Source organism: Panthera onca, chromosome A3, assembly GCF_046562875.1.
Source record: "Panthera onca isolate mPanOnc1 chromosome A3, mPanOnc1 haplotype 2, whole genome shotgun sequence".
Classification (NCBI taxonomy): Eukaryota; Metazoa; Chordata; class Mammalia; order Carnivora; family Felidae; genus Panthera; species Panthera onca.
Genome location: NC_138341.1, coordinates 45,786,949 through 46,075,306, shown reverse-complemented (window position 1 = coordinate 46,075,306; position 288,358 = coordinate 45,786,949). Strand labels below are relative to the sequence as shown.

The 288,358-nt window shown below is 37.0% G+C and overlaps 2 long non-coding RNA genes across 2 annotated transcripts; one reads left to right on the top strand and one right to left on the bottom strand.

The window, feature by feature from the left end:
* Nucleotides 1-85,214: 85,214 nt before the first annotated feature.
* LOC132687720 (uncharacterized) lies at nucleotides 85,215-239,736 on the top strand. The gene is made up of 5 exons (XR_009614238.1): nucleotides 85,215-85,304; nucleotides 93,034-93,180; nucleotides 127,011-127,060; nucleotides 234,006-234,112; nucleotides 239,558-239,736. It is a non-coding gene; the product is annotated as an uncharacterized LOC132687720 (long non-coding RNA).
* Nucleotides 239,737-264,311: 24,575 nt separating this feature from the next.
* Nucleotides 264,312-270,769, bottom strand: LOC132687714 (uncharacterized). The gene is made up of 3 exons (XR_009614237.2): nucleotides 270,649-270,769; nucleotides 269,271-269,438; nucleotides 264,312-264,484 (listed from the first exon to the last, which is right to left on the bottom strand). It is a non-coding gene; the product is annotated as an uncharacterized LOC132687714 (long non-coding RNA).
* Between the last annotated feature and the right edge of the window lie 17,589 nt (nucleotides 270,770-288,358).

Below are 288,358 nucleotides of genomic sequence, written 5' to 3'. Positions count from 1 at the left end.
TACAGAACTTTAATGTTGTTACTGTCTTGAAATACTTAATAATTCTTGAACATGGAGGCCCTTTAATTTTACTTTATACTGGGCCATACTTAATTGTAAAAGACTGAATACTTTCTTAAGATGAGGAAAAAGGCCAGGATGTGCACTCTCTTCACTACCCTTCCAATGTTGCACTGGAGGCCCTACCTGAAATAATAATTTAACGAAGAAATGAAGGTTTAAATCTCGGAGAGAAAAAAAGTAGTAGAAATGTCTCTATATGCAGGTAAAAAGATTGTTTAAGTAGAAAAACCTAAGAAAACTATTTTTAAAATTATTAGAATTATTAGGCAAATTTATCAATCTGGAAAATAAAATGTCAATATACAAAAATCAATTGCATTTCTATATGCTAACAACAATCTGAAAAGGAAGAATTTTAAATTACCATTTAAATTGCTGTCAAACTGGGGTGCCTGGGTGGCTCAATCTGATGAGAGTCCGGACTCTTGATTTCAAGTCAGGTCATGATCTCAAGGTCCTGGGATCGAGCCTGTGTCAGGCTCTGCTCTGAGCATAGAACCTGCTTAAGATTTTCTCTCTCTCTCTCTCTCTCTCTCTCTCTCTCTCTCTCTCCCTCTCCCTCTCCCTCTGCCCTTCTCCCCTGCTTGTGCACTGTCTCAAAATAAAAATAAAAAATTTAAAAATAAAATGAATTTGTATCAAACAAAATATTTAGGATTTTAGTTTAACAAAAGATATGTGAAATCTATACACGGAAAAAGTACAAAACATTACACAGGGAAATTAAGGAAATGCTAAGTGAATGAAGAAATATACCATGCTTATGAATTGGAATAATCGACCTTATTATAATAATAATTCTCCTTTAATTGATTTATAGGTTAAATACAGTTCTCATCAAAACCCTCATTTTTTCTTTTAGAAATTCACAGACTAAATTAAAAAAAATGAAATTGACAGACTCTAAAATTTTAGAGAAAAAATAAGGATCTAGAAAGGTCAAAACAATTTTTTTAAGTTTTTACTTAAATTCTGGTTAGCTAACGTACAGTGTGATGTTAGTTTCAGGTGTACAATTTAGTGATTCAGTACTTACATATAACACCTGCTGATCATCACAAGTGCACTCCTTAATTCCCATCACTTGCTTAACCCACACCTTCACCCACCTCCCCTCTGGTAACTATCAGTTTGTTCTCTATAGTTAAGAGTTTTTCTTGATTTGCCTTTCTCTCTTCTTTTCTCTATGCTCATTTGTTTGTTTCTTAAATTCCACATATAAGTGAAATCATATGGTATTTGTCTTTCTGTGACTGACTTATTCTGCTTTGTGTAATGATCTCTAGCTCCATTTATGTTGTTGAAAATGGCAAGATTTCATTCTTTTTTGTGATTGAGTAATATTCCACCGTGTATATATACCACATCTTCTTTCTACATATCAGTCAATGGATAGTTGGACTGTTTCCATAATTTGGCTATTTTAGATAATGCTGCTATAAGCATCCGGGTCCATGTATCCCTTTGAATTATATTTTTGTATTCTTTGGGTAAGTACCTAGTAGTACAATTGCTGGATCATAGGGTAATTCTATTTTTAATTTTGTGAGGAACCTCCATACTATTTTCCAAGCTGGCTACACCAATTTGCATTCCCCAACCATGCAAGAAGTTTCCCCTTTCTCTACATCCTTGCCAACACCTGTTGTTCCTTGTGTTGTTAATTTTAGCAATTCTGACAGGTGTGAAGTGATCTCTCATTGTAGTTTTGATTTGTATTTCCCTGATGATAAGTGATGTTGGGCATCTTTTCATATGTGTGTTGCCCTCTGGATTTCCTGTTGAAAAAGTGTATGTTCATGTCTTCTGCCCATTTGTTAATTGGATTATTCATTTTTTAGCTGTTGAGTTTTATAAGTTATTTATATATTTTGGATACAAATCCTTTATCAGATATGTTGTTTGCAAATATTTTCTCCCATTCCTTAAGTTGTCTTTTAGTTTTGTTGTTTTCTTCACTGGGCAGACGGTGTTTATTTTGAGGAAGTCTTAATAGTTTCTTTTTGCTTTGTTTCCCCTTGCCTCAGGAGACATGTCTAGTAATAAGTTGCTATTGCTGATGTCAAAGAGATTGTTGTCTATGTTCTCCTGTAGGATTTTGATGGTTTCCTCTCTCATATTTAAGTCTTCCATCCGTTTTGATTTTATTTTTGTGTATAGTGTAAGAAAGTGGTCCAATTTCATTCTTTTGCAGGGTGCTGTTCAGTTTTCCCAACACATTTGTTAAAGAGGCTGTCTTTTTCCCATTTGAATATTTTTTTCTGCTTTGTCAAAGTTTAATTGGCCATATAGTTGTGGGTTAATTTCTAGGAGTCCTAGCCACAGCAATCAGACAACAAAAAGAAATTAAAGGCATCCAAATTAGCAAAGAAGAAGTAAAACTTTCACTATTTGCAGATGACATGATACTCTAATGGAAAACCCAAAAGACTCCACCAAAAAATTGCTAAACTGATACAGAAATTCAGTAAAGTCACTGGATACAAAATCAACATACAGAAATATGTTGCATTTCTATACACCAAAACTTAAACAGCAGAAAAAGAAATCGAGGAATGGATCCCATTTACAATTGTACCAAAAACCATAAGATACCTAGGAATAAACTGAACCAAAGAAGTGAAAGCCTGTATTCTGAAAACTGTGAAACACTGATAAAGGAAATTGAAGACAACCCAAAGAACTGGAAAGATATTCCATGCCCATGAATTGGAAGAACAAATATTGTTAAAATGTCTATACTACCCAAAGCAATCTACATATTTAATACAATCCCTATCAAAGTCCAACATTTTTCACAGAGCTAGAACAAACAATCCTAAAATTGCTATGGGACCACAAAAGACTCTGAATAGCCAACACAACGTTGAAAAAGAAAAGCAAAGCTGGAGGCATCACAATTCCAGACTTCAAGTTATATTACAAAGTTCTAAGGATCAAAACAGTATAGTACTGGCACACAAACCAATGGAACAGAATAAAACAATTTTTAGGGGTGCCTGCTTGGCTCAGTCAGTTAAGTGTCTGACTTTTGATTTCTGTTCAGGTCATAGTCTTATTGAGTCCTGTATTTTTGGTTGGCATAACCTAATCACAATATGCATTCTGATGCCCAGTGAAACTGAAAGTGCAGGAGTTTGTGTTTCATTCACTCATTCATCCATCCATTCATTCCTTCTCCTCCCACCCCACATCCATTTACTTATATTCTACAGTGAGAATTCTGGATACAAATAAGGATAACACTCAAAATGCAGTGAGAAATTTCAAATGTTTTTAGCCATCTATGAGTAACAAATTCAGTAGACCTGGATCTTTGTCTTTTACCTCTTGTCCTTATTTTCTACTTTAATGCATTTTTTCAAAGAATCTATTCTGTTAGTTCTTTAATTTCAAAATTTATTGAAGTTTTCTTTATGATTTATGCATGAATGATTTTTAATATTTCATAAACACTAAAAATGCATATGATTTTTGTTAGTTACAAAATTTGACACACACATAACAGCTTATTAGTCTCTCATATTTATAATTTTTCATAAAACCATATTTAAAATTTACTTGATGTCACCAATGCCTTCCAATCACAAATCCTACTGTTTTTCATTGTTCATCAGCTGCCTCAAAATTTACTTCCTTCTTTACCCAACTTAAATTCTGTGGCTCCTCACTATAATTTTATCCTTACATACTCCCTCAACTCTCTTATACACATTTCCATCCAATGTTCTCATATTATAAAATCCAAATCATGGTTTAATCCAATACTCTATTAATTCTGGAATTGTACACAAGGAGATATATCCTCTATCTAAAGAAATACTAAAATCAAAATGACAGATCTCATTTTAAATTTATGCCCATAAACATCAAATGGGTCTTCAGTGATTCTATTACATATTTTCATCAATTCATTTTTCCAGTTTTCCAATTTTGGTCCTGAAACCTCTCAGAGGATGATCTCAAATATGAGTTTGGCTTAGAAAACAGAGACATTTAAAAGAAAACTTCATCTTACTATGCCAAAACAAGCAATCTTCTAACTTCATAACTACATTCTCTGTCTTCACTTAAATTCCAATTAATGTGTATCTCTGCTCCTCTTTAAAGTCTGGTCTAGAGTTCTATTTAAAGGTTTGGTAACATCTCTTTTTCTACCACATCACCAATTTATTCTTCTCTACTGGATCATGTCCAGAGGCATATAGACATGTCATTGTATCTCCAAGAATATTATAAAATAATGATAATAAAACTTTTTCTCTCCCATGTTTTCAACTAGCTAGCCACCCATACATTTATTTCTTTGTTCTCTTCTGAAGCAAAGTCCTTGAAAGAGGTAACTAAGTTTGTTGTCTTCACTTCCTCTTTTACGTTCTCTTCTTAGCCTAATCAGACTTTTTATCCCCAGCACATTACTAAACCATTCTCAACAGAAATGTATATGCTATGAAACTCATAAATTTTAGGGGCGCTGGGGTGGCTCCGTCGGTTAAGCATCTAACTCTTGATTTGGGCTCAGGATATGATCTCACAGTGCATGAGTTTGAGCCCCACATTGGATTCACGCTGACAGTTTGGAGCCTGCTTGGGATTCTGTCTCCTTCTCTCTCTGCCCCTCCCCCACTTGCTCTATATATCTTTCTCAAAATAAATAAAAATAACCTTAAAAAAAACTCAAACATTTTAAATGTCATAACTCTGTGCTTGCATTGAAACTGGGAGGGCCAGAGCAATGTTTTTATATAGTCATAGTCATATGTATTTTTTTCTTCATTTGTAAAAGAAGATAAATTAATAGTAATTGGGTAGGACAACTGCCTCATTACACTTGGATCAATACTTCCTAGCCTCACCCACCATTACTTTGCCTGGACCATTAAAGTGACTCCTAATTGGTCTCTCTCTTCCACTCTGCCACTTCCCCCAGTCAATTATCCATAGAGAAAGCAATATCTTTTTGAAAATAAAGTAAATAATGTCTCTCCTGTGAAAGGTTCTGAAAGAATGAAGGTTTTCCATGGTAGCCCTTACTGGACCTTAGCCCCCTATTGTTCCTCTCCATCTTTCTTAATAAACTCAAATTGCCCACCAATGGCTACTAAACCAGAACCCTGGTCTTACTACCTCTACATCCCGTCTCATTACTAACTTAATGTAAAATTTCCCTTACCTTTTGAGAATTTGAACTGTAACAAAATTCTCAAAGAAACTAAAATTTTGACTTTCCCCAATCTTTTCATTAATATCTTTAAGCTTCATAGACTCTCATTCATCTTAGAGTTGTTCTCACATTGTAATATCGTATAAAACCTGTTCTTAGTTGCTTTCCTTCTTTCATACTCTTACACTAAATGCTCTCTTGTGGCTCTCCACAGCACTCAGAAGAAAAAAAAAAATAATAATCTCAGCTTTCAAGATCGCTCATGACCTTCCCTACCATGCATTCCTTGTTCACTTTGTTAGCTACTGAGGCCTGTCTGTTCTCAGGACTGTTTTCTATGATGGCCTTTGTCCTTGCTGTTCACTATGTCTGGAAAATGTTTGCCTCATAGAACTCACATATGTCCATGACCCACTCTCACACACACTTTTGGTCTTTTGTCAAATGTCATCTCCCCAGGGAGAGGACAGATCTTAGCAATCTATGGTAGTCCTATTACCAACCTTGTCTTGACTTTCTATTCTCTCCTTCTGTTACCCATGTATTGCCACCATAGTACATAATATATGATCACATTATTACATATATCTTTATTTTTAATATTTGATTATTCATTGCCTTTTTTTTCTATTAGCAGAAGAGAACTATGAATTAAGAGATATTTTTTGGCATCTACATCAATCACTTTTTGTATTTCCATCATTTGCTTTTCATAAATAAATAAGTTAATAGCATTTGACATAAAAGATTTATGACAATTATTATGTACTTGAATTGAACCCTTTACGCAGAGTGGCTACAAACTCTTATGAATAAGATTATAAAGATATTCAAAAACTGCCTCTCACTATCCAGGAAGAACAAAGTATCTAGAATATATGCAGAGAACGAGAGGAACATTCAGATAGCTTCTATCTACCCCACTGTGATATGCTGAAAAATGGTCCACCAAGATGTCTACAGCCTAATCCCCAGGAACCTATAATTATGTCACCTTACATGGCAAAAGGGATTATACAGAAGTGATTAAGGCTACATCAGTTGAGATGAGGACATTAACCCAGATTATCTAGTTGGGCTCCTTCTAATCACATGAGTTCTTACAAAAGGGAAGCAGGAGTATCAGAGGCAGAGAGAGCTACAACAATAGACACAGAGATTAGAGAGGGAGATTGGAAGATGCTACTCTGCTGAGTTTGAAGATGAAGGAAGGCCCACAAGCAAGGAATACAGGAGGCTTTTAAAGGCAAAAAAAAAAAAAAAAAAAAAAAACGGGCAAGGGAACAGATTCCCTTCTAGACCCTCTAGAAAGAACACAGCCATGCAGATTTTAGCCCTATAAGGCTCATTTTGAGACTTCTGACCCCCAAAACTGTAAGAAAATAAATTGGGTTGTCATAGCCACTAAGTTTGTGGTAATTTATTACAGAAGCAGTGAGATCCTAATACAGATACATAGCCATTATCATATATAAAATAGCTCATTCCTTTTTGATACATGCTATCTAGAATTCTACTCTCCTCTGATCGTATGGTGATTCTAATGTCCTCTTTTTCCTGTAGATTTCTCATCTTGTCTTTGCTCACCCATTCACTTTGGATTTTCCTCACTTTATGAGAGAGCTACCTCTTTTGGAACACACCCATTTTGCTTTACAAAAGTGGAATTAAAAAAATGGAGTTTAGTTCACTTATAATTGTAGCTTATTCTATGTATTTGGTCTAAATTAAATCAGCCTACTTTATCATTTTTGTACTCATATTTTATCAATTTTTTATCTTCTTTATCCTCTGCATTAACATTTCTTTTGTTCTAACTCTCATTTTTCCTTCTTTCATTCTATATGTCATATTAGTCTCTGCTGTGAAATTGAAAAGCCCTTTGTAGACCTTTAGTCCCTCCTGAAGTATACTGAGAATCTCTTGTTTACTTATGGAGTGATTATTTTAAAATAGGACATTTACATTTTTCAGAGAACCTTTATATACGTCATTTGTTTGATTCACACAAAAATTGTGTAGTGCAGGTAAGGAAGATCTCATTATCCCCATTCTGTAGACTCCTAGAAGTCTTAAGGCTAATTAAGCTCCCTTCCTTATCATCACTGTCTTCACTCTCAACTAATTATCTCAAGTAAGAACAGAGAAAGATGATGGTACAAAGCTGTCCATGGAAAAATCTTCATTACTTTGTTGTATTATTACTTATATACTTATGTATATCCTATAATTTACTTTAAAATAAGTCAGCTCTTGGTGATAGTGCTGAATCTGGTATGACTTTAGTTTGAGGACTGGTGGAGGAAATTACATAATCACAGTGAAAGGATCAGAAATGAAATTGTGATGGAGTGGCCAGGATAAGCAGAAATAGGACCTATCCTGAAGTTGCTAATGGATAATTTTGTCATTAAGTCATTTTACTTACTTACTCTGACACATTCTCTGACATGTAATGTAAATTGGACATTAACATTAATGGTTAAATTCCATACATTTAATCAGAAAAGAACATCAAAGAGTATTTGAAAGGAAAGGAACATATTCTTAGAGAAAATACATTTTAACAAAATTTTTAGTAAACTCTGAGATCTCAATTTTAGATATTGATACAATTATACATGGGCCAGTGTTGTAATAACTGGTGTCAGATCAACAGTATAATTTTTTATTCTTCTTTTGGTCAGGTAAGAAGGAAATAAAGCAGCATTTATTGAGTGTCTGTGAATGTTCGATTATACTAAGTACATTTATATATGTTCTCATTTAGTCATGTCCCAATATATCAGGTATTTTTATCATACCCAATGTACTATTGAGAAAACTGTGATTAAAAAAAAAAAAAAGCAGAGGTACCTGGGTGGCTCAGTCAGTTGAGCATCCGACTTCAGCTCAGGTCATGATCTCACAGTTTGTGAGTTCAAGTCCCGAGTCAGGCTCTATGCTGACAGCTCAGAGCCTGGAGCCTGCTTTGGATTCTGTATCTCCCTCTCTCTCTCTCTGCCCCTCTTCTGCTTTTGCTCTGTCTCTCTCTGTCTCTCAAAAATGAATAAATGTAAAAAAAAAAAAATAAAAATAAAAGGCATTTAAAAATGACCAAGAACAGAACACACAGGAAGCATAGTATTTCAAGTCACCTACAGCTTACAGAATCAGATTGATAGAGAAGACAGAAAACTATACTAGATCTGTCTTGTTACAATGTAAAATGCAATTCTCAAAAATATAACCCTCCTATGATATAATGGTTCCCAAAGTGTGGTCCTGGATCAGCAGCATTACAAGGGAACTTAGTAGAAGTGCACATTATTTGGTCCCACCGTAGACCTACTGAATACAACAATCTTTTCAATAAGCTTTCTGTGATCCTGGATGCCTCCTCAAGTTTGAGAAGCATTGCTCTAGTCTTTGTCTTTCTGCTTCACTCCTTTTTCCTTTCACCCTAGAAATGCTGTCTGTAAAATCTTCCATAGGGCAAAACCCTCACCGAGAAAAAATTTTTTTTTTTGTTTCTTGGGTTATATTTTCTTCTAGAGTGGATCCTTGATTTTTCTAGACCTCCTTTTAGCCTCAATATAGTGCATCTGAGTTTCACTTCCTCCATTCCACATTACTGAGTATCATGTTTTCTCCTAAGAGTTCTGGTTTATGAGTTAAGTATTATTTGTTATATGTACCTTTGCAATGTCTGAGAGAGGAAAGTGGGCAGTTAAGGGAAAGGTCAACTGGATCTTTGGGCAGTCATATTTATTGCTTGATATTACTTTTGTAATTTAAGAATTTCGTACCAAAGATGAAAACGTAGAGTGTCTTTTTTTTAAGGAGTGGGGATATTGGACATGGGATCAGCACTATTTACCTAACGCAGTGTGAGGTCCTAGAGTCTTTTAATAGAACTGTTTGTGCTGGACATATGCTAAGGTGACTTCCAATGATTTGTACCTCCTGGTCTTGGTATCTTTGTAAGAAATTTTCTTCCTTTGTGTTTGAACAGGACATGTGACTAGCCTATAGCCAATGGCATATGGCACAAATGATAGGATATCACTCCCATGATAAGGTTTTCTTGTGTAAGATTTCATCTTAGCCCACTGGAGCTGGAAAGTATCCTTGCATGCTTGATGAAGTAAGTGGACGTTTGAGACATCCCTCATGACAAGGAACTGTGGGTGCCCTAAAAGCAAACTACAGCCAACAACCAGCAAAAAACTGAAGGATTCAATCATACAGCAGCAAGGAAATCAATTCTGCCAACAACCGGAATGGTCTTGGAAGTAGACTCTTCCTCCTTGAGCCTCCAGATGAGAATGTAGCTAGCCAACATCTGCCCTATTGATGGCTATGTGAATGTGAGACCAACCCTCATCAGAGGAGCCAGCAACCCATGTCCAGACTCCTGATTTACTAACCCTTTTGGATAATATATTCAAGTTATTTTAAGCTGCTAGGTTTGTAGCGATTTTACTACACAGCAATACAAAATTAATACACTGCTCTTCCCCGAGTTTTCAACCCTTGTTTCATTCCTTCACTTTTCCCTGGCAGCAGCTTAAGGAAAAAGATGAGGAGAACTTGAAAATTTGGGCCACACTGTTACTTGTGGATTCCTCTTCCCTCCAGGCTGCCCAATTCTTCCATAGATCACATCTTGCTTAGTTTCTTTTTTATGTCCAGGCCTGTATGGGACTATCTCTTTCAGAGATAATTAACAATGCTGGTTGGTCTCTATGTCATTTTCCTCAGAGAATGTGGAAAACCCAAATCAGGAATTTCCCTGCCTGATGAGCTCTGTAGTCATTGAGAAGGATTTAGTTCTTCAGGGGTTTCAGGTCTTTCCTTCTGGCTGCCTCATATCTTCTCAGCTCTGCTTTCCTCCAAATGTGAAGTATCTGTGAGACTGCATCCCATTAGCTTCTCTGCACCGCTTCTTGGAAGTCTAAGTAGAAACTGCTTTATTATTGCTATATATTCTCTCAGATCTCTCTGGTCACTACTTTTTAAAAGATTACAGTATAAGACCGTGATCCTTTCTTAGTTTCAGTAATGTAGGTATTGTTCGATAGTCTGCATCTTGGATAATACTTTTTAAAATATTTCATATTCTGAAAATCCTCTTGTCATCTGGATTCCCTCCTTTTGAATCAGTCAGTTTTGATGCTGCAAGGCAAAGATGTATTACCAGATAGAGAAACATTATTTCTCAACTTTGACTGTTTTTCTTCTTTTTTTTTAATTTCTTTCTTGCTTGCTTGCTTTCTACCTATCTATCCATGGAGAGAGAGAGAGAGCACACACAAGCAGGGGAGGAGCAGAGAGAGAGAGGGAGACCGAGGATCTGGGCTCTGTGCTGACAGCAGAGAGCCCTATGTGGGCTCGAACTCATGAACTGCAAGATCATGACCTGAGTCGCAGTCAGATACTTAACCGACTGAGCCACCCAGTCACCCCTGACTGTTTTTTTTTCCTTAACTCCCTGCAAGACAATGGTTTTGAAAGTCAGGCTTTGTGTAGTGTGTGTGTGTGTGTGTGTGTGTGTGTGTGTACACATAACAAATTTCTTGAGCTACCACTAACCTATAAAGAACAATATTTATATACTGCGTGATTCCACTCACATGGGAAATCTAAAATAGTCAAACTCAGAGAATAGAATGGTAGTTGCCGGGGACTGGGAAGAAGGAAATATGGGGGAGTTGTCCGATGGTTATAAAGTTTCAATTATGTAAGATGAATAAAGTCTAGAGATCTGTTATACAACATAATGCCTGTCGTTAACAATACTGTATTGTGCCCTTAAAAATTTATTAAGAGAGTAGATCTCATGTTCAGTGGTCTTAACACACACACACACACACACACACACACACACACAAACAAAAGCAAAGAGGAACCAGGGAACTTTTGGAGAAAATAGATATATCTATCACCATGACTCAGTAATAGTTTTATAAGTGCATGCTTATGTCCTAACTCACCAAATTATATACATTAAATATATGTAATCTTTTTGTATATCAATTCAATTCTCCTCAACAATTCCAGTGTGTGAAGTGTCTTCCTTCCACTGCCAAGCAACTCTCAGACACCAGCTGGGTGTCCTGTAATTAAATTCTGAAAATATCTACTGTCTGGGAGATAGCATCAAATTCCACAAGTCAAGGGATCAATCCCACAGGACTGCCCCCAACGTCAGATGCCAATCACAAGTCCAAGATGCTACTTGTGCTTCTGACCAACTGGCTGTAAATAAGAGGTTCCCATGACCCTTTCCTTGGCTTCCTTTAACTTGTTAGAATGGCTCATAGAACTCAGGAAACCAGTTTACTCAATAAATTAGCAGTTTATTACAAGAGATATTAAAGAATACCAATCAGCCATATGAAGCAACACTTAAGTCAAGGTATGTAGGAAGGGGTGTGGAGATTCCATGCTGTTAGGGAGAGTGCCACTCTCACCGTGTCTCTGTGTATTCACCAATGCAGAAGCTCTCCACACCCATCCTTTTGGGTTTTAATGGAGGCTTAATTAAATAGGCATGGATAATTAAATCATTGACCATCAGCTGTAGATTCAACCTCTGGCTCCTCTCCCCTCCCTGGAGGTGGGGGGGGGGGGGGCGGGTAGGACTGAAAGCTCCAACCCTCTCAGCACATGGTTGGTCCTCCTGTCAACCAGCCCCCATTCGTAGGTGCTTTCCAATTGTGACTACATTAACATAACAAAAGACACCTTTATTGTTCTCACTGCTTAGAAAATTCCAAATGTTTTAGGAGTTCTGTGCCAGAAACATGGATGAAGATCAAATATATCTTTCTTATTGTAATCACAATATCAGAATCAATTATACCTCAATAAAGTTATTTTTAAAAAGAGCGATGGTAATGAACTTGAATATCATTTTGTCTGTTAGTCAGTCCTTTTCAAGGTATAGTCCCTGTGTTAGTTGGGTTTTAACAGAATGCCTGGAGGCCAGTGAAAGAGGAGTCCTAGACAGCTGTTGGAAAAGTTTGAGTTCTGTCCTGGCAGCCCTTCAAAATTAAAGCCACAAGAAGCAGGATCTGGAATTTAAGAAACAAAACAGATGAACATAAAGAAAGGGAAGGAGGGGCGCCTGGGTGGCGCAGTCGGTTAAGCGTCCGACTTCAGCCAGGTCACGATCTCGCGGTCTGTGAGTTCGAGCCCCGCGTCAGGCTCTGGGCTGATGGCTCGGAGCCTGGAGCCTGTTTCCGATTCTGTGTCTCCCTCTCTCTCTGCCCCTCCCCCGTTCATGCTCTGTCTCTCTCTGTCCCAAAAATAAATAAAAAACGTTGAAAAAAAAATTTAAAAAAAAAAAAAAAAAAAAAAAAGAAAGGGAAGGAAAAATAAGATACAAAGAGAAAGGGAGGCAAACCGTAAGAGACTTTTAAATACAGAGAACAAGTTGAGGGTTACTGGAAGGGTGTTGGGTGAGGGGATGGACTGAATGGGTGGTGAGCATTAAGGAGGGCACTTGTTGGGATGAGTGTTGGGTGTTATATGTAAGTGATGAATCCTTAAATTCTCCTGAAATCATTATTACACTATATGTTAACTAACTTGGGTTTAAGTAAAATTAAACAATTAAAAAAAAAAAAAAAAAAGGAAGATCAAACCAGACAGGCCGAAGACAAAGAAAGCCGGAAACCACGGCCAACTAAAGGAGAAAAGTTGCAAAACCTTGCTCCCAAAGAAATCCCCCCCCCCAAGTAATGAATATCCCACGCCCTAGTTAACAACTGTCAAAAAAAGATAGAGATCCAAACCCTAGAGTGTGCAGCTGTCCCTTGGGCTTACCCAGTCTCACATCTAGAGAGTGTAGTCTCACTTTAATAAACTTCCCCACTTGTACCACTCAGCCATTGTGTCTGGTCTGTCCTTGAATTCTTTCTTGCCACGAGACCAGGAGCCTCTGGTGACATCCCAGGGACAGGCTGGGCAGAGGCTTCAGGGCCCATAGGCCCCCAGTCCACCGCTGGACCAGTAGCATTAGCATCATCCTGGAATTTTTGGACATGTAAATTCTTGGGCTTCTTCCCAGAACTACTCAATAAAGAAACTCTAAGAATGAAGCCTAGTAATCTGTGCTTCATCACCCAGCCCCAGGTGATTCTATTGCACAGTAAAAATTGAGAACAGCTACTATGAAGATAGCTATGATAAGTGAAGATAAATAGATTTAAGTGATAATATGATAGAAAGGATATTGGCGAAAAATCCAAAGGCAAAATTTCTACCTTTGCAGCCTCAGAGACAGTGGGAAGGAAAAGTGGGTAATTATAGCTAGTGAAAATATTCAGGGGCGCCTGGGTGGCTCAGTCGGTTAAGCGTCCGACTTCGGCTCAGGTCACGATCTCGCGGTCTGTGAATTCGAGCCCCGCGTTGGGCTCTGGGCTGATGGCTCAGAGCCTGGAGCCTGCTTCCGATTCTGTGTCTCCCTCTCTCTCTGCCCTTCCCCCATTCATGCTCTGTCTCTCTCTGTCTCAAAAATAAATAAAAAACATTAAAAAAAATTATTTAAAAAAAGAAAATATTCAGACACATGTGGGGACCCTGAAGATACTAGAGCCAGTAGCTGATTGTCCTAAGCATTGCTTGAAGTTTGGGCGGGCTACAAGTCTCAGGAGAGGTTCCATATTTACTTGGTGCTATGTTTAAATGGTGCCAGACCAATAAATCATGGTTGGTGGAAAGGGATAAGTGAGATCAATCACATGGGATAATACAGCTGCTTCTCCATGGTTTATGCACAGGATATAGAACAGTGAAAAATATGTAAGGAACTATCAGAGACCTGTGGTTGGGAAGGGTGGCTGCTATGTGTGGAAAACACTATGACAAGAGATTGACAAATATGTGGTCAATTGTCAGCAGCATTGCACACCAGCACATACTCAAAAGCCAGACAGGACCTTGCATGTCACAAGTGGGGTCAGTGTGTGGCAGAGGCTGCTGCATAGACAGAAGTCTACAACTTTGGAGCTGCAACAGCTCAGCTGGAGCCCCACAGAGACTTGCAGGGTTTGCACTTCCTCTCTCCTGCCAACAGTCACTATGAAGACTCATTTTCACTACATCCAGACACTGTATTATGAAAGAAGAGAGGGAGGAAGGGAAATTCTATCTAATAATTTTGTTTCTAACTGATGCAGTATTTACCAAAAAGGAAAAGACTTCAACTGAAAGGGATATTTAAGCCAGTGCTCACTGGTTTATTGCTGAGGGACAAGTATAAATATCTATCCCATAACTCCCTATCCTGCTCCCTATTTAGGTATATAGGTGAATGAAAAGTGATAATCAGTCTTAGGAAATAAGGCTACATAGTGTTAGTAACTTAATATAAACAAGTGAAATCTTTAATCTTGCTGGATTTTGTAAGTTTTTAATGACTAGGTTTTTGGATTCAGCTTTCCTCTGACATCTTATAGTGGCTATTAGAATATTTTCATTTACTCTGCCTCTCAAAGACAAAACATAAAGTTGATATTTTGTTTTCATTTTAGATAAAATATTTGTAATCTTTTCCATTTTTATACAGTTGCTTTAGCTTGAGTCTAACCTACAAAAATCATAAAAACTAAAATTATATACTCAGTTAATCTGAATGTTCATCAAATTACTTTAAAAACACATAATTCAAGCAAAAAAAATATTTTTTGCTAAATCACATATTGAGTTCCATGTATTTCCTCTGGAGTTTCAATTTAACTTTATATTTAATTTGTCTTGGATATACAGTATACATGTGACAATATCTGACTATAGATTCCTTGATGGCAACATTGATAATTATAAAGATATTTTCAGAGCAATGATAAAATAAATTATTCCACCTCCATCTATGCATCAGAAAGTGCTTTCCAGGCGTAGCATGGAGATTACCTAGTTAAGTAAAGTCTTGACTGTCTCCTTTTCCTGTGTGTACCAGACATGAAGAACCTATGGCTGGTTAAGAGGAGTGCCACATGTGATTATGGGGAATGTGAGTAAAAAGGAATGCTGATTTCATGTGCTTTCTTCGATCATTAGAAAATATATTTAAATGATGACTTTTTCCTTTTCTGAGCCCTAGGAACCCTAACATGGCAGGGACGGGGAGGGTCCAGTGGGGGAAGTTAGCCAGTAGCTACTCCCAAGTAACTTGCTCACAATACAGTTCAAAGACAAATATGTGAACACTAGCAGAATAAATGATAATTTCTATAAAACGCAAATATATTCAAAGTGCAGTTGTGTCGTAGAAAAAGACACACTAAGTCAGCCAGGAAGTAGTCAAGGGGACTTCAAAAAGGTGGTGACATCTGAGCTAAAATTTTAAAAAGGAAAGTTCTAAAGGGACTAGCAGGGGAAACATATTCCAAAAGAAAGATCAAGTTTTACTCTGGATACACTTCTGAAAAAGACTGGAAATTCAGGGTAAAATACTCTCTTGAATGTTGCAGTGACAAATTGTAAGAACCACAATGGTTAAATCAGGAAAACAAAGGCTGAAAGATAGTGATTGGTTATTCTCCAACTCTGGAATAAAGGCAGTGAAGTTGTGATTAGGGTTAATTAAAAGGAGAAGCTCATCAGATACGATTGGTAAATCGTGGAATGGATGTTAGAGGCCGTTTAATCTCCTTCCTAAATTTAGACAAAGCTGCCCTCAATGATGCTTCATTAGAAGGAAAAGAACACATGAACATGAATTTTTTTTTACAGAATCAGAATTCATATTCCTGCACTAGCCGTCAAGTCAGAAGACAAACCAGCTTCTTCTGATTATTAAGCAACAAAATAATCCTGCCAACTAACAAGTAAATAAGGTGTATCTCATAATATCAGCCCCAGTTGAAACCACAAAAATATCAGCTTGTGTAAATGAAGTTTCTCTCTTCTTAATAAGACAGAATTTGAAAGAGCTACTCTGTGACCTGCACTGTTAATATATGGTTGATAAAGTTTCAAACAGAACTGTCCTTTTTTTTTTTTTTTTTACGTAGAATGACAAAAAACATTCTACACGTGGTACACACTAGGGAATGGCAGAGCTGATGTCATTAACAGAATTTCAGATATCCTTGATTGTACTTTACCTGTATCCCTGTGCTAGTTTCTATCTGTCTTGTTTCTTGCCCTTCTCAATTTATCTAAGAAAAAGTCTCTGAAGTTCTAGCCAAGTGGCACTGCTCTCAAGTGCAATTCACTCTGATTCCCAAATGCAGTGCAAGGCCACCAAGCCTTTTCAAAATGCTGCATACAGTTAAATCAAAATTCTAGAAATGATTATCAAGCACAGTGCTATCTTGCCCATCAGACTCGTTTTTCTTTCCTAAAACATGTTAGTTCCAATGGCATGATTGTGAAAAGAAACTCACTGTTAGTAGATCCTAGGTGAGCTCAGTGTATCTGAAAAGCACATTTTAATAGATAATAACAGTCTTTCAAGTTCTATCTCCTATGGTTTTATTTTTGGTCACAAAACTCTTCACTTAGCATATAGACAGCTTATTTCTTCTGCTGGCTCTGCATGCAGGGACTAAACTCACATTCAATTGAACTATTGCTCTCTATATTCCTTATCTTTGTGTTTTTTTCTTTCTCATTATATGCAGATAGCATGGTTTTGTTCACTTATACAAAATAAACTCACCCTCAATAGCATGGACCTCCCAAGCTAAGTGACTGATAGTATGAGAACAGTTATAAATATATGGCAATTGAAGATTTTTTTATCGTTGTAAATGGAACAAAATACAGAAAGTTGTAAAGTGTGTCCTGTGAGGTGTGTTCTATTTACACTGTATGAAATTATTAATATAAAGAAAGAATTGGAGTTGTCATGATCTGGAATGAGTTCTTTTGTTTTGTTTTTCGGGCTCCCTGTAGGCTGGCCCAGCCACTCTGTCCTCCATCATGGCACTCAGAACAAGATATGGGTGCTCAGGGAGGTGACAGGAGGACGTCTCTCCAAAATACCTGGGGGTAGGGCTACTAAGGGGGTACAACCTTTCCTGGGCCAAGACATGTCTCAGCTTCCTTCCCCAGGCACATCAGGACCACCCTGAGCCAGCAGAGGGTAGAAGTGAGCCCTGGAAAAGGTAGCTTTGTCACTGCAGCTCTCAGAAAATACAGGAACAGGGTGTTAATGGTGGGCTAGGTCTGGGGTTCCTTGCTTAAATGGATAACAATGATCATCTCACCCTGAGGCACCTGGGTGGCTCAGAAGGTTAAGTGTCTGACTTCGGCTGAGCCTGCTTTGGATTCTGTGTCTCTGTCTCTCTCTGCCCCTCCCCAGCTTGCTCTCTCTCTCTCAAAAAAAATAAATAAACATTAAAAGAAATAAGTAAATAAATAACAAAATTATATACTTGTTCATTAAAAATTTTTTAAATAAAAATGATTTATGAGTTTTTGATTCTCAAAATATATAAATCTTATTATTTATACCAATATTTATTATAAAAGTTGTCTGTATGCTACAAATCTTAGAATACTCTCAACAATGGAAGCCATTTCTACTTATTTATTTTTTGTTTATTTATTTTGAGAGAGAGAACATGAGTGGAAGAGGGGCAGAGAGAGAAAGAGAGAAAGAGAGATAGAGAAACCCAAGCAGGTTCTATGCTGTCAGCACAGAGCCCAACACTGGACTTGATCTCACAAACCAAGAGATCATGACCTGAGCCAAAATCAGACACTCAACCAACTGAGCCACCCAGGTGCCCCTCTACACATTTAAAATAAAAATAAATAACTCATCTGAGGTTCTGAGTACACGCTGATGTTTATTACATTTTGGAAACTCCTTTTGGTCTTATATACAGTGATTTTTATAATAGATCCTTGTGATTCAAAAAGTAGTGCTTTCTCTATATCTCATATAAGATCGATCTCTCTCTCTCTCTCTCTCTCTCTCTCCACTGATAGGATCTTACTTGTCATACACACACCATACACACACACACACACACACACACATGCACACACAAGTCCTACTTTTTTTTTTTGGCTTCATCTTTTTTCTAACAATGTTTAAAATTCCAACCTAAATATTGATTTATGTTGTTCTTATCTTTGCTAGTTATTGTTATTTTGAAGGAAGCCTAATAGGCCATTACAAAAACTGTCCTCATAATTTTTACTTTATCAGAGAATAATATTCTTTATTTCTTATGCTTTTCATCTTAAATTGTATTCTGCTCTGAAATTAAATGTTTTACCCAAGCTTTCTTCTCACTGACCATAATATGTTTCTAATCCTTTATTTTAACTTTTTCTAGATCATGTTTAAAGTCTGTTAGTTTAAACTACAAAGTATTGAATCTCATGTGATTGTCCAGTCTGAGAGTATCTCCACTTTGATTATTAAAGCTAATTCATTTAATCTCTTGTGACTATTGTTATTTTGAGACATACGTGTTTCTTTCGTGCTTTATATTTTATAAATTTTCATTTGCTCTTCCTTTTTATCTTCTTCTTTACTGCCTTCAACTAGGTAGAAGGAATTGCAATTGTTGGACTGAAAATTAATCATTTCATCTCTATTTGATGTTTCCCCTAATAATCATTCCTTTATTTATTTCTCCTCTCTCCATGCTTAAATATCTATAATATTTCCCTGAAAAACAAATCCTCTTTAACATACCCTCACCTCCATGTTTCCCTGCCTTACTGATGGCATATGGAATTAATTAAAACATTTTTTTCAATATTTATATTTGAGAGACAGAGTGAGTGGGGGAGCAGCAGAGAGAGAGGGAGACACAGAATCCAAAGTAGGGTCTAGGTTCTGAGCTGTCAGCACAGAGCCAAAAGGGGGCTGCAACTCATGAACTGTGATCATGACCACAGCCTTAGTCGGATGCTTAACTGATTGAGCCACTCAAGCGCCCTGGCATATGGAATTTTAGTCCTGCATGTGCATACAGATGGTGAGGGATTGTTGGATAGTTTATTAGATTTCTTCCTTTTCTTGTTTGTTCTCCTGTCTTCTATGTCTGAAATACTATATTCTAATATTTTATTGTTAAGATAGTGAACCAGATATAAGGTAATAGAATGCAATTTATTTCCTTCAAAACCTTGAAAATGTAGCTTTATTTTTTTCTTTTAACCATGACTTTTATTAAAAAGCTGTCCTGGGGCGCCTGGGTGGCGCAGTCGGTTAAGCGTCCGACTTCAGCCAGGTCACGATCTCGCGGTCTGTGAGTTCGAGCCCCGCATCAGGCTCAGGGCTGATGGCTCGGAGCCTGGAGCCTGTTTCCGATTCTGTGTCTCCCTCTCTCTCTGCCCCTCCCCCGTTCATGCTCTGTCTCTCTCTGTCCCAAAAATAAATAAAAAACTTGAAAAAAAAAAAAAAAAAAGCTGTCCTAATTTCTTTTTGTTTTATTGTTGCATCATTTATTTCATATTGTTTTGCTTCCCAAAAAATATTTGTGGTAATCATTTCTTCAAATCTCTCTTCCTTTTGACTTATTTTTTCCTATTATTGGATTCATAGGTATTTATGTGTATCTTACTTAAGTTTTTTATTTCTTAAATTAGGACTTGTAATGTTTTCATAGTACAGTTCCTCATTTTGATTTTACAATATACCAATTTGATCTTTGGCTATGTTCATTCTATGTGTCCATATTTGAGCTCTTTTTTAACTATTTCAGTGTTTTTCATATTATACATTTCCAATTAGTTTTGATTTATACCTATTTGATCTTTATTTTTTAATTTTCATTTATTAATGCTTGATAATTAATTCTATTTCATTTAGTATGAACTTTACTCCTCATATTCTATAGCATTTTTTCCATGCAAAATCTGTATTTCCTTGCATCCATCTTGACCAGTCATGTGTACTCAGAGAAAAGGGATAAAATGCCAAGTGAAACTCATGGGTAGTAAGTTCATATTTAGCTTTACAAAAAATCACCAGTGTTTTCCAAAATGGCTATAACAGGTGACATTTTCACCCAAAATCAGTGGTAATTCCGATACTGCATACGTATTGGTATGGATAATTTTCGTTTTGTTGTTTGTTGTCTGTGTCTTTGTTAATTTATTTTGGTTTATATTGATCCATTCTAAAAGGTGTATAATAATATATCATTGTGGTTTTAACTTTCATTTTTCCTTAGTGACTACTGAGGCTGTGCATCTTTTCATGCGTTTATTTGCCATCAGAGTATCTTTTTTGAGGAAGTGTTTGTTCAAAAATTTTGCCATTTTCAGGAGCATCTGGGAGGTTCAGTAGGTTAAGCATCCAACTCTTGATTTGGCTCAGATGATGATCTCACTGTTCATGAGTTTGAGTCCTGTATCTGGCTCTGTACTGACAGCATGGAGCCTGCTTGGGATTGTCTCCTTCTCTCTCTCTGCCCTTCCCCAGCTTTCTCTTTGTATCTTTCTCAAAATAAATTTTAAAAAATTGCCATTTTTTATTGATTTGAACATTGCCTTATTGTATTTTGAGAATTCTATGTATTCTCTTTCTACAAATCCTTTATTACATAGAATTATTGAAAATATTTTCTCCCTGTTGATGTCATGTGTCATCATTCTCTTAACAGTATCTTTTGAAGAGTAGCAGTTCATAATTTTGATGAAACTCAATTCCTTATTTTTTTCTGTTAGGGGTGTGTTTTTGTTGTTATATACAATAAATATTTAATGAATTCAGGGTTACAAAGATGTTTTCCTGTATCTCTCCAGGAGATTTATAGTTTAAAGAATTTTTGTTAGGTCTATGATACATTATGAGTTGATTTTTATATAAGATAAGGTATTGAAATTTTCATTTTTGTTTTTTATATGGATATCCAATTGTGAGTCTTCCATCTTTGTAATTATTTTTCAACATCATTTAGATTATTTTCATTCCTTTATCTTTCCACATAAATTTTAGAACCAGCTTGCTGATTTCCATGAAAAATAATTCTGAGGTTAAATCTGTAGATAAACTTGGGGAGAACTGGCATCTTAACAATATTGATTTTTCCAAACTATGATCTCAATATATATCCCCAACTATTGAGTTAATCTTTGAAATCTTTTATGAGTGTATTATAGGACTCAACATACTAATTTTTAGTACTATTTTTTGTACTAATTTTAAATTTTAGTTTCTACTTGTTCATTGATCACTGGCACTTGGTTTTGGCATATAAGCTTTGTATCCTACAACTTTTATAACACAAATATGGTTCTAATAGCTCTCTTGAGGATTCTTTGGGATTTTTCTATATGGGTGTGATACTCTGATTTATAATAAGAAATATATATTTCCTGACATGGGGCTTCTCAAAGTTGTGATTTCCTAAGTAGTAAGAGTACTAGGAGTATATTTATTCTAATGAAATAACTCTGGGTGGGCTCCTGGATGGCTGCTGGATGAGAACTTGTTATCAGAAAGACCAAACCATGACTGGAAACTTTGAATTTTCAGCTTTGCCCACTATCCTTGAAAGATGAGAGAGGAGCTATAAATGGAGTTAAAAATTCATAATGCCTATGTGAGTAGGCCTCCATAATATCTCAGTAGTAGGGGATTGTGAGAGCTTCCAGTTTGGTGAACAACCACAGTGGGTGGATCACACACCCAAACTCTTTGGGGGGCAGAAGTTCATATGCTCAGGACCTTCCCAGACTTCACCCCATGTATCTCTTTATCTAGTTGTTCATCTGTATCTTTTATCATATCCTTTAATGAGCTGTAAACATAAGTAGGTATCTCTCCCTAGTTCTATGAGCCACTCTAGCAAATTAATCAAACTTAAGGAGAGGATTGTGGGAACCTCCTATTTGTAGCCAAATTGGACAGAAGTTGCCGGTAACCTAGAGGCCTACTATTTAAGATTGGCACCTGAAGTGGAGTGGGAGCATTCTTGTAGGATTGAGCCCTTAGCCTATGGAATCTAATGCTATCTCCCAGTAAGATAGTGTTGGAATTGAGTTGAATTTTCTGGACACCCTGCTGGTATTCAAGAATTGTTTGTTGATATGGAGAAAAACCTTCACACATTTAGTGACCAGAAGTGATTTTGTGTGAGTAGCAAAGAAGACACACAGGGAAGAAACATGCAGTAGAAAAGAACTGAGTTTTTTCCATTTTAATACAAAATTATGTTGATTATGAATAGCTTCATTTTTTTCTTTTCTAAGATATATGCATTTTACATTTTTCATTTGCTTTATTACACTATGAATTCAGTATGCTGTGGAATAAGAAGTGATAAGAGCCATATTTTTAATCTTGGGAGGAAACAGTCTTTTTTTTAAAATGTTTATTTATTTTTGAGAGAGAGAGAAAGAGACAGAATGCAAGTGGATGAGAAGCAGAGAAAGAGGGATACACAGAATCCAAAACAGCCTCCAGGCTGTCAGCACAGAGCCTGACACAGGGCTCGAACTCACAAACCATGAGATCATGACCAAAGCCAAGGTGGGACACTTAACTGACTGAGCCACCCAGATGCCCCAAAAACAGTCTTTAACCACCAAATATCATATCAATTATAAGATTATTTGTAGATGTCCTTTATCAGATTGAGATATTTCATTCTAGTTCCTAGTTTTCTAAAAGCTTTTCTAGTCCTCCTTGAAGAAGTTGATTTTCACAGTCTCAGTTCCCTACTGATTCATAATACCTCAGTTCCTGCTCACAGAGCCTTTATTCGGCACCCATGTACCCACAGAGTCATCGGAAATAACTTCCCACTGTGGCTTTGAGATCCCCCTTCATTCCCAGTCCTGAATATCAGGCCCCCACACAGAGGCATATAGTTTTGTTGTTGATGATGTTGTGGAACTCTTGTTGTATGTGCTTTAAATTGTTATATTTGGCTAAAGTCAGAAATTATTATCTCCATTTTGCAGGCTAGGAATCAAAAGTTTAGTACCTCATTTTTGGAGGAAGGGAAACCGAATCCCCAGGAAGTTAAGAAATTGTAAAATACAAATCTGCTTGATCTTAAAATTCATCTCTTTCTGTTAGTCTGTGAAACATTATCTACAATATATCAAAGCAGACACCACCACAGTGAAAAAAGATATGGATTAGGCAATGTGCATAATTTGATCTGGGTTTTCTAAAATATTTTGGATTTTTAAAAAAAAGGGTGGAAAGTAAACATTTCATTAATTTAAAATATTCCGTTAATTTCTAACAATTATTTTTGCCTACTTCAGTCACAACTGAACTAATGTCATGCAATAGTCACATCAAAAATATGTAGAAGACTTGGGACACCTGGGTGGCTCAGTTAATTGAATGTCCGACTCTTGATTTCCACTCAAGTCACAATCTCACAGTTTGTGCTCACAGTTGGGCTCTGCACTGATGGAGCAGAACCTAGGATTCTTCTCTCCCTCTCTCTCTGCCCCCTCCCCTGTTCATGCACGCACATGTTCTGTATCTCAAAATAAATAAGCATTAAAATATACATATACATATGTATTTTATATATGTATATAAAATATACATATATATGTATAATATATATAATGTATAATAATATATAAATATACATTTTATATACATATATAAAATGTATATGTATATGTATATGTATATGTATATGTATATGTATATGTATATGTATATATATGGGGCGCCTTGGTGGCTCAGTCGATTAAGCGTCAGATTTCGGCTCAGGTTATGTTCTCCCTGTTCATGAGTTCAAATGCAGCTGTTCATGAGCTGTGCTGACAGTTCAGAGCCTGGATCCTGCTTAGATTCTGTGTCTCCCTCTCTCTCTGTGCCCGTCCCCCTCTCATTCTCTGTCTCTGTCTCCCAAAAATAAACATTTAAAAAATTAAGTATATATATATATATATATATATATATATATATATACATATATATATATATATATATATATATATACACACACACACGACAAAATGAATGGAAGGGATAGTAGAATCTAATGAAATAATGGAGACTTCTAATTAAATAATGGAAATTTCAAATATACATACTGATGCAGAAAGAAACTTTTCCAATGACCATCTCATCTGACATTTAATATCTTATCACATACTGTATATGCCAGATGACCTGAGGTTTAGCTAGTACTGTGAATGAATTTATGTTTAAAAGAGCTAGTGCTTAAGTTAAACACTGGGAAAAGAACAAATAAATTGGTGTTTTTGGTTTTTTTGTTTTGTTTTGTTTTGCATGAAAGCTAATTTTACCTGTTTAGAAAAAAAATATCTACTGCTAAATACAAATCACTGACATTTTAAAAATCTATTTTACTTGTTGCCTTTTGATCACATGCAATGACTTTCTGTTTTGTATTGTGACGTTTAAAGCAATGCAAAATTCAAACTGCCCTTCTGAACACTATATTTTCAAATATTTTAACATGTTAATGATTTTGCACTGAACCATAGAAATATTTATGCATTCATTTTTCAAAGCATTTAGACTATGAGAAGCTCACAATAAAATGTAAAAAACAAATTGTGATTACTAGAGCATAAGTTGTGTGTGTCTATGTATGCATAATGAAAGGAAGAAAACTGCCTTACCAAAGTAAATTCTTATAGATAATCATAAAATGGAAGGAAGGAACATAATTAATAACCTTCTCCTAGTGTGTTATTTATACAAACCTCTTGACAGGATGAAGCAACAACTACCAAGCCTCAATTTGTGCTAAGTGTTTTCATACGGTAATGGATGAAATAACTCTGAATTTAACAAATTTTCAAATCTGCTACTTTTTATGTCTCCAATGTTTTCCAATTGCTCTATCAGTCATCATTTTATCTTTTATCACCTGAGTGATTAAAGATGGGCATCATAGTTAATCACATTTACCTCATAGACTATTCAAATTGTCATAATAAACTTCAAAAATGGCCTCACAGAGTGTCATAAATGGAGCCAAATGAGGATTCAGAAGATTTACTCTTTCATATAAATACCAAAGCAAGGCCGTCTAACATGTACATGGATTAAGTAATCATCTAAAAAGGTTGGTTTGAGAGGCACTCAGGAAAGATTTTGTCCACTCTTTGACAGAGTTCCTGAAATGGCACATTGAGGATTCATTCCTTTGGTTCAGACATTGGACTTTCTAAAATCCTCATTTTTAAAAAGCAAGTAGCCCTGAAAATTAGAGTAATAGTTTCCGATCTTACCCTTATTCATCACACCCAGCAGATCCATTGATTTTACTATCAATGATCAAATTTCATTACCTACTCCACATTTTCAATTTGAGTGTTGTGGCCCTGATATGTGACATTCATTATTCTGCTAGTTCCTTGGTGTCATCCCTATAATGGCAGAAATATCTATCCATGTGATATCTGGCGCTATAATTCTGGAAGTAAAATTTGTATGTACTCTGTGAAATGCTGAAAATGGCCTATTGCCTTCTCATCCCCAGTGATGTTCATTCCATTTAGGGCATTTATTTTTGCTCACATTCATCTCTTTATTCAAATTACAAAAGTATAAATGTTCAGTGGAGGCATTTGAGCCTTTAGTGAAAATTATGGGGCTGAGTTCATAAAAATCAGAAAACAAAATGAAATTTGGGCCCTGAGTATTTACATTATCTTGGTTATTTCATTGAAATCCAGATTATCATTCACCTCCTGTGCCATCTGTATGTTTGGAAGAGAGTGGCTATTATCAGATATTGCTACTAGAAGTTGTCACATTGTAAAAATTGGCTCAGAATGCCTCACCATTGGTATTCTGTAATAATTCATATCAAATAAAATTTTTCCATAAATTTTGAAATAAATTTCTTTTAAAATCATCTTAGACTAGTTGACATTTTAGAGGTAATTCTTTGACTATTTTTAGCGTATTCTGTGATCTTTCATCCCATCAGCTAATATACTAATATGTCTTCTGTTACTTAGGAGACTTTTTTTTTATTATGGGATAGTATATTTTAGCCAAATTTGCATGTATAACTTCACACATTTTAATACTCCCATGGCTATTATTACATGCACCTCCTTATTCCATAATTTGTCCTTTTGATTTTTCTTTTTTCCCTTGTTATTCTTCACTAGACTAGAAGAATATATTACTACTATTACATTTTTCTCAAAAAATAATATATTAAGAAGAAATGTCATTTTAAAATAATTAATTACATATTTTTGTAAACACACACGTGGCAAATTAAGAATAGATTTATTGAGTAGTCTTAGGCAAAGGGCGACTTAAAATATATTCATTATTTGGAAAAATATGTTTGACTTTACAAATTCTTAAAAAGTCAAAACTCATAGTGTATTTCCATTGTTGAGGTAGCTAAAGGGTGTTTCTCAGAATAAAACAATATTACTCTAAATAAGTCATGAGATATAATGTACAACATCATAACTATAGTTTATAACACAGTTTTGAATATTTGAAAGTTGCTAAGAGAGTAAATATTAAAAGTTCTCATCACAAGAAAAAAAATTATAACTATATGTGGTAATGGATGTTAACTAGACTTATTATCCTGAGCATTTCCTTTTATATACAAATATCCAATCATTATGTTATATGCCTGAAACTAAGATAATGTTACATATCAATTATATCTCAGTAAAAGATAAGAAAAAAATATTACTTGACCCATAGAAACTTGAAATAAATACAAGTGAAAATTTAGTTTAAATTCAGCAGGAATGTTCTTTCTTACGTTTCCAGGCCTAAAAATAAACAGATTTTAGTATTGCTTCCTGAAGGCGAATTGGCAATGCGATGACTTGGTAACGCCTTGCCTGCATAATAGTAACTGCTGACAATTATGAAGGGAATCACCAAGAACCATTCCTGGGCAAAATATCTCATTAATAATCTTTTAATTTTGCCGATGAGATCATTACTTATATTATCCCCCATTTTGCAGATGAAACAAGTTAAGTAAATTTCCTAAAGTTATATTAGTAGACGAAGTAATTTTCTGTTTTGAAATAGTTGTCTTTGAGGACCTCTCTCTCTCTCTCCTTCCCTCTCTCCTCCTTTCTCCCTTTTTCCTCTTTCTCTTTCTCAATGATTTCAGATTTTCCTTTAAAACTCATAATATTTCAGTATCTTGTATACTCTTAAGCCTTTAGTCATGTTTGGATATAATCTCCAAGTTCAATATTTATACCCAACAGATGGATCATTACCATGCAAACATATGATACAAAAGATATTGTAGAAATGAGAAAATAGGACACTCAACAGTCATTCCTGCTCAGGATGTTCTTTGCTCAATAGGTACTGGGGGCAGGGTGAGCAGATTGATGATGTCCACTCCTCCTATTTATTTTCAACAGTGCACTGGAGGTTCTAGATATTGCAGTAAAGAAAAAAAATTCACAACATGCAGATTGGATCTGAAGAAGTAATGTCTTTTTTCATAGCTTATGTAATTTTCATATGTAGAAAATCCCAAGGGGGGGGGGGGGGAAGAAAACCAATGAACAGGCTTATCAAAGTTGTAGGATTCATTATGAATATATAAAAATTAACTGCATTTCAAAATATTAGCAACATATCATTTGAAAATGAAATTGGGGAAATCCATTTACTTTTTAAAAATATTTATTTATTTTGAGAGAGACAGAGAGAGAATGAGCATGGGAGGAGCAGAGAGAGATGGAGAGAGAGCATTCCAAGCAGGCTTCATGCTGTCAGCACAGAGCCTGATGCAGGGCTCAATCTCATGAGCTGTAAAGATTATGACGTGAGCTGAAATCAAGAGTTGAACACTTAACTGACTGAGTCACCCAAGCACCAGAAAAAAAAAAATCATTTAAAGCAGCATCAAAGAGAATAAACTACTTAGGAATAAACTTAATAAATGAAGTACAGAACTTAAAAACTACAAAACATTACTGACCAAAATTTTAAAAGATCTTAATGAATGGAGACACATTCCATGTACATTAATTTGAAGAATCAACATTGTTAAGAATTCTCCCCAGGGGCGCCTGGGTGGCTCAGTCGGTTAAGCGGCCGACTTCGGCTCAGGTCATGATCTCGCGGTCCATGAGTTCGAGTCCCGCATCAGGCTCTGTGCTGACAGCTCAGAGCCTGGAGACTGTTTCAGATTCTGTGTCTCCCTCTCTCTGACCCTCCCCCATTCATGCTCTGTCTCTCTCTGTCTCAAAAATAAATAAACGTAAAAAAAAAATTAAAAAAAAAAAAAGAATTCTCCCCAAATCGATCTACAATTTCAACACAATCCCTATCAAAACTTACAAATTTACCCTAATATTTATATGGGATACAAACAACCTAAATTAGTCAAAACAAATTTGGAAAAGCAAAGATAGGGTGCTTATATTACTCAAAACCAAAGCTTACTATGAAGCCACAGTAATCAAGACAGTATGGTGTTGGTCCAAGGACAAGGATATTGATCGGTGGGGAGAACTGGAGTGGTGGGACAGTACAAGAATACAGAAGGAAACACTCTTGTTTTCTATCTGCATTGAACATCTCTGCTCCAGGGGGAAATATAGCTTCTGTCTACCCCAGAACTATAAAGTCTGCCCTTGGCTCAAGGGTTTATTTACTCTTAATTCCTATATTGCCATGGATCCTATTAGCAACTCTGGATGAAATAAAGGAACAAAACAATTTATCATCATCTTATTTCATAACCTACAAAATGCAAAACGCAGAGTCTAAAAATGACATCCCTGATATTAAAATGCTCATTAATTTCAGGATCAGTATAATAACCCTTGTTTCATGACCAGTTCTCAGGTGAACTATGCTGAAGGGAATCATGCATTATTTTTTTAAAATTTATTGGTGTGTGTGTGTGTGTGTGTGTGTGTGTGTGTGTTACCTTCTCTCACTTTTGAGTCATATACTCGTACCAGCAAATGCACTTTTTTTTTTTTTTTTGAGATTAAATTGCCCAGTCATTTTATTCCCCTCCGTATTAGCAGCTCCATTAGCTGAAAGGATCAGGGCATGCCAAGGTATTAGGAAACAAGAAAAGAGGGGAAAATGCTAATAGGAAAAGGTTAGGCCATGGATCCTTTCCAGTTTAATTTTCCATTTTGCTACCATCAGACAAAATTCTGAGTACTAGAAGCCTCACATATCTGGGCCAAGATTGGTCCTTGATGAATAATAACATATTTAAGTGGCAGATACTGTAGACAGAGAACTTGCAAATGTGATGAGGACAAAATTTTTGAAAAAGCCAAATATTTCAGGGACAGTCATTTGAAAAATTATTTTTTAAAATGTATAGCAGTTAAATAGCGATCATTTTGTGAAGGGTAAAGGAACAATCTCAAGGCTGCATTTGCTTTTACTGCTATTGCCTTGTCTTATAAGTAGAGTGATTATATAGATAAAAGTAGTAGCAGAAAATTTGGCCTTTATTTTAGCTTTACAAATTCATTTTCTCAGGAGGAAAAAAAGCAAGCCGCACTTTGAAAAGTAATGTTAATAGAATTGAGTATATCCTAAAAGTAAAAATTTTAGGTAGAGATGCTAACATCTCCTTATTTGGCAAGATTTATAATTTTTCAAAAAAATTGTAATTTTCCAAAAGTGTTATTTAAAATAAAAAAAATAATTTTTAAATAGCTGCTTTCTACTTATGTCCTACCACGTGCTCAGAATTCTTCTGGCTTCTCCTCTGTTATTGTTGACAGCATTTTTATGACGTTGATATACTATCACCATTTAAAAATAAGAATTTGTCATTCATTTAAAAAACATTTATGACTCCCCCCAAAAAGCATGTGACCTGCCTAACACCACTCTGCAAGCCAACACTTTGAGCTAAAATTTAAACGCATTTTGATTATAAACCACACACCCTTGCAGTCCACTTCTATCTTGCAAAGATATTGAAAATATATGCAACTCATATATTCTTGTGCATTCAAATTGGTTCTCTCATTTTTACATTAACATAAGCATTTTTTATCATTTATATATAAAATGTCTATACTAATACATCATCATATGTTATTATAAACGTTAAGAAAATTACAGAAAACTAAAAGTGAAAATTAATATTAAATATAATCCAAACACCTACGGCAATTTCATTTATATACTTCCAGTTCTTCTGTGAATTTATGTAGGGAGTGCTATGTCGTAGTGCTACCTTGAGCCTGAGCCTGTTGTATTTATTTCACAAGTTGTGAGTACTTGACTCAATTCTCACGAGTCTAAGAGAAAGCACTGTTATTATTCCCATTTTACAAATGAGGAAACTGGCACACTTTCTCGTTCTATCTTGTACATTTACTGCCCCCGACGTGGATTTCACAATTTCTCCCAAGAGTCCTTTTTACTGTTAGTGGCAAATGGTATTTGGAGAACTCAATCTAGGCATTACAGTTACCATTGATTGATTCTATACCTCTTCATTATACGAGGTTGGTAAATAATATTTTACGGGTAAAATACATCATGAGCTCATAGTGACAATTGTAATTCAAACATATCCCACATTATATTTGAATAACAAGAACAACAAAACAGAATACAGAGTTTTGTTTTCCCAGTTCTTTTTTTAAAGATTTTATTTTTAAGTAATCTCTACGCCCAATGTTGAGATTGAACTCACAACCCCAAGATCAAGAGTCACACATGCCACCAACTGAGCCAGACAGGTGCCCCTGTTTTCCCAGTTCTTTTTATCCTTAGAATATCCCACAATATATATAGTCAAAATGCTTGTTTTAAAAGTAACTTGGAATCGTTTATGTATGCTCATTACACGAACTAGATACACACTTAGGTTCTTTCTTTTTACTTGGATTTTTTATATTTAGGCATTTTTTCCTCCATATAATTTTGTTTTGTAATTACATAAACTAACTACCATCTGTTCCTAACTGTTCCACTCTCTTCCCTCCCCTCACTTATAGGTAAATATTTTAACAATCATATAAATTGTGTTTTCATTTAAATAAATACATATATATACAAATACATAAATACACTCAGAATTCCCTATTTTTTTAAAAAAAAAACAATAACATAACATTTTTCTCTACTTGTTTTTTTTTTCATTTAAAAATACTTTAATGACCATTAGATCAAAATATATAGCTAGGTACCTGAGTCTTTATAGCTGCACAGTATGTCATTTAGTTACTGTATCAAATTTTATTCAACTAGCCTTTCACTGATGGACGTTTGGGTTGCTTCCAATCTGTTACTATCACAAATAGTATATCTGTCTTTTTTATTTTTTAACCAGTGTGTCATTGAAATGGACTCTTAGAAGTAAAATCGCTAATCAAAGTGTAATTGCATATGTAATTTTGCTAGATATTGCCAAATTTCCCTCCTAGATGTTGTACCAGTTTGTATTCTTGCCAGCAATTATGAGAGTGTCTATTTCCCCACAGTCTTGCCAGCAGAGTGTGTTGTCAAATTTTTGAATTTCTGCCCATTTAATAGGTGAAGAATGTTATTCGCCTGTAATTTCACTTTGTATTGCTTTTGTTTCGTGCCAGGGTGATCATTTTATCATGTGGTTAATAGCTGTTTGCATTCAATTTTTTATGATCCCTCTGTCCATATTTCTAACTTATATCTTCTAAAAAGTTGTTGGTTTCATGCTTCTTTTTTTAGAAGTTATTTGTATGTTAAGACTATCATACTTTGAATCTAATATAAATTGAAATATTTTCTTCTCACTACAAACTTTCTTTCCATTCTGAATATGTGTGTGTGTCTGCGTGCATGCCCCAAATTTTCTTTTGTAATTGTTGTCCTATTCATCAATGTCTACTCTGGCCTGGATTTAGAATAATGGTTAGGAAAGCTTTCCCTACTCAAGCTCAGAGAGGACTTCTCTTGTGTTTCTTATGATGCTTATAATATATTTGTATGGTATCATTTGTTACATTTAAACCTATAATCCATTTGGAATTTATAGTGATATATTATGCATAGGTTAGATATAATTACATATTTTATATGCTTTTTTAGAGAAAAGTTTCTTTCCTTCATTAATATGAGATGGCATCTTTATCATTTAGTAAACTTGCGTATGTAATTAGATCTCTTTCCAAATGTTCTGTTCACTTTCCCTGGTTTTTCTGAGTATGTGCCATTACTAACATTACACGTTTCATGGTATAAAGTAATGTATGACAAGGCTAAAAACCTCTTTCTTTCTCTTTTTGTTGTTGTTCTCAGGGTTTTCTTGTTCATTCTTTCTTGTTTGTTCTTCCAAACAAATTTTATATTTAACTTACTTAAGTTCTGAAGAAAGAAAAAAATATCATGAGAAACAGGATTTTTACATAATTGCAAATATGTTACTTCAAAATAAAAAAATTATAGTATTTTTAAATAAATTGGAAAATGTTGTTAATATTTTTCTCCCCAAATTTTATTTTTTTGGAAATTATCCACATTTTACTCCATAGGAATTTATCAGCACAGAAGTTTGTAACAATTTTGTTCAAAACTGATATACTTCCAAATTCTTCAACACCCATCAGTGTAGACTTTACCATGTAAATCATGCTCTAGCAACATCGTACAATGGTGTGCAGTTGTGTTGCTGTTAATGATGGTCTGCTACTTGACTTAAATAGACTATGGCAATACATCTTTAACCAAAACATTTAGCTTAAAGTTAACTCATAGAATATGTTGATGAAAAAAGTGGTACCAGATGAGATAAGCAAAAAAAAAGGTAATTTTATTCGGAAACTATTGCTTCACTAGGGGAAAAAGGAGAGACCATATCTGGATACCGAACAACTCTGCTAAGACAAAATGTAGGAGAGTTTTTGTGTTGGAATGGGGAATCGTAGGCCACCAGTGTTCCTAAATAGCTTTATCTAATATGAAAGTTAACTTTCTCCTATATTCACCACATGTGTAGTTTTACGACTTGGAGCATGTTCCCTCCCATCTTCCACAGAAACTAGGAGAGGGGGGTACTGTCTTCCTTGATGATTGCACTTCATAGGGATTGCTCCCAGGTCCTTGGGGAAGATGTTCCTGGGTTGTAAAACCTGCAAGAGGCCTTTTACAAGATTTATATCTCAGAGGGACAGTGAGAATTTACCATTACAAGTTTTCTAAAGTGAAATGCTCCAAGAAAAGGGAAGTTAGGGGCCTGAGGCAAGAAAGCAAAGCCTGTCTAAACTTTCGGCAAAAAAGTAATTAATTAATTAAATTTAGGCAACCTGAGGGAACAGTATGTCCATCTTGGTCAAATATTTTGTAACGCACACGCACACACACACAGTCAGTATTGTGTGGTGAGTAAGTGAGGGTAGATGACCTACATAATTCACAAGTCCTTGGGCAAAATGAAAATGCAGCTTCTCCTGTTCAAAAATTAAGAGTTTCAAAATGGCAGCCACAGAACCTTAAACTCAGGGCTCTTCTGAGTATGGAGCCCTGTGCAGTGACACAGGTCACATACCCACAATGCTGGCCCTGAAGGCAAGGTTTGAATCCAGATTCGCTGGCTATTGGAGATTGAATCTTGACCATTCTAATCATTAACTGGGTAACACTAGCATGCTTACTAAATCTTTCTGAACTCCAGTTTCTTGTGAATATTTGGGGAGGGGACTGAAAGGGCAACTAGTTGTTGGTGATTGCGAGTTGTAGTAAACCATGTAAAATTCTCAGAACAGTGGCACTTAGCAAGAATTTGAGAACAAACTTTTATTTAAAAAAATACAAATAAATTGACCTTCACACAAATATTTTTTACAGGTTTTTCACAAACATTTTAATATGTTTAAAATTAATTTACTTCATGGAAGTTTAAAAAAATTGGCGTCTGTATATAGTTATAAATCTATTTTGTGCTGTAGGTTTTATTATATTTTTTCACCCTTAGAATATTGAAGAATAAAGCAAGATTCAAGCTTCCCTCCCCCCAAATGATAAGTCTTTTGGCTCAATACTTGTTTTTGAGAGAGAAAGAGCAAGAAAGAGGGCACATGGGTGAGGCTGGGGAGGCAAGACAGAGAGGGAGAGACAGAATCTTAAGCAGGCTCTGTGTCCAGCAGTGATCCCAACACAGGGCTTGATCTTATGAACCCTGAGGTTATGACCTGAGCTGAAAAAGAGTCAGATGCTTGGGGCTCCTGGGTGGCTGAGTTGGTTGAGCATCCGACTTCGGTTTAGGTCATGATCTCACAGTTGGTGGGTTCAAGCCCCGCGTTGGGCTCTGTGCTGACAGCTCAGAGCCTGGAGCCTACTTCGGAACGCGTGGCTCCCTTCTCTCTGCCCCTCTCCCTCTCACACTCTGTCTCTCAAAAAAATAAATAAATGTTAAAAAAAAAAAAAAAGAGTCAGATGCTTAACCGACTGAGCCACCCAGACGCTCTTCAATACTCTTAATTGTATAAAAATATTTTTACATTATTTAAAAGTATGAAGATTATTTTGTACTAAACTTTTAAAGATACTTGGAACTACATCTTGATTTCCCACTATGATGAATAAATGTATCTGCTTATGCTAGCTGAAGAACTAAAACTTCATTATACAGTTTTCTGTTAAGTATTGCACACATAAGATTGGCTATGTTTTTCTACAGTCACAAATACACCAAACTCCTCAGTAAGTCAAAGCTGCAAGCACCAAGTTCTTGGAGACTGACTAGTTTCCTACACACTGTCTTCTCTGATACACACTGTCCTCTCTCAGAGCAATGAAACCGTCTTACTAAGTTGTGCTGTGTTATTATTGTACTATTTTATGAAATAAAATTTACTGTTATTTAAGATAGGACTCTAAAATTAAAATCATTATTTAGAACTCCTCATTACGTTATCTTGGTCAAGTTTTATACTTAGTTCGGTTTCAGAAATTGCGCTGGAGGGTTTCTCTGTTTATGTAGCAGCTCACACAACGTTTGAATAAACAACTAATATTGTCTTTGTCAAAGTTTTGATAAATTTTCTAGCAAAATCATCTATTTCAAAGATAATTCTTTAACATTTTAAGGTGTTCAGAAAATAGAAACCTATTTGAGCGCTCTATTGCTTCTTTACGCAAATATAGTGATGCTTATAAAAATCTATCTCACATAAACTTTCCAAACTACTGGAAGAACTACATTGTGTTTGTACCTTCTGTAAATCAGATTTTAAGTTTATTTTTTATTTTTTAAGTTTATTATTTATTTTGTGTGAGAGAGGGAGCAGAAGAGGGGCAGAGAGAGAGGGGGGGAGAGAGAGAGAATCCCAAGCAGGCTCCACACTGTTAGTGTATAGCCTGATGTGGGGCTTGACCTCACGAACCATGAGATCATGACCTGAGCCAAAACCGAGAGTCAGAAGTTTAATTGACTGAGCCACCCAGATGCCCCTTAAGTTTAGTTTTAATAAATAAGTTCATATTTACACTTCTGTTTCTGTATGTTTACCTTAATACTTGAAGAAAAATTATCTTTTATAAATCTTTTTATGGGAAAATTTGATTATCAATCAAATTATCCTAATTTCTATTCCTCTGCTTTCTGTAGGTTTTTTGACTTATCTCTTCCTAAATTCTTGTATTCTTTATTCTCTCATATGATGATAGTACAGTGAATGAGTATATACATTGCTCAAAGGACAGATTTGATGCTGATGTTGTAATGTTTCCTTGTTATTAACCTACAAACGTTTAGCATTTGTAGTTTTGAAATCTTTTTTTTTTTTTTTTTTTTTAAATTTTTTTTTTTCAACGTTTTTTATTTATTTTTGGGACAGAGAGAGACAGAGCATGAACGGGGGAGGGGCAGAGAGAGAGGGAGACACAGAATCGGAAACAGGCTCCAGGCTCCGAGCCATCAGCCCAGAGCCTGACGCGGGGCTCGAACTCACAGACTGCGAGATCGTGACCTGGCTGAAGTCGGACGCTTAACCGACTGCGCCACCCAGGCGCCCCTTGAAATCTTTTTTGAATTGTGTGCAATTTAGAGTCTCTGTAGGAACATGCATATTTGTGAGGGCAAAACAAGGGCAGAGGCAGCAACACTGTCTCCATTGTCCCAGTTTACAGATGAGCACCCAAGAGGCAGATAGAGATAAGGTTCCAGCTTTCTGATACTTTTCCAACCTATCTCTATTGCAAATAACAAAGCCAGTAATACCAAAAACAGAAGAATGAGTGGGCTGTATTCTCAATTCTGCTTCATAATTAGCAGCAATTACTTTATCAGCGAGTGTTTTCCTTCAAAATTCTTTTGTGTTTTCTTCCTTTAGTGTCATCCTGGATGATCTAGTGAGATTTTGAATGAAATGCCACTGGAGGTCACTGGACAGATACTATTTGAATGCAGAAATCAGCAATTATCATTTAACTAGGTAAAGAAAGAAAGAATTGTATTATTCTAGGAAGTCTTCCTTCAAATTAAGCAAATTATTTTAATTGTTAATAGACAGTCAACAGGACCTTAATTAAATCAGTTGCCAATAATTCTGCCTATGAACTGAAGTCAGTTTATTCATTGGTATTTTTTTAAACCACAGAGTAAAACTTCTACATTTTAACTTTTGATTTGATGTCAGTGGTTAAGTTTTTTTCACCCTGAAAATGATTATAGCAATCTTCAGTGTTCATAAGTGTAAATTTCACTTATTTGAGGCTCAGTAACTCTGGTTTCAGTTTCCTACCCAAAGCCACAAAATCACTTTGAAGAGCACCATATAACTAAATTAAACCATCAAGTCATCAAGCTGGGAATGTCACACCCAGGAGGGTACTTCAGTGCTTACGGCAGCTACTTCTGGGCTCCAACAAGAATTTCCCAGAGCTGAAAGCATTCTCGGGCTCAGAGACTTCATGGAACATAAACCTTTACTTCAAAAATAAACTTTGTATTTTGAAAACAAAACATTTATTGTTTGTGTAAAAGGTCCCTGAGTTTTGTTAGGAAACATTTTAACAACTCCGGTTTATAAAAATACCGTGAGACAATGATTACAAATGTAACCTTCACTTTAAAAGAGCAAAAGCAATTTGGGCCCCTTGGTTTTAACATTGTGTTACTTGGCTGGTTGCACAGAGCACCCAGTTGGGCACAAAATGATTTCCGGAACTCTAATTTTTTACTTTATACTTTTTATATGGATTTTTATTTCTTAGTGACTAGCTCTTCCTCTCACAAATAAAGGAAGAATTACCGAATGTGTTCATACGTACATGAAATATTGTGAAATTTTAAAAAGGAGGCAGTTTAGTTACAGCTGTTTTCGAATAAATTTGTAAATAATATCTAAAAGCAACTTATTACATATAGGGCTGCCATATTTCACAATGCAGTACAGTGTGTTCAATATAAGAATAAAAATTAAATGTATTAGGGCCCTTATAACTAAGAAGCCGTTTGCTTTTAAATAATGGTTGCAGATGGTTTCTACTATTTCTGTTAAAATTTCTACAACCTGAGTTATTACAGTCTAAAATTTAACATTTTTAAAGCCGTATAGAGCTTATATACAGATTTTGTACATTTCTTTCTCCAATCACCAAAATAGTGGAGTAACTGCATAGATACTAATATTCTGAGTTGATGCTAAGTTTTGAGCAATATGGTTTGAGAGTACATTTAAATAATATTTCCAGGCACTCTTAGCTTTATTTTCAAAGCATCGACACAGGAGTGATATATAAATGATCGTGAATTAATAATAATAAACTATCACTCTTGAAGCAGAAATTTTGATCCTGGCTCACTCTATTTACTGAATAATCACTTCTGGACACTAATTTTTTTTTTCTGAGGAACTTTATAATGTAAGGCTATTCTTTACTCCATAAATGTAGATTATACTATATTCATAATTCTTTTTAAATGAAAGCCTTCAATATGATCATTTCCTGGAAATGGTACAGGAAAAGACGGAAAGTGAAATGATCAAGGTAGGGTATTAACATTAGGGTGATGATATTTCCTTTCTGAGGAAGCTCTCAACTCTGACCTTGAGAAATGTGTGACTCCACTGGACAAAGTTAAATGGGCAAGGAAGTCTTTATTTTTAAAAATTTGTTTCCAACATCATTGAAGCATAATAGACAAATTAAATTGTGTTTATTTAAAGTGTACAATGTCATGATGTGACATATGTATACATTATGCAATGATTACCACAATCAAGTTAATTAAATTAATTGTATTTACTATGTCATATACTTGATTGGTTGTTGTTGTTTTATGAGAACACCTAAGAACTACTCTTGTGGCAAATTTGATGTATACAACACAATACAGTATTATTTTTTTTTTAACATTTATTTATTTTTGAGACAGAGAGAGGCAAAGCATGAACGGGGGAGGGTCAGAGAGAGGGAGACACAGAATCCGAAACAGGCTCCAGGCTCTGAGCTGTCAGCCCAGAGCCCAATGCGGGGCTCGAACTCACGGACCGCGAGATCATGACCTGAGCCGAAGTCGACCACTCAACCGACTGAGCCACCCACCCAGGCGCCCCCACAATCCAGTATTATTAACTATGCCCACCAGGCTGGACACTAGGTTCTCAGGATTCATTTGTTTTTAACTGAAATTTTGTAACTTTTGATCACTGAGCAGGGAATGTGGGGCAAGCTGAGGGCAAAGTACAAGCTAGCACCCTGCCCCCAGGTGGGATCTGAGTGATATTCCTCTGATACTCCTGGCTACCTAAGAACAAAGGAAATGGGTGTAAGTGCTTGTCATAGTGATGTGGGAAACTAAGGCAAACAAGAAATTAAATCCCCTTACTGCCTGCAGCCCATTGACAAGTCCTTCAAACAGGCTGAGTGACCGCCCTCTGAGTTCAGTCAGCTACCTTGATGATGACACTTTGGATAGTGGCAAACTATCCTGACCCCCACACCCCCAGGATCCTGTAAGTCTACTTTAACATATAGAAAGTTTCCTTTGGAGACTTACTTCCTTTATCTCAACTCCCCCCAAGATATATGCTGGAAATCATACTCCAAGCTTATGGCCCCCTGATATACATCTGAAGGGTCTTATGACTGAGGTTTTACTAAACAGTAATAAACAGCTAGCCCCTCAAGGTCCTGGAATCCTTGCTTCCAAAATTCCTTAGACACTTACTCTATCCCTGACCCCTTCCCAACCTGAGGTTATATAATCAGTTACCTGTCATGACCCCATGCAGCTCTTCCTGCCCATTGGGTCCTGTTCCCATGCTTTAATAAAATCACCTTTGTGCACCAAAGACATTTTCAAGAATTCTATCTTGGCCCTTGGCTCCAAACACCCCACCATCACCTCTAAACTTCTATCTCCCCATTTCGCTCAACCTCCAGGCCCTGACAACTCCATTTCTACTTTCTGTTTCTGTGAGTTCAACTTTTGTTTGTTTGTTTAGATTTTATACATATGTGATAGCATACATTTATCTTTGTCTGGCTTATTTTATTTCACTTAGCATAATGCCCTCCAGTTTCATCCATATTATTCACAAATGGCAGGATTTCCTTCTTTTTTACGGCTGAATAATATTTCATTGTGTATATATACAACAATTGTTATGCCCAGAATTCGTGATCCCCAAAGACCACTAGGGAGCCAAGTCGGATGCAAAAGCAAAAGAGCCTTTATTCGAGCTAGCTCGAGCTCAATCCCCTACCTGCACCGACGCAGCGGTGAGATACCAGGGAGAGAGAGCGAGTTTCAAAAGCACAAAGGTTTTATTGGGGCCTAGGGGCAGTTGGTGAGGTAATGGCTGTGGCCTCAGCCAATTGGCTGGGGAAGGGTCGGAGTCCTGTTATGCAGGTCACTGGGCGTGTTTTGATCAGGAAGTTTGAATGGGTAAGCGGGAGGTTACTCAAGGGGAGGAGGCGTGGTCTAGGTGAAGGACACAGAACAAGATGGAGTTGGCCGGCATAGGCCCGCCCTTTCACAATGAATTTAGCCATTCATGAAATGAACAAAATATATCTTTGAGATATAGATATATCTCTGAGATACTGATTTTGTTTTCTTCTGAGATATACTCAGAAATGGGATTGCTGGATCATAGGGTAGTTCTATTTTTAATTTTTGGAGGAAACTCCATACTTTTTTCTATATTGATTCTACCAATATACATTCTCACCAACAGTGTACGAGGGTTACCTTTCTCCACATTTTTGCCCACATTTGTTATTTCTTGTCTCTTTCATAATAGCCATCCTAACAGGTGTAAGGTGATATATAATTGTAGTCCTGATTTGTATAACTGTAAGAAATGTTTTTAAGAAAACCTATTGCAATAAGAGAGGCCAGAACTAAAGTTTGAACTCAATGCCACTGAAATAAAAGGCTAGAGAGGTTTTAGGAGCTGGAATGAAGGGATGATAACCCACCTGTGTTCACTAATTGACTTTACCCAAAGGAAAAGTACCCTCTCTCCTATCCTCAAGGCAGGAGGTAGTTTTACAATGTGAATCATGGCACCTGCCAAATTTAGGCTCATACTCTCCTTAGGAGATTGGGAAAAGGGGGGGGGGGGGGAGGGTTTGTTGTTTCCTTCAGAATTACATTTCAAAGAGATGGTTCTCAGGTCCTTTAGGAGAAAGACATTCCTGAGTTGTGAAACTGGCAAGAGGCTTTTAAAAAGATTTACATCTCAAAGGGGCAGAGAAAAGATTTACAATGACAAGTTTTCTAAAGTAAATGCAGTAACAAAGGGGGAGCCAGGTGTCTATAGCCAGGAAGAAGCCTGTCTAAAGATTAGTCAAGATGAAGAAAACATTAAGGCCATTTTGGTCAGTGAATTCTCTCTTTGAAACTAATGAAACATTATTAATCAGAAACTAAATCACATTTCAAATATTCCTCAGGCACTGTATAAATAAAGGATAATGTGGCAGGTACTTTTAAAAGTTGCAGAATTATTTCAACTCTACCTAAAAACTTTTTATGGAAGCATTGTTTATAGTGTTAGAGAAAATCTAGTAACTAACTGTCCATTGGTAAGAAAATAGATCAACTATGATGCACCCACACTATGGCACATTAAATGGCTATTGAAATGAATGTAACATATCTATATCTATTTCCCTTACAGAGTATCTAAGACATATTATTACTTGCTCAGACCAAAATACCTTGGAGCTGACATCTCTCTCACATCCCACTCCCAGTGGTCAGCAAAGCGTGTTGGCTCCGACTTCAAAATATGTCCACAACTTGATTAGTTTTCATTACCTGGCCCTGTAATCATCTCTAGTTTAGACTATTGCAATAGCCTCTTCATTGGTCTCCCTGCTCCTGGACTTTTTCCTCTCCAAAAATATATTCTCACAATGCAAAGTCATCTTTTAGAAACTTGAGTCAGATCAGTGAGTCCAGTCACATCACTAGTGACCCTGTGTAATCTGGCCCATTTCCTCTCTCTTCGTTTGTTTGTCTTGCTCCTTCCCTCAGCTCCTACCATACCAGCTCCCTTCATAGTCCTCATATTCGCACCCCAGTAAATTTGCACAGCCTGTTTGTTATGTCAGAACTGAGTTACTTTTATTCCAAACACTCACCCCATTTGACTCTGCACCACCTCACATTATGCTAAAATCTCACCTTCTCATTGTATCACCAGCTAGACCTCAGGACCTGGCCTTTACTGCCCACCTTCTTGTACTCGCTAACCTTTGTCTTACATTTCCCCCTAAGATCTTCTTTTTGGCTTTCCTCTTAACTCAGGAAGATGAAACCAGAAACTATGTTCCAGTGATGGTGACTGCCCTGACAAGACCTCCCGCTGGTCCAGACCACCCAGACCCTTTGAGAGAAACTTGATCCAAGCCTGCACAGATGGACCATGGAGTGACCTCTGGAATAACCTACAATTACCTTTACTTCATTATAATTCTAAAATCTTTGCCCAAGGAGGACCACCAGCCTCATTGACAAAACACACAATGTATGCATAGGCATGTTTCCTTAAGGCACATGTGTGACCTTATGCCTGCTTCTGCATAAAATGACAAGTCTTCTCTATCTAAATATTCACCCTAACCCTAAACAGAAGGAACCCATTCACCCTCTCTCAGGGAGTCATGGCTTTGGAAGCCATTCCCCTGATCTCCTTATTTGCTGTAAGCAAATTTTCTTTGTGGACAATTCAATCTGGTATAGTTCCTGACTCAACAAGGAGTAAACTCATGTTGGTTCAGTTACAGTTGAACTCAACTTGAACTGCCCCAGTTTAAAATGCAGGCTGCTCATTTTCCCAATGCACGTCTAACCCCCTTATCCTGGTGGCTTTTATCACTTCCTAGTAAACTTGTTATTTACTTAACTATATGTTTATTATTTATTTTCTGTCTCTCCCCACTAAAATTAAATTTTCACAACACTTGTTTATTCATGGTGTTGCATAGAACAAAGCCTGGCACAGAAGCCACTCATTAAATTCTTGTTGAATACATGAATAAATGAGACATGAAAGTCTTTGTCACCAGAATAAGGTGAAAAACCCATGTGAAATATCAAATCATAGCTCAGTGTCTTACTTATTCCCGAGTATGCTTTTTTAGTAGTATTAAAAATCTAACAGGTATTGTAAATATACAACAATCAAAAACTTTTAAAAATTACAGTTCTAATATTATGGAATTTGCTAACTGCAATATATGTGATAAAAGTTAGGCATAATAAGTCTACAAATGTGATTATTCCTAGTGCAATTTCTATTATTAATGAGGGAGCATAAGGCAAGCTGACAGGCTGCAAACACCCCCAGCCCTGTCCCCAGGTGGGATATGTGTGACATTCCTTGGGCACTCCTGGCTGCCCAAGCACAAAGGAAAGGGGGTAAAGAAATGGTTAACTGACTGAGACCATAGTCTCCATCTACTGACAAATTCTTATCAATAGCGTAATCTCCAGAAACCTATAGACTCTGTTTCCTGGAGCCCTAACATCACCCCTCCATAGTGATGTGGGAAATAAAGGCAGAAGGAAATGGCAGATAGAACTCAATTTCCTTATAACCTGCAGCCCATTGACAAATACTTGATTCTGGCAGAGTAAAACGTTTCTCCAGGAACTCCCTATGTCTTAATGCTAATGCCTTGCTAGAGGGAAACAACCTTAGCTGGACAGTAGCTAGGCCTCCACTAATCTGGGAGTCTTCTTTACCATATGGAAATCTCACTGGAAACTTCCCCTGGACTTTACCTTTCCCAACTCCATAGTATAGAACCAGTCTCTCCTCATGGTTCCAGGGCAGCTCTTGCTGCCCCTGGGTCCTGTCCCCATGCTTTAATAAAATCACTTAAAAAATAAATAAATAAAATCACTTTTTTGCACCAAAAACGTCTTCAAGAATTCTCTCAGTCATCAACTCCGGACCCTGCAGCCCCACCGTCACCCCAAAAACCTCATCGTTATGATAAACAATTACCAACATAAGTACAGATATAGGTCAAAACAGAAAACATAAACTCAAAATAAGAAATATCTTTTGACCCTTCATACTTATTGGGATGGAACTATGATGACATGTTTCTTCCATGAAGAATCTACACAAATCAAACAAAAATAATATTTACTGGTTATTTATTTGTGTAGCCTAGACAGGATTATTAATTTGGGCAGAAGAGTGTTTACTGCTACTCCAGGGGAAAAAAAAAAAAAAAAAAGAAAAAAGGAATGTGGCAGTGTACTCAACTGACTCATATTTTTTAAAATTATTGGGTCATCTAAATTAAAATAAAAATATAAATAAGCTAAGGTAAAGCCACCACAGGAAATAAGATTCTGGAACAATTTCTTGGCCTTTTACTTTTTCTATTTGAATTGATTCCTCTTAAGAAGGTTTTTTTTTTTTTTAATGTATATGATAACTTATAATTTGTGTGATAATTTATTATTTGTTTGATAATTTGTTTAATTTGCTTAAGAATCCTATCTGTATAAATAAATGCTATGACATTTTTGTTAAAAGACTGAATGTATTTCCTTTTCTTTCCTCTTTGTTTTGTTTTTAAAATATTCATGTGAAAGCACGAACATGAGAGTGTAACATGGGTAAACATTTAGGGGAAAAATGATTTTGAGCTACATGGATAGTCTCCTGTTTAAAAAATAGAAACAAGCAAATAGGGGTGCCTGGGTGAGTCTGCTGGTTAATGTCAGACTCTTGATCTCGGCTCAGGTCATGATCTCATGTTTCATGAGATCAAGCCTCATGTCAGGCTTCATGCTGAAAGTGCCAAGCCTGCTTGGGGTTACCTCTCTCCCTTTCTCTCTGCCTCTCCCTGCTTTCTCTTTCTCTCTCTCCCTCTCTCTCTCTCTCTCTCTCTCTCTCTCCGTCAAAGTAAATAATTTTTTTAAAAAAAGCAAATAAAAAGCTCTACCAACCAACATTATCTAGGACTTACTTTTTCTTTCAAGTTTTTTATTTAAATTCCAGCTAGTAAACATATAGTATAATATTAGCATCAGGTGTAGAATTTAGTGATTCAGTCTAGGACTTGCTTTTCAGTAGTTTATTTGTTCTTGAACTTCTCTGAGTTAAGCTAAAAATTTTTGACTGAGCCTTCATCAGCTTCCAAGAAATAAGATGTGAATAAAGGTGAGAAGTGGAAATACATTATGATATACTAAAGCTACCTTCTGGGAAATGTATATATGAAAATGACAAATCTTATATTTGTTGTTGGAAGTGACAATAAAGAAAGCCAGTATCTCACAGCACCTGAGCCCTGAATATCAAGCAGTAAGACATACAGATCCTAATGTCATATTATACAAGAGACATTATTCAGTAAGCAAGGATTATATGCCTTGGTCAAATCATAGTTCTTGGTTACAAACAACAGAAATTTACTCTATGTAAAGTGGAAGAACAGAGCCAGAATCACTCTGCAGGAAAAGGCATCCCATTGGAGAAACCTAGAAGCCAACAATAGCACCACGAAGGGATTGAACTGACCTTGTTTCTTTGTGCCACTCTTTCAGCATGGATAAGGGATCTCATATGGCTATGCCCTGGAGATGGCCAGGGTCTGGCCTCTTGCCTATGCTAGTGGAATAGGACACGGTCTCCCACCAAAGTGCCTAACAGTTTGTTCTATAAGTGTTAGATGTCTTAGATGACATAAATCTTTTAAAAAGTCTCCAACTACCTTTGTCATTAGTGTAATTAGACGATAAAAGACTGCAATGAAGAAAAAAAATCTAATTTGTTAACCATCTCTCCTTTAGCAAGCACTGACAGAGAAATTAGTTTATAACCAATTAACTTACCTGGTAACAACTGTTGCTTTGTGGTTTAATAGATTTTGTATTATTTCCTCCTCAGGAACTGAATCTTTAATTTGAAATATTATTTAAAAGGCAATTAAACATAGTAGTAGTTTTTGATCATGAATGAAACCCTCTTATGATGAGGTAATGTGAAACATAGCAGAATTGCTTGGAACCAGTTTGAGATCAAATTCTAGCTCAATGCCTTGCCTGTGCATGGACTTGAACACATTTTACCCTCTGCATCTTAGTTTGCTAATCTGAAAAATGAGAAGAATAATATTATCAATCTCAGGAAGTTTCTGTGAGGACTGAGTTTATATCAGTATGAAGGTGCCAGCAGGTGTCAGCACCATACATCCACTAGCCATCACTATGCTCTTTGCCTCTGCCAAGTGACTATGATCCCCGTTCACATGCTGGAAGGATGGGGTAACATTGCTATAATTGCACTCACCTTGCTCTTTTTTTTTTTTTTTTTTTTTAACATTTCAAGATGTTAATCTAGATGTCATTTTGATATGTGCCTCAAAAGGAGAGTTGTTATTTTAGTTTCAGTGATTTTGCCGATGGCCATCTGGCACATTGGAGTTCATCCTCAGGTGGAAGCAGGGGCCCTGAGTTGTTGTTCCAACTATTCACTACAACTGGTTACAGCTCTGGGCAAGCCTACTGACCCCAATTACCTCATTTACGAAAGGAAAAGCCTAAGAACTAGATCTTTAACGCTGCTTAGGCATTCTTCAGTGATGGCGCTATAGAACAGGGAGGGGTAAAAACACTCTTGAAAACTGAGACTATAACAAACTCTAGAAAATGGCTTGAGGTTAAGAATTTTAAGCGCTCTTAAGAAGTCACCTGCTAGGTAACTGAACTTACTCAAATTTATGAGTAAGTAGAAAACCTGGGAGTGGGGCTGGGGAAGCAAATCATCAGGGAAACAAAACAAAACAAAACAAAACAAAACAAAACAAAACACAAAAACCCCAGTCATGTTCAAGGGAATAGAGGTATGGAATTTAATGAGAAAGTAAGCGACCCTTGGCATCTGCGTAGATGAGCCTTGCAGCTGACGCATGCGCAGTTCACTCCCTGCGCTGCTGGCCTGGGGCAATCCCGACCATGCGCCGCAGCGACTCCGCCAGAGCTGACTTCCAGGCCTGGCGGGTCCCTGAGGGGAGACGCCGCTGCCACGCTGTGACTCAGCGCGGAAGGCCAGGTGCAATGAGAAGGGCTGGAGTTTGCTTCGTAGGTGGCATGGACCAGACTCTTCTGGTGGTTCTGGGACGGGAAGTCTCTGGGCCAGGGCACCCAGGTGTTGCTCATCCCACGGCTTCCTTGCAGCCCAGGTGAAAGTCTCAAGAAAAGAAAAGAAAGGAAGGAAGAAAAGGTAAGTGAAAAAATATTTAAAAAGTTGTAGTGATGGGGGCGCCTGGGTGGTTCAGTCCGTTGAGCATCTGATTCTTGGTTTGGGCTCAGGTCATGATCTCCCCTGGGGGTGAGTCATGGCTGTCTGCATGGAGCCTGCTTGGGATTCTCTGTCTCTCTCTCTGTCTGCACTGCCCTTGCTCACGCTCTCTCTCTCTTTCAAAATAAGTACATAAATTAAGAAAAAAATTCGTGATGAAATATTGACCTTTAATACACAAAGAAAACCAACAATTTAAGGGAAATGAGCCTTTAAGAAAAGAAAATGAGTAAATTAAATTAATTCCGTTAGAGGCTTGGTAAACCTGAGTGTTCAATGATGTAATAACCTCATCTGCTTTCATGGTTCAAGGTGTCATTGACATGCCTGTGACAGAATAATGTTTGATGTGTAAAGCGATTGTGTTTTGTCTTTTTTAGTTTTCTTCTTGTGCCCTCTCAGGTAGAGAGTGACTCTGAGTGTGCTTCCTCCAAAGAGAGATGTGGTAGGCAGTCAGCAGATATGCCTGGGTCTTTGGTTTCTTTGTTCCAAGTGCTTTGGAGAAACTTAGTGTTTTCAGTAGAGGCAGAAATGTCTGAGACAACAAGTGGGAACAGACTGGAGCTTTTCTCCAACTAGGATAAAAATAAAAGTCTCCTCGGTTGGAGGAAGGAAGGAGGTCAGTTGCAGGGATGCCTGTAAGTGAGAGGGGAGAAGGTCTCTATGTGAGACCAAAGGGAGTGAAATAATCCAGAAAGAGAAAATGTCTGTGTAATCCTGCCAGGCAGCTGGCCCATGGGCAACCCTACAAAGATTCCTGGTGCCAGAATATTGCAGAAGCAGCCAGGTGTACCCCATGCCACCCCAAAATGTCACCAGAGTAGCAGAGGGGGCTTCAGAGTCTAAAGTGACTGTGTAACGAGAAGGAGACACGTGAACATGGACTCCACAAGGACAGGAACTTTACCTTGTCCTCTTCTGTTTCCCCAGCCCCTAGAACATGTCAAGCACATAGTTAGATGCTCAGTTCATATTTGCTGTATAGTAAGAGATGTGTAATATGGGTGAGAACAAGATGTCTCATAGAAACCCAAAGGGAAAAAGGCCAGCTGGGAGGATAGACCCGGCAACGTAATCCTTCTGGCCCATATTCTGGAGGACTAGTTGCTTCCATCATCTTGCACCACCTCTGCCTTGATGACCAAGTACTACATACTCATCAAGGAATTTAAATGCAACCTCAACAAAGTTGGAGAGAGATGTGCTGGAGATTAGGTTTTTGCCACCTTTCCAGAATGGAATTTCGTATGAGAAAGTAGCTGGTTTATTTTTCAACAGTTATTTATTGAACCCCTATTATGTGCCACACTTCTAGACAGTGGGGATATATAAATAAATGAAAATAGAGTTATAGAAACAGAAAGTTACGTTTCTTGTGCAAAACTAATGTTTTTAATCCCTTCAAAAAGCCAGGTACTATTTAATGTATTATGAGTAATAACTCCAGAGAACCCTCAAGTAGGTATTATAGAATACATGATTACAGATGGAACAACTGAAGCAGAGAACAGTTAAGTATTTTGCACAAGATCACAAAGATGGAAAGGACTCATGATTTGAACCGAAGCCATTTGGATCTAAATCTCATGCTCATAACTGACTTTATGAACGGAGATTTATGTTCTCTGCGTCCTGATGACTCAAAACTACATCTGTAGCCAGGACCTCTCTCTTGGACTCTACATCCCTACATGTTTACTGGATAGCTCTAATTACATATTCCATAGGTACTTCAAATTCAGTTTGAACTGAACTCAAAAAATAATAAAAACTGAACTCAACACCTATCCTACCAGGTTTGCTTGTTTTTATTTTCATTATTTTATTATTTTGTTGTTGTTTTGTTTTGTTTTTCCTCAGGGGAAGGCATCCCTCTCAGTCTTGTTGGCCACTCCAGAAATCTGCTATTCTTCCTTTCTTCCTTCTGTCTCCCTTACTCACAGCCCAGCCTACATCTCATCAAACACCAGATCCTGTTGCTTCTTACTAATATCTGCTAAGGCTCTTGCTATCGGTCCACTGTCCTCTCTTGTTTGCATTATTTTAGTGGCCTTTAGGCTTGTTCCTCCAATCCAAACTTGTGCCTTACACGATCCAGTCAGACTAACTTTTATGAAACAGAAATCTGACCATTTCACTTCCATGTCACTGTGGCTTCAGGATGAAGCCTAATTTCCTTGAACTACCATATGAAACCATCATAATATGGGTCCACCTGGCTGTCCAAGCTGCCACCTCTCACTCTTTTCCCTTTCAGTCTTACTGAACTAATTGGAATCCATCAGATGCACACACTACACCTTTGCAAATAACTTGTTTCATTAAAAGTATCCTTTATCATCTTAATCAGGTTAAAGCTGTTTTATTGTTATGGCCTCAGGGTAGATGTCATCTCTTTTGGGAAGTCTTTCTTAACTTCCCCAGACTAAGGTGAGTGCCCATTCTGTGCTTATTACTGTTTACTCCTCTGTCTTCTAAATACCACACTTTCTTTGGGGCCTAGGACTGTATTTTGGTAGTTGTCTATCCTGATTTTTCAGCATAGCACTTGCTACATAGGAGTGCAATTACAAAAAAAAAAAAAAATGTTGAATGAATGAAAATATAATTACATTAATTAATTCCTGCTGGGGAGTGAATACGGAACGAACCAATCCAAATATGGGAGAGAACATTTTTGAAGCAAATTTGGCATAAGAGGATTGTGAAATTAAAACAAAGTGGGGTCATAAATCTTACTCTAACTAGATCAAATTGAACATTCTGATTTTCTGTCAGCCAAAATGCAAAGCAGCAGCCACAGCTGACTTTTCCTTGAAATCCAAAAATAAAAACAGTTTTCCCTGCATTAGTTCATTTCACTAACAAGTACTAACAATTGAGTATATCAGCTTCTAAAGGAGCAAGCAAAGTTGATCAGATTAAAACACTTATGAACAGGACTTAAACCAATAGAACCATTGAATACAAAATATTCCTTAGAATGATTCTGGTCAGCCAGGGACTCAAATATCTGGCTAAGGTGATTAAATCTGAATATATGCTGAGGAGTAAGTACTGTATAAGAAAATCTCCCTTCACTGGGGCACCTGGGTGGCTCAGTTAAGCATCCGACTCTTAATTTCAGCTCAAGTCATGATCTCATGGTTCATGAGTTTGAGCCCCATGTCAGTCAGGCTCTGTGCTGGAAGAGCTTGGGATTCTCTTTCTCTCTCCTTTTTTCTTTGCCCCTTCCCTGCTTGTGTATGTTCTCTCTGTCTCTCTCTCTCAGAATTAAAAAGGAAAATAAAATATCCCTTCAGGACAATAGAGATCTTACCGTGGTTTTTAAACTCTCTAATTATACAGAGTTAGATAACTCGCTTTATTGTTCTTGTCCTTAAATTGAGAATAACAACGTCTTTTCTGTCAGTTGCCTGGAATATTGTGAGGCTCAAGTGAGAGCAAAACAGAGAATTCTTAAAATCTAAGGTGTGCCAAAGTATTTGAGAGTGTGGTTTCTCCTGTTTGAAGACCAGTGACGTGGAGGTTAAAGCAGTGGTTCTCAGAGGGTGTGTTACCACCCTATACGATGCATTTTTTAGAGACCTGTGTATCAATTTTATTTGGCAATAATAGGAGCTGCTGAAGTTAGATCTGAAGTGGTCAGTGATACAGGGTGGTCTATAGTGAACAGAAAAGTCTTGTGTAATGAAGAATTCTCTAGCCTGTGGTAAGAAAAATTCTTTGGCCTACAAAAAGACTTTATAATGTCTTGAAGTTAATGAAAAATCTATTACTATCATCAGAAGCTAAAACAAGGGCCTCTGCAAATGTTTGTCTAGAGCACAAGGATGCCTGACCAAGGGGCCAAGTAAGGCCAAAGTCCAGCAAAACCATGTGCCCTGGCTGACAGCTGTATTCAGAAGGAAAGGGTACCTTTTAAAAAATTCACTATACGTGCATATGGAATTTAACTCCATTACATGTATACCATTAATATCTTTTTGCACTGTTTAATATACATTGAATTTTAAGAAAGGCAACTACCATGTAAAACTAGGGAATATTGTGCTTTGGAACAATCTAACAAGATTTTTTCACCATTAAAAAAAATCATATCCCAAAGGCAATCGATTACAGTATTTGAGATACCAAAATCTCTGATTATCAGTCTGTCTTGTCTAACTACTGTCTATCTATTATTTATCATTTATCTATCTTGAGCATCTAATTGAAGAGGACTTCTGATACTCAGTAGTTACCCAATAAACTTTAGTTTTTGAAATTTCTTCCTTTAGAACCCTAACTATTTATTCAGAATAATAAAAAGACAAATGCTTTCCCACCTGATTTCCATCAGTTAGAAATAATTCTTTGTTCTGTCAAAGAGGTGAAATATTTCAGATAGTACTTGGGTTGTGAGTGGATTCGAGGAAAATCAATATGATAACAAATGCTATGCTCGAGCCTTGGCAGAGAGCATAACATATGCCCAGATCTAAACATTCCGTATTTATTATTCCAAATGTGACTATTTTTTCACTAAGATGCTGCCAGTTTAGAGAAAGTGGCTTGGTTTTTGTATTTGGAGGGAAAGATATTCTGAAAGATCACTAAAAAGAATTTCATGAGGCATCCTCAAAGTAACTACAAAGCCCTGTTTTATGACATTAAATCTTTGTAAGGACACTTCAAAACATTGGGAAGAAAAGATTCATGCTGACATCAATAAATTATCTCTTAAATGCTTCTACTGTGTAACATATAGAAAAAAGAACATTCCAGATAAATAGTTAACATTACTAATGGACTAAAAGAAAAAAAGCAATGTTTCCATTGTATTGGTTAGAGACAACCTTTCTACTTCTAATCAAATGGAAAGATCTTGCCACCTTTACCCTAAGTTGCTCAACAGCCTAGTGGACTCGTGTTTACATAGAACATTGCAGTATATTACTATTTAGAACACACTACAGCCAGACATAAGATGGGCATCTAAATTCACCTGGGGAAGTCAGAGAAGAAGTGGAATTTCAACTATTTTAAAGATGATATAGGAAGTCTCTGGAGAGAGAAAGGTAAGGAGGACTTTCTCAGTCAAAGAACTTAAGAAAATATTGGGAATCATGGCAAAGGTATCACAGATATTAAAAATTCCAGTTGATAGTTTATTCTAATAATGATAACAAATAATGGAAATCACTGCCAACATTCATCAACCACTTACCAAATTCTTCACATGCTATGTAATAGGGATTAAAGGCAAAAACCATGCCTCACAGAAAGAAAAGATGCAAGAGAAATGGACTTTATAGAAGAAACTCAAAAGCAGAGGGTTAGCAAGGTGGAACATACAGTCCCCTGATCTGGCTTTATCTGCCAGAGTGACAAGCTGAGAGCAGGATATAGTGTACAAACTCTGGGTTATGCTCCAGGAAGAGGTCCCTACGATCCTGTTTCTCAACCTTTTTAGAGCATGAGAATACAAGAAGCCTCATGATGATATGGCACTTAGTGGCCCCGTGTAAAGAGAAGATTTTGAGCCACTCTCCCTGCTGGGGAGACCGTGAGAGCCACAAATCCCAGCTAGCTTGGTACCAGGCAATCTTGAGAGAGTCACTGATACCAAACATCCATTATTTCATTTAATGATTATAATTATCAATTCATAATTAAGGAAATGATTCAAGTTCCAGCTGTACCATTTGTCACCTTGAATAATTTATGAAATCCAAAGTCTCAGTTTTCTTACCTATGAAATTAGAATATTACTACATGTGGCATAGCATTGGTTTGATTATATTAGATTAGTATTAGATTAGTAATTAGACTAGTATTGAAATAAGTATTAGTTAAAACATTGAAGTATCCTCTGTTACTTGTGTCCCTCTCCTCCTCCCAGAGATATAGTGTACCTATACATCTATCTTTTAATGGTAAAAAGTATCAGTAAAGCTTTATGATGAAGTGTGGCAAAGGGAATTTAATCATAATAATACAGAAATTTTAGGTGGATGAGAAAGAGGATATTTCTGCATTTTGTTTTCTCTTCAAAGAAAAACGAGGGAAGTATTTAAAATTAATGTAATGACTTGGATCTATGAATATTTCCCTAACCTCTTACATGTGCAAAGCAAACTGATATGTAACATTAGAGGACTTTGAACTACTGAGTCTGCAGCACAAGTGAGATAGCCACACTGTGGTTTTAGAGGGACTGTTATGCTCAGCAGAAAACCTGGCAGAAGCCGAAGAGTATGATGTACGGATCTCCTAAAGCTGATGGCGAAAATAGAGCAATAGTCTTAGAGACTCAGATAAAAGACCTATGCCTGTGGAGTGGTGATAAGCAGTGTGGCTGCATATTTTCAAGGATTTGGATTCTTTAGGGGTTTTGCTGCAAACTGGAGACTTCATGTTTCTTAGAATTTTTTGTTGTGTGTGTGTGTGTGTGTGTGTGTGTGTGTGTGTTGTGTCAGTTAAGCCTCTTTCTCTTAACTTAGGTAGGGTAATTCCAAGTCGTAAAATTTGATCTGGATAATATTGTCCTTCCAAAAGTGAGAAAAGGTTCATGGCATGTGATGCAAAACAGCTTGAAATGTTACCAAGGTTTCTTGTTGGAGTTTAATTACTTGTCTAAGTCTAAGCCGTATGATATTCCACCACAAAGTGGAAAAGGAAAGGTTCTCTGAAAATCCTGTTAAGGTCTTCTGGGTCCACGCATGAGCTATCATTAGATAAAATGGTCAAAGTTCACAAAACAAAGAAATAAGACTCAGCTTCATGAGTTCACTTTATTATGCCCAAAAGAACTGCATGCATTTTACATTGCTTTTAATTTCTTTTACAGAAAAGGAAATGTAACAGCATTAAAGTGTTAAACACAGCCTCAGAAGCTGCTTTATGAAGGTGATTGAGGTTTAAGCTAGACATGGCTGCAACTATAAAAAAAAAAAAAAATCCTTGAGGTCAAGCTGGTTTATGTATAATTGCTTTTCTTCTTTTTTGTTAAAAATGAAAATTCATAATTATGTGGCAGTGTTTAGTAGGCATTTCTAATTCGGTCTTTCTCTTTGCTTTTGCTCCTCCTTTGTGCATTTTGCTTCGCACAGAACCTAGTTGCTTTACATATCTTCTGAACAAAGAACCCACTGATAATAAAGGCACCGAGCACATTTTGTCAGGCAGTCAACAGGTATTCTTGACCAAGGTGGCTGTAATATTCGTTTATGGTAACAATGAAAATAAGAAAAAATGTAGAAGTTAAAATTATCACAGAGAAAATAGTTATAAAAAGATTATTAAACTATAATATACATACATACATACATTTTAATTTTGTGTATGTTAAAATTTGAATAAAAGCTCTATATTCTACAAATATTTTGAAAGCTTTAACTTGAAGTCTGAGAATTTTTCTATGATACTGCTTTATCAAAATAATAGAATTTTCATTAATTTATTTCAAAGACTAATACACTTAAAAAGAACACTTGCAAACTAATCTTACAGATTAAAAGCCCACACAACACCTCAGTCCCACCACAGACATGAAAATGGGTACATGTCTGATTTTGTGTATCTTCAGTCATTTCTATGCATAGCTATATATGGATATATAGCTATGCATACAGTTTATATTTCAAAAATGAGATGCAGTAGTATTTAAGATATTTTTCATTAAACAATATATTATGGCCAATATACCTTATAATTTAAAACTTCCTTCTACCTCCTGATTTTAAATGGCATCTCTGTATATCATCTAATTGTAGTTTAAAAAAAATTGTTTAATGTTTATTTATTATTGAGAGAGAGCATGAGCAGGGGAGGGACAGAGAGAGAGAGGGAGACACAGAATCTGAAGCAGGCTCCAGGCTCTGAGCTGTCAGCACAGAGCCCCACGTGGGGCTTGAATTCACAAGCCGTGAGATCATAACCTGAGCTAAAGTCAGACGCTCAACTGATTGAGCCACCCAGGTGCCTCTCTAATTATAGTTTATTAAACCAAACCTCTGTTGTTAGCTATTTTCTATTTCTTGTTGCTTTAAATGAAACAGTAACTAATATCCATATATAGGGGTATGTACATGTATATGTTTATCTACATTTCTTATTATTTTGCAACATGTTTCTAAAGTAATCTTAAATCAACACCATAGTTTCTATTACTTTTGTAAAGTTTGTGAGATCAAATGGCAGGCATCCTTAACTCAGTTTTGTCTTGAGGGGTATCATGGCAATTCTGCCTCTTGGCACTTAGCTTACCAATTTACATGAAAACTACTGATGGACTGTGATTGAAATCACATTAAACTTGGAGAGAATATATATCTTTATAAAACCGTGTCGTCTTGAACACTGACATGGTGAATTTGTCCATTGGTTTTATGTTTTAAATCTTCCAATGAAGTTTAATTTTTTTTCATGTAAGTCTTGCACATACTTTATCATGTTTATTCCAAGATGCCTTATAACTTTTCTAACTATTAAGATTTCATTATATACTGATAGAAAATTAGCTGAATTTTATTATTCGTTCTAAAAATATGCATACTTTAAGCTATTTGTTCAGTAGATCCTATCATTTGCTTACTGAATGAGTTTTCTTCTTTTATTTTAATTCTTTTATCTCTTCTTTATCCTTTATTTTCTTTTCTTAAGGCTCTAAATCCTGCAGTGCAGTGTTGAATAGTTTTAGCAGTTTTAGCAGGCATCCCATCTCGTTTTTGATTTTAGCAGAAATATTTGAAGATTTCACTCATAAGTATGGTGTTTTCTGAAGAATTTGATACCCACACTTTCTTTCTCAAATGACTTGCAATGTCAACTCTACCACATGTTATTTCCATACGTTTGAATCTGTTTCTTATTTCACAATTCCCTTCCACTGATCTATTTGTCTATCACTATGACAATACCAAACTGTGCAATTATGTCCACCATTAGTCTTGCTATTGAAAAGGTATATTCTGCTTCAAAATTGTCTTAGCTCACCCGGGAACTCTCCTCTTTCATTTGAATTTTAGGATCACTTTTCAATTTTCATGAAATTCCTTGTTTTGATAGTTTCTAAAAATTATATTGAATTTGCAGAAAAAATTAGGAATATCCAACATCATTAAAATAGTAATATTTCCTGACTACTATTATAGTAGAACATTCCAATTATTTGAGTATATTTTGTGGGCTTCAGTGGTTTTTGAAAGTTATTGTTTCTTATATCTCATTTCTTTTTCTCTTATAATTGCATTACTAAAACTGTTTGAGTAACTGATTTGAGAGCAGACATCTATCTAATCTTGTTGCTGATTCTCTGTGCTAAAGTTTTCATCCTAAGTGGGATATCTGCTATTGAGTCGATGCTAGATTCATTTTACTGTGTTAAAAAATTTCTTGTTGCTAATTCTTAGTGTAATTTAGAGAGTAAAAGAGAAAAGGACATCCTCCCACATAATGCACTCTGTCATTTTTTTTATTAATGTTTATTTATTTTTGAGGGGGAGAGAGAGAGCGAGAGCATGAATAGGGAAGGGGTAGACAGAGAGGGAGACACAGAACCTGAAGCAGGCTCCAGGCTCTGAGCTGTCAGCACAGAGCTCATCGCAGGGCTTGAACCCACAAATCATGACTTGAGCCAAAGTCAGACACATAACCAGTTGAGCCACCCAGGCACCCCACAGCCTGTCACTTCTAAGATGTATACTTGTTGTTTCCTCACATTGTACTATCTTTAAATTAGGATGCATGATATAGTAGTTCTGATAAGAAGTAACTGTGTCCTCCTATAATTTTTAAAATCATGAATTAGTGTTACATTTTACTGAATAAATTCATTGAATCAATTTAAATTTCCATGTGTTTCGAGAACCTTTAATGGTGGGGGTTATATTGATAAAGTTTATTATTTGACCTATCCTTGCATTTCCAGAATAAACTTTACTAGTCATGACATACATATAACACACACACATTCATGAATATGTATATATGTGAACCTTATATATTATATATTGTAGAGTTCTATAATTGATTTGTAATACTATATTTGCTATTTTGTACGTGTTTATATAGTGAAAGTCAACACTTTTATTATTCCAATATCATCTCATTTGGGTGTTGTAGGCAAAATAATTGCTCTCCCAGAGATGCACATGTTTTAATCCCTAGGACATTTATACCTATATTATGTCACAGGGAAAGGGAGAATTAAGGTTGCAGATGGAATTAAGTTTGCTAATCAGCCTACTTTAAGACAGGAAGATTATCCTGAATGATCCAGGTGGGCCCAGTGTAATCACAGAGTATTTAAAACATGGAAGGGGTGTCTGGCTGGCTCACTCAGTTAAGCATCTGACTTTGTTTCAGGTCATGATCTCATGGTTGGTGAGTTTGATCCCTGCATCAGGCTCTGTGCTGATAGCTCAGAGCCTGGAACCTGCTTCAGATTCTGTGTCTCCCTTTCTGTCCCTCTCCTGCTCGCTCATGCTCTCTCTCTCTGTCCCTCCCTCCCTCCCTCAAAAATTAATGAACATTAAAAATTTTTTAAAAAACATGGAAAAGAGAGGAGGAAGAGTCAATGTTGGAGTGATCTCATGTGAGAAAGACTCAGCAAGACATTGCAGGCTTTGAAGATGGAAGGGGGCCAGGAGTCAAGGAATGTGGGCCACCTCTAGAGACTGTGAAAGGCAAAAATGGATCCTCCCCTAGAATCTCGAATAAAGGAAAGCAAAAGTGCTAAAATCTTTATTTTAGCGCAGTGAAACCCATCCCAGAATTCTGACTTCCAGAACTGTAAGATACTAAATTCATGTTGCTTGAAGTCACTAAGTTGGTTGTAATTTGAAACTAATAGGAATAGGAATAACATTGAGAAAATACAGGTGTAATTATTATGTTAGCCTTTACCTACTATGCTATTTCATTGAAACTGACATGTCATTTAATTATAAGATGCACCATTTATTTTATATTAAAAATGGAATCATGTCTGGGTGCCTGGCTGGATCAGGAGGCTGGGCATCCGACTTTGGCTTAGATCATGATCTCATGGTTTGTGAGTTCGAGTCCCATGTTAGCTCTGTGCTGACAGCTCAGAACCTGGAGCCTGCTTTGGATTCTGTGTCTCCTTCTCTCTCTGCCTTTCCCTGCTTGCGCTCTGTGTCTCTCTCAAAAATAAATAAACATTTAAAATTAAAACTTCAAAAATGGAATCATCTCATTTAAACTTTGACCAAATGCTTTTTGGTTGTAAGATACATCATAATTTCAAAAATGCTTACATATTAACAAAAGTGAATCTTAGAATACTTGAAATGCAGTAGTTGTGAACCTTTCCTTCTCTTTCTGTTCCCTAAAGAATTTGCTTAAAAAGAGACTCTCAATTTCTTGAAGATTTGGTCAAGTACCTGTGAGACAAGTGGTGTCATTTGGAGGAGAGCATATGTTTTTGCTTATTCATTAATCCCAGTTAAGGTTTTGAATTTTCTTCATCAAGATATTGAATAGTCTTTCAAGTATGTAGTTATGAAAGTATTTGTAGAGATATATTTATATACCATTAATAATGTTTCATTTCATAATTTGTCATCTATAAAAGAGGGGTTGACCATCACTTCTGTATATATTTTTGTGAATTTTCTAACTAGCTCTCTCTTTCCTGTTTTACCTGGCAGACAGCTGTCTTCATCTTGCCTCACTGATCAGGATCTTTCACTTAGAGGCTGAACAGATCCTCTAGCTCTCCTCTGCCTTGCAGTCCTTATTCTTTGAACAAAGCCTTTGTGGTCTAGTATCTGGTAGCTCCAAACAGAATTTATCTAATTATTTTTTTAATGTTTTAAGTTTATTTATTTATTTTGAGAGAGAAAGCAAGCAGGGTAGGGGCAGAGAGAGGGGAGAGAACAAATCCCAAGCAGGCCCTGCACTGATAGTGCGGGGCTTGAACTCACAAACTGTGAGATAATGCCGTGAGCCGAAATCAGGAGCCGGGAGCTTAACCGACTGGGATACCCAGGTGCCCTAACTTTATCTAATTCTGCTTGGAGTTTTCTAATGATAAATAATAGGAATATATATGCAATTAGAAAGCTTAATTTCAGTTGGAGAGTATATGAGGTGGAAGGGAGATTGTGACAGCTAAGATATTCTCATCTATGTCATTAACTGTCTCATTACAACTTGCTCCAATTTTAGCTCAATTTGGCACAATTGGTAATTCAGTCTTTTCATTTTGATTAGTTGTATTTACTGATTTTTTCTGCGATGGAGGAAGTAAAATATTTCTGAGCACCAGCAAGGGCAAAGGTAAAGTTAAATATCATGACTCCAAAGTGAAATGGTCAGAAGGTTCATGGCCATGAACACTACTGCTTGGGATAGAAATGAGAAGTGAGCTTGTGCTGGAGCTGAAGATTGTCAAGGCGGGCATTGTGAAAATCTATAATCTAGTACATTCTGAGTACCTAGGAGAGCATAATTGAAATAAGAGACCATGAACTTGCTGAAGTATAAGGATTTGTGGTTATATTATAACTGATGGATTTAGAAAATAAAGAGTTCAATGAGGTTAAAACTAATTTCAGTAAATGTAGAGGATAAGCGGAAGGAAAAGAGGCTCTTTTATAAGAAATAGCCATGCTGAGTAGATCCACGTTGTGCTGAGGTGAAACAGAACTGGCATGTGATGAAAAAGAACAATGAGGTGTTACTGAATGTTCAACTTGGATAATGATGAGGTCAAGAAGAATGAGTTACCAATGTGCTGCTGAGGAAATTATGAATAGGAGGGAGAGAAAACCAGGAAGGTTATTGTAGTTATTAACTAAATTGTTGAGATCACCACTTAGAATAAATAAAAGTTGGTCTGGGTTTGAAAGGAGGAAAGAATGTTGACCAGTAGTCATAGTTTAGTGTTCTGAATTCATACAAGTAAGCTCTGTCCTTCTCCTAAGGCATGAAAGGCAGGAAATGAAGAAACGATCCCTGTCTATTACATATTTTCAAGAAAAATGTCATAAATTTTAGGATATTTGAGTTCAGTTAATGGAGAGAGTATATATATATATATATATATATTTTTTAAGTTTATTTATTTTTAAGTTTATTTATTTTGAGCAAGACAGAGATGCATGAGTGGGGGAGAGGCAGAGAGAGAGAGAGAGAGAGAGAGAGAGAGACCATCCCAAGCAGGCTGTGTGCTGCCAGTGCAGAGCCCAGTGCAGAGCTTGAACCCACAAAGCTGTAAGATTATGACCTGAGTAGAAGGCTTGAATGACTGAGCCACCCAAACATGTATAATAGATTCTAATACAGTTTTTGCATGTAACAGATTCTCAGTAATCTTTGTTAAATTAGCAAATGGTTTATGTATCTGTAAGTTACACATTGTCCATATCAAATATTTCCAACTTAATTTTCCTTCTTTACTATATACACATTCCCAAGAGGAGGAAACATTGAGTAATATAGAAATTAGAATTTAGACTTTATAAATTTTAGAATCAACTCTACTGATTTTCAGTTTCCCTGGTAAGTGATTATATCCTCACACAGACCCTGGTGATACTGGGTCCATCATATAAAAACATTTTTCTCATTCATGAGTCTGAAAAGCTGCTGGGATTTTACTACCCTCTATATGATCTAATAAGTGTTACTATTCTTAATTATGAAACTAGGTCATTGTAATCTCTCCCTATTTTTCTTTAACCTAAGTGAATTATTCCCAACTATTTGCTAAAATTATTTTTTATCTCTTCATTCTTTAGCAAATAATAATTTGAAAACATCAATAATAAAATAATTCTTTATTTTGGCCCCTTTAGACTAAGTTATTTGGAATGAACCACTTGAATGTTTAAATATTCTATCCCTAAATTAATCTTAAGAAATAACATCAATTTTTAAGATAACTTAATGAAATTAAGCTATTGTTAAATGTTATGCTTAAAGAATACCAGAAATGTTCAGGATCCAAATAGATGATTTAAATGTTATGAGAAAATAATTTTAGAATTTCAAAATGATTTTTTAAGTAGGCTTTTAAATAGGCAGAACCCAAAGTGGGGCTTGAACTCATGACCCTGAGATCATGACCTGAGCTGAGATCATGAGTCAGATACCCAACTAACTGAGCAACCCAGGCACCCCATGGAATGATTTTTTAAAAAGGCATTGTCTAATTGAAAATTGTGATGATGAGGAGTTAGTAAAAAGAATTGGGCATTCCTTTTTCGGGCTCTATTGAATACATTGTAGAGGGAAAGATTTGAGTCAAACCAAAGGATTCAGCTAATCACATTCATCATTTGCTAGCACTGATTTATTTTTTTTAGTTATCTTGATGTATAATGACTTTCAACTTTTCAAAGAATGTTTATGAGTACATTGAAAGATAGAAATTTGAAAAGTATAAAACTGGAAAAATTATTAGTGTGATTAGTTATCAAAAGAGGCATTATAATTTACATAGTACACCATAGCTCTGAACTTGGAATGATTGGGCGTATGAACAGTGATTCATGCCTTCATTGAGTAGGTAACAATTGGTGAATCACATAACCTCAATTCCCCAGTAACTTTTAAGCAAGATGGGAATAAAACCATCAGCCTCACAGTAGGAAGATTGAGTTAGAAAAATATGTACAAGCACACTGCTTCCTCAAACCAATGGCTCAATTATCAGGTGAATCTAAATCTGAACCTGAAGAGAATAGATACTATGTGAACACTGAGAAAAATGGTATTTATATATTTGATATTTTTCTACAAGAAATAACACAGACAGGATCTTTATAAAGTCTTCCTGCAAGTGAAAAAAATAATGTATACTGCATTTAAAATAGGGGAAAATATAGTTGGCTTTTAAAATAAGTTTGTATAGTTTTAGCACTGTGTGGTGTTAGTTTGATATTGCTATAAATGAAATGTGCTATAAATGAAATGAAAAGTTAACTGGATCTTCTAATTATCTCAGTTGATGGCTATAAAAATGATACATAATGAAATTGCAGGTATCAATCATTATGGTTGCAATTATAAACAAGAATTGTATGGATGTCCTAACATTCCTGGGAGCTGTATCTATACTTCAGTATTCAAAGGTGTTTTTCTTCTTGGGAAAAGGTATTTTTGTCTGTGTAATTTGGCCTACATTATTCAGTTTTAACTTATTTATAGCTAAAGAAGGCCACGTTGTCTCTTCACTTCATTGTTGTTTATTTTTAGTGGAAAGTTCCACCAAAATTAATGCTTCAGTTTTATTTAGGCCAGAAGATAGTCTCTTTGTCTTCGTGTCCATTACACACACTTAAGAAGCTGCTGGGACCTGTAGAATGGTGGTCTCTTTCGATTCATTGATGGATAATTCTTGGATAGCTTAATGCATATGTCTTTTTAGTTGAAATATTTATTTATTTACTTATTTATTTTTAATGTTTTTATTTATTTTTGAGAGAGAGATTATGAGCCGGGGAGGGGCAGAGAGAGAGGAAGACACAGAATCTGAAGCAGGCTCCAGGCTCTGAGCTGTCAGCACAAAGCCTGATGCGGGGCTCGAACCCATGAACTGTGAGATCACAACCTGAGCTGAAGTCGGACGCCCAGCCGACTGAGCCACCCAGGTGCCCCTTTAGTTGAAATTTTTAAATCTCAGGATAGTTGAATAGAAGAATGTCCTTAGTATGTGGAATGATGAGTAAAATTATATAAGAAAAAATGACATCTCATTTTACATTTATTACCAGCTATATTTTCTGTATTATAGAATTTATTTATAATTTAGTATATAAACATATTTATATACAATAGGCATAGAGTAAATTGAATAGCAGAGGCTCTTTCACCTTGAGATATTTCCATAAATTCTGAACATCTACACCTTAAAAATGAAAAAAAAAAAAAAAAAAAGAACCAGATAAATTATCTGTACTCTTAAAACCCTAAAGATTTAAGAAAATGCACTCTACCATCATAGCCATTATCAGAACTATCACCATCATCTAACATTCCCTGAGCACTGCTTAACAGGCCTTGTGCTAGATTTGTACGAACAAAGCAGCCTAAGCAGACAGGGCATAAATGAAAATGCAAGGGCTTCTGTTTGTGAGTGTCCAATGGGAAGCACAGAGTTGGAGCTGCAGATCAAGGGCAAAAGGGATACTTACACTCATTGTGTGAAATGTTGAAGTCTTGCCATTTGTTAGCGAGGGTCAGAAAACACAAGCAGTTACCTTTCTGCATCAAGAAGAATAGAATGTTACATTTGTTCCCTCCCTTAGTCTCTTTGACTTAAACATAGATTTATGGCTCTGCATTAGATTTGATAGACACAACATATGTTTACAAAAATCACCTTTCTGTCTTCATTATTCTATGCTGTTATTTTTTAGTGAAATAGTATACATGGCAGGTCCTTAAAATTCTGAGGAATTCATAAGTTTCTGTGACATAATTTAGAATCCTCATTCTCTTTCCCGGACCTTGAAATCTCCTGAACATACTGACACTTGGTGGACATTGCCTTCTCTCTGAAAGCTTTATTTAATGTGGGAAGGAACTTGGACCAAGTGACCCAGGAAGTCTTTTTGTGACTTAATTGTTTTTATTGGCCTAATTAATTTGAAGAGCTTAATTATGAAACCACATGAATGTTGTGCACAGTCTGCAAAGCACCATTCAATGACGACCAGATGAAAAATGCATCAGTAGCTTTTTTACCTAATTAACAAAATAAACCAGAGAGATTTATGGTACAAAACGGGGACCTTAAGTAAAAGAACTGCACTTCTTCTAAACTTCCAAAGAGATGGTAATATGAATTTTATATATATTTATTAAATTATATCCCACCATGAATGTTAAGAAGTTTACCATATGTTCCAGTTATGTATTGGTACAGATCAACTCCAAACTTAGTGGTTTAAAGCAAATATAAACCATTTTATTTTTATGTGTTATAGTTCTCAAGTAGACTGAGCTCAGCTAGGTAGTTGTCACTCGGGGTTTCATGTATTTGCAGTTAGATGGTTCAGAGCTGGGCTGATCTGAAGACCCTCTCGCTTACACCTCTGACACTTGGGCTGGGAATATTCATTCATCCAATTAACTTGGAAAAGCTGAGGCCCCTCAGAAACCCCTTTCTACCTGAGTGTTCTTTCTGCATGTTTTCTCCAGCATAGGGGCTTTGGGATAGCTGGACTTTTATTTGGTGGCTCAGGGCTTCAAAGGCTAACATCCCAATAGAGAGAGCCTGGCAGAAACTGTGTCACCTTTTATGACCAGTTCTCAAATGTCACACACAGTCACTTAGGCCACGTTTTTTTTCATGGAACAATCAGGAAAAAAAAAAACCCACCCAGGTTCACTGGGAGGGAAATAAACTCCCCTTCATGAGGAGGGTCACCAAGAATCTGAATTTGCATGTGAACAGGAAAAAAAAATTTGTGGCCATTTTTTGGTAAATACAATCTATCATACCATCTTCATGCCAGAAACTTCGTATTTACATCTCGGGCAAAAATGGGCAAGACTGATTGGAGGAAGGAAACTTCCAGCATGTGATTTACTACATAGAAAGAAAGAAGCATATCTAGAATGTCAGGGAGGGATCCCAAGCTAACACCAACCACCACACCACCAAAACCTCCTAATTTGTGTAGGAGATATGGGAAATGATGGGGGGGTCTGTGAGGTCAGTCATGTTCAGAGAAGAGATTGAGTGGGAGGATGAAAAGAAGGAGAAGAAATACAAGGAAAAAAAATGAAGAGGAAGAGACAAGAGAAACAAAAACAAAACTATATTTTTAAAAATGAAGCAGCAAATTAAGTGGCCTATAAAAGGTTATATATCAAGGGGCAGTGAGAGTTCTCCTCAAGACATTAGGGAAAAATCTTACTGATTTTGAAAAAACAAAAATTATTATCAAAGAGATCTGGGTGTGGAATTGGACTCTACAATTTTCTATCTGCATGAGAACGAGGAAGTCACTAAACCTCTCCAAGCAGTTTGTCTGACCTGTAAATTTTAAATAACATTAACACTTACACCTTATGGTCGTTGTCAAGATCAAATGACACAATGCATAGAGAATGCCAGGCACCTAGCATAAGAGTTCATATAATGCTCACCATTCCAGTAAGAGATGCCGTGTATTGAAAACCCATTTTATTCTCACAGCCTCAAAATGCTAACTTAATATATATTAAGTTTATCCCTCGGGCTTTTTTTTAAATGTTTATTTATTTATTTTGAGACAGAGAATGCATGCACATGAGGCAACTGAGGGGCAGTGACAGAATCCCAAGCAAGCTCTTGCTGATGCAGTTTTGATCCCCTGAACCATGAGATCATGACCTGAGCCCAAATCAAGAGTTGAACACTTAACTGACTGAGCCACTCAGACGCCCTTCTTGAGTTGTTTACATATATCTATGTCTATATATCTATATATCTATATATCTATATCTGTATCTATATATCTATATCTATATCTATATAGACATTAAATCTATATAAACATTAAATCTATATTAAATCTATAAACATTAGATCTATCTAAACATTAAAAATTTTATATCTATATCTCTATATCTCTATATCTAGATATAGATATAGAGATATAGAGATATAGAGATATAGATATAAAATTTTTAATGTTTAGTTTTGAAGGAGAGAGAGACCGAGAGTGAGTGGGATATGGACAGAAAGGGAGGGAAACACAGAATCCAAAGCAGGCTCCAGGCTCTGAGCTGTCAGCACCAGAGCCTGACACAGGGCTTGAACTCACAAGCCATGAGATCATGACCTGAGACAGAGTCAGACGCTTAACTGACTGAGCCTCTCAGGCACCCCGGTTCATTGCATTTTCTTAATTTTATATGTGTACCAGTATCAAGCATACTGTTTAAAAGACTGTGACCCTTATAAAATATTTATATACCCCTTAGTATAAAACCATCTTCATTTGATTTCAAAGTAATTTAAATCTCTTCTTAGATTACCAAATGTCCAGAATGTTGAAGGGTAGATTCTACTATTGAATAAGTAATTGAAGTAAAATGAACTTTTAGCATTATCTCTGTCACATCCTATGATAGATTATAAAATTAATTGTAGCCACTAACCACATGTGGATAATGAGCATTTCAGATGTGGCTAGTCTGAACAGTAATGTGTTATAATGTAAAATATATAATCAGATATTAAAGTCTTAGTGTCCTAAAAAGAATATAAAATATATCACCAATATTTTTATATTGATTATATGCTGAAATAATGTTGAATTAAATATCTTATAAAATTAATTTTCCCTGTTTCTTTTTACTTTTTCATTAATTAATTAATTATATAATTTATTTAATTATTAAGTGGCTACTAAATAATTTAAAATCATATGTATAGCTCATGTTGTATTTCTACTGGACAGCACTGATCCAGAAGCATGCAAAATGATTGTATTTACTGCTCATGTTCCATACCAGAAAACTGAGGCACAGGTGTGTTAAGTTACTTGTCCATTTTCATTTAAAGCTGGGGGGATGGAAATTAGCCATCTCATCTCCAATAATATAGACGTTGTTATTGAAACATAATTTTTTAAGCAGGACACGACCTTAAAAACAGTCTACTCTGATTCCTGTATTTTAGCATTTGAGAAAGTTAGACTGGAGAGTTTACAAACCATGTTAGAGGTAGAAGAATAATTGGAATTTTCAGCCAAATGCTGTTTTTACTCCATGATTCTACCATTACATGCCACAATCCCTTTAACTTTCATCTTTAATTTCTATCAATATACAACACATGTGGGACTGTTACAGTGACTGGTAAGGTTGGCCTCAGCTAATCCTTCCCAGGTAGAACCACTTCTTAAATTATTGAATTCAGCACCAACTCATTAATAACACAGGGTTACAGTTTGGACACTTCAGCAACTTTACTCCCAAATGTGATGATTCCCTTTTCCAGCTGTCCTGCAAAGCTGTCTAAAGCCTAAAGAACAAACCAACAAAACACTGAAAGAACATTTTGACTTTTTGCTATAAAATTGAGATTTCTTAAGGCCAACCTATGTGGCATACTAAAAAATAAATATCATATCATGATTTGAGATTTTATTCTCTTTCTAACCTTTAGATTGTATAGCAATGATCCTTCCCAATGAACAGATCTAAAACCTTTGCTTTCTTTTAGCATTTGTTGGGCAGAAGATCACAGTGTAGACCATTAAATACTGCTGAATGTGACCTCAGTATAACAAATATGTGAAAATTAGTGTTTTATTACTTTGGAAAATCCACTACTATTTAGGATATACTGGGAGACAACGTTGCATAGTAAAAGGAATTCGGGTTTGGGGTCTGGATGCCAGTCTTTGTTGGGCAAGCTGCTTAAATGTTTCTGTACCCATTTTGTGTCTAGACAAGTCAGGATTAATTGTTATCTCCCTCTCTGATGTACTGTGGAGATTAAAAGAAGCAATGTATGAACTTACATAGCATATTACCTGACACAGCATAGGTACTCAAAAACATTCATTGAAAATAAAAATATTTGTATGTATGCTTACTAACAGCTTGGCCTTGGGGAAATCTTTGAAAGTTGGTGTTCATCTAAAAAGAATGAGGATAATGCATCTTCACCGTAGGCTTATTGTGAGAATTAAATGATTTATATCTATAATGTATTTAGAATAACTGTTAGCAACAGCATGTGCTTTTATAGATGTTAGCTTCTTATCATGATTATCAGCCTAACATCACTACCATCTTACATACCTTAGTTGGGGCCTCTATAAAGAAGTAACACCATTTCCAGATAGAAATGCAATATGCATTATAATATATTCACATCCATAAGAATTTATATGTAGTCAAACAAACCAGAGAGATCGACAATTATCATTACCTTTGTTAATGCAACAAAAGTCAGGGGAGAAAACAAACAACTTTAAATTTAAACTTTAAAAGTGTAAAATTTCTCCAAATTTAAGAAGAAAACTATTTTGCCTTTTAAAAGAGCAAGTATTGGGGTCACGGGTGTCGTAAATTCAGCTCACTGAATGACTCACTATACGCTCATGCGAAAGCCGTTGTTTTTTTTTCCTCTTGATTTACCCATTGTTGCAATTTCTTGTTACACTATTGGAGCCTCTGTTTTTCTTTATATTCCTAATATTTCTACAGATAACTTGTTTTCTGGGTCTGTAATTCATTATTGTCAAAAAATTGTCATCCCTCTTTAATCCTCATTCTAAGAAGACATCACTGACTTCACCCTGATAAGTCTTCCCTGGGGCCATTTCTAAAACCAAGAAAAGGACCAATTCATTATCTAATGGCACTTCTTGAAACTGGAGTTGTTAATGGTCTCTATCATTAACTGAAGCAACATCAATTTAAAAGACGTATTATTTATGCCAGGTTAATCTATTTGGAGAAGGTGAAACCAATGTTAACAATTTGATCAAATTAAAACCAAAAAATTGCTTTTAACTGAAAATGAGTAAAATGAGGGAGAGTAGGTGTCATTTTAATATGTAAATGTTATATATTTACATATTATATTAATACGTAAATATTATATACTAACACTGAATCTTCTCCAGATGAAATCTTATAAAGCTTAGTATGGGATAGAGGGAAAGTCCTAGATGTGTTTCTTTTAAATAAAATTGGATTGCAAATACCTTGATTATAAATAAATTAGGAAAAGTAATGAAATTTCCTTAAGTGTTTTAAGTAATTAAGCCACTGGGTTATATATTTTCATTGCTTAAAACTAAGTAACTTTTCAGCCATTGAAGTGACATATATTTCTAGCTTTCCATGTCCATGACACGCCCACTTTTTTTTTTACGATAAGAAATTGATTTTTTCTACTGCCTAAAGTCTATATAGAAAATTAATTAGTTCAGCACTCTGTATTATACCAGAATGTATTGATTTGTTGAAATAACAGTAAAATGCTATGGCAAATAACACTAGAATGATCCCTTAAGTATTGGCCTTTATAGCAATGGAAAAGCTAGACCTTTGCCTGGGGTAAGAGTAGAGGGTAGTTTCCAGAAGGTAGATACTGCTAGTACTCTTGGTTTCTAAAAGTGAGAAAGTGATGGCTATCTCTCAAACCACTGAAGTTTTATTTGTTCATTTTATAATTCTTCGTGTCTGCCTTCCAGATAACATTCTTTGTACTGAGAATATATCCAGGAAGATGACATTGTTCCTGCTCTTAAGTAACTCATACTCTGAGAAACAGACACCAAACAAATATTTTTACATTTTATTTAGCTAGAATTGTGGAACTTAACGGAAGTCACAGAGCGCTATGGAAGAGTATTATGAGGAGGACTCATCTAGTCAGGATGGGCAGAAAAATGTTCTCTGAATATGTGAGGTTTAAGTTAAGATTTGACAAATGCATCGACTTTAACTTGCTGAATGGTAGTGAAAAGGGGTTTGATTTTGGTGTGTATTAAGCATGGATAGTTTAAGAGAACTGTAAGCCATAGGAAAAGTCTATGTAAAGATCTCAAGAGGAGAAAGAACATGTTGTGATAGATGGAATGAAAGGAAAAAGCAGGAAGCTAACCTGAGATTTGAGAGGCAAGTCAATGGTAGTCAGGCAGTGAACATCTTGTGGGTATGTGAATGGCTTTTGTGTGTGTGTTTTGTTTTTGTTTTTGTTTTTACATAAAGGCAAAAGAAAAACCCAAACATAGCAGCATGATGTAATTTCAATTTTGGGGACCTCTGTATTGCTTCAGTAAGGAGAATGGTCTTCACAGACATAGTGTCTGAAAAAAAAGCAAATTAGGAGGTTATTGAAATATCTCAGGTGAAAGACTATGGATTTAAACTAGATTTTTGATAGTTGATATGTAGAGAAGTATATAATGTCTCAAGTTATTCCAGGTAGAATCCACAGAACTTTGTTATTGGTTGGATAGGCAGAGGGTGGCCAGCCCTGCACTGAATATAAGAAACTGAATGGATGCTGAAAGCGTGTCAGTGATTAACATGACTGAAGAAAAATTTGGATTGGAGAGGATATGCAATTTTAGGTATGTAGCACTTGGAGACATTTGGTCTCATAAAACTGGGGACATCAGGGGTGCCTGGGTGGCTCAGTTGGTTAAGCATCTGTGTCTTGATTTCAGCTCAGGTCATGATCTCATGGTTCATGGGATTGAGCCCTGTGTCAAAACAGAGCCTGCTTGGGATTCTCTCTCTTCCTCTTCCTCTTCCTCTTCCTCTTCCTCTTCCTCTTCCTGTGTTCTTCTGCCCCTCCCCTACTTGTGCTCTCTCTCTCTCTCTCTCTCTCTCTCAAAATAAATAAAGTTAAAAAAATGGGGACATCAGTAGATAGTGGATATTGGATTTTCAGACCAGAAAGAGATGAATTTATGTACATTTGAGAGTTGTAAGCATGGCCATAATAATTACCTACAATGGGATTAATACAATGGCTTAAGAAAATGTGTAAAGTTAGAAGAGAGGAAGACTTAAGACAAAACAATTGTGAAGTCTAATATTTAAGGACTATATGCAGGATGTAAAATATGGTAGTTTAGAAGAAGTGGAACAAAAGAGGCAGGAAGTGTGTGATATCAGAGAAATCATACAAAGGGAGTACTTTAAGAAAAGGACAATGGGCATAGCAACTGTTTAAAGAGTTACTTTTGAATTTTAAAACATGGAAGATGCTGGTGACATTAAAAGTAGAAGTTTTGAAAGGATCAATGAAGACAGAAGCCAGATTAATGACATTTGTATGTCATTAATGACATGTAAACAAAAAAATGCATGGAGACATTTCTTTATAGGGGTGCCCAGGTGACTCAGTTGGTTAAGCTTCTGACTCTTGGTTTTGGCTAAGGTCATGATCTCACAGTTGTGAGATTTAAAAAAAAAAATACGTTTATTTATTTATTTTAAGATAGCACAAGCAGGGGAGGGGCAGAGAGAAAAGGGGAGAGAGAGAGAATCCCAAGCAATCTGCACTGTCCGCACAGAGCCCAATGTGGGGCTCAAACTCACAGACTGCGAGATCATGACCTGAGCCCAAATCAAGAGCCTGATGCTTAACCCACTGAGCCACCCAGGTGCCCCAAGAAATTTGACTTTAAAAGTAGATAAGACAAACTAGAAGCGAATGTCAGGGTTGAATGATAATGTAAAGGAAGAATGTGATATGATGCAATGAGCGCTTCTGCTTTCTTTTTTTAAGGTAGAAAACAGTAGAACATATTTCAAGGATGATGCAAAAAAATTAGGAGAGACAGAATGTTGTTTGTTGTAGCAAGAGCAAGGTTACATAAGCACAGTACTTGAGGTGATAGGGAGTTACAATAGTGAGAGAGTAGAGGAGCATCTTAGAAGTCTCACCTCTTCCATTGTAATAGAAATTTAAGTGTTTACCAAAACAAACAGATAGTCATAGCTTCTGTATGATAGCTAGGGAAAGAGATCAAGGAAACTTTTTAAAAATCATTCATTTTTTGTTTATAAAAATTGTATATATTTAAAGTATAGAACATGATGTTTTGATATACATGGTGAAATGATTGTTATAGTCATGATAATTAACATATCAGTCTCCTTACATAGCTACCAATTGCGTGTGTGTGGTAAGAGCACCTGAAATCTACTTTTCTACTAAATTTCTGGTATAGAATACAACATTAATTATAGACTTTATTCATTCAACATAACTGCAATTTTGTATACTTTGATCCACAGCCCTCCACCTCTATCTAGTAACCACTGTTCTACTGTCTGCTTCTATGAACCAACTGTTTTAGATTCTACATATAATTGAGAACATACAATATTTTTCTCTGTGTCTCACTTGTTTTACTTAGCATAATATCATTCAGGTTCATCCATGTTGTCACAAATGGCAGGATCCCCTTCTTAAACCTTAATAGTATTCCATCAGGTTCATCCATGTTGTCACAAATGGCAGGATCCCCTTCTTAAACCTTAATAGTATTCCATCAAGGGAATTTATTTATCCATTAATCTGTCAACTGACACTTAGGTTATTTTCATGCATTGCATGTTGTGAATAGAGCTGCAATGAATATGGGGATGCAGATATCTTTTCAAGCTATTTATTTCTCTTCCATTGAGACCAAGGAAACTTTTCATAGAAAGCAGTGGGAGGGGGGGAATAGGCAATAGAGAAGTTTAAAATTTTGGAAGTTGCAAGTCGAACAGAAGAGAGAGATGACCATGGGTGGGATTGGGGATGAGAAATGAAAAGATTAATAGACCTAAGATATAGTACTGTGATCAAACCAATAAAACAGGTGGACTTTTAGCACATCTTTTACAGAGAAAAAAAAAACACAGAAATTTATGATTAGGAAATTATAGCAAAATAGGTAATTAAGAAAAGTGATAAATAATGTATTTGGAATTTATTAGAACCCAAAGGAAAGAAGTTACATCCCTGCAAGTGTTTCTTCTTTAGAAGAAATTAGTGAAAACCTTGAATAATTTTGTAAAAAGAAATTAAAAGTGAGATCATAAACAGCAGTCAGAAGTGAAAAGGGAGATTACAAAGATACAGAATTAAATTGAATACCACAATAACACCGCCTTGGAGCCAGTAAATGTTTTAAAACCACCAGAATCCAGATCTGACGTGGCTTTGTTACTGGTGGGAGTGTCTGCATTGTGTGAATGGGGGTCTTGATTCTTGGATTCCCCACAAAAGATATATGTGAGGATCTGTACTCAAAGACAGCTAGAAGGAAAGTAGCAGTCACAAAGCAGTGTATTAAGGACTTTACACTCTCCAGGTGGGACAGCAGACCCATAGATGGCAACTGTGTTGAGGCCACAGGAGTTCTTTCATTTTTTTATGTGTGCTGGGGTCTTGGGTCATGGACAAGGCGGTCTCTAATGGAGGCTGTTTCCATTCATTTGGAGGACTCCTCCCACAGGTTAGCAAGAGGAGATTTTTACCCTATAATGTACCAGTCATGGCAGCCTTCCCCATGGGGGAGGGGACTATAACTGCAAAGCAAATGCATTATGATGAGTTTAGGGATTACCCTAGGGCAGAGGTGGAAGAGAAGAGTGCTGGTTCTGTACCTGTGGCTCTTGTCTGTTAGCCCCAGGGTCTTGGAAGCCACCAGGCCAGGATGTTGTGCCCCCCAGGCTTCTAATGTGTAACCTATTTATCACCATTCTTGCCTCCAGCTCATGTTTAACTAACTCCCTACTCTTTCAGTTTAAAACAGAATATTGAATTACATAGAAAGAAAACTACTCATACTAATAGTGAGATTATAATAATAGACATGAAATTACTATAAAAAAAAAAATTAGGGGCACCTGGGTGGTTCAGTTGGTTAAGCATTAGGCTTCAACTCAGGTCATGATCTCAAGGTCTGTGAATTTCAACCCTACCTTAGGCTCTGTGGTGACAGCTCAGAGCCTGAAGCCTGCTTTGGATTCTGTATATCCCTCTCTCTGCCCCTCCCCTGCTCCTACTGTCTCTCTCAAAAATAAACAAACATCAAAAAAGTTAAAACAAAAACAAAATATTGGAGATTACATCAATAGACATGATCCAGCAAAAAATAATAAGGTGTTTCTAAATCAATAAGCCAACAAGTGGCACCTAAAAAATACTTATACATAGTAGCAAAAATCATACAAACAAAAACTAGAGTCACATCAATAGGGAACTAAATTACTGGAAACTTGATACAGATCAGTTTGCACTGATAAATACCTGGTTAAATTATTAAAATCCAGAGAGGAAAAGAAGAAGAAAATCATATATCTAGGCATAAAATTAAGTCCTTACCCATGGAGAATAGTTAGGACACAGACATCTCCAAAGCATAGATATCTCCAGAGCAACTTCTAAAGCCAGATGTAGATGGAGCCCTGTGTACAAAGTGCTGATGGAAAGAACATGTGGTCAAGAATATTATAGTAACCAAGTTACTTTCTTTAAGTTCAATAAAAACAGAAGCAAATGAAATTCAGAGGATAAAGTGTCCATCTTAATAAAACCACTCATCAACCAAACCCAGCAAGAGAATATGGACTGAGAAGCCAAGGTCAAAGATTAATAACAGAAGACACTGGAGCTGTCTCTATAATGTTCAAATAGAGAAATGTAGTTGGGTATTCTTCATGTGTACAGGGATTCTTGAGCATTTAATATATAAAAGAGTATAACAACTATAAACCCTTTTAGAAATTCTAATAACAAAGTACAGATAATTAATGAGTCAAAACTTGGGATAATAAATTTGCAAATAGAGGAGATTGCTAAAAAGACTGGGTATAACTAGGTATAATTAGGTACAACTGAATATAGAATTTCATTAATATCTGTGTAAGTATCGTTACAGAGTGGAATGTAAAGTGGTGTAAAATGGTGTAACCTTAAAAAACAAAAATAAGGAGACAAAGGTCATAACCTGTAGAAGAGAAAAAAGGGGTGAAGACTGTAAGAATGCTAATTTCTTAATTTTTTCATTAAAAGCTGTTAAATGATACAGTGATTTTGAAATGTATGGTTGAACAACTAAAACCATGATTTATGGTGTTATTTGTACATGATTCATATGTTTTAAATAGTTTCATATTCTTTTTGCAACTAAGAAATATGTGTATAAATTTCAGCAGTTTCTTTTTATTTTAACTTTGGTTTGTTTTACTTCTTGCAATTTCAGCAGCAGGGAATTTAAAATACTTTGTGAGAATGTGTATGAAACCACATTTTCACTACGGTACAAATAAGTCTGTGCAAAGACATGGAAATTTCCCTATATAGTTTAGGCCATTTCTATCTCTATTTATGCATCTACTCTATATCTGCAAAAATAAACATCTAGTAAAATAATCACCTAATGATGAAAATGGTTTTCTTTTTTCTTCCAAGTGGTAGGATGTTAGTGATATTTTTGTGTGACTGCATTTGTATGTATTTCTTGAGTTATTTTAATATGCATTTACTAAACATTTCTTATAATTCTATTCAAGTAGAAATCGTAATTTAATTTGAACCTTTTATTTAGTTTTCTGTCTCTACTTATATATAAACTTTCTTATTTAATTTAAAATCTCTATTAATCCAAATAAAAATTCCCACTCTTTTTTATAAATCTAGCATATTCCTAAAATCAAAACCTAACAATCATGAAACACAAGACACATTGTATAATATATATAATTCTGACTATAGAAGCAAATGTTTGTATTCAATATTTGATAGACGAATCTGAAGATGATAATTTATAAAGACATATGGAAAATGTAAAATTTATATTAGATATGCAGTATACCAAAGATAATATTAAGAAATCAAGTAGAATATTTTCAATTCTATTAGTTACATATTGTATTTTACTAAATATTAGTAATTTTCTATTTTCTATAAAAATGACTTACTTTTAATGTTACCTCTTTCTCAAATTCTGTCTTTCCTCCCTATATCCTTTCTTTGATTTTTTTTTTTAAAGTTTATTTTCAGAGAGAGAGAGAGAGGTAGGGGGAGGGATAGAGAGAGAGAAGGAGAGAGGGAATCCCAAGCAGGCTCTGTGCTGTCAGTGCAGAGCCCGATGCAGAACTCAGTCTAATGAACCATGAGATCATGACGTGAGCTGATACCAAGAGTTGGATGCTTTATGGACTTTGCCACGCGGGTGCCCCATTTCTCTGATTTTCTTAAGTTTTGTCTACTTTTTTTTTTTCATTGTATTTACTTTAGAGAGAGATTGGGGGAGAGGGGCAGATGGACAAAGAGACTCTTAAGCAGGCTCCATGCTCCCTGCAGAGCTGGACTTGGGGCTCCATCCCACAACCCTGGGATCATGACCTGAGCTGAAACCAAGAGTTGGGCACTTAACTGACTGAGTCACCCAGGCATCCCTAAGTTTTATCTACTTTAATAGTCTTTTGATAGAGCCAGGTTTTAGATATCTTATCAATTATTTAAAATTTTTTAATTTCTCATGTTTTTAGTATGAATTTAATGCCAAATTTATTTAAATATCTTATTTAGTAGAATATAAATTTTTTTCTGAGTACAATTTTAGCTCTCTTTATCCATTAGGTTTTGGTATTTCATGTTATCTTTGTTCATGATTTTTAAATGGTTTGCAACCTTTACTATGAATTCCAAGGAGTTCTGTATCTGTGTATGGTGTGTGTGTGTGTGAAAGTATGTATGTTTCTTGTTATTAACTTTTTATTTGAAATATAACACATATTAATAATTACAAAAATCATGTGTATGTATCAATGACATAACAGAATGAACACACATGTGTTTCTATTAAGTGGGATCATGTGATCTGTAGTATGTGTGTGTTTGTGTGTGAGAGTGAGATCTTTTACTCAATGCCATGTTGATGGAATTCATTGACATTGTTTCAGGTAACAATATTTCATTTCATTGCTGCATAGTTGTAAATTGTATGAATGTACTGCAATTTATATATCCTGTTTCAGACTTTTGAATTGTTTCTAATTTAGGCTATTACACTATGAACATTCTTATTCATGTGATTTTGCACATTTACTGCAGTTCTGATCGGTATTTACATAGCAATAAAATTGTGTGGACACAAGACATCCATATGTTGAACTCCAGTAGATAATGTTGATTCATTTTTACAACTACTGTGGCAAATTTCACTTCTACCAGAGGTGTACAAGAGCTCTCATTTCTCCAAGTCTCACTAAAAGTTGGTGTCACTAGTTTTCTTAATTTTAGCCATTTTAGAGGGCATTCAGGGCTACCTCACTGTGGTATTAATTTGCATTACCCTGGAGACAAAGGGTTTTTTTTTTTTTTTCTTATGTGTATTAGCTATTCGTATATCTTCTTTTGAAAAAGCTTGGGTCGTTCTCTAATTTATTTGTTCGAGTCCTTAATCTGAGTATAAACTCTTATCAATTGTATATATTGAAAATACCTTCTCCCTCTCTGTGGCTTGTCCTTTTTATTCTTCAGGTTATGTCTTTTGGTGAATAAAAATCCTTAATTTTAATATCTAACTTATCAGTCTGTCCATTTATATCAGTGGTTTCTGTATCTTATTAAAAATCGTGACCACTTCATATGAAAATACTTTCCAAAGTTATCTTCTGGAAGTTTTATTGTCTTACCATGTCTTTTTTTTTCTTTTTTTTTCAATATATGAAATTTATTGTCAAATTGGTTTCCATACAACACCCAGTGCTCATCCCAAAAGGTGCCCTCCTCAATACCCATCACCCACCCTCCCTTCCCTCCCACCCCCCATCAACCCTCGGTTTGTTCTCAGTTTTTAAGAGTCTCGTCTCTTATGCTTTGAATCTCTTTTTTTTCTTTTTTAATGTTTATGTGTTTATTCTTATTTTTCAACTAACTTGTCCTTAGTTGTGTTACTCTGCAGTCAGAGAATATAGAATAGCAGTTTTCTATGGAAAAATATTTACTGATATTTTCTGTGACATTTGAAAGATATCCAAGTACATTTGTAATATTTAAATCCTTCCCAGACACCACTTCATTGAAGAAATTCCAGGAAAGCTGTGATAAAACTCTGTTATGATGTGCTGGGGAAATGTGGACTGTGTAATTCCTGCTTTTCAGATTCTATTGAGGCTTTCTCTATGGCCTTAATTTGATCAGATTTTAAAATATTACATGTTCACTGGGGGAACAAAAGCATATTTTTCTTGCAGTAAAGTTGAAATTGAACCTATCTACTTGACATTAGTAATGACATTAAGCATAGCCTCTCTGGCCTCATTTTTATTTTTTTCTTTATTCATCCAACAGGTATCTATAGAGTAACTAGTAAGCACTAGCACTGTTTTAGGCTCTAGAGATTAAATTATGTCCAATGGAGGGGCACCTGGGTGGCTCAGTCGGTTAAGTGTCCGACTTTGACTCAGGTCACGATCTTACAGTCCGTGTGTTCAAGCCCCACGTCGGGCTCTGGGCTGATGGCTCGGAGCCTGGAGCCTGCTTCCAATTCTGTATCTCCCTCTCTCTCTGCCCCTCCCCCGTTCATGCTCTGTCTCTCTCTGTCTCAAAAATAAACGTTAAAAAATTAAAAAAAAAATTATGTCCAATGGATATGGTCCCTATATACAATTTGATGAGAAGGAAATTTTGAAAGTAATGAATCCTATACAGGGAAGGAGAGTAATGATGCCCATAAAGGTATCATAAGTACAAGGTATATAAGCGAGGGATAAGACCTAGTCTTCTCTGGGAGTGAAAGAAGTCTCATTTTGGAAGTGATGGCTGGTTTATTTTTGATTAGTGAATGAGTAGGGGTTAAAGAGGTACAGCTGCGGTGGTGTGAGGTCAGGAGGATGAGACATGGTTTTATGCAGAGGGAACAGTATGTTCAAAGGTTGTATGGTAGAAAGGAGGGAGATACTTGCAAAGATCTGAAAGAAGGCGAGGGCAGCTCTGAAGTAGGGTGAAGTGACCTAGAAGAATTAGCATGAAGCAGATCTCATAAAACTTGCAGATCATGTTAAAAATGACAACTCTTGGGGTTCCTGGGTGGCTCAGTCGGTTAAGTGGCCGACTTCGGCTCAGGTCATGATCTCGCAGTCCGTGAGTTCGAGCCCCACATCGGGCTCTGTGCTGACAGCTCAGAGCCTGGAGCCTGTTTCAGATTCTGTGTCTCCCTCTCTCTGACCCTCCCCCATTCATGCTCTGTCTCTCCCTGTCTCAAAAATAAATAAACGTTAAAAAAAAAGATGATAACTCTTCTCAGAAAGACTGGTGTATCTGATAGTACATTTCACATAAAAACCCAAACTGCCTTAAATAATAAAAATGGATTTATAGGCTATAATCTGTCTTTCAGGCTTATGGGATAGAGGTTCCTTCCTTCTTTCCTTTCTTCCTTCCTTCTTTCCTTCCTTCTTTGTTATGAAAACTCCCATCTTGATCTCCTCTCCCTCTGTTCCCACACCACCTTCTTAGTTTTTTCAGTTCTGTCCTCAGGTCGGTTGATCCTCATGGAGTAAGATACTTACGATGGCACCCAGATCAGCATTATTTCAGTCACATCTCAGGGAGAGAAAAACAGCATTTATTCCCAACTTTGTCACTAAAGGTACCCAATTTCTTCTTGTGCTTTTAGCATTTTCTCTTATATTATTTCACCCTTTTTATATTTTGACATGTATGTATGTGTGTATGTGTGTCTATGTGTGTATGTGTGTTTGTGTGTATACATATACAATGTAGTGGATAAAGATTATGGGGGGAAATAACATTTCCACAGGATGGTTCTTTCACGGAATATGAGCATTTTCATTGAAATCCATATTTTCCAAGTATTCCTATTAATGTCTCTTTGTACTCATATCACATTTTATTTAAATATATGCCAATGATTTCAAAGTTCATTATGGCTTGTACCTAATATCAATAAATTCTATTATTCTTTTTCTCAGTGTGTTTGCCATGAATTCTACTTTTCATATTCTATTTTTATTTATGTGTTCAAAAAATATATATTTTTTGTCAAATTCAATCAGAGCATTATACATTTTATTAATTTATGTGTAATTTGAGGAAGATAATACTTTATATTTTCTCTCATATAAAGCTTGCATCTATTTTGTGTTTAAATGTTCATGTCTCAAGACTTGGCCTATTATAACATAACTTTCCTATTCTTGTTTATTTTTATTGGTTTTTCATTTAATTGGAGTACTTCTAAGGGCACTTTATTTTTCAGAGACGATTGGCTAGTTATTTATGTTTTGACTTGACTATCTGGAAATTTCATTTGGTTGTCTTCACACGTAAATGATAACTTGGCTAGGTATGGAATTCTCGGGTCACAAATTCTTTTCAAAATTTTTCTGATGCTCCATTACTTTTTAGTCCCTAATATTTGAAAATGAAAATATGTTTTTAGTTCTTGTTTCTAGCCTTACATCCCCTGGAACTCTTGGGACTACACTGGGTGAAGTTGGGGTGAATATAAGGTCACATGGTCAAGATTTCTTCCATTTACTTTGTTTAAAGTCACACTTCTTTTCAGGATGATTAATTACATTTCAGCCATGACAGACCTTCTGTAATCTGTTTCTGTCAACAATAAAAATTTCTGAAAGTCACTGCCATTTGGACGGTTCTCATCTGGCTTCCACCACCAGCTTTTCTTGTATCTCCACATTTCTTAAATAGGCACTGAAACTGAGGTAACAGTAAGATATGTAACATCAAGCCTCCCTGCCCCCCATCTTTTTTGCCCTTTTTTACTAGGAAGTTTCATAAAAATTTTAAATGTAGTAATAAATACTTAAAATTATTTCTTAAATACTTGGGGAAAAAAGAAAAGACAAGAGCCTCTGATTTTGAGTTGAGTTCAGCCCAACTGATTCTGTAATGGACTAAATACATATGATCTTTATGGACAATCTTCTCCTGATCAACAATTATAATTATTTTTATAGGCTCTTTACCACTTTCTTCATTGTTTCCTTTTTAAGAATTTTTATTCAGGGCTTTTAACAGAAGAGTGTTTGATGTCTGACAAAAGCCACTAACTGGGAGATCAATATGGTTGGTTTAGGGTAAATCCAAAAAAGCAAGATAAGCAGCTCTCTGGAATTAAATCGTTTTTTTTTTTTTTCATTATAAATTGAGAACTCAGCCAGAATTCCTACCAAGATGGAGTGATACAGTGCTGTGTTGAGGATGATCCTATTTCAGACAATTTTCTTTGTTTATGTCTTCTTGCCCATTTTTGTTTTAAAATAGTCTCATACCTTTTATTTTTCATCTGCTCCTTTCAACTCAGTAGCTAAAGTGATTTCCTGGTGGTTGTGTATTTGACTCTGTCTTCCAGCTTTACTGAGGTATTAGTGACAAATAAAATTGTATAAATTTAAGTGTACAACATGGTGATTTGAGATACACACACACACACACACACACACACTCTGAAATGATTACCACTTATAAAGTTAGTTAAAATACCTATTACCTTACTTAGATACCTTTTATGTGCATAGTGAAAACATTTTAAGATCTGCCTTCCTGGCAAATTTCTAGTATACAGTATATTATAGATTTAATGCAGTCCCTATTAAAACTCCAATGGCATCTTTCACAGAAATAGAAAAAAAAAATCTAAAATTTGTATGGGACCACAAAAAAATCCTGAATAGCCAAAGCTATTTTGAGAATGGACAAAGCTGGAGTTGTCACACACTTCTGATTTCAAACTATTACAAATCTATAGTAATCAAAACAATATAGTACTAGATACATAAATTAATGGAACAGAGTCAAGTGTCTATAAATAAACCCACATATATATGATCAAATAATATTTGGCAACATGTCATGAATACAAAATAAGGAAATGATAGTCCTTTCAATAAATGATATTGGGAAAACCAGGTATTCACAGGCAAAAAATGAAATTTGACCCTTGTCTTACACTACTCACAAAAATTAACTTGACATGGATTAAAATTGAAATGTAAGACCTAAAACCATAAAACTCCTAGAATAAAACATAGGGAAAAATTTCCTTGATATTCATGTTGGCAATGATTTTTTTGGATACATCACCAAAAGGACAGGGAACAACAAACAAAATATACAAGTGGGATTAAATCAATCTAACAAGCTTCTGGACAGGAAATAATCAGCAAAATTAAAAGGCAGTCAGCAGAATGAGAGAAAATATTTACAAACAACATATCTGTTAAGGGCTTAATATCCAAAATATGTAAGGAACTTCTACAACTCAATAGCGAGAACAAAACAAAATATTGATTAAAAAATGGGCAAAATATCTCAATAGATGTTTTTTCAAAGAAGACATACTAATGGACAAGTACGTGAAAAGGTGCTCAATATCACTAATCATAAGGGAAATTCAAATGAAAACCATTATGTATGTAATTGTATATTTAGATATGTACATATATATAATGGAATATTATATATATAATCTACATATTATATGTAATGGAATATTATTCAGCCACAAAAAAGGAAATCCAGCATTTTGGGGCAACATGGATGAAACGTGAAGGCATTATGCTACATTAGATAAGTCAGACAGAAAAAGACAAATACTGAATGGTATTACATATATGTAGAATATAAACAAAAATGGAATGCACAGAAACAGTAGAATAGAACTGTGGTTGCCACAGACTGGCTGTTAGGGGGAATGGGGAGATATTGGTCAAAGGGTACCAGTTTTAAGAGGAATAAGTTCTGGGGATCTAATTAAATTTTGCCTATAGTTATTAATACTGTATTGTAAACATTTCTTTCTTTATAACAGTCTTCCAAGGTGTCTGGTGCTTTGCTATTCTTCTCCAGGATACATTTGGTGGCCTATAGAACTCAGTCCTTGATGCTAACCATTATATCCACAATACACCTAGTTGACCTTGGCAATCACAGATTCTAATCAACATTAAGGACATTAATTTAGTTGGAAAATGTGAAAATGATCACGACCTATGAATGTGGCATTCAGGAATCATTGGGAAAGAAAAATATAATGAAGAGAAATGGAAGGATTGAGAGATCCTTCAACATTTAGTGAGCCCTCAGTGCTAAAATGCATTGAAAATGGTTATCTTTATCCTTAATACTGCCTTTATTAAAAGAAAAAAATATTGGTCCACATCTGTGAAGATATTTATTTGCCACATTTTAGCTGAGGGAACTGAGTTTCAGATACCTATTTCTGAGTCAAATTTTCTGGGTTTTGAATATAAAGCTTGTTTATCTTCAATACACAGTGTAGAAAGTTATCTTCTATCTTTAGTCTTTTGTGTTATCTGGTTACTAAAATACTGTAAGTAAGGGGAGAAAACCTGTACTCCTGTTCACTTTGGGATGCTCATTATTGCATTTGGCTCACCTGGAATAATAGGTACATGATACATTGACTTGCAGAATCTGTAAAAAGGGAAGGACAACAGTTAGCTAACCTCCTTATATCTGTGCTTTACAACTGGGTCACAGGTAAAATATTATTTCAATGAGTAAAAAAAGTTTCTTGAGTCTAAAACAGATCTGCCTCCTGTTGTTTTCTGCCATGTAATGAAACTGTTCTGCTTCTAGCATGACAAATTATTGTTAGAAAGCAGAAATGAGAATCCCTTTTTATAGAAGAAAAAATATGTATGTTTCTCCCTGCTTTTAGCAAGACACTTTCCACTAGAATTTAAAATCTATTGTGATTATTGTGGTTAGTTCTTAGCCACATTTTAAGTTGGTTAATTTGGAAAATAATCAGTCCTTTTGTTCATTCACCTTATTTACATCCCTCCTAGCCCCCTGAACATTTCCATCTTTTCTTAATTTTTCTCAGTTGTTACCTCCACATTACATTTATGTCACTTATGGATTTTCCAGGAAAACGTGCATTTTTTTGAAGAATGATAATATTAATTTGCAAAAAGAAAATTTTAAACATAGAATCGGAGGTAGGTTGAGGGAAATCCTATTGTGGTAGACAACTGCACATGGAAATTTGAATATCACAGTGAGAATCTGTAATTAAAATTCAAGAAGCTTCCAGTACTTTCATTTGCTCCTGGCCCCTACAGCTGGAGTTGTTAACACTTCAGACAGGTCCCTGATATACTAGTGGTAGTAACCCAAGAGGAATTGTAGAAACTAGCATAAAAGTATTTGTAGATGAATGTTGAACAGTAATCTCTTATGTTTACAAAGTGAGAGTGAAAAGAGAGTATAGAACTCCTTTTAGAGTATTTCAGAGATGTTTTCAAACATTTGTGAAGATATAAATTCCACTTTGAATGAACAGTGAGATTTATATATTTTCTATTTCATAATATTTTCATTTTAGCTAATTTCTTCACTTTATCCTGGTCTCTTCTGAAAGTGAGTTCCTTGACCAACTTATCAGCTGTGCCTTTCTTGACCACTGCAGTGGACTGAATGTTGGCACCACCAAAAGATATATCTACAGCTTAATCCCCCTTAGAAACTGTGAATGTGAACTTATTTGGAAAAAGTACCTTTGCAGATGTAATTAAGATAAAGATTTAAAGATGAGATCATTCTGGATTACTTAGGTGGGTCCAATGGCAAATGTCCTTTTGAGAAATAGAAGAGGAGAATACAGGAGGAAGAGGAGAAGGCCACGGGAAGATGGAGATAAAGATTGGAGTTATGCAAAAACAAGCATGGAACATATGGAGTCACCAGAAACTGGATGAGACAAGGAAAGATTCTCCCCTAGAGCCTTGATAGGGAATACAGCCCTGGGAACACTTTGATGTAGGATTTGTGACCTCCAGAGCTGTAAAAAATACATTTATGTAATTTTAAGCCACCAAGTTTGTGGTAATTTGTTATAGCAAGCCTAGGAACCCCATACAACAATTTCATCTAAAATAAACTTTCTATTTCCTCATCTTCTTTATTTTTCTCCTTAGTGAATATCACTACATACATATACATATACATATACATATACATATACATATACATATACATATACATATGCATATATATACATATACATATATATATAGAATATATATATATATATATATATATAACACATATATATATATGTTATATTTGTTTGTTACATCCTTTATTTCCTCTCACTGGCTCCACGTGAGCAGGGGCTTTATTTTATTCACCTCTGAATCCCTAGTATTTCTACAGTGTCTAATCCATAATAGTTGTTCATAATTTGAATGTAGAACAAAGGAAAGAAAAAGATAGGGAGGTAGGGAAGAAGCAAGGAAGGAAGGAGAAGGCACATGATTAAAAGACTCTTATACAATCTTTGCAAGTCTACATTTGGTGTTCAATAAGAAATAGGAAACAGAACTCTGGACCACAGTCCACCGAACCCTTTAAATCAGAACTGACTGGGAAGCAGGCTGCTTGGACTTGTTCTGTCACAAATATACTGCAGCAAAGAGAAGCATCAGCCAATGATTCTTGGGCACAATCAAGATCAACCCCAGCTGCTCAGTGGATACTGCTATTCGGTTGTTTTCCTTCCTGCTTCCAAGTCACGCAGCAAGGACAGTGTAACAACATCTGCTTTCTCAGTGTCTTTCTATTATCCTTGTCATTCACATAGCTACGGTGACAAAGTCACTACTCAAGAGCAAGTCTCAGGTGGGCTCTTCAAGTTTAATAACAGGACCAGGTATGAAAAATCCATAGCAATGACACCATTTCTCAAACTGAACTCTCTACTCTGTAGGATGAAGAGGTACAAAGAGCCACAGCAGTTCCAGTGATAATGTAGAGTGTCCACATTAGGAAGCACTTCCAACACTCAACCTCCCTGACTCTAAGTTCTATATTCCAGACTGTGTCATAATGTAGTTATAGATTTCAGGCTTTTAATTGACTTCAGAGACCAAAATAATTTCTTCCTTTCTGGGTCTAAAGGGTTTATTTACAAATGAAAGAATTCTGATTGAATAATTGGTAAGCATTTGAAACTCAGAGCTCATAAAACCAAGGATGCATCTTTTAGTTGCTGAGCTCAAAAATTTAATCACTGTAGGTTAAGAGATGTTTATGTTGACCAAACACTATATAAGCTTGGTGATTTTCTTTAATTGGTTTATTATTTATTAGCATTCATTTAAAATACCTTTATAATGTGTTATACTTGGAATTAAGAAAATTCATTTTATTTTTTAAAGTTGAATATTATTCCATTGTATATGTTTACCATCTGTAACATGGATGAACCTGAAAGATTTTATGCTAAGTGAAATAAGCCAGGCAGAAAGAAAAAAAAAATGCATTATCTCACTTATACAGATTTTCCCCAATTTACAATGGGGTTACATCCCAATAAACCCATCCTAAGTAGAAAATAATGAAAGTCAAAAATGTATTTACTATACCTAACTTACTGAACATCATGGCTCAGCCTAACCTTCCTTAAATGTGCTCAGTAGCTTTACATTAGCCTAGAGTTAGGCAAAATCATCTAACACAAGCCTATTTTATAACAAAGTATTGAATATCTCATGTAATTTGTTGTGCTGAAATACTGTGCTGAAAGTGAAAAACGGAATGGTCATACAGAATGGTTGCAAGTGTGTTGTTGTTGACCCTCATGGTTGTGTGGCTGACTGGGATTTGTAGCTCACTGTCGCTGCCCAATATCAGGAGAGAGTATTGTATCGTATATCACTAGCCTGGATAGATAAAAATTCAAAACTCAAAATACAGTTTGTACTGAATGTGTATCACTCTCACACCATGATAAAGTCAAAAAAATGTTAAGCTGAATCATCATAAATTGGGACTGGCTGTTACAGTAGTTCCCTTATTGGTAGGGGATATGTTCCAAGACCTCTAGTGGATGTGCGATACCATGGATAGTACTGAACTCTATATATATGTTTTTTCCTCTATATGCATACCTATGATAAAGTTTAATTTATAAATTAAGCACAGTAAGAGATTAACAACAATAATAACAAAATGGGATAATTATTAACAATTTATACTGTAGTAAAAGTATATGACTATGGGGTCTCTCTCTCAAAATATCTTTTTGTACTCGTTCTTCTTGTGATGATGTGAGATGATAAAATGACTACATGATGAGTTGAAGTGAATGACACAGGCATTGTGACATGCCACTAGGCTACTATTGACCTTCTGACAATAAGTCAGAGGGAGAATCATATGCTTCTGAACTGTGGTTGTTTGGGGGTAACTGAAACTTTGGAAAGTGAAGCTGCAGATAAGGGGGGACTACTATACAGCATCTAAAAAAAGCCGAATGCATAGAGGTAGAACAGAATGGTGGCAACCAGGAGTGGGAAGTTGGGGAAAATGGAGGCATATTGGTCAAAGGACAGAAATTTGTAGTTATATAGGATGAATAGGTTTAGAGATATAATGTATAGCATGGTAATGAATAATACTGTATTGGGTATGGAGATTCGGTAAGAGAGTAGATTTCATGCGCTCTCATTGAAAAAAAGTAACTGAGGAGAAAGATATGTTAATTAGCTTGATAGCAGTCATCATTTTACTATAAGTGAAATGTTACACAACTTAAATATATGTAACTTTTATTAAAAGTAAAGTTTAAAAACTCATTTTCAAGATATTTAATAATTTGGTATGTTTTCTAACAGACTTGCACAGGTATAATGGTTCAGATTTCTTTTGCAATCCATTTTTTTTAACTTGGAGAGGAATCATACAGGGAAATTATTTTTTATTGCATGTAAGTTAGTGGATAACATACATAGCAAATGCTTACTGTCTGATTGATATCCTAGGTACCAAAATAAATGTTAATATTTTTCCTCATTCGTATGTGAAAAAGAATAAGATCTCTTGAAACTCTTCAGAACTTGTCAATTGCTAAAAATATGCATGTGCACATGATTTATAAATGAAATTTATGCTAACGGAATATATATCGGGATATATAATTTGTATGTGGCTAAAGTAGACCTTTTCTGCATTCATATTACATATTTGTTCTCCCAAAATAATGTTCTAGGCATAATTCTATATAGATACGTACCCACAAAATATAGCTGCATAATGTTGGCTTGGGAAATTTCAGAGGTTGTGTTGTGTTTCTTTTTTCTTGAACTTTTTATTGATTAACTATACTACAGTTTCATTTCCCCCATTTCACATAATATATGCAAAAGAAGTGCCAAATCATGGCACCTGGAGCTTTATTGATTGCTTATATTCACAATTGGCTCAATCAAAGGGATGTAGAGGGTGAAAAATGACAGAAAGAGTGATAAACAACCAAACAGCCAGAAACCATCATTAGCCCAATCTCTTCCTGTTGTCTAAAGATCTTACTTTAGTTAATGAGGATACAGATTAATGATACACAAACTGCTCATCCTTTGTTATTTTTCCAACTAAGCTCGGAGGGAAAAAGCCAGGCTAATTATAAAAATTGATGGAAATACATAAGTATTTGGCCATTTATTCTAAGTATTAAAAAAACAACAACAACAACACCTCAGTTGTCAAGCCCAGATGAAATGGGAGTGGGGGCAAAATAGCATGTTTTAAAGCACACTAAGCCACCTTAATTTTAATAAGGACCTGAAACATCTGGGCATCTCTCATCAACCTGATATGTGATATGAGGAACTGAAAACTAGGATCTGCATTGATATTAGACTTACTAATCTCTTATGAGTTCTCTAGGCACCTGAAAGTCAATAGAGCTGCCATACTTTGCATTTTTTGTATGATTATAAGCTTATTTATCTTGGTCAGTTACATTTTTTTCCCATCAAAAATATTTTCTTTGCAGGGGTGCCTGGGTGGCTTAGTTGGTTAAACCCCTGACTTTGGCTCGGTCATGATCTTGTGGTTGGTGAGTTCGAGCCCCACGTCGGGCTCTGTGCTGACAGCTCAGAGCCTGGAGCCTGCTTCAGATTCTGTGTCTCCCTTTCTCTCTGCCCCTCCCCTGCTCACACTCTGTCTCTCTCTCTCAAACATAAATAAACATTAAAAAAAATAAAAAAAATTCTTTGCAGTTATAGCAGTTGCTTCTATGAAATAATATTGAAAGTCTTCTCAAAAAAACCCTTTTCTAAAATTACCTTAACTTCTGAAAAATATTTATGCAAATGAAAAAGCAAAATGCACACATGTATATACATGTACATACATTCTTTTGCTGAAATTACTTATGTAATGAGAGGGAAAAGTTAAAGGAAGAAACCAAGTTTTCTTCACCCTGCTAATGTCTTTTCATCTCTAGCAAATGAAGTGAAATGAGAACCCAGAACCCTTCTCAACTTGGCTTCAGCTGCCCATGCCCAACCAATGGCACCCTCTCCATGTATCCCACCCTGCTGGCATGCAACAGATTTATCATTTTTGTCATTGTTTTAAAATTTCCCTGACTGCCAAGGGGCTGATTTCTATAGAAAACATCATGATACCTCATTTTTCTAGTAGGATGCTTTAATCATCAGTATACCCTTAGGAACTTACATAGTGCCTACTAAATACATGTGTGATGAATGAGTGAATGAGTGCACAAATTTGTAACTCCATTTGTAACTTTAATGGTGTCCATTTCAGCTAAAAATTTAAGTCATGTCAAAATGTTTTTTATTGGAGACTATGTCTTGGTTTAAAATAATAGTATCATCACTGTGTGATTCAAGTGACAATAAGTCCAGAGGAAAGCAGTTTGGTACCTGCATCTGCTAACATTAAAACAGAAATCTGTGCCCAGGCATTCAGTCCAGTCCCTGGGAAAGGCTCACAAAAGAAAGTGATTAATGCCAGCATGTAATAATACTCCACAAACTGCGAGTGGGGTTTATCCTGAGCTGTGTTCCAGTACCCACCAAAATAATTAGCATGTACCTTCTACTTGTCATCTTTATGGTAAAGCAATTTAGAGGACATCTTCTGTATTTATGAGTTCCCGAGGAGAGGGGAGCCTAAATGAGGGCCAGAGCAAAAGATTCACAATGACTGTAAGACAGATCCTGCTACTGGATATTTGGTCAGATAGATACACAAAAGGAGAGGTCAGTTCAAGTGCCAATTGACTCACTTTGTTCAAAAGGTGCAATATTTATCCATGTTCCAAACTCACCCCAAATATTCTGGAAATCCTGAAGCTGTTGACAGACCTCAAATGCTAACAGTGATGTGTTAATGCAGATAACTGACAACTGCTTAATTTGTTTGGGAAGGAGGAGCTGTAGGCTGTAGTCCAACTGAGAAGTTATGGCCAATGGCAGAAATCAGATCTTTCATAAAGAGAAAGGCTTCCCTCTATATCAAAGATTCCTTCTTTCTATCTGGGAAAGACATTATAGACATTTCTCTTTGACAGCCAGTAAGACAATGGATAGGAAATAACTGAGCAGTATCAAGATGATCCTGGATTGATCATCAGCATTATTAAAGCAAGACTTAATTTAAACACATTGTTGACATTGTGGATTACCCACATGTCAGCACTCTCATCTATTTTATGCTAAAAGAATCTTGCTTTGGATAAAGTAGCTATCTCCCTCTCATGGAACTGGGTGCTGCAATGGAAGTTCAACTCATCTTTAGTTTTTGGATTGAACTTTAATAGTCTAAAGCTGTAGTTCTCAACTAGGGACAGTTTTGTCCTTCAGGGATATTTGGCAAGTCTAGAGATGTGTTGTCACATTGGGGACATAAGTATGACATTCATTGGGTGGCATCCAGGGATACTGTTAATCCTTCTATCGTGTGTAAGGCGGTTCCCTATAAAAAAGAATTATCTAGTCCCAAATGTCAATAGTGTCATGGTTGAGAAATCCTAGTCTACAGGTCGTCTACAGGTGTTGATTTGGGAATGGGTGTATGACTGAATTCTGGCCAATGACTTAGGAGAAGTTGAGTGTAATCTTTAGGGACAGTTCTTCCTCACTCGTAAGCAAGAACCACAAGAAGCAGAACAGCAGAGTGGTGAGAGACACCAAAAACCTGAGTCCTTAAAGATGTGCTTCAGTCCATAAAACACCTAGTTCTAAAATCTGCCTCCTGTCTCAACATGTGTTTATGTGAGCTAAGGACACTCTGTTTTATGTTTATGTTTATGTTACTTGCATTTACAAACATGCTATCTGGGGCATATATGTTCTGTGTGAATGTTTGGTAAGATACATGTTGGCTCTGGGGATCTGAGTGTAATGCTAAAAAGGCAAGAGATAGGCATTCAGTCCAGAATCTTGATGAAGATCATGCTCCTTGGAATTAGGCAATGTGGTAAGGGAAGCTAGAAGATAGGGGATAGGAGCTGAGAAGAATAGGTACCAGTTAGTCATTCTGTCAATAAGGCTTGTTTAGATCAACCCTATTTTACTGGAGGTGCAGGGGCAAAGGGGCAAGAAGGGGCATCAACACAAGCTCAAGATGGAGTATATCTTGTTATTTCTTTAAGAGAGAGACTTTCTGTTTCTAGACTCTCAGTTCACTTATGTTTTTATTGTAAATTCCTAAAGAATTCTTGGAATTAGCAGCATGAACACCACAGCAGCCATAAACTATGACTAGCCTAGAGCCTTTTGCCAAGAGTTCTTTCTTGTTCATGTCTTCAGAAGCTGGGGTCTGCTTCCCCTGGCTTGTTCTGTTCCAGCTTATTTGCAAAACAAGGAATTGTTTCCTGTGGTCTCATTGATTTCCAAGATTGCTGAATTAGAATTGTGGGCTTCTATATCATTGCCCTAACTGCTTTGATCAATCATAGTTCAGCAAATTGTAGCAGTATTAGACATACTACTAGATATTTCTTAAAAGTGTGGGATTACTTTAGTTAAAATCACCTTTGTAGTAAACAGGCTTATCTAATAGTGCCAGATATTTCTTAAAAGTGTGGGATTGCTTTAGTTAAAATCACTTTTGTAGTAAACAGGCTTATCTAATAGTAGTTTACTTTCTTATTTCCTATGGTTAGACAATTTTAAGCAGAATTGTGGTAAAAACCCTTCTTTAGGTAGTTTTCACAGTCCTGGAGAACAGTACTGGTGTTCATCTGATACATGCCAGGTCTTTCTCATAGGACAATACAAAACAAAGTACAGATAAATATATGACCATATTTATCAATGATATTCATTGTTAATAGTTATAAGAAACACTGAATTCTGTAGTGAGGACAGCACTACCCTGGGGGATGATTACCACGGGTCCTGGTCCAAGTTTTGCACTAATTGGCAAATCAATCTGAAGGCCAGGGGTGGAGATGGACAGGTAAGTTCTTGGGCCCTAAGTTATGTAAACTTTAGGGTTTGGAGTAGATAATTTCAAAGGCCATATTAGTGGTGCTGTGATGTCTTCATTAAATTAATAGCCACACAAGTTGTGTGTGTATGAGTGTGTAATATGTACATAATATTCCTGACTTTTGAAACAGCAGCTTTATGGAAGTGTACCACTCAGAGGGAGGAACTATAGAATTTAATTCTGAAATATAAAATTTTGGAGGGAAAATCCTTTCCCCATAATTTAATGTTCCCCTTTTGAATAACCAAACTCAATTTGTATATTTCCTGCCCTTACCATGCCTGGGTATTCTTTCTACTCCAGGGAAAGGAGGTGGTTTCCTTGGCATATTTGATACTAATAAATGGAGATACTTGGGTCAGCTTTTGCCTCCTTCCTTTTGGGATCACACTGCCTACTGAAGACCATTTTCTAATTTACTTTTCCATCAGTGGGCTCTTCTTCTCATATGCAGTGTCCCACTTGAGCCATACAGGATTGGGTTTGCCTGTGATTGGGTCAGCAATTTTGCCTAATTGGGGAATTTGTTTAGAAGATGTGCAGTTGAACCTCACACTGAGCCATTTCTTAAAACCTAACCTTTGTCAGTAATAAATGAGTAACTTCTCAGACAGAAGGGGCAAAAGGAAGCAAGCTATGCTCCCATGCTTTTCTCTCTGCTTTTCGTAATGGAACTGGTGGCACCTCCCAAAATGAAAAGGGATAGAGTCTAAGTATGCAGTCCTCATATCAGTAAAAAATACTTAGAATGTAAACTGATAGTTTATTTTAAAGCTTGATTGTTGTAAAAGTTGTGGTTATAGCACTGCTATTATGAAAAATCTTATCCTTTTAGTCATCTGTAGCAATGGAAAAGTGAGCACATAAAAATATAATTCATCACAATTTAAATGTTCCAAAGAACTTTAAGTTAGTATCAGAAGAAGATATTTCATGCTGACAATTGGGCCTAGGTTGAAATAGAGTCCCTAAGTGAGATGTCATTAGAATCAGCTAGGAGCAAAAAGAGAAATGGAATAGGTACTCTGTATCATAAGTCAGTTTCTCATTCTGTTGTAGAGAGTGGTCATTAAGATTTATATATATATATATATATATATATATATATATATATATATATATACATACATACATATACACATATATATATATACACACATATATATGTATATATGTGTGTATGTATATATATATATGTGTGTATATATATATATATATAAATACACATATACATATACATATATATGTATATATATTCTAGCTCAGAGATACTAATAGTGTCAGTGATTATTTATCCTACATCTATTGCTTACTGTTGTTACTTGTTAACAAACTCTTATTGTTCCCTTGGTTGGTCTAAGCTAATCATGGTGAATACAGTCCCTGTTCCAGGAATGTTTTCCTCAATCTTTTCCAGTTAGTGTGGAATGCCTATACGACCAAGTTCTGATCAATGAGAAAAAAATGAGAGACTTCTCTCTAAATACTCCCTTTCTTCCTGCTTGGGATACTGTGTGAGAACATACTGCCTGAAACTGCAACATCTGTATTGGACCATGAAGGGGTAAGCACAGGTACAAACACCCTGAGGACAGTAGTAAAGAAAGGTGTAAATTAGGAGTCTGTGTTTTTGATGATATTATGGAATCGCCTATTTTGAGACTTCTTATAAAGTAAACAAGAGAGACTATTTTCCATAGTTTTGTTTCTTGGACCTGATTGTATCCTACTTAATATAGAAAGGTCCAGAGGTAACATCAGAGACACTCACTAAAACCCTTCACAATGAATGGGAGCAACAGCAGAGATTTAAGAAGTCTTCTGGTGGATATAGAGTTGAGTCTGCTAATTGCAGACTACAGGAAGAGAGACCAGGGGCATTTCCTCCACAAAATAGTAGAGCAAGAAGGACTGGATTTCAGCAAAGAGAAGAGAAGCCCTCACACCTATGAAGAGAAGCAGGGGGAATGTACCAAGAGGTTCAAAGTATATGTATTAAGAAAACAATTTAAAGATACTAATCCTCCACAAATTAAACTTTAGGGAAGAAATTAAAGTTCCGTATTACATTTTCTTAAATCTTACTCTCTATTTGGAAAGTCCATTTGGAAGAGTAAACAAGTTATCCAGAATAAGCAAAATTTGTTAAAAAGAATAATTTGGCTTTGCTCCATAAGACAATAAAATGATTTATAAATTAATAATGATGTAAACGTTAGTGTTGACATAGAAGTAGACAGACATATAAAAGAGAATAAAAAGTATAAAAATGGAGCCAAAGAGGCCTCAACAATCTATAACTTAGTTAATAGTATTGTGCCAATGTTAATTTGTTAATTTTGTCAAATATACTAATCGTTCTATACGATGTTCAACACTAAGGAAAACTGGACAAAGGATATGATGAGAAATTTTCGCACCACCTTTGCATTTTTGTTCTATAAATATAAAATTATTACAAAAATTTCTTTTAAAACCTTGTATGATAAAATTATACTTCAAGTCAGTTAAATCCCTAACTAATAACTTACTACAGACAAATGAGATATTTATTGATGAAAAATGAAACCACAGAGCTTCCAGGAGTAAGTATGGACTAATGCCATAAAGAGAACTATAAGTATTTTTATATAAACCTCAAAATATATACAATCTTTTTAGAAAACACTATGATGAAAAAGATAAAATATAAACTGAGAAACATGTTTTTATTATATATGAGAATAATTAATGGTAATCATCGTATACAAATAATTCTCCCAAATTAATAAGGAAAAGATGAGCTTCACATAAAGAAGACCAAATATAGACAATGAATGCTCTAGGTGGAAAATGTAACTAGCTAATTTTATATCCAAAAGTATAAACAATTCCTAATATATCAGGGAAGTGCAAATATAATAGTTAAGAACAACTTTTAACTGTAGTATTAATGAGATTAAAAAGTATCCTCTTTTTGGCTGATCATGAATGGCAGCTGATACTCTTGCCTGTGACCCCTCTCCCTTTCTGTTTTACCCTATGGTTTCCATCTGAAATGTTTACCCTCAAAAACAGACCCAGACTCCTCTCTGGATCCCCAAGACCAGATCAAAACAAATTCTCTGAGAGCAGGGCAATGCTCAACTGTTGCCACACAAAATATGAAGCCAGTGGAAGAAATCTCTTCATCCCTTAAATCAGGGAAAGCACTTAGTTGTGGTTCTCCCATTTATTGGTTGTCAAGACTTTCTATTCAGATATTTTGTTGCATACTGAAAATATTTCAAATTGATTCAGAGAGCTTGAAAAAAATCCTAGTTAACTATGTAAATTTCATTCTTTATAACCCATCTTGTACCCTAATACCTCTTTTTGAGTTTTACATACAGTAAGAGGGAACTAACTTGGACATTCACAGAGGTGTCTGGTACAATGAAATGAATATAGCAAACATGACCCGGTACAAATAACTGATTAAATGTTCTCATTTTTAGAAAAGCAGAGCTAAAACCACACTCCCTCATTTAGCTGGCATTCAACTTAAAATGAACTATAAAATAAGCTATGTTCCTTTCCATGAAAGCCTATAGATCAAAGGAGAAATTTAATATGTAAGGAAATGTGGGGGAAGAACTGGGAAAAGAGGGAGATGTCATTGCAACAATTATGCAAATGTATTTCTGTAAAATAATACTGTTAAGGTCATTTTGTTGAGACCCTGAATATTGTTAATTCTAAATACATATTACATTTTAATCAAACTACCTACTTCCCACTCTTTCCTGAGAAATTTACATTCTGACTACATTTGGAGGGCAGTTAGGATCCAGCTAAGCTCTCAAATATAATAAGTATCAGGAAATTGTCCTGAATTATTCATGTTAATTATGCTGAACTAAACATTGTGGATAGGAAAATGTATTTCCCACTGAAATATGTTTGCCTTAGAGAGATTTCTAAATTGATCATAGTCTCCTTTTCTTATGATTAGACCTAAGGTCCCCTGCAGTGGTCAGAAACTACTGTAATGAATTTAATTCTAACCACCATCATGCTTTTTCAGCACAATTGGCATCATCTGAATCAATTCTGCATGTTTCCTTCAATTTCATAAATAATCATAACTACGTCCTAGTCCAAACCAATTATCAATCATTGTAACACACATCTACTCAGATTATGTAGGGGGAAAAAAGTGTTCTTTGCTCACATTCTATTTTTATACCTACTTTCTATCTAATATAATAAACCTCATAGCACATAAACCACATATTATTCGTTCATTTTTATTTGCTCATTCACAAATTATTTATTCAATTGAAGAAGCAATCATTGAACAAACAACTATGTGTTAAGTACTGTGTTGGACATTTCCCCCTTGCTTCTGATGACATTTTGTGGTTTGCTTTTTATTGTTTGTCTAAAGGATTCCAGGGACTGGGAATTGTGCTAGCCATCATCCTTATTGAATGACATGCTATCATTATTTATCAATTTTTCTCATTCATCCTGAACATGCAGTCCTATTTCTAACCTCACCATTTTTCTTATACAGACCCATTTTCTTCATCTATGCACATATTTTTAATCCATGGAAATTCTGTATTTAGTATTATTTTAAGTGTACATACACTTTAGTGTAGTGTTGGTGTTGTGCTGTATGTCTCATTCTGTTTCCTGTTTTTCACTCTACATATTGTTTAATGTGGATTTATTTAGTTGCTGTGACACTCAAGGACAGGTGTTTCCCACTTTTATTAAGGTCTGATTAACTATAAAGATCCTCACATATTTAATGTTTCCATGTTCATTGCAGCATAATTTACAATAGCAAAGACATGGAAACAACCTAAGTGTCCACAAACGAATGAATAAAGCACATGTGGTTGTGTGTGTGTGTGTGTGTGTGTGTGTGTGTGTGTGTGTATAGTTGGAGGATGTTATGCTAAGTGAAATAAGCCAGACACAGAAGAACAAGTACTATATTATCCCACTTATATCATAAATCTAAACTAGTCAAAATGCACATTCTGTTTCTCAGATGATGGACACCAGGGTTAACTTCAACTCTATTTAGAATGGGTCCGAGACAAATACCTGGTAAATACCTCTGTGTGTCAACGTTAAAGTCTCTTTGGTCTAAACTGATAGGACAAAATTGAAAACACTGTGTTTTGTTATTTAGGAAGAAAGATTGTTTTACAAATTAGCCATACTCATTAACAATCCTACCAGCATTTTAAGAGTATTTCTGTTTCTCTACCACTGCCCCAGAAGTTAACTGTCATATTTTCCCCCAATATAAAATTGAAGTGGTATCTCAGTGTTAGTTTGTATTTCTCCAATAACCAAAAAAGTAAAATATCTCTTTAATTGACTTTAGACCTTCTGGTATTTCCTTTATGACTAATTATTCACTCATATTATTTGCAGTTTTAATTTAGATCTTTTATATTTTTATTGCTTGTTTCCCCAAGATTATTGGTGATTTATAGGCAATGCAAGTATGTATTCCAATCTGTCATGCGGCTTGTTTTATCCCTTCATAGAATTAGGGACTTGGGGGGTGGGGAATGTCTGGGCAGTGTGAAATTTGAGAGCGGACATGGGATCTATTTCTTTTTTTTTTTTTTTTTTTTTTTTTATTTATTTTTTTTTTATTTTTTAATATATGAAATTTACTGTCAAATTGGTTTCCATACAACACCCAGTGCTCATCCCAAAAGGTGCCCTCCTCAATACCCATCACCCACCCTGCCCTCCCTCCCACCCCCCATCAACCCTCAGTTTGTTCTCAGTTTTTAACAGTCTCTAATGCTTTGGCTCTCTCCCACTCTAACCTCTTTTTTTTTTTTTTCCTTCCCCTCCCCCATGGGTTTCTGTTATGTTTCTCAGGATCCACATAAGAGTGAAACCATATGGTATCTGTCTTTCTCTATATGGCTTATTTCACTTAGCATCACACTCTCCAGTTCCATCCATGTTGCTACAAAAGGCCATATTTCATTTTTTCTCATTGCCACGTAGTATTCCATTGTGTATATAAACCACAATTTCTTTATCCATTCATCAGTTGATGGACATTTAGGCTCTTTCCATAATTTGGCTATTGTTGAGAGTGCCGCTATAAACATTGGGGTACAGGTGCCCCTATGCATCAGTACTCCTGTATCCCTTGGATAAATTCCTAGCAGTGCTATTGCTGGGTCATAGGGTAGGTCTATTTTTAATTTTCTGAGGAACCTCCACACTGCTTTCCAGAGCGGCTGCACCAATTTGCATTCCCACCAACAGTGCAAGAGGGTTCCTGTTTCTCCACATCCTCTCCAGCATCTATAGTCTCCTGATTTCTTCATTTTGGCCACTCTGACTGGCGTGAGGTGGTATCTGAGTGTGGTTTTGATTTGTATTTCCCTGATAAGGAGCGACGTTGAACATCTTTTCATGTGCCTGTTGGCCATCCGGATGTCTTCTTTAGAGAAGTGTCTATTCATGTTTTCTGCCCATTTCTTCACTGGGTTATTTGTTTTTCGGGTGTGGAGTTTGATGAGCTCTTTATAGATTTTGGATACTAGCCCTTTGTCCGATGTGTCATTTGCAAATATCTTTTCCCATTCCGTTGGTTGCCTTTTAGTTTTGTTGGTTGTTTCCTTTGCTGTGCAGAAGCTTTTTATCTTCATAAGGTCCCAGTAATTCACTTTTGCTTTTAATTCCCTTGCCTTTGGGGATGTGCCGAGTAAGAGATTGCTACGGCTGAGGTCAGAGAGGTCTTTTCCTGCTTTCTCCTCTAAAGTTTTGATGGTTTCCTGTCTCACATTCAGGTCCTTTATCCATTTTGAGTTTATTTTTGTGAATGGTGTGAGAAAGTGGTCTAGTTTCAACCTTCTGCATGTTGCTGTCCAGTTCTCCCAGCACCATTTGTTAAAGAGACTGTCTTTTTTCCATTGGATGTTCTTTCCTGCTTTGTCAAAGATGAGTTGGCCATACGTTTGTGGGTCTAGTTCTGGGGTTTCTATTCTATTCCATTGGTCTATGTGTCTGTTTTTATGCCAATACCATGCTGTCTTGATGATGACAGCTTTGTAGTAGAGGCTAAAGTCTGGGATTGTGATGCCTCCTGCTTTGGTCGTCTTCTTCAAAATTACTTTGGCTATTCGGGGCCTTTTGTGGTTCCATATGAATTTTAGGATTGCTTGTTCTAGTTTCGAGAAGAATGCTGGTGCAATTTTGATTGGGATTGCATTGAATGTGTAGATAGCTTTGGGTAGTATTGACATTTTGACAATATTTATTCTTCCAATCCATGAGCAGGGAATGTCTTTCCATTTCTTTATATCTTCTTCAATTACCTGCATAAGCTTTCTATAGTTTTCAGCATATAGATCTTTTACATCTTTGGTTAGATTTATTCCTAGGTATTTTATGCTTCTTGGTGCAATTGTGAATGGGATCAGTTTCTTCATTTGTCTTTCTGTTGCTTCATTGTTAGTGTATAAGAATGCAACTGATTTCTGTACATTGATTTTGTATCCTGCAACTTTGCTGAATTCATGTATCACTTCTAGCAGACTTTTGGTGGAGTCTATCGGATTGTCCATGTATAATATCATGTCATCTGCAAAAAGCGAAAGCTTGACTTCATCTTTGCCAATTTTGATGCCTTTGATTTCCTTTTGTTGTCTGATTGCTGATGCTAGAACTTCCAGCACTATATTAAACAGCAGCGGTGACAGTGGGCATCCCTGTCATGTTCCTGATCTCAGGGAAAAAGCTCTCAGTTTTTCCCCGTTGAGGATGATGTTAGCTGTGGGCTTTTCATAAATGGCCTTTATGATCTTTAAGTATGTTCCTTCTATCCCGACTTTCTCAAGGGTTTTTATTAAGAAAGGGTGCTGGATTTTGTCAAAGGCCTTTTCTGCATCGATTGACAGGATCATATGGTTCTTCTCTTTTTTTTTGTTAATGTGATGTATCACGTTGATCGATTTGCGAATGTTGAACCAGCCCTGCATCCCAGGAATGAATCCCACTTGATCATGGTGAATAATTCTTTTTATATGCTGTTGAATTCGATTTGCTAGTATCTTATTAAGAATTTTTGCATCCATATTCATCAGGGATATTGGCCTGTAGTTCTCTTTTTTTACTGGGTCTCTGTCTGGTTTAGGAATCAAAGTAATACTGGCTTCATAGAATGAGTCTGGAAGTTTTCCTTCCCTTTCTATTTCTTGGAATAGCTTGAGAAGGATAGGTATTATCTCTGCTTTAAATGTCTGGTAGAACTCCCCTGGGAAGCCATCTGGTCCTGGACTCTTATTTGTTGGGAGATTTTTGATAACCGATTCAATTTCTTCGCTGGTTATGGGTCTGTTCAAGCTTTCTATTTCCTCCTGATTGAGTTTTGGAAGAGTGTGGGTGTTTAGAAATTTGTCCATTTCTTCCAGGTTGTCCAATTTGCTGGCATATAATTTTTCATAGTATTCCCTGATAATTGTTTGTATCTCTGAGGGATTGGTTGTAATCATTCCATTTTCATTCATGATTTTATCTATTTGGGTCATCTCCCTTTTCTTTTTGAGAAGCCTGGCTAGAGGTTTGTCAATTTTGTTTATTTTTTCAAAAAACCAACTCTTGGTTTCGTTGATCTGCTCTACAGTTTTTTTAGATTCTATATTGTTTATTTCTGCTCTGATCTTTATTATTTCTCTTCTTCTGCTGGGTTTAGGCTGCCTTTGCTGTTCTGCTTCTATTTCCTTTAGGTGTGCTGTTAGATTTTGTATTTGGGATTTTTCTTGTTTCTTGAGATAGGCCTGGATTGCAATGTATTTTCCTCTCAGGACTGCCTTCGCTGCATCCCAAAGCGTTTGGATTGTTGTATTTTCATTTTCGTTTGTTTCCATATATGTTTTAATTTCTTCTCTAATTGTCTGGTTGACCCACTCATTCGTTAGTAGGGTGTTCTTTAACCTCCATGCTTTTGGAGGTTTTCCAGACTTTTTCCTGTGGTTGATTTCAAGCTTCATAGCATTGTGGTCTGAAAGTATGCATGGTATAATTTCAATTCTTGTAAACTTCTGAAGGGCTGTTTTGTGACCCAGTATATGATCTATCTTGGAGAATGTTCCATGTGCACTCGAGAAGAAAGTATATTCTGTTGCTTTGGGATGCAGAGTTCTAAATGTATCTGTCAAGTCCATCTGATCCAATGTATCATTCAGGGCCCTTGTTTCTTTACTGACTGTGTGTCTAGATGATCTATCCATTTCTGTAAGTGGGGTGTTAAAGTCCCCTGCAATGACCACATTCTTATCAATAAGGTTGCTTATGTTTATGAGTAATTGTTTTATATATCTGGGGGCTCGGGTATTTGGCGCATAGACATTTATAATAGTTAGCTCTTCCTGGTGGATAGACCCTGTGATTATTATATAATGCCCTTCTTCATCTCTTGTTACAGCCTTTAATTTAAAGTCTAGTTTGTCTGATATAAGTATGGCTACTCCAGCTTTCTTTTGGCTTCCAGGAGCATGATAGATAGTTCTCCATCCCCTCACTCTCAATCTAAAGGTGTCCTCAGATCTAAAATGAGTCTCTTGTAGACAGCAAATAGATGGGTCTTGTTTTTTTATCCATTCTGATACCCTATGTCTTTTAGTTGGCGCATTTAATCCATTTACATTCAGTGTTATTATAGAAAGATATGGGTTTAGAGTCATTGTGATGTCTGTATGTTTTATGCTTGTAGTGATGTCTCTGGTACTTTGTCTCACAGGATCCCCCTTAGGATCTCTTGTAGGGCTGGTTTCGTGGTGACAAATTCCTTCAGTTTTTGTTTGTTTGGGAAGACCTTTATCTCTCCTTCTATTCTAAATGACAGACTTGCTGGATAAAGGATTCTCGGCTGCATATTTTTTCTGTTTAGCACACTGTAGATATCGTGCCAAGCCTTTCTGGCCTGCCAAGTTTCAAAGGAGAGATCAGTCACGAGTCTTATAGGTCTCCCTTTATATGTGAGGGCACGTTTATCCCTTGCTGCTTTCAGAATTTTCTCTTTATCCTTGTATTTTGCCAGTTTCACTATGATATGTCGTGCAGAAGATCGATTCAAGTTACGTCTGAAGGGAGTTCTCTGTGCCTCTTGGATTTCAATGCCTTTTTCCTTCCCCAGTTCAGGGAAGTTCTCAGCTATAATTTGTTCAAGTACCCCTTCAGCACCCTTCCCTCTCTCTTCCTCCTCTGGTATACCAATTATGCGTATATTATTTTTTTTTTAGTGTATCACTTAGTTCTCTAATTTTCCCCTCATACTCCTGGATTTTTTTATCTCTCTTTCTTTCAGCTTCCTCTTTCTCCATAACTTTATCTTCTAGTTCACCTATTCTCTCCTCTGCCTCTTCAAGCCGAGCCATCGTGGATTCCATTTTGTTTTGCAATTCGTTTAAAGCGTTTTTCAACTCCTCGTGACTGTTCCTTAGTCCCTCGATCTTTGTGGCAAGAGATTCTCTGCTGTCCTGTATACTGTTTTCAAGCCCAGCGATTAATTTTATGACTATTATTCTAAATTCACTTTCTGTTATATTATTTAAATCCTTTTTGATCAGTTCATTAGCTGTTGTTATTTCCTGGAGATTCTTCTGAGGGGAATTCTTCCGTTTGGTCATTTTGGAGAGTCCCTGGCGTGGTGAGGACCTGCAGTGCACTTCCCCTGTGCTGTGGTGTATAACTGGAGTTAGTGGGCGGGGCCGCAGTCCGACCCGATGTCTGCCCCCAGCCCACTGCTGGGGCCACAGTCAGACTGGTGTGTGCCTTCTCTTCCCCTCTCCTAGGGGCAGGATTCACTGTGGGGTGGCGTGTCCCGTCTGGGCTACTTGCACACTGCCAGGCTTGTGTTGCTGGGGATCTGGCGTATTAGCTGGGGTGGGTAGGCAAGGTGCACGGGGGCTGGAGGGGCAGGCTTAGCTCGCTTCTCCTTAGGTGATCCACTTCAGGAGGAGCCCTGTGGCAGCGGGAGGGAGTCAGATCCGCTGCCGGAGGTTTGGCTCCGCAGATGCACAGAGTTGGGTGTTTGCGCGGAGCGAGCAAGTTCCCTGGCAGGAACTGGTTCCCTTTGGGATTTTGGCTGGGGGATGGGCGGGGGAGATGGCGCTGGCGCCTTTGTTCCCCGCCAAGCTGAGCTCTGCCGCCCGGGGGCTCAGCAGCTCTCCCTCCCTTTGTCCTCCAGCCTTCCCGCTTTCCGAGCAGAGCTGTTAACTTATGACCTCCCAGACGCTAAGTCGCGCTTGCTGTCGGAACACAGTCCGTCCGGCCCCTCCGCTTTTGCCAGCCAGACTCGGGGGCTCTGCTTGGCCGGCGAGCCGCCCCTCCGCCCCGGCTCCCTCCCGCCAGTCCGTGGACGCGCACCGCCTCGCCGCCCTTCCTACCCTCTTCCGTGGGCCTCTAGTCTGCGCTTGACTCCGGAGACTCCCTTCTGCTAATCCTCTGGTGGTTTTCTGGGTTCTTTAGGCAGGTGTAGGTGGAATCTAAGTGATCGGCAGGACGCGCTGTGAGCCCCGCGTCCTCCTACGCCGCCATCTTCCGGAACCTCCCGGGATCTATTTCTTAAAACAGAGTTTGAACCAGTCCTCCTGTTTTTAATCCCATTTTATTACTTCTGTTCTAATTTTAAAAATATGTCTATTTATTATTTTTGAGAGAGAGAGAGCATGGGTGGGATAGGGGTAGAGAGAGAGGGAGACAGAGGATCTGAAGTAGGCTCTGTGCTGATAGCAGAGAGCCTGATGCAGGACTTGAACTCATGAACCATGAGATCATGACCTGAGCTGAAATCAGACTGAGCCACCCAGGTACCCCTATCACCACTTTCAAAGGTAACTGGTCTTTCCAAATTATCACACTTAATCTCATTATAGATATAGATTGTATTACAGAGTTCTCTACTTCAAATGTGGGATTCAGTTTTCACAGGTTTGCATTGCCACTATGCATCTGTTTTCCAGCTTCTGACATTTTATTGTTGGATTGTCGTTAGTCACCTTTTTTAGTCTCTGAGAATATATAACTTTTAAAACTCACTTGTCATTTAGTGAGTGTCAGAAAGAAGATACTTCAGTCTTCCATCTTTAACTAGAATTTCGATTCCCTTTCAGCTATTTTTTAAAAATTTGTCTCCTAAACTCTCTTTCTAGTTTATTGTCCGTCAATAGGTTTACTCTCATCTTTATATTCTGCAGAAACAAGCTCTGTAGCAAAATCTCTCCTTTAAAAATGTACAGAATTATGTATTAATTTTTGCTCCATCAAATTCTGACTTTTCACTATGCAGTTGAGACTTTTCTAAGAATGATGATGGATAAAAATCATATAATTAAGAAAATTCTTTTAGATAACTCTATCATAATAAATAAAATATATATTAGTAACTATCTTACAAAGTAGAATACTGAACAACGCTTGAGAGATTTGTAAGTTACTCATTCTCCTCTCTTCCTTTCACCTAAAGCTACTGGGGGGAATATGTGCAAAGAAAATAGATTGTTTTCATGATCTCAAGACCTTTCAGTTTGTCAGATATGTAGTAGACTTAAGAAATAATTTTATTAAATATGTTGGCATAAAATATACACAGAAATAAAAATATCTAAAAGTTATATACAATTCTTTAAAGAATGTCCAACTCATTCTGCTTTTTTTTTCTGATTGAATCGGAATTTTGACAATACTAGTGTATTTAATAAGACTTCTGATTTTTTTGCTGGGATTTCTAAAACTCAAAAAAAAAAAAAATATCGTCTCCCAAACACAATTTCAGCATTCACAAAATAGAAGAAATGTGTCCTGCTGCTAAAGGTTCACTGATTCACCTTCTCTAAGTTAACTCATCCCTAGGACTTCAATCCAATTAAGTGTTGCCCTAAATAATTTAATCATTAGAAGCCAATGCTTCTTTAAGACATTGCCAGAGAGATAGTAAAGGAACAAGCCTGGCAGAGTAACACGCATCCAGTTCCAAAAGCCCAACTGTGCCCTCCTTACCAATCCATCAACATTTGATCAAATCAGAACAATACTTCAGCATAGAAAATATCAGCTAATTCACATCCCATTTTGCCCTACAGAATCCCAACAGCTCACTAGAACCCCATTATGACCATATCCTTGAGATTGTCTGACATAAAAGCAAATTACTACCACTGTAGGAAAGAACCTGAACATAACTACTGCCAGATTTATAGTTCTGCTGCAAACCCTGTCATTTTGATCTAGTTGAATTTTGTCACTAAAACAGATTGATATCTTGAGAGATCTTAACCCAATGAACACAAGGAATGCCAATTAAAATGTCAAATCCTTATTTCTAATCTTACAAGGTAGAGTTTCAATGTGTGATCTGATATATTTTTTGGATAAAGCAACTTCCGTGTATTTCCACCTCCCCAGATGAAATCATTTTCTTTGATATTGTGCGAATCCAGTCTTCTAAAAGAGACATAAGAGCTCAGCAGCATTATTTGTAGAGAAGTATTTAATGATGTCTTTGAGAAACTGGTCCCTCAGTGAAAGAAAATTAAGAAACAGCTTTATATAAAAAAAAGAAAAGCCCAGTATTTGAGTTCAGAATAAGGTCAGAAGGGACAGCAGTATTTCTGAGATATTTAAATATGGAGGATGCCATTTCCTTTATGTAAATATAAGCAAGAGTTTCTCTCCACTGACCCTTACCTGGCCAGTCTCTCATCTTTGTTTCCAAGAAAAGAAATGGTTAATTCGATAGTCCTCTAATCAGGTAAGCCAGACAGTGAGGTTTAGTTCTTTCTCAAACAGTGGATTCATTCATTATAAATTTTTTAGAAAGAAAAATCCTGAATGGAATACTTAAATATGAGAAGTCCCTGTGATGATGATAAGATTTCAAGTAGGATTATCAGGTCGGTGGAGGTAAAACACTGCCATGGAAATCCAGGCTTTAGAGTTCATTCAGTCAGGGTCGATGGAATTCCTAGGGAGCCTGCAAATCACACTGTGAGGAGTGCTGCTTACTTCTCTTAAACATAGGACCATTTCTGATGACCAATACCATTGGTCACAGTCACTCACTGTAATGTCTACTTGAGGACTCATTCTTGCTGCACCATCACTAAAGGGCAGTAGAGGTGAACAAAAGTTGACTCACTAGATGGAGGTATGGGTTTCTGAACAGATCTTGATTACTAGAGAACTTCAGACCAGATGCGGTCAGGTTCATTGGTTAATATGTATCATTATTATCCACATGGAAAATAGTGACATCATACTAAATTGGTGAGCCAGAGGACTGGAATAATATTCTCACAGGGACAGTCTGAGGCCTGGGGCAGGTGATTTGAAGTAGGAGAATAATGTGTTGCCATGCAGCCAGATTTAAACTATTTGTCATCACAGAGGGGAAGAGCTTCTACAAGAGCATGCCAAACCCCCTCAAGCACCAGCTCCTTTCTCTTATGTTGAAGCTGAAAGATTATACAAAATGATAGTTGTCCTAGTATGTTATTAATGAATCAGTCCACTTATTCAGTAGCCTAAACAAACATGTTTTAAACAACCACAATTCATCAAGCACTCACTTGGCTACTAGGTATACAAATAAGACTAAAATAAATTTCCAACCCTGAAATAACACCATTTTTCTCAGAATATTGATACGTTATACAAAAATACTTTCTCTTGTAATGTATGAAAAATTAAAACATATCAACATTAATAGAAAATTTGGGTTTATTAATATTAAGTATAAAATTTAGAGAGAAATTCCCATATGAATAATATAAAATCAAATATTAGAAAAGATGTTTAATGCATCTAGTGGGGCTAGCTGGATTATAAATTAATATAGCATGGGACACATGAAGTCAACGCTACATGCAAATCTGCTGCGTTGTTGAGCTTGTGTCTTTCCTTTATTTTTAATGGGGTCAAGGTTTATGGAATCAACTTTAGCTTATGAAAATATGTTGTGAGAATAGTAATAATAACAACAAATTTAAATACATTCTATTATTTTGCACCCATTTTATTTTAGTAGTTCCTATCCTATCATATTCTATTTCATTTGGTTAAATTTTGGCCATGGCACACTGAGTCGATTTAATGACCCAATAACGTGTCACAACATGCACTGCTCTAGAACTTATTATCTGCATCTTCAATTTAACAAAGCATTTAATACAGCATTTTCCTGTCACAAGGTCACTTTTATAATTCCATAAATCTTTAGAAAGTGTGATTTATTTTACAGGAAAGGTACAAGATTAGAAAAGATCAGAAGCCAAAGGATGCTAGAATCCTTATTGAAGAGCTTCTTCTCTTATAATGCCAGCCATAAACTAAAATTACCTAAGGGTCATGAGGAGAGGTTATCCTGGAGAGAATGGTGATAACTAGAAGTCAGCACTGGGCTTTATTAACTAGTAAGCACAAACATACTATTGAAAATAATGTCATGTTATTATGAAGTTTTATGTAATAATAACTCAGTTCTGAGCAGATTTTCTACATTTTTATTATATAATATGTTTATCACTGAACACCTGTGTACCTAAACTGTCCCAGAGCTATGTCCTCAGGTGACCAATTGGGACCTGACTTATCTACCCCTACTAGGCTATACTAGACCTTCCTACCACTCCAATCTATTACAAAAACATTACAATATTTCCTGAATTGGTTTAATTTATTGTTTTTTTTTAAATTATTTTAGGTTTATTTATTTATTTTGTGAGAGAGAGAGCACAAGCAGGAGAGGGGTAGAGAGACAATCCCAAGCAGGCTCTACTCTGTCAGTGCAGAGCCCAACATGGGGCTCGAACTCATGAACCATGAAATCATCACTTGAGCTGAAATCAAGAATCAAGATGCTTAAGTGACTGAACCACCCAGACACCCTTGACTTAATGTTTCTGAACATTTCATGTCCTCATCTATGCTATCTTAACTGCATGTTAATTTATTTAAGGATAAGAAATGTATCTATAAGTCCTTTTCCTACTATACTTGTGTTCACATAGATTCTCAAAAAGTATTCAGTGGGTCATTGAACAACATCTGAATCATGTACTGTCACCAAAATAACCAATCCAAGTAATATTAGGCAATTGCTAACATGAGTTTATCCTATTCTTATTTTCCAGAACCATATAATCAGTAACTGACTTGATATCTTTTTCTAGATCTCTCAGAATTTCCCAAATTATTTGCAAAATAGCACTTATTATCTTCCTCTCTGGCTCTAGTTCTGTTCCTAATCTCAGAAAAGGAATCTGTCATTCATTCATCTAGTTGTGCAAATCAACAAGCTGGGGATTATCCTTGTCACTTCCCTTCTTTCTCACCTCTCTTACCTAATTCACCATTATGTTCTCTGTCTTAACCTCTGAAATCTCTCTCAGAGTCATGCTCTTCTCTCCATATTCGCCAGTACCACTATAGTCCAAGCTAGTGCTGTTTCTTGCCTGCATTGCTTCTTTGAACATCCATTTTGTCCACTTGCCTCTACTCCAGCTCTCCTCTTATCTGTCCCTCATTTAGCCAGTGCTATGATAAAAACACACCTGACCATGATTGTCCCATCCTTAAAACCCTTTCCATTGTTCATGGGATGAAAGTAACACATTCTTAACATGTCCTGTGTGGTTTTTAAACATGTCCACGAATTCTTTGACTGTCTTCCCATCAAGAGCTGGAGTCTGTATTCCCTCTCCTTGAATCTGGGTGAGCTTGTGATTGCTTCACCTCCTGGAGTACAAGTGACACTATGTAATTTTCAAGACTATAATCTCAGGCAGCCTTCTTGTTGGTGGAACAATTGCTTCCAGAGTACTAGGGTGACAAGTCAGAAATTGGACAGCTCTAAGACTACCATACTAGATGGCCCACATTTAGACACTATTTGACAGCTCTAGCTCAGTCATTCTTCAGTAATTCAATTTCAGATGCTAGATATGGGAATGAAGAGACTGTCTTTGAGGTGAGTCCTCCAGGCCTAGCCATTTCAGTCTTCATCCATTCAGGTCATTCCAGGTATAATACAGCAGAGGAGGGCCATTGTTATTGTGCCTTTTCTGAATTACTCATATACAATATCTTTGAGCATTATAAAATGGTTATTGATTTATGCCACTAAATTATAGGGTGGTTGTTATATTGTAGTAGGTAACCGAAACATCCTGAAAGTCCTTGTAAGACATGCTCTTGCCTAGCTATCCTACCTCATCCAACATCATGTTCCTCTTCATTCTCTCCTCTCTAGACATAAAGGTAGTCTTTCTGACTCCTTAACTTGGAATACTCCTTTGCAACACAGAGCCATTGATCATGCAGCCTCCTCTTTTTCCTCTTTGTATTCATGTCTCTAAATCTTCAGAACACCCAAATTTCAAGTGAAAAAAACACTTCCTTATAAAAACTTCCCCTTACTTCTCTCACTAAGTCACTTCCAAAACTTATAGTCTGTAACAGGTCATGAACCTCCCTTTAGCTCTTGTCAAAATTATAATTTTATATCTGTATGTATGATTTCTGGATTAATATGTATATCCCTATTCAACATTTACCTTCAAGAAGGAAGAGGTTATGACTACTTGTGCTAAACATTGGATACTTATTGTCTAAAATCCCTTATAACTATTATGGAGCCAGACACATGTTAGGTGCTCAGTAAAGATTTCTTTCCTGGCATGTGAAGTGTTAAGCAATTTTCAGAGGAAGGTATATGTTTGCCAGTTTTTGGAGAAGAATTTGGAAAGGAAAAGAGAATGTACATGTGTGAGTTTTTGCTTCTATTTATCACATTTACTCTGCCAGTCTCTTTGGAAAGCAAACATACTAAGTTTGAAGAAAAAAGGGACACTAGCGCTTACCCTTTTCCAATTCTAACCACTTCCACATTTGAAGACAATGAACAGTTTTGGATGTTCAGGGAATCAAAAAATGAAAATTATGTTCATTGGATCCTTACTTGCTGTCATCTCAAGTAATCCTTTCATCAGTCCCCAGAGGGATTATCTTTGTCTTACAGATAAGTAAACAGACTCAGAAAAGTAGATAGCCTGCCCATTGAAGGCTGACCAAGTGACAGAGCTAAAATGCATTCAGTCATTTTCTTTTTGCTATACTATAATGGTTCCAAATCAAGAGGCAAGCGAGGAGAGGAAAAGTGTTTTAATGCAATCAGGAGAAACAAGTACAGGACTTCTGCCCCAGAACTAGTGTGCCATTCTGTTCTCCCATAGCTCTATAACAAAGTCAGGAAAGAACTAGGGAGAAAATGAAGTGAATAGTGGTATTCAAAATAAGCAAAACCCTGAAATCTGATATTTTTACAACAAATACTTCCTCAAGTGAATCTAATGACATCCCCAATCTATGAACACAAATGTAGCAGAGAAAAAATGCCCGTAAGTTTGAGTGCTGTATAATGAAAAATACATGTATATCAGATAAGAAATTTTTTACAAATTTAATTAGAAGTTAATTGTAACTGAAATATCATTGAAAAGAGTCAAAGCAAAAACCAATCTGATAAATAAAGAGTCTGGAGGTAGTAAAGAACAACAATAACAAAAATAGTCCTGGTAATACTGTATAAGTGAAGCTAAGTTTTGGAGGGTTATTTGATTTTATTAATGTATTTTAACTGCTAAGAGTGCCATATAACTAGAGAGTGAGGAAGAAAAGATCTGTCTTGGGTCACTAAGACTATGCTAGATGAAAGTCTGACAAATTCCCTGCTTTTGCCTGGAGACTGAAAACTGGCTAAGAGATGTGCCTATATCTAGCTGTTTTCTGGCTGTAATTTTGAAAAGAGGATTAAAATAACACCAAATGCACAAGAGAGAGAAGCCAAGGGCAAGTCACATAATTTCTTTTGGCCACTATAGGGTCTGGATAGATTTCTCTCTCATTTTCTCTTTCTCTCTGCTGGAAGATGAGTAGACAGGAAAAGTCAGCATGCAGAAAGACTGCATTATAAGGGAAAGGAAAATCATTCTGGAGATTAAGAGAAGCAGTAGCTCTAAATATGATTACAGAGTATTTTACAGAACAGTTTAATATTGTCAACAGAATGCAAGAACATGCAAGAACATGGCCTCAGTGATAGAGGAACAAAAAGTAAATAAAAAGTAAAGAAGTAGGATTAAAACAAAAATAGGAAAAAAAAAGAAAACGGCATTTTCAGATATTAATTAACCATGTGTATTCCTTTTATGTTGGAATTATCAAACCAAAGTACCTTTCCATTTCCTTCTATAGAAGTATTTTATTTCTTTCCTTGTTATTCATGATAGTGATTTTTTTGTGGCTAAATAACTTTTTGTATTACACTAATATAAAGTATAAGAATGTAAAACAGTGATCTATTTTAAACCTATTAAGTAAAGCCACTGTTTATATTGTCTGAAGTCTGAATTACAGGGTACTCCAATATTCATAAATCAGGAAGATGAGAGGTAAAGAAGGAAGAAGGTAAGAAGCCTTCTGAGGAAAAAAGAGAATAAAGGAGATACATACTCAACACAAGGGCCTTCACTTTTTGTCTAGTTGTGTACAAATCCTATACTGCCTAAATTGTGGTAGCTTTGTACTAAGTTCCACTAACAGGTAGAGCCAGTGTCTCTTACCATGTTTGTCTTGCTCCAGACTGACTTAGCTATTCTTGGTCTTTGCATTTCTGGATGCAACAAGTTCCATCAGAGTTTGATATTTAGCTGAACCTGTATTTTAAGTGGTAGAACTAAGCATATTCTTCCCATCACACCACGAATGTTGCTACATCCTTAGCTCCAGTCTTGTTTATAGCCCTCCCCAAACAAGATAATTTGTTTCCATAGCATTGCATTACCCTTTTGTAAGGGTACTGGTTTCCTCCTCCTTTCCATATTGGTCTGAATGTCAGCTAGCACAATTATTCCTTTAGAAAATCAAAGATACCAATTATAAGATCAACTAAAGATGTTATATTTCTTCATAACTGCTTTAATAAACTTATATCTGCTAAATAAAAAGGAAGGTCAGCCAAAACATTTAAATATAACTCTGTTGCCCATAGTAAAGAACTGGAACTGAACAGAGATTATTAATAATAAGTCTCGAAAGACATAATTAATTGCTTAATTTAACAGCCCTCATTAATTATCAGACCATAAGCATAGCTGAAATTACAGCCTAAGTTTGAATCTCAATAGACAATGTTGCCTTCATCTTATTTCAAGGCTCCTAAATTACTGACTTGAGACTTTTTGATTGGAATATGGGCAAAATCAAAAGTTAGATGAAAAAAATACCTAAGATGTAGCATGATAACAGTTTCAATGCAGTATATGAAAGAAGTATATTTTTTTAATTTTTTTGAGATAATTGTTTATCCACATGCAGTTGTAGGAAATACCACAGAGAGATTCTGTGTACTCTTTATTCAGTTTCCACCGGTGGTAATGTATTATAAAACTCTAGTACAAAGTCACAACCAGGATATTGTTGATATTAATTGGTTAAGATTCTATCCCCACTAGGATCTCTGGTATTGCCTTTTATAGTCACAACTCTCCACTGTCCACACCCATTCGCCCTGTCTAAACCTCTAGCAGTCACTAATATTTCTCTATTTCTATATTTTTATTTCAAATATGTTACATAAGTGAAATTATATAGTACATAATTACATAAATTTTTTAATGTTTATTTTTGAGAGAGAGAGAGAGAGAGTGCAAGTCAGGGAGGGGCAGGGAGAGAAAGGGAGACACAAAATCTGAAACAGACTCCAGCTCCAAGCTGTCAGCACAGAGCCCGACGCGGGGCTTGAACTCAGGAACGGTGAGATCATGACCTCAGCCAAAGTCTGATGTCCAACCGACTGAGCCACCCAGGCACACCTATAATTACATAAATTTATATATATAACATGTATATTTACACACACACACACATACATAATAAATACAGTATATAAACTTTAGATTGGCTTTTTTTCATGGCATAATTGACTACAGATTGATCTAAGTATTGCATCTTGGCCCATTTTCTAATTGGATTGTTTTTGTTTGTTTATTTTACTGTTGACTTTTAACAGTTCTTTACATATTTTAGATACAAGTTTTTTGTTGAATGTGTGGTTTACAAATATTGTCATCTGATATGTAGTTTGTCAATTCATCCTATTCATAGGATCTTTCACAGAACAAACATTTTTGACAAGGTCTGATGATGTCTTTTTAACTGAGGAACATTGTAAGATACTGTTTCCTTTTTGTTGTTGTTTTTGTTTTTATTTTTGTTGTTGTTCTTTGGGTTTTTTATTATTTAAAGTCAAGTTAGTTAACATACAGGATAATCTTGGGTTCAGGAGTGATTCATCTTTTACATATGACCCCCAGTGCTCATCCCAAAAGGTGCCCTCCTTCATGGTCATCACCTATTTAACCCATCTTCCTACCTACCTCCCCTCAAGGAACACTGAGCTTGTTCTTTGTATTTAAGAGTCTTTTATGGTTTGTCTCCCTTCTCTTTTCATCTTACTTTTCCTTCCCTTCCCCTATGTTCATCTGCTGTGTCTCTCAAATTCCACATATGAGTGAAATCATATGATATCTGTCTTTCTCTGACTTATTTCACTTAGCATAATACACTTTAGTTCCATCCACATTGTTGCAAATGGTAAGATTTCATTCTTTTTCACTGCTGAGTAGTATTCCATTGTGTGTGTGTGTACACCACATCTTTATCAGTTGATGTTCATTTGGGCTCTTTCCATAATTTGGCTATTTTTGATAGTGCTGCTATAAACAGTGGGGTGCATGGGCCCCATCTAACCAGCATTTTTTGTATCCTTTGGATAAATACTTAGTATTGCAGTTGCTGGGTCATAGAGTAGTTCTATTTTTAATTTTTTGAGGAACCTCCATAGTGTTTTCCAGAGTGGCTGCATCAGTTTTCATTCCCACCAACAGTGCAAAGTGTTTCCCATTTATCCACATCCTCACCAACATCTGTTGTTGCCTGGGTTTTTAATTTTAGCAATTCTGACTGGTGTGGGGTGGTATCTCAGTGTGGTTTTGATTTGTATTTCCCGGATGATGAGCGATGTTGAGCATCTTTTCATGTGTCTGTTGGCCATCTAGATGTCTTCTTTGGAAAAGTGTCTACTCATGTCTTTTGCCCATTTCTTCACTGGATTATTTGTTTTCTGGGTGTTGAGTTTGGTAAGTTTTGTATAGATTTTGGATTCTAACCCTTTATCCAATATGTAATTTGCAAATATCTTATCCCATTCCATTGGTTCCTTTTAGTTTTGTTAATTGTTTCCTGTGCAGAAGATTTTTATTTTGATGAGGTCCCAATAGTTCATTTTGATTTTATACTAAAACCTTTTTTTATCAGCATACTTTATTCTGGAAACATGCTTATAATCCAAAGCACTTGTATATCAAAGTGAATTTAAAGAACCATTTGGCTTAGCATCACATACTACTCATATTGCAAGACATTGCACGGTTATCAAGTTAAAATTTATTAGTAGTGTTTGCTCATCTTGTGGAACACTCACAGAACAAGTTGTTCACAATCAAAGGTTTTATTGTATTTCCCTTGCCTTTGGAGACATGTCAAGTAAGAAGTTGCTGCAGCCTCAAGAGGTTGCTGCGTATTTTCTCCTGTAGGATTTTGATGGCTTCCTGTCTCATATTTAGGTCTTTCATCCATTTTGAATTTATTTTTGTGTATGGTGTAAGAAAGTGGTACAAGTTCATTCTTCTGCATGTTGCTGTCCAGTTCTCCCAGCACCATTTGCTAAATAAAGAGGCTTTTTTCCATTGGATACTCTTTCCTGCTTTGTCAAAGATTAATTGGCCATACATTTGTGGGTCCATTTCTGGGTTCTCTATTCTGTTCCATTAATCTACGTGTCTGGTTTTGTGCCAGTACCATCCCATCTTGATTATTACAGCTTTGTAATACAGTGTAAAGTCCGGAATTTTGATGCTTCCTCCTTTGGTTTTGTTTTTTCAACATTACTTTGGCTATTCGGGGTCTTTTCTGGTTCCATACAAATTTTAAGATTGTTTTATCTCTGTGAAGAATGCTGATGTTATTTCTATAGGGATTGCATTGAATGTGTAGATTACTTTGGGTAGTGTCAACATTTTAACAATATTTGTTCTTGCACTCCATGAGCTTGGAATGTTTTTCCATTTTTTTTGTGTCTTCTTCAGTTTCTGTCATAAACTTTCTATAGTTTTCAGTGTACAGATCTTTTATCTCTTTAGTCAGGTTTATTCCTAGGTAGATAAGATACTGTTTCTTGGAGATTTCCTGCAGTATTTATGTTTATCAGGTTCTATAAGGTTCAGTTGTATTCTCATGTTGGTGTCATATCTAGTAAGCCAAATCTCTAAACTAAAGGGCATGGAGTAGTTCCCGTGGTTTATCATTGAGAAAAATTACCTGCACTTTTTGATTATAAACTGAGCATGCCTAATTGATCCTTATTTGGCGATATCAGCCTATAGCAGAGTCAAGTTATGAATGGGAGATAAGATTCTACCATGTATGGGCATCCAATGATGAACTTTTCCATTTTTCCTTGCATACTGTTATGGGCTAGGTAATGCACTTGAGTCTGACAGAACTGGAGTCTGTCCATAAGATTATGCCGAAAAAAGTAAGAGAGTACTTCTTAAACCCTTAAGAAAGCATTGCTCACATATACTGTTGAATTCTCACTATGTATATAAGTAGATATTATGAGTCTAGGTGCAAGGATATGCTAAAGTTTGCTGGGTAGGACTGTCAACTTAATTTGTGGGGCCCACTGCAAATGAAGATGTGGAGTTCCTTTTTCAAAAATTACTAAGAAATTCAAGATGATGATAGCAGCTGGAAACCAAGCTCAGGGCACTTCTCAGAACAAGGGCTTGTGTCACTGCACAGGTTGCATGCTCATGAAACTGGCCCTAATACTAAGCATAGATTCTCTACTTTAAAATAAGTATTTGCCTCAGAGATTGACGATAGGATGATATTAGGTTTGGCACTTAGAGGGAAGTGAAGAAGTACAGACCTATCAATATATCTTAAGTCTTGTACAGAGCAATAACCTCACCCATTTGCCTATTTGACAGACAGAGGTAACATTTTTAGAGATAACACAGAGGATAGTAAGTCCTTTCTGGAGGTATAAAGACAGTGAGCATGGGACTAGTTTTAAGAAAATCATAGCCAGTTTAATTGCTATTTTCAAGTTTGTGTACACAGCCACACCTGGGCCGTCTTTGTCTCAGAGACTGTGTGGGACAGACATACCAGTAGAGACAGTATTAGAAAGTGAGTAGTCAATCTGTGTCATCACATGGCTAAGGATTGTTTTTCTGTGACTTCAAGAAAGAAACCATATGTTCACATTTACAGGCACCCCATATAGATAACAAATTTCCTCCCACTATTCTGACTACTTGAGTGGCTTAAGGGAACAAACAAGGAGGTGATAAAGGTGGAATCTGAAGAGTGATTGAAATTGATTTGACTAAAACAGTATGATTACTTCAGGGAAGAAGTGACAGAGTGGTGGTAATATTAGTGATAAAATTATTGCTCATTTGTCCACTAAGAAAGGGATCCTTTGTCCGTTAATTGTACAGATATTTTCCCTTTGGAAGATAGTGGTAAGTGTGGGCACAGGACACACTACTTTGGACAACAGGAAAAAGACATCATCCTGCTTACTTTCTCCATGTGTGAGTAAATGCTGGGGAATTAGTGTTTCAGTGGTCCTTTTCCTTAAAATATTGCCAAATGCCTTTATCTGTTTTTCACTCACATATGGGATAACTCTTATTTCATCAGTTATCTAATTGTTTAATTTAGAGAACCATTAGTTTTGCCTTGAGTTTTCCCTTACTTTGATCAGTTCTGTCCTCAAATGTTCTGCTAACTCCTGCAACGTACTTGAAGAAACAGAAGGTCAGGTGATATTCTGTTTTTTAACGATTCCATTTATTGGAAATTTTTGAACATCTATACAGAAATTGGAGAGAACAGTGGGAGTGTCTTTTCCCTCTTCTAGACCTTAATATTCTTTATAAATTTGTGACAGACAAGAGGGGTCCCTATAATCAAAAACAGATTGTTTTTCTTTGTAAGCTTGGATTTTGGACCAATTATTACTAGCAGTTAAGACCTTGGAAATCAGCAAGGGGGTCCTGTCCTATTTCAACTTTCTTATATATACCATATATCTTTTTCAGCTAATGCTAGATCAGGTTCAACTAAATCTTTTTAGGTATGTTTAATTGGCTTTATCCAAGTTTTAGCCTCATGGGCTGATTTAATTTGGTTCTGCCTTATGCCTTTGAGACAAGAGTAGTTATAATGGAAATCAGCAGCAGCAGCCATCTTGGAAATGTACACTTTTAAGCTTGCGAAGCTTGCAAGTCCTGCTGGGAATACTGCAGTTGGATCTTAATAGATGAACATGAGACAGGATATATGGGGAGCCCTTGAAAATAACATATGGTTGGATTCTTTTAAATCTTGACTTGAAAATCTCTAATTTAGTTGAAAGAGCCAATTAACATGAACAAGTTTAAGTTAAATTTGATATTGAATTTGATAATTCTGATAACTACCATGGTATGAAATCCATGTTTTCCTGATATCACATCCTGCATATGTTTTTCAAAATTAGTAGTTGTGATGTAATTTGTAAAATAAAATAAGCATTTCAGAATCTTCAGGTAAATATTACTCCAAGGTTGGTTTGACAAACATGGATCCATTAGATAACGTTAACAAATATGTAGTATAAAATCATCATACCCAAATCTCTTAGAAATGAATTCAGTCATATTTGTGAATAGTAAAAATATATTTGTTATCCTGAAAGAAAAGTTGGACAAGTTCTTTATAGAAAGATACTAAATCATTATTAATAATCTGATGACCAGATTTTCAACTATAGAAAGCTATGGTATGTTATACATGTCAGTTGTCTCCATACAGATCTACACAGAATCCATACACATACAGAATCAACACAATTATATATAAAAAAAGATGAAATTATTTTTCATTGGAACTTAATAATATGATTTGTAAATAAATATGGAAATTCAACAGGCCTGGAATGACTATGATATCCTGAAGAACAAAGACTGAAACTTGCCCTGCCAAACATGATGATATACAACAACACTATAATAAACTATAAAAATCAAGGCAATAGAAGAGATAAATAGACCACTATAACAGAATGTAGTGCCAAAGCACACATATGATAAATAAGAATGTTATTTGCAGATACATCATGGTCCTTGGATAACTAATTATCCACAAAAGAAATAAAGTTTCAGCTCCGTATTTGCTTTAAATTGTGTAAAGCAACTTTAAAACTTTTATCTCAAAATATAGGAAATATTATAGGAGAATATTATGACTAGGATAATGATGAAAAGTGATTCCTTTGGTCATTAAATTGAGGTACATGGTATTTCTCTTAACCCAAATATAGGACATCTCAGATTTGGCTTTATTATTTTCTTCCTTAGCCTCTTATTGTTATATTTTTATTTTTATTAATTTTAAATTCAACATCAGGGGTGCCTGGGTGGCTCAGTTGGTTAAGCATCTGACTCCGGCTCAGGTCATGATCTCATGGTTCTTCAGTTCAAGCACCTCATTGGGCTCTGTGCTGACAGCGTAGATCCTGGATCCTGCTTCAGATTCTGTCTCCCTCTTTCTCTGCACCCCCTCCCCCACTCCCTGCTTGTACTCTCTCTCTCTCTCTCAGGAAACAAATTAACATAAACATTTTTTTAAATTTGCATTTAAGTTAGTTAACAGAGTGTAATAATGATTTCAGAAATAGATTTTAGTGATTCATCACTTACATATAACATCCAGTGCTCATCCCGACAAGTTTCCTTTTTAATGCCCCTTGCTCATTTCGTCCATCCCCCTTCCCAAAGCCCCTCCAGCAACCCTCAGTTTGTTCTCTGTATTTTAGAGTCTCTTATGGTTTTTCCCCCTCCCTGTTTTTATCTTATTTTTGTTTCCCTTCCTTTATGTTCATCTGTTTTGTATCTTAAATTCCACATATGAGTGAGGTCATAAGATATTTGTCTTTGTCTAACTGACTTATTTTGCTTAGCATAACACACTCTAGTTCCATCCACATTGTTGCAAATGGGAAGATTTCATTCTTTTTGATTGCTGACTTATATTCCATTGTATATATGTACACATCTTTTTTATTCATCCATCGATGGACATTTGGGCTCTCTCCATATTTTGGCTACTGTCGATAGTACTGCTATAAGCATTGGGTGCTTCAAAACATCACTTCTGTATAGTTTGGATAAATACCTACTAGTGAAATTGCAGGGTCACAGGGAAGTTCTGTTTTTAATTTTTTGAGCAACCTCCATACTGTTTTCCAGAATGACTGCATTCCCACCAGCAGTGCAAAAGGGATTCTCTTTCTCCACATGCTCGCCAACATCTGTTGTTGCCTGAGTTGTTAATTTTAGCCATTTTGACAGGTGTGAGGTGGTATATCATCATGCTTTTGACTTGTATTTCCCTGATGACGAGTGATGTTGAGTGTCTTTTCATGTGTCTGTTTGCCATCTGGATGTCTTTGGAAAAGTGTCTATTCATGTCTTGCCCATTTCTTCACTGGATTGTTTTTTGGGTGTTGAGTTTGATAAGTTCTTTATAGACTTTAGATACCCTTTATTCGATATTTCATTTGCAAATGTCTTCTCCCATTCTGTCGGTTGCCTTTTAGTTTTGTTGATTGTTTCCTTTGCTGTACAGAAGCTTTTTATCTTGACGAGGTCCCAATAGTTCATTTTTGCTTTTGTTTCCCTTGCCTTCAGAGACATGTCAAGTAAGAAGTTGCTGCCTGCTTTCTCCTCTAGGATGTTGATGGCTTCCTGTCTTACATTTAGGTCTTTCATCCATTTTGAATTTATTTTTGTGTATGGTGTAAGAAAGTGGTTCAGGTTCATTTTTCTGCATGTCACTGTCCAGTTTTCCCAACACCATTTGCTGAAGGGACTGTCTTTATTCCACTGGATATTCTTTCCTGCTTTGTCAAAAATTAGTTGGCTATGAGTTTGTGGGTCCATTTCTGGGTTCTCTATTTTGTTCCCATTGATCTGTGTGTCTGTTTTTATGTCAGTACCATACTTTCTTGATGATTTAAACATTTAAATCATCAGCTGATGATTACAGCTTTATAATATAGCTTGAGTCCCAAATTGTGATGCCTCCAGCTTTGGTTTTCTTTTTCTTTTTTTCTTTTTTTAAAATTTTTAATGCTCATTTAATTTTGAAGGAGAGAGAGACAGAGCATGAGTGGGGAGGGGCAGAGAGAGGGAGAATCAGAAGTGGGCTCCAGGCTCTGAGCTGTTAACACAGAGCCTGACATCGGGCTCAAACTCCCAAACCATGAGATCATGACCTGAGCCGAAAATGGACACTTAACCAACTGAGCCACCCAGGCACCTCTGGTTTTCTTTTTCAAGATTGCTTTGGCTATTCAGGGTCTTTTCTGGTTCCATACAAATTTTAGGATTGTTTGTTCTAGCTCTGTGAAGAATGCTGGTGTTATTTTGGTAGGGAATGCATTGAATATGTAGATTGCTTTGGGTAGTATTGACATTTTAACAATATTTGTTCTTTCAATCCATGAGCATGGAATGTTTTTCCATTTTTTGTGTGTCTTCAATTTCTTTCATAAGCTTTCTGTAGTTTTTATTGTGTAGATTTTTCACCTCTTTGGTTAGGTTTATTCCTAGGTACTTTATGGTTTTTGGTGCAATTGTAAATGGGATTGATTCCTTGATTTCTCTTTCTGCTGCTTCATTGTTGGTGTATAGAAATCCAACTGATTTCTGGACATTGATTTTATATCCTGTGACTCTGCTGAATTCATGGATTAGTTCTAGCAGTTTTTTGGTGGAGTGTTTTGGGTTTTCCAATTACAGTATCATGGTGTCTGTGAAGAATGAAAGTTTGACTTTCTCCTTGCTGATTTAGATGCCTTTTATTTCTCTGTGTTGTCTGATTGCTGAGGTTAAGACTTCCAACAGTGTTGAATAACAGCAGTGAGAGTGGACATCCTTTGTTCCTGACCTTAGGGGGAAAGCTCTCAGGTTCTCCCCATTGAGGATGATATTTATAAATAGATCTTATGATCTTGAGGTATGATCCTCTATCCTTACTTTCTTGAGGGTTTTTATCAAGAAAGGGTGCTGTAGTTTTCAAATGCTTTTCTCTGCATCTATTGAGAGGATCATATGGTTCTTGTCCTTTTTTTTATTGATGTGATGTATCACACTGATTGATTTGTGGATATTGAATGAGCCCTGTATCCCAGGAATAAATCCCACTTGATCATGGTGAATAATTCTTTCAATGTATTATTGGATTTGGTTTACTACCATGTTTCTGAGAATTTTTGCATCCTTGTTCATCAGGGAAGTTGGCCTGTAGTTCTCCTTTTTTAGTGGGGTCTTTGTCTGGTTTTGGAATCAAGGTGATGCTGGCCTCATAGGAGGAGTTTAGAAGTTTTCTTTCCATTACTATTTTTTGGAACAGATTCAGGATAATAGTTGTTAATTCTTCTTTAAATGTTTGCTAGAATTCCCCTGGAAAGCCATCTGGCCCCAGACTCTTGTTAATTGGGAGTTTTTTGATTACTGAATCAATTTCTTTACTGGTTAGGTGTCTGTTCAATTTTTTTATTTCTTCCTGTTTCAGTTTTGGTAGTTTATATGTTTCTAGGAGTTTGTCCATCTCTTCCACAGTGTTCAATTTATTGGCATATAAGTGCTCATAATATTCTTTTATTGTTTATATTTCTGCAGTATTGGTTGTGATCTCTCCTGTTTCACTCGTTATTTTATTTATTTGGTTTCTTTCCTTTTTCTTTTTGATCAATCTGACTAGGGCTTTTTCTGTTTTGTTAAACCTTCCAAAGAACCAGCTCATTGATGTGTTCTGTTTTTTTTTTTTTTTCCCAGTATCATTTATTTCTGCTCTAATCATTATTATTTCTCATCTTCTGCTGGTTTGGGGCTTTCTTTGCTGTTTTTTTCCCAGCTCTTTAACATGTAAGGTTAGGTGGTGTATTTGAGACCTTTCTTACTTAGGAACCCTTGGGTTGCTATATACTTCCCTCTTATGACTGCCTTTGCTACATCCCAGAGGTTTGGGGCTGTTGTGTTTTCATTTTCATTGACTTCCATGTACTTTTTAATTTCCTCTTTAATTTCCTGGTTAACCCATTCATTTTTTAGTAGGATATTCTTTAATCTCCAAGTATACATGGTCTTTCCAAATTTTTTCTTGTGGTTGATTTTGAATTTCATAGCATTGTGATCTGAAAATATGCAAGGTATTATCTCAATCTTTTTGTACTTTTTGACAGCTGATTTGTATCTCAGTATGTGATCTATTTTGGAGAATGCTCCATGTGCACTCGAGAAGAATGTGTATTCTGCTGCTTTAGGATGAAATGTTCTGAATATACTTGTTAAGTCCATCTGGTCCAGTGTGTCATTCAAGGCCAGTATTTTCTTATTGATTTTCTGCTTAGATGATCTGTCCATTGTTGTATGTGGGGTGTTGAAGTCTCCTACTATTATGGAATTATTATCAATGAGTTTCTTTATGTTTGCAATTAATTGATCTATATATATTTGGGTGCTCTTATGTTGGGGACATAAATATTTATAATTGTTAGATATTTTCTATTATAGACCCCTTAATTATAATATAATGCCCTTCTTCATCTCCTTACAGTCTTTATTTTAAAATATAGTTTGTTTGATGTAAGTATGGCTACACCAGCTTTCTTTTGGTGACCAGTAGCATGATAGATGGTTCTCTATCCCCTTACTTTCAATCTGTAGGTGTCTTTACGTCTAAAACGGGTCTCTTGTAAGCAACATATAGGTGGATCTTGTTTTCTTATCATTCTGATACCCTAGGTCTTTTGATTGGAGTGTTTAGTACATTGACATTTAGAGTGAGTACTGAAAGACATGAATTTAGTGCCATTGTGTGGAGTTGGAGTTTCTGTGGTGTTCTCTGGTCCTTTCCAGTCTTTGTTGATTTTGGTCTTTTTTGTTTTGTTTCATCCTTTCTCCACTCTATGAGTCCCCCTTAAAATTTGTTGCAGGGTTGGTTTAGTGGTCATGAACTCCTTTAGTTTTTGTTTGTCTGGGAAACTCTTTATCTCTCCTTCTATTTTGAGTAACAGCCATGCTGGATAAAGAATTCTTGGCTGCATGTTTTTCCAATTCAGAACGTTGAATATATCCTTTCACTCCTTTCTGGCCTGCCAAGTTTCTGTTGGATAGGTCTGTTGTGAACCTGATATGTCTTTTCTTATAGGTTAAGGACTTTTTTTCCCTTGCTACTTTCATAATTCTGTGTATTTTGTTAATTTGACTTGCTATGCCTTGGTGATGGTTTTTGTTGAATTTAATGGGAATTCTCTGTGCTTCTTGGATTTTGATGTCTGTGTTCTTCACCATATTAGGAATGTTTTCAGCTATTATTTGCTCACATAAACTTTCTGCCCTCTTTTCTCTCTCTTCATCTTCTGGGACTCCTATGATTCAGATGTTATTCCTTTTTAATAAGTCACTGAGTCCTCTAAGTCTTGCATTGTGCTCCTTTCCCTTAGTTTCTCTCTTTTTTCTTCCTGCTTCATCATTCTCCATAATTTTGTCTTTTATATCACTCATTTGCTCCTCTGATTCATCCATCCTTGCCACCATGGCATCCGTTTGAGATTTGCATCTTGGTTATAGCATTTTTAATTTCATCCTGACTGGATTTTCCTTCTTTTATCTCCACAGAAAGGGATTCTGTGGTTTTTTCAACCCCATCTACTATTCTTATTGTGGTTCTAAATAGTTCAGACATCTTGCTTAAATCTGTGTTGATTAAGCCCCTGGTTATCATTTCTTCCTGTTCTCTCTTTTGGGGTGAATTCTTTTGTCATTTTGGAGGAAGAAAAAAAATTAATACAATAAAAAATTAAAATTAAAAAATTAAAAGCAACAAAAAAAGCCAAATAAAGGGAGCTAGATCTTAGGTGTTTTTTGGTCCTCTTGTTGAAAGAAGCTTGATAAAATAGAGAAAAACAGGAAATAAAAGAAAGAAAAAAAGTACTAATTTTTTTAAATGTGTGTAATAAAATAGAAGAAAATTAAATAAAGGAAGTGAAGTAGAATTAAAAAATGACAAAAAATAAAAATAGTAAAAATTTAAAAAAAATAAAAAAAATAAAAAATTTTTTCTTTAGCCAATAAAAAGAAAACAAAGGAAAGGGATAATAAAGAAAAAAAAAAACAATTTAAACAAAGACAGGAAAAAAATGAATAGTTGAATCAGCAAACAGAATGAACCCTGAATGAAGTTACATCCAGTTTCCCCTAGAACCCATACTAGGAAGCACTCTATAGTCTGTACACTAAGCAGATGAAAGACTTGTGCTGGTCTTCTAGGGGACGTGCTTGGAAGGCACAGTCATGCAGGGCTTGGTGTAATGGCTCCATTCCCCACTAGGTGGCACTGCTTAGCATACTGAGGTGGATAGGTGTGGTGTGCATGTGTGTGTGTGCATGTATGCGTGTGTGGGGAGAGGTGGAAATGGCTTCACCCAGCTTCATAGTCTCTGGCATAGGAATTTTGCCCTCTCATCAACTGGCATTCAAGCACCCCTCCTTTGTCTTGGGGTTCCATTTACTCCCTGCTTCTACCCTGTCTGTGTCCAAGCTGTCAGCCTGTTAGGCAGTACCTCCCTCCAGAATTTTATCTCTGATGGGGCTGTGTTTCAAAACCCCTCACTTCAGAGACCCCCGAGGCTTGGACCTGTGCTGATCTTCTGGTAGAGGGTCTCAATGAGCACTGGCCAGGTGCTGGCTTGCCCCAGGAAATGTTCATACGATCACACAGCAGCCGAGTTTCAGAGATTATGGCATGTCACAACACAGGCGGCACCAGCTTTTACTGCACTCTGGTGTCTGTTCTGATATGAGCAAGCATGGCTGCTCTCCAGGGTCCACTGGGACCTTTGATTATGGGGAAGCTGTATGGCCTCTACTAAATGCTCTCTAAGCAGGGGAACCAGTTCTCCCCATATGGCACATGGACCTCTTAGACCCTGCTGCCTGCTCCAGGGGATTCACCCTGCTTCCTCACCAGAGCACCGCTAGATACTGAGCTCTGGAATTTCTGACTCTGTGCTCCACTGTTTGTAGAATCCTAATGGTATTGAAACCCTCTCCTTTCTCCCTGTCAGTGGTTTGTGGAACAGATTTCTTGTTCAGTCTCTTGTGAGTGTTTTCACTTTCTCTTTCTCTTCAGCTACTTTTGGGGGGGCGCTCTTCCTGTACCCTCCTGTCATACCACACTCTTCCCTCTTTTTTGTCCTCTGTCTGCAAAAACAGCTCTCTACCCACTGCAGCTTTTCTCTCTCTCAGTTCATCTCTCTGCTTTACATACCTGCGGAGTTCTGGGACTCAAGTTATACAGATTGTTGCGTTAATCCTCAGATCAATTTCCTAGGTGTACAAAATGGTTTGTTTCTGATCTAGCTGCATTTCAGGGATGAGACAAGCTGAGAATTTCCATGCTGCTTCTCCATCTTGCCTAACTGCCAACCCCCTTAGATTTTACTAATGCAGACTAAGATGATTTCCTAATTGATGAATTTTAACTATACATTCTAAACCTGCCAAAGTCCTTTCTAAACAGTGTCTTTATAAGAACAGTGGCTAAAAATATGTCCAACCTGGCTTATGTCAAGGCTGTGGGATATCAGAGAAGAAACAATGGTGAACACCACTGGTTTAAGGGCACTTTGATTTTCAGTCTTTTCCCCTGATTGCCTGATCATATTCATTTTTCAGTCTTCAAATAGCTGCTTTCTAGTTTTCTAGTTGCATTTAGTGGAAGAGATAGGCTGGAGTATGCTTACTCTATCCTACCTGTAATGGCGTATATTTTTTATAGCTTTGATAATTGGAATTTTGTTTTATTGTTTTCTGGAGCATAGAAAAATTTTAATTTATGTTTTTTTTTTATTTAACATATATTTAGCACGCTGGTAACCTACCTTATTCATTCTAATATTTGTGAAACATTTAGGGTTTTATCTGTATACAATAATACTATCTATGATAATGACAACTTAGTTTCATCTTTTCCTATCTTTACATCTCCTTTTCTTTTCCTTTTTCTTGTTTTACTGCATAATCAAGGACTTTAGAACAATGTTGAAACAGTGATACTGGACATCACTGTCTTATAAATGATTTGAAAATGAATGCTTATATTATTTTACCACTAAGTATAATATTTACTATATTTTTTTTATTTCTAATTTGTTAAAAGTCTTATTGTATCATGAATAGGTTTTAAATGTTATCAAGTGAGTATTCAGTATCACTTTTTTTATTCAATTAGTATAATAAAACAATGAATTCAGTAACAGGTTTTTAATATCCCACTAACCTAGGGTTCCTGAAATATAAACATTTTAGCATGATTTATTAGATTTTCATATATTATGGTAGGATTCATGTAATATTTTGTTTAGGATTTTTTAAAACCTAGGTCATTGAATAAATTGGCCTGTAATATTATTTAATAATTCTTGTCTAATTTTTCTGTTACAACTATCTTAGTATTATAAAATGAGAGGAGTGTTCTCACATCATTTATTGTTCAGATACTTATGTATGAGACTGAAATCATCTCTTAACCTATTATTGTATGGTACTTTCCCATAAAATGACCTAGGTCCAGAATTTTCTTTGTGGGAAGGATTAACTAATGATTCATTTTTTTTAATGTTCTAATATTATTCTGATTTTCTATTTATTCTAGAGTCAATGTGTAAGGATATTTTCTAGGTGCTTCTAGAAGTTTTTGATTATAAAAGCATAAAGTCATATATATAATCTTTATAATTTCTACTACATCTATATTTCTTTTCAGTTCCTAAAATATTTTTGGGTGTTTTATCATTTTCTTGATTAGTTCTAATGGAGTCTGTTTATTTTATTACTACTAAAACCCATTGGTTATTTTAATCCTCCTTATTATGTATTTTTCTGGTTCTTAGGCTTTTGCTCTTATCTTTATTACCTTAAGTATACTTTTAAGTCAGTTACTCTTTTCTCAACATCTTAACTCTGACACTTCATTAAATTTGATCCTTCAACTTTTTCTTATATGTACTTAAAAATACTTGTAAAGACTTTTATGTATATTTCCCCTGAAGTACCATTTAACATACATATCATGAGTTTCATTGTATGTTATTTTCATTAGCATTTAGTTCTAATATTTTCTCTGTTCCCTCAGGATATCTTCTTCAATCAATTAGAAGACTGTTCAAAATATTCTTCAAACAGGTAATGTCTCCTCATTGTCTTTGCTGCTATTGTCCTTTAATTATGTTGTAAGGACACACTGGTGGGATATGTGATACTGATTCTTTGATATTTAAGATTTGTTTTGCAACTTACAGTGTGAATATTACTCATTAAGTATTTCATGCATGGTTGAGAAAAATATATATTCTGTGATCGTTGTTAGGTAAGGATTTTAAAATATGTCTATTAAATTAAGCCTAATTGTGCTCTGCAAATTTTGTGTGTGGTATGTGTGTGTGTGTGTGTGTGTGTGTGTGTGTGTGTGTGTGTGTGTGTTTTTCTTGTCTACCCTCTCAATTACTTAAAGAGGAGTATGGCTGATTGGTAGTTTTATAACACTTTACGTTATATATTTTGAGGTGACTTTTTACATCTCCTAAATATAAAACTTTCCCCCCCCCCAGCTTTATTGAGGTATGAATGACAGATTAAAATTGCATATAGGTTAGGTTGTATAATGTGAGTTTTTTAAGGTGTACAATGTGATGATTTTATATTTGTATCTATTGTGAAATGATTACAGTCAACACTTCCATCACCTCACATTTATTAACATCCGATGGAGAAATACTTGCTTTTGTGCATTCTGTCTCTCTGGCTTTAAAATACTTCATTTTTATTTCTACTTTGCTGATGTTCTATTGGATTAATTAAGTCCTTATTTACTTAGTCTAAGTTTTACTTAGTTTGAAGTATTACATACATTGCTATTTAGTCTTCTAGTGGTTATTTTGAAATTTTACCATGCACACTTAAATTTATAAAGTTCTAGTTAATACTTTGTATCTTTCTCTTAGAAAACAAAAGGATATTGGAACATTTAAACTCTGATTAGCTTACTCCCAGGATATACTCTATGGGCCCCAGTAGATTTTTCCATAGGTTTGCTGGTTTCCTTACTTACGTTTACATTTGAAAGCTTTTTTTCAATTAGGAATTGTCTTTGGTTTCTGGTAACAGTGACTCTGATTACAGTGACTTAACCAAATCAGGAGTTTATTTTATCATGTCAAAGAAATTTGGAGCTAGGCAGTGCAGAGATATACTTGTGGTTCCACAAAGTTATTAGAGTTTGTTAAAGAAAAATCGCACTACCCTAGATGAGCAGAAATAAATTGATTAATTCTGATACTATTGCCAGCAGTAGAGGAAAGAGCACAGACTAAGTTCTGATATTCAGCTCCACTGAAACAAAGAGCAGGAGAGTGTTTTAAGGACTGTTGTGGAGGCAGGGAACAAAGTCCATCTGTGCTAACTAGCTTTACCCAAGAGAAAAGTAAACTGTCTCCACTTTTCTTGGCAGGATGTAGTTTTAGAATTTGAAGCAAGATGCCTACTGAAGTCAGGCTTCTATCCTAAAACAGGCAGAGATAGGGCTCTTGTCTTCCTTTGATCTTTACACTCCAAATAGATGCTTTACAGGGCCTTGAGAAAGACCTCCTTGATTCTTAAAACTGCCAAGAGGCTTTAAGGAAATTTAGGTACATTTCAAAGGGTAGAGAGAGGATTTTCAGTTACAAGTTTTCTAAATTAAATGTGCTAAGAAAAGTATATTATAATCAGGAGAAATCCTACCTAAAGTTTAGTCAATTTGAGGGGAACATTAAGACCATCTTGGTCATGATCCAGAACTTTTTCTCTGTTTTCCAACGTGTCTTTAGTGTGTTGCTTCTAATTTCAAAGTCACACAAAGGCTGCAAGATTCCAGCCACAATGCTTGCGTTCCAAGTTAGAAAGAAAAGGGTGAAAAGCCAAAATGTTGACCCTCACGTTTGAGTCAGTCTTAAACAAAACTAATAGAACTCTACACAGCAGTTTCTGTTTGCATTTCCTTGTCCTGGGAAAAGAAACTGGGAAATGTATACTTGTATCTATGAATAAAATCAGCCCAGAGTAAAGTAAGAGTTCTGTTTTGAGGAATTAGGTGAAATGGGATTTTTGATAGCCAATGCAGTCTTTGTGACAGCTCCTATTTATTTACATCTTTAAGTATCTTTCTTCTATTCATAAATGTACTTATTTCCCTGCCAAAAGGTGAGAACTGGTTTCTTTTAACTGGTACAGCTCAATATCCAGGTAATGTACAGCCCTCTTCATCAGGTCTACATGAAGCTTGTGTGGTCTGGTCAACTATAAGTTAAAGATATTTTATCTGCTTCCTCACCCTGGGATACCTAATATAAGAGGGAAAACAATGTAAGAAGGAAATAAGTAGCTATAATAAAAACTTCCATTTGGAAAAAAGAAAAAAAAATGGAATTACACAGCCATCACTGGGCCAGAACAATTAACCCATCCTGTTTGGAAAGAATAGTGAGAACTTATTTCCCTGGCAATGGAGTGCTTTCTATGATTAACCCATCTGGTGACCCCTGGTTCTGCCTTCTCTTTCTCTCCATGGCCCCTGGCTCTTCCATCTGAGAGGTGCATCTGTCCATTTTCTCTCATGGTCGCGACAAGGTGGGCATTGGCAAGGTTATCCTTCCTAGAGACCACACAGCTTTAGCTTTGTGCCTGTTGGTGGAGGTTTGGAGGTGTAGGATTGTTTGGGTAATTTGACAGCAAGAGGCTATTATAAACCTGGCTTGGAGGCTCTTTAGAAATATTATTTCCTTAAAACTTGGTATGTTCTGAGTATATCTGCTTCTGGTCTGGCCGATGCTCAAGTAAATATAGCCAAAGGCTGAACATTATTTTTAAGGCTAAGAACTCATCTTTCATTTATTCACCTCTATACTCTGTCTTATGCCATCAGTTCCTAAATTAATGGTGCTACTTTGAGACCATTTGCAGTAAAAGGCTCTGTAAAAAGCAATATAGTTAATTTGACCATTGCCTCTATTCTGTATTGGGTTATGCTATCAGAAGTTTCATCATTTATTTCATTAGATTCTGAAGTATTTATATTTTTAAAATATTCCTGCTATATGGTCAAGTGATGTCCTTGAGAAGTGTTATGGAACCGCAGGTAGTTCATCTGTGACGTGCAAATAATCCCATCCTAGCATTGCTGTATTTTATATGCTTTGAAGTAACACACAAACAAAAAAGACATTATTTATTCTAAGATACTGGCCAACTGAGAGAGCAGTGATGAGAGAAAGAAGAAGTGCAAATAGTTTCAATTTCTGAAAAACTAAAATCACATTGTATAATTTTTTCTCTTATTTGTAGTCTTCTAGGTAATAACTCAAAAGCACACAACTGAATTTATGTGTTTTATAGCAAATTATTTCTAATATAATTATGATGAGAGGGATAAGACATGTCTCATAGCTGAGCACTGCTCTGAGATCCTCACATGGAATATATCACTTAATTCTCATGACAGTCTGCTGTATTATGTTTTGGAGGGGGCTACTAGAATCCGGTGTTGTTCAGGAATAAAACATTTAAATTTTTAAAATTTGGTACGGTTCCTATACATTCACATGAAAACCAGGTTTATGGTAAAGAAACAAAAGGTATGACGTTATACTTTTGACACATCCTGAAATGTTTCTCATCTGTGTCATTTTTTGTTGCTATTTTAACTTTAGGCATCTGTGCAGCACTTTGAGACCTTATGATTCTCTAAGGGCTTTTTTTATTAAAATCCATCTAATGTTGATCTTTTTATAATGGACAACTCTGCCTGCTCCAGCTGTCACTGTAGCAACAAGATGTGTATTAACCATGACTTTTAAGCCAGAAACTTTCACATTTGTTTTGACAGCCTACGGTGAATTCTCTACCAAAAGCAATTTCTTGTGAGAATATCATGAACAAGTCCTTGCAAAGTGTAAAGTTTGGGGACCTTTCAATGTAAGAGCTTGCCTTCTCTGTATGGAATAGCATTATATTATTGACTAAGGCTGTTGTCTAACAAATGACCCATTTTATAAAGCCAGCTGGTTTTCAGGATGGTGGGTTTAGCTTTCAAAATATCTTTTTGAGGTTAAGACAGCATAAATGTTGTAGAAAAGACAAATCGTTCTGTCACTTGTAAGGCATAACCTGTGCAAATGATTTCTTTGTCACAGAAAATTTTCCTATAGAAAATAAAATAAAGACTGGTAAAAGAGTATGTTACCCTTTATGTAGAGAAATGCTGCATGATGATGCAAAAGGCAGAAATCACATGAAAGAAAACTTGGAAATATTTGGCTGTACCAAAAATGAAAATGAAAGAGTGAACTTTGTGTGTGTGGTGTGTGTGAGAGAGTAATGCAAATAATAAACAGGAAAAAATAGTTTCAATGTTTTGCATAAGCAGAATGTCCCACTTAATATCAGGTAATTTATTCAGTATTTACTATGTGCCAAACTTTAGGCGAAATACTTTTCGTGAATTATTTTATTTTATTGAGTCTTCACAACTCTATGAAGTGGCTGTTATTGGTTATACTGTGTGCCCCCCCACCATTCATACATAGAAGCCCTAATCAGCAGTATATTAGTATATGACTTTATTTGGATATAGATCATTACACATATGATTAGTTAAGACTTAATATTAGTTAAGATGAGTTCATACTGGAGTAGGGTGAACCCCTAATCCAACATGACTGTGCCTTATAAAAAGAGGAAATTTGGATACAGAGATAGAGAAACCAGGGGGATATCATAATGTTAGCTGAAGATTGGGAGTTGTACTGCTGCCATAAGCCAAGGTGTGCTAAAAATTGCTGGAAAAACATTAGAAATTAGGACAGAGCTATGCAGAAGTTTTCCCTCAAAGTCCTCAGAAGCAATCAAACCTGCTGACATCTTGCCTTCAGACTTCTAGCCTCCAGAACTGTGAGACAATGTGTTTCTATTTTTTACAACACCCAACCTGTAGTACTTTGTTATGACAGCCCTGAAAATGAATACAGTAGGTATTACCATTACTCACATTTAGTAGATGAGGAAACCCTCAGAAAATTTAAATAATTGTTTTATGATCATATAATTAGTATGTGCCTAAGTGGGTATTCGAACTAGGCCTTTCTAATGCCAAAACAGCTGTTATATCCAGTTTTAGAATAGAGAAAAGAATATTCCAGGTAGTAAGAACAGCCAGTGAAAAATATGGAAACAAGAAAAGCAAGGCATTTTGTGGAATTGGAGGGTAATTCCATATACAGAGAAACTAAGCTCAAGAGTTTGGAGAAGTGAGTGGAGAAGGGAAGAGAGCAATATTTCTACCTGAGATGACTCTTCTTTATGCAGTACTCAATGTTGGATTCTCCACCAATTTCCTGTGTGGTTGGCAATGATTTTCTTGATATTACCTCATGTTCTGAGGGAGACTTCCAAAGTCATTTTCTTGGTGCCACATTTAAAACACCGATCTCTTTGCTATTAAGGGCCTTGTTCAGATGGTTCCTTGGCCAGTGACTCTTGTTTATACAGCAGGCAATCTCATTGTTCCACAGGGCAGACATGAAACAGAGAGCAAATCCAAATATTTACTCATGATTCCCAGTTTTTGGACTCTTCATGGAAGGTACCGTCTCATTTTTTTCTTATGATGGTATTCCTGATTTCTAGGCATAGACAATACTCTGGCATTCAGTCTTCAGTACCTGCTTACTTAATCCCCCCATTAACTAAATTTTTGGGTGTTTTTTCCTGTGGCCTTTATATAGTCAGGCTAGAAGACATCTCATTCTATTGTTTGGCTTAGAGTTTTTTCAGTTTGTCTCAAACACAAATTTATATAATTTTACATGCTTTGAAGTTGATTACCCAAGGATTTTTTCCTTTCTGAACACCACCTTAAATGAAGCACACCATTTCATTTCTGATATAAGCATCTCTGTACGTTTTTTCATTTTTTTGTAAATTGCAGCATGTATTTTTTGTGCATCTTATGCACCTAATAGAATGGCGTGGCAACAAGAAAAACAAGAAAAAACTCTTTATGCATAAAGAAAAGCAAATATTCAGTTATAGCTATTTATGGAAAAATATTACAAGATAATCGAAGGAAATTAATAATCCTATGGCATAGGAGGTAATCATTGGTCTTAGAAATCTCCTTAATTGCCAAAGCATTTAAAGTATCTAAGTGATCATTTCAACACAATTTGTGGTAGTGCAATATTTGCTTTAAAATATTTTAAGTTATCCATAAGGTAGTTTATTTAAGGTAAATGTCAAGTTACCACAAGCAATATTTATTCACTCAATTCAACAAATAAAGACTGGTGCTACTGTGTATTAGGCTCAGAGATACAGCAAGAAAATCAAATGTTACCTGCACAGATTTTACAATCTATTCACAGGGAACATCCAATAAACAAGCTAATAAATAAGGTTATTGGAGACTGACACATTGTCATAAGTACAGTGCTGAAAATGAACAGGTTTATAAAATAAACAACTGGTGGATGTATCTTTAGTCACATAGTTAGGGACTTGAAGGATAAAACCGGTGCACCCATTCAAGGAGTTGGAAGAAAATAATTTGTACTTAGTTTTCTATAGCCGCTGAATGTGTTAGCACAAACTTGGGTGCCTTAAAAATACCCATGTATTAGTTAGCTCACAGTTCTGTTGGTTGGATGTCTGGAAGACTCAGTTGGATCTCCATTTAGGTATCACAAATTCTAAATTAAGGGTTTGGCTGCCTGAGTTTTTATCTGAAGACATGCAGGAAGAACTGCATCCAAGTTCATTCAGGTTGTTGGCAGAATCCAGTTCCTTATGGATGTAGGTTTGAGGTCCCTGGTTCCTTGCTGGAATGGCCCTTAGCTATTTTCATCTTCCAGAGGTTACCTGCATTTCTTCCGATGTGACCCCTCCATCTTCAGTTTATTAAGAGTGCATTGAGGGGCGCCTGGGTGGCTCAGCTGGTTAAGCGTCCGACTTCAGCTCAGGTCATGATCTCACGGTCCGTGAGTTCGAGCCCCGTGTCGGGCTCTGTGCTGACAGCTCAGAGCCTGGAGCCTGCTTCAGATTCTGTGTCTCCCTCTCTCTCTGACCCTCCCCCATTCATGCTCTGTCTCTCTCTGTCTCAAAAATAAATAAACATTAAAAAAAAAAGAGTGCGTTGAATTCTAGGAATGTTTTAAATGTCTTTTACCTCTGCCTTTTCCCCCTCTACTAGTCAGATAAAATCTTCTGCTTTATAAGCTCATATGATTAAATTAGGTACATCTAGATTTCTGTTCTTTTAGGTCAACTGTGCCATGTAGCATAACATAATCAGAGGAGTGATATCTCATCACATCCATAGGTTTTGTGGATTTGGAGAATTGAATTCTTTAGGGGGCATTTTTAGAATTAACCTACTAGGGGTACCTGGGTGGCTCAGTCGGTTAAGCATCTGACTTCAGCCCAGGTCATGATCTCACAGTTTGTAAGTTCGAGCCCTGAGTCAGGCTCTGTGCTGACAACTTGGAGCCTGGAGCCTGCTTTGGATTCTGTGTCTCGCTCTGTCTCTCTCTGCCCCTCCTCAGCTCATGCTCGCACTCTGTCTCTGTCAAAAATAAAAATAAACCTAAGAGAAAAATTTTAGAATTGCACCTACTACAGAAGTCTAAACACTAATGGACACAACTAAAAACCTAGTTTGTTTTGCTGTTAGTTTTGCTTACTTCTGTCTTTTGCAATTCTGAAGAAAGGGAACCACTGTTGGTTTCTGAAGCTGTGATATCAAAAAAAGAAAGAAGAGGGAAAATTACTAGAAGAAAAAGGAATTGTTGATAGTGACATCTATGAATTTGTGGTACAGGCTGACTGGAAGTCCTAAACATAAAATCCATGAATGGGTTAAGAGTTGGCATTTATTAAGATTATATCCATGCTGTGTCATAAAATTCTGATCTAGTTTCATTTTATTCCAATTTGATCGGGATAACAGGACTCAAGTCCACTTGTAAAACCACTAAGCTCTCCTCCAAGAAAAGCAAGAGAGTTTGGCATTATAGATACTACAGTAACTATTTATTAGTAAAACTTCTGTTTGATATTATACGAGTGTGAAACTGAATGAAACCTTTGATAGCTATGGAAGAAGGAATATCGAGCTCCTGGGTGGTTGAGCAGTTGAATCTTCTTTGTATATAATTGAAAAACCAAATCTTCCACATATTCTACCCAGTTATGTTGTCTGCTTGCCTGGTTTCTTATCTTTAAAACAGAACTATACGTATTTCATAGGACTTTAATAAGCAACACTTTGTATACAAGTTCATATATGTGCATATGCCCTGCATTATGCCTGACATATAGTTTGTACTCCAGATGGTAAGTCCTATCTTTTTTCCCCTCTATGAACCCAAATCCTTCTTAATGAGAGCAAAATTGCCCATTTTTGTAAGGCATTGTATAAAGCTGCGTGATCTTAATGTCAAAATTTATTTGAAAGTATGGTTTAACATTTTTTTGGTTGTGTTATATTTTGCTGTGCTTTCTAATTGAAGCCTTCCAGGTTGGAGTCTGTAATCTATTGATTGACTATTTAAAATAACTCCAATAACAACAAAAACAACAAAAATAGGTGCTATGGAGAAAACCCATCATGAAACCAGTTCTTCCCATGCTGGGTAGCAACTAGAGATAATTGATGTAGGTATGATAGAAAACAGGAAAAGTCCATTTTTACACTGGTTTTCTGGGCCTAATGATCAGATTTTGAGCATTAAGTGGTTAACAGGTGGTCACAAACCAGGAGATATGTTTGTGTTCCACATAAAGTGTCACTGTGTATAGTTTCTACTTTGAATTCAAAGTGGAAATGACTCATTCCACAAGCACAGATAATGTGACTTTCCAATCACCACAGTTCAGCAGAGCCCCTTAACAGCTGGCCAGAGCTTCATAACTACTCTGGCTCTAGAATCCTTAAATATAATTAATGGTATAGCACTTAATATCATTTAAGACTAGTTTAGTTTAAATGACTAGATTTTCTTGGTGGTTGCTTTTCCCAGATGAGAAAGAATCTGGTATGGAGCACCCAAAGTTGGGCAGTGTTTCATGCCACTCCTATTCAGAGATGCTTAGGATCCCTTATTGTAGATGGTTGCATTTAGCTCAAACTCACATCATTAATTCAATAACCTGAGGCCAGAATAGCTATACTCATTTCATCAAGTATTAAAGGAATTAATTATTGTAATATAATATGAAAATTACTGCTTAGGTTCCCTTTTCCCAGAAGTAGCCTAGAGTCACTTCATGATTTACCTTCCAGTTCAGGAAAATCTTCAGTAACTTTTGCATGAGTAAGTACAAGAACAGGGAGTGGAGTGAATGAAGCCATTGGGTACTTATGAATGAAGGAAATGAGGAAAAAGGAGACATCATGAAGGCGCTAAATTGCCAAGGCAGCATTCTGTACAAGTTCTTAGCTGATTTGCTTATAGAGAGAACCACAATCATGGTCCCATAGTTAGTTGAGGATCCATTTGGTCTGTCTTTTTAATATCTTTTTAATTCAAGGATAAGGGTGTAACTTATTCACTTGTTTACGTCTTGATGCTATCCAGAATTTTAAAAAAAGGGGAGAGAAGAATTAATTCAAAGCCCACACTTTGCTGTGAGTCATTAATGCAATAAATATCTATTGAGGTCTTAGTATTTGCTCAGGTGGGGACACATGTTTCTAGAAATCACATATGATAATAATGGGGGCGCCTGAGTGGCTCTGTCGGTTAAGCCTCCGACTTCAGCTCAGGTCACAATCTCGCGGTCTGTGAGTTCAAGCCCCGCGTTGGGCTCTGGGCTGATGGCTCAGAGCCTGGAGCCTGCTTCGGATTCTGTCTCCCTCTCTCTTTGCCCCTCCCCCATTCATGCTCTGTCTCTCTCTGTCTCAAAAATAAATAAAACGTTAAAAAAAATTTAAAAAAAAGAAATCACATATAATAGTGGGAAATGACTTTGTGGCCTAGAGCTATGACTTGTCAAGCAGTTATGACTTCTGAATCTGGGAGTGGGAGGAGGAATCTCACTTTCTGAAAAACAATGAATTTTTTCCTGCATGAAATAAGCATATTAACAAAGAGTCCTTGGAGTGCCCTCCTAAGACCACTCACTCTGCGTTCAGAGATATTGTCATTTCCCATTTCCTCACATATCACTATTGACACAAACCCATGCATCTTTCTTTCTTCTAGGCCAGTATTGTATAGCTGAGGGACCCTTGCCAGGTTCTGGGGAAATGGACATATTCCCCATCGTATACATATAGACATCGCTATGAATCTTCTGAATTAGTTTTTTTCCTCCTAGCAATTAATAATGATAAAGTCTAGACCAGACTTTGAACTACCTCTAAGTAAGTGGGATAATTCTTGTCTTTATCCCTTCCATGGCTGAGTTACTGAAAAAGGAAAGCAGACCATTCTACTCCTGTACCAAATTAGATAAAATTGATCAAGGTTGTCTATGCCATAGTTAGTTATATTGGAGTTTCAAGGCAAATCATAAATAAACTCACATATAAAACACCCAATAAAATAAACACTAAATAGAGACATAAAAAAGGAAAATAGGGGGTTGCCTGGGTGGCTCAGTCAGTTGAGCATCCAACTTCAGCTTAGGTCATGATCTTGCGGTTCGTGGGTTTGAGCCCTGCATCAGGCTCTATGCTGAAAGCTCGGAGCCTGGAGCCTGCTTTGGATTCTGTGTCTCCCTCCCTCTCTCTCTCTCTCTCTCTCTGACCCTTCCCCTTCCTATGCTCTCTCTCTCTCTCTCAAAAATAAATAAACTTTAAAAAAAAGGAAAATAGGTTTAAATTTTGGCAAATGGCTAGCTGGCCCCTAATTCATCCTTTCCCAATATCTCACAAAAACACCATCAAAGTAGATAATAAGAAGAAAATACAAAACATCACCAAAAGAAGAGACAATACCAGAAGTGCCATGGCAGAACCTTGGAGTAATTGCAGGAAAACATGGAATCATGTAGAACCAGCAGAGGCTCATCTTTTAGGCACAAAGCTGGAAGATGGCCATACTCTTTCTGATTACAACATCCAGAAAGAGTCAACTTTATACCTGGTTCTTTGAGGGGTGGTGGTTAATTTTTCAATCTTGAATTCATAGTGCCCAATGATGGCATTACTCTGCCCTCTGGCCTTTTGCCCCAGGTTAGGGTTTGCAATGACCTGTTTCAGTAATAGCGTAATTGCTGGTTTTCTCAATAGCTGTTCAAAATGTTAATAAAGGTTGTGTTTCATGGTAGAAAAAAAGGTAATTAGAACATGAAAAACCTTTGCCATCTTTAGTCTAGCTGTAGCTAAACTCCACGCAACAGAAACCACTTTTAAAAAGCAGGCCTTCTACTGGGTTCTGAATTTACTATGGATCCTTCATTGTTGGTACATGTGTCCTTACAGCAAAAACCTCTATTTGAACTAACTTGAGTGAGTTTCTGTAGTACCTTATAACCCAAATCCCTAATTTCTTGTTCCTTTTTTCTTTTTGTGCTTTTAATAGCTCTTAATGGTATTAAAAAGATTCTAGTTTAAGCATGTTGTGTATGCACAATTATACACAGCACACAAAGCAGCAAAACTACAGGAATAGCTCTAAGGCCTGCCCTAGTGACTCACTCAGAGATTTAACAGTTTACAGATATGAAATGGTATAAATCCTACAAGTAGAAGTTTCATGGGAGAATTGAATACTTTAGAAGCCCTCTCCTTATCTTACTCTTTTGTCAGACAACTTTTCATTATTTGTGACTCACCTTGGGTATCCTATTTTCTGGGAAGACTGCTTTGACAGCCTCCTAAATGTGACACACACTGAGCTGGCTGCCCTATATTTGCACCATGGAAATCACAATGGCAGTTTCAAGGTCAGTAGGTAACAGTTTTGAGTGGTTGAAACATGGCAAGCAATGTACTAAGTGCTTTACATACATTGCCTCACTCACTCTTCACCCAAACTTCATGAAGTGAGATTATTTTACAGATGAGAAAACTATTATTTTACAGATGAGAAAACTATTATTTTACAGATGAGAAAACTCAGGTTTTAAGCACTGTACTCAGCACTTTACATTTATTGCTTCATTTTATCATCACAGTGATAGTTTGAAGCTCTTGTGATCCCTACTGTAAAGATGAGACTATTAATGTTCATAGGACTTAATTGTCTAGTGCCTTGCTTTTTTCTCCATTATATCTATTATAGAATTTATTCAAATGGACATGATCTGTTTATGTGTCCGTCTCTCCTGTGACACAGTATATTCAAGGATAAGGGCTGTACCTTATTCACCTATGAATTTCAGATTTTGTGCTCAATAAATACTTGTCAGTGCAGACTCTTCCTTGTTGTTTGTCCTAAGATCCTTAAATTTTAAATGTGTTTCAGTAAATAGATAAACACAACTGTACTTCCTGTGAAAAGGGCTCTAGCATTTTTATTTAGCTACCGTGCTCTGTCTTCTCTGCAAATGATCCACAAATCACTCTTCTTTTGGATACAGACAAAGCCACAGTTTGCTGCTGCTTCCCCTGCAGGCCTTAAAGCAGGAACTCTGCTCTGCTGGAGACCAAAGCATCCATTCTTATTGCTCTTAAGCCCACTAAAGGCTCTAAATCATTTCCATTAATGCTAGTTGCCCCTAACAAGCCATGAGCAGTGCTGCACTGACGCAGATAAAGCTGCGATATTAAGAAAGTAGCAAAAAGCTTGTCCTACTGACCACTCTAAACGTACCTCTGAGAGGCTAGGGAAAGCTCACCCCATGCACCGGACCTCTTCAGGCTTCTGCCAGCTTGGCCTCAATCCTCCTCCTCCAAGAACATGGCAAAGGAACTCCAAAGGCTTGCCTCATCAGTGTCCTCAGATTAGTTTCTTCACAGCATGGCGAAGAGCAGGACCATCATTTCTCTTCAGGGCAAAAGGGTGTGTCATTGGCAATGACCCCCGAAAGGGAACCAAAAAATATTAACACAACCTCAAATCCTTCCATTTTATCACCAGTTACCTTGTCACAGTCCTATAACAGCAGTGGAGGGGAGGGTGAAATGGCCATACCTAACAGTGTGTAATGAAAGTTAATGTGAAGAACATGTCAACAGACTGCTAACTGCACAGTGGATAATGAAGAGAAGCCCTTTTCCTGTGAGGCACAAATGTGGGTGATAAACCACCAAGGCACGCCTGTGCTGCAGGGTGATTAAATTTTGCCACTGGTGCCAGGCAGCATTAATTAATTAATTAATTTTCGGTGGCAGAAATCACGTCATCACACTGTCGGAACGTCACTGAATTTCCCGAAGCGCTTTTCCTCTTTTCTCGATAGAACATCTAAATCTTTTCTCTACAGGATAAACAAAAATGAACGGATGAAAAATGGCTTCAAATCTCTTTCCAGTAACCATGAGCATTACAATCTTATGAATGAAGCTAGGCTTCTTGTGCTCTCAGGGTCTATAGGGACTGATTTATAAATTAACTGGTAATGCATTGATCTTTGCTCATTACTTTTTCGATAAATCTCTTTTGGTGAGTTATCTGCACCCTCAGCTCAGAAAGGCACCTTTCCATGTCTGGAGTCTGGCTCTCTCCGTGGTGCAGCAGTCATCATCCCTGCATAATAGATTACTATAGACCTTCCTGTCCTCCAGATAAATAATCCTAAAATCCCTTCACACATTTGTCTCATTATTTCTAGGTCACCAGTAGATAATTTAGATGGCATCAGAAAACGAAGATGTTAAATATATTTTATACATTTAGTCCAATATATTTTACATTATAAGAGGTTTTGGATTTAAGGAATGGATATACTTTCAACAATTTGTATTTTTTAATGTTCTCAGTCACATCATTTCAGTTCTGAAGGAAATTGTGTAGGGATTTGTTAAACAGATTTAAAATTAAAAGCATTACTGCTTCACAGTTATGCAAATGAAAGATTCAAGGAGATAGATGTTCAAACTGAAGTTGAATGTGTTCCTTGAGGAGGTATATTTACACTTTATGGCATCACTAGGAAATTCTTCTGGGAATGAATCTTTCCTTCTTCATTTTACAGTTTGGGGAGGGGGAGAGGAGAGGTTTTCTGTTTTGTTTTTTTTCTTTTCTCTGCCTTCTTTTTTTTTTTTTTAACTTTTCATTAGAATGCTCTGATCTGACATTTAACATGAACACAAAGAGCTAGATGCTCTTGTTGACTTCCAGAAAATAGGATGAAGGGAATATAGCAGTTCTTGGTAAATAATGGTTTGATTTTTTTTCCCCACAACCTATGCTCTTTTGCCCAGTGTTCTTATCACTTGCTGTAGGTGGCGTATTTTGCACTGGCTTATTTGGGATTCATGCAGACTATGTTGCAAGTTTGTTTCATCTAGTGAATGTAAAATTATTGCCTAATCAAAAAAAATCAAAGCTTTGAAAGAAGAGCTGTAGTGGTACAAGTTGCTTACTGTTGTTGTTGTTACTGGTATTATTGTTGTATTGCTCTTCCATTCAAAGATTCTAACAGAGTCAGCCTCACCACCAAGCCCAGTCTGGTTCATGGGGCTGCAAATCAATCATTTTAAGAAGATAGATAAGTGGAACATCAAGTTGATGTCAGAATAGAATACAGTCAGCAACACTTCCAAACAGAGGTGGCAGCTTGAAGAGTAGCACTTGTTCCCTCTTCTCCTTTTCTTCTCTTCATTTCTCATCTTCCTGGATACAGCAGGTATGGCATAGGACATGAAAAAGTGCTGAAAAAATATGTAGGGATAAAATTTAAAAATAAAAACAAAGAAAAAACAATCACAGAAATTAGAGTAGATGTAAATATTCATGTCAAAAACCAGGGCCAGCTCAGGGTGACATAAAATTATAAGGAAGGAAACCAAGATCCTTGGAATTTTTATCTTACTTCAATGAATGTGGATTTACTATAATCTCTCATCAAAGTTTGAGAAAGCCTGAGATATGATTAGGGTATTTTCAGGGTGGGAGAAAGAGGGAAAGGAGGCAGGGAGAGAGTCACTTAGTTATACAATAATAGATTAGAGATAGGCACTGAGGATTGGGGCAAACATTCTACTTAATAATCTAATATGAATTTGTTTTATTTTCCCCATATTTGTCTCCCTTGTGAAACTTATCAGGGAATAGATGACCATAGTATAGGATAAGAATGAGTATATTGGCCCCTGTTGCTTAGGGCTGGGATGCTTTAGGCCATACTTCCAGACACAGGAAAAGACAAATAGATTATATCCATTCATTCAGTCCATAGTGATTTGTTGGGGCCCACTCTATATCAGTAAATGATTTAGGTACTGGAGATACATGGCAAACCAAAGGAGACATGGTCTCTGCTTTCATGGGCTGCTCTGCACTGACCTTTTCTTTTTTCTCCAATTACTCCAATTACTTTTCCCTAACTATAGCAAAACTGTCATCATTCCTTACCTTTAGGGTGCTAGGGTTGGAATAAGAAATAAAGAAGAAATCCATAGGATTTCTTTAGCAACCACTAAAAGCCTTCCAAATGATTAGGGGCATAAGAGCAAAGATGGAAAACAAGACACTATAAGCAACAAAGCATAGCATTAATGGCAACAAATACAAACAGGTTAAACTTTTCTGAATGTCAGTAACTATAAATTGGCCAAAAATATGAAATTAAACCATATATTACCTATTTAGAATAAAAAGTAAGAGACAAGGATGGCAGTGAAATATTAATTAAATCAAAGGCAAGGTTGAAATATTAACTTCAAATAAAGTTGAGGTAAACACAATGCATATTTGAGAAAGTGAGGATCATCAATATATGAACAAAAGCAATGCCAAAAATAAATTCATGAACGTAATTGCATATTTTAAAGATAAATGAAAAATTAATGGAAATGCCAATGGGAACTGACAACAGTACTATTTTAAAATATACTTTTGTCACTCATTGCTCAATTATTGTTAGATAATCTAGGCACTCAGCAAATATCTCCTGAAAAGATTCTACACAGGTAATATGTTAAGCTTGGAGACAACGATGAGCAGGACAGGGATGGCCTTTGTCTCATGAGTTAAGTGGCTGAGACATTGATTAAGCAATTAAGAAGTAAAAAAAAAAAAAAAAAATGGTATAAATAAGAAAATACCTAAGGACAGGATACGAGAGAAAGCATGAAATAGTCAAATAAAAATGGCCTCTCTGGGGAAATAAAATTTAAGTGGGACCTGAAGGGCACGTAAGAATCACACAGGTGAAAAGCCAAGGAACAATCCCTCCAGGAATAGAAATAGCATGACCAAGGCTAGAAAAGACCATGTGGCTAGAATGCAGTGGAGGGTGGGAAAGTGAGATGGGAAAGTTAAACAGGAACCAGATCACAAATGCCTTATTGGGCTTTGGGAAGGAGTTAAAATTTTGAATCCTAGTACATCAGTAAGCCTTCAGAATGTTGAGCAGATGGTTGAATTTATACACTACTTATTTTAGTATCGCACTGGGTACTGCAAGGGGAAAGGACAGAAGTGGAGCAAGGGTGGGGATAAGGGTTCTAGGTGAGGCTTTTTCAATATCCAGAGGAGAGATGTGAACAGTTTATAATTTGATGTGAAATTAATAGGACCTTAAGATATTTCAGGTGTACCAAGTGAGGGGGGAAAGATGTACCATGTTTTCTTGTTGAGCAGGGAGGTAGCAGTGATGCCACTAGTGAGATGGGAACTACTGGAATAGAAACATCTTAGAGTTTGAGAATCTATGATTCACTTTTGAATGTTTTAATTTTGTGATACCTAACAAATAGAGAACTGAAGTACAGATTACAAACACAAGGGAGAGGCATGGAATAGAAGTAGAAAGGTCTAAGTCATTGGGATATATTTGGTATTTAAAACCATGGGGACTAATTACTAAGGAGAGAATGAAAATAATACAAGAAGCTAATCTAGAATAGAGACTGAGAAGCTCCAACATTTAGAATGTAAGTAAAGGTGGAAATTTCAAGATATACCAAGAAAGATGACTGGGAAGATGAAAAGAAAGGTGAGAGGCAAGAGTATTTTAGGGGGGAGAGATAGTCAACTCAATAGAATGCTAGTGAGAACTCAAATAAAACTATGATAGGGAAGTGCTCACTTGCCACATGGAATACTTGAAACAGGTGTTGCAGTTGGATGCCGACGATGACAATACCCTCAGTGAGCCAAAAAATTATCAGAAGCCTTTAAACAGAGAAGGCATATGGGATTCTGTTGAAAGAAATACCCAGGCCTAAAACTGTGTGGAAAAAGACAACTACAAATGGTGTGTGTGTATGGGGGGCGGGGGTCCTCTGGATTTCTCCAAGCTTAGAGGTAATGGGAAGCAGAAGTGAGTCTTAGATCAATCTAAAATCTAGGTCTCAGTTTGGTTTTCATATTCATACCACTCAATGAGCATCCATCTCCCACCCCCTATCTTGTTCTAAGAAGCAGGAAGCAGAGGCATCACCAAAGTCTGTGAATATTATGAGATATCACTCCTATGACTATATTACGTGGCATAGCAGAGTTGATCTTAAAATACAGAAATTATCCTAGGAGACCCAGTATAGTTACAAAAGCCCTTAAAAATCTGAGACCTGGCTTCTGGGATAAGGGTAAACTAGAGAGATAGTATTAGTGAGAAGTACTCCACTTCCCCTTCCTGGTTGGAAGATGGAAGGGGCCACCTGAGAAGGAATGCAAACAGCATCTAGGCTCTATATGAACAGCTAGCAAAGGGATAGAAACTTCAGACCTCTAGCCATGAAGAAATGAATTCTGTAGCAGTCTGAATAAGCTTGAAGTAGACTGAGCCTACAGATAGAATCCCAGCCAAGATGACACTTTGATTTTAGCTTTGTGAGACCCTAAGTAGAAAACCCAGTCAAACTTAGATCAATGGAACAGAATAGAGAACCCAGAAATGGACCCATAAACATATGGCCAACTAATCTTTGACAAAACAGGAAAGAATATCCAATGGAATAAAGACAGTCTCTTTGGCAAATGGTGCTGGGAAAACTGGACAGCAACATGCAGATGAATGAACCTGGGCCACTTTCTTACACCATACACTAAAGTAAATTCAAAATGGATGAAAGACCTCTGTGTAATACAGGAAGCCATCAAAATCCTAGAGGAGAAAGCAGGCAAAAACCTCTTTGACCTTGGCTGCAGCAACTTCTTACTCAACATGCCTCTGGAAGCAAGGGAAACAAAAGCAAAAATTAACTATTGGGACCTCATCAAGATAAAGGCTTCTGCACAGTAAAGGGAACAATCAGCAAAACTAATAGGCAACCAATGGAACGGGAGAAGATATTTGCAAATGACATATCAGATAAAGGGTTAGTATCCAAAATCTCTAAAGAGCTTCCAAAAAACAAATAATCCAGTGAAGAAAAGGGTAAAAGATATGAATGGACACTTTTCCAAAGAAGACATCCAGATGGCTAACAGACACATGAAAAAATGCTCAACATCACTCATCATCAGTGAAGTACAAATCAAAAACACAATGAGATACCACCTCACACCTGTCAGAATGGCTAACATTAACAACTCAGGCAACAACAGATGTTGGTGAGGATGTGGAGAAAGAGAATCTCTTTTGCACTGCTGGTGGAAATGCAAACTTCTCAGCCACTCTGGAAAACACTATGGAGGTTCTTCAAATATTTTACAATAGAACCACCCTATGACTCAGCAATTGCACTAGTAAGTATTTATCCAAAGGATACAAGTGTGCTGTTTCAAATAGGCACGTGCACCCCAATGTTTATATCAGCACTACCGGCAATAGTCAAAGTATGGAAAGAGAACAAATGTCTATTGACAAATGAATGGATAAAGAAGATGTGGTATATATATACAATGGAGTATTACTTGGCAATCAAAAAGAATAAAATCTTACCATTTGCATCAACGTGGATGTAACTAGAATGTATTATGCTAAGTGAAATTAGAGAAAGACAAATATCATGAGTTCGTAGAATTTAAGATACAAAACAGATGAATAGAAGGGAAGGGAAGCAAAAATAATATAAAAACAGGGAGGGGGACAAAACATAAGAGACCCTTAAATATAGAGAACAAACTGAGGGTTGCTGGAGGGATTGTGGGTGGGGGGATGGGCTAAATGGGCAAGGGTCATTAAGGAAGTCACTTGGGATGAGTACTGGGTGTTATATGTAGGGGATGAATCACTGGATTCTACTCCTGAAATCATTATTGCACTATATGCTAGCTAAGTATATATATCCCACATATATTCCACTATATGTGGATGCAAATTAAAAACAAACAATCAAACAAACAAAATGAAAAGAAAATCCAGTCAAACGCTTTTCAGTTCTTATACCCAACTCCACTGTGGGGGGAAAGTTCTCCACAACAACAAGCCATTCTTGGACACCAACTGAGTGTCCTAAAATTTAACTCAATTCTGACACTAACTACCCAGAGATATCATCTAATCCCAAGGTTAGGGGTTCAGTTTTGTAATACTGACCCCTCTACAACCCTTCCAGCATCAGACGCTAGTGGCTAGTTGCAAGTCCAGGTTGCTACCTATGCTTCTGACCAGCTTCCTAGCTTCTGTCTTTGGATTTGGTTAATTTGCTAATGGAGCTCACAGAACTCAGAGAGCTATTTTACTTACTATATCACTACTTTATTATAAAAGATATAATTCAGGAATAACAACATGGAAAGAGATGCACAGGTCAAGGGGTGTGGAAAGGATGCACAGCTTTTTTGCCCTATCCCAGCAACCACTCTCCCCAGATGTCCACGTATTCGCAAAAGCAGAAGCTGTCTGAACTGTGTCCTTTTGGGTTTTCATGGAGGCTTCATTACATAGACATAATGGATTAAATCACTGGGCATTGGGAATTGATTCAACCTCTGGGGACCCTTTCTCCTCTTCAGAGGTCAAGGGTTGTACTGAAAATTCCAACCCTCTAATCTCATGGTTGGTTCTCCTTGCAACCAGCCCCCATCCTTAGGTGCTTTCCAAAAGTAATTTCATTAACACGATTAAAGACATATTTGTAGCTGTGATCACTCAGGAAATTCTAGGAGTTTTAGGAGAACCCTGGCTCTCAGAACCAGGGACAAAGTTCAGATATATATATATATATATATATATATATATATATATATATATATATATATATGTAATTATAAATCATAATATCCTATAAGCCCACCTGGATTTCTCACCTACAGACTATGAGATAATAAATGGGTGTTATTTTAGGCCACTTACATTGTGATAATTTAGAAAGTATTGCAACTGGAAAGCTCTCAACCCTACCTGCTGAGTAGCACATTTTTTCCCCTCCTTATGAGACAAATGGCTGTACACAAATAACAGAAGTCATAGATTTGCTTACTGGGAATCCTTAACGTAAGATGGGCACAAAATCAAGAAATACCAAATATTAGACAAGTCATCAAGGAAGAATGACACTGAGACTGAAAGTCAATAACAGTAATAGCAGCTGAAAAAACAGCTGAGTTAAGAGAGTGAGCAAAAAGAGACTTAAAAATAAGTATAATTTAAAAAATACTCAGAAGTATGAGAGAAGACAGCATATCCGCAACACAAGAAGAGATTATTTTAGAAAGTACAAATTAGAGATCTTGGCAATGAAAATATATGATTGTTGAACTATTATTTAAATAAACTGAAATGTTGGACTAAACTATTGAAAGTGTACATTGGAAAACAAATTGGTGAAATGGAAGTTAGGACCAAGGAGTTCTCCTAGTATTCTGTGAAATAGGAAAAAAGCATGGGAAACATAAAAGAGACATTGAAGATAGCATCCTAAATTCCAACAGAGGAAAGAGATAATGAAAATGAAAGGCAAGGAAATACAGAAAGAAATTATGAAAAAAACATTTGTAGAAGTAAGGAAGTACATACTATTTCCTATGGAAAGTATCACTTAGTGTCATTTAAAAAAAAAAAAAGAAATAAATAAAATACATACTCACCTAGAAGCATCATGGAAAAAATTCAAAATAAGAAGGTATTAAAAAAATGCTAAGAAGCTTTCAGAGCCTAAAAGTCAGACTAGAATCACACCTCACAATCATAAGACTGGTTGCAAGAAATGAAGTAATATCTTTAATATACATGAGAATGATTTTAAAACTAGATTTATTCTACATATATTAAGCAATTGTCCAAGTAGTGAGTCTAAATAAAGACATGTTTGGACCTGCAGTCACTCAAACATTCCACGGCAAGACATTCTGTGCTGGACAAGGGCTGGAACTGTTCTTAGGAAGCTCCTGGTAATTCAGATAAAACATCTGGAGCCTATAGCACCAATGCAGGCACAGGGAAACTGCGTCGGGCAGGGCTAGAAAAAGAAAAGTTCCAAGGCCCAGGAAAAGTAGACTTTCATTCTGGGTGATATTCTCTAAATTGTGGGATTATCATATTATATGGCTATTTCAATTAGAAGTTATATTCAATCACTAATAGCAGATGTCTCAAAATAATGCCGTAAACCAATCAGTGTGTGTGTGTGTGTGTGTGTGTGTGTGTGTGTGTGTGTGTGTTTCTGTCTCTGTCTGTCTCCTCTGTCCCTCTCTCCCTCTCTTCTTCCTTATCCCCCAACCACTCCCTCCTAAAGCATCTTTTCTTTCTCTCTCTCTTTTAATTTAAATTCAAGTTAGTTAACATACAGTGTGGTATTGCTTTCAGGTAGAACCCAGTGATTCATCACTTACATATGACACCCAGTGCTCATCACAACAAGTGCACTCCTTAATGCCCATCACCCATTTAGCCCATCCCCCAATCCACCTCCTCTCTAGCAACCCCTAGGTTGTTCTCTCTATTTAAGAGTATCTTATGGTTTGCCTCCCTCTGTTTTTATCTGATTTTTCCTTCCCCTTCCCTTTGTTCATCTGTTTTGTTTCTTAATTTCCACATGAGTGAAATTATTTGTCTTTCTCTGGTTGACTGACTTCTTTCTCTTAGCATAATATACTCTAGTTCCATCCACATCGTTGCAAATGGCAAGATTTCATTCTTTTTGATAACTAAGTAGCATTCCATTGTATACCATTTTCTCTTACACAAAAGGAATCTAGAAATACCTCTAGCTTCCCAGTGTACTGTCCTTAGGTTGTGACCCCTGTCCTTCCTGTGCTTTCAAGATGCCTGTCAAAAGTCCAGGACAAAAAGGCACCTAGCAGCTAAATCCAACTCTTATTATAAAGAATTTTCCCGAAGCCCTCCAAGTAATGTCTGTTACTTTTAGTTAGATAGTTAGTTAATGTTTTCCCATTTGCTATATTCCTATCCAAGAAGACTTAGAAGTAAACATGTTTATCTTGGAACATTGTCAATCCAAATAAAATTGTGATTCTCTTAGGAATATAAGGGGATGGATATTGGGTACCCTCAAATAGTAATAAAGTTGTTTTGGGTGCTAATGATTTTAAGAATTTAAAAAAAGCAAGAAAAAAAAATTTAAAAAGCAAGAAACTCACAGTTCTATGCTTTTTCTGCCCGGAATACATTTCATTCTACATGGGCTGTCAAGACCACTAAATTTGGGGATGGCCTGTGTAAAATATAAAGAAGAAAATGGGGTGCTGCTTCCATCCACGTAGATTCTTTTCCTCATTTGTACTCTTGCACAGCTTGTTTGCTGCTTCAGGGTAAAACAAAGTGAAAACAACCCTGAGCTCACCAAGTCATTCTTCTTGTTCAGCCTCGAGCCTAAACTCCATTTTCTAACGTAGCTCTTCCTCTCTAAAAGAATTACCTACGGACGAATTCCAGCTTAATGAAAAATAAAGGTAGTGGATGCAAGAAGCATTAGTACATTAAAAAAAAAAGCAGTGAAATTTACATTTATATCTAAATACAGGTTCATTATTTAAAATATAATGAAGAAAAAATCAAACACACTTAGAACTACAGACATGGACTGGAATAATATACAACAGATTTGTGATATAAGGTTGCTTCTGGAGATGAAACTAGAGAAATGAGATTTAGGAGGAGAACAAGAGGAAATTCAACATTCTATATGAAATTCTATTTCACACACAAACAGACACTCCACATACTCATAGATATAACTGTGTAAATAGCCACAATAACAAATTATTAGCATTTGTATATTCTTACCACATGGATATTGTCAGTGTTCTGTGTGCATTTTGAATTTTTAAAATAGTTTAATAACACACAAATGTAAAGTCTCATAAGTAATTTAAAACATGAAGTAAACATTATGGTTCCTATTCTTTTTTTCCTATCATGTCAGCAAAGATGTGAGTAGGTATTCAGAATTTTAGGTCAAATAGAGGAAAAGAGCATCTCTGGTACATTTGATATAATCTTTTTAGAGGTTAATACAGAAATGTTTATCCAAAGATTTAGTAATGTAGAAAAATTTTAATCTAGAACATCCACTTCTGGGAATTTATCCTCAGCAAATAATGAGAAAGGTGTGCAAATGAACAAGTGTGAAAGTGTTTGTCAAAATATTGTTAATACTAGCAAAAAAATGGAGATATGCTAAATGCCCCAAAAGAGAAAAACATTTAACCATCGCTTACTGATTTAATATAATACAACATAACCTTTAACAATGAAGTGGTGGATGTTTATGTTTTCACTGAAACTTTTAAACAAAAGATACAAAATATTAATGGAATTTATCTCCATATAGTGGAATTATGAGAACCTTAATTAATTACCTTAGTATTTCTTTGTATTTTCTAACCACCCCCCACAATAATTATGCACTACTTTAGTAATACAAAAAATGAAATTCTTAGCAAAAATTAACTATTTAGAATTAAACCCACGTTGGATTAATGGAGTTATTTCAATAAGTTTTTCTTGTGCCAAAGTCCATACCCTACAAAAGTCGATTAAATGTAAATACATTGTTTAAATAATACAATTTATTTAAACAATTCCATTTTTGATTTGCTGGCCATTTATTTGAATTTTGATTATTATATATTTCTTAGTTTGAGATCATAAAAATAGCCTTGATCCAAGGATAGCTATGTTATATTGTCAGGAAAAAAAGATAATTTTATCCTATTTTTTTAATAGAAATATCATCCATCAGATTCAAGGTCCTGTCCACTCCGTTACTAAAGCTCACGAAGACCAAATTAAACAAGGCTTACATATATCTGTTATTCATTCTTTTCCTAGCATATAACTGGGAAGTATTTGCCGGCAGGTATTAAATTCTACCTCTTAAGGATTCCAGAGAGTTCCATAAATGTGTGCAAATTCCCTATATGTATATTTTAAATGCAAATTTCTGTGACAATTTTATGAACAGCTGTAGAGTTCAAAAAAAGTGCATTTCCTAATTCATACTATCTATATGCAAAGTCACGGAAAATATCAGATGTGATATGCTATAGCTTGTTTCAGTAGAATATAACCATTTATATTTATAGCGCACAGCACCCCTCTTTCCCAAGCACTTCCTAAACCCAAAGAGAAAAGTTAGTTAGCCTGCCATTACAAAAGAACTATCTTCAGGATGAAATAGTGGCTTCCTCTCAAACATGAAGCAATAAGCTGCTTCAAATTGAAGGAAAGAAATTATAGCTGATCAACTGCAAGAATTTTTAAAAGGCTTAAATGAGCTTGAATTTTGCTGAGAAACCAGTGGCAGTGTAATTGAGTGAGTAGCAGTCTGGAAATTTGAACTGTGTATATATCTCAGCTCTGAAACTAGGAATCCAAGTGGCCATGAGCAAACCACTCAACTTTGTAAGGCCTCTCCAAAAAAAATGAAGAGAGGAACCTCATTAGTCTCTAAAATCCTATCCAGTTCTGCGTTACATGTTAGTAAATTATGCACTTCTGGTACCTAAGTTGGCATTAGCCATAGGCATGGGCATATCGTCATCTCAAGGGAAAAAACAAGGGAAGGGCAGTAATGGGGAGGGAACACTGACCCTTTCTTCTTCCAAATCAGTAGAGTGATAGGGAGAAAATACTAGAAAGATGAAAGACTCATTATTGTCAAAAAAAAAAAAAATGTACTGACCACATATATCCTGGATCTTCTTTTTCTAGATATCTTATATTTAATTTAAAAATCATTTAACAAATACATATCTACCTAAAAGCATTTACTGAGTACCTGTTGTGTTGTATGCTATAGATCATGACAGGTTTCTTCTGAAATAGAACTTGCTACCAGGCAATGTTACCATGGGCAGCTGGACAGTGTGGACCTTAAATAACACCAGCAGACTTAACATACTTCAGAGACTCACCCTTAATGCATCGTCGGCCTTACTCTGAGTAAGAGACTAAAGTTAGACAAATTCATATGGAAGGAAGGAATGATGGGAAGGGGGGGAAGGAAGAGAAAAATAAAGGAAAAATAGGAAGAAAGAAAAGGAAGAACGGGAGGAACGAAGAATGAAAGGAAGGAAAGGAAGAAAGAAGAAAGGAGGAAGAGGGAAGAAGAAAGGAGGGAGGGAAAGAGAGAAGAAGAAAGGAAAGAGGAAAGGAAGGAAGGTGAAAATAGTATAAATGAAGTTTATAGTATATACAGGTATACAGATATCTCCAATCTTTCTTGTTTCACAGTGCCCTTGGTGTCTCAATAATTGCTTCCTGGAAAACCTAACATACACAAAAAAATACCTAACAGTTCTATGTTTTAAGAAGTTAGGTCCAAACTATTTAATATGTACTCATATGTTAACAATTCAAAAGCTGTTTGAAAAAAAATTATACACAAAGTGAAAGAAAAAACAATACACATAAATTAAAAGAAAAATAATAGTTTTATTTCATTCTTATATAACCATAGTTACTTACTGACAGGAACTATATGTCTACTGAACAGTGTATAGCTCCTCTGATCTTTCTTTTTAAAAAAAATTTTTAACGTTTGTTTATTATTGAGAGACAGAAAGAGACAGAGCATGAGCATGGGAGGGGCAGAGAAAGGAGGAGACACAGAATCCGAAGCAGGCTCTAGGCTCTGAGATGTCAGCACAGAGCCCGTAGCTTCTCTGATCTTTGAATCAGATGGGACACTACTGCTCTCATTTCCCATTCCTTATTAATTTTCACACACTTTTAATTAAAGGCTTTTAATTGCTGCATCCACAAAAACAAACAAACAAACAAACAGTTTAAGAAAGACATGAGACCATTTAAAGGAATGTTGTATAATGTAATATTGAAACTGATAACTACTTCAATCTGGTAGTTGGTATGGTTTTTGACTTATGGGAGCTATTGTGTTTCATTTGAAATTCTAAAATATTCTGTATTGCCCCTAGAATTTTCTATGGGACCTGGGGTACCTCGATGCACATTTTGGTAACTGCTTATGTTGTGGAGTTTTATACTAATTGTGTTTAGTGTATAATTCCCCTTACCCCTCTGAAGTTACAACTCTGTCTTTTACCCCACTGGCCTTTTCCACTGAGCCCACACTGATAGACAGAATTCTCTTACCTCATAAGTGGCAACAAAGACTGTAAGTTTTAAAGAAAAAAGCCACTGGTCAGAGTGTTACAAATTCTGAGAGGCTTGCAAGAGTTTTTCAATGATCAGAAATTGAACAAGATTCAGACTAGGGAAGAGGAGAAAGGAAATAAAGAGACCACACGGACAGAAGAGGAAGAAGTAGAGAAACCTTAGGCCTTGGTAAGGGGGAGGGGACAAACGCCCTCTAACCCCTAGCATCTTCTTCCTCACCCAAAGAGAAACACACTGGCCAGCAGACCACTAAGGGACTGGAGAGTAGAATTTCACCACCTGACCAAGTTGGGTTGAACAGAATTATCAGAGATCACTCTCTGAGCTAGGAGAGCAGTAAATACAACACCTTAAAAACATTCAGTCCTTAATTTGGGAGCGTAGGGTGAGATTTATGGGTGGATAATTTGTTCTGAGGACAAAATCCTCATATCCTCTTTTTTTCAGTATTATTTTCCCAAGTAATTTGATATGTGAGAAGCCAAAATTAGTCATCACACTGTTACTTACAGAGCAAAAACAAAACAAATAACAACAACAAAAAAGCAAAAAACCTCAGAATAAGTGGGAGTGGAGCTATTCATAAGAAATACATATTTTACCTGTATGGAAAGTTAGCAAATACGTGGTTCATGAGCTCCCCTCCCCTCAAACCCTGGCAGTATTGCTAATCAATCAGAGCATGCTTTCTTAGTGAGCCTGGAAGGAGCCTGACAATTATTCCCAATACCCTGTGCCTGATACTCCTCCTTAACAGGTTACTTAGAAATGAAATTTGTTTACCAACTCAGGCCTACAATGATGGGATTGCTCATTTCCATGAAATTTAGCATATCTTGCATAGTATAATTCTGAGTAAAAACTACTATGTTTTGTTTTTCTCTCCAAATCCCATATTTCTATTCTTCCTACCCCATTCTAAAGCTACAGTGTATATATGAATTAAAATATCTTTTTCTGGTACAAGCAAGTTGGTATGCTAGTCATTTCTGGTGGGTGCTGGAAACTTCCACCCATTAGGCATTGATCTAGTTAATTTAACTATGAGAAGGATGACCTTAATTTTATATTCTATAATGACAACACATTGTCACCCCCTCTGTACTGACTATATCTTAATGACAAGGAGAGACTTAAGGAGTCTTAGGAGACTTAAGGAGAATTTAGGAGTTTTTTCTCCCCCGGAAACACATTACCCTGAGGGGGGAAAAATGGTTTCACTGTATCAAAACTCATGTGAGATTATCAGAATCTTGACTATTATTGTTCATGATAAGAAATATAATAACCATATGGGATGTTAGGCTGTCAGTCTATCTTCTTCCCAATAGAGAGCCTCCCTTAGGAATTTAAGGAAAGACTGCAAGACCACTTAGAAAGAATTTGGAGCAAGAGCAATCAATGTAACTAACAAACATAATCTAGACCAAATCAACCAGATGCTATCTTTGGCTGGTCTCTCTTTTCTCCTGCCAGCCAGTGCTGTAATATAAAAGTTCTCAAGTTGTCATTGCAAATCTTTTGGTGTCTGGGTAGAATCCTAATCTCTTCAAAAAAGAGCTTCTATAGATAGTAATTTCAAACACATCTTGACTTCAAAGGCATCTGCCTACCACAAGCATTAGGACAATCTAAGTAGGACAACCTAAAAACAAAAATATTCCAAACAGACCTGAGATGATGTATTTTCTACTCTTCAAAGACTTGACATTCCCATAAATTCTTTGCATATAGTACTTATATTAAATACATACAGCTGGAACTACAAGCTTTTTGTTGTTGTTGTCACTGTTCACATGACACATTTAGTTGTACAACTCCAAGATACATTTCCACTGTGCATTAGGATATATATAAAACCAAGTAGGATTTTTTTTCAGTTTTATAAAAATTAAATTTTAGCTAAGTCTCTCCAATTTTAAAGGGACCTTAGCTAGTTAATTTTCTCCATGTTAAAAGTAATTACCCAAGGAAATCATCCACATATATAATTGTCTTATACATAAGCAAAAGGAAAAGTATGTTCATCATCTGAAATCCCATCACCATAGATAGTCACAACATTTTGGTTTATACCAGAGGTTGGCAAACACTTTCTGTAAAGGATAAGATAGTAAATACTTTAGGTTTTAATTTAAGGACATTCCTTAACCACTAATTTTAAGCATCATCTACTTTATAAAGTTTATATGAATATAAATTAATTTTTCTATATTTTAATTTTCAGTTTGGATTCACTTCCCCACCCGTTTACTTTGGCACCAATAGCATACCTGTACATTTACTGTGGTATTATAATGTATTTTGATATCTTATAAACCTAATATTTAATCATTATGGTTCTTCTTTCAAATGTTTTCTGACAGCTCTCATATATTTGTCATCATAATGTTTTTACAGTGATTTGGGATAAATTCTTTACAATTAGTATACTTTTATTTATTTTATTTTATTTTTAAAAATGTTTTAATCTTTATTTGAGAGAGAGAGAGAGAGAGACAGAGTGCAAGTGGGAAAGGAACATAGAAGAAGGGATACACAGAATCTGAAGCAGGCTCCAGGCTCTGAGCTGTTGGGACAGAGCCTGACATGAGGCTTGAACTCACATACTGCGAGATCATGACTTGAGCCGAAGTCAGATGCTTAAGTGACTGAGTCACCCAGGCACCCCATATAACTTGTGTAATTTTAATAACAAAATATAAATCACTTAAGGACTAACATCTTTTCTTGAGTAAGTAATCGTATAGACACATATGAATTGCTTCTCCATTTACATAATTATTGTTTTATATCTCTCAGAGCATTGCGGTTTATTATTGTTGGGGTTGGACTTGGTTCTGTGCTATTGCTTGTAAAAATTTTGGGCAAGTTCTTTCTTTCTATAAATTATGTTTTAAGCGAAATATGAATACTTTTCCCCATGAAATTGTATTGGTCTGGCACTTTGGGGAACAGGAGAGTAGTTATTTGGCAGCTTTCTTATTTACTTTCATAATTATTGGCTGCTTCAGGGTTTTTATTTTTTTTAACTTTTAAATGTTTATTTATTTTTGAGAGAGAAATTGACAGAGTATGAGTAGGGGAGGGGCAGAGAGAGGGAAACACAGAATATGAAGCAGGCTCCAGGCTCGGAGCTGTCAGCACAGAGCCTGACACAGGGCTCGAACTCATAAACCGTGAGATCATACCCTGAGTCGAAGTCGGAAACTCAACCAACTGAGCCACCCAGGTGCCCCTAAGGGTTTAAAATTTAATAGAATTTCAAATTTAATAGAATTTGATTGAATTTGGGTCAGAGAGAATGGCACATACAATTTTTTCTTTTTAGACAATTTCTTTTTGAATTAATTTTTAGTAAGTTTTATAAATAGCTCATGGAAGCTGATAAAAACTTTATTTTCTGTTATAGAGTACAAAGTGCCCTTTGCATTGAGAAGGGATTTTTGTGATGCCAGAATTCATGTTGGAGCAATTGAGGGCCTGTTTTGCCTTTCCACAGCACATACTACCAAGTTGGAGATGCCTTCATCATAGTAGTAACAAAAAGGAAAAGACTCAAAAAAATGGAAAAAAAAAAAAGAAGAAGAAGGCAGCTCAGCAAAGTGATAGAAAACTTCCCATGCGTGATTGCAGTTTGTTTCTCAGCTCCAAAGACTAAATAGGAGCAGATCTTATCTATTTTGTATACTCAATTAATTTGTTTCAAGATGAAGCCTGTAAATTTGCAAATTCCTCTCCTTAAATCAAACTACTAATTAGGAAGTTTTTTTTTATCACCTTAAAAAGAGAACCCTAATGAAAAACAGCCACATTCACACTTTCTTGTGTTGGATGCTGGATTAGGTATTTAGATCTCTGTTTTTATTTGATAAACCCTAGTCAATGTGGTCAACTTTAGCTGAAAAGGAGCTGATGACATTATGCTTAGTTCATATTAGTCCTGACCAATTCAATCAACCCATGGGCAAATCTACCTTTAGAATTGTTTTTTCCCTAGCTATCAATATTTATTTTAAATATTTTTGATGTTTATTTTGAGAGAGAGAGAGAGAGAGAGAGAGAGAGAGAAACAGAAACAGAGAGAGAGGGAGACAGGGAGACACAGAATCCAAAGGAGGCTCCGGGCTCTGAGCTGTCAGCACAGAGCCTGACATGGGGCTTGAACTCATGAGCTGTGAGATCATGACCTGAGCTGAAGTCCAAGGCTCAACCCCCTGAGCCATCCAGGCGCCCCATATCAATATTTATTTTAAATTAAATCGAGTTCTTAAGACCTGTTTTCTGGATTGTTGCAATCACTTCTTAACCAGTCCCTCCGTTTCTACCTTTGCCTTCTCATAGCCTCTTAAGGGAACAACCAGAATGATCCTTTCCACCAGATGATTTGCATCTAAAAAACATTTTTACACCTGTTTTTCAGTCTTTGCACTAATTACTGCCTCTGCCTAAAGTGTTTTTCCTTCATATGACCACAGTCCTGACTTCCTCACTCCCTTCACATCTTTGCTCAGTTTTCCCTTTTCAATGAGCCATGCCTTTGACCTCTTGATACTACACCCTGCTTCCTGATGCCAACATTTCCAATCTCTTTTACTTTGTTCTATTTCTTCATTTTTCTAGAGCATATATTACCATCTGACATATCAAATGCATGTATGGTTTATTGGCTCACTCTCACTTCTTAAATGTAAGCAGCAGTTCAGGGATTTTCATTTGTTTTGTTCACCGAGGTATCCCAAGCACTAGACCAGTTATTTCTACATAGCATGGACTCAATAAATATTTGTTGAATAATTGAATAAGGGTATAATTTTCAACTCACCTGGAAAAATGTATTCTTAAAATGCAACATTGCAAAAAGAAGCAATCACTATCATAATTTAAACGTCTAAACACATTTAAATTTGCAAAAAAAAAAATTGCATAAACTCTATTCCTATGATGGCATAATGAAACATGCCATGCCTTTATCCACATGGACATGAGAGTATGAATGGCAAGGATGCTCCTGAGTCCCGTCTGAGATTGTGCGGAGCATGGAGAGGCCCTAGTACAGTGCTATATACTCAATTATACATTCTGTGTGAATAGGCACTCATGAGCCTGCGTTTAAAACAAGCAAACATATAAAAACACAGCAGAGCCCCTCATTTCCTAATCAAGGTGCATTTTTATCAATTCAGATGTATACATGGAGAGGGCAAGAAAACTTTTGTTCTGAAGTTTTTATAAAACCAAGTTCACCCAGGCACACTGGTAAATAGATTGCTTAACTCCAATGTGTCAAAATATGGGAAATGATGCATTTGAATGTATTTATTTTAAAATTAGAGACTGTAAAAAATTATAAAGAAATGTGAATCAAGTAATTACAAATCAGTTTTTTTTTTCCTAATTGCCCGAAATAATAACAGACATAATGACGCTTCCTGTCACTACAATCAGATGGGGTTTTGAAGAATTCCTTTACCACCCATATCTTCGAAAGCACTACACATTCAACTCTGTAACTGGCGGTTGTGTACTTGTGGCACGTCAGGCAGAAGTGGCAGATGACAGCAGTAACCTGTCTTATCCTTCAAACTCCATGTGCTCTGGCCAACTTCCAGTGCCCAGGGTCTACATCTTGCTGCTTGGAGATTTTTTTTTCCCTGCATCTTAGGAAGGCCCTTTTGTCTTCAGAGGCAGACCACAACCAATGGCTCTCAAAGAGCTAAGTATCCTATCTTCCTTTGCCATGTAGTGATTCTAATGTGTATATTTTACACATTTCCCACAGTTGGCCCCACAGGAGTAAGCTCCTTCATGGCTTAAAGTAATACACCTTTGGGGCCTCCAGGTGGCTCAGTTGATTGGGTGCCCGACTTAGGCTTGGGTCATGATCTCACAGTTTGTGGGTTCGAGCCCTGTGTCAGGCTCTATGCTGAACGCTTGCTCCTGGAGCCTGCTTCGGCTGCTGTCTCCCTCTCTCTCTGACCCTTCCCTGCTCATGCTCTATCTCTTTCTGTGTCTCAAAGATGAATAAACGTTAAAAAAATTTTTTTAAAGTAATACATCTTTTATTGTTTGCTTTACCTTCCACATATCACTTGCTCATTCCTCCATAAGTATTCACTGAACATCTCAAAAAAAGTGCTTCCACTCATATCATCAAGTTACCAGGTAACTAAGCTATAGGCAGCCAAACACACCACCAGTAGCTGACTAGGATAGATGGAAGATTTCTAAAACTATTTTCCTGTACAAATGTGACACATTATAATGACACTGTACACATTTTATTTAGGAAAATGTGCCAGATATCTTCATTTTTCCCCCCTCTCTATATTTCCAACCCTTTTACACCTTGTTTTATCCTGCTCCCAGGATAAATCTACATACATGGACTGCATTGATGGGCTCCCTTGAACTCTGGTTTCTGATCAGTTAAGTGGAAGGAACTGAAAGAGGGGATAAGTGAAAGGAGAATGGAGGGCAGCTATTTATTCCAGTGGTGTTTTTCCTCTCTTCCACATCACCATGGATTGGCTTCAGTTCTCTCCCACAGGCCACCCTCCTGTCAGGCCGTACTATCCATGCAGCTAATCTTCCCAGTTCTGGTGACCACTTCCTCTCATTCTTGAAATTTAGGAGTGGTAATGGTTCCCTACTGTTACTAAGCCAGAATGCAACACTTCTACCATTGGTAGCAGTGGAGAGACCAAAATTATGATAAATTGTCCCTTTTTTAAAATGCTTCCTGGATTACTCAGTTTGAGTTTGCCTTTGCTTCATGACAGGTCTCTGACTTACAGTGAGAAATAAATTTATGTGATAAAAGAATTATAACTCCAAACCAAACAAAGTTACAAAATTCATCTGTTCCTCTAATTTTCTTTCCTGGGAGGTAAACATCTTCAACTGTTTCTCTCTGAATAATATATTTTTGCTTCTATATTTTTGGTTGGTAGATACCTAGTAATAGCTCTTGATTCCTTACTTTGAAATACAAAAACCTGGCTTATCCACATTATTGATACCTCTCCTCCCTGTGTTTCATCAGTCTTGGCAAGTTAAATTACTATATGTAGATGTTTTTCTATTTTTAGGGTATTATTTGGTATAATCCAACTTCTCTTTAATGATCCCTCAACTTTAGAAAATACATCCTCTCTTCCCACCATAAACTATGAGAAAATAAGTGGCTCCATATTTTTCTATCTGCCTTCACTTTCCCCTTCATGGCTCAATTTCTGTTAGCTGTATCATAGATTTATACTGGTAAGTTTATAAAATTTATAATTTTTTCACAATTCTGACCATGAATTATTCAAATAATTTGGGTTTTTTGGGTTTTCCTGAAATTACAATGCCTTTTAATTTTTTTCTACTAAAAAAGTGCCATGTGTCTTTATCTTATCAATGAGCCATTCAGCTTTTAATCACATAATTTGTTAAAATGAGTACAATCTCACATTGTATTTTTACTAATTGCTGTCTAAGCTTACTGTACACCTTATCTTGTAAGTTTGTTTTTCACTGCCTTCCATTTGCACTTGTATATTATTCTTCCTTCTTGGATTCCATTTTGATAGTCCTCAATTATTGTTTTAGAAAAAAAATGGCACAGAAAATAAACTTTCTGAGATCTTCTATTAAAAAATGTTTTCATTTTCTCTTCATAGTTCATTGTTACTTAGACTGAATCTATAATGCTAGTTCAAAATAATTTTATTGAAAAACTATGAAGACATTGCATTGTACTCTTAGGATTGCAGTGTTGATGAAGTGAATAATTTGTCCTTTATTTTTTTCTTTTTGGCATATTTTTGGATTTTATTTATTTTTTTTAGTATTCTGTTGATTTTTTTTCCTTTGATAATCACATTTCAATTTCTAAGAATTTTCTTTGTTCTTATATTGTCCCCTTTACTCTAGCAATTCTTGTTTCTTTAAAAATACAAAATGTTCTTATATAGCTGTAAAGATAATAAGTAGATTTTTTTAAAACACATTTTTCATGCATGACTTAACTATTTCTCCAGGGGCTGTTTTGTGCTTGCTTATCTTAGCCTTCTCTGTTGTGCTATTTCTTTTCCTTGAGTATATTCTGCTTGTAAATGAAGGACTGGAATGATTAAATTTTAGCAGAATTCCTCTTTCCCCGTGTAACAGTGCATTCCAACAGTATCTATTTCCATGTGCACTGACGGGGCATGTCACATGGAGGGCAGTATATATACTTGTTGGGTATGTCATAGGGAGTTTTCTCTATGTTTGTTGAGTATATTATACAATAGGGTACTCTGTATACTGCTTGGCTCTTTGTATGGTATTGTAGGGTTCTGTGTACACTCATTGAGCATGTAATATGGAATACTACTTAGATATATTATATGGATATATTCTCTGGTTGGGAATGTTGTATGGAAGCTCCTGTAAATGATGTTTGGGCATGTTATATGGAGGTTTCAAAATATACTAGTTGGGCATGTCATATGTAGTTTATTTACAGAGCATCCTTGCGAAAGAATTAGGTAGGTTGGCCACAAATGAGGAAGGGTTTATTTTATTGTGTTGACACCCAAACCAGAAGCCCTAGCCCTTCCTAGATAGATCACTAATTTTCTTAACAATAACAGGGCCTGGTTTTGGCCTGAGATTAAATATTAATTCTGGTAGTCACTCTTCCTATGAAAATGATTGAGGGGAATAGAATAGGGCCTCATCAACAGAGCTGAATCTAAAACTTTCAAATACATATCATTGTAAAGCTAGGAACCTTTTTGAGACCCAGCTTCCATCTCTGCTGCTGTTATTCATGGTACATCCTTGGAGCCGCTGCGTTCTTCACTTCTTTCTCTGACACTGAAATTATATTCATTTTTTTGTCTTCTTCTCAAAATGCCTGGTCACCAATGGTCCTCCATTTAATTTTCAGCATGATTATGGGTTTTTTTCCATTTCTTGGAGATACACTATGGCACACTGGTTAATAATGTGGGTTTAAGCTCAAAGTTTAAACTATGGCATGCTGGTTAAGAATGCGGGTTTAAACTCAAAAGTTGAGCTCTGCCCTTTGCTTCTGAGTGACCTCAGGAAAGTTACTTGATGTTCATATACCTCAGTTTTCTCATTTGTACATGATTAAAAAATTATCAAAATAGGGATAATAGCAATATCTATCTCATAAGGATACTATGCATACTTATCTCAGCGATTTGATACTCATTTAATACTTAAAATATTCCCTGGCACATAGTGGATATTAGATAAATGTTAGGTACTGTTATTCTGTTTAAATTCATGCGATTTAAACGGGATTTTGAAAAGAAAGCTTGGTGACCATAACTCTAGCTTGAACCACAAGACAGTAGGGTAAACATGAAGTTCAAAAATGTTTTTTAATAAATATCAGAAAAAAGGATGATTTGAACTTGAACATAAGACACAAGTACTTATTGGTGCCTGTCTGTGAGTCTTTATTTCTCACCAAACGCAACTGAATATTGGATTGCTTCAAGCATTACCCATCTCTCTGTGCCATGTCTGATGTAATGAAATTCCAAACGATAATTTAATAAACTTCTCATTCTTATGAGATCAAAAGTTCACTGACTTTCTAGTTCTGATAAGAATTCTTAAAGTTGAGTTCTGGTCAAAGAGCTCTAAATTTGCTTCTGTCCTATTTATCCTAAATTGGTTAAAAGTTTGCACTTAATAACAAATTCTAAATGCCCTTTATAACTCAACTTGTGGCGTACAGTAAGATTTTGGTATTGCAAGCCCTGTAGCCTTGCAACATAACATTGGCATAAGTGTTTCTTTTCTGAAATATTCATAAAGGTATCAACTTCTATTTTTCCTTTTAGACCCACAGAAGAATAAACTTTAGCATATGTTCTCACTGATTTTTTTTAGAAATACATATTTAAATATTTTTCTCATTCCACAACACTCAAAATGTTGACATTCTAAAGGAATGTCAGTTTTCAAGTAACATTGCATTTACGTTATTTTAAAGAAATGGGATGATTTTTCTAATCAGATTGGTGTTTTAATCCAATTTAACTGTAGTAACCATTGTCATTCTTCAAATAACATGATTACTAACTAGAGAACAGTTTTCCCTAAAGAGTAAGAAAACCACACAGAGAAAATGTCATACTCTTTCTCAATAGAAGCTGATATTTCAGACAAAAGTTGGTCTACCTGCTGTTTATACCATTTAGTTTAAACCCAAGATTCTGATACTATGATGAAAATTATCATAACATCCAGAAACCCAAAATCATCTACATTTGAATAAAATCAAAGAGAAGTAAGGAATTAAAGAAATGAGCAAAACACAGTTATAGCTTTGGCCCAGGTTTTTAAAGAACAGGTTCATAGCACCGGTCCCTTCCTCTCTAAACAGCAGCCGCAGCAGCAACAGCGGCAGCAGCCGCAGCCGCAGCAATGCAGCCATTCAACTAAGCATGAAATGAGCATGATTTCCAGGTGGCCTTCATCAATGGAAAAGCATTCAGTGACGATTTAAATTTGCCAGGAAGTGAAACATTTTTCAAATAAGAAGCCTATACAATTGAAATTCTGCCAAGGAACTAAGAAGGGAGATTTGGAGCTGATACCTACCTACAACCACCATCATCAAGCATGCCAATATTTTTTAAATGAGCAAACAATGATAATGAAACTAATTTTACCACACCATCCTGGGAGAGGAAGATTTTCTATAAACTTTTGCTATTAACAGCTAGGATATTCTGAAACTATTTACCATTAAGAGATAAGCACAATGAGAAAAGGTAGGTTTTAATATACAGCACAGAATGTGGAAATAAAACCACTGATATAACAGAATCCCAGTATAATAGCATTTGCAACAGTCATCTTTATAGTTAAGGTTACAACTCAATTTCATATCCCTGTTTCACATGCTCATAAAAACTTGGTAGAAAGTTCTTCAACATTAAAACTTTTCATACTTGGTCTCCAAGTAAATATGAATGATAAATATGAATGTTTTTCAATTTTAATAAAGCATTTTTTTCTTTCCCTTTCTTCACAGACAGTTTCCCAACATGGCACTCAGACAAATAGAGTGAACAATGAGGAATTTCAAATGCATGAGTTTCCTAACTAAATTTCAGACATTTATTATAGATCTTTTTCATTTAAACAGCACCTGAAATTTGGGAAATTAAAAAAAAAATTCTTTCTGACAGAACACGGTTCTCCAAAATGAACAGCTAGGTTCCAAAAAACCACTATGATCAAATAAAACTTACTTATGTCTTAATTACAGAGGCTGAATGTGATTATTGGAAGTGTAACAGGCGAATATCATAGTCTGTAGACTACTAAAATAGTATAAAGCCACATTTTTGCTTATAGACCTGCTCTAGAAATTTTCCCTTTTGCCCAGATGTTATCTGGAGGCATTGTTGAGTCTTATCAATAAATTGGACCCCTAATATTTGACAATACTACTTTATTTCTATCCTCTTCTATCAGATAACCATCTTCAAAATTTATCTAATATCCCAGGAAATATTTAGCTCTGTTCCCATCAGTTATATAAGACTGTCTTCTAAAAACTGTTAACACTCATTAAGACCGTCCTCTAACTTTAATGATTGCTTAACCTATTCAGTGCTACTAACCATGAATCAGAACCCACCACCTAGGGGGGTTTTGCTAAAAGAGATAGTAACTTGGGAGGTAGTTGGAGAGGGCGACACTTACTTTTAGTGAGTAGGAGTCAAGGATGTTAATTATCTTGCAACATCCTGCAGCTGCACAAAATGAATTGTACTGTCCAAAATGTCAGTAGCACCTTCTTGAGAAATAATGGTTTCCGTATTCTCTTACATCAAGATTTGGTTGTCTAGGATGTCATTCATGTTATATCTGCCCAGTCCTAGGTATCTTAGCAATCTAGAGCTGTGAAATATTTGGAAGACAATGCTTCCGAATTGAGTATGGGAAACTAGAAATGGTTATTTGAGATTTAGATACTCTGTTTCTAAAGGACTTTGAGCATTCGCAGGTAAGATGAGGTCAGGAATTTAAGTACCCTCACTCCAGTTCATCAATATCACCAAGGTTATGGGAAAGAGTAGGAAAGGGGTACAGGCACTGCAGCAGTCTGGAAAAAAGAAAACAATACTCTTCACACATAAGAAATATAGGGATGGCAAAGAGAATATTTTTTGAGTATGGATTCTGTTGTCTGGCACTCCCAGGTCCAAGTCCCCTGTTCTGTTGCTTAATATAAATGACATTAGGTGACTCCTTCTAGAAGATCAATCTTGTAATAGATACAGTACAAGTGAAAATATGAAAAGGGAGAACCAAAGACCAGTTTGGAACCCCTTATTCTGAGAAGAGTAGCACTATTAGGAGGTAATAATAGGTAGCACTTATTAAGTGCTTACTTTATGAAATGCGTTAATAGTTATTATTTCATTTAATCATTACAAGTCCAATAGGTTTTGTGGGCCACTTAAAACTTTTTTGATGTTTATTTATTTTTGAGGGGTGGGGAGGGGAAGATAAAGAGGGAGACACAGAATCTGAAACAGGCTCCAGGCTCTGAGCTGTCAGTACAGAGCCCAACAAGGGACTCGAACCCACAAACTGTGAGATCATGACCTGAGCCAAAGTCGGATGCTTAATCCACTGACCCACCAAGCCCCCCTTGTAGGCCATTTTAGATACAAGGATCATGAAGATGAGAGAATTGGAATAACAAACAAGGTATGTGGCAGTGCTGTTTGAACCGAAGTCCTCTTTAGTTGATAAGCTCTCAGCCCTATTCTTTTTTTGTTTGTTTCTATTTAAATTCTAGTTAGTTAACATATAGGGTAATATTGTTTTCAGGAGTAGAATTTAGTGATTCATCACTTATATATAACAGCCAGTGCTCATCATAACAAGTGCCCTCCATAATGCCCATTAACTATTTACCCCATCCCTCACCTACCTCCCCTCCAGCAACCCTCAGTTTAGCTTTAGTTAAGAGTCTCTTATGGTTTGTTTCCCTCTCTCTCTGTTTTTCATTTCCCTTCCCCTATGTTCATCTGTTTTGTTTCTTAAATTCTACATATGAGTGAAATCATATGGTATTGTCTTTCTCTGAATTGACTTACTTCACTGAGCATAATACACTCTAGCTCCATCCACGTCATTGCAAATTCAGTCCTATTCTTCTAACCTTCCTTCTTGGAGATTATGATAGAATGTCACTGAAAGATACAGTATTATGGTGGTGAGGAGACAGAGCAGCCCTCAGTCAGAGAGAGAGCCCTCTTTGGGCCTCTGTTTTGCTGGAGAGAATAAGCAGCACTTGAAAACAACAGTACTGCCTAGATTCTTTTGATAACTATGCCAGGTAGAAAGCCAGCAGGAAGGTAACATCTTGTCTTTCGTATAGCACAAAGAAGGAGCTTGGACAAAGTTTTGTTGGAAGCCATGGAAATTAGATGCTTAGCTCTCCTGTATGGGACAATAATAGACTGAAGTTCCCAGTGGCTGCCTCTCCGAATTCCACACTGCATTCACAGTCATGAGCTGTTCCTAGCAAATGATGATGGACTGCAGGGATACCAATGCAGGCCCATTTTTGTGAGACACGGGATTCCTTTTCTGGCAGACAACTTTGGCTTGAAGACTCTTGATTTGCCTGGCCCAATCTTACTTAGAACTTTGCTGCAGTTTGAGACTCTTCCTAGCCAAGCCTTCTTCCTTCCATCTCTCAATCAGTGGGGTGAGACCTGCATTGAAATTGTGGTTTGAAAGTTTTCTCCATATTCTCCAGCATTATTCTATTTTTCCTTCATGTATATTTCCCCTAATGAATATCTCACATGTCTAGTCTGATCCTGAGGTCTGCTTACCAGAGGATATAACTAACAGTCACAGGTTATCCATGACTTCTAGTTAGATGGCTTCTCCAATCTCAGAGAAGAAACAGTGAGGTCTTGATTTCCTTTAGGGATGATCAATGAATATGCCTCCCCCAAAACTTATGTCTCTTGGACATCTGGGGTGCAATACAATAGGACAACTATGAAAAGGAAATAAAATTGAGATCAATAAGGCAAGGATTACAGGGAAAGTCAAAGGATAATCAAAGAATTAAAATTAATGTTTTGATCAGCAAAGAGTATAATTGATGTCACAAAAGAGATTGATTGATGGAAGATCTATTGAAGAGATCTCCCCAGGAAATAGAGATGAAAACTATGAAAGAGCAAATCATAGTAAGGGCTAACATGTTAAGTAATATGTGATCCTGAAGAAAAAATGAGAACTAATAAATAACAAAGATAAAATAGAGCAAAACATTCCTCAGCTGAGGAAAGAACTAGTTGTACAGATGAAAGGGTTTCCCAAACTTCAAGTTAAATTGATGAAAGAGCACTGCCGCTCATCTAATTTTTAGTCTAGTCCTTATCTTTCAAGCAACAAGATTTTTTCACATTTCTGGAGGCTTTACTCCATTCAATCACCTTTACATCCTTAAAGTGGGGGTTCAGACAGGTTTTGTCAAAATTTGTGTGAGTTATAAGGAAAGCATCCTCAGGACTCTGTAGATTCATTCTTTGTCCATATTAGGAAAGGCAAACTGATGTTAGCTACCCAACTGCGGTGTCCTTTCCAGTAAATACCTTAGTTGTCTTCCTTTCCAGCCAGCTAAAATAGACTGTTTAACCAAGTAGACCAATTGACAACTGAAGATAAGTGTTACAGGCAGACACTTGAGGTACAGGCATAGTTATTACTGAAGTTCTTCAAAGGACATATATTTGCTCCCTACTGACTGCCTCCTATTGAAGGCAACCAGCTTTGCCCACAGTTAGGATTGGAATATGCCTGGGAGCTGCATCAGTTTAAAATTTTGGTTGTGAAGAGTAGGTGGGGACATAGAGGAAGGAGCAATATAAGGAATAGAAATGGACTTTTGTCCTGAGTGTTCTCCTTTGGTTTTGTTATTTATTTGTTTGGTTGTGATTCCTTCCTTCCTTCCTTGCTTCCTTCCTTCCTTCCTCCCTCCCTCCCTCCCTCCCTCCCTCTCTCCCTCTCTCCTTTTTCTTTCTTTCTTCCTTCCTTCCTTCCTTCCTTCCTTCCTTCCTTCCTTTCTCTCTCTCTCTCTCTTTCTTTCACTATTTAGGCAACCTGAAGTTGTCTGCACCAGTTCTCTTCCTAGCATAACTGCTAATTTAAAAAGCCCACTATGACAAAGATTCTACTTTAAATAGCATACCTTACCTTTGAAGGTACAATGGAGGCCTGCTTTATTCAGCCATCTGTTGTATGGGATTTAACAAGATTGAAAGGAATTACTTTGTGAGTTTAACAGACAGGAATCTTGGTTTCAAGCTAATAAACAGAAGCTGACTGATTAAGCAGAAAAGTAGTTGAGATGTTTGAGAAGTTGACATAACAGCAGAAAGGACTAGAGAACCAAGCTTAAGATGAGGCTTACAGTTTTCAGTTATCACCTCCCAAAAGGACTATAAGAGAAACCTGTTGATCACAAAAGCTAAACTCATTATACCTACAGCAGTAGGGAGAAGACAGCCTGGAAATATTCTTAATAGTATTTCAGAAGTGGGAAGTCAGGGGTAAATTCCTGGGGCTTTTAGTGTCTGGGCTGAATGATTTTAATGCAGGTGTTTTAGTGAGTGGAATTGCTTTGGATTGGGCATGGCTTATGAAACAGTAGCTTTGGGTTGGTAGGCACAGTGAGGCAAAAAGAGTCTTGAAGACATTCTTTTTTAAATTTTTTTAACGTTTTATTTATTTTTGAGACAGGGAGAGACAGAGCATGAACAGGGGAGGGTCTCAGAGAGAGGGAGACACAGAATCTGAAGCAGGCTCCAGGCTCTGAGCTGTCAGCACAGAGCCCAACGCGGGGCTCTAACTCACGGACCGAGAGATCATGACCTGAGCTGAAGTCGGCCGCTTAACCGACTGAGCCACCCAGACGCCCCTCTTGAAGACATTCTTAACTAGTGATCTGTTAGTCTGACTGAGGACACTGTTTTAGTTGGTTTCATCTTATTTTTCAACAAATATTTCTTGGAGCAAGTAGCTAGGCTATTTTTACTAGTTCTCAGTACTGATTAAAAAGAGACAGAGAGGAATGCTTGTCCTATATTGCTTATCACAGGGGTAGGGAAGCCTTTGTGACCCAAAAACTGTTTAGGGACAAAAATTTATGTTGGTTTCCATTTTCATAGTATTGATGCCCCCAAAGTTGTGCTTCCAAATTGTCCTGATAAAAATACATGACTCTTCTACTGTTTTACCAAACATTAGAATAAATCATGTAACTGCCTTATTGAAATTGTTTATGTACTGGGAACTCTGGAATGCAGGGAATCATTGCTACTACCAAAAGCTGAATATATCTGCCTTTGGCAAACATAAAAAAAAATCTACTTAGAGTTGCTATAAATTATGGTCTTGCACAGGTATATCTATCTGATAGAAGTGGAAGTTAGCTCTCAAGTTTGTATCTGAGAGAGGCAATTCCATAAGGCAAAGATTTTAAGTTTTCTGGATCTTACTGTAAATATTTGAACATAAAAGACTATACATTTGATATATAGATCTAGCATGTTGAAAATACCTAATATCTAGAAAGTATGACCAAAAATTCTATTAAGATCCATCCCCTGTAGGTCTGATAACAACATACACCATTCATCCATCCTTTAAAAAATTAATAATAGCATCAACTACAAAAGCACAAATCGATTATTTCTAGTATAATTCATCTATTTCTTATAAAAAAGAAAAAGTAATATTTTTCTTCATGAAAGTAGAAAACTCCAATCTTATAAGCTGTTATAGCCAACTTTGAGTCTGAATTCCTGGATGATAGCCATTTATCCTTCTGCCGTACCCTTTCATCTTAACTTTCTATCTCACTTTGTCATGTGTTAATGAAATAGATGAGAAATGAGAATAAAACATGATTATTAGCTAAAATGTATAAACATGTACATGATACAGAAAGGAAGAAAATACTGATATTTCTTTCTGCAAAACTGTAGTTGTTGACAGCATGGTGTGCCTGTTCCCTACCTTTCCACTTTCCTTCTTTCCTAAGGTTGCCAGGGTTCTTTCCCTAAGGAGGTATATTAGTAAGGATAAGGTTAGGCTTCTGTAACAAAAAGACCCAACAATAAGTCAGTGACTTAAAGATATTGAAACTCTCTCTTTTATGAACAGTACAGAGTATTCATTCATGGTGGGCATCTGGCAACACATGGCTTCCAAGATGTTCCAGCCACTGCCATTTCTGGCTGGCAGTGAGGAAAATGGGGATATTCATGGGACAGGATTTCCATTTAAGCAAATAATACAAGAGTGAATACATCACTCTTCCTCACATTGGTAAGAATGGCCTCTGGGAAATAATGTCTCTTGCCATATAACCATGCATCCAGAATAAAGGAGAAAATGGCTTTGGGGACCTAACTGTATCCACCACACGAAGTGATTCAGAACTCCTTCTCCCTATCCCTGAGTCTGAGAGGCAGAAACCAGATAAGTGATTTTCTATCAAGATGCAAAATTTCCTCTGAGAGACTATTCCATTTCCTAGACCAGTGTGTAGGGAGTTAAGATGCATACATGTTTGGCTCTCACTATACGATGTGTCTGCCAAGCTATATTTATCAGCCATAAAGATGATATTTGCTGCTCCATCTGCAAATAGTGTCTCTGTTCCTCCACTCACTCAATCAGTGGGCTCGACTCTAAATTATACCAATCTAATCAAAGCCACCATCACCTCTTGTCTAGACTATCAGAAAGACCTCTTCTTGCCACCATCTGCCCATCCTCTACTTGTCTCTTTGAATCCATTGTTCATACACAACCAGAGAGATCCTCTTAAAGATCCATTTAGGTATACATTGCGATGTTTAAAATCTTCCAATGACATCAGAATACAATTTAAGGGTGCAACATTTTCACTGAATCTCCTGATGTCATATCCTACTATACACTTACTTGTTCTCTCTCTCTCAGCTGCCCTGTCCTCCTTGCTCTTTCTGGGATACAGTACACCTAATTTTCCCCATAGCTCTTTCCATTTTCTATTCCTTCTGCCTGGAGTTCTTTCTCACAGATAGCCTGGTGGCTATTTCCCCTGCTTCCTTCAAATCTTTCCTTGAATATGACCTTAACAGTGGGTTTTACTCTGGCTGAATTGTATAAGCCAACACCTTCCACATATATAAATGTTTTTTCCTAACTTTTGAAACGGTCCTTCAAAAAATTTGCCATGTTAAAATTGAAATTTTATAAATGTTCCAAGAAAAAAAGTTAAGCAGAAGACAAGGAAGATAATTTTCATAGAGAAAATCTATAATGGTTTGCTTTCTTCTATTTGATTTTTTTTGAAATACCTGGGATTTTATTTTTCTACTATTCTTGATAAAAGTCATGGTCATTTTTTGGCTATTCTGAAAATAAAATGAGATATAGATATAGACAGATACAGAAATATAGATCCTCCAGACTCATCTATTTCAGTAGTTACTTTCAAATAAATAGGGCTTGTGTTTATGTTTGCATCTCACTACGCATATACCTCCTCCTCGGAGAACAATTTTAATTTTACAAAGAATGTGTCTTACCAGAGGGTTAGATGACATCTTTCTGCCAAAGTTACTGGTATAATTAAAATCTGTATAAGGCAGATAGATGGCAATTGACTCCCTGTGGTTTCCTCTAATACAGATTCCCTAAATCACAGGCCTTGGTTATGACAACAGCAGTGTGATGCCTTCTCCCTAACTACCTTCTTCACAATTGCATGCACCATGCAGGGGATGGATTTTCTCCTACTGGCTGCAGGAAAGCAAGATCCAGTTTAAGGCCTGAAAGCTGTTTTGTACATTTTCTTTAACTGAGGATATACAATAAGATGAACATTTCAAATTCATGGAAGAGGGCAATGGTTCTCCATTTCCTATGAAGTAAGTTTTAGAAAGTAAAGCAATGCAGTTTCCAAATAAGCTAGCAAAGGCAAGTTGCTTTGGATATAACAATTTAATGGAATGTTACCCCAACTCAGCTATGTTATGAGAGCTGTCAATTCTTAGCAGAAGACAGAATTGGATGGTAGTAATTGAACATGAGAGCTATAAGACCAGAATCATAAAGGCAGAACACCGAAGCGTAGGTTTTTAGAGAGGAAAAAAACTTTTGGTAAGTGACAAAGAAAAAATTGTGTCAGTTTTTACTAGAGTTGCACAAATATATGACCTAACACTGAGACTATCCCCTCTCAGCTATATCTGAACAATAGATGTGTTGTTCAGAGCAGCATTATTCATGATAACCAAAATACTGAAAACACCTTAAATATGGGTCCAGAGACAAGAGGGAAATAGTGGTGTATTCATGCAATAGAATTATATATAGCAATTAAAACTCATGAATTAGACATACATATAACAATGGGAATGAGGGGCGCCTGGGTTGCTCAGTCGTTTAAGAGTCTGACTTCAGCTCAGGTCATGATTTCACGGCTCGTGGGTTCCAGCCCCACATCGGGCTCTGTGCTGTCAGCGCGGAGTCTGCTTTGGATTCTCCGTCCCCCTCTCTATCTGCCCCTCCCCGCCTGCACTTCTCTCTGTCTCTCTCAAAATAAATAAATAAAAAACCAAAACAATGGGAATGAATCTCATAAACATAATGATAAGGAAAATAAATCAGACATAAAAGAATCCTTACTGTATGGTTATATTTACGGAAATTTTCAAAACAGGCAAATTTTTAATGCTAAAAGTTTGGATAGGGGTTATCTTTAGGGTGGATATAATGAGATATGATTGGAAGAGGTTATGGATAAGGCTTCTGTATTGATGCCAGTTTCTATTTCTTGACTTAGGTGATGTTTACAAGGGTATTTACTTTAGTATAATTCAATGAACTGTATATATTTTTGTTTTGTTCACTATTCTTTATGCGTGTTATACTTCAATAAGAAAAAATGTTCTTTAAGTTTTTAATAATTTTTTTAATGTTTATTTATTTTTGAGAGAGAGAGAGAGAGAGCACAAGCGGGGAAGGGGCAGAGAGAGAGAGGGAGACACAGAATCCAAAGCAGGCTCTAGGCTCTGAGCTGTCAACACAGAGCCCTTCACGGGGCTTGAACCCACAAACTGCAAGATCATGACCCAAGCTGAAGTCAGTCCCTTAACCTACTGAACCTCAGGAAAAGTTTTCTAAAATGGAACACATAATCTATTTGAAAGGACAAGTTAGTAAAGTTCTGGCTAATAGAAATTGTTATGGTAGCCATGTTGAACCTCAATTGTTGCTAAACACAAGCTACAGCAAAAATAAATAAATAAATAAATAGTAGTCTCCTCAAGCTACATTAATATAAAATCACAGGGTGGGGGGAAATCTGTTTGTGACTGTAGTCACTTTTGCCTCCTAGGAGATGGAGATTGCTCTCTTGGAAAGGTTATCTCATAGTTGAGAAAAAGTGAACTGTTTTGGATACAGAAAATGCAGTCAGCACTGGGCATAGTGTAGAAGGAGAAAGCAAGAGTGAGCTGAATTGCTCTGCCTAGAAAACTATCAGGAATGGAACTGGGGGAGTTTAAAAGCTGGCAGAGGGGAGATGGAAGCAGACTCGCACCAGAGTTCCTGTGCCTTCAGCATAGTTGAATGTACACAGCTCCGACTATGTTTCCATCTAGTTTCATATGAAGCCAAGAAAAGGAAACAACAGCAAGAGGTATGGGATGGTCAATACTAAAACAATGAAGAAGCAAAAACAGGAAATAATAGAGTGTGAAAAGTAACATAGAGCAACATAAGCCTCATCTAAATAACAGCAGCAACAAACAAAGCCTAGCAATACTAAGAGAGAAGTAAGTGGCCCTTCTTATATGAGACAGGGTTTGGGCCATTCTGCATAAATTTACAAGTCAGAGTGATTCCAGCAAGCTGGAAGATTTAGAGACATCTGGGATACATAAACACTTGAATAGTACCTGTAACATAACACTTTTTACATTTCATCCTCATCAAAATCCTGTAAAATAGTTATTGACCTTATTTTATACCTAAAGGTATTGTGACCTGGCCAGCTAAGTCATCCTTGTCACTCATGCTAAGAAAGTCAGTCTTGTCCATGCTGCCAGTATATGATGGAACCAGACATCAAAATAACTCGATATTCTTTCCACTTCCTTCATTACCTCAAGATGATCAATAATTTACAAAACGAACTTCATGTAAAACTAAATTTTGTTATCTTTAACCTATGAATACTGTATTTTTTCATTGGATTCAGGTATGGCACTAATTCTATTTCATTAGCTTTTTTGAGAATATTTTAAGTCTGATGTTCATAAATCCCAGAATATAATAAAAAATAAAAGAAAATTTATTTATTATTTTCATAATTCAGAGATATTTTATATATGTGAATAGACTATCAGTCTAGGTATCAGCTTCTATAGCACAGTTCTAAGAAAGCAAGGAAGAAACCCTACTCCTTCACAGAGTGAAAATTTATTGCTCAAGTTGTTACTGAGAACATCAATCTTTTATTTTAAGTGTTAAATTGTTTAAGCATACCAATCCCCTTGGAAGTGATAACAAATCAGTGATCAGTCACCTTAGTAACACGGGACTCAAGCCTTCTTTAGGAAAACTAGAACAAGGCCCAAGCTTTAGAGTGAAACAGAGTTGGGTCAGAAGGCTGTTTGAAGGCCAGCTTTGCCAAATACTATGTACCTTAAGTCGCAGTGCTTCTGTTTCCTTAGTTATAAAAGGAGTATAGTACCTAATTAATGGAATTTTTGTGAAGATTCAAGTTTATAATGTAGAAAAACACCTTAACACAATACCTGGTATATGAGAAGTAAATAAATAATACCTAAATTGAACAAAATCATCATGGTGTTAGGCTGTCTAGGCTGGTAAACTATAGCTTGCAGAGGAAATCTGGCCTACCACTTGCTTTTGTAGATAAACTTTTATTAGAATACAACTAAGTCCATTGTTTATGCATTATCAATAACTACTTTCAAACTATAACAGCAGAGTTGAGTAGCTGTGATAAAGACAACATGGCCCACAAAGCTGAATATATTTACTGTCTGGCTTCTTACAAAAAAAAAGTTTATCTGTAGGGTATAAGGAAAGAACTTTCGTAGCTGGACCCTGAAAATATCAGCCTTTGATGTTAGAATTTTTCCTGTAGAAGGGACATTGCTATATAAAAGATCAATTTATAAGAGGCGCCTGCGTGGCTCAATGGGTTAAAGCATCCAACTCTTGATTTCGGCTCATGTCATGATCTCACAGTCTGTGAGATCGAACCCCATATCAGTCTCTGTGCTGACAGTGCAGAGCCTGTTTGGGATTCTTTCTGCTTCTCTCTCTCTACCCCCTCCTCCATGTGTGTCGTGTGTGTGTGTGTGTGTGTGTGTGTGTGTGTGTGTGTGTGTGCGCGTGCGCGTGCATGTGTGCGCACACGTGTGCATGTTCTCTCTCTCTCAAAAATTAATAAACTTAAAAGAAGATCACTTTATATTGCTCTAATTTGAAATAATTATTAAGGAAATAATAATAATTATTCTCTCTGGCCAGAGTTCTTGCAAATGTTGGCACTAGCATAAGAAGTTTAAACATTAGTTTGAATAATCAAGCAAAGTCATTATTATTACTGAAAAAAAACCCCAAATGTACTAAACATGTAAAATAATAATATAGGCCTTTCTATAAGTATCATGTGCTTTGTGACTAGAGTGTCTGATCATTATTAGCCAAAGATGCATTATGAAGATAGTTATCTTTTGTTCACATAAAAACATTAAAAATATATAGTATAGGGGTGGCTGGGTGACTCAGTCTTTTGAGCCTCTGACTATTTCAGTTCAGGTCATGATCTCATGGTGATGAGATCGAGCCCCATTTTGGGTTCTGCGCTGAGCGTGGAGCTTGCTTGGATCTCTCTCTCTCTCTCTCTCTCTCTCTCTCTCTCTGACATGCTCTCCTCTGCTCACATGCATACACTCTCTCTCTTAAAATAAATAAACATTAAACGAATTTAAAATATAAAATTTTCTAAGAACCAACTTTTATCATTACTGTTTAATAGCAATAATAGTATTAAAAACAAAAATTAAGTGCTTACTATTTGTCGGTCTCAGAGTTGGATAGGAATCTCTAGTTCATAGACTATTACTCTGGGAGATGGAATATTATCTAATGTTTTCTTCATGAATTTTTATGTTTTCTGAGTTTTTCATCTTTGTTTCATGATTGAAAATAAACCAAAGCAGTTTGTACAACTGGAAAGGAAGACAAATATAACTACTAAACTCATGTAACTTATCCCTGCTTCAACCTTGGTCAATGAGAAGTTTGGGGGGCAATGCTTCAAAGATAGTCAAAGATAAAAATAAGAGAGAAGGGAGGCCAACAATGGAGTTACCATTAATGAAAGAGAAAGAGATAGGAATAAAAATAAATAGGCTAAAGAAGCAGAAAATAAGCTAAATAATCATCATCACTAGGGTAAGAAGGCCTCATGCAATAGAAAAAGGAAATGGAAACAGAATTCATACAAATCACAGTGAGTTTGAAGAAGAGAGCCATGAAAATATATTTGGCTTCATCCATAGGTACAGTGAGAAGGTAAATAAAGGTAGAAGAAAAGATTGTCAGAAATCATTTTAGTAAGAACATGATTGATGGATACAACCAATTTGGAGTTGAAAAGGAAATGTATTATTTTCCACGTTTGTATTCCAAAGAGAACTGTCATGGCTGGTAGAATGGAATGCAAGATATATAAAACGTAATTGAGAGTAACTCATATTCCACATGTGAGAGAGGGATGAAAGGAAAGGTGGACAAACTACATAAAGCATCATCAAAAGTTCTACCATTCTAGAGATCTCATGTATTTCTTGGGAGCTGACAAGGAGGAGGTTTCCATTACCAGTAGCTAAAGAAAAACATCATCAAATTCACACTGACAAACCAAGGAAAGTGAAGGCAAAACTAATATGGGAGTCTGTCATAGCTTTAACCTGAGAATCCCACTAAACCCTTCAGTCTTGGGCAAAACCTTGGTATTCAGGCCCTACAAGAGAAACTGACATAATAGCCATATTTCTTCTCAGCAAAGAGATCCTCTCCACAAGTCATCTGCCCTTTAACGGAGAGTGCTTAATCCACAAAAAAACCTTACCTTAATGCCTGACCATACAGATCAAAAAAGCCTCTTTTCTGCACAAAAGCAAGAGGGATAAAGATCCCACGGGCATTTCCTTCTGCCCACAGTATTCTGGATGAGAAAGAAGGGAGATTGACAGGGAAAGCCAGTGATTAAGATGGAAAAGATCTTCAGCAAGGGCTTTTTCAGCACCACTGAAAAATTTCAGCCTCTTCTTGCCAGCCTTGGAGAGAAACACACACACACACACACACACACACACACACACACACACACACCAATGTATTTATTATGATTATTTCCACTTGACAGAAAAAGGGGTTGATGGAGAGATTAAATACCTTATCTCCCTCTCACGAGTATTATAATAAGAATCAATTTGAATTTGGTTTGCCTGGCTTCAAAAGCATGTGTCCTTAATTGCTCTGCAATGCTGTCAAAAGAAACAACAAAAAAGATACTTTTGCTTTGAAAACAGGGATTCTTGGACAATTGACAGCATTTAAAAAGAAGAAACTGAAACTTTTCCACATGCTCCCCCTTCCCCTGCGTGTTGTTTCACCTGCGTCGAGCTTGCTCGGAGCTCCTGGCTCTTGCTAAGCTAGCGCTGCCATTGTCCTCTCTCCCTAGCCACCATCACCATCATCTACAGGGACTTAATCAGCCATGATGAGATGTTCTCTGATATCTATAAGATCTGGGAGGTCACCCATTAGCTGTGCCTGGAGGTAGAAGGGAAGATGATCAGTAGGACAAAGGGTAATGTTGATGACTCATTGGTGGAAATGCCTGTGCTCAAGGCCTGGAGGGCCAAGGTACCAAAAACTGAGTAATCACTGGTGTTGATATTTGTCATGAAAAATCACTTGCAGGAAACCAGTTTCACAAAAGAAGCCTAAGAGAAGTACATCAAAGATTACATGAATCGATCAAAGACAAACTTGAAAAACAGAGGCTAGAAAGAGTAGTAACTTTTATGACCGGACTGTAGAACAAACAAGCAAATCCTTGCTAATTTCAAAAACTATCATTTCTTTATTGGTGCAAACATGAATCCAGATGGCCTGGTTGCCCTGCTGATATGATTTCCTTTAAGGATGGTTTAGAAATGGAAAAATATTAACAAATTTAGCTATTACTTTGGACGAATCACCTGCTGTCATAACTGGCTGATGCTCTTCACAAGACAGCAGGACTTGGACAAAATGGGACCGATATCATCTTGAGCTCTTCATCTATTTTCACCTTGATTTATTTGGAGAGAAGGCATTATTTTTAAGGAAAAAAAAACATGTCATGTAGGTTATCTAAAAATAGAATGCATTTAAACTAAAAAACCACACACACACACACACACACACACACACACACAAAACAAGGAAAGATCTTTTCTCTGAGGAGCCTTAGGCTTCTTTAGAAAGTATAACTGTTAATGGTACTTAGTAATTTATTTTCTAAAAGCTAAAATGAGGAGAATTTTAAAACTTTTGTGAGAAATAGAACTCATCGGAGAATATGAAAGCTATTACGGTTTTTAAAAAATTAGAAACATTTAGGAAAATAATGAATTCTAATTCAATAGGATATATCAGGCATGTACTAACAGGGTTCATTCCATTTCCTTCACTCAGGAATGATTGAATATCTCACCAATGTTATGTAAAGATATGTTTATGTTTTCAATGAAACACTTTTTAACCTACAATCTTCAGTGCTGTATTTACCACAGTAGGTAGATGAAAACAAGACATTGGTTTTTGCCTAGAGGAATAAAACGTATTTGAGGAAAACCTGAAGATAAGTTTTAAATTAACAGCACATGCAAAATAAAACAATTATAACACAGACTCAAATATACTAATTGAAAAAATTCCCTTCAAAATAAGCATAAAATAAGCATAGCATAATTAGCAGTATTGTGTGAAATACCACAAAAACTGTATGTTCTGGTTACCAATTCAATGATCTGCAACAAAATGAATGGAAAAGAAAACTAATTCATGTTTTGGTTCAAGTATAACAAATCCTAGAACTCAAGAAAGATGATAAGGAAAATTAGTGATTTAAGTCCTAAGGAGCAAACCAATTTTATTTCTCATGTTAAAGCTTAATTGCTTACTTTACCATGTCCCTATGATACACTCATCTTATCTAACCTCCAGATCTTTAGCTAATCACACTGTATTTTTTACATCCTTCACTTGAATATATTTCCATAAATGGTTAAATTATTTCCCTGAGAAAGCTTGACTTCCTAATGCTTATTAAAGCTCATTCTAACTTTTTCATTACCAGAACTTTGAGAGGTGTAATGAAGATTCTGAGTAGAATCAATTCTGTGTTGGATGTGCAATTATTGAGGTCTTTAGCATATATGCAATAAGTAAATAAGAAGAGTCTTGCTGTGAAGGGATTCAAAATAAAATAAATGATGGAACTACAATTGAAGAAGCAGATTATTTCTCACCAGGTGTTGTGGGAATTTAAAACCACACTGTAGGGTTTTTTGTTTTGTTTTGTTTTGGTTTGGTTTGGTTTTTGGTCTTTGGTTTTGTGTGTGTGTGTGCATGTATTCTCTGAAACAATTGGAAAAAAAAAAACCCAGGAATAACTTTAAGACAAATAGTTTATGCCACACAAATCATGAAACCATAAGCAACTTCATTAAGTAGCTTCCCATTGGTAGCCTGAAATAAAATAGCTGGCCTGATGGTTGGATATTGAAGAAAAAAACTCCTTCTTCAGATTTATGATGAATTCCTTTACTTAAAGTGACCAGAGGAAACCAAACAAGGCTAATTAATGCTGACAGTTGGGGTCTGAGAAAATTCCAATCAGAGATTTGCTTTAAAAGGGACCAGGACAGGGTGTCTGCATGGCCAGTCAGCTAAGCATCAGACTCTTGATTTCGGCTTAGGTCATGATCTTGTGGTTTGTGAGTTTGAGTCCTGTGCTGGGCTCTACTTGACAATGCAGCTTGGGATTCTCTGTCTCTGCCACTACCCCCTCCCTTTCTTTCTATAAGTAAGTAAGTAAGTAAGTAAATAAATAAATAAATAAATAAATAAATAAATAAAAATAAAGGGGCCGACATGTTTTATGGTAATAATAATAATAATAATAATAATGATATAGCTAGTATTTACTACATTCTTACTAAGTTCCAAACACTCTTCTCAGTGTTTTATTTCTATTAATTCATTTAGTATTCATGAAAACTCTGTAAATATTTTCTGGGCTGACTATATAATTTGAGTGGCCAAGTACAAAATGGAAATGCAGAGTCCTTTGTTCAAGAAGGATGAAAGAATGTTATCTTTCTTTTTTTAAAAAAATGTTTTGATATTTATTTTTGAGAGAGAGAGAGACAGAGTGTCAGTGAGGAAGGGACAGAGTGAGAGGGAGACACAAAATCCAAAAGGAGGCTTCAGGCTCTGAGCTATCAGCACAGAGCCTGACACAGGGCTCAAACTCACGAAGTGTGAGATCATGACCTGAGCCAAAGTCGGACACTCAACTGACTGAGCCACCTAAGTGCCCCAATATGTTTTCTTTCTTTAGCAGTCTCTCTCTACCCTGTCATGGAGTTGTTTATTTGCTATTTAACGTAAGGCTTCTTTCTCCATGGGGAGTCAAACCTGAATATTGTTCTCCTCTTAAAGATACGGCAACTGAGGACAAAAAATACAAAACAATCAGATATAATAGCTGGTTCAGAGATGCATTCAGATGATGCATTCAGATGATGCATTCAGAACCAATGGAACATGATGAGACTTTGTTGAAATCCTGGGAAGAAGATTCTTTTTTCTCAATGGACTTGAACATCAAAGGTCTGTGGCTGTTGCCATGGCTCTCATCCTTCTATGTGAGGCTGAATCAAAAAGCAATGAAGTAGGAGACAGCAGAAACTGTATATGTCAGATATTTTGAATTCCTCGTCAAGATACACCTTTCTTTGGATTTCCCAGTTATATTAGCCAGTAATTTCCATGTGTGGCTGACTCTATCTTCAGGTAAATCCTAGGTCTATCTGAGACAGAAAATGTTCCCCTTCCTTATAATTGTTCAGATCCTAGTCTCTGGAACCTGTGAGTATATCAGATATGACTAAGGTAAAGATCTTAAAATCAGGAGATTTTCCTAGATTATCCAAGTGGACCCAAAGTAATCACAAGGGTCCATATAAAAGGGAAGCATGAGGCTCAAAGTCATGGAAAGAGTTGTGATGACTGATAAAGAGGTTGGAATGATGTGGAGCCATGCATGAGCCGAAGAACTCAATAAGCCTCTAGAAACAGATAGGCAAGGAAATGGATTTTTCCCTAGAGCTTCTAAAAGGAACCCTGCTGATCTATTTCAGACTTCTGACCTCCAGAACTCTAAAATAATAAATTTGTGTTGTTTTAAGCCAATAAGTTTGTGGTGATTTGTTATAGCAACAATAGGAAACTAATATGACACTGTTTGCAGAAAGAGTTCTGATGCACATTTATACCAGGTTACAGGGTTGGAGATCATGATTTACTTAAATATAAAAGGAAAAAGTAGAGAACTGTCAGTAACCCAAACATAAATTTGTTTCCTATTTTCTAGGGAAAAAAATGTTCTTCTGTCAAAATATACTTCCAGAAAGATGTTTATCATTTATTTCCATTTCAGTATTTGTATTTGATTATAATTTTGCCTAATACTCAAGCTTTTTTCTGTTCCAAAGAATTTGTTGTCACTACCACTTTTAAAACAAGCTATGATATCTAGTGATATAGTCACTTGGAGAGAATCTAAGGTTTCAGGAACAGACTCATTAAAACAGGTATTCTCAACTTTTCTTTTGCTCCCTGCACCCCTGAGGAATACTGCACACACCAGAAACAGTGAATTTCAAGGATGTGGGCTTGCTTCTTTCCTGCTCCCATTGTGAATCTCATCATTAGCAATAACTGCTTTATTCTGTTCTTTGCATCAGCATGAGAGCAGAGAGGTGTAGAGCCCTATTTCTGTTGACTCGGCTATAGAGGAAAAATTTCAGGATATGTGCATACTTAGAATCTTATCTTGAGTGTTAACTAAGTTCCCTGCTGGTTATATGTGAAGGATTATTTCTGGAATCTGCTAGGAATATATTTGCATGAAGGATGCAGAAGACTGCTAATAAAAAAGTCATCCTCAGGGAAGAGTTCCCTATGTGCTGTTTGAGGAAAGAGGCAGTCCTAATGATAGCATGGGATGTTTCACTCAGATTTGTTGCCTGGTCCATCCCCATGGGCTAGGATCTTGTTCTGTAAAGGAAGAAGCTACAACTCCAAAAAGAATGAAATGGGATGGAATGTCTTCAGAGGAAATAAACATGAAAAAGTACTAATATAAACTGGAGCATTGGCACTGTCACTGGAGAGTTCAGTCTTCAGCAGAGAGCCTTGTAATAGTCATCTTTGACATGCTGATGGCTGAAGTGCTTCAGCTCCAGCCTGTATGGAATCCAGCTTCTAAAAGAGGGGGTGGAAAACACAGTGGCATGCCCAGTGCACACAGCTCCAACAACAGCAGAAGCCCAGATAAGACAGTGAAGCAAAGAAGCAAAGTTCTGTCTTAGAATGGGCAGGAGGGGTGACTTTAAAGGTTTCAACAGTTTTTAATGGGAAATAGAGCCCCCCAGAATATAGCTTGCTACTATTCTTGTGGCTTGATTTTTTCTTCCAAGGACCAAATAAAACAGTAATGTGTGTTTTGGTCCTTTCTTCTAATTTACCTTCCTATATGCCTATAAACAGCCGAAGCCCTACCCCAACCCTGAATGTCTCTGGTGTGTGTGCGTATATATATATATATATATATATATATATATATATATATATATATATATATATAGGCACACACTTATTTGAGTCCTTGAATTTCAGCCATTCATACTTGTTTATTATTTCAAGGAGAACTTATTACAAATAGTAGTAGCAGCATAAAAATAAACTATGATTACCAGGGAAGAGAATGGCTTCCACTCCAAGGATAGGAATGGGTAAAGATTATTCATACTGAGGCAAGAGAATTTGTTCAAACCCAGAGACACTTGTACATTTCAAGGCAGAGGGAGAAAGTGACAATGAGTAGGTATATATTGCTAAAGGCTGGCTGGTGATAATGAGAAAGAAGGGAAGGAAAAAATCAGTTGTTTTTTCTATGTGTAAACAAAATTTGTTAGTAATAATGAGTCAACACTCTTGCTCAGTCAGAGGTCCCATAGAAAAACAGCCTCTATGGCTATATCTACTGGAAAAATGCACCAAGGGCCTCTAAAGCTATGCCTACTAGAAGCAAAGCGATATCTTATCAGGTAAGAAAGAACAGCAGAAATCCAAGAGCCAACAATGTCTGAGGACCTAATATAGTGCCCATTCCTCTATGGTTTGTCAGTAACATTTTTCTTTCATATATCATGAGTACTTGAAGATAGTTTAAAAGGAAAAAAATATATAGATTAAAAGGAAAAAAAATAAGCAAGGAAGAAAAGAAATTAAGATCACCTTAAAGTTCTTCTCAGCTTGACTAAACTTTAGGCAGGGTCTTCTGACTGTAGGCCTCTGACCTCCCTTTTCTTAGATTTGGAGAAAACTTGTAATTATAAATTCTTACTCTTGTCTCTTTGAAATATAAATTGTCTGCAACCCAAGTATTGTTTTTCTCAAGGTCCTGATAGCCATCCTTTTGAAATATAAGCATCAAGAAGGATAGGGCCCATATCTCTTAGTTACTGAGGGAGAGTGGGAGCTGAACTTTGATGAGGGACAGTTAACAAACACAGGTAGCCTAATCACATTGGCCAACCTCCCCACTAATGTCCTTCATTACTTTTCCATTAGCTTGTCCCAGCATTTAAAAATCCTCCCACCTTTTGTTTCAGCAATGTTGAATTAAATCTTTCTCTCCTAGTCCTGACATCTATTAGTCTTGAATAAAGTCTTCCTTGCTTTTTAACTGGTCTAGTGCATTTTTTTCTTTTACACAGGAAGGAAGTATTATAATTCATAATTTGGAGGTCTGGGGTCACACTTTCCATAACTTTGGCTCTGTTCTTATTTCCATGTATTCAGTTTGTTCTTATCTAATTGAAATGTTGCCTGAGTTTAGTTCCATCCATTTTTCTTAAATGCTAGGCCAGCTGCATCTTTATAATGATTATGAGAACTAGAAGTAGACCTAGAAAACATTTCAGCCAGGCAGAGCCTTTGGCCTCTCTTTTGTTTTGGCTTTTCACAAGCTGTCCCAAATCGTAAATAATTTCACACTATAGTACACTTTTCAGAATTAGAATATTTTGTAATCCCTCACAGAGATATGTGGTTTTTATAAAGGTAATAAATTCTTTTTTAAAACTCTATCAAAGTATGACATTTAAAAAGCTGTACATATTTAATGAACACAACTCAGTGAATTTGGGAATATGTATACACCTGTGAAACCATCACCATCATCAAGGCCATAAACATACCCATCATCTCCAAAACTTTTCTCTCATCCTCACTGTTATTGTTACTATCATTTATTTTTTTGTGTGTGGCTAGAGTAATTAACATGAAATCTGCCTTCTTAACCAATTTTTATTATACAACACAGTATTGTTAGTGTTGGGAGGACATTTTTCTCCTGACATTCAAGATTCTTCTGTCTAGTTGAAGAATTAAATTGACGTGAGATAGATTAACAAGAGAAAATCAAATTTAATTATATACTTATGAGGAATCCACATAAACATGAGAGATTCTGAAGACGGTCAAGCAAAATGAGGTATATATGTCATTCTGGACTAAGAAGAAGGGAGTGGCACTCCAGGGCCACAAAAGGAAGGAAGGCAATTCATAGAAAGAATGAAAAGAGTATGATACACACATGTTTGCTGAGACATTCAGAAACAATGGTACATAGAGAGGGCTTTGATCAAATAGGCCTTGTGGGTTCCTCCCTGTCTACCATACTAGTTCATATTATATCATAGTTATTTATAGTTATAACTCCCTTCCTGAAACAGATTCTCTATTTACACTTTTTTAGGCAGTTGTGTGTGTGGGGGGGGGGTGGTGAGCAAAAGGAAAAATTTCTTGACTCTTTTTCTTAAAAATGATCAGCCTAGGGGTGACTGAGTGGCTCAGTCGGTTAAGCATCTGACTCTTGATTTCAGTTCAGGTCATGATCTTATGGGTTTGTGAAATCAAGTCCTATGTCGGGCTCTGTGCTTCAGTGTGGAGCCTACTTGAGATTCTCTTTCTCCCTCTCTGTTTCTGCCTCTCTCTATCTCTAAAAATAAATAAATAAACTTTAAAAAAATCTTAAAAAATAATCAGCCTAAAATAATCTACTAAAGAGACACATTTTGGGGTGGCAAATTTTCCCCCTATATTAGCTGTAGGCCTTATGATATATAGATCTCCAGAACATTCTTTTTACCCCACTCCCTTGAACTTATTTATCTTGCATAACTGAAATTTTATACACTTTGACAATCACCTCTCCATTTTCTCCTGCCTCCGGCTACTGGCAGCCACCATTATACTCTTCTGCTTCTGAGTTTGGCTATTTTAGATTCCATACATAAATGAGATAATAAGGCATTTGTCTTTCTGTGCAAGGTTTATTCCTTTAATGTAATGTTGTCTAGGTCCATCCATGTTGTCACAAATGGCAGTATTTTCTTTTTTAAGGCTGAATGATATTCCAATGTATGTATGTATTATATCTTATCTATTGTAGATAATGCTACAATGAACATGGGAGTGCAGGTATCTCTTTGAGATCCTGATTTCAATACCTAAAGTAATACATTCTTAATCTAGAGGAATGATACCCAACTGGTTAATTAAATAAATTAAGGGGTACCTCTATTTGAGAGGTATGTTGCATAAAATACCTACCTGAAAAATACTGTATATACAGCTATATGCTCAATCCTCCCCACCAGTGGGAAATACTATTATACATTATTAAAGATGTCTACATTACTGACAAAGGGTCTGGAAGAATTTTCCTATAATGCCCCACTCTTTTGAATTTATTCCTCTTATTTTCTATGACAAGGAAATGAGAGTGGTTATCAGCTTGGCATTCTTGTTGATTAAATCAAGTTTCCACAGCAATGCAAGTCAAAAATATTTTCCCCCAAAGAAAACCTTTAATAGCCTATCATTCATGTTTAAGGAGAGAAATAAAGAAGAGAAAAAAATAAAACTACACTTTGTGAGAGGAAGATAAAATACCATTGTGTTCAAGTATTTCAAGCATAAAACCTTCTGAAATCCACTGTCATCTAATCACTCTGCTCTATAGGAGTAAACTGTTCCCTGTTTGAAAAGCAATTAACTCTTTCAGACCTCAAAGGAGAGGACAGTGTTGTTTATCACTCATCTTCTGGATTAGATTTGAGGTGTTTAGGGCTATAATACATCCAATTATCCCTCTTTGGGGTTGTTTTCTATCTTTAGGAGGGCATTTTGATGTTTTATGACAACACTTTATCCAAGGAAAAGAAGAAAATATATTGTAAATATTTGGGTGTTTCACGAAGATAGTATCTCTGTGGTTTTAGCAAATGGCTTTGGCAAGCTTCCTCACATAATGACTGTACTCTAACACAAATTCTAAACCCATAGTACCAAGAGCAATGGAGCAAGAACTTTTTAGTTGTATAATGAACCCCATCCATTGCTGAAACTATTTTAGAGACTAAATAAAACAATCTTTTTAGCGTTTTTATGTCTTGTTATTACAAGCTATTGCAGCATCAATAAATAGGTAGGTGAGAAAGCAGTTTAATATAATAATTAAGATCATGGAATATGGAGCAATAGGTATCTGAGAATACATCCTGCTTATCATTAATTCTTGTGTGACCTTGGGTAAGTAACTCTCTGAGACTGTTTTATCATCCATAAAAGGAAACTATTAAAACCCACTTCAGAGTATTATGCAAGGAACTGAGGGAACACTTACTACAGTGTCTGGCACATTGTAGTATTACATAGTTATATAATTGGCAACTCTCATTATTGTATTGATCATATAAAGTTGATCTGAGGTTGTTATACCACAAGAGAAACACAGGATTGGAAAATAAAGCAGGCCACTATCTTATTAGTAAAAATACTGAACTTCACAGGAAACCAATTATGAGATTTGCTTCTTTTCAAATGAGGTATAATGGCCTCTAGAGTTCAGGTCCCTCTTGCATACCAGTTCTGCCATTGAGGAAATTAGGAAATCAACCAGTCCAATCTGATAATAATGAAAGTATATAACCAATCTTGAAAAAATATAGTCACTTCAAGCCAAGGCCAAGCCTCGTCACTTAGCATTGTTAATAAAAACAGCCAGAATAAACATATGAATTACAAAAGAAAAGAATCAAATCACTAATATTTAATTTATATAATGTTTTCTCTACCATGGCAACATGAAGAGATGGTGGAGGACAGATTAAAAATTTATGGTTCAAGAGAATAGCATACCTGGACTTTGTGGGTAACAAATATGAAAGTCAGGTCTTCTGTAGTCTCAAAAGAGTTTATTGCCATGCCTCTACCCAAAGGACAGGATCCCTTTAAGGGATCCTTAACCATTCTTTTATCTTGAACCGTTCTTTTATCAAAAGATGTATTGGTGTAACTCATCTCAGAGGAAGCCTTAAGAGAGAGTTCTGGATAGCATTTAAGAAGAGCATAAGTACAGACCCAAACTTGCTTGGGTCTAGTCCTCACTGTGAGGACACTTACTGGCTACTTAACTTTGGACAAGTTTCCATTACTCTCTGGTTCAGTTTTTTCATTTTTAAAAATTAGCAATATAAGTGGAGAAACACCAATCCCAAGTGGTTGCTTTTGTTTTGAATGAGTTAATATAAGACCTCTTAGAACACTACCTGACACATAATAAATGTTTATTCAGTTTAGCAATTTTTACCTTTTGGTTTTTCTTTCTTGTCCTGGCTTGTCAATATGGCTTTTCTGGCCACCAACCAACACTAGCTTCACAGAACTTTCACTTCCTTTTTTCCTGCAACAATGAACAACTCACACCTTCCTCCAAAGCCTTCAATAATTCTCAGATAAGAAGTTCTTGACTTCCTCCATAACCATATGCCTTTTTGGCTCATGTCCTGCCAATGACCAGACTTATCTTCAAGTTCTGAGGCGTTGGAATTAACCAATCCACTAAACTAACCTTCTGTTTTTGAGCTCAAATCACCTGTATCTCTCATCTTGGACTACCCAGTCTTCACAATGAGTCCATTTTACCAACCTGTAGAGCTGGCCTCTACCCAATACAGTCTGAAAATATTTGCTCATTTGATAAGCACTTATTGAATGATAAAACAGAGTAGTTTCTGGGAAATATAGTACAATGAGCCTCCAAGTTCTGACTAAGAAAGTAGGCAGCTGATACTTGAAGGGGTTCAGAGCAACTGCCCCCAGATATGCCACTTTGGCATATAGGTTAATTTGAAATGGTTAGTTAAGAAGCAGCTGGTGCAATGGGGTACCTGGGTGGCTCAGCTGATTAAGCACCCAACTTCGGCTCAGGTCATGACCTCATGGTTCCTAGGTTCAAACCCCACATCAGGCTCTATGCTGACAACTCAGAGTCTGGGGCCTGCTTCAGATTCTTTGTCTCCCTCTCTCTCTGCCCCTCCCCTGCCCGTACTCTGTATGTCTCTCTCTCTCTCTCTCTCTCTCTCTCTGAAAAAATAAATATGAAAAAAAAAAAAAAAGCAGCAGCAGCTGGTGCAAGAAGGATATTTTGACCCTCCTTTGCCTCTCAAAAATAGGAAATAAATCTCCTGTGTGAAGGCTATTCTCCATGCACTAGGAAGTAGAGAGATATCTGTATCACCAGAGATAAAGAATTGGAGCTGAGAAATTTGTAAACAAATTTTGTTAATTCTTCACTAATTTACTACCCAAACCCAAACTTGTCTTGTCAATTCCTTACAAATGTATTGGTTTTATTTTGTGTAAAAGGTATAAAAGCTTCCTGCTTTGATCACTTCTTTGAATCCCATGTTTTTAGGGGGGCCCATACAAACAAAATTAAATTTATTTTTCTGTGGTTAATCTTGTATCAATTTAATTATTAGACCATCCAAAGAACCTAGAAGAGAAGAAAGGGAAAGTTTTCCTCCCCTACATATTAGATGTATATACAGACAGGTATTTGAATTGCATAGGCCAGCCTCATAACACTTCCAGAGCTATATCTCTGTGTAGAGTGAAACTGGCTGGTTCACAACTCCTGCTTCTTAGGAGGCTGTGCCTTGCATAGCATGGCTTTGGATCCTTGGGCACAAATGATTACCCAGAGACTGGATCTGGCTCAAGGGCAGCCAATCTACAGTCTAATTAAAAAAGAAAAAAAAAGATCTATATCATATAATAAAAAAGAGATAATTTGAGCCAATCAGGCTCCCTTTTAAATCTGAACCAAGAATACTTGGATCCATTAGTGATAGGAGGTAAAGTAGAGGATGCTGTGAAAGCGAATTTTGTGTCATGGCAAGCTGTGCTAATTACACATTAATCACCTTAAGTGTTTGTTTGCTGAAAGGACTCACAGGACCTAAAGGGTTTATATACAACAGCTTTATTACAGGCAAAAAATATAGGCCAGCAACAGCAAGAGAAAAGTATACACTGAGAGGGGCACACAGAGCTCAGACAGAGGCTTCTTTGCTTCTCCTCCTTTGGACTGGGTCACACAGAACCCACTCTACCTCTAGGTCTTATATTATTCCTGGTGTGCACACAAAGCACCTCAGCACCAAAAAGTCCAAAGTCAACTCATGAAAGGGATCTTTTAGAATAAGCTGTCTGACCAACCTTAACCATTGAAATGCCCCTAAACCAAATAATAATTTCAGTTATTGTTGCTACAGTGCTTACATGCTTACATTTTTCTCATGGATACGTGATCATAGAACATCATGTATGTTAGTTAAAACATTCCATAGTGTTAGTCAAGTGTCAGTAGCTTTGGAGATAAACAAGTAATCAACCAGACCAGTTGAGATGAACCCTTGTTATGCATAGATTTAAACTGTAATTGAATAGAAACTATGAGTGAACATAGGAAGCTGTTCAGTTGAAAAAAGGAGCACAGAGATAGAAGCTAAAAGTGAAGCAAAAAAGTGGGGAGTGAGGGAGACAAATATCTTTAGGACTTTTTCCATCTTTAATGAATTTCCAGATTTCATTCCATTTTCTCTTTATTCAAGTAAGCTCAGTAAGGACCTGTTCTTTATAAAAGAAGACAAAGATGATACTGTAGGTAGATTTTTCTAGATGTTGCAACTTATTGTATCTCTGATCTGAGTTTCTGAGACAAATGTTAAGGATTAATGGGGGCCAAATAAGTCATACCCCTTCCACAATGGGTTCTTAACTAATTGAAATTCACAGGAGTGAGAGACATCAAAATATTCCTTTACTATAAAGAAGCAAGGAAAATAGAATAGTGTAAAATGTATACTCTCTCAAAGTGACAGATCTCAAAGAAGAAATCCAGAAATACGAGACTTAAGCCTGCCAGTTCCCAGTGTCAGTCTCAGTATTCAGATAAACCAATCCCCCTTCCTTGGGAAGCCATGAGTTACAAATAAAAAGACTCAAAGTGTTGTTGTAATTAAAGTTCTCTGACAGAGACATGAGAGCAGGGTTTACATAACAAAGGAATATAATTGACATGTTGGAAGATATTAGTGATTTGCTAAAATATCATGGACAGGAATTTATGTCTAATTGAACTTCCATTTGTCCCTCTCTTCCCTGAGGCCCTTGGAGTTACTTCAAATTCACCCACATATAATAGGAGGGCAGAGAGCACTCCAACCTACCCAGAGTAATTTAACTTGCATAGCAAAACACTGAAAGTGGAATTCTGGATAATGAGGGTGGCATATCCCTTATGGCAACCTTTTGAGTTTAGACAGAGGCAAGTATGTGCTAGTGGAAATCAACCTGCCACTTGGCACTTTTGTAGTAAACAGAAAACTAGTTTCAAACTCAATTCATTGAACATTCAAGAATTAATCCATTTCCCTTCACATTAGTCTCCCATTTATCTCTGTGCTTCTAAGATTCTTTGTGACACCACAATTAGGGAAGCAGAAATACTGAAATAAAAGCATCTACTCTCTCCAGTTAGGAACACAAATTATTAGGGGAAATCCAGAAGACTGCCTACAAAGATGTGTCTTCCAGTCCCTTGTTAAAGACTTTTGTCATAGAATATCCCAAAAGGTACTAATTGGCTCTCCTGGTGTGCCCAGCCCTACACCACACCAGATTTCTTCTAGTTAATGTCCATGTTAAGAAGAAAAAAAATAAAGTTTTGGTTTCAAAAGGGGATGCAGATATTTAGGACTATAAACAAAGAAAATATATGAAATATAAAAACTAATCATTTAAGAACATTGATCTAATATTAAATTTCAGCTTAACAAATAACTGGAATCAAAATAGCAGGTTCAAATAAGAGAGTGCTAAAGTCTTCATTGTGAATAGATGGCATTCAAAAGATACTATTGCATTCTTAAATTTGATAATGTTAGAAAACTAGTTTAAATATTTTTTATTTAAAGATAGCCATAATTTAAATTTAAAATAAAATATATAACTTACCAAATTTGTGAAGGCAAATGAGATGCACCATGCACTAAATTAAAGAGAACAAAGGAAACAAGTCCAATCTTATTGACCCACCTCTTCATGATGATGCTAGAGTTGGGTGACCTAACTCCATGGGGGATGCAAGACCCCAGTGTCCACATAAGCACACGCTCCATTTCCATACAGAAGCCAGCCTGGCAAGGGGGACCTTCTGTGAGCATAATGCCGGCTTGCTGAGTCTATGAGCAGTAAGGGCACTTACAAATCTGAAGTTCCCATATCCTGCTGCTATAGGCTTACAACTTGCTTTCTTCATCTATAGTAATCAGTTTTTTTTCATTTTTTGTGCTGATTTAAAAATACTTAACTGTGCTAGGAACTTTGTCATTTACTCTAATTCAGTTCTTTTGGAAGCCTGCAGCAAAGAGTGGCTGGTGGTTTTATCAGTTTTTTTTTTTTTTTTCTTTAACTCAGCTGTAACCTATATTGTTAGCCCAAAGCTCATATGATTCCCATAGTCACCAATTTTACCCTGTGTTAGGCCAACACACTAACTTTATATTCACTTATCTTTTCTCTTGGAAATTTAAAAATTTTAACATACTACACTGAATGAACACTTTTTATTTTGTTGTGTTGCTGATTCCTTAAATTATGACATCCCTGATGTTGATTATTTTTCTCTTACATTTCTGTTCCCATTCTTTCAGATACACCATGCTTTTTGATGCTATACATGATGTAATAATCACTATGAAAAATATACGTATCCTCTCAACATTTCCAGTAATTTCTCAAATGCTAGAAATTTTTGTTCTGTCCATCTGTCTTCTATGTGGTCTAGATATGTACAGTAGAACATGAGCTCAAACACAACTAGATACAAGCAGGATATGAAACTAAATGTACTGAATTTTGAGATAAAAAATGGTAGAATATTTACAGTTAAGCATAGAAAAAGGACTGGAAATAAACACATTTAAACATTATCTGTTGCTATCTTGGTGGCAAGAATATCAATTTTTAAAAAGTCTTATTCATTGCATTTTCATAATTTCATATTTTCTGTATTATTTCCATAATATAAAATAATATATACATAGATATAATATGTAAATAGAATATTTCAATAAATGCAATATGCCAAAAATGCGATATGTAAATAGATACATATTTCTCAATAAATCCTGAAATAGGTTAATTGAAAAACATGATACAAAATTTATTTTATTATACCAGAAATAGTGAATTCATTTCCTAGAATGAACCAGACATATAGAAGTTTTTAACTTAGAACAAAGTCATTTCTGGGATCTCTGAACATTCCTTTTTCCTTCCTATCAACATTAACAGAAGAATAAATATACTCAGAATTGTTTTTCTTCTCTGCCATAATGTTAGGTGTATTAAATCCTAACTTTTTGAATATCATGAAGCATACAAAGTAAATACATTCAAATCAGTATCATGTTTCAGCCATCTAAACCAAAAAAAAAAAAAAAGGTACACCCTAACTGAACAATCTTAACTGAAAGGGCTTTTGCGATGTGGTGATGTTATTAACGGTACCACAACAGAATCCTGAGTTATTGGCTCCCCTCAAGTCTAAAGCAAGGCATCCCATATTGTGATTTATAATTTTAAGTGGTCTGAGCAATCATCCTGCCCAAGAGAGTTGAAATCAAATCTATCACAGACAATTAAGGTAACCAATCAATGCTTCTAAGAAAAATACAATTCCCCAAAGTAGGTCGAAACAGCTTAAGGACACACACCCACATGAAATATGTTCATACCTTCTTCTCACTTTTGGAGACACAAATTTGAATTATCATTGTCAAAAAATGCTTTATCACCTAAATGCAAAGGACAAGCAATCTGTAAAAAGCAATACAAGTGAAATCTACTGTTGCATTTTAATAAAGAGCATTAAAAGTAACATTTGAGTTGCACATATCAGCCTTTTTTTTTTTTTGATGTCAAAGATAAATTACTTTTCCAAAGGGACAATAGCTCTAACTTCTACCACTAATGAAGAAAGAAAATAAAGAAAAATAACAGTTATTAGAAGCATTATTTATAAATGTGGATATAATATTCAAGGAGGTAACTACAAGTTGCATGAAGTTAAGAGATATGGCAAACAGGAATACTTCTCAGACACAGGCCCTTTCTTGCTACCAGCCTAGTCTTCTTACTGAACTTGAAGTTTACCATTGCCCCCCAAAACTTGGCCCACCTTTTTCGCATTGACACTGCTCCACCTATTCAAATTTTAGTTGTCTTTCAAAAGAAAGATTAATACTCATTTCTTTCCTGAAGGTGTTTCCTACAACAGCAACCTACAGAGATCTCCACCCTTTCTAACACCCTGGGTACCTCTCATTGGAGCATAGCAGTCTATGCAGATAGAGAGACCTTTGGTTCCTGTGTAGTATAGACCTTGCATTTATAAGCTTTGTAAACTGCTTGAAGACAAACACTGTTTTTTATTTCTCTGAATTCCCACGTGGCCTAATGGACTGTTTCTGACCATGTGACAGCCTCTAGCTATAGCTCCTTCTCTCTTCCTATTCATCTGTTCCCATTTAGTCTTCCAATTATTATCAACCGGCCACCATGTGTCAGTGTTCTAGGTGCCAGGAAACCTCAGGGAACAACGGAACTGAGGTCACAGTTCAAAAAGGGAACTGGGGTCTCATAGTCTCATTCAAGAGACTTTCCTCTATAATAGGAGGAATATGAGTGGGGAACACATTTCTGGCACATCTATTTTAGCACTGGGAAACAAGGTAAGCTTTCTGGTGAAACTTTTAGATTTTTCCCAGCAAAAGGAAGAAGATAAGGAAGGAAGGCTATTCCAAAGAGATGTCACTAAGTACAAAGTACTGAGATAAGAGAGAATCCAGAAACTCTTTTCAGGGAACTGAAAGAAGTTCACTATTGTTGGAATATGAAGTGCAAGAAAGAAAGTGGCAAAGGACAAAGCTTGGACAGGTTCTTAGTGCAAGATCATGAAAGATGTTATGTGCTCTTAAGGATTTTGAACCTTATCCTAAGAGAAATGTAAAACCAACATTCTCACCACATTGTGGGAAATACATGAAAGGGAGACGAGGAATAACTGGTACAAGGTTGATAGAAATAACTCAAGGAAAGCATACAGATTAGCGACAGAAGAGTATCTTCTGGGTACAACCTTCAGGAATAATACCAATAATTAAAAAGACTGGCTGGGGGAAATGAGGATCTATAAGATTTAGAAAGGAGCAGTGAGAGGGGCAGGAGAACAGTGAGAAAGTATATTGTTACAGAAACTAAAAGAACTGTGTTTTATAAAAGAAGTACGGAGAAAACTAGAGCCCAGATCTTGGTTTCTCATACCCTGCTTAAATAAAAAGAATCTGTTTTTTAGAGAAAAGGTTGACTGTTAAGATGGGGACAGAAAATATACATGGCAAACCTAGAGCAATTATAGTGCCGGAAAGTAGGAAGTGACTTTTTTTTTAAAATAAAAACTCTGCACAGTGAAGGAAACAGTCAACAAAACTAAAAGGCAGCCTGTGAAATGGGAGAAGACATTTGCAAACAAAATATCTGATAAAGGCTTAATATCCAAAATCTATAAAGAACTTATCAAACTCAACATCCCAAAATCAAACAACCCAGTTAAGAAATGGGCATAAGACTTGAATAGACACTTTTCCAAAGAAGACATCCAGATGGCTAATGGACACATGAAAAAATATTCAGTATCACTCATCATCAGGGAAATACAAATCAAAACCATGAAGAGATACCACCTCATACCTGTCAGAATGGCTAAAATTAACAACACAAGACACAGCAGGTGTTGGTGAGGATGTGTAGAAAGGTGAACCTTCTTGCACTGTTGGTGGGAATGCAAACTGGTGCAGCCACCCTGGAGGATAATATGGAGATTCCTCAAAAAACTAAAAATAGAACTATCCTATGATACAGCAATTGCACTGTTAGTCATTTACACCCAAAATACAAAAATATAGATTTGAAGGGGTAAATGCACCCCAGTGTTTATAGCAGCATTATCAACAATAGCCCAGTTCTCAGTTCATTAACTGATGAATGGATAAAGAAGATGTGGTATGTACACACATAATGGAATATTACTTATCCATCAAAAATAATGAAATCTTGGGACACCTGGGTGGCTCATTCAGTTGAGCATCTGACTTTGGCTCAGGTCATGATCTCGTGGTTCGTGAGTTTAAGGCCCGTGTCAGGCTCTGTGCTGACAGCTCAGAGCCTGGAACCTGCTTTGGATGCTGTGTCTCCCTCTCTCTCTACCTCACCCCTCCTTGCTCTCTCTCTCTCTCTCTCTCTCTCTCTCTCAAAAGTAAATAAACATTAAAAAATTTAATAAAAAAGAATGAAATCTTCCCATTTACAGTGTTATGAGTGGAACTAGTATGTATTATGCTAAGTGAAATAATCAGAGAGAGATAAATACCATATGATTTCACTCATTCGTGGAATTTAGGAAACAAAACAGATGAACATATGAGAAGGGGGGGAAGAGAACAGAGGGAGACAAACCAGAATATACTCTGAAAGATACAGAAGCAACTTGAGGGTTGATGGAGGGAGATGGGTGGGAGGTGGGCTAGATGGGTGTTGGGTATTAGGGAGGGCACTTGTTGTGATGAGCACTCTGTGTTGTATGTAAGTGATGGATGATTGAATTCTATTCCTAAAAGCATATTGTACTGTATGTTAACTAAGTAAAATTAACACACACACACGCACACACACACATACACACACACACAAACACACATTAATGTGAAGCATGTCAGAGGGATACGATACACAAGCCAACTGGAAAATTTCCCAGTGGCCAAAGCTGGAAATTTTTGAGCAAGAAAATAGTTTTGGATTATAATAGAGTATAAAACAAGTATCCATGAGTCTCCACTGATATAAATAAGTGATTTGATGATTAAATATATGGCAGGGAATAGAAAAATCAATGCAGAATTCCAGATAATTTATGTAGGTACTCCAGCCTGAAGGAACTAAAGCACTAACTCCTGACTCTTTAGGTATGGGCTACATAAGATAGTGACTTCCTTCTGAAGAATACAATATGAGAAAGGAGCAAATAAAGAGTTAATTTACAATAGCAAAACCCTACAAACAGTTCCCCCAGCCAGATGATCAAGGTCAACATGAACAATACGTTGTATTGATAGTATATACCTTGATGTGATGTGATGAAATAACACTTTACTTCTGTCATCTTCCTTCCAAAGGACCATAATCCCACTCTAGTCATGAAAAATCCCAACACATAGACATTCTACAAAATACCTGACCTATAGTCCTCAAAACTGTCAAAGTCCTTGAAAACAAGGAATGTCTGGGAAACTGTCATAGCCAACTAGAATCTAAAGAGACATGATGACTCAAAACATGATACCCATGAAGGAATCTAGAACAGAAAGGGACATTCGGAAACAACTGAAAAAATTTAAATAAAGTATGAACTTCAGTTAATAATAATGTATCAGTATTGGTCCATTAATTCTAACAAGCATGCCCCACTAACGTAAAATGTTACTAACAGGAGAGACATAGATTTATGTGTGAAATCTATGGGAACTCTATACCATCTTCATAAGAATTCTGTGAATCTAAAACCATTCTAATTAAAATTGTATTTTAAAAAATAGGGCACATTCAACCATGTCAAAGGCAACCCAAATAAAAGGAAGACACAGACTGATAAACATCCTCTAGCTTTTTAGGCTTTCCTGGCCCTGCAAAGGGTTGTTCCAAAATAGTGGAGGATCAAAAAGCAAGATTACAATACAAAATAAGGCAGAAGACTAAAAGCACATAAAAAATCTTTTTAAGATGCCTGACTCTAAAAGAAATGAAAAGAGTAGAAACAGAAAAAGGAAGTGAGATCAAGAGAAAATAACTTTAAAAAACTATAAAACAATAATATTTTAAAATGGCTAAAGTGAAAAAAAATGTATATAAAAGCTGAGAAAGAGTAACTTCCCAAGATGCTTTCGGTGTTGGGACTGTTGCAATCCTAAATTGAGATTAGCATTTTCTTATTTTATATACTCCTTACTTGGACTATAGGCTGTTCCTAAGTTAAAGACTCTGAGCCAGATATAAGTGTGCAGGAAGTTTGAACTCAGGATCAGTACGTGCAGGGAAATAAGCTAGGTTATGGTAAAGGAATCTCTGAAGCACATCATAATATCTACTATACTTGGCATTCTTGCTACCCCTGTTTGATCTTTTCTGAATTTGTGTGACCTTTCCTATATATTGATGCTCATGGTTACAAATGCCACCTAGTTTTTGTTGTTGTTGAAATTTAAGTTTTCATTTTTGCCTCTCATTCCTCTTTTTGCTTTAGGTAATTTCTGAGAGGAAAAGTAACCAGGGATTTGTAAGATGAACTGATGGTGCAAATGTGTGCAATTACTGAGGGCCACCTGAGGATCTCATAGAAGGAGTCCAGCCCCTACATTACCTTGAAAATATTCCACCCCTCAAAAAACTTTTACTCACAAATCAGAAAATAATTCGAAGTAGACTTCCAAATATTGAAGCTGATATATGGGGGGGAGAGGGGTAGACAGGGGAAGTTGGAAGGGGAACTAGTAATTGATCAGCCAAACACTTGATACTTATGCCAGAGAATAGTAGGCATAAGCCCCACTTTTTACTTCACTATAATAAGTCGTGTAGCTTTAGTAATCATGGAAACAGTAGAAATTATTATCAACATTTTCTACACAGTCCAAATTCCTCTAGAAAATATTTATTCTGTATAAACTATTAACTCTATGTCCATAAGGAGCACACTTACAGCAAAGGCTTTGGGTCCACTCATGGGTGCCATGGGCTCCATTAGTCGCCCTGAAATAGTAATTTTCTAAAAGATACCAAAGAGGCTTTTAGAAGTCTATTGACCTTCAAAAATGAGGCTTCCCTCTCTATTCATTTGCAGATCAGATATAATGTAATACATTTTGGCTCATGTTTCAAGAATAATAGCATATCTATACTTAAGAAATAGTTTAAATGAGTAAACAGATGTTTAGAAAGTAAACATATTAAAGCAACTATAAAGGTGGAGACTGAGCACTACATAACACACTTTGGAAAAATTTTTTTTTATTTTAGCAAAATTAGTGCATCAGTCAATACCTCTGCTCAAGTGAAAAAATAATTTAAGGCTAAATTAGTGATACAAGCAGTGGGCTCAGTAGCACATGGATGAGGAAGTACATGAAGCTTAAGCTTCAGGGCTACTCATTGCCATCTCACCCCAGGTCCTTCCCAAGGCCTTGTAATTACTTTCAACATTTTGTATTATTTTTCATAAAGAGGGCCTCAAGTTTCATTAATGTCTCCTACACATCTGAATACCCCCACCCCCCACTAGAGGCATACAGACATACAAAAATCGAATATTATATGAAAAAGTAAGGGACATTTGTGATTCATGGTGGTTTCTAACCCCCCAGTCTACAATAGTTACACTTCTGATATCCTGAAGTAAAAAAAAATGCACATCTATATTATGAAATAACCTAACTGGAGAGTAAGAAAAGTCATAGCAGGCAAGTTGAGCATGCAGGTTATAAATTGAATACATGTGAAGGTAATTAAAAAAAAGAGAGAAAGTAATTTTTAAACCATTATTATTTCTTGTTTAACTAACATTTAATTGAGCACATATTATGGTCCATGCACAGTATTAGGCCTTTAGCAAATAAATTTCAAATGACCAGCAGAGCTCAAACGAAAAGAGGCATTTTATGTTTGAAATATGAATAGCTAATATACAAAACCACAGCTTCAATAGTTGAGCCTGCAGTCTTGGTGAATTTGAAGGGAATAAAGATAAGAAGACATTTCTGAAGAACTATGTATGTGCCATGAGATTTGTTCATAATGGAATTATAGAAGTTTAGGGCTCTTTAATAGCTGTTCTTATATTTTTTAGCTGTTTGGCCTTACGTATATATATCGGTTGCACTCCTCATTGAAGGTTACTTTCATGGGAATATATTGCATGGAGACAGTGCCAAAGGTAATAGAAAGCAAGTAAAGTAATAAGCAAAAGATTCATTCATGCAACAAATGTGTGTTGAACACAGCATCCGCCATGTACTGGGTGCTTGTATATGTTCAAGCTGCTATAACAAAATACAACAGACTAGGTAACTTAAAACAAGAGAATCTTATTGCTCACAGTTCTGGGGTTCTGGAAGTCCAAGATGAGAGTACCAGCCTGGCTAGGTTCTGGTGAAGGCCCTCTTCTGGATTACAGTCTGCTGACTTCTTACTGTGTCCTCACATGATGGAAGGCATCAGGGATTTCTCTAAAGCCTCTTTATAAAGCTCTAATCTCATTCATGAGGGTTCCATACTTAGGATTTAAGCAGTTCTCAATGGCTACACCATCACTTGTTATGTTTAATATTTCAACATATAAATTCTGGAGGGGACATAAGCTTTCAGACCATAGTAATGCTAAACATTCACCAATGAGCAAGACTTAGCCCCCGCCCCATGGTCCTGTTTGAGAGCCAAAGAATGAGAATAATTACAATACATTGGACTAAGTTTTATAAAAGGAGATGTGCAGGGAGTTCTGAGAGCACATGGGAGGAGTATGGAACCCAGAGTTAATAGAAAGTATGTTCAGGGAAGACTTCTGAGAGACAATGAAATACAGGTTGGCTCCCCAAAAGGTGAAAGAGAGCTGAAGTGTTCCAGTAATTGAATAATAAAAGTATTCGGACATACGATGGGGTGGGAGTGGGTAGAAGGGTAGAAAGGAATAAAAATGGAAGTCAGATCACCAAAGCCTTGCCTTTCCATTTTAACAAGTTTGAAATTAATCTAGGATACTAAGAAGGAAGATACCATGGAATCATCAGATATTTGGAAACATCTCTGACTTCATATGCTATCTCCAATAAAAATTAGATGATATAGCTATGGCATATTATTTAACTTGTCAGAGCCTCAGTTTTTTCACCTGTAACGGATGAATGATAACTTATTAAACAGTGTTGTATGAAGCAAATAAGATAATAGATGGGAAAGCAGTGCGGAAAAAATGCGTTGACATGTTCTACAACTATAAGGTGCCATTATTGCATGAATCATTGTGAAGTGCGCTTAGGAAATGACACCAAAATTGAAGATAAAGTGCAGTGATATCCAAAGGCTACTCAACCAAGAGGATCTATGTTTTCTTCAGCACAGTTGATGTATGGTAGAGAAGAAAGTCTGACAGCACGGCTAGTGCAGTCAGCACATTCCACTGCATCACAGCATGCAGCATGGCTATGCAACTGGGGCTCTTTCCAATTCCAAAAAGGCCCAAGCATATTCAGAAGAACTCTGCTGAATTCAATCATTTTGCAATGCATTCATGCATGTTGGGAACATTCTATGTGCAATCCTAGGAAGGTTACTTTACTGAATCAAAAGGATAACCCCAATGGCCAGATTAGGAAGTGATAACCATAAGCATGGTAGTAGATTGAGGACTCTCCATTCCGTGTGTTAGGAATGTTGCTGAATGCTATCTATATCCTGAAAGATTGAAATGATTGTTAGCTCCATCTGAGGAACTTGAGGCTTAGATGAGACAAGTAGCTTGTCCAACATCATACTATCAATAAGTGTTAGATTTGGCATTTCAATCCATTATTCCTCTGACCCTGTATTGTGCAGAACTTTATATAGTAATGTAGAGATTTGTACTTTTCAGTCAAAATGTGGTCACTGATGCAGCTAGTCCCAAATGATCACTACAATGTCAATGAAGATCAGAGAAAAAGACAAAACTCCCAATATTACTAAGTTAAATGCACAGATATCATAGTTCTAGAATCTGGGAAGAATGTTAATTCAATATAAGGTTTTATGGAACGTGATTTAGAAAAATTGACCAAGCTATGCCTGATGGTATATAAAGACTTAGACTCATGAAATTAAGTTTGAATCAACACAAGTTCAGCCAGGCCTTACTGCTGCAGGCCTCTTTTGAGGTCTTAAAATGTATTCCTATGTACCCCAAGGTTGTATTTCACTTTGAAAAGTAATAGGATTGATAGAATAATTCTGTAAACAGAATTGGATTTTTGGATTTGGATTTTAGCCAGACATTAGACAAGGCCCTTTATTTTAGCCTTGTGGATAAGTTGAAGAAGCATGAGTTAGTACCTTTAGTTCAAAGTGTAAATAATTCAGCTATATACTATATACCTAGTCTGAATTATAGTGACCGGTCTGCATTAACATACTGGAAGAGAAAATGTTTGCTAAATTATAGAATGCCAACTAGTGAGGAGTAAGGCTCACTGGTTTGATTGCAGAATCAATGTCCTCCAAGTACTAGATAATATGAAATGTTAATAGGCACAATTAAGGTTTCTGTTCTGACATCTAAAAACTAAGGACAACAGTACTGGTGTGAGAATCACAGTTAATTGTCCATGTTAAGGGCTTCACTGCACAGAACACTGTTGACAGGAAGCCAGTAGACCTCCATAGGCCCTGGAGTGGAAATATCAATGTAGGCAATGACAATTCAGTTATCTCAATAGAATGACAAGGTCTATGACCTATAAGTAAGGATCTCACTCTCATATATAAGAGTGTTACCTGATCAGTGTTTCACCTCTAGTGAAACCTTTGGAAAAATGAACCATGAGAGAACAGGTTGATCAAGGACTGAAGACCAAGTACATAATTAGAAAGTCAAGAAATTCTTACTACAGAGATAAGATCTTTAAACTTAAAAATGTGAGACCCTCCTATTTCTTTCTATAATAAATATACCTTCTTATAATGAGTAAAAAGTGTTCTGGCAATGTTGGAGTGGTAGAAGAATTTGGGAGAACTTGCAGAAAGCATTGTAATATGTTTGAGCACCTCTATAAAATTCCTGAAATCCCCCTTCTAAACAGAGCTTAGAACATCACATCGATTGCTCTTATGAGGCTCATAGGCTCCAAGGGCTAAGTAAAGTCTTCTAAGTGGTACGAATGTTTCTGCCTTTTCCACATCACTCTGAAACCCTAAGGAATCATATGTATAAGAGAAAAACTCCCTTTATAGGTAACTAAAGGCATTCAATAAATATCTGATGAATAAATGAATTAAAGTTATTAATTCTATACAGGAAAAGAGATATAAATGTTCTTCTAAGACTCTCTTAAAACTAAATGGGGACATTGAGATTCTATTTGAATACTTGTTGAGTAGGTTAAAAATAAAATTGATATAAAAGAATAAGGGTTAAAGTAGAATAACTTTCTGTGCTGAGATTCTCGAACATTACAAATATTCATAATGACTATGGGAGAAGTTCTAAGGAACAATGCCCCCCCCCACACACACACACACATACACAGAGCAAGCTGAGCCAATTATAACTATAGGGAGGCCTCAGAACAGCCCTATGCCTGCCATAAAATCTTTTGACACAAAATCTCAGCCCAGACTTCTCGTCATGATTTTCTCATCTTTCTCTACTTCCAATTTTGAACCTAGCTGTGTCACATATTAAGATATCCTTCAGTGCAAGTTATTTCCTTCTGAAAATCTTTTAAGATTGAATGCCTCAGGGGATGTATTAGAGTTCTCCAGAGAAACAAAACTAATGAGGGGTGTGTGTGTGTGTGTGTGTGTGTGTGTGTGTGTGTGTAGAGAGAGAGAGAGAGGGAGGGAGAGAGAGAGATTTATTATAAGGAATTGGCTCATGTGATTATGGAGGCTGACAAGTGAAAAGTCCCAAGATCTGCCATAAGTTGGCAAGCTGGATACCCAAGAGAGATGTTGGTGTATTTCTATTCTAAATCTGAAGGCCTGAGAACCAGGAGAGCTGATGACTTGTATTCTAATCGTAAAGCCAGCAGGCTTGAGACCCACAAAGAGCCAGTGTTTCAGCCAGGGTCCAAAGGCAAGAAAAAACTGATGTCCCAGTTCAAAGACAGTCAGGCAGGAATAGTTCCCATCTTATTTGAGTAAGGGCCAGCCTTTTGTTCTGTTCAGCTCTTCAGCTGATTGGTTGGATGAGGCCCACCCAGATTAGAGAGGACAGTCAGCTTTACTCAGTGAATTGATTTAAATGTTAAACTCATCCAAAAACACCCTCACAGAAATGCCCAGGGAAATATCTGACCAACATTTAGGCACCCTGTGATCTTGTCAAATTGACACATGAAATAACCATTACAGGGGACATAAAGAGAATTAGAGTAGCTTCCAGGTAATGTGTGAGGTTTCTATATGAGGAGGCTAGAGCATTGAAGGGGAGTACTCTTCCACGATGCTGTCGCTGTCCTTCCTTGCAAGAGTCCACTATTCTCCACTGAAAACATACTTTCAGGAAAGAAAATACATTATTATTGACAATTCACTTTGATTTGCAATCTTTGATTTTCCTCAATCTTAGGTACACAAAGGCTAATGCCCTGCTTTCCTTGTGAAAAAGAAGGGCATGAGGAGGGGAGTGCATTGCTTGTAAAGGCATTTCAAACATTAGCTGATTAGCGTAGAATGTGTTTTGTGAGGGAAGCATTCATTTTCCTTATGTTCTCAGCAAGGTCTAATACCCTCAGTACCTGTTGAAGCCTGTCTGGATAGTTTAGTGGTTTCAAAATATATGCTACATCAAAAAAAAGCCCATTAATTTCTTATATTCTATGGCTACCACTATTTTGTTGTTTTGCTTTGTGTCATAAATCTCTCAACTTCTACTTGGCAGTAGAATTGAAACCAAAACTGACATTTGATACCAAATACATTGGCTAAACCTTTCCCTTGGGTTACCAGATCAGAAGAATAGTCAAGCTCAAAAAAATTCAAAGCCACTTCTATAAAAGCTTCCCAACCTTAAGGTCTTTCTTTTAACCTAGTTCCGGAGGGATTTATGCTTACAAGTTTTATCTTTCTGAAGAAAAATAACTGCAAAGTAAGCAGTATCTAAACAGGGTATACAGAACTGAAAGAAAAACAAACAGAAATTAGGAGAACTAAGAAATGAGATTTTTCAGGGAAAAGCCAAGCTTATATGTTATTCAAAGGAAAAAAAGGAGTTGCTGTGCCTCAGAAAAACCTCTTTAGGAATATGAAAGAAATGCCTAGAGCAGTATGTCACATCAAGACGAATAAAATACTGCTCATAAGTGTCCCTGATTCTTATTAAAGTAAATATTATCTCTTTTGTTCAATTTTAAGAGGGAAATTTATTTAATTTTAAGTAAGATTTTTTTTTTCAAAAATTCAATTTAATGACACACAGCACTTAAATATACATAATATAAAATGCTGTTGTGATAGGATATTTGGCTTATTATCAGTAATGTTCCCAAACATCATTTATTACTTAAAGGTGGATTTCCTAAGCAATTAGGCATGGGAGCATTCTAATTAAAAATTAAATCAGTGTTCAAATAAGCATAATCGAATAATCACTGTAATCCTCTGAAACACATTAACGGCTAGAAGAGTATCTGGTTTTATCACATTTTTAAAAATCTCATCATCTCTACAGTAAAACTACTCTGAAACCACTCTCAGAAATTACCTTTATTGGGAGGCTTTCTGAGTAATACTTTGAATTAAAGTGGTTGTATGTGTGCCTTTGTTTTCTTCTTAATGGAAGGTAGAAATTTCACCAGCAGTAAATCCAGCACAGGAATGAAGGGGCTCCAAGGAATACAAGTGGGATTGGGGTAGGGCTAGAGAAGAGGGTTTCTGAAGTCCCTTGAAGGTTTGGTAACACAGTGATGTCCTTACCTTACCTCATCAGAATTACCAAGGCAAAGGTATTTTAGATGAAACAGAGTGAAACAATCGTTGAAGGTATAGAAGACTCTGGAACCAGACTACTTGGGTTCTAGACCTGGTTCCACCACTTATTAGCCGTATGACTTTGGATAAGTTACTTATTGTTTCTGTAACTCAGTTTCCTTATGAGTAAAATGAGAGTAATAATATCAACCCTTCAAGGGTTGCTGTAGGGATTAAATGAGCTTCTATATGTAAAGCCTTAGAATGGTCCCTGACACATATTCAGTACTTAACAAATCTAAGTTGTTATTTGGATGGGAAACTGGCATACAGCAGAGGACTGACTTAGGGTCAGTGTGACGATACAGGGTCTGCTGCTTAAATCCTATGTGACTTTGGGCATGTTATTAACCTTTCTGAGCTGCCATCTTCTCATCTTCAAATGAGGGTAACTCCAGTATCTAGGTGAGAAGTTGCTAAGAGGATTAAATGAGATGAGGAAGGCTGTGTTATAACTAAGGAGTTGTTAAGTGTAAACCCCTACCCCCAGGAAGGGATAGGCACACCCCAGTTGTGGCACAAGGCCTTGGTACTTTCTTCTATGCATTTATTGAAGACCTTTAAGTACTGCCCTTTGGCCACTATGTTTATTGGAAATATTCAAGGGAATTTACTCACCCCTTTTTTCTTTTGCATGAAGTTAAAAGCAAAAAAGGATGCTTCCAAAGTCCTCCTAATACATGAACTGTTTTATGTACCTTTTTAGCCAATTACATTCAGACACCAAAGTAAAACACACACAAACACACACACACACACACAAAACACATGTATCATCTTGCTTCTTGGCTGCATGAATTTATAGAGTTTATTAAATGTAGTCAAATTGCCTGTGCCTCGTGGAAAAGAAATGGAAAGGATCTTCTATCTGTGCTTGCTCCGTCACACTATACTCCTTAGAGTGGTGATGTCATTTGGAACCAGACATGGATTCCATGCCATGTATGGAATATGGCAACTACTGAAATTGAATTTTATTATAGTTCTAAATACCAGTGTGTCGCAAACCAGGGTGACCCAGAAAATTCTAGGAAGAGGAGTTCTGACCTAGGTGTGTGGTAGAGCTTTGATTTGTCTCATCAGACTGTTAAGACTGCAATCCTGACTCATCTCTGTCATTTGGACACTCTCTGCAGAGGAAACTCAGCTAGGCCTTTTCTCATAGGCTAAACATTAGTCAGGAGAAAGGATTCAACTGGTACCAACTTGGGCAAGATTGCAAACAGAATCCAAAGCAAACCCCTTGTGGGATTTGGAAGAGACCCCCAAATCTCTGCAGTTTCCCTCAGGTCCTCTTCAATCTTTGTGTCCTTCTGTGTCCTTTTCAGATGCATTAAGCAGGTAAAGGGATGGGATAGTTTTATCCAGAGGATTTAGGTGTTAGGTAGACATGGCCAAGAGCAAGGTGTCAGATAAATGGATGAAGAGTCAGAGGTTTGGCAAATTCTGCTTTGATTTGGCACTGAATCCTGCTATAACTACACGGGCTTGGAAAAGGACCTGACTATAGATGAGAAAGCAGCCCAGTGATGCCTTGCTTTAGCTGTTCTCTGAGCAGAGAATCTGGTCACCCCTTGTCTGAATTTCTGACCTACAGAACTGTGATCTGATAACAACACTGTTGCTTTAGGCTACTGGAATTGTAGTTATACAACAGTACAAAACTGATACACTCCCATAGGACCTTATACTTACCTTTCAGATATTTATCTAAACTCCATGAAAGCAGGGACATGTTTTTTATTCCATCTTTTGTCTCCAGCACCCAGCCTGGTGCCCAGAATACAGTAAATGTTCAATAAATATTTGTTAATAAATAAGTGCATGTATTAATCCACCCTTTTAAATCACATTATTTTCAATTCGATAAATCAAAATGTTTCTGTGATGAAGTTAGGTATGCTCTTTTCATTTACATTAAATTGTTTACCACTTACATTCCTTTTTCTTTATCTGATGTGTTTTATTGAATGTTTTCATTAACTTAGCCAAGACTGAGACTGCTCACCTGCAGAGTCAAGGGGCATGGCCATAATCTATGGAACATACCCTGCCCACTCCTGTTTTCTCTCTAGCCTCTGAGCTCTGCACTCAAGTTTTGAGCAGCATACTGCATGCACACATGCGAAATGAATTTACAGGGGTGCTCCAGGCCATTGGAACAAAATAAATTATGATGTTTCTCTTGGAGAAGACTTCTTTTTTCCTCCCCTTTCCTCCCCTCCTCTTCTAGAATTCCTTTCCCATCTGCCCTGTGATTGTCAACTCAACCCTGCCAAGGTATATCTTGATGAATATCATCACCCCTCCCATTGCCCAAACCTACCCACACTGTCTTTGCTCATGGGAGTCTCCTTGGACTATAGTGATCTTTGACATCTTGACTGCTTGAAAAATTTCATCTCGTCAATCAAGACCCATATTAAATCCCAATTCCACTTTAAAACTCTCCCAGGTAGTCCTACTTCATTATTTTTTGTATAGTACTTTTGTTTCAGTAATACCCATTCTCTGAGAGCTGTTTACACACATATGAAATCCTCTCTGGACCATGAGTCCCTCAGGGTCAGGAACAAGCCCCCATACCTAGCAGAGTGCCAGTTCCAATTAAGTGCATATATATTCACCTATCATTTTATCTTTGCTTATAGTTGAAATGATTTAAGACTAGACCTTCAAAGAGCATTGGTGTGTTAAATAAGAAACCTTGAAAGCAGTAAGCCTTAATCTCTGGTATAAAGGGAACTCTGCTTGATGACATCAAGACTCTTGCTAACCCACTTTCAAAGGAGGCAAATGAATGGACATTATAGACTCTTGTCTGACTTATTCGTGAGACCTTGATCCCCTCAGAATGTACAACAAAAATTTATCAGCTCCAGAAATATATTTTGGAAATCAAGAAATCCTTCTCATGAGAGTATAGTAACGTTGAAATATTTCTATATCATATACCTGGTGGGGATGAGGCACTGAAATATGGAGATTAGGTATATAAACATGACCTGATACAGACTGAAGTTAATATATTTAGGCATATGATATAAAACAAAGATCTAATTTATGCTTTTCTAAATAGACCAAAGCAATTTAATTGACTAACAAAAATATGTAACTTTTAATAAGAACTTACTATGTGTCACGTGTTTTACAAGCTGCATTTAATTTAAACTTCATTGTATGTCTAAGGTAGGTAAACAGTATTTCCATTTTATAAGTTAAGCCAGTGAGGCTTGGAAGGTTATAACTACTCCAAGGTTACATGATTAGTGACTGTCAGAGCTGGCACTCACATCCAGGCCTAATTATGTTATGTATTCATGAGAGATGAAAAAGACATTGTGCACTGATGCAGTGGAGCTGCCCCAGGTGCCAGGGCCAATAGAGCTTGGACTGGAGTGGGATCAGATACTTTTTGGAATCAGTACTTGCTAAACAATCCCCCTTACCCACTAGACAGAACTGGACTAGCCTGTCTGGGCTAAAAATGGACAGAAAATAAACATTCCATTTTCCTTCTATTGTCCTAGTGCAGGGTTTCTCAACTTTGATATTATTTACATTTTGTTGTGGGATACTGTCCTGTACATTGTGCTAAACTAATATGTAGTAGCCTCTGTTGTCTTTACCCACTCAATGCCAGCAGCACCTCTCAACCAGTTGTGACACAACCAGTTGTAACAACCAAAATGTCTCCAGACACTGCCAGATAATCCTGTAGGTGTGGGATGGGGTGGCAAAATTACCCTAGGTTGTCCTAGTAGAATAAACACTGAAATAAGACTAGAAGATCTAGATTCAAGTCCTCCCATCTAATCTTTCTCTTTTTTAATATTTTAAATTAAAGCATTTAATAATGTAAATGTTATACATTTAATATGTCAGTACTAAATATTAAATATGGAAATACTAAACAAAATACTACCGCACAAGCAGTGGGCCAAATGAGAAATCAAATGGCAAATCAAACCTTGTCTCAAAATAAAATAAAATAAAAAGAAAACACAATATTCCAAAACCTATGGGATGTAGCAAAAGCAGATATTAGAGTGAAATTTATGCTGTAAATGCTTGTATTAAGAAAAAAAAGTTCAGGAATGCCTGGGTGGCTCAGTTGGGTAAGCATCTGACTTCGGCTGAGGTCATGATCTCACAGTTCATGAGTTTAAGCCCTGCATCAGGCTCTCTGCTGTCAGCACAGAGCCTGCTTCAGATCCTCTGTCTCCCTCTCTCTCTGCCCCTCCTGCACTCTCTCATGCACACTCTTTCTAAAAAGTAAACATTTAAAAAAAAAGATTAGAAAAAAATTCAAATAAGCAACTTAACATTACTCTATCAGGAACTAGAAAACAAAGAAATGTAGCTGCAATTTAGTAGACAAAGAAAATAAGAAAGAAAAATCAGAAATAAATAAAATAGAGATCAGAATAAACGATAACATAACATTGAAAGTAATGACCTATTTTTCCAAAAAATAAACAAAAATGGCAATGCTTTAACTACATTAAGGGGGAAAAAAAAAGACTCAAAAACCAAAATGAGAAATGGAAAAGAAAACAATACAACAGATAACCACAGAAATACATAGTATGATAAGATTACTATAAACAATTATATACTACTAAATCAGATAACTTAGAAAAAAACAGATAATTCCTACATATGCACAAATTACCTCAATTCAATCATGAATCTTGAATCCAGGAAATAGGAAATCTTCTTAGACCAGTAAAAAGAATGAAAGTTGAATTAGTAATGAAAAATCTCCCACCACAGAAAAGCCCAACACCACATGGTTTCACTGGTGAATTCTACCAAACATTTAAAGAAATAATTAATGAAAATCTTTATCAAAACCTTACATATAATGGAATGGAGGGACATATTCAAAAACATTCCATGAGGCCAGTACTATCCTGATACCAAAGCAGGATTAAAAACAAGACAAGAACAAAAAAGTTTAGTTTGACCTATATAAGTAGTGCTACTCTGACTTTCTTTTGACATCCATTTGTGTGATAGATGTTTCTCTACACCCTCACGTTCAATCTGCTGGTGTCTTTAGGTCTAAATGAGTCTCTTGTAGGCAGTACATAGATGGATCTTTTTTTTTTTTTTTAATGCATTCTAACACTCTATGCCTTTTGATTGACGTGTTTAGTCCATTTACATTAAAATAATTATTGATAGACAGGTATTTATTGCCATTTTAGTATTTGTTTTATTGTTCTTTTTGGAGATTTTCTCTGATCCTTTCTTGTCTTTGTCACTTTTGGTCTCTCCTTTGCACTCAAAAAAGAGTCCCCTTTAATATTTCTTGCAGGACTGGTTTAGCGGTCATGAACTCCTTTAGTTTTTGTTTGTCTGGGGAACTCTTAATCTCTCCTATTCTGAATGATAGCCTTGCTGGATTGACTATTCGTGGCTGAAGATTATTCCCCATTCAGCACTTTGAATATATCATGCCCCTTCCTCTGGCTTGCCAAGTTTCTGTTGAGAAATCTGCAGCTAGCTTTATGGGTTTTTCCTTGTAAGTTATGGACTTCTTTTTGTCTTGCTGCTTTTAAGATTTTTTTCCTTTATAACTGTATTTTGCAAATTTAATTGTAATGTGTCTCGGTGTTGCCCTGGTTTTGTTGATTTTAATAGAAATTCTCTGTGCCTCCTGGATCTGGATGTCAGATTCCCTCCTCCAATCTCACTTATTGCATTCTTCATCTATGATTTTAGTTCATTTTTAGCTCCTCATCTTTTTTTAAGATTTTTAAAAAAATCTCTGTTGTAAGGGTTTCACTGACGTCTTCTATTCTTTTCTCAAGCCCAGTGGATATCCTTATGATTGTTGCTTTAAATTCTCCATCAGGCATGTTACTTGCATCTGTTTTGCTTAGATTTCTGGACATGGCCTTATCTTGTTCTTTCATTTGGGGTAAATTTCTCCATCTTGGCATTTTGGTAAGTCCCTGCCTTCTTCCATGCGTTAGAAAATCCAGTTATGTCTCCTGCTCCTGAAAATAAAAGCCTTATGAAGAAGAGGTCATATAGTGCCCAGGGCCTGGTGGTTCAGGGAGTGTCTCCCATATGTGTTGTGTATTTTCATCTGTTGGGTTTTGGCTGCTCTGTCCTTCAGACCAGTTATCGGCAGAGGTATTTTTTGCCTGTTGTGGGCAGTATTTGGTCCCTGGCCTGAATGTGGTAAGATTTAACTAGGTGTGCTCACGTCTGCTTGGGACATGAGACCTGACACCAACTCCACCAGAATTGAGGCTCTGCAGAACTCTCTGGTCAGGAAACATGGTGTGGGCAGGGGTTTGTGCTGGTTTTATGGAGGAAGGACCCACTACACTGGGACTGAGGCAGGCTTGACTGAGAAGGGCAGTCCTGTCAGAGTCCTGAGGGATGAGACTTTGGTGTAAGCCAGTTAGGCAGCTAGTGTCAGTGTCACTGAGCTGCTTCCCTTAGGTGGCTCTGTGTTTATACAGAGGGGTGGGGGAAGGAAATGGCACTAACCAGCTCCTTTGTTCCCAGAAAGGCATCTCTCTGAAGGCTGCCTCTTAGTGCTTGTAGAATAAGGAATAATCTCTCCCCCATGTGCCCCAGGCATTTTTCAGATCACTGTTTCCATGCTGTCTGCCACTAGTTGGTTTGCTTGTCTTCTCTTGAGGAGTAGGGCAGTGCCCTCCAGGTTCTGTCCCAGTCAAGCTGCTGACCTTTAAAACTCCAGGCTTTAAGCCCTGCTTGTTGCAAAAATTCAAAAAATTTAGCTCCTCTCATTTTCCAAGCCAGTAGCTTTGGGGGAAACGTCTCTGTGCATTCCCCTGTGTGCTCCTCTCAATCTCTCTCTCTCACTCTATCTCACTGTCTCTCTTGCCCTTCTTTGTGACCATGGCTCTCTCCTCTCTGCAGCCCCTGTGATTCATTTTTCCCTTAAAGCATGTCTCCACACTTCCTACTTCTTCAGTGTGGCATCTTCTTTTCCTTTAATTATGGAGTTTTTCTGTTAGTCTTTTCAGGCTGATTTTTGAGGTATTTAAGGATGATTTGATAATTATCTAGTTGTGTTCATGTGACAAGATGAGCCTAGGGGCCTCCTACTCTGTTGCCATCTATGATGCCTCTTTGCCTAATCTTTCTTCTTTTTTTTTTTAATTTTTATTTATTAAAAAAATTATTTTTAATTTACATCCAAGTTAACATATAGTGTTATATTGATTTCAGGAATAGAATTTAGTGATTCATCACTTACATATAACACCATCCCAACAAGTGTCCTCCTTAATGCCCCTTGCCCATTTAGCCCATCCCCCTACCCAAAACCCCTCCAGCAACCCTTAGTTTGTTCTCTATATTTAAGAGTCTGTTATGTTTTCCCCCCTCCATATTTTTATATTTTTGTTTCCCTTCCCTTATGTTCATCTGTTTTGTGTCTTAAGTTCCACATATGAATGAAGTCATATATTTGTCTTTCTCTAATTTCCCTTAGCATAATATACTCTAGTTCCACCCACGTTGTTGCAAATGGCAAGATTTCATTCTTTTTGATCACTGAGTAATATTCCATTATACATACCTAACACATCTTCTTTATCCATTCATCCATCGATGGACATTTGGGCTCATTCCATACTTTGGCCATTGTTGATAGTATTGCTATAAACACTGAGGTGCATGTGCCCCTTCAAAACAGCACATCTGTATCCTTTGGATAAATACCTACTAGTGCAATTTCTGGGTTGTAGGGTAGTTCTATTTTTAACTTTTTGAGGAACCTTCATAATGTTTTCCAGAATGGTTGTATCAGTTTGCATTCTCATCAGCAGTGCAAAAGTGTTCCTCTTTCTCTGCATCCTCACCAACATCTGTCTTTGCTTGAGTTGTTATTTTTAGCCAATCTGACAGGTGTGAGGTGTATCTCATTGGGGTTTTTATTTGTATTTCCCTAATGATAAGTGATATTGAGCATTTTTTCATGTGTCTGTTAGCCATCCAGATGTCTTCTTTGGAAAAGTGTCTATTCATGTCTTTTGCCCTTTTCTTCACTGGATTATTTGTTTTTGGGTGTTGGGTTTTATAAGTTCTTTAGAAATTTGGGGTACTAACCCTTTATCAGATATGTCATTTGCAAATATCTTCTCCCATTCTGTCGATTGCCTTTTAGTTTTGTTGATTATTTCTTTCACTGTGCAGAAGATTTTTATCTTGATGAGGTCCCAATAGTTCATTTTTGCTTTTGTTCCCCTTGCCTCTGGAGACATGTCAAGAAGTTGCTGCAGCCAAGCTCAAAGAGGTTGTTGCTGTTTTCTCCTTTAGGATTTTGACAGCTTCCTTTCTTATGTTTAGGTCTTTCATTCATTTTGAGTTTATTTTTGTGTATGGTGTAAGAAAGTGGTCTAGGTTCATTCTTCTGCGTGTCGCTTCCAGTTTTCCCCACACCATTTGCTGAAGAGACTGTCTTTTCTCCATTGGATATTCTTTCCTGCTTGTTAAAGGTTAGTTGGCCATACATTTGAGGGTCCATTTCCATTGGTCTATGTGTCTGTTTTTGTGCTAGTACCATACCGTATTAATGATGACAGCTTTGTAATACAGTTTGAAGTCCGGAATTGTGATGACTCTAGCTTTTTTTTTTTTTTTTTTTTTTTTTTTTTCCAAGGATTGCTTCAGCTATTCGGGGTCTTTTCTGGTTCCATACAAATTTTAGGATTGTTTTTTATAGCTCTGTGAAGAATGCTGGTATTGTTTTGATAGGGATTGCATTCAATATGTAGATTGCTTTGGGTAGTGTCAGCATTTTGGCAATATTTGTTCTTCCATTCCATGAGCATGGAATGTTTTTCCATTTTTTTGTGTGTCTTCTTCAATTTCTTTCGTAAGCTTTCTATAGTTTTCAGTGTATAGATTTTTTACCCCTTTGGTTACATTTATTCCTAGGTATTTTATGGGTTTTGGTGCAATTGTAAAGGTGAACAATTCCTTGATTTCTTTCTCTGCTGCTTCATTATTAGTGTATAGAAATGCAACCAATTTTTATACACAGATTTTATAACCTGTGACTTTGCTGAATTCATGGATCAGCTCTAACAGTTTTTTGGTGGAGTCTTTTGGCTTTTCCACATAGAGTATCATGTCCTCTGCAAAGAGTGAGAATTTGACTTCCTCCTTGCCGACTTGGATGCCTTTTGTTTCTTTGTGCTGTCTGATTGCTGAGGCTAGGACCTCCAGCACTATGTTGAGTAACAGTGGTGAGAGTGGACATCCTTTGTCATGTTTCTGACCTTAGAGTGAAAACTGTCTTTTTTTTTTCCTATTGAGGATGATATTTATGGTGGGTCTTTCATATATGGCTTTTATGATCTTGAAGTATGATATCCCTACTCTCTTGAGGGTTTTTATCAAGAAAGGATGTTGTATTTTGTCAAATGCTTTCTCTGTATCTATTCAGAGTATCATGTGTTTATTATTCTCTCTTTTATTAATGTGATGTATCACATTGATTGATTTGTGGATATTGAACCAGCCCTGCATACCAGGAATGAATCCCACTTGATCGTGGTGAATAATTCTTTATTGTTTAATCCTTTTGGCTAGTATCTTGTTGAGAATGTTTGCATCCATGTTCATCAGGGAAATTGGTCTGTAGTTCTCTTTTTTAGTGGTGTCTTTGTCTGGTTTTGGCTTCAAGGAAATGCTGCCTTGTAAAATGAGTTTGGAAGTTTTCCTTCCATTTCTATTTTTTGGAACAGCTTTGAAAGATTAGGTGTTAAATCTTCCTTAAGTGTTTGGTAGAATTCCCCTGGAAAGACATCCAGCCCTGGAATCTTTGTTGGGAGATTTTTGATCATCTAATCTTTCTAAAATTTGGTCTCCTCACCTGAAAAAGAATATTGGTATATGTTCCATCTATACAAGACTGATGTAAGAACCAAAAATACAGAATGAAAGTGAGATGATGCCTGTTAAAGTAGCAGCAGGAAGAGTAGTATCTTAGCTCTCTCTGAATTTACAGTTTAGATGGAGTTAAAAAATGGGAAGGTCACTGGACTGGATATTGAATCCTACTCCTGTCTCTATCTCTAGCTATCTGTTTTCTTAGGCAGATCACTTATATTGAAAGTCTGTATTACTTGTATTATAATTATTGCTGTTATTAATATTAATGCCTTTGGGGCGCCTGGGTGGCTCAGTTGGTTAAGCGGCTGACTTCAGCTCAGGTCATGATCTCACAGTTCGTGAGTTCAAGTCCTGCATCGGGCTCTGTGCTGACAGCTCAGAGCCTGGAACCTGCTTCATGTTCTGTGCCCTCCCCCACTCATGCTGTCTCTCTCTGTCTCTCAAAAGTAAATAAACATTAAAAAAATTACAAAAAAAATATTAATGCCTTGAAACATATCTTTCTCACACAGCAGTGCCTCATTTCTTTTTGATAATTCTTTCCTTCATTAGGTGTGGTCACAGTGGGATGGTAAACGCAGGTGCCAACTAATACCGTAAAAGTCCTAGGCAGATTCCTCCTTTCATTACCTCTGCACAGCTACGAGACCAGTATATGACCCAGGCTTGGCCTATGTGCTGCTCATGCCCAAAGCTTGACTCCTGATCAAGGGAGACATGGATGGAGGTGTTGGTTGAATCCCATTGTACCCTTCCTAAGAGAGCATCCCCTAGTTTTACCTTCTAGCCTTTCAGAGTTGCCTTTTTCCATGCCTGGTCCTCCATTTTTCCTCTCAATTCTATGTAACTACTCATATCCTTCTGTCTCAAAGCTTGCTGATTATCCCTGATGACATGTCCTTCCCTTCTTCAATAGTAATTGTAGTCCAAGTTTTAGTTTGGCACATTGCCATCCAGAATAAAACATATTTCTCAGGTTCTTTATTTAGGCAGTTATATTAGGTTGTTTGATTAAGTTCTGGCCAGTGGAATATAAGCAGAAGTGATGTGTGCAAATTCCAAAAAGTGTCCTCAAGAAGAAAGGTCATGAATTCTTTTCCTTCCTTTTCTCCACTGATTACAAGTTAGGCTTAATGCCTGGAGCTCCAATGAGCATCTTAAACCATAAGGTAATATCTGGGATGGGAGTTTTGCATGGTGGAAAGATATTGGTTCCCTGATCAGAGCACTGTGCTAGACCTGTATTGATTATTTTGAAGATTCTTGAACTTCAGAGGAAGAATAAACTTCTGTCTTTATTACTAGGGTTGGTATTTCTGATCTTTGCACTGATCCTAGAAAATGCAGTACTTTGTTTCAGTTAGCCTTGGTTACTGTTTATTGCTTATGCCTCTTTAAGGTGAAGGTGATAGAAAACTCAATTCAAACTGGCTTAAACAATAGGAAAAAAAAATATTGGCTTACAAAACTGCAAAGGCTGAGGTAGCCAGGATCCAGGCAAAATTCAATCAGCATTTCAAACAATGTCACTAGAGACCAATTTTTTCTCCCATCCACACTTCTACATTTCAACTTCACTTTCAGTTTCTGTGTGTGATTGTCTTTTGTCTCAGGAACTTCCTATGAACTCGTGAGAATGGCTGAAACAGTTTAAGACCTTACATTTCATGCCACAACTCCTCACTGAGGGAAGACGAAGGATCTCCTGCAGTAGTCTCCAAAGAAAAGAGGACGCTTCCCTCCCTCTTTTCCTTCCTTCCTTCCTTCCTTTCTCCCTCCCTCCCTCCCTCCCTCCCTCTCTCATCCCTGTCAACCCCACTGAATAATAAGAACAACAAACCTCAGGAAATGTATCTTTATATTTCATTGGTTCTAACAAGCTTACAGGCCTATCCCTGAGCCAATTACTGTGGACAAGGATTTAGAAATATTTATTGATTTCTATTAATCACACTCTACTCCTGAGACTGGAAAGTAGGTCATTCCCACACAAACTATGCACCTTAGAGTAGGTGAGGTGGTTCCCCACAGCAGAAGGTGGATTTATTTACCTATAAAATAGGAATAGGAGTATTTATCCTGCCTGGGAAGGTTGATATGATGATTAAATCCAGTAACTCAAATGAAGGTGTTTTGAAAATTATGAATTACTACATAAATATGAGATACTATTTTTGGTATTAGAGTACATTGCTCTCTTTATTTTTTACCACTGAACTTTTTCAGAGTGTGAGGCACTGCTTTAAGAGCATCAGTAACCTACAATTCTATAGGCTTCCTCAATTTTTCAAGGCAAACATTTATGATATTATAATTTAATCCTTTCAACTGCAACTGAAAACATCTCTTCCATTTACTCTGATTGTAGTTTTCATAACTATAATAATGGTATGGCCTTTCTCTCCCATTAAAGTTTTAGATGTACTTCACTAAGTCAAACTTTTTGGGATAAGAATGTAGCCAGAAAATAAGAGTGAGCAAGGGGCACTGCCCTCTATTCCCCCTTTCCTGCCCAGACTATTCATTTAAGATAAAGGTGTAGTTCTACCATACATGGAATTAAAATTCTTCAAAGACTTCCTAACACTTTGGAGGTAAATCCAAGCATGGCTCAGGTGGCCCTGTGTCCTGGGGCTCTGGCTACCACTCCACATTCATCTCCCATCTCTCTCTCCTTGCTCTCTTTTCTAAGGTCTTATTGAATTTCTCCAGGATTTTCATCTGCACCACAGTCTCTCTGTGGGCCAGAACGTTGTCTTAATGTTCCTTTGTACCTGTAAAACTCATAACAACCCTACACACTTGCCACTGATTGCACTGCCCACCGATTTGTTAATCCTCATACTTGTAGTCCAGCTTAAATATCATTTTCTCAAGTCAGCTTTCTCTCTGGAGCTGTAGACCTAAATGGGTCTCCCATCTGGCCCACTAGTATATTATGCTTCTGCTTTCACAATGCTGATAGTCATTTGTTTAATTCTTATGATTCCTAACATTTTCCTAAAACTCTGAGTTCAGGGAGCATGTATTTTTCAGCAATGTATCCTCAAAGAATAGTACAATGTCCAAAACATAATGACAATAAATACACATGTATTGAATCAGCCTATTAATCAATGAATTAACAAAGCCTTAAAGAATTTATTCCTTGAAATGAAAATTGCAGAACACTACATAATAAAATGTAATATCATAAATGGCCACATACTAACAGAAAAATGAATAGAAACTTTGATAAAGGTTTTAGAGTATGAGGAGTATTTGAGAATTAAGTTATAGTTCTGACACCTTCAGCTTGATGTGCTGTGTTTACATCTGTGACCTTCACCTTTTAGAATTTGAACATGTTACAATTTGTTTGATTTCATGATGGTCTCATCTTTTAAAATGATATTTTTCTAATACAAGAGATTGAGGATTATTTCTTCTTTTGATAACATTTATCAGCATTCCCTGAGATAACTTATAACTCCCTGGGTTCAAAAAGCTCAGCACTGATATTCACTCAGCGAAATCTTAAGATATCTATAATCCAGCAAACCGAATCCAGCCCTGGGAGGTGTGGATCTACGTCTTGGTTCTTTGATCTTATACCTCTACAGGGAAGGATGGCTAAGAGATAAAGGTGGGGCTGCAGGAACAAGCAGCCCAGAGCGGATCATAAAAGAAGTCTGGGCTATTAACATATCTTGAAGTTGTCATTAATTTCAGTTCAAAATAAGACAGTTTTTCTTTGTCAAAGTTTTGCCTTTAAAATGGGGTTTAAAGGTTTCTAATCCTAGGACAGAAATTCAACCATGATGGATCGATGTTTTGAAAAACCATAATGAGACAATCTGAATAGTAAGGTTGACTCAGGCTAATCCTTCAAGAGTCTATTGTGACCCCTTAAATCTACTTTATAAGAGGAGCATTTTGAGTTGATTTAGTGAGATAGCTAAAACTTAATTAGTTATCAAATAACTACCTAATGGACCCTTTTTGAGATATAAGGTTGAGCCACAGCTCTAGCTGATATGCAATTAATTTTAAATTTTATAAGTCATAAAAGGTAATCACAGCCCTACGAATCAACTTAGGTAGGAAGATGTTATTTAGATGTTGCACTGACACTAAGACACCTAAAGCAGGTTAATTAGGTGGCAATTAGTAACAAGAGTGTTAATTACCATACTAGTCTTGTATTATGCAAATGAAATTACATTTTAATTAACATTTAAGAAACCAAAAAATTCAAAATGTATAGGCACAAACTGAGGGTTGATGGGGGGAGGGGGAGGGTGGGTGATGGGTATTGAGGAGGGCACCTTTTGGGATGAGCACTGGGTGTTGTATGGAAACCAATTTGACAATAAATTTCATATATTGAAAAAAAATTCCTAATAACAATAAAAAAATGTATAGGCAATAATAGCAATGGTCATGTTTCACAGAAGCCAAAGAAATACTCTCCTGAGTGGGAGATTTTGACCTTGCTCTCAGTTCAGTAAGGTTATGATCACTCTCATTTCTGTGCATGGATTTAGAAGTGCAGTTCCATATTTTAGAGTTGACACCTGCCATACCAAAGGTAATTTATAACAGTATATGCTAGGATTATGTATGAAAGAAGAAACTCGTGGTTCATTTAATTCCTTCTCTCCCTTAACACCAGAGGAAACTAGGACTGAGAAAGCATAAACACCTTGGCTAAATTCAAATGGTTAATTGGGGGAAAATCGGGATACATATTTCAAGATACTGATATGATGGAGCATTACTTGCTATAATAGAATAGTATAAGTTTTAAGAGTCTGTTTGTGGAGTTAGACCTATCTTGGTTTTTCACTTACTAGCTGTTATGACATTGGGCAAGTTACTTAATTTCTCTAAGCTTAAATTCCCTAACCTGTAAAATGAGGTTGAGTACTTCATCATTCATTTGGAAGTATTTATTGAAATAAGCTACACAGTTTGGCTCAGTGACTAGCACACTGTGAACACTTTCAAATCATTAGCTATTGTTATTAGCACTGGTTTCATAAAAAAAAAATAATAAGTTGGTCTAATATGAGGAACTCAGAAAAGTAATCCTTTTCCCTTCCAGGAAGTCATATTGCTCAAAATTCTCTTATTAAAGGTCATTATTTTTTTACTTTTGGTTAAATGCAATGGAAGCAATGACACTTAACCTTTTTTCTAGCTAATACCTTAGTGGGAATTAAAGTTCTAGTGATAACTGAAGACAGAGGGTCCAGTGACTTCAGACTGCTAGGATAAGTGACTCAGAGGCAAAGAAAAATGGGAAAAGGAGAAAGCTAGAAAAGAAATAGGACAGAAAGTAAATGTTACTGTCTTTATCATTTTGCCAAGGATGTCTCACTGGGAAAATCTAGGTTGAAAGCTTGCCTCTAAAGGTATAACCATTGACATAGGAATTATTGGGTTCGATGGTTTTGTTTTCAAGCTGTGTAAGTATACACAAGGATAGATAGTGATTTTTGGTTATTTTGACCACTATAAATTACTTGGCTAAAATCATACACAGTTTAGGCAAAGGGAATTAGGTTGGTCATGCTTCTGGTTTTGCCTGAATTATCAGTATAAATGCAGTTTCCACTGCTGGCAGGGGTCTGATGCATTATAAAGAACTTTGCCCATGAGTGAAAGTGACAGAGGAGAAATGAGCAGCTGAGGCTTTGCAGTGTTTTTTTCTGCACATGTAGGAAACTGGCCATTTGAAAATCTTGTAAAAACTGTGACTTACATGATTGTAACAATGGATTAGGTTCAAGAAGGGAATGAGGGAACTTGGCACAGGAACTCCTTAAAGAGAGCAGCACAATTTGAACAATGCATGTATAACTGCATTTTCCCTTGACATTGACATTGCTCAAGGCCAAATAAAACTGGAGGTTTTAAATGTGGTTGCTTCCCTCAATTTATTCCACCTTTCAGCTTCCTTCAAATCCCACCACTTACCCTCTGTTATTCTGCAAATTCTTCAAGTGTATCTCATGCCACCTTCCTTTCTAGCACACTGTATCACATATTCAACAACTTCCCTGATTGAAACACCCGAAAGATACTATGGTGTTCCCTGCTTCCTGATACTTTTCTCCTGTGTAATCCTCTCACCTGTAGTGTGGACAGGATCTGTGATTTGCTTCTTACCGATAGGATATGGCAAATCACTTCTGTGATTATGTTAACCATCATTGTAACATTTGTTTGCTAGAAGTCTCTTTCCTTTGCTGGCTTGAAGTAAGTGGCCATGTAGGGGAGATCCATGAGGCAGACAACTGAGGGCAGTCTCCAGGCAAAAACTAGCTGAGAAGTGAGGTCAGCTTCCAATTTACAACCAACAAGAAACTGAAGCCCTCAGTTCTGTTTCACTCAAGACCTGAATCTTGCCAATGGCTGTAGGAGCTGAGAAGTAGATGTTTCCCCAGATAAGCCTTCAGATGAGAACTAGCTCTAGTTGACACATTGGTTGCAGCACTGTAGGGGACCTAGCTAAACTAACTTTCTCATGACCTACAAAAATTGTGAGATAGTACATGTGTGTTGTTTTAATCTACTGTCTGTGATAATATTGTTATGCAGCCATACATAACTAACAAAGTGATACTGAGTGAATCATTATAAAAATTACAGTTTATAATGCATTGCTGAGCTGACATAAAAATAAGAAACCCAAAGACCTGAAAAACAAAGTGGAAATAAGAACCTTAGGAGATAGACTAGCCTTAAAGCCAGATTTCACTGTAAGAAGTTATTTTATACCCTAAAAATGTTAAGTTTTGCTTTGACTGTTGCACGGGCCGTTGAGAGAAAACAAAACAAAACAAAAAATGTAGGATTATGCCACATAGAGAAATATAGTAGGACACCCTTGGGAGTAGGGGGGAGAAACTAGCAACATCTGCTATGTTAAAAGAAGAATAAAAAAGAAATAAGAAAAACAAGGATGCAATAGGAAAATTGCTTTTCTCAAACTTGGCATTTAGTGGAATGAAAACAAACAATCTCTCCTAAGAATTCATAAACACAAGTCTGTATCACATAGGTTTTAGGTTTACTTTTATGGCCTGAAAAGTCTGAAATAGACAATGTAATTTATGCAATATAGGTAGTACTACAGGAGATTGTCAGAAGTAAATGTTAATCCTGAATTAAACTTTTTTTTTAAATATTTATTTATTTTTTGAGAGACATAGGGAGACAGAGCACAAGTTGGGGAGGGGCAGAGAGAGAAGGAGACAAAGAATCCAAAGCAGGCTCCAGGCTCTGAGCTGTCAGCACAGAGCCCGACACTGGGCTCGAACTCAAACTGTGAGATCATGACCTGAGCCAAAGTCAGATGCTTAACCGACTGAGCCACCCAGGCACCCCTATTAATCCTGAATTTAAGTCTAAGCATTAAGGAATTCCAATAGATAAAATTCCAAAGGAAATGAACAGTCACAATTTAAAAATTAAAAAAATCATACTAGGAAATGAAATATAGTGAGGAAGAGCCAGAGAAACAATTGCAATACAAATAGGAATACAAAAGCTTCAGATATAAATATATTTTAGTTAGAGATGTTAAGTAATGATTAATAGAGTTGTAAGACAACAGAAGAACTTGAAAATATGAACAGAGAACAAAAAAATAAACAAATATATTTGAAAAATAACAAAATTGACTTTCTAGGAGTGAACCACATTAAACACATTAGGTGAAGAGAGAATTCATGAACTACAAAATAGGTCTAAAGATACATTCACAATGCAATCTAGTGAAAAGAAAAAAAAAATATGAGAGTTTAGTGATCTAGAGAATAGAATTGGGTGCATATTATATAAAAATAGTGGTATGCAATTAAAACTACTTTAGGGTTGCCTGAGTGGCTCAGTCAGTTAAACAACCAACTCTTGATTTTGACTCAGGTTATGATCTCACAGCTCTGAGGTCGAGCCTTGTGTTAGGCTCTGTGCTGGGCATGGAGCCTGCTTAAGATTCTCTCTCCCTATCTCTCTCTGCCCCTCCCGTGCTTGCTCTCTCTCTCTCTCAAAAGAAAAAAAAAAGAGAGAAAGAAAAGAAAAGAAAAAAAGCCACTCTGGAAAACAGTGTGGAGGTTCCTCAACAAATTAAACATAGAGCCACCCTGTGACCCAGCAAGAGCACTGCTAGGAATTTACCCAAGGGATACAGGAGTACTGATGCATAGGGGCACTTGTACCCCAATGTTTATAGCAGCACTTTCAACAATAGCCAAATTATGGAAAGAGCCTAAATGTCCATCAACTGACAAATGAATAAACAAGATGTAGTTTATATACACAAAGGAATACTACTTGGCAATGAAAAAGAATGAAATCTGACCATTTGTAGAAACGTGGATGGAACTGGAGAGTGTTATGCTAAGTGAAATAAGTCACACAGAGAGGGACAGATACCATATGTTTTCACTCCTATGTGGATCCTGAGAAACTCGACAGAAGACCATGGGGGAGGGGAAGGGGAAAAAAGTTAGAGAGGGAAGGAGGCAAACCATAAGAGACTCTTAAAGACTGAGAATAAACTGAGAGTTGATGGGGGGTGGTAGGGAGGGGAAAGTGGGTGATGGGCATTGAGGAGGGCACTGGTTGGTATGAGCACTGGGTATTATGTGGAAACCAATTTCACAGTATATTTCATATTTTTAAAAAAAAGAAAAGAAAAAAACTAAAACACAAAATAAACTTTAAAAAACTACTTTAGAAACATTATGGCCTTAAACCTTAACTTATAGACAAAAAGTGTTTCAAAATTTATAAAATGATCATCTAGTATATGAAGTTTTAAAAATTACTTCACAGAAGACAGGAAATAGTAAAGATTAGAGCAGCAATCAATGCCATTGAAACCAAAACTAAAACCAAAACCAAAACAAAAACAGTAAAACAGATCAATGAAACCAGAAGCTGGTCCTTTGAAAGAGTTAACAAAATTGATAAACCCCTAGCCAGTTTGATCAAAAAGAAAAAGGAAAGGACCCAAATAAATAAAATCAAGAATGAAAGAGGAGAGATCACAACCAACACAGCAGGGAAAAAAAAAAAAAAAAAAAAAAAAAACAAAACAGTAATAAGAGAATATTATGACCAATTATATGCCAACAAAATGGGCATTCTGGAAGAAATGGACAAATTCCTAGAAACATATACACTAACAAAACTGAAGAACAAATAGAAAATTTGGTCAGACCCAAAATCATTAAAGAAATTGAATTAGTAATCAAAAATCTCCCAAAAAACAAGAGTCCAGGGCCAGATGGCTTTCCAGGGGAATTGTACCAAACATTTAAGGAAGAGTTAACACCTATTCTCTTGAAGCTGCTCCAAAAAAATAGAAATGGAAGGAAAACCTCCAAACTCTTTCTATGAAGCCAGCATTACCTTGATTCCAAAACCAGACAAAGACCCCACTAAAAAGGAGAACTATTGGCCAATTTCCCTGATGAACATGGATGCAAAAATCCTCAACAAGATATTAGCCAACTAGACCCAACAATGCATTAAAAAAAAAATTATTCACCACAACCAAGTGGGATTTATACCTGGGATGCAGGGCTGGTTCAATATCTGCAAACAATCAATGTGATTCATCACATCAATAAAAGAGGACAAGAACCACATGATCCTCTCAATAGATGCAGAGAAAACATTTGACAAAATACAACATCCTTTCTTGATAAAAACCCTCAAGAAAGTAGGGATAGAAGGATCATTCCTTGGGATCATAAAAGACATATATGAAAGACCCAATGCTAATATCATCCTCAATGGGGAAAACTGAGAGCTTTCACCCTGAAGTCAGGAACAAGACAGGGATGCTAGACCTTATCCATGAATTCAGCAAAGTTGCAGGATATAAAATCAATGCACAGAAATCGGTTGCATTCCTATACACCAACAATGAAGCAACAGAAAGAGAAATCAAGGAATTGGTCCCCTTTACAATTGCACCAAAAACCATAAAATACCTAGGAATAAATGTAACCAAAGAGGTGAAAAATCTATACACTGAAAACTGTAGAAAGCTTATGAAAGAAATCAAAAAATTTGTAAAAATATTGCATGCTCCTGGATAGGAGGAACAAATATTGTTAAAATGTCAATACTACACAAAGCCATCTATGTATTAAATGCAATCCCTATCAAAATAATACCAGCGTTCTTCACAGAGCTAGAACAAACAATCCTAAAATTTGTATGGCACCAAAAAAGACCCCAATAGCCAAAGCAATCCTTAAAAAGAACCAAAGCTGGAGGCTTCACAATTCCAGACTTCAAGCTGTATTACAAAGCTGTAATCATCAAAACAGTATGGTACTGGCACAAGAACAGACACTCAGATTGATTGAACAGAATAGAGCACCCAGAAATGGACCCACAAACATCTGGCCAACTAATCTTTGACAAAGTAGGAAAGAATATCCAATGGAGAAAAGACAGTCTCTTCAGCAAATGGTGGTGGGAAAACTGGACAGTGACATGCAGAAAAATGAACCTAGACCACTTTCTTACACCATACACAAAAACAAACTCAAAATGGATGAAGGACCTCAATGTAAGAGAGGAAGCCATCGAAATCCTCGAGGAGAAAGCAGGCAAAAACCTCCTTGGCCTTGGCTGCAGCAACTTCTTACTCAACACATCTCTGGAGGCAAGGGAAACAAAAGCAAAAATGAACTATTGGAACCTCATCAAAATAAAAAGCTTCTGCACAGCAAAGGAAACGATCAGCAAAACTAAAAGGCAACCTGTGGAATGGGAGAAGATATTTGCAAATGACGTGCCAGATAAAGGGTTAGTATCCAAAATCTATAAAGAACTTACAAACTGAACTCCCAATAAGCAAATAACCCAGTGAAGAAATGGGGAAAAGATATGGATAGACACTTTTCCAAAGAAGACATCCAGATTGCCAACCGGTACATGAAAAAATGCTCAACATCACTCATCATCAGGGAAATACAAATCAAAACCACAAGGAGATACCCCTTCACACCTGCCAGAATGGCTACCATTAACAACTCATGCAACAACAGAAGTTGGTGAGAATGCGGAGAAAGAAGATCTCTTTTTCACTGCTGGTGGGAATGCAAACTGGTGCAACCACTCTGGAAAACAGTATGGAGGTTCCTTCAAATAGTTAAAAATAGAACCACCCTACGACCTAGCAATTGCACTACTAGGCATTTATCCAAGGGATACAGGTATGCTTTTTTCGAAGGGGCACATGTACCCCCATGTTTATAGCAGCACTGTCAACAATAGCCAAACTATGGACAGAGCCCAAATGTCCATCGATGGATGAATGGATAAAGAAGATGTGGTATATATATGCAATGGAGTATTACTCGGCAATCAAAAAGAATGAAATCTTGCCATTTGCAATTACTTGGATGGAACTAGAGTGTATTATGCTAAGTGAAATTAGTCAGAGAAAGACAAATATCACATGACTTCACTTATATGAGGACTTTCAGAAACAAAACAGATGAATATAAGGGAAGTGAAGCAAAAATAATATAAAAACAGGGAGATGGACAAAAACATGAGACTCTTAAATATGGAGAATAAACAGAGGGTTACTGTAGGGGTTGTAGGAGTGGGGATGGCCTAAATGTAAGGGGCATTAAGGAATCTACTCCCAAAATCATTGTTGTACTATATGCTATCTAACTTGGATGTAAGTTAAATAAATAAATAAAAATTAAAAAAAAAAAAAAAACTACTTCAAAATAAATCCAAAGAACATAACAGGAAAGAAAGATCAAAGTTAAAAATTAATGGCATAAAAAATAAGCATAGAAAGGATAAAAAATCTAAAAGTAGGTTGTCTTTAAGAGATAATAAGCTTGATGTTGACAAAATTAATAACCTGAGCATTGGCAAATTCCACTTAGATATATTCTTTAGAAAAAAGTATTGCATCTCATATGCCTATACCTTAGGAAAAAATCTTGCAGATGTTATCAGGTGTCATGTATAAAGAATGTCTATAGCAGCAGTGTCAATAAAAACATAAAAACTTGAGGGGCATCTGGGTGGCTCAGTTGATTAACCATCCAACTTTGGCTCAGGTAATCATGGTTCATGGGTTTGAGTCCTGTGTCGGGATTTGTGCTGATAGCTTGGAGCCTGGAGCCTGCTTCAGATTCTGTGTCTCCTCCTCTCTCTGCCCCTCCCATGCTTGTGCTCTCTCTGTCTCTCAAATACAGGTAATAAAACATTTTTAAAAATTTAAAAAAAGAAAAAAACATGAAATAATTAAAATTACCACCAGTGGTAGAATGAATAATTAGTTTGAGTATTTATTCAATGGAAAAATGAATGGACTGCTTAGTACATGCATCAACCTGGCTTAACCGTAAAAAGATGTTCATGTATAAATTTTAAACAATGTTGAGCAAAAGAAGCATATCTCAGAGTAATATAGTAAGAGATTTAAAGAGAAGCAAAAATAGAGTAAACTAAATAATATATTGGTTAAGAATACCTACATAAATGTTAAAACCTGTTAAAAGGAGTGTGAAAATGGTTAACAGAAAACTCATGATTGTGGTCGACTCTGGGAGATGGGGTAGGGGAAATACACAGGAAGCTGTAAGGTACAAATAATGTTCTGTCTCTTAATCTGGATAGTCAGAACCAGATGGTCAGCTTTAAAATAATAAGACATATTTTAAACCTCTTTTGTAAGTGCAATAGATGTAAAATTTTTGGAAAGTTGTACTGTAACTGTATCTACTACCGCTAGGGACAGGTTACACTCTTACCTTCATGATCCTTTCTCTTGTACTTTCTAAGTATTCAGCTCTCTGAGAATGTAATTGGAGAGAAGTTTTGATATAATTCCAGGTACTTTGATGAGATGCCTATCTCTGGGCATTGTTGTCATTTCCCAGGAACTGATGTACTGAGGTGGATGAGCACCAAAGGAGCCTTGTAGATTTTGTTATTTTCCTATTCCTATAGTAGTGTTCTCCGAACAATATTCAAAGAATATCTTTCTCCCCTACTTACCTATACTCATCCCCTCTGAATATCCAACAGTGTTGCTTTGCCCAGTGAGATTTAGTAAAAATAACACCTGTATTTTGTGTTAACATCCTCTTCCTAGAATTAAACCCAGAATCCATGGGGTGCACCAGGGGAAATATTTCAGTCCAAAGAACTGAATTTACTCTGATTCCCCTTGACATCAGAAACATTTGTCCTTAACTGGACCATGCCTCTCTGCTTCACTCCCTTTTTCCTTGTGTTACTTTTTATTCTAGGGGATTTTAGTCTCCAAGAGGCACTTTCTTCTTCCATCAAAAATGTCCAAGGAATGGAGCACCTGAGTGGCTCAGTTGGTTAAGCATCTGACTTCAGGTCAGATCATGATCTCATGGTTCTTGAGTTCAGGCCCACATCTAGCTCTGTGCTGACAGCTCGCAGCCTGGAGCCTGCTTCAGATTCTTTGTTTCCCTTTCTCTCTACCCCTCCCCCACTCGTGCTGTGCCTCTGTCTCTCTCTCAAAAATAAGTAAACGTTAAAAAAATTTTTTTTTAAATGTCCAAGGGTGCCTGGGTGGCTCAGTCAGTTAACTGTCCGACTTCAGCTCAAGTCATGATCTCATGGTTCGTGGGTTCTAGCCTCGCATCAGGCTCTGTGCTGACAGCTCAGAGCCTGGAACCTGCTTCAGATTCTGTGTCTCCCTCTCTCTCTGCCCCTACCCATTCATGCTCTGTCTCTCTCAAAAATAAATAAAACATAAAAAATGTAGGAAAAAAATGTTCAGAGCTTTCTAAATGTTGGAGAATGAATCTTTTGTTAAAAATAGAAACCTGAAATATTTGCAAAATACCTTGATCCATTATTTTCAGTATTAGAACATCAAAAATGTTCCAAACATCAAAGAATAGGGAATTAGTGAAATTAATTATGGAATATTCACATAATAGAGTTTCCACATTAATATTGGGTAGGAGAATTTAAGTAAATTAGAATATTCAGTCACACAGATTTAAGTGTAAGTACAGTTTTTATAGTATGAAATCCTATTTGTAAGGTTGTGTGGGTATATATGTGTACAGGTGTGTGTGTACATGTTTGAAAGAATGTACACAGAAATATTAACAATGGTTATTTCTGGGTAGTAGAATTATGAGAGATAATTACTTTCTATTAAAGCATAATACTTAATTTGTTATTTTATCTTTAATTTTTCTTATAACAGTAGCATTTCTTAAAGATATTAAAAGTTGAGTTGTAACTCCTACAATCTAATTTATGTATTTGGCTTTAATAAACACATAACAATTAATGCTGGTTTAAGTATAGTTCTTATATCTGACCATTTTTATTAAATGGATGAGAATAGTTGAAAGAAAAATAGATAACATAAAATTCTAAACTGCCAGTCATATTCGCTCAAAGGTTTAAAAGAATATCTAATTTTGGTGTTGCTCAACATAAGAAAGATATTTTTCACTATTTAATTAAAAAACAAATAAAGACCCAGTGCAAACACTGAGATTAGAATGACAGCATCATTTTTACTTTTTCTCATATAAAGACAGGAAATCATAGCACAAAAGTATTTTACTGATTATGTAAATAACATTGATAATAAGGTGTTTTTGCCATTATCAAATATATGCAAAACTCCCCACAAAAACAAACCAGTAAATTGGAATTAAGCAAATCTCCTGTTTATCAGCCTTCCCTAACCAAGACAATGTATATTATTAATATTGCTTTTTATGTTTTTCCTTCATTCTTATTATTTTTTTTCATTTTATTCTAGCAAGATCTTAATCAAGTCAAATATAGAAAATAAGATTCTAAAGAAAAACCATGATTGCAAACTCACACCCAATCACACTGTTCTCAGGTCGAGTGGATCTAAGGAGAAATTGAAAAACCTGCAGCTATACTCGGACACATTTTGCCATTGTGCGAGAATAGAAGGTGCCAAATTAAAATAGAGGGGAAAAAAACCCAGAATTTTAGAGCTTTGAGATGTGAATTCAAGTAAATATCTACATTTTGTAGTAGTATATTAGATGCTTGAGCCAAGCAGGTGACATGTGTCCCATGATCTAGGGCAAGCCCTGCCAGAATTTCCTATTAAACTGTCAGTCACCATACACTAGATGTCAAAGAGGATGAAGCTGCACATTTTGTTTCCTAATTTGTTATTCCCCAGAATCATAGCACAAAATGTGCTCCCAAACATGTGTGTCTAGTAATCATAATAAAAAATAACTTAATTTGTCAATATGTAAGTAAATACATCACAGGAACGCATACAATTAGGGAAATAAAGCTTTGGCTCCACCAAGTATAAATATATAAGCATTAAAGCATAAATGAATAAAAATAAATAATACTGTTCTCAGTGTCTCTTGACAGTGCAAATAATAAACTGAAATTAGTTAATAAGATATGCCCTCCTTTTAATTACCTGTTTTTAGGAAAGATGTTTTTAAAAAGAGCAAGCTGTAAGATAATTCACTTTGGATCACAGTCAATAGTTGTACAGACAAGTCATTCCATATTTACTAAGCCACTAGAAAAAGTCTTCTTCTTATCAGCCACTGTGCTATATACTAGATACAAAATGGCTAGAAAAATAGAGAGGGTCCTTGTCCTCTATTGTAGCAGGGAAGGCAAAATATTTCCAAATCAGTTAAAGTCTGTAATAAGTGTACATAGCAGGGTGAGATCTTTTTCTTCCTCAGTTGACTCTTTCTTTTACATTCCCATTTTCACTGCTCCTCAACTCAGTCATTTTTTTTTATTTGTGAGAGAATATATTCATAAACTAGAAAAAGAACACAAAGTAATGGCATAAATATTAGGAAAGGAAACATTTCTCTTACAAATGATTCCCTCTAAAAATTTTGGACAAACTAGAACCTCCTCCTACAACCAAACCAAGGAGCTGCTGCTGTCTTATCTCTCTGGGGACAGAAGCACAGAAAAAGGTGGGTACATAAAAGATAGTATTTTGACGGGGTGGAAGCAAGGGAAAGGAGACCTTAGAATGGGACTCAGAGATACCCAGCTACAGTGTGGGCAATACAGTGAATCATCTTTGTACATTCTCTGGTTTCCATGCAATGTTATATTACAACATTGTTTCTTGGTTTTGTATCAAACATTGGAGCATACCCAAAGGCATCAAAAGCCTAATCAGAAAGTAAATAGCTAAGACTTAAATTAGTTGGTTTTAGCTAGAGAAGTCAGGGAGTGACCTTTGAGGAAGGGGTGTTTCAGCTAAGACCCGAAAATAGGAAGATTTCATTAGACAAATAGCAGTGAGTTTTCTTTTGCAAAAGCTAGAAGTGACAGAGAAGGACAAGTTGAAAGACTAAAACATGTTGGGAGTTAGGGAGATGGGCATAAGTTGTGGTCACTGAGTCAGATAGGGACAAGACCATACAGTGCCTTGAGGACTACATTCAGGACTTTATTCTTTACCCTGAAAACAATGGGAAGCCTTTGGAGATTGCACGAAGGGATGGGCCAAGATCATTGAAACAATAAATGAATATGATCATTCCACTACAGATGAAGATAACTACAGAGGGAGCTATTTGTAGAAACAGGTAGGCAAAGCAGAAGGCTATAGCATTGTCCAAGAGAGGTAATAGCCACTTGTTGGCAGTAGAGATGAAGAAAAGTAGACTCAAGAGGTTTTTTGGAGGTTACTTTGACCCAAATGAATTTGGGATATGGAGCATAAGAGAAAGGGAGGATTTGAAGATGATTCATCACTCCTGGCATGTGTATTTGGATGAATGCTGGTGCCATTGGGTAAGATGGGGAAAATGAGGCCAGAATAGATTTGACAGGAGATCTTCAAGACAAACTTAAATACACTGAGTTGAGATGCCTTTGACATAAGATACCCAAATACAAATGTTGACTCTGAAGTAGAACAGTCAGGTCAAGGTTTATAGGTACAAAATTAAGATGTTTGAGATCAGTTTGAGATCTGGGACTTGGCTGCTGTCCAGGCAGCACCTGCATGGGCTCATGCGCAGACACCAAGTAAGAGGCCAATGGAAGAATAATGTAAGAGTTTCAATAGGTTCTGCTCACTCTCCTTACCTCTGCCATCTCCCTACAACTTCCATAACATCCTCCCTAAGCATTAAGGATTATTTGAACAGGGTTGTTTGAGACTTATAAGGCATTATTTAAAATAATAATAATAACAATTCATCCATGAAATCATCTAAAGTTAGAGGCAGAGCACATTTGCTAAATCAAAAAACAGGATCAAGTACATGTGAGAAATTCAGTTAAGGACTACAGGTAGATTAAAAGATATGATAAAAGCAAACATTTGGTTAGTCCTTCTTTGTAAGTCCCACTGTTCTGAGTATTTTATATGTAATAACTCATTTAGTCCTCAAAACTCATGAGGTAAGTAGAATTGTTCTCTTCATTTCACGGATGAGAAAATAGAGGAATAGGGTGTCTCTGTAACTTGGTCAGTTGTTCAATAGCAGATCTGATATGTGAAACCAAGCAGATTGCCTTTGGAACCCATACTTGCAATCACTGTACTATCATGTAAAATAAGACTTGATGTGTCTAATGATCTAGCTAAGAATATTATACAGAAAAAAATATAAAGGGCACAATGAATTGGAAAGCACCTAATTACTTAGATCTCGGAAGCTCAGGAGACTCATCACATGTACTGAAGCTTAAATTCTCAAATGACTAAGGATTTATCAGTCAGAATAGGCTAAGATAAGCTGCAATAGTAATCAACTCCAAAATATCAGCCACTTAACAAAGCAAATGTTTTTTTTATTATTAACAGTACATCTCCAACATGAGCATGCAGAGTTCATGTATTCATTGACGTAATCCAGAAAACCAGGCAGGCAGTGGCTACATCTTGATGTGGGTTTCCAGTCTCTCAGAAAGGTAATAGTAAGTGCAAAATCATGCATAAGCTTTTAAAACAGACACGTAGGGGCTCCTGGGTGGCTCAGTCGGTTGAATGTTTGACTTTAGCTCAGGTCATGATCTCATGGTTCACAAGTTCGAGCCTGGCATCAGACTCTATACTGAGAGCTCAGAGCCTGGAGTCTGCTTCAGATTCCATGTCTCCCTCTCTCTCTCTGCCCCTCCCCCACTCATGCTGTGTCTTTTTCTTTCTCATAAATAAATAAAAACATTAAAAAAATTTTAAACAGATGCTTAAAACAGACAAACATCACTATAAATTCTATCACATTTCGGTGGCCAAAGCCAGTTATATGGCCACACTTAACTTCACAGGGAATGGACAAGTAAGATAAATGATGTATTTGTCAATGTCCATATAGACTGCATCATTGGATTCACTATAAATTCTCATGACAGTGTCTCCCATTGCCAGATAACCCACAGTCAAAGGAGAAGATAGTGATTCCCATACATAGTATTTCCTTCCTTGTTTCCTTCTGTTGAACTCACTTCCAGCCATAGCACTTGAACAGAGTATATCAGAGAACTATCACCTGGTTTGGTGCCACTGGAAGTCCAGAACATTCATTATAAAAGAAAAAAGTACTCCAAGATGTAATATCGAATATCAATTCAAAGACAAGAATAAACGGAGAGATAGAAGCAAAAATGAATGTATTAAAATGCAGAAAACAATAATTAATGTATCTAAAAGATGCTTCTAACTGCCAGTGACAAGACTTATTTTACTGTTGCCATGGTCCTTAGGAAGTATTAGAGTAGATTTAGAAGAAGGAGAAGCCCAGCCTGATTCTAAACTTTATAACAGAAAAGTTGTATTATGCTACCATACCACTTCTCTATACTTTTCAAATCAGAGACATTGAAGGAAAGAGTCCTTCCAAACTCTTATTATCCGAGAACACCAGAGTGCACAAGGATCAGAGTTTTACTGACCATTATGGCCTGTGGATCCTTTGCCATCCAGTACCAAGAGGTCCGCAAATAACCATGAGATAACATAATTGCTACTTTGCAACTAGGAGAAAGGTTGAGTAAGACTGAGAAAGTGAAGCTTCTAATTAAGCATTTTTCAGTAAAGTTTTGGGTTCTTACTCCAGTGTAAAGGGCTATGCTAACATTTTATATAAAATTTTGTGTTGAAGTCTAACTGAATATTTAGTTACAATAATAATACTAATATAAACAAACTTCTGACAATTGTAAAGAGAAACAAATTATAAAAATAAAAGTAAAAAACAAAAATTCTGCTTTCTGTTTCCATATATAAGGAGCTTAGAAATTGCCATTTCACCCAAACAAATAAAATCCTAAACAAAATGAAAAATCAACAACCTTATTTTAGATCTGTAAAAAAAGTGAGGTCACTGGGCAAACCACTGTCCCACAAATTGGAGAGTTAGGCAGGCAATTACAGAGAATCCAACATACCTAAACAGAAACCTCCACTTACTTTTGTGTATTTTACCTCCAGGCCTCAATCATGTTCTCAAAGTAAATATGGGAGAAAAATCTTGGTGTGCTTCTGGAAGGGAGTGGAGGAGGAACAGAACCCTTTTAACATACACCAGAGCACTCTGTTCTTCTTAACAAGGAGAAACTCATTCATTCATTCATTCATTCATTCTTTCAGGAGAAACTAATTAACCACATCCTAACCTACTGGTGTTCTTATCAGACCCTAATGATCTAAGGGAAGGGCAACACCCAAATCCAGCCCACTCTAGCCATCCTATCCCAACTAAGGGGAGAAGGAGAAAAAAAACTGAGAAGTTTGTAGTCCACAGGTAAAAATTCACTAAAAGATTGAGATCTAATCATAGGTCTATAGAACATTTTCCCTCTCCCAGCAACTAACCACCGAATTACTAAAGGCCTATTGATAGGAGAAAAAAAAGTATTTGACAAAATCCAACACCCATTCATGATAAAAAAAAAAAAAAAAAAAAACCAAAAAAAAACCCCAAAAAAAAACCAAAACCTCTCAGTGAAATGGGAATAGAGAATTTCCTTTACTTAATAAAGAATATCTATAAAAACCTACAGTTAATATCATACTTCATTATGAAAAACTAGAAGTTTTCCAAATAAGATCAGGAACAAGGCAGGAATGTTTCTTCTCACTACTTATTTCAGTAGTGGACTGGAATTTCTACCTATTGCAATAAGAAAAGGAAAAAAAGATGGATAAATTTAGAAGAAAGAAAACTGTCTTTGTTTACAGATGACATGAAGGTATGTAAAAAAATCCAAAAGATTGATGAAAAATCAATTTATTCTGCAACAATTATACTAAAGTTGCAAGATAATGAGGTTAATATACAAGTCAAACACTTTCTAAATAACAGCAAAGAACAAATAGAATTTGAAATTAAAGGTGCAATACTATTTACATTAACGCCCCTCAAAATGAAATTTGAGGTATAAATTTAATAAAATATATGTAAGAATGGATCTGTCCCACAAATTGGAGAGTTAGACAGAAATTATAGAGACTCCAACACACTTGAGCAGAAACCCCCACTCACTTTTGTGTGTTTTACCTCCAGATATCAACCAGATTCTCAGAGTAAATAGATCTTATACATATTTTCTTAAATTTATGAAAGCATGGTTCTCAGGTTCACACAGTTCTCCCTGGGCAAGTGCAGCTGTGAGCAACACCACCTGCATAAAGTAAAGATTTTGCTAGGCTTTAAAAGATGCTTTTTTCCATTCTTACTTTGATTTTTTATTTGTTTCTGTTTTGTTTTGTTTTTTGTTTTTTTAATACTCTCTCTCCTAGTTCCATCCACCTATTCTGCAGACTCCGGCTACAAATCTACCTACCTACCCAGCAGAGACAAATAAATGATCTCAATTTCTTCACATTCCTAAGTATTTAGGGGGAAACTAGGTGAGGGGAAGGCCACTTTCCTGAAGACATCTGCAAGCAGGACAGGGCTCAGGCCTGTTTGAGGTTTATTCCTGCAGGACTATAGTGTTGCTTTGGAAGATGGTTCGACTTTGTTCTGAAGTAGTAAGACCTTGGTTTTAAATTAGAACAAAAGATCTCTAGATGGTATAGTTTTTTACTTAGAAAATGCTCAATATAAAACAGTGCAATCAGTATGGCAGTGTCTAAGTAGAAAATTCAATGAGCATGGCAATGTCTAAAGTGGAAAAGTGAAAAATCCATGTTCCTTCATCCAATCTCAACCCCATAGATAGCCACTGTCAACTCTTTGTTGTGTATCCTTCTAGATTTCCACCATCATATATAAGTAAACATAGTCCAAAAAAAGAAAATATGTATAGGATGTATTTGAGAAAAACTATAAGACGTTGATGAAAGAAAACAGAGAATTAAAAAAATCAAGAATTAGTTCATGTCTATGGATTTCAGTATTTTCAAGATACCAGTTCTTTCCAAATTGACCAATAGATACAATGCTATCCCGATCAAAATCTTAGCAAGTTATTTTGTGGATATTGACAAACTGATTCTAAAGTATTTCTACAAAGGCAAAAGACCCAGAATAGCCAACATAATACTGACTAGGGGGAACAAAGTTGCAGGACGGACACTACTCAACTTTAAAACTTATTAAGTACACTAATCAAGGTAGTGTGATATTGGTAATATCATAGAAAAATAGATTAATGAAACTTAATACAGACTCAGAAATATAGCCAACTGAACCTGACATGTATAGCCAACTGAACGCTGGAACATATGGACATCCACATGCAAAAAAAAAAAAAAAGAATTTAGATATAAAAAATTAAGTCAAAATGTATCATAGACCAAAATGTAAAACATAAAACCTAAAACTCCTAGAAGATAACATAGGAGAAAACCAAATGACCTTGACTATAGCATTGACTTTATAGACACAATGCTAAAGGTATATAAATAACTTTTAAATCTAGTATAGAATTTTTTAAAAAGTATTAAAATGAAATTATAAATGTATGTGCAATACAAAAAGATCATTTGTGCTATCAGTAACAAAAAAGGCATGTCAGAGATGTCAAGTATTATAGTTCTTAGCGGTTTAAAACAGATTGTTATAAGTTTAAGATATCTTAAATAATTGCAGTAGTAATCACAAAGAAAGCATCTATAGAATATATACAAAGGTAAATAAGAAAGGAATAAAAACATATCACTACAAGAATCAATGAAATACAAAAGAAGACAGCAAGGGAGGAGAGAATGGACAAAAAAGCTCTAAGACATACAGAAAGCAATTAACAAAATGTCAGTAGGAAGTCCTCTATCAGGAATTACTTAAAAATTTTTTTTAATGTTTTATTTATTTTTGAGAGAGAGAGAGAAAGAAACAGAGCTCTGCCCTGGGGAGAGGCAGAGAGAGAGCCAGACACAGAATCCAAAGCAGGTTCCAGGCTCCAAGCTGTTAGCACAGATCCCGATGCAGGGCTCAAACCCATGAACTGAGAGATCATGACCTGAGCTAAAGTCAGATTCAACCTACTGAGCCACCCTGGTGCCCCTATCTGGAATTACTTTAAACATAAATAGATTAAATGCACCAATTAAAAGGCATAGATTGGCTGAATGAATTAAAAAGTAACAAATCCAACTATATGCAGTCTATAAGAGATTCACTTTAGATCTAAGGACATACATAGGCCTAAAAGAAAGGGTGGAAAAAATTATTTAATGAAAATAGGAACCTAAAGAGAGGATGAGTGACCATAGTTATAGTTGTATCAAAGTAGACATTAAGACAAAAACTGCCACAAGACTAAAATAAGGACATTATATGATGATAAATGAGTTAATTTACCAGGAAGAATAACAATTATAAATATTTATACACCTAATGTTAGAGTTCCCAAATATATGAAGCAAACATTGACAAAACCGAAGGGAGAAATAGCAACACAATAATAAAAGGAGATTTCAATACTCCACTTGCATTTATGGATAGAAGAACCAGGTAGAATATTATAATATTCTAATATGCATAATATTATAGACCAATTGAACCTGAGAAATATACAGAACATTCTACTCAACAATAGCAGTATACAAATTATTATTTTTTTTTTAATTTTTTTTTTTAACGTTTATTTTATTTTTGAGACAGAGAGAGACAGAGCATGAATGGGGAAGGGGCAGAGAGAGAGGGAGACACAGAATCGGAAGCAGGCTCCAGGCTCTGAGCCATCAGCCCAGAGCCCGACGCGGGGCTCGAACTCACGGACCATGAGATCATGACCTGAGCCGAAGTCGGACGCTCAACTGACTGAGCCACCCAGGCGCCCCTACAAATTATTTTCAAGTGCACATGGAACATTCTCCAAAATAGACCATATGTTAGGCCACAAAACAAATCCCAACAGATTTAAGAAAACAGAAATATTTCAAACTGTGTTCTCTGACCACAACAGGATGAAGTGAGAAATCAATAACAGAAGGAACAGAGGAATTCTCTTAAACAACCACTGGGTAAAAGAAAAAGTCACAAAGGAATTTAAAAAATATATCAAGAAAATGGAAACAAAGGCACAACATACCAAAACTTATGGGATGCAATGAAAGAAATACTAAGAAGAAAGTTTATAGCAGCAAACACATTAAATAAACAAAAGGGGGTGCGTGATGGCTGAATTGGTTGAGCATCTGACTTTGGCTCAGGTCATGATCTCACAGTTTGTGGGTTCGAGCCCTGCCTCAGTCTCTGTGCTGACAGCTCAGAGCCTGAAGCCTGCTTCAGATTCTGTGTCTCCGTCTCTCTGCCCCTCCCCTGCTCACACTCTGTCTCTCTCTCTCTCTCTCTCTCTCTCTCTCTCTCTCTCTCAAAAATAAATAAATAGGGGCACCTGGGTAGCTCAGTTGGTTAAGCTCCAACTTCAGCATAGGTCATGATCTCACCCTTCTGGAGTTTGAGCCTCGTGTCAGGGTCTGTGCTGACCCTGTGCTGACCTGACAGCTCAGAGCCTGGAGCCTATTTCACATTCTGTCTCCCTCTTCCTTTCTGTCCCTCCCCCACTCATGCTCTGTCTCTCTCTTTCTCTCTCAAAAATAAAAATAAACATTTAAAAATAAATAAATATTAAAAAAATTAAAAAAGAAGGTTTCCAATCAATAGTATAACTAAACTTGCACTTTAAAAAAGTATAAAATAAAGAAAGTAAACCCAGAGTTAGCAGAAAATAAAGCTTAGAGCAAAGATAAATTAAACAGAGAATAGAAAAACAATAGAAAAGTCAATGAAATTAAAAGTTGCTTTTTATAAAGATCAACAAAATTGAAAAAATCTTCCCTAGGCTAACAAAAACAAGAGTAAAGAGTAAAAAAAAAAAGAGAGAGAGAGAACAGTAAAATAACTAAAAGTGGAAGTGAAAGAGGGAATATAACAACAAATGCCACAGAAATGAAAAGAATTATGAGACCAATATGAAAAGTATATGGCAATAAATTGGATACCTCAGAAGAAATGGATAAATTCCTAGGAACACAAGACTGAATCAGGAAGAAATAAAAACCTGAACAGACCTAAAACTATGGATATTGAAGCAGAAAAATAATGAAGTAGGAAAAAAAACACACACACACACACACACACTTCCAAGGAAGAAAAGTCCAGGACCAAATGGCTTCACTGGAGAATTTTATCAGACATCTAGAGAATAATTAATACTTGACCCCCCTCAAATTCTTCCAAAGAATTGAAGAGGAGATAACACACCCAAACTCATTTTATGAGGCTAGAATTACCCTGACCTCAAACCCAGGTGAAGATACATAAAAGAAAACCTCAGATCAATAGCCCTGAAGAATATTGATACAAAAACCTAAACAAAATACTAGAAAACTGAAATCAAAAGCACATTTAAAGGATCATACCCCATGACCAAGTGGGATTTATGCATGGAATACAGGGATATTTCAACATATTAAATAAATCCATGTAATATACCATAATAACAGAGTGAAGGAAAAAAGTCACATGACCATCACAATTGATGCAGAAAAGGCGTTTGACAAAATTCAGCTAACTTTCATGATAAAACCTCTCAATAAACTGGGTATAGGGGAATATACCTCAGTGCAATAAAGGCCATATATGACATACCACAGCTAATATACTGAATGGTGAAAACCGCAAGCTTTTTCTCTAAATTAGGAACAAGACAAGGATGACTACTTAAAAAAATTTTTTTTAATGTTTATTTATTTTTGAGAGAGAGACAGAGACAGAGCTTGAGTGAAGGAGGGAAGAGGGAGGGAGACAAAGAATCTGAAGCAGGCTCCAGGCTCTGAGCTGTCAGCACAGAGCCCAACATGGGGTTCGAACCCACAAACCATGAGACCATGACCTGAGCCGAAATTGGATGCCCAACCAACTGAGCCACCCAGGCGCCCCTAGGATGACTACTTTTGCCAGTTTTGGTCAACATAGTACTGCAAGTCCCAACCACTACAACTAGACAAGAAAAAGAGATAAAAGACATCCAAACTGAAAAGGAAGATGTAAAGTGATCTGTATTCACAGATGACATGACTTATGTGTAGAAAGCCCTAAAGATTCCACACATCAGGGTTGCCTGGGTGTCTCGGTTAAGGGTCAAGACTTCATCTCAGGTCATGATCTCACGGTTTGTGGGTTCGTGCCCTGCGTTGGGCTGTGCTGACAGCTCAGAACCTGGAACCTGCTTCGATTCTCTGTCTCCCTCTCCCTCTGCCCCTACCCTGCTCATACTCTGTCTCTGTCTCAAAATAAATAAACATAAAAGATTAAAAAAAAAGATTCCAGGGGCACCTGGGTGGCTCGGTCGGTTGGGCATCCGACTTCGGCTCAGGTCATGATCTCACGGTCCGTGGGTTCAAGCCCTGTGTCAGGCTCTGTGTTGACCACTCAGAGCCTGGAGCCTGTTTCAGATTCTGTGTCTCCCTCTCTCTCTGCCCCTCCCCTGTTCATGCTCTGTCTCTCTCTGTCTCAAAAATAAATAAACGTTAAAAAAAAAAAAAAAAGATTACACACATCAAAAAAATACATTACAACTAATAAACAATTTCAGCAAAGTTGTAGGATGAAAAATGAATGCACAAAAGTTGGTTTGTTTCTACACAATAATAATAATCAAATTGAAAGGGAAATTAAGCAAATAGTCCCATTTACTACAGCATCAAAAAAGATAAAATGCTTAGGAATAAATTTCACCAGGAAAAAGAAAAACTTGTCTGAAAACTATAAAAAAATTGCTAAAACCAAAAAAAAAAAAAAAACAAAACAGTACAAATAAATGGCAGGACATATGCCTGAGGATGAGAGGACAGAATATTGTTAAAATACCCATATTACCCAAAATGATCTACAGATCCTTATCAAAATCCCAATGGCATTTTTTTCAAAAACCATTGTTTCAAAAACAGAAAAAAATATATTCTAAAATTAATATGGGACCTCAAGGAATCCCAAATAGGCAATCAATCTTTTAAAAAATCAAAGTTGGAGCAAGATACTTCCTGACTTCAAAAAATACTGCAAAGCATCAGTAATCAAGATGGTGTGGTACTGACATTAAGATACACACACCCACACACCCACACCCCCAACCCCCACACACACCCCAGTGAAACAGAGCTCAGAAATAAACCCTCATGTATATGGTAAAATGATCTCAACAAAAGTGTCAGAACTAACCAATGGGGAAAGGAGAGTCTCTTCAACAACTGGTGTTGGGAAAACTAGATATCCACATGCAAGAGAAAGAAGTTGGACCCTTATATTACACTATATACAAAAATTAACTCAAAGTGGGTTTAAGAGAAAGAAGCTGGACCCTTATATTACACTATATACAAAAATTAACCCAAAGTGGGTTAAAAGTAAGGTCTAAAACTATCAAACTCCTAGATGAAAACATAGAGGAAAAGCTTCAGGATATTGGGTTTGGCAATGATTCCTAGGATATGACACCAAAAGCAAAGGCAACAAAGTGAAAAATAACTGCATAGGGCTATATAAAACTTTTAAATTTCTGCATATCAAAGGAAGCAATTGACAGAGTGAAAGGCAACATACAGAATGAAAGAAAATAATTGCAAGTCATATATGTGATAAGGAGTTATGATCCAGAATATATAAGAAACTTCTACAACTCAATAATAGCAGCAACCACCCAATTAAAAATGGGCAAAGGAATTAACTAGACATTTTTCCAAAGAACATACATAAATAGCCAATAAGCATATGAAAAAAATGTTCAACATCATTAATGATTAGGGGAATGTAATTAAAAACCATTATGAGATGTTGCCTCCAATTCACCAGGATGGCCACTATCAAAAAAAATTGAAAATAACAAGTCTTGGCAATTATACAAAGGAGTTGGAACTTATGTGCACTGTTAGTGGGAATGTAAAATGGTGTAGTCATTATGGTAAATGATATGGTAGTTCCTCAAGAAATTAAAAATGGAATTAGCATATGATCCTGCAATTCCAGTTCTGGGTATTTATCCAAAATGGTTTAAAGCAAAATCTTGAAGAGAAATTTACATACTTAGGTTCATTGCATTATTCACAATAGCCAAGAGGTGGAAGCAACCTAAATGTCCATTGACAGATGAATGGATATAGAAAATATGGTATATGCATACAATGGAATATTATGCTGTTTTAAAAATGAAGAAAATTCTGATACATATGGATGAGTCTCAAGGATACTTTGCTAAGTGAAATAAGCCAGTAATAAAAGGACAAAGACTGTATGATTCCATTCATATGAAATATTTAAAGTAGTCAAAATCATAGAAACAGAAAAAAGTAGAAGGATGGTTTGTAAGGGCTGGGAGGAGGGGTAACTAGGTTCAGTTAATGTAGAATTTCATTGTGGCAAGAGGAAAAAGTTCTAGAGATCTGTTGCACAGTAAGGTGAATATATTTAATACTGTTGAACTGAACAATTAAAAATAGTTAAGATGGTACATCTAATAGTATGTATTTTTTACCATAATAAAAAATGGTGACAGAGAACAGAAGAAAGCATAATAAAGCATACGACATGAAATTCAACAAAAATAAATTTGGAAAAGATGATGAAAAGATTATTTTTCCATATATATACATGTGTATGCTAAATATACATATGAATGTTTATATATACACATGTATACATATATAAAGTGTTAAAATATACTACAAAGAGTTAGATATTCTGAGTCAACCAGTTACCTGGAAAGATAGTGGAAAAAAATAATCATTTTAACAACATATAAAAGAAAATCCACTCCTAGAAAGGGCTGAAGGGCAGATGACTTAATAAGCAATTGTTCTTAAAGAGCCATGGACCAAAGAATTCTCATAATACATAAATTTATCTAGAACATAAAAGGAAATAAAGCTTTCCAATTTATTTACTCAAGCTAGGTTAATAAACCTGTTTTGAAGCATAATAAAAGAAAACTATATACAAATCTCACATCCCAGTGTAGGATTTATATTTAAACACCAGTAAATCATATCTAGAAGAATACTAAGAGAAAAATATACATTACAAAGTGGAATTGATTTTTAGAAAAGGATATTTTAGCACAAGGAAAAATGTTGATGTGATTCACATAGTATGATTCAGATCTCCAGATCTAGCCTTAGATGGGATTTCCAACACCACTTCCACCAATTATGACTTTGTGACCTTAGGCAAATTGCCTAATCATTCTGTGCCTGTTGTGAGGATTAAATGAGATAATGTATGTAAAGTACCTACCAAAATGCTTGGAAAGTCATAAATAACTAACTATTGGATAGAAAGAAATAAAAAGGGACTTGATAGCATTTAACAACCATTTCCGATTTTTTTAGATAAACTGGGAATAAAATAATAATATCAGAATATGACAAAGACTATGTCTATCTCACACCGTAAAGATTATGCTTAGCAATAAAACACTAACAAAATTCCTAATACAGTCAAGAATAAAACAAAGGTGACATTTATTACCCAGAATTAACCAAACTGCAAGGTTAAAGGCATAGTCCTCCGGAATGCTAAGTCTGCCCATTACTTCTAATACCAACAGCAAGGAGTTTGGTTCCAACTCCCAAGTTTTCAGGAAGAGTTCATATGTGATTACCATCACTTGTAACATGAAGTTCAGATGTTTCCAGAGTCTATCCTCAGTTCATATAATTTGCTAGAAGGATTCACACAGAACTCACTGAAAACTATTATACACATGGAGTATTGCTAACCAGAAAGCTTATTTAAGCTTTATGTGCAAAGTCCTTCCTGAGGTTTCATTTATCTAGGCATGATTGATTGACTGACCATGTTGTTGAGCTCAGTCTTATCTCCCCCAATCCCAAAGATGAGGCTGATATCATATGGACCAAAGGGTCCACCATGAGTCACTTCATTAGCATAAGCTATTAGTTGTGTCCAAAGGGTTCACCATGAACAACACTCCCTCTTCTCACCCAGGAAATTCTAAGGATTTAAAAATCACCTCCTAGGATTTGGGGACAAAAACTAGATTTCTCTTTTTAGGCAAGGCTACATTCTTTACCACACATCTATTTTTGCTATTAATTTTGTTCTGGACATTCCAATCAATACAGTTATTGAGACATAGTCTAAAAATATCCACCATTGGAAAAAAACTATTATTTATACATGCAATTATTCTCTATCTTGAAGCCGTAATAGAGTCAGTTGTAAAATTGAATCTATTTTTCAGATCACTACCAAAAAGAAGTTATGATAAGTGAAACTGGCTCAAAACAAAAAACTCCTAGGGATTATTATATCATTCTCATTAAAAATATACATTAAGAATGAGAGAGCTGACATCTTTCTATCCATTCTATATGCCACTTTGCTTCATCTGTTACCTTGAAATTGGTATTTTTTTTTATCATGCTTAGAGACTAGTTATCTCTTAATTTACAAAGCATTTTATAAAAGAATAAATGCTAGATTTTTAACAATATATTTTTGGTGGCTATTAAAATATTTTCATTTGTCATGATGAATTTTGTTAATAAATTTTATAAATATAGTTTATTATTAGATTCCTTGGGAAGAAAGAAACTTACACAGACATACTGTATGAATTTTTTTCCTGTTTGCTTTTAAGGTTTTCTGCTTATCCATCATTTTAAGCAGTTTGATTATGATGTGACTTAGTGTAGCTTTATTCATGCTCCCTATACTTTGTTCATTAGACTTCTTGGGTCCACAGATTTTCAGGTGTTTTTATCAGATTTGAAAATTTGTCTGCTGTCTGCACTATTTTTTCAAATTCTTCTGTATTCTCTTTTTTCCTTAAGGGACTTCAGCTACACATATATTAGGCTGTCTGAAGTTGTCATATTAGCTAACTGTTCTATTCATTTTTTTTTCAGTATTTTTCTCAGTGTGTTTCATTTTGGGTAGTTTCTATTACATATCTTCAAGTTCACTAACTCTTCAGAATCATATAATCTGCTGTATATCACAGATACTATAATTTTCATCTATAGAAGTTCAATTTGGGCCTCTTTTATGTCTTCTGTGTCTCTCAATTTTTCCTCTACCTTTTTGAATATATGTTTCATATACCTTGTCTATTTTTTACTTATGTTAGACAAGAGAGAAAATGTAACCCTCATTACTAGTACATCTGTAGTAGTAGTAATTCCTGTATAATCAATTTTCATTTTTTCTGTAAAGGATCTTAGAGTTCATTTAGATGTATAATTGAGTTATAACCTCTTGATATTCATGTTCATGTTGCCATTATGAAATCAGTTTGAAATTTTACATTTTTTAATGTTCTACAACAGTGAGGATTAATATTAAAGGAACATAAATTCTCCTTAAATCAAAATGCCACTAAGTTATAGGGTGGTGCTGGAGGAAGGTTTAACAGAATTATCCTAAAATATATTTGGAAAAAAATAATATGCAAATAAATATTGAAAAGAAAATAGGAGTAAGAGTTTACCCTCCCCACAAAATAAAATATGACATAAGAATAGAAAGATCAATGAAATAGAACAGTAAGTCCAGAAACATTTCCTAGTAAGGTAATAATTTAATATAGGGCATGGAAAATATAAATAGGTAAAGGATGGATCTTTTAATAAATGTCACTGTAATGAACAGTTAACAATAACAAAACTATTATTGCTCTACTACATACCACTAATCAAAATATATTCCAGAATGAATTATATAAGTAAATTAAAAATTAAAACATAAACCGGTAAAAAGTTCAGATGATTGCCATGTGTTATAGTGATGAATAAAACTCTAATTATAAACTCAAAACATGCAAATAATAATGGAAAATGTTAGTAGATTTGAAAACATTAAAAAGTATTTTCTCCACTTGGAAGAATACATAAATAAGATTAAAAGGCAAACTGTAAAAAATTATAAAAATGAAAGAAAAAAGAATTCTTATAATAAAAGAGAGCTCTTATAAAATTAGTTTAAATAAACTAATAAAATTATCGAAAACTCAATGTAAAAAATGTGGGCAATGTATATTTTCAACAATGCTTATAAAAACCCAAAATAATAAACATAGAGTATTTATTGTACTAGTAATACAAAATAAGAACTATAAATCAAAAAGTACATTATGACCTCAAAAGTTATAAAGCTTAAAAGAAAAATCTCAGGGTGGTGAAGGTAATAGAAAAAGTCATTCTTATATTGTTGGTGGACATAATGTTTTTAAGTTGGGGGTAGTAACTTAGCAATATGTCTATTAAGAACCTTAACAATGTTGCATCATTTAGCAAATGAAAATTATGTTCCTAAAGTCCATATAAGGAAATAGAACACTCATAATATAGTTTAAATAAAAAGACAATTTAATAAAATGCATGTGCTATTTAACATACCAATTCAATAAGAAAATATAACAGAGTGTAGATGGTGGTTGTCTCCACATGAGGGAAGTGTGGCCGATTTTTATGAAATAATAATTTTTTTTCGTCATAAAATGATCCAACATTTGTTAGTCTTTTTTTTTACTTGTTAATCTTTAATTTATTATTTATTCTCATTATAAGGCAAGCACTCTACTGAGGTGGTGATGGGGTCTCTGTTCTGTAAGAGAAGAATACAGTAACCACTCTTCAGAATGCTGGTGCCCATTCTGGAATGACAAAAACTCTCTAAAGATATCTGAGGCTGAAATAATTTCTTTCTCTCCCCCTCTCTCTCTAAGTCTGTCACTGTGAAGTTTAATCCTTCTGCTGATAGTCAGGCAATTTCAGCACTAACTTCTTAAAGCTGGACAGGGGCGGGGGATAGCATGCTTTTTCTGGACATATGTTCCTCATTATGTCAGTCCCTTTATAGCTAGCACTTCAGGGTGACCTTGAAAGGAAACACCCTGCAGAGCCAGAAGTTGGGTAATGGTCACCGGAGAATCATGTTACAGTATTCAGTGGGTTAGGAGGAGCTATTTTATTTCTCAGAGGTGGTACTGCAACTCTGTGCCTATAAAATGAGTAGAAATACTTCTCTGTACATAAACCTTCAAAAGAAGCCCCACCACTGCAGAAAAGTGTATCAACTTCATGTGGTTCTCAAAAGTATATAGGTTAAATGCTCAGTAAATAACTGCTAAATAGATAGAATGGAGAATGAATGAAGTCCTGCAATATCCTTTACCTGGTACCTATTTCAAAGCTTTTAAACTTCATTTCCTTTAGCATCATCACTTGGTGAGATTTTTAAAAAATGTGTACGATTTTCCAGATACCTTCAGAAATATAACTGCATCTGGTTTGAATAGAGATCTATCAGGGCCTCCACTGACAGCTGTATAGGCTACTCACCGAACAAGGATGCTAAGGCGTGGAGGCAAGTGGAATCTGAAATTCAGCCTAGGCTTTTAGAGTAGGCTAAATTTGCTGAGGAAGGGATACTTTTTTTTTTTTTCCTAATTCACACAAAGGTGTGCCTGATGAGCAGGCCATCAGATTCCAGGGATGCATCTTCTCAGAGGTACTACCTTTTTCTATTCATATAATGATGCGGTATAAACTCTTATAGCCCTGGGTTCAGGCATCAGGATTTTGTTTAAAATTTCTCAGGTAAAACCAATAAATAATTATGGTTAAAAACCATAGCACCCCATCAGCTGTTGCCAGCACTGAGCTCAAATTCTTCTCTGCAGTCTGGTTCCTCTGACCAGATTGTAACTGTTGCTCTCTGACCTCTGAGTCTCCCCTCCACCTGTGCTCCTCCTCCACTTGCAGATAATCCCACCACCATCCTCTGCCCACATTTTTCCTGTGAACTGTAGTTCTATAGTTTCTATATAGTAATCAAGTTCAGTGTTTTGAATAACATATTACATAGTACAACTTGCAGGAAACTGGACCACCAAGCTGCAGAAAGTTGGGATCAGGAAGGCTGTGGCTTCCCGCCAGCCCCATATTTGTCACAACATGAATGGTAGTTATCCTGGGGAGGGTAATGGGCAAAGAATCTGTTGTCACATGGCTTTTAAAAAATATTTCATTGTCCATTAAAATTAGGTAATGTCATTCAGTTCAGTCCAACCAAATATAACATATTTTTGATAATCTCCTATGTGTTAGGAAATCTGGGTAATAAAAATGGTAGGAAGACATAGCCCTTACAACAAGATCCGTACAATGTAGAGGTGCTAAAGATTAATTAAAGACATGCGAGATGCCCCATTAAGCCCCTCCCCCCCATCAGTTTCTCAGCACTATTCCTGGGAAAACCTGGGGAAAAAAAGATAATTCAAAAGCTGGGAGAAATATGCATGAAATTTAAGATATATGGAAGAGGAAATCCTCACAGAAAGTAATCCAGAAGGAATAATGATAGTACAGAAAATTATCCCTTGAATAATGTCTCAAAAGATGAAGATAGAAACAAGAAGCAGTGTGGTGGTTGTAAATACTGGACAATACATATCCAAAACTCACTTTAATAAAAGTGAAAGAAAGAAAAGAAAAATAATCCCTCCATCACGTATGAGTTGCCAAATGTGTTTCTTCCAAACAGTGGACTTGAGTTAAGAGCTGTGCATACCTACCTCGGATATACATGCATCCATGTGTATTGTTGAAGATGTCTTGTGTTTACCTGGACAACTCAGCAATTTGGCTTCCTACCCCAAGGAAAGAAGGTGATCTAGATGGATTTATTTGTAAATACATGCTCACTTTCTGGGATTAAAAAAAAGTTATGTTTATTTTTTGACAGAGAAAGAGCGAGTAAGCTAGGGAGGGGCGGTGTGGTTGGGGGAGGTGGAGACGCAGAATCCCAAGCAGGCTCTGCACTGTCAGCACAGAGCCTGACATGGGGCTCAAACTCACAAACTGTGAGATCATGACCTGAACCAAAATCAGGAGTTGGAAGTCCAACCAACTGAGCTACCCAGGCACCCCTCTGGGATTTTGTTTTAAACCATGGGGGTGGTGGGAAACACCTCCCCAGTTGAAAGTAAACAAAAAAGGAACTGATTAGATTGCTTCTGAATTCAAGATGAGCATATGGAAGTTTAAAAATAAATTAAAACATAACAAAAGCCGATATGTGAATATTAAACAAAATAGTGTGAATCAGAGAAATGAAACATATAGGAAATATAGGAAACAGATGAAATACAGGAAACAAATGAAATATAGGAAACAGAAGAGAAACACAACAATGAGATAAACACACACTCATTATACTGGCTAAAGTTAAAAGTCTTGATAAGAATGTGGCACACCCAGAATTCTCATACATTATTAGGGGGAGTATAAAGTGGTACAACCACTTTGGCAACAGACCTGGTAGTTTCTTCTAATTTAAAACATGTAATTGCCATATGACTCAGCCCTTCCACTCCTACATCTTTAATCCAGAGGAATGAGAACATATTTATTTATTTTTTCAGTTTATTATTTTTGAGAGAGAGTGGGGGGGGGGGGGCAGAGAGCACGTGCATGACCAGGGGAGGGGCAGAGACAGAGGGAAAGAGAGAGAATCCCAAGCAGGTTCTGCATCATCAATGCAGAGCCTGATGTGGGCTTGAACTCACAAACAGTGAGATCATGACCTGAGCTGAAATCAAGAGTCAGATGCTTAACCAGTTAAACCACCCAGGCATCTCAAATGAGAACATATTTCTGTAAAAAGGGTTGCATGAGAGTGTTGATGACAGTTTCTTCATAATAGCTGAAAACAACCCAAATGTCTATCAATAGGTTAATAGAGTTTTAAAAATCATGGTATAGTTATATAGAGGGAGACTACTCAGCAACAAAAAGGAACAAACTGCTCATAAATGTAACTAATAGGTGAATCTCATAAACAATACTCTAAGTGAAAGCAGCCTTGCAGAAACAGTATATGCTGTATGGTTCAATTTGTATTAATTTCTTGACCATTTGTATTAATTATATTTGTGCCATTTGTATTAATTTTGTGTGATGAAAAAATCAGAATAAAAGTTGTGTCTGGGATGGAGCAGAAATTGACTAGGAAGAGCTATGGGGGAACTTTTTAGGTAGATAATAGGGATTTAGATCACTTGGTATATGTATTAGTCAAAATTCAATGAGTGGCTTAAGACTTGTGCATTTTATTGTATGTAAGCTTAGCCTCAGAAAAACAGAAAACAAATATAGGGGTGCCAAGGTGGCTCAGCCAATTAAGTGTCCAACTCTTGATTTTGGCTTAGGCCATAATCTCAGGGTCATGGAATCAAGCCTTGAGTCAGGCTCTGCACTGAGTGTGAAACCTGCTTGGGATTTTCTGTTTGTCTGTCTGTCTGTCTCTGCCCCTTCCCCACTTGCACTGTCTCTCTCAAAATAAATAAATAAACATTAAAAAAAGAAAAATATTGAATTCTTAATTTTCTAATTAGTTCTAAGCATGCTGAAGTCTTTAAGGATAAAATATTGTATTAGCTATCTATTGCTCTGTAAAAAATTACCCCAAAACATGGTGCCTTAAAACAACAAATATTTATTGTAGTTTCTATAGGTGAAGAATTTGAGAGCAATTTAGCTGGGTGGCTTTGGCTCAGGCTCTCTCAGGGAGTTGCAAATCAAGATAATAGGAGAAGCTATATCTCCTGAACATAGCTGAATATAGTCAAGCACCTGAATGCTTGACTGACATTGGGAAATCCTCTTCCAGGCCACTCACATGTCTGTTGGCAGGAGTCTTCTGTTCCTCATTATGTGGGTCTTTCTACAGTGCTGCTCATGACATGATAGCTGGCTTCCCCTAGAGTGAAAAAGCCAAGGAAGATTGCAAAGCAGAAAGCTTGGTGCCCGTCACAATCTAGCCTTAGCAGTCACACACCATCACTTCTGCTATATATTTTTCTACAGACCAACCCTGATACAATGTAGAAGGGGACTCACTTTAAATGTATCCAATAAAGACAGACTGATAGATGGATAGATGAATAAATATATTGATAGACATGAAATAAAGCATATATTGCAAAATATTAACAATCCGGAATCTGCATGGTAGGTATATGTATGCTTACTGTACAACTCTTTAACTTTTGTATATGTTTGAAAATTTTCATAATAAAGTAAGATGTTGGGGAAAACCACTTAATTCTAAACAGATGTGGGAAGACTAGCCTCCTCTAGATAGAAAAGTTGGGGCGCCTGGGTGGCTCAGTCGGTTAAGCGGCCGACTTCGGCTCAGGTCACGATCTTGCGGTCCGTGAGTTCGAGCCCCGCGTCGGGCTCTGTGCTGACCGCTCAGAGCCTGGAGCCTGTTTCAGATCCTGTGTCTCCCTCTCTCTCTGATCCTCCCCTGTTCATGCTCTATCTCTCTCTGTCTCAAAAATAAATAAACATTAAAAAAAAAATTAAAAAAAAAAAAAAAGGTAATCTATAAGAAGAACTCAGTCTAATTTGAAGGCAAAGATACTGAAGAGTGATTGCTGAAGTAAGACATGGATACTATTCCAGGGCTGGAATGGAAGAAATATTTACATTGGGTGACCAGCAGACAAGCCTGAGAAGCATCAGAATGGACATTCCCATCTAACCCAAATGTCATGGGAGACAGCAAGATGTTTCCCATGTGTGTAGGTGACACAGATTGTAGCAAAATGGAAGCTGCTGTAGGGCTGAGACTCATGAGGACAGCAATGGTCTGTGTCACTGAAAACTGACATCTGAAGACCAGATAGGAACAGGGCATTTTAATGGATGCTGATGCAGATTAATAACAAACATCTGGGAGTGCCTGGGTGGCTTTAATTCGGTTAAGCAGCCAACTCTTGATTTTGGTTCAGGTCATGATCTCACTGTGTCTGGAATCCAGCACAGAGCTGACAGCACAGAGACTGCTTAGGTTTCTCTCTGTCTCTCTTCTCTCTCTGTCTCTCTCTGCCTCTCCCCTACTCACACAGATGTGTGCATGCACTCTCTCAAAATAAGTAAACAAAACAATTATGTGAAAAATAGTAGAGGCACCTGGGTGGTTCAGTCAGTTAAGTGTCTGACTTGGGCTCAGGTCATGATCTCACAGTTTGTGGGTTTCCAGCCCTATGTCCAGCCCCACGGTGCTGACAGTGCAGAACCTGGAACCTACTTCAGATTCTGTGTTTTCCTCTCTCTCTGCCTCTCCCCCACTCGTATTCTGTCTCTCTTTCTCTCAAAAATAAATAAGCATTGGGGTGCCTGGGTGGCTTGGTCGGTTAAGCGTCCGACTTCGGCTCAGGTCATGATCTCACGGTCCGTGAGTTCGAGCCCCGCGTCGGGCTCTGTGCTGACAGCTCAGAGCCTGGAGCCTGTTTCGGATTCTGTGTCTCCCTCTCTCTCTGACCCTCCCCTGTTCATGCTCTGTCTCTCTCTGTCTCAAAAATAAATAAACGTTAAAAAAAAAAAAGCATTAATTTTTTTTTTTTTAAATAACACATGTCTAAATTAGATACAAACCCATACTCACTCCTGGATGTGAGTGAGGGGGTGAGGAAGACTGACTAGAAACAGAAACTCATAAATAATAATTAGTGGTTTTCTCTGGGCATTGTTGTCTTAAATATTTGTATGAGTCTTTCAAACTTCCAAAGGAGATAAAATTATTTTTTTATAATTGGCATTGATAATAATTTAATTAATTTTAAAGACCTGATGGGAAAAAAAAATCATACAGATAGAGAAGTATCTTTACTTGGAAATTACTATTGGTGTTATCACAACCATAGGTTTTTTTTAAAGGTAATACGCCTTTTCTCAAAGGATACATTTCAAAGGATTTTCTTGGGAGCAAAACTGTTCATACATAAAACACAACAAACAATGAAGTGCAACTCCAAGGTCTATATTTGACTCTGAGTGCCTATTATAAAAAAAGAAAGTAACATGAATCATTCCATATGATTAAACCACATATTAATAGAGACAAACAGAAGCTCAAAGCACGTGCACCCACACACAGGCTCAGAGTTTGAAATGGGAAGAAAAACAGCAAGCCCAGAATTGGTGAGAAATGGGGAGCCACAGACACAAGCTAAAGAGAGTGCTTGAGCTTTTGTTCTCTGCTCTGCCCCCATGGCCTCTCCAGATAGTCTAGATGACAGATCTTGGGGACAGACAGCAGAAGGAACCATATGTAGACGGAGCCATTCAGAAGAATATGTTCAGGACAGTGTGGAGACTTGAACTGCCCCACCCCTGTAATTGTTAGCAACTTAGATGAAACATCATGAATCTGGGGTGATGTTGGTTGGGGTGAATGATGGCTCACCTACCTCTAAGAGGCCAAGCCCAGCTGCCAGAGGTCTGTCTCTCACTTTTCAAGCAGGATTGCCCATCTTGATCTGATGTATTTTAGGGAAAGTTTAAGCATAAAATGAAAAACAACCACTGAGTCTATGTTAAAGCCATGGTTTACTTTTTGAATTTTGTTCATAAAATATTTTACTTCTCTTTCTACTTTCACTTTTATTCTTGGTCAGAGGGCCTGCATAATCTCTTTTTGAACAAGTAATGGAACCTCAGGGGTTATCTTTTTCGTGTATTACCCTTGATAAAATGCATAGCGAGATGAAGAGGGGGTCAGCCTGGTACTGACCAGGGAGCAGTGTGCCCATACAGCTGAGAGAAAATTCAGCCTCCAGCTGGATTTGTTGTTCTGCTCACAATCTGAAGCCCTGTAAAGACAACATGTCAAGGTGTGGCAGAATTTCCTGGAGCTCAGTGAGCATGTCGCCAGAATAACTGAGAAAAAAAATAAACCCTTACTAATGAAATTATTCTATGGAAATTTAAAGAGGTGCACTATTCTAGGAATCTCATTTGTTTAATTAAAAAAGTAGATTCTTCTTGTAACATAAGAGACAGTTTGCACATTAACATTCTCTGGTTTTCAGATGCTAGGATTTCTTAAAGCAGGGCCTACCTGTTTTTAATGATGCTGGTTGCTACAGGCAAATCCCACCTCCTCACACCAAGACAAGAACAAGATCTCCTGAGGAACATCCTAGCTTAGAACTCTAGTGTCTAAGGACACATTAAGGCAGCTGTCTGTTCAGAAGACAAGCAATAAAATATTCTATAAAGATACCCAGTTAAATTTCCAATTAAAATGATTTAGTGCCTTCATTTTTTAAGTTTTCCCAAGGTTTCCCGATGACTAAAATTATGTAATGAAGCTTTCAAGGTTTTAAATCTGCTAATTAATCTCTGCACCTTTACAATAACCCAGAGCAATAAAAGGCACAATGAAAAGAAGCAGATTAATGTACAAGTGGATTAACCCTTAGGAGACGGGTGTCTTGCAGCCTTGCCAGCTGGTGGTTTAAAGTGGGTTCAGAATAGCATTTGGTCCTGTGAGGAAGGAGCAGCATCAGTGGTCTTTCCTGTAGCACCTGGGTCAGAACTAATTCTGCTTCTACTACAATCCCTACTGTGATGCCTGCTAATGGCCAAACTTCTGTGATTCAAAGTACCAGGCAAGTAGAGGTGGGAGGGAAGACAGGAGCACTGGGGAGTCCTGAAGGGTAGAACTTTCCCGAAACAGTTCAGTGACTGATTTAAATGATTCTGAAAAAGCACAAGGGTGAAACTCTGTAAGGGATATCCGGAAACCTCAGTCTATGTGTTGAACTCACGCAGATGTGAAGTGGAAAGCTTCTGTGAACTGGCCAAACAGGTCTGAGGAGTGGAGACACATACTTTAACGCAAAAGAATATTGTATAGTTGTGGCAAGAAACTGAGTTGTACCCAAAGGGAACGTTTGTTATCTCAGACTGGAGTTAACAAGGGGCTCAGATATATTCACTTAACTGTGTTACGGTTATTTGCACTGGATGTTTGCAATGGGTAGATACCTGTGCCTATTTTTACCTATTGTTTCTCAGCTTCAAGACCAAATTCTGTGCTTCTCTGGGATGCTGGGGCTGGAGTCTGCAATATGTACTTCTTAGATTCCCTTCCTGGAAACTACTGGCTTCCATTTATGTGCTGCTAATGGAGGGTACTCAAGTAGACAGAAATGGGGAAGTAGAGAAGCTCCTTTGTATTTTCCAGCTCCTGCCAGCATCATTCAAGCACAGATACAAGCTACTTGTGGATTATTCCTGCTAAGAAACAGAGTGGGAATTAAGGCTTGGTTCTGTTTGACTACAAATATCATATGGTTTCTCCAGTCCTACACTTCCTCTCTGGTAGGGAAGTGGGAGATAGCAACATCAGAAAACCCTAAGAAGAATGAGGAGCATGTTTAGCAGTGCCCCATGCCACTGAGAGTGACAGCTGAGAGGAGGCTGTGGGACTTGGCAATTAGGGGGCAACAATAGCCCTGTGATGACAGCTTAGGGAGGGTGATGGGGACTGTGATAGGCAGAATTGTATGACTGCCCCCATGATCTTTGCCCCCTAGTGTTGTACCCTTGATTGCTGGTTAGAACTTATAATTTGCTTCTGGCCAACAGAATGTGGCAAAGGTGAAGATATTTTGCAAATATGATTAAGGCAGTGATCAGTTAGATCTGAGTTATTCAAGAAGGAGGTTAACCAGGGTGGGCCTGAACTAGGTAGGTGAGGCTTTTAAAAGGGAACGAAGATCAGAGATATTCTCTTCCTGCCCTGGAAGAAGAAAGCAAACTGCTATATTGTAAACTGCCTATGTAGAGCTGAGGGTCTCAGTCCTACAACCCTGGGAAATGAATTCTGCCAACAACCATGTGAGTTTGAAATACCTAAAAACCCCAGATAAGATGACAAGATTGGATGACACCTTGAATTCTGCCTGGCAAAACCCTGAGTAGAGAACCCAGCTAACTCATGCCTGAACTGACCCATGGAAACTGAGAGAAAATAAATTTATGTTGTTTTAAGTCCCTAAGATTGTGGTAATTTGTTATGCCATGATAGAAAACTAATACAGGGACGGAGGCCAGACTGCAAGCAAACACCCATGCACACACTCTGTTCCTCCAGCCACTGGCTGAATGGAATCCTGACACCAAACAGATGCATCATTTGAAATCACGCTGCCTAAAACAACCTACTGTTAAAACCCAGTCAGCAGACAGGGTCCCACTAGCCTGCAGTCTCATCCCAGATCATACCTGGGCTCACATGTCCTTTTGAAAATTTATGTCAAATTTCTGGCTTTACCCTCTTATGCTTCGGTCCCATATTCTTACCATTACAACATCTTAGGAAAAAAAAAAAAACAAAACAAACAATGTAGTGTCATCTGAATAGTTTTATTGCTGTTATTTGTTAATTACTATAGATAAAAAAACAGACTAAAGAAGTTCTTTAATTCACTTATGTTATAGAGACTCTTGCTAAACAGTAACAAAATAAAACCTGTGAAAAGAGAATCAGCAATAACAATACAGAAACAAAAGGTCACCATTATAAATTTGAAGTCTCAGCAATTGAAATGGAAATTAACGGTGTTCACGAAGCTTTCCTAGATGACTGGTTAGTTTGTTTTCTCTACCAGACACTACTTCCCATGCTAGGCATGATGGCGAAAGTATCCATGACAAATTCACAAAGGGATACACAGCTACCTCTATAATAAACAAGCTGAAGCAGAAACTGGTAGCATCATCACGTACAGCTGAGCTGAAACTCCTTAAGAAAGCAATCTGAATAACCTTGTCACATCCATTTTCCACACTTTTCCTTTGGCAAGCGCTCTATGTCCCCGTGAAGCCTCATTTCCCCATCTATTGCCAAAGGCTACCATTTCATATCACACATCAAAGCGTGAGAAATGTCAAGGTAATGAAAACTGACACCGTGGTAAAGAGAAGGTGAGCCACAGCCATTGTGGGGAAAGTGAGGTCAAGGTCCTTTTCAGAAGAGCAGTGCATCATCCTGGCTTTCCTGCAGCTGTGTTTGCCCAAGAGCTGGACTCTACAACAAGAATATGCCTCTTGAATAGCAGCCACAGAACACAACTTGGGATTCAAAATGAGTTCAATGGCAAGATAGGCAAAGCAGCTTCTATATTCAAAACCAAAATCACCCTTGACCTTGAATGGTTTATTATGTATTTGAAATATCCCTGGCTTAACTTAATAAACTGACCATTGAACTTTTATCCATACATCTGGCCAAATGCATTTAAATCTTCTCAAAGAGAATTATATGTTAAATTATGAATTTGGCTTACTAGCTACCTCTTGCAGAAACAGAGCCATATAAGTAAAGACTTTGGGAGTCTGAAGGCTTTGGTTCTTATACAGATCAAACTCTGGGTCTTTGGCCAAGTCACAGAATTTCTTTCTCCAGTTTTCAATTTCAAAGAGTGAACTCTATTTCAGACCTTGAACTTTTGTGTAGTTCTATTGCCAGGGACTCTTTTATGCAAAGACAAATGTTGGTGCCAAGTCCAAAAAGGACACCAGGAATAGTGATGTAGTTGAGGTAGTCAAAGATGGTCATTTATAATGACTGATTTCAACAGTGTTACAAAGCCTTCAAATGCTGTACAGGTGAGATACTTGTGTTTGCTCAGAGGCAAAATAACTCCAAAAGGAGGATAATTTTAGGACAAAGAAGATTAGTATTCTTATTTAGGGTGAGGAATACCTCTTGATTGAACATTCAGAGGTTGTATCTGGATAAAAAAGTATGCAGTAACAGGAGTGAAGATAGAAACCTAACCAGCCAAGGAATATGTGCTTTTATAAAGAGGGTCTCATGCCATCCTTTTCTTTAGACTTTTTTGCACTATTGTTATTTGGTACTTTATCAGGATTATAAAGTAATTTTTTTTAATGTTTATTTATTTTTGAGAGAGACAGAGACAGAATGCAAGTGGGTTAGGAGCAGAGAGAGAGGGAGACACAGAATCCAAAGCAGGCTCCAGGCTCTGAGCTGTCAGCACAGAGCCCGATGCGGGGCTCGAACTCACGAGCTGTGAGATCATGACCTGAGCTGAAGTTGGATGCTCAACCGACTGAGCCTCCCAGGCACCCCACTTTATCAGGATTATAAATAGTACCAAACTTCCTGTCTTGCTCTATTTCTTATTCTGTTCTGGTTTAAGTTCAAATTCATATCCCTACATCGTTGATACTGGAGGTAGAACAAGACACTGGAAAGCATCCCACCCCCTGTCATCTATACTAATTACTAATACTAATAATTACTAACTAGTAATTCACCATTACTCAGTTCCCCACCCATGCATGAGCTATGACTTCAACAGTGCTATGTACTCGTTTGTCATATTCCCTCCAATTCTGAATTAGTCCCTCTCACCAAAGACCAAGTTATTTTTTTTAAAAACTTTAGTTTTTGGGGTGCCTGGGTGGCTCAGTTGAGTGTCCAACTTCAGCTCAGGTCATGATCTCATCATTGGTAAGTTAGAGCCCCATGTTGGGCTCTGTGCTGACGGCTCAGAGCCTGGAGACTGCTTTGGATTCTGTCTCCCTCTCTCTCTCTCTCTGCCCCTTCCCAGCTCAGATTCTCTCTCTCTCTGTGTCTCTCTTTCTCTCTCTCTCTTTCAAAAATAAATAAACTTAAAAAAAAAAAACCTTTATTTTTAGAACACTTTTAGATTCACAGCCAACTGAAGGAAAAAGCAGAGTTTCCCATAAACTTTGTGCCCCCATGCAATGCAGAGCCTACCCCATTATCAACACCCCCCCACTAGAGTTGCATATTTGTTATAGCTGATGAACTTCACTGACACATCATTACCACCCAAAGTCTATAGTTCACATTACAGTTCACTCTTGGTGTTGTATGTTCTATGGGTTTGGACTTATGTATAATTACATGTATCTATTATTAAGGTATCATGCAGAGTATTTTCACTGTCTTAAAAATCCTTTGTTCTGTGCTTATTCATCTCCCCCTGACAACCTTTGGTGACCACTGATCTTTTACTGTCTGCACAGTTTTGCCTTACATATTTGGACTCAGAGAGTATGTAGTCTTTTCGTATTGGCTTCTTCCACTTAGTAATATGCGTCTAAGGTTCTTCCCTATTTTTTTAATGGTTTGGTAGCTCATTTCTTCTTAGCACTGAATAATATTCTATTGTTTAGATGTACCACAATTTATCCTACTGAAGGGTATCTTGGTTGCTTCCAAGTTTTGGCAGTTATGAGTAAAACTGCTATAAAAATCCATGTGCAAGTTTTTGTATGGACATAAGTTTTCTTGTCCTTGGAGTAAACACCAAGGAGTGCAATTGCTGAATCCTGTGGTAGTATGTTTGGTTTTGGTAAGAATATGTCAAATTGTATCCCAAAGTGGCTGTACCATTCTGCATTCTCACCAGCAATGAGTGTTCCTGTTGTTCCACATCCCCATCAGCATCTGGTGGGGTCATGTAATGGATTTTGACCATTCTAATAGATGTGTATGTCATTGTTGTTTTCATTTGCATTTGTTGCTTTCATTTGCATTTCCCTAATCTCATATATTAAACATCTTTTCATATGAAGTTCTGTACTCAAAAGTAGAAAATTTTTAAAAATTTTTTTAAAGTGTATTTATTTTGAGGGAGAGAGCAAGCAGGGTAGGGCCAGAGAGAGAGGAGAGAGAGAAAATCCCAAGCAGGCTCCACACTGTCAGCACAGAGCCTGACATGGGGCTTGAACTCACAAATGTGAGATCATGACCTGAGCCGAAATCAAGAGTCAGATGCTTAACTGACTGAGCCACCCAGGCTCCCCAAAACTAGAAAATATTGAAAATAAAAGAGTAGTATTAATGTTCTCTTCAGGGATGTGTCCTATTTTTGTAAACTCCAACTAGCTACTTAAATATTTAATTCATTAGTCCATCAAATATTTAGTGACCACCTATTTTCAAACTGGAAGAAAACATCTTTTTACACATGAAGAGGTAACTGTTTCTTAAAGACAATAAATGATATGCCTGATGAGGGGCACCAACAATAAATAATACATTTGTTCAGAGGATTAAGAACTTCAAATTGGAGTTCAGAGAATGTTTTGTGGGAGGATTCAAACATAAAAACAGTACTGGAGGAAGTATTCCATGAAAGGCAGAGTGATATTTGCAAAGACAAAGGATGAGTCATTTTCCCTATGGATCCTCTACTAATCCTACTCTCCTCCCTACTCAGTGCTTAACAACCTCCAAAAACCAACTTTTGCTTCTCTTCATTGGTGTGGAACATAAATCTCAACCACCACTTACTAGCTGCATGACCTTGGGCAAGTCGTTTAACCCCTCTGAGGTTCAGATAATAAGTTTATAAATTGAAAGTAACATTAGCTACCAGTTTGTTCCAGGGATTAAAAGACTACATGTATACAAAAGAAACCAGCACAATGATTTGTTTAGAACATAGAAGCCAGTCAAAAAGTATTTCCTTTCCTTTTGCCTATTCAGAACTTTTGTTTACCTAGTGCCAAGGCATTATAAATGTACAGGGAAAAAAAAAGAGTATGTGAGTGGGAGTAAGCCCCAAGTTCTATTTTTGACTTATCACATAACCAGCCGTGTGGTCTGGGGTGAATAATTCTGGTTTGCCTCAGTTAGTTTCCCTGTGAAATGAGAAGGATGGCCATGAACTCTAAGGTTGCTTCCAGCTCAGTGATTCAAGACTTTGTACTGCTGAGCATCACCTAGGGAATGTTTTATCATAAAACACAATGAAGAAAGATAAGCAGCACCGCCAGAGGCCCTGTGTTCCCCTATCACCTTTTCATTACCCGAAGCGTGTTTGGAAGATACTATTTTTCTGGAGAGGACACATTTCAGACTGGTATAGCCTCTGACTCAGACATCAGACCAGTGGTCTCCAGCAGGGCTTTCCAAAATCTGGCTCTGTGAGAAGGCAAGGACACCACACCTTGCCAGAGGACAGGCAAGCTGGCAGGATCATGCCACCCCAAAAGATAAGGGTTCTGGAAGCAGATACTTCACCGGCCTTCTGCAGCTGTATGGAAAAAGGAACATGGTTGATGGATTTCCACCTTTCACAAAGCAAGGAAACATTTGCCTTTTACTTGTTTTTTCAGCCTGTGTGGGGGCTTTTCCTGAGCAAGAGTGCCTCCGTCGCAGGTGGGGACACACTGCCACCTGCTGGCTCCATGCTTTTTTACACCAAGGCGTGTTTTCTTAGGCCAAAGCGATGTAGACTGTCCCAGACAGCCTATTAGACATATCAGAAAATACCAATAGTTTCTAATCTACTAATTATGAGTGTATGATCAAAAATTGAGATCCTCAAAGAGTAAAAAAGCACAAGGTAATTCCTCTGTGGATATTCAAGGTCATATGTTTGAAAGAGATCTTCACTAAAATTAACAGCCAAGGATAACTGAGGATTCCTTCCATAATTTCAGCATCTCATTTATATTTAATAGGCATTTTTTAACATGGATGAGTATTTTGAATACATTATGTCATGTGATGTGGAAAGAGCTTTATGACACGTGGTACTTATTCATTTACTATTTACATATACGGCAAGAGACAGTTAAACTGCATTCTTGTTAAGCACTTCTGGCATTTGGTACTATCAGTAATTCAGATTTGCCCTCATTAATTTACACGATTAGGCTCCGTGATTAATCTTCTACTATTGGAATGGTGCAGAGGTTAAAAGTTAATACCGATATAAATGGAACAAGCTCTGTAATTTTATCAGGAAAGTGGTTTGAGGCTAAGAGTTCAGGAACATTTTATTTGAAATGGCTTTTGTGTTTCTCCATCACTGACAGTATTCTTTGGGTTTGGAACCTTTAATTGCCTTTACCCCCTCCCCCTAAATTGTTCAGGGTGTGTGATGGGTATTGTTGTCAATGTCCACACTAGTGCTTGATATTTAATAGTGAAGTGGTCGTCTTCCCTTTTCACCTTGAAATTTGGTCCACAGTGGAAATGATACTGAGATTTTTATGCCAGGCAAATCATGTAGCTCCACATTGCTTTGACTTCTCCCATTTTGAAGCTAGGTTTTTGCTTTGTGTTTTCATAACCAAAAGGTCCATTAAAATGCTGTATTTGGCTCTCTTTTTGGTCCATCTCAAAGGAACAAGAAGAAAAAGGCATTTCTAGCCAATGAGGCTTTTAAAAATGTTGATGTCCAGTCTCAGATCACCCCATTATAAACCTGATGGGGCAAGAAGCAAACTTACCCACCTACCACTCTTCCCTTGGTGTCCCCTTCCTCTCTCTTTCAAGAGACAGTGTTGTCCAAAGTATGGAAACATTAAAAAAAGAGAAGAAAAGAAATGAAGGAAAGAGGCAGATTGATAGATGCTCCTGACATGGACGAAGAAAGGCCAGTGGGACTGAGATCCTACTTCCCACATGGCAGAGCCTCCTCTGAGTGCCCCAGCAAGATGGGGACACTCACAGTGGATGGTCAAACTGCCGGCTGGACTCATTTTGCATATACAGCTTTTACCCACATTGATCTCCTTATGTTTTCCAGCCTCTTATTTACCAGACTAGGCTGTTCTCTAGTTTGGAGAGGCAGTGTAATAGAAGGGACATAACCCAGCCTTTGGAGAGTCACACACAGGGTAGGCACCCCCTTCTGCCATCTTACTATCTCTGCATTCCTGGGGAAGTCACTTAGCCCTTTTATGAAAATGGGACTCATAGTCCCCACCTTGTTCAGTTATTAAAAGCACAAAAAGAATGTAATTATATATCCTATCTGTGGAACACTTGTGTGCCAAGGACTATGCCAAACACCTCGCACAAAATAACTGATGCTCGCAACAACCTCTTTATTACCATCATCCCCATATTTCAGATAAGGAATTGAAACAGAAGACAGACTCAGTAATTTCCCCAAGGTTAAAACGCTGAGAAACAGTAGGGCCTCCCACCAAAGCAGATCTGTCTCCAGAGGTGTAGGTCATTTCATGACATGGACTCCTTGCCTGGGTACTGGCTGGAAAACAGCAAATGAGAAATACATCATAAACATTATGTTAGCTAAGCACATAGACCAAGTCTTATATATCTGACTTCCCAGCCCCCTTGACATTGTATTCTGCACATAGCAGGCTTTACAGCTTTATGGATTATGTGTGGCTTGCTTGCTTGCTTTAATTGCCATTCTAATAAATACAAACACATGTACATATGCCCTTAACCCAAGAGTTTCCTAGGGTTGCTATCACAAAGCACCACAAACTGGGTAGCTTAAAACAGTAGAAATTTATCATCTTACAGTTCTAGAGGCTCAGAGTCTAAAATCAAGGTGTTAGCAGAACCATGCTGTCTCTGCAACTTAGTGGTTTGTGGACAACCTGTGGCATTCCTTGGCTTACAGATGCATCATTCCAATCCTCCGTTTTCACGTAGCATTCTTCCCATGTCTCTTTTCTCATGGCTGTTTTCTTATAGGACACCATTCATATTGCTTAGGGGCCCACACTATTTCAGTATGACCTCATCTTAACTAATCACATCTGCAATGACCCTATTTTCAAATAAGTTCACGTTCTAGGGTAGTGGGGGTTAGAACTTTAACTTACCTTCTTTGGGGGATATAATTCAACTCATAACAAGAGCCATCTCTCCTTATCCATACCTGGATGATCTCAACTGAGCAAATGAGCCCTGAGAATCCAGGATCAGATAGACCTACATTCAAATGAGGCATGTATCTTTGGGAAAGTTATTTAATTGACTGAGGCCTAGTTTTCTTATCCAGAAAGTGAGGGTATTTACAGCACCTATCACAGAGTGGTTGTGATCTTTAAATGAAATAAGACAGAATTCTGAGCACTGTTTCTGGCACATGAAAATCCTTCAGTCCGACTAGTACTATTGGGTGCATTCTGCCTGGAGTCTCTAGTGGGAAGCACCGCCGTGCAGATGGCTCTCTAGCCTTGCATTGACTGATACTCAGAGCCGTTAGTTAGGCAGTCACAAGCCCAGCCCTTCCTCCAGCCTTCTCTGCTGTCTTTTGAAAACCAGCAAATGGCATCTGCTTGCCCATAACACAGAGTCAGAATACTCTCTCTGATCTAAAAGTTAGAAACTTCACTAGCTTGGCATTATCCTTGGAAATCTAGCGGCCCAGACTAAGTTGACTTTGCCTCTCATCATTGTCAGATTTGGCTTCTGATCACCCCACCATGTGGCACAGGAACTGGCTGCAGCTAAAGGAATCACTGAAGCAATTGCAAAGCAAGGGAAAAAAAACAGTGGCTTCAGATATGCTGCTGTAGAAGCCAGTAGAGCAAAATTAACCCACCTCTTTAATCACAATTTTGCATCCCAGAATCTTCAGCTGACAGAAATGATAATCATTTGGTTCATTGATTCTGGGATTAATCACTGAAGTTAATCCTGGCATGTATTGATTCCATTTCTGCTGGCTGTAACTAAAGTGTTCAAATTACTTACTCCAACTCTGACAGCAATGGGTTCCCAAAACAAAGGAAGTCAAAGATGAGCTATTACACCTGACAGTTCTGCACAGCACCTAGTGACAGCGTTGAGTACCCATCTCTCAGCAAGAGGAGCCCCTAATAGGGTAGGATCAAGTACCTGTTCTTGCTATTATACACTGGTGTTTTATAAAGTTGATCCATCAGTGTCTAGAAGAATTGGAAGTAGTTTTACCTCAAAGATTCTAAACTCAAAATTTGGCTGCAAAGACAAGCAAATCGTGTAGGCAACACAGTAAAACAGGTCCATTTCACCAACTTGACTTCTATCAGAAAACACCAGCATCTGTTATGCTGAGGTCCTCCAGAGTTTCACAGTACTGACCATTAGCCAACAGAAACTTCATTGCAAAAGTAACATTTGCAAAAGGACAACACAGTGTACTCATCCCTTCCTTAACCTGTCAACGTGAACTGCTGGTCTTATAGAAGCAATGGACTATCTTTTACTAAGCACTCTTGTACGGCCTCTTAAAAGAGAAAAAAGGAAACTTCCAGCCTGGTGTTACGGCTGACTAGTGGTTCCAAGTAACCCTCTCACTGCAACACAACTAAAGCCTAGAAGAGATACAATATTAATGGCATGGCTGATTTCACAAAAGGTAGGGAAAATCTCAAAACATGATAATATATAGGGGAGAGAGTAATAAGAATAGTGAGGTGGAAGGGGAAGCTGGGTGGCTCAGTTGGTAAAGCCTCCAACTTCAGCTCAGGTCATGATTTCACGGTTCGTGGGTTCAAGCCTCGTGCCGGGCTCTGTGCTGACAGCTCAGCACAGATGCTGTGTCTCCCCCTCTCTCTGTCCCTCCCCCACTTGCACTCTGTCTCTCTCTGTCTCAAAAATAAATAAACATTAAAAAAAAGTTTAAAAAAAAAAGACCTGGGGTATGAGTGGACAGGTCTTTGGTATGAGGGTCTGTCCTATGTGTCACAGGATGTTTTAGCAGCATCTCTGCCCTCTATCCATCAGAGGCAAGTGGCACACATTCCACTCCATTTTAACACGGAAAATGTTTCCAGTCATTACCAAATATCCTCTGAGGGGTAAAGTCACATCCAGTTGAGAACCACTAATTTAACTGTGTACTTTTTTAAATCTTATTTTGAGAGGGGGTTGGGGAGAACAAATGGGGGAGGGGCAGAGAGAGAGAGAGAGGGAGGGAGAGAATCCTAAGCAGGCTCCATGCAGAGCCTGACATGAGGCTCGATCCCACAACCGTGAGATTATAACCTGAGTCAAAATCAGGAGTCAGATGTTCAACTGACTGAGCCACTCAGGCACCCCTAACTTTATACTTTTTAAAGCTAAGCATATATGGTAAAATTTCAAGGATCGCCAAAAATAGAAATACATTATATAAATTCCAAAGACATTGAGAGAAAACAAGCAAATATTTTTAAAAGCCCAAAATAAGGCAAAACACATAAAACTGGGACAAGTACGCATCATAAAAAATAATGACAGTAAACCAATCTGAATATGTCTATCATAATATAGAGTTCCACTTCACAAAGGCAGCACGAGGAGCTGTTGTCTCCAGCAAAGCAACCATAACTGGCAAAACTTATTTAAAAACAAACAAACATTTAAAGTCTCTGGAAAGTGTCTTTTTTTTAAGTTTATTTATTTTGAGAGAGAAAGAAAGAGAGCACAAGCAAGAGAGGGGCAGAGAGAGAGAATCCCAAGCAGGCTCCATGCTGTTAGCACAGAGCCAGACATGGGGCTCAAACTCATAAACCGTGAGATAATGACCTGAGCTGAAATCCAGAGTCAGATGCTTAACCGACTGAGACACCTAGGCACTCCTGTGGAAAGTGTCTTAAAAACATACAGCAAATAAGAAATATTTATTAAATAAAATCTCTATCATGGTGAAAACAGTGTGAACCACTTGAGCCCTCCCCCTCACTTCCCGAATCAGCATGGTGGAATCATAAAGTATCAGAGAGCTTGTTAAATAACACCTTAGGGATGCAATCAGCCAACTCCAAAATGTTAGGAATTGCAGGACAAATGGCAGTATTTCTTTAATGTGTAAATGGCAAGTGACAAAGAGGAAGGCAACATCCTGATTTCCCTGCCCCACCCATGCTGTTTCAGGGAATTTGATGTCATTGTCAACTGCCAGAATAGAGCCCTCAGCTTTGGTGTAGCCAGTCTACTAATCCGTCCCTTTGGTTTCTGTGCATGGTTCACAGGTGATCATGTGATCCAAGGATTCTAAACAAGAACCCAAAATAAAGAACCAAAATAAACTTTGGGACTTCTACTGGGAAATACAAGTCAAGAGTACACTTTGTTCACTTGGACATTTCAGTATTCATTTGTGCATTGCAGTATGCACATGTAAGATAGGGAATTGCTGCAAAATTTGGACCATGGCAAAACAATCTAAGGAATAAGCTAAGCATAGAGAAATGGTCGATCTGAACCTGCAAATAAATTTTCCCATAACCCTATAACACAATTCTTTTCAGTTAACGTTAGCTAATACATCCCCTTTATTTCACAAGCCAGTTTGACTTGAAAGGTCCTATACCTTGCAGAAATCTTGCTACTGGCATTTGAATGTAGTCAGAGGGACTATGTCATAAACCACTAGGTCATATACCACCTTTCCAAGGAATAGGCCACTTATCAGATGCTAGTTTTCCTCACTGATTAACTCACTGGTTCAGTGAATGACTGTGAATGACTGTCATTCAAAGCCATGAAAAACAGTGAAATAATCAGATATTAGATTCATTGTTGTGTTTTTAATTAACACATGTATTTGATAATTTTTAAGCTTTTGGTCCTCCTTATGATTATGCTTTACATCTCCTTTTCTGGAAATTTTTCATTCCCATTTTTAGATCAGTCCAACTGTTTAGGTCAGTCAATGGGTATTGCTTTTCTGCTTTGATGAAGTTAAGCAATATCCAAAGTACTGTCAGTTCCAAGACAAACATAGCTGGGCTCTTCCCTAAGGGAATTTGTGGCCTAAAAGAGGACACAGACACTATACTAAAAAATGCTCAGACTGTATCCTAATGTTCATGAAAGTTGCACATAGAGGAGAGGAGGAGAGGAGGAGGTGGGGATCCTGACAAGTGCCCATCACCCCAGCCTAATAGTTTATGTCATTTTCCCACAAATTGACCATCAGCTGATTCCAACAAAAAGCACTACATTAAAAATATGATATATATTACACGGCATGTTTTTCATTTGAATCAGAGCAACCTCTATTACTCTTATTAGTTACAATGTAATTAGGCAAAACAAAATTTTACCTTAGAAGTGCAGGAAAAAGGAGAGGCAACAGCATATAGACATGCATCAATTCCCAGGTTTCCTCTGTTATCAACAGTGTCACCGACCATTTGGACCAAATGTTTATGCTCTGCCCTACCCTCTGCTGTATTTTCAGTTTCTGAGTCTTCATTTTGGGTCCTGTCCCCCTGAGGTCAAAAGACGTGTAGTTCTTACACTTTCATTCAGTCTAGTAATAATAATACTAAGCTTCACCCTACCTTCCCAAAAAGAAGGGCCCAACTCTGATGTCTATCTCAATTCCTCTTTGTCCGTTCTTGAAATATCTCAACCATGATATAATAATTTTGTAGAAGTCGAACAATTGATTAATTGGTAATATTTTCTAATAATTCAATTTTAGTGGATAATTTATAATCTATCCTTTCTAAATGTCACCTCCCTAATATAAGTTAATATTTTTTTAAACATTTGAAAGCTACAGTAGAATATTAGTTTTACTTCTCAACACTACACACACACACACACACACACACACACACACACACACGAAACATTTACTCTGTTACTCTGATATTTGCTGTCCTTTTTGATGTTTTTAAATTCTGGTTGCAAACCACCACATGATTTCTCCACCAAAAATGTTTTCATGTAACAGCTCAAATGAATCTAATAAGCTACAGAACTGCAGAAATATTTTCTAAGATTTTAGTTTCCAGTTTCAACTTGGTTATTCCTCTTCTCTAATTCTGCTGTCAACAAGTGGGTATGTGGGGAATTTATCAAATAACATCTGGAAGTCTAGCAAATAAAGAGATGGTGTTGTACTACTGAATCCTGTCTACAGTGAAATATTTGGATATACTCTATATATGTAATAAAATTTGTTCATTCTATTAATTTCCTACAAATGTTTCTGCTGATTTCCAGTTACTCATTACTCCCAGTTGCTCACAATATTAACTCACTGTCCCTTGCTATTGAATTGTTTTAACATTGCTAGTTTTGTGCTTGCTTTTCCTCAGTGCCCACATATTACCAGTGACACCAACACGGAATCCACAGGGTGATTTTCATTTTCATAATCATTGCCTACAGTTGTAAAACATTGCTGTCATAAATTTAATTTACAAATATTTCAGAAATTCTCCAATTCACAGTGGCTGCCCTTTTTGTTTTTAATTTCATCTAACTAGATGTATATATAGTCCATAAATCTGACAAAGTACACAGAATGAAATATTCATTAGAAACCCAAGTAGTATGCCAAACTTTGTTTTTTAGCCATATGGTCCAAGATTAGCATTCTTATCTTCATGTACATTCTAATATTGTATCCAAAGAAATATACCAATCTATTTCTAAATTAAATTTAAAAATAAATAGAAATCTGTCAACCTCATTCTTGGCTCCTAGTCATGCAGAGTAAGCAGTAGTCAAGCAGACTTGCAGCTGATTGGCTAAGCAATGGGTCAGATGGCTCGTACAATCACTAAGAGTCTACCGGACTCCAACATCCTGGTCCCTGGAGGAGATCCAGAAATATGGAGTATCTGAGGGCAGGTTCAGATGGATCTCCAGCTGTATCTATATCCTTTGAAGACTTGCTCCTCTATTCCCAATAACATCATCCCAAATTTTTACCTTTTCCTTGCAGCTCCAACTTACTTCTTTTAACAACCCTCAGCAGATGATCTAGTCTTAGATTTTAACAACAGTGTTTCTAATGGCAACTGACATATATTGAAGGCCTAATATGGCTAGGGTCAATTTTAATTAACATACATGTATTAATTCACTTAACACTCCTAACAGCCCTAAGTTCCTAAGGTAGGAACTTTAGTATCTCCCTTTTAAAGGTGAGGAAACCGTCACCTTAAGGTCAACTACTCAAGATCATACAGCTACTACATGGGAAAACAAGAGATGTAAATCAGAAAATGTGACTCCAAAGGTAGAATTTTGACAGTAACACTAAAATAAATTCTCCCAGTCAAAATCTTCCTCAATCTTCCTGCTTGCATTTACATATATCTAACCTGTACCAGTAAATATATGTCACCTATAGCTGGCTGAATACAACCTTCAACTTCTGTTCTAGAATTGGCCCCCTCCAATAGCCACTTGTTCCCTTTTTCTATCCTTTCCCAACTCTTTCTTATCAGCTCCTCAATGTAAAAGGTAACACTCTCATTTGGTTAATGTGGTATATCGTATTGATTGATTCAAGTGTGTTGAACCATCCTTGCATCCCAAGCATAAATCCCACTAGGTCAACGGTGTATGATTCTTTCAATGTGCTGTAGAATTCAATCTGCTAGTATCTTATTTATGAATATTTTTTGCATCTGTATCCATCAAGGATATTGGCCTATAGTTTTCTTTTCTTTGATATCTTTGTCTGACTTTGGTATTATTGTGACACATTACAAAGAAAAATACCACATTATTACCCCAACAGATAGGGAAAAACATTTGACAAAGTTCAACATTCATTTATGATTAGAGCTCTCAACAAAATAGGAACATACTTCAACCCATATATGAAAAGCCCACACATATAATAATTGATGCAGAAAAGCTAAAAGTGTTCATTTTAAGATACAGTACAAGGCAAGGACTCTCACTGTTACCACCTCTCTTCAGCACAGTACTGGAAGTCCTAGTCAAAGCAATGAGATACGAAAAATAAATAAAAGGAATCCAGATCAAAAAAAAAAGAAGTAAAATTATCTCTGCAGATGACATTTTCATATATGCAGAAAACTCTAAGAACTCAACAACAAACCTGTTAGAACTAATAAGCAGATCTGTTAAAGTTGCAGGATACAAAACCAACACACAAAAACAATTGCATTTCTTTACACAATGAACTATCTCAAAAGAAACTTGAGAAAACAATCTTATTCACAATGCAACAACAACAAAAAGATACTTAGCAATAAACTTAACCAAAGAAGACTTGTATGCTGAGAATTATAAAACATTGAGGAAGGAATTAAGACAGATCAATGGAAGGGTATCCTGTGTTTATGGATTGGAAGATTTAATATTGTTTAAAAAGTCAATGCTACCCAAGAAGACAAGAAGCTGAAGATAGGACATGGAAGCCATCAATATAGTTAAGGCATTGGTAGAGCAAAAGGGACAAGAGGAATCTGTTAATAATCAACTCTTTGAGAAACAAAAAGGGAATAACTAGAGAGGATTATGAGAATGAAAGGAGCTACTTTATTTAAAAAAATTTTTTTAATGTTTATTTATTTTTGAGACAGAGAGAGACAGAGCATGAATGGGGGAGGGTCAGAGAGAGAGGGAGACACAGAATCTGAAACAGGCTCCAGGCTCTGAGCAGTCAGCACAGAGCCCGACGCGGGGCTCAAACTCATGGACCATGAGATCGTGACCTGAGCCGAAGTCGGACGCTTAACCGACTGAGCCACCCAGGCGTCCCAAGGAGCTACTTTTAATAGGGAGCTTCAACTATGCCTGATTCTGCTGACTGTATTGAAAAGTTAGAACAGGACAAGAACACTGGGTTCAAAAGGAAGAGATTTTTAAGCCCTTTGAAGATTGTTTTCTGTGAATTTAGGAGTAACTTTGAGGAAAATACACGTAGGCATCCATTGAGGATGGGGGATTGGACTGCTTTCTTAAAAAGCTCAGTATGAGTGGAAGAAAGATGCACATCTAAACTCAGGATTAGGTGAGGCTTAATTAAGGTGGGTCTCATTGTTTCAGCTTTATCTCTTCTTTCCCCTGCTTTACTGAGGTATACTGACGTAATGAAAATTGTGTAATTTTTTAAAAATTTTTTTAACGTTTATTATATTTATTTTTGAGAGACAGAGAGAGTGTGTGCAGGAGAGGGCAGAGAGAGAGAGAGAGGGAGACCCAGAATATGAAGCAGGCTCCAGGCTCTGAGCTGTCAGCACAGAGCCCGACATGGGGCTTGAACTCATGGACCGTGAGATCGTGACCTGAGCCGAAGTCGGCCGCTCAACTGACTGAGCCACCCAGGCACCCTGAAAATTTGTAATTTTAAGATGTATAAATGTGTAATTTTAAGATGTATAACATGATGTTTTGATTGTGAAATAATTACAGTCAAGCTAATTAACATATTCATCACCTAGCATAGTTACAACTTTTGGTTTGTGCGGTGAGAACACTTAAGGTCAACTCTCTCAGCAAGTTTCCAGTATACGATACAGTATTTATTAACTATAGTCACCATCCTGTACATGATACCTCCAGAACTTATTCAACTGCATAACTGAACCTTTGTACCTGTTGACCAACATCTCCCCATTTTTCCTACCTTCTAGACCCTGGCAACAATCTTCTACTCTTTGTTTTTATGAGTTTGACATTTTTAGATTCCACACATAAATCAGATCATTCAGTATTTGTCTTTCTGTGTCTGGCTTATTTCGCTTAACATCATATCCTCAGGGTCCATCCATGTGGTTGAAAACAGCAGAATTTCTTTCTTTATTTTTAAGATTGAATGATATGTATGTGTGTGTGTGTGTGTGTGTGTGTGTGTGTGTGTATATATAGTATTTATATATGGTATTTATATATTTATATGTATCTTCCCATTTTTTTATTCCTTCCCTCTCTTCCCACCCCCAAGTTCTAGCTCTAGTGAAATACATCCCCTTTTTTTGTATGAACTACATATTTTTCACTCTTCTGTGCTATTCCCTTTATTGGAAAATGCTCAGCTTCAGAATTTTACACTCATTGCCTTATATTCATCTTTCAATATCCAGTTCAAAGTGTCTGCATCTCTGAGGTCAAGTCATACCTCCAAGACAAATTAAGCTCTTTCCTGACACCAGCTTTTATTTGTACGTCCCTGGACTGGTTCATGCATCACATCTTATTGCAATTTGTTTATACTTCCCTCTCCCTCACTAATTTTCTAACCTCAGTTCCTAGCCTGTGAAAAACACAGAGTCTCGGTGTTTTAAAATTTAAAGCTTATTGGGCACATGGGTGGCTCAGTCGGTTAAGGGTCCGATTCAGCTCTTGATTTTGGCTCAGGTTATGATCTCCTGGTTTGTGGGATGGAGTCCTGCATCACACTGCTTGGGATTCTGTCTCTTTCTCTCTCTCCCTCTCTCTCCCCCTCCCTCTGTCCCTCACCTACTGGTGTGCATACTCTCTCAAAATAGATAAACTTTTTTTGTAAGTTAAAGGATAAATAAATGGGGTGATCTCAGTTGAAAGAATTAAAATGACAAGGGCTACGATGTTAAGCTGACATTAAAAGCATCCAAGAAAGATTACCACTTACCTGAAATTTATAGAGACAGTGAGAGAGAAAGAAAATGAGAATGAAAGACGGAGGGGGAGAAAGAGAGTGATTGAGACACTTCAGGTGATTCAGCATATCACTCAATGCCTCATTTCTGCAAAGTGAATGTTTAAGCTTCTAGATTCTGCGGTGCAGACAGTAAAAAAGGCAATTGACTAAAATTTGGAAGAGTTAGGGGTCTAGTCCACAGAGCATCACTGATGATTTTTATCTCTTTAAGAAAGTGATCTAATCCACAATTCTCAGTTTTATCTTTTGTGACATGTGGACGTTACCTCATGGTCCTGAAGGGTCCAGGAAAAAATAGTAGGGAAATAGTACTAGCTATGTTTTCACCTGCTCCTCCTGGAGCTCCTCACCTTTAAGATGCAAAGTGAATACAGAAAGGTAAAAGACTACTGGATCAGCACCAGAAACAAGGAAGTTGACCCACCTCTGCCCTCTCCCCACGCCTGAGTTCTTCCTGCAAACCATGGCTTGAGGAGAAACTTCTTTCTCAAATTGTGATGCGTATTACAGCAGTAGCATGAGCCCTGAACTGAAAACTGTCCCTTATATATTCCATGTTATTTGGCCAAAAGTTGTTCGAATGAAAGGGAATTGGTTAACGCTCACAATTTAAATGGCATTTTGATCAGAAAATAAAGTCCCCAGTGACTTGTTTTAGTCCCATCAGTGTACTGTAGTCACTGTACCCAGTGATGGTACAGTTTGGGGTGTCCGTTGGGGTTTGGGCAATGGTTTTTGCAACTCCTAAATATTTTGGCTCTTTTTCAGAATGAATGAAGTCTACTTATTTTTGTTTTTTTCTTAAATTTCTAATTCATTCTCAACCAGCATTCTGTTCTGTGTTGTAATTGTTAAAACTCTGAGCAACGTATCGGAGCAGGTCCCCGCAGTACTGGGTACTGGGGGCACTGCGCGGGGTTGGCTGAACCTCAACTTCTGATTAGCCCAGCCTCCAGCCTGTCAGGCTTGGCTGAGGGCACGTTGGGCCCCGCCCCAAAACGGATTGGCTTCAGAACCACTACTCCCCGCATGTTTTCTCTCTTTTCCTCCCAGAGTTTTTTCCTTTCTCCTTCGTAAGTCTCCATCTCTCTCACTCTGTACCACTGTTCCTATTTCTCTGTCCAGCCTTCAGTCTTTCTCTTTTTGCAAGAGTTTTTATGTGCGAATATTGGAAATGTTTCTGCACTCTTCCAAACGCCCACCAGAGGGGGCCCTGTAACCCGGCGGTCCTGTCTCCGTCTCTGCGCGCCCTAAAACGACCCTACTTTCTAGGGCTCTAAACACTCAACCGATTCTCAATTCCCTAAATTTCCGTCTCTCCCAGCCCTTAAGGGGCTAGGCTGCTGCCTCTCTAATCCTCATTCGCTATTCTCCTCCCCAGCGCCCCGCCCCACCCCCAAGACCCTCTGTTTTCGGCTTCCTGGAGGGACCCAAGTTCCCCACGCTGCTTTTCCCCTCTCTAACTTTTAACCTCCGATCCTATAGTCCCCGTCTCTGCCACTTCCTGCCCCAACTCTCCAAAGAAATGTCCTTGACAACTGTCAAAGATGCACATCGGTAGGGTCTCCTTTGTGGGGCTGAGCTCCCGTCCCGCATCGCTCCCCTTTTGGTGACTCGACCCTAAATGCCTACCTTTCCTCTCCCAGGGGAAAGGGCCTAGGACCCATCTAGGATTCACCTTGAACAGCTCTCCCTCCCGGCTTGATGTTACTCGAAACACCAAGAACAACCCTCCTCCCCCCCCCCCCCCCCGCCCCCATTGCTACCCCCGCCTCCCTGTACCAGGCCACTAGGGTCTCTTGGGTGGGCGGATCTAAGCTTCTGCACACCCGCGCCAGGGCCGCGGTTCCGAGGCCCTCCCAGGCCCTTCTGCGCGCCTCGCACTCCTGAAGACCCCCATTTCGTGGGCTCTGGTCATCACCCCTGGTCTGCCCGACATCCCCACTGATTGCCTCTAGTCTTGTAAGCCGGCCAAGGCTTCCTAGAGGACCGCCCCGTTCGCATCCTGGGCGAACCCGCCTTGTCCCCCGCCCGGTTCCACCAGCAGCAGAAACCTGGGGTAGAGACCTCCTTTTCAGGGCTGAAGGCTGGCGGGGGGGCGGGGGGAAGCGGAGCGAACCCGACGTGGGAAGGGTTCCACGTTCTGATGTCTTGCTCTCCTTTCTGACCACCGCCCCCACTGTCGCACTGTGGTTAGACCTCGGATGCCCTTTGATCCTGCCCCCAATCCCACCTCCACCCTCCACACCCCCTGTCTGCGTTGTTCTAAGAGCCTCGCTTTACCAGCTTCTCGCTCTCCTGTCTTTCTACTCAAAACCTGTCAAGGACACTCTAGCCTGCTCTTCCCTGGAGGCCCAGCCCCCGTCGTCGGCATCCGAGGGTCCCCAGTCTCTTTTCCTAGAGGGATGGGGTTGTGGTTTGCATCCCTCGTCTTCGTTTCACCGAGTGGGCTGTTATGAGTATCCCCTCATGCCCAGCTTAACAGCCTCTGGCGACCCCCAGGACACCCCCCGCTTCCCAGCGCTTCTCCGGTGCTCTTTTCCGCAGCCTGAGAGCCTCTGACCCCTAAGCCCGGGCCTCTGCACCGTTTTCATTGGGCTCTCTAGGTTCCCTCGCTGCTCTTTTACAGGCCCTAACCGTCATTGCTGTTCCCCAAATCTCGCTCGCTGACCCCGTCCAGGAGGCACCGTTTAAAACTACCTTTCACAACACCTTTAGCCCTAAGATACCGGTCTACTGAGCTGTGCCTCTACCCACAACCCATCCCAGGAGATCAGTTTTCTCACCTGTATTTAAATGGTATGACGTAACTCCTCCCTCATAAGGTGACTAGGAAGATTAAGTGGAAGTAATTTGCCTCAAGTTTACAACAGCCCCTGACACTTGATAAGTATTTAGCATGTGTTAGTCATTATTATTGTATGTTAGTGCCCCCAACCCCACAGTAACATACTTCTTCGATCTTCTACCTCCAACACTAGGGGGCGTCCGGGGGCCTACTTCCAGTTCTAACCTAAAACACCAGAGCTTTTGATGAGTGACTCCCTTAGCTTACAAAATCCTCAGTGCCCATCTGCAAGAACTTAATCCTCAAATCTCACTCCAGGGAAAATTTTGATGAAGATTTTGATGAGAAACAGGAGTACACCCCTCTGGTTCTCATTCCGAATCTGATTCTGATTCTAAGAAGGTCCTGTCCATTCATTGTCTTTGGAGCTATTTTACATCTGTGTGAAGCTTTAGATAACATAACGATGTAAATATTTGTTGTCTGTAGACATGCCAAAAAAATACTGTTGGGAACAACCCCTCAATCATTTGTAAATATAACAGTTTTGCAACCACTTGCAAAATTCATTTCAGTATTAATTACAAACAGCTTTCTTTTTTTGGTTTCTTTAAACTTCTTATAATATCTTCCTGGTTCTATCACTTAATAATTAAATAAAATATTTGACAGGTTCATTTTATGTCTGTAGTCATGATTTTACCTGTTTTCAGTATACCTTTAACAAAACCTATGAGCCCATTACTATTAATTTTCCCTTTTTATGGAACTTAAAACCGAGATTGTGATTCTCTCTGGCTGACGCTAAGAGAGACTCTCCCCAGGTACTTCTTCACAAGTCCAAACCTTCCCCTTAGCATAACTGCTTCTAAAGGACCTCTCAGTGATGTCCTCCCAGGCTGCTGCCCTGGCCACTGTGGGAAAACAAGCACCTGCAGCTTGCTCTGCTCCCCAGTCAGTCCCACAAGACTACCCCCAAACATGCATCCCAACCCAACCTTTTCCAAGGTGGCCCTGCATCCTGCATAGCTGAAAGCCTGCTCTCCTGCACAGGCTTTAGCCCCAATCCAGCCACATCCAGTTCTCAAAAGGCTGTGTGGATCTGGGCCTCCAGAAGAGGGCGCCCTAGACCCCGGCTAACAGTGGCTGACCACCAGTTCCAGGGACTCCCCTCTGTAGAAAAGGCCTGGCCTGCAGTTCTAGATTCCCGCTCTTCTCAGCTGCTGCGGCACCCAGTGCACTTCCTGCCCAGTGTCTCCTCTCTTCCGGCCACTCTCCCCACTCAACTCCCACCACCTGATTTGAAACCAGGTCTGTTTGATTGCTAATCCTATGCTCTTTTCTGCTTGAAGACATCTAAATGCTAGAGGCCCATGGAGTTTGATTAGTGGAGCCTCTCCAATAGTAAATAATGATAATAGTAATAAAAGAGCAAAGCTTAACTCTGTCGTGGAGGGTGTAAATGGATAAGATGAAACAATCCTGACTTGAATTATGCCAGCATCTGACAATTTTGTTCCTGTCTCACATCGGCTGGTAGGGTGGGCATTCCTCTTTTGATATTAAAAAAAAATGAACATAATATTTTTGACAATATAAGGAACTTATTCATATTTGAAAATATATTCTTATAAAACTGATTCTCTCTTTTATCCACCCTTCAGTCTTAAGCTACAAGTAGTAGGGAGTTGGAATAGAGGCAAATCCAACTCTCCTTCAAATAATTTAATAGGAGAAAAAAGCTGATTAAACAAATAGTTACAAGAAACAAGCACATTGACGTATTCAATTTTAGCAGATTAACCAGGTGAATTGCCTTTGCCTGCCATAGGAAGGCATTTCGTGAATGGTGGCCCAGAGCTAAATCTAAGGGGGTGCTGTGTTTTTCAAGGGCTGTTGAGGTTCAGAGTTTGGTGATTTGCTCACTTTGAGTTATTACATCTATATCCTTCATTGATTTGGGGGCTGGGGGACAGGTTGCATTAAATTGCTATGAAATGAAAGAATCACAACATCTTAAATTTGGGGGGGTTTCTAAGAAGCAGTGAGCCCATCCTCTGCAGGAGTCCCATCTCAGAATCACCTCTAGTGTCACCCAAAGTCTGTTCAAAGATGCAGGTTCAGGGAAGTCACGCTCTGGACACCAGACATAACCTCAAAGGATATGAGTGGCTAAGCTGATATTCTTGTTGGAGGCTCTGTCTCATTCTGAGCCAAAAATGGACTATAATTCTCATAGAGCCATCTCTGGTATAGCAATAAAACCATTAGTAAATGTAGAACAAAGATTTATCATTAGATTAAAAGACAATATATGTGTGTGAGAGGAAGTTAAAGCCCAAGAAGACAAGTCAGTAAAACCACCTCCTTCGTTCCTGCCGTGTCCTTCCTTTAGGTAACAATGATGTTATTACCTTAGGTTCTGTGTTCCAGGCATTGCTGAAATTCTTTCCAAAGTGGGGTGAACAAATACCACTATAATTAATCTAAATTGTAGGCTTTTGGCCTGCTGTTCTTTTCTAGATAATTAAAGAAGCAGGAGAGAAGGTGTATGAGCTTAGACTGGCATTGTAGTGAATTCAACTCACAGGAATCCCTTGGCAGTCGTGTGCAAGGTCCCCTTTCTTTTCTCGTCACTGCATCCTGTAACCAATACAAAGATTTTCCCTCTACCTCCAGCTTCTTCTTTTGAAGAAGGTAGTTCTACCAGGCCTCCTATAAGAAGAAATCACTCTTTTTCCAGATTTGAGGTACTTGAGAATCATACCTGCCAGACAGGGCCACCTTTGTGATAAGAGAAGTGAATCTGGATATGCTCCAGGAAAGGGGTCTGTAGATCAGAAATCACACATGTGTGTACATGCCCTCTCTTGCTGGCCCAGGCCTAGATGCCTTCTGAGGGAAGATGACTTCCTCTCTTGGAGAATTGTGGGACTTAGCATCCAAATACATGTGGGATATAAAATCTATTCAGCACCTGGCTGACTCGAAATTTATTCTCATCTCTGTTTACTTCTGGCTGGGCCCCTTCATCTTGTTGGAGGCTCTCCAACATTCTGACAGTCTGTCTGACAGTCAGTCTCCTCATCCTAAAATGAGGTGTTAGACTAGACCTGGAATCAGCTCAGTTTTTATGAAAAAGGCCAGATATTAATATTTAGACTCTGTGAGCCACACAGTCTCTGTTGTACCTCCTGGACTCCGCCTTGGTAGCACCAACAGCAGCCACAGACAACACATAATGGAGTGAGGGAGGCTATGTTTGCAGGCCATAGTTTATGGGGTACTGGACTAAACGGCCTCTTCGCTTGGGTCAGCCTTATATCCTAGGGTTCAGATTACATGAGGAAGAGCAGAACTTGATGGTCTCCGATTCTGAGAGCTCGGGTCTGCTTCTCTACTTCCTGCTCTGACAAGGTTGTCAGAATCTTGCCGAGACTGACAGTTGGCCACTCTCCTGCTGGGTCTCCTGCCCAACCAGACTAGGGTACACTGTTACTCACCTGATGCTACCACATGCACACCTGCTCCCATCAGGCAAGAGAAATGATAGCAGCATACTCTCTTCACCCTAGAATCGGCTCTACCCTGAACTTAGCTCCGCTTTGTTCCTGCCCTCAACCGGGGCTGCTGGGACCATTTGCTGCTGTGTGTTGGTTTCTCCATGTGGAAAGAAAGTCTGCCCTATACTCCACAACTCCAGTTGTCAAACCTGACCATTCTTCAGCACTGTGTTTATTGTATCTCCTACCCAGGACCTACCCCAGATAAGGCTTGGTTCCACATCTTAGATCCTTATTCTCCTACCACTGCCTTGCTTAGAGCACCAGACGTGGCTCATTCAAGTGTTAAGATGTATCAGTTATCAGGATAGAGGCTCAGATTTTGGTTCTAGAACTGGAAAGAGGTTTTGAAAACAGGCAAAAAAAAAAAAAAAAAAAAAAAAAAAAAGCCCACTTATTAGAATTATTGCACAAGGTCAGAATTGGACCAAGAGTCAAGCTGACAAGCCCGTAGTAAGCTGTCCCATGTTAACCTCTACATGGAGAACATCAGTGAAGCAGGGTGGCATAGAAATCTAAGCGTTAAAATTGAAATGGAAATGCCTAGGCCTTTGGACTCCTTGGCGTGGGCTTATGGTGCCCTCTTGTGTTTACTTCTGAGAAGTGTAGACTTCTGTCTGAAATCTAAAATAACTTCCATTTAAAAAAATCATTTAAACTGTCTGATTCATTCCCCAGTGAAATTGTAAAGAAGGAAAAATTTCTAAGCATACATATTAATCACACATTGATCTCAAATCTACATATTATCTCATTTTATCTTCAAAATGTTTATCTGAAGGAGGAGGCCAGACAGGTGTTGACTCCATTGGACTTAGTGGAGACAAAGAGCCTTGTCTGAGGTCACATAGCTAATCTGTAACAGAGAAGCCAGTGACATCAACCAGGGCTCCTGACTGCACCAAGTCTCATATTTTCACTGGTTATTTCTCGGGGCTTTTCAAGTTGAGCACAAACATCCCCAGTTCCCATCTCTCCTGGGGTCAGAATACCTCCAAAGCAAGCAAGAGTCAGTGGCTTCACAGATTGTGGGGTGTAAAGTAGGAAGCTGGTGTCAGAAACAAGGGTGGGCCAGGATTAATGCCAACCAGGTAGACTTCTGCATGTGCTAAGTAGCTCAGTAGCAGTGTTGTCTGTGGGCAGTGGCAAAGTGGGGCTGGCATTTGTGTTCTGTGCCACTAAGGGGCTGGGAGTCTGGAGCGGGGGCTCCACTGATGAAAGCTGAGGTACTTACAACACATGGAACCTTATCCCTAGACCCTCTGCCTATGCTCCCTCTGTTCCAGCCACTATCTGCCTCTTCGCCACAGCCATCTGTGTGTCCATACCTGTGCATCTTTTCTCATGCTGTTTGTACTGCCTAGGAGCTTTTCCTGCTCAAGCCTTCGAAATCCTACTCATTCTTCAAGGCCAAGTTCAAATGTCATCTCTTGCCTCTGGCTTTCCCTAATTTTCTCTTTTTCTGTTACCTCCTTCCCACATACCTCTCCTCCCTGAACTCATAACTGCTTGTGCACCTGTTTATAACGCATGCATTGTTCAATGGTTATTTGTCTCTCCTATACTTTGTGAGCATCACTATAAAAAAATACACCATACTGGGTAGCTTATGAACAACAAAAGTTTATCTTTCACGGTTCTGGAGACTGAAAGTCCAAGATCAGTGTGCTGGCATGGCCAGGTTCTGATGAGGGCCCTCTTCCTGGCTCACAGTTGGCACGTTCTTGCTGTGTTCTCATGTACTGGAAGGGACTCAAGATCTCTGTAGATCCTTTTTTATAAGGCACTAATCTCATCCATGAGGATTCGCCTTCATGACATCAGCACCTTCCTATAGGCCCTACCATCACTTTGGGCATTAGAAGTTCAACATATGAATTTTAAGGGGACACAAATATTTAGACCATAGCATACTCTATACTATATCTCTGCCTCTTATCATTTCCTTCTTTAAAATGAATTTGACTTCTCCAAAAACAGAGACTGGCTGTTCCCCTTTCCCTATTCTCTCCGTGGCATGGCCTAGAATAGGAAGAGGCCCATGTTAGGAACTGAAACATTATTGAAAAACTGTGCATGATCCCTAGTTTCTTCAGTTTTCCTCAGCTTTGGTATCCACATCATCGTCCTGTCCTGTGCCAAGCCTAAATTTCACATGCTCTCCAAATCCCTCCACCTTCCCTTTATTCCTTTTGGCACTGAGTTTATGCCTAATCCTTTCTCTCCTGTATCTGTCTGGTCCTCTGAGGGAGACAGCAGCCATCCATAAGGGTGGACCCTGAGGACAGGGCAGGACCAGGGAGGTACTGTCCTAAGTGGACAGGTATTGGAAGCTACTTTTTAAGGTGAGGTCTAAGGAATAACATCATGGCTGAAAAAGGAAAAACAAAGTAAATTGAAGGGCTCCTGGGTGGCTCAGTCGGTTAAGTGTCTGACTTTGATTCAGGTCATGATCTCACGGTTCATGAATTTGAGCCTCATATTGGACTCTGTGCTGACAGCTCAGAGCCTGGAGCCTGCGTTAGATTCACCCTCTCTCTCTGTTCTTCCTCAGCTTGCACTGTCTCTCTCTCTTTCTCTCAAAAATAAAGGTTAAAAAAATATTTTTTTAAGTAAATTGAGTTAGTGGCCAAATTGACACAGAGTGGAGAAGGGAGTGAGTGGAAAGTAATGGTTACAACTGGGTCTAGGGAGATAGAGCCACTTTTTTTTCTTTACTTTTTTTTTTTTTTTGGCTGTAGTCCACATGGTAAATGAGTGAACTAGCCTGAAAGTGGCCTAGAAATGTTTCTGTTCTAAATATTGCCAGCAGACTCCATGCATGACCCTGTCCCTAGGAATACTGTCTTAGAGAAAAAGAAGAGAAGGAGGGAGGGAGGAAGGAAGGGAGGAGGGAAGAAAGGGAAGGAGGGAGGGAGGGAGGAAGGAAGGAAGGAAGGAAGGAAGGAAGGAAGGACAGATTATGAAAGAAAGACAAACCTCCACCTTCTCTCCGTCATTAGAGCAGAAATTACTCCAGGTCCGAATCATTTTTTGTTTTTCAAATCATTTTGGAGTCAGGTTTCTGTGTCTACACCTTGCTGGAAGTGCAGCCAGACTGTCTTTTTTTCCAACCAGTCTTAGTGTTTCCGGCTATAATACCGGAATTTTCTCAGAGAGGGCCACTTCTCAGTCATCATTGTGGGCACTGAGCACAGCACCATACAGGCAGCTAAATTGTTCCCTAAGCCCCATCCTGACCCTGTGGCCAGGATTCCATCCATGGTCTAGGCAGAGCATGGGCCCCTGCATCCTACAGTTTCTAGGATTTTTCACTGGTCTAGTTCTCAAGGTGGTGGTAGGAAAACAGCAACCCGAGCAGCCTTCACCGCTGGGTCATGTCTCCCTGCTGCATAAGTGCACTCACATCTCCCCAAATTGGACATGGCAGGACCTCACCATGGCAGCCAACAGCCCAAATGTATGGTGTCCCCTCACTGCCATGAGTGCCCAATTTGCTCTTGTCAGTCTTCCCAGGCCTGGCATCCTCTAGCTCCTGAAACGACCAAGTCTGTGGTTGAATTAAAAAGTGAGGTCTTGCTGAGATCTAGCCAACCTCCCCTCAGCTTTTTATGCTTTTTTGTATTTCCCAATTATTTTTAATGGATATTTATGGCTCATGTAATTGAGGAGAAAGCAACCAGAGCTGCTGCAAAGACCAAGATTATTTTTAAAGAACACTCCTGGAGACAGTTCTGATTTTCTCAGAATAGACACCCAGAATTGTTGGTTACAGTTTGCTCTCTGAGCAGTTCACAGTAATGGGATCCAGAACTTAAATGACAGTCCTCTGGTGTGGCAGCTCCTGACATCCATTGCAGAGGGCACAGGAGGTCACCAGACAGCAAAAGACTAGAGCTGGAGGTCAGTCATCACTCCCACATCTTGTCAGACTAGAGAAGTCATGACGAGAACAGCAGAACTATTGATCATCTGGCTCTGTGCTTGAAGCCTGACCTTTGAAGACTGCCAAAGAGATGGAGACATTTTTTGCAATAGTAAAAACGATAAGCATGTATTGAAGCTTTATTATGAACCAGGTACTCTGCTAAAATATCTTACTGAAGATAATACTGAGCTTGTGGGGTAGGTATAATTTCCCTTTTTCTTTTAGACAAAGCCAGTATGCAGACATCAGTCTGACAGATTGCAAAGCAAATTATTTCAAACAATATGCTATATTATCTGTCTTACAACAGCATCTGTATAAGAAAGAGCTAAGCCAGCATGAATCCCAAACACACACACACACACACACACACACACACACACACACACACAGAATCACCTGCTTACTAGATCATTAAATGAATACATGATAGATAGATAGATGGCACCATCTATGTTTTGGTCTCACCAAATTCTCACCAACTACTAAAATAACCATTTCAGTTGGGCTTCAGGTTTAGAAATTGACATTAAGATATTAATCACAAAGGTGGTCCCCTTCTAGAAGAGTTTGATATTTGAGATCTGATGAAACCCAGTGGTAGGATTGCAGAACTCCTGTTGACTGTGAGGTAGGACTAAGGCTATACCCCTTTTCAAACATCAGTGCTCTGAGGGAAAGGGACAGGCAAAACTTCAGGATCCTAAAATAAATCACCAAACTGCGGATCCTTCCTCCTGGTTAATATGACCCACCCACACTGAACTTTGAACTCCTTTATCATCATCAAAGTTTTCCAATATGGAAGAGACCTCTTTCTAGAGTCAGTTTTCACAGGAAAAGCTATCAATGGATAACCAAATGAACAATTATCTCTTTGGAAGCAACAACCAAGCCCTGAATCAGATGAGCTTTGCCTTTTTCTCCCCCATTCTTTCTTTGTCCTCATTAAGGGAAGCATATTATGAAAATGTATAATTTTCCCACTTTGTTCCTCATGCTTAATTGATTTCCAGCATTAAAAAAAAAAAAAAAAGATTATTAGCCAGGAAGAGGAAACCTCAAACCTCATGAGTGTCCTCTTAATGACCATTTAATCTTAAATTGTGTTCACAAATGCTAATTATAAACATCTTTAATTGTGCATGCCACCTACCACGGTTGAGTGCAATTCAATTTCTTAGACTTTGACATAATACTCTACTACATCACCAGCCAAGGAACTGTCAGGAGTTGAGCCTTTTTGCTTTCTACTCAGGGAAGCAAAAGTGGTCATCAGTTCAAGCCTAGTAAATCAGTATCTATCAGTGAGGAGTATCTTAGGAGGTAGCAGTCCTTGCCAGGACATGGGATATGGCCACTTGCAGCAACAGCTCTATGTTAATTAATAAATCAATGGAATTAATTAATTCACTTACCATGTGCTGTGAACTAGTAGTAGTTCTGGAGACTCAGAGATGAGTTAAGATTTAGTTCCTGCCTTCAGAGGCAGTTTATATTATGGAGAGAGATACTCTCCAACTTGCTAAGGCAAACTCTGCTAAAAGCTGTGGTACTTGTTCAGGTAAGCAGTGGTGGAGAGCAGAGAATTCTTCAGGCAGATAAAAGGAGAGAGGGAGATGGAGAGAGACATTCTAGGCGGAGGGAACAGCATGGCCAGAATCTCAGTGCTATCAACTGGTTAGGGGTATTTGGGAGGGGCCTGTAGCCCTGTACAGAGGTGAAGAGGGTTCTGTCAGACAGAGTCACTGCAGAGGCAGGGTGAGATCAGAATGGAGAGGAGCAGCAGTGTTTTCAAAGGGGTCAGGACTTCATCACTCAGACAGGGAGTCCCTGAAGAGCCCTTAAGATGAGAAGTGATCTTACCTACAATTTAATGAGACCATGCTTCCATTTACAAATGCTCCAGATTGGCCTGTGGCTCAGTTTTGTAGGTAATGTTTGTCACTGAAGCCTCAAGGCTCTCATCCGTCTCTTTTTGTGTCCTTCTCTTCAGACCTGGTACCCCCTGCTCCCTTGCAGGAATCCAGCTAGAGCCCCTTTCAAAATAGGTAGGCTCTCAGGAGATCTTGGCTCATCACCTCCAAAACAGTAACAGAAAACAGCTCAGGGGGTCCTCACCTTCTCCCTTTCTGAATGCTTTCACATCCCCATTGTGGAAGAAAGCAAACCAATAAGCAAACTGTGGGCAGCAGCTGCTGTTATGTGTGAAATCAGAGTGCCTCAGGCCACCCTCCAACTTCAGGGGAGAGTCAGAAGCAAAGCCAGAAGTGCTGATGTCCTGGATCTGGGACTGACAGCCACTACCACAGTGTGGGAAGGGGGCAGATATAATGGACTTGGCACAAATGGAAGCCCAAGAGAGGAGACACAGGGACCTTAGAGGAAGAAAAGGAGCAGAGAAGAAGGCTGTGGAGCACAATAATCAATTTACTAAACACCTGTTCTGCAGTGTTCATTGACATTCTGTGAACTACAGCTCAGACGTAGAAAACCAGGTGGCTTTCTTTGTAAATTTTCTCATCTTGCTCTTGACCTTTCATTTCCAATGATAGCGGGGGGTAGAGGGGGAGGAAAGCTTACCCAAAGATTTGCGTTTATTTCTAGTTTAAAATTTATTTTCTAGGTAAAGAGGCAATCAAGTTTAATGATGTAAAAGACATTTGCTTTTAGAGAATATTCATTTTTATTATTGAAGATGAATTTTTGTAAGACTTACTCATCTCTGATAAATATTTTAAGTTATGTTAAGTATAGATAAGTGGTTGGTAAGTGGAGTATATGTGTGCTAAACATAGGAAGAGATGGAAGGAGCAAAAGACGTGTAATGGTCACAAGTCACCTGGGTACTAAATGATTGTTGTACACTAATTATGCACGAGACTTATGAGGCACTAAATATATGTGAGCACTTTATACACACGAGGCCTTAATTCAGCTGCCCATTGGAGACTCCCACTCTGGCCCCATGTGTCCTCTGCCCAAGGAACACAAGTAAGACAGATTAACCAACTGTGTGGCTAATTGGCAAACTTAGATGTTGACCAGAGGTACTTTCCCTGAGTCTTTTTGATAGAGCAAGTGTGTGTCATTGGCCAGAGCAACTTCCATCTGTGGGCCTCTTGCTTGAACTTCAACTCTGTCCCTCATAACCACACTATCAGTGAGGGAGGCTGCGGCTGACAAAGACAGGACATGAGACTTTGTAAATCCCATCTTTGTACTACCCCATGCAGGTAGTACGTTCCTTCATCTCCACCTGCAGCCTCTCCAGAGTGTGTTAACTTACCCCAATTTTTCCCTTGCTTCTTTTTCATTGTGTTTCCATTGATTTAATGAAGATTGTGAGTTGAGCATTTAGATTTGGTCTGTTCCATGACCTCTAGGATAGCCTGGTAGTGTGTGAGTCTACTGCAACATCAGACTAATTTTCTACTCACTGCAAGTCAAAGTTTAAACTAAACATGTTTCTCCTACTGTCTCCAGAAATCACT